Raw genomic sequence first — 207807 nt, forward strand, 5'->3', positions numbered from 1 at the left:
GTGGCAGGCACTTATAGTCCCAGCTACTCGGGAGGCTGAGGCAGGAGAATCGCCTAAACTTGGGCGGCAGAGGTTGCAGTGAGCCGAGACTGCGCTGCGCCATTGTACTCCAGCCTGGGCAACAAAAAAGAAACTCCATCTCAAAAAAAAAAAAAAAAAAAAAAATATATATATATATATATATATATATATATATATATGTATATATATGGAGGAGACTTTCAGGTTAAGACACATAGAGAGAGCACTGCCTCTGGAAGCCCATAAATCCACAACAAAGAGATATTTAAAGATATAAATATACAAGGACAGGAAGAACAGGAAAGGGGACCCCCAGCAGTGGAATCTCTGGAAGCTGGAAAGCAGATCGGCTGGTATTACCTGACTGGGCTGATCTCAGACAGCTAAATCCCTGCTAGGAGTGGGGAAGGCTGCGAGCCAGTCCTTACTCATACAACAGAATCCTCAAAAACGTAAGAATGGGCAGCAGCTGCTGCTGCTGCTAGAGCTAAGGGTGAAAGAAGGCCAAAACAAAGAGGATTATTTGGAGGTGCCTTTGATAAACAGATCTTTAGGTCCCCTCCAGCTCCCTAGCCACTGGGTGATGTCCCTCCCCTACTTTAGGACCCATCTGGGGTTTCACGGGAGAGAGACAAACAAAGGGTCTCTGGGCCAGGTGCAGTGGCTCATGTCTATAATCCCAGCTACTCAGGAGGCTGAGGCAGGAGAATCACTTGAACCTGGGAGGCGGAGGTTGCAGTGAGTCGAGATCGCACCATTGCACTCCAGCCTGGGCAACAAGTGCGAAACTCTGTCTCAAAAAAAAAAAAAAAAAGAAAGAAAGAAAGAAAGAAAAAAAAAATTATTGGCCATACACAGTGGCTCAGGCCTGTAATCCCAGTGATTTGGAAGGCTGAGGCAGGAGGATCACTTGAGGCCAGGAGTTCAAGAGCAGCCTGGGCAAAATAGTCAAGACTGTTTCCTTTTTTCTTCACCAAAAGCAGATACTTGAAAGACCCTGTTTCTACAAAAGGAAAAAAAAAAATAGCTGGGTACTGTGGCTCATGCTTGTAGTTCCAGCTACATAGGAGGCTGAGTCGGGAGAACTGCTTGAGCCCAGGCGTATGAGGCTGCAGTGAGCCATGACTGAACTACTGCACTCCAGCCTGGGTGACAGAGGGAGACCCTGTCTGAAAAAAAAAAAAAAAAAAAAAAAAAGAAGCCAGGTGCAGTGCCTCACACCTGTAATCCAAGCACTTTGGGAGGCCAAGGCGGACAAATCACCTGAGTTCAGGAGTTCAAGACCAGCGTGGCCAAACATGGCAAAACCCTATCTGTACTAAAAATACAAAAATTAGCAGAATGTGGTGGCACATACCTGTAATCCCAGCTACTTGGGAGGATGAAGCATGAGAACTGCTTGAACCTGTGAGGTGGGGGTTGCAGTGAGCTGAGATCACACCACTGCACTTCAGCCTGGGTGACTGAGTCAGATTCTGTTTGAAAAAAAAAAAGAAAAAAAGAAGAAGAAGAAAAGGCCGGGCGTGATGGATCACACCTGTAATCTCAGCAGTTTGGGAGGCCGAGGTGGGCAGATTGCCTGAGCTCAGGAGTTCAAGACCAGCCTGGGCAACACGGTGAAACCCCGTCTCTACTAAAATACAAAGAATTAGCCAGGCGTGGTGGCGTGCGCCTGTAATTCTAGCTACTCAGGAGGCTGAGGCAGGAGAATTGCTTGAACCCAGGAAGTGGAGGTTGCAGTGAGCCAAGATCGTACCACTGCACTCCAGCCTAGGCGACAGAGCGAGATTCCATCTCAAAAAAAAAAAAAAAAATGTCAGCAAGAAAAGGAAGTTACACGGATGCAGCTAGAGGTCATTATCCTAAGCAAATTAATGCAGAAACAGAAAATCAAATACCTCATGTCCTCACGTATAAATGGGAGTGAAACATTGATACATCTGGACATAAAGATGAGAACAATGGATACTGGGAACTCCTAGAGGTGGGCGGGAGTGAGGCAAGGATTGAAAAACTGCCCACTACTGCCATGGTCACTGTCTGGATGACAGAATCAATTGTACCCCAAACCTCAGCATCACACAATATACCCATATAACAAACCTGCACATGTACCCCCGAATCTAAAATAAAAGGTGATATTAAAAAAAAAAAAAAAAGACGGCCGGGCACAGTGGCTCATGTCCGTAATCTCAGCACTTTGGGAGGCCGAGGCGGGTGGATCACCTGAGATCAGGAGTTCGAGACCAGCCTGGCCAATGCGGCGAAACCCTGTCTCTACTAAAAATACAAAAATTAGCAAGGTGTCACGGCACATGCCTGTAATCCCAGCTGCTTGGGAGGCTGAGGCAGGAGAATCCCTTGAACTGGGGAGGCAGAGGTTGCAGTGAGCTGAGATTACGCCACTGCACTCCAGCCTGGGCAACAGAGTGAGACTCTCTCTCAAAAAAAAAAAAAAAAAAAAAAAAAAAGAGAAAAGGAAGTTAGAAAAACAACCCCTAGAAAAACAGCCGTAGAGGCTCTACATTCTGAGTCATAGGAGTTCCAGAAAGAGAAGTGATTGCTACATAACACAAATTTGAAAAGAAAGAGAAGTGAGAAAATAGAGGGAAGGAAATCAAAGAAATAATCCAACTTCTGAAAAGTAAAGAATGAGCTTCCAGCAGGAAAGTGCCTGTTGAGTGCGGGCACAGTGGAGGAAATGAGGCCACATAATCATCTGGGTGTGTTGGAGCTCGCCTGTAATCCCAGCTACTCGGGAGGCTGAGGCAGAAGAATTGCTTCAGCCCAGGAGGCAGAGGTTGCAGTGAGCTGAAATCGTACCACTGCACTCCAGCTTGGATTACAGAGTGAGACTCTGTCTCAAAAAAAAAAAAAAAAAAAAAAAAGTAAAGTAGGCCTACATAGAGGAATATCAGTGTGAAATTGCAGAACTCTGGGGCCCAAAATCTTAAAAACTTTCCAGGAAGAACAAAATCGGTTACATATAAAGGATCCACAACATGGCCAGAGCAGGAGGATTGCTTGAGCCCAGGAGTTGGAAACCTGTCAGAGCAACGTAGCGTGACCCTGTGTCTACAAAAAAATAAAAAACAAAACACAAAAAAGAACCAAAGGCTCCCGAAACAGAATGGCTTTAGCCTGCTCAACTGCAGCTGGCCGACAGCGTCTCTTCATTATTCTGAAGGACAACGAGCTCCAGTTCAGCCAAGCGTCAGCCATCTATGGGGATCTATGGGGTAGGATGCAAGAATTCAGCAATGTTACCTTCCGGGCAGTCTTTCTCAAGAACTCCTGGAGGACAGGCTCAACACAAGCAAGGGGGGACCAAGAAGGAGGAAGATGTGAAATCCAGGAAATAAAGACCCATGCAGGAGGGGGTGGGGGCATCCCCAGGGGGTGAAGAAAGACTCGGGAATGGTGTGTGTACCCAGCCTGTGCAGCCTGTCCAGCGGGGAGCAGCGTGACTCGAGACATGTTGAGAGCTGGCATTACCAACATCCTTGCTGCCATGCTGCTCATTTAGGTACAGAATGCCCCAAGAGCCTGGCCTAGATTATTTTTTTGTTTGTTTGAGACAGAGTCTCACTTTGTCACCCAGGCTGGAGTGCAGCGGTAAGATCTCGGCTCACTGCAACCTCCGCCTCCCGGGTTCAAGCGATTCTCCTGCCTCAGCCTCCCGAGTAGCTGGGACTACAGGTGCCCACCACCATGCCCTGCTATTTTTTTGTATTTTTAGTAGAGATGGGGTTTCACCGTGTTAGCCAGGATTGTGTCGATCTCCTGACCTCATGATCTGCCCACCTTAACCTCCCAAAGTGCTGGGATTACAGGCGTGAGCCACTGTACCTGGCCCTGGCCCAGACTCTTGCCTGCACGTGGCTGGTCCCGATCACAGGCTGAGGAAGCCCCGTTCTTGCCCTGCTGCCTGGGTCTGCTGAGGACACATGGCCCACCTGACAGGCCTCACCCTGCTTCTGAGGTCTGAGCACCCTACTCCTCAGGGCACTGTGAGCTCAGAAGCAAGAGACAGAACGGCTCATGCCCCTGACCATTTCCTGCTGAATGTCCATACCACAGCTCTGCTCAGCGTCCAAACAGGGGAGCCCCACCCACAGCCATGCCCTCTGCCTGCCCCAGAGGGGGCTCTTGTCAGTGCCCACAGAGGCTGGGCCCAGCCTGTACCCCAGGCACTCACCTGAGTTTATCTTTCCGGGAGTCTTCTGGCCTGGCCATGGCGCCTGTTCTGCCCCAGCCGGGGGTGTGCTGCCTCTGCACACATAGTACTCAGGGAAACACACCTGGGTGGGATTCATAAAACCCTAAAGGAAAGCACGGGCGTGTTCAACCCAAGTCAAAGTAAAGGTGACCTCTCAGGTGGGGAGGAATCACTTGGGAGGACCCAGGGCGCTCCTAGGACACTGGTAATGTTCTGGTCATAACCTGGGGAATGGGCACAACTGGTATTATTATTGTAATGTATACGTGTGTGTGTGTGTGTGTGTTTTTTTTAATTGAGTTTTGCTTTATCACCCAGGCTGGAGTGCAGAGGTGTGATCTCGACTCACTGCAACCTCCGCCTCCCGGGTTAAAGCAATCCTCCTGCCTCAGCCTCCTGAATAGCTGGGATTACAGGTGCACACCACCACACCCAGCTAATTTTTGTATTTTTAGTAGAGATGGGGTTTCACCATGTTGGCCAGGTTGGTCTCCAACTCCTGACCTGACGTGATCTGCCTGCCTTGGCCTCCCAAAGTGCTGGGATTATAGGTGTGAGCCACTGCACCCAGCCACATGTGTGTCTTATTTTTATTTTATTTTGTTTTGTTTTTTGATAGTCTCACTGTGTTGCCCAAGCTGCAGAGCAAAGGTGTGATCTCAGCTCACTGCAACCTCCGCCTCCCAGTTCAAGCGATTCTCCTGCCTCAGCCTCCTGAGTAGCTGGGATTACAGGCGCCTGCCACCACACCCAGCTAATTTTTGTATTTTTAGTAGAGACAGGGTTTCACCATGTTGGTCAGGCTGGTCGAGAACTCCTGACCCCAGGTGATCCACCCACCTTGGCCTCCCAAAGTGCTGGGATTACAGGTGTAAGCCACCATGCCCGGCTAAGAAGGATTTTTTTTTTTTTTAATTAATTAATTAATTAATTTTTTTTTTTTGAGACAGAGTCTTGCTCTGTCGCCCAGGCTGGGGTGCAGTGGCCGGATCTCAGCTCACTGCAAGCTCCGCCTCCCGGGTTTAGACCATTCTCCTGCCTCAGCCTCCCGAGTAGCTGGGACTACAGGCGCCCGCCACCTCGCCCGGCTAGTTTTTTGTATTTTTTTAGTAGAGACGGGGTTTCACCGTGTTAGCCAGGATGGTCTCAATCTCCTGACCTCGTGATCCGCCCGTCTCGGCCTCCCAAAGTGCTGGGATTACAGGCTTGAGCCACCGCGCCCGGCCTTTTTTTTTTTTTTTTTTTGAGATGGAGTCTCGCTGTGTCACCAGGCTGGAGTGCAGTGGTGCCGTCTCGGCTCACTGCAGCCTCCACCTTCTGAGTTCAAGAGATTCTCCTGCCTTAGCCTCCCAAGTGGCTGGGATTACAGGCACACACCACCATGCCCGGCTAATTTTTGTATTTTTAGTAGAGATAGTGTTTCACCATGTTGGCCAGGCTGGTCTTGAACTCCTGACCTAGTGATCCACCCACCTCGGCCTCCCAAAGTGCTGGGATTACAGGCGTGAGCCACCGCGCCTGGCCAGAAGGAATTTTTTAAAAGTTAAAGCGGCAGGGAGCGGTGGCTCACACCTGTAATCCCAGCACTTTAGGAGGCTGAGGCGGGTAGATCACCTCAGGTCAGGAGTTCAAGACCAGCCTGGCCAACATGGTGAAACCCCATTTCTACTAAAAATACAAAAATTAGCCGGGCGTGGTGGCAGGTGCCTGTAATCCCAGCTGCTGGGAGGCTGAGGGAGGAGAGAATCACTTGAACCCAGGAGGCAGAAGTCGCAGTGAGCCGGGATTGTGCCATTGAACTCTAGCCTGGGAGACAAGAGCGAAACTCCGTCTCAAAAAAAAAAAGAAAGAAAGGAAGGAGGGAGGGAGGGAGAGAGGAAGGAAGGAAGGAAGGAAGGAAGGAAGGAAGGAAGGAAGGAAGGAAGGAAGGAAGGAAGGAAGGAAAAGAAACCCAGAAGAAAAAGATGAATGATGAATGGAACCAAGCCTGGGTTATCCTTGTCTTTAGGCCAACACAGTCAAAAATAGATTATATATGTTTGTCTTTTAATAGAGGAAGAGGCTTACAAAGGCAACAGTGCCAGGTCCTAGGAAAGCCATAGTACAGCCTGGCTGGAAGGAGGCTCCCAGCCTCTGTGTCTGGGTAGAAGTAGCCACTGTTCTCCTTGGCCCCTGCAGGATCAGTTTGGCCCAATGTGGCTGGTGCAGGCTGAGGGGTGTTGCTAGTCTGAGTTGGCCGGAGGGAGCTGGGACAGCCTTGGGCTGCAGCAAGACAGCCACAGTGCCAAGGGCCTGGGGCTTGACACGCCCTGCATGGGAGTGGACCTGGGCAGCTGGAGGCCACCTCTGGACTGTGATGATGGCAGCCTCTCCCCTCACTGAGCGCCGAGCATCTGAGGGGTGTCCTGCCTGCATCACCGCCTTGTGGCTTCATCAGTCCCACGAGTTTGTGCCCATTTTACAGATGAGGAGATGGAGACCCAGAGAACCAGTCAGAAAGTGGTCGGGCCAGGACTAAGAGTGCAGCGCGCAGTCTCCGTGCCCTGGATCAACAGCTCAAGGAACTGGGGTGCTCCGGAAATGGGGCCAAGGCTGCTGAGCAGGAGGACGCTCAGGGCCTTGCCCTCAGGAGAGGCAATCCCCCACTGGGAGATCGGTCTTGTTGCCGCATTTTATAGATGGGAAAATGAGACTAGAAGAAACCACAAGCGACCCGCCGGCGGACACACGGCAACGTTTTAGGTGCTGGGTCTGGCCGGGCGGCCATCACCGGTCACCGTGGGGAGGAGAAGGAGCCGAGAGACTCGCTCGCGGCCGGGGGGAGGCAGAAGCCCGTCCCGCGGGAGAGGTGGCTTTGAGGAGTGAGCTCCCGGTCCCGCGGGGATGCCAGTGGGTCCAGGGCCCGGGCTGCCAGGCGGGGCGGGGCGGAGCGGGGCGGGGCTCGGCCGGGTAGTGGGGCGGGGCCGGGCGGTGGATTGACGGGCGGGGCCTGGTGGCGGGGCGGGGCCGGGCGGCTGAGAGGGGCGGGGCGGATGCGGGCACAGCGGTCTGGCTAACTCCTGCCAGGCAGTGCCCTTCCCGGAGCGTGCCCTCGCCGCTGGTGAGTGAGAACGGACGCGGAGGGGGCAGCGGGAAATGGGGGCCCGCACGGCTGCGACTCTGACAGCGCCGCGGGACAGAGGGAAACTGAGGCCGGAGCCGAGGACTGGACACCCGAGGGGGCGGCCCGGGGCAGCACTTGGGGCTCAGCTATCGGGTCAGGGGCGGAGGCGGCGGGCAGCCAGGTCTGGGCCTCCGCGGCCGGGGTTCCTGCGCGGGCCGCCTCCGACTGGGGGTTCGGGAGGGGAAACTTGGGCAACTCCGCCACGCCCTGCCCCTGCTTCTCCTGCAGGAAGCGCGGTCGCAGGAGAGGCCGATGCTCCCTCTCCCGCCCACTCCGCGGATGGGCAATCCCAGGCGGAGCTCCCTTCAGGGTCTCAGAATGTCTGGGAGACCTCAGGCAGGATCCTGATCCCCCAAGACACCCCGTTTCATAGTGGAGGAGAACAGCCCAGATCGGGGAAGTTTTGCCCAAAGCCGGTTAGAGGCCCCCGGCCCTCAATTCCCAGTGCGGGGCTCAGGTGCGCTGCAGCCTAGACGGGACTTACTCTGAGCCGAGCAGTCTCTGGGACCTGTCTGCTTCCCCTGCCCCTTGCAAAGAAGACGGAGCCCAGGTGGGAGAAGCGGGGGCTTCCTGCTGTGAACACACTGCTGGCCAGGGCAGCTTCCAGAGGCCATGGCCTGGCGTGGGCCTGGAGCCCCTCTGGCCAGCCTGCCAGGGGCCGGCGCTACGGAATACCAGCAGTGTGCCCTGGGCTGGATGGCAGGAGAGACAGGACTTGAGGCTGTCCCAGAATGGACTCAGGCAGGGCGAGGATATTAGGGGAGGTGGTGTACAGGAAGCAGTCGCCCAGCTCGCCTGGCACACAGCAAGCCCTGCCCATGAAGGCCTGCTGCCAGAACGTGGGCGAGGCCCGGCGTCTCTGTGGAGTCGGTGGGGCCCGAGACAGGGCAGCGTGAGGCAGGTTTCCACTGGCGGTGAAAGGGGCTGTGTAGCAAGGGCAGGAGAGCCAGCCTCAGCCCAGCAGGGGAAGGCGGCCCCTGAGTCTCCACCTGGCTGCTGGCAGCCCCATAGGGAGGCTCCGCGGGAATCCTGGGCTCCCAGGGGAGTGCTGGAAACTGGGGGAAACTGAGGCTTACCAAAGAAGCCTTTGTCCAGAGTCATGCAGCTGGCGTGGTGGAGCCAGGGCCTGATCCCAGCCTGCCTCCTCCACTGTGCCCCGAGGGCCACTTTGTTTCCTGGGAGTGTGTCTGTGCATGTGTGCACACACATGTGCTGTGTCCTGTCGTCTGTACAGACTTATGCCTGGCGTGAGGCACCATGTCTGGCTGGATCTACCAGAAAATATTCACAGCAGGTTCTCCAGGTGGGGTGAAGGGCTTGGGCTCACAGGGAGGGAGCCTACATTTACCTTTAGCTTTTTCAGTATTTCAGTTTTGAATCTCTGTTTTGTTTTGTTTCGTTTTTCTTTCTTTCTCTTTTTTTCCTTCTTTTTTTCTTTTTTTTTTTTTTTTGTTTGAGACAGGGTCTTACTCTGGTAGGCAGGCTGGAGTGCAGTGATGCAATCATAGCTCACTGCAGTCTCCTGCAGAACTCCTGGGCTCAAGCGATCCTCCCACCTCAGCCTCCCAAAGTGCTGGGATTACAGGCGTGAGCCACCGTTTCTGGCTTATTTGTGTTTTCTTTACTTTTGATTGCGCAAACAATGCGTGGATATGCTCTCTTTGTGTAAAACAGTAGTCTTTTTTATTTTATTTTATTTTTAACCACTGGACCACTAGGGAAGTCATTCTTAATTTCTTCTTTACTTTTATTTATATGTATTTTTGGAGTCGGTGTCTCTCGCTCCATTGCCCAGGCTGGAGTGCAGTGGCTCGAGCTGGGCTCACTGCAACCTCTGCCTCCTGAGTTGAGGTGATTCTCCTGCCTCAGCCTGGCTAATATTTGTACTTTTAGTAGAGACGGGGTTTCACCATGTCGGCCAGGCTGTTTATTTATTTTTCACTAAAAAAAAAGTTTAACCCCCGAACCTTGAAGGAAAGGAAATGAGTCTTTCTTAACAGAACCAATTCCCCCTGGACACCCACCCTTACCCTACCCTTTGCCAGGCCACTCGATGGCCAGGTTGGCTGTGGATTTTTCCAGACGTGTGGGCTGTTCCACTGGTTACTTTCGTAATGAAAAACGCACACAAAGTCAGGACGATTAGCCATGAGTCATTTTTTAAAAGCCTGAAAACAAGTCTCTGGGACAATGGTGGCTTCATTGGAGAGACAAGGCTCAGGGGAGCTGGGTGCAGCTGGGGGTGGTGGTGGGGATCAGAGAAGGGACACATTCCTTATTCTGTTCCTGGATCGCCTTCTTTTTTTAGTTAGTTAAGTTGTGCTTTTTGTTTGTTCGGTTTTTTTCTTTTTTTTTTTTTGAGAGGGAGTCTCGCTCTGTTGCCCAGGTTGGAGTGCAGGGGCATAATCTTGGTTCACTGCAACCTCCACCTCTTGGGTTCAGTTGATTCTCCTGCCTTAGCCTTCTGAATAGCTGGGACTACAGGCGCCCGCCACCACACCTGGCTAATTTTTGTATTTTTAGCAGAGACAGGATTTCACCATGTTAGCCAGGCTGGTCTCGAACTCCTGACCTGAGGTGATCTGCCTGCCTCAGCCTCCCAAAGTGCTGAGATTACAGGTGTGAGCCACTGTGCCTGGCCTTCTGGGTCACCTATAGGGAGGTCTCCAAGAACAGAAAGACACCCTGAAACCCACTGGCTCGACCACCACCTCACAGATAGGGACACAGAGGCCCAGAAGATGAGATACCTTGGGGCAGCTATGGGTCTGGGGTCTCCGGGCCAGGAGTGAAGTCTCACAAGACCCGGAGACCCTGGGTCCCACCCTTGGTTGGGGAGGGCTCAGATCCTGCAGGGCCTGATGCTCTGTGGGGGCTGGGATGTTGCTGTGGCAGGTGGAGAGAGCGATGCTGCTGGCCTTGGGAGAACATTCTGGCACAGTTCACAGGTGGGGTGGAGTGGCCTGGGGCCTGCGGGTCCAATCCTGGTGCTGCAGGCTTTATGAGCCCTGTTACAGATGAGGAAGGAGGCTGAGACAGGTGGTGACACAGATGCTGGCAAGTGGCCATGCAGCCCAGAGCAGGCCGGCAGACACCCGGCTCAGAGGGAGGGGTGGGATGAGTTTTGGAGTCACTCAGACCTAGAAAGTTCTGTGACTTCTCATGTCTCAGCTTCCTCATCTGGAAAATGGGACAAGTTATGAGTCCTCTATGGAGGCCAAGTGGGCCATGTGGCTCAGGGAAAAGCAGCTAGTCCCCTGTGGCCGCTGTGGGGACTAAACGAGGCGGTGACCATCGGGATGAGCACGGACTCCACCATGCAGGCCCCTGCCTACCAGAGGCCCGTGCACAGCCAGAGCTGAGCGAGGCCTGGAGCCTTCTCCTGCCTCCACATCCTGCGTCCTCTACCCTGCCCTGATCTTGCCTCTGTTTTGGGGGCGCTGCTCCGTGCAGGGCATTTTCACCTGTGGAGTGTCCAGGGGCTCTCATGGCTGATAGGGTCTCGTCTCAGATCCAAGCCTTGAGGCCCTGTCTTCCCCTGGAGGAAATGGGGCTAGTGGCCCCACACCGATACCCACAAGCCCTCTCTTCTCTAGAGTTTTCAGGGAAACGTTGTTGTCCCACCCTTTCCTCCCTTGAGCTACCCCAGGCCCCTGAGAAGCAGACATGGCGGGTTTACCCACCTGATGTGGAGGGAAGCCGGGCCCAGAGACGAGCCTTGGATGGAGGCAGAGCCGAGGTCTGGATCCCTGTTCACCTGAAGGAGACAAAGGGGCATAGGTGGCTTCACCCCCTGCCTGAACCCCGAGTCCCGTCCCTGCCATGTATGCCCCCTGGCCCACCCCAGCCTTCCCTGGGCCCATCCCAGAGCAGATTTCTGGACCCTGCCTAGCCCGGCCCAGCATGACTCATCATGTTCATGCTGCCCACCTGTTCCCTGATTGGGCGATTCAGGAGCCAGGCAGTTCCCCAGAGGCCCTAGGAAACTCCCTGCCCGCCACCAGGCTTTCTCCATGTGGGGCATCTGACCACCCTGTTTTCTGGTGGGGCAGACCCTCTGAGCCCCTTGGCCCTGTGGGTCATAACCACAGCCAGGCCTGAGAAGGGGGCATCCTGGGGTGGGAGTGTGAGCACGGGACTCAGAACCGGCTCCAGACCCTGCTCTCTCTTGCTGTGGCCTTGGGAAAGCCGCCATGCCTCTGTGACTTCAATTCGTTCTGTACAACAGGGGACCTGGGGGGTGGTCTCTAAGGTCGTGTCAGCTGGAACACTGGGTGAGTTCCATTTGTGATTTACTGGGCTCCGAGTGTGCGCCTGGCCCTGGCTGGGTGCTGGGGCCAGGTGACAGAATCGTGGGGAGGGAGAAGTTCTGCCACATGCTACAAGGTGAGGACCTCTAGAACATGACGCTCAGTGAAGGAAGCCAGACACCAGGGCCACACACTGCATTGAGACCAAATGTCCAGGATGGGCAAGTCCCCAGAGAGAAGTCAGATTGCTGGCTGCCAGGAGTGGGGGGAGGGAGGGGAGCCACTGCTGATGGATACAGGGTTTCTTTTCGGGGTTGAAAATGCTTTGGAACTTGATACAGAGGGTGGTTGCACAACAATGGCAATATACAAATGCTGCTGAATGGTGCACTGGGGGTTTCCATTTGTTGCATGAACATCACTGAAAGTGCATCAGCTTCCATGTGGTATCAAGGGGTTCTGGATGTGCGTGTGTCTTATGCTGGTGGTATTAACCTTGCTCGCCTGGACAGGGACACTTGTGAGACTGAGAGTGGGCCATCAGTGTGGGGCAGGTGGGCCTCAACTGCGGGTGTCCTGGGAAAACGCACGTACAGGAACCCTGGTCCGGCTTGTTTCCAGCGGAGGCTGAATGAGACTCCTTACGGTTCCCCCACAACATCACTCAGCTGTGGACTCACGCAGGCTCCAGCAGAGCGGCGGTTATGTCTCAGTTGCCCAGATGGGCAGCAGGCTGAGCTGGCCTGGGCTTACCTGAGAGGATGTAGTGGGAGGCTGAGCTGGGAGGTGGTCCCAGGGCTGTGGTCCAGAGCTCCGTATCCACTTGGCAGTGGTGCAGGGCCAGTGCTCAGCAGTACCTCCCGTACCGGGGAAGGTGGCCTTTCATATGTGTAGTGACATCAGACCCCCACTACCACCCCATTAGCAGTGTACCCTGGAAGCTGGAGGGTGGGGCAGGAGGGAGGGGGTGGGGCAGGAGGGAAGGGGTGGGGCAGGAGGGAGGGGGCGGGGCAGGATGAAGGGGATGGGGCAGGAGGGGGAGGGGCAGGATGGAGGGGCAGGAGGGGGAGGGGCAGAAGGGAGGGAGAGGGAGAACACAGGAATATTTCTTTTTTTTTTTTTTTTTTTTTTTTGAGACGGAGTCTTGCTCTGTCACCCAGGCTGGAGTGCAGTGGCCGGATCTCAGCTCACTGCAAGCTCCGCCTCCCGGGTTCCCGCCATTCTCCTGCCTCAGCCTCCCGAGTAGCTGGGACTACAGGCGCCCGCCACCTCGCCCGGCTAGTTTTTTGTATTTTTTAGTAGAGACGGGGTTTCACCGTGTTAGCCAGGATGGTCTCGATCTCCTGACCTTGTGATCCGCCCGTCTCGGCCTCCCAAAGTGCTGGGATTACAGGCTTGAGCCACCGCGCCCGGCCCACAGGAATATTTCTTGCCAGGACCTAGGTCACATGCCCAGCCCCCAAGAATGTCCATCCTTACTGCTCATCTGTGCAGCAACCTTGGGGGATGGGGTAACTGTCCCCATTCAACAGGTGAGAAAACTGAGGTCCAGGGAGGGGAGGGAATCATAGTAAGTGGCAGCATGGGAATCTGCTGGATGCCTGACACTCTGATTGTTCCTTTAAAACAGGCCCAGTGCGGTGGCTCATGCCTGTAATCCTAGCACTTTGGGAGGCTGAGGCAGGCAGATCAACTCAGGTCAGGAGTTTGAGACCAGCCAGGCCAACATGATGAAACCCTGTCTCTACTAAAAAATATAAAAATTAGCTGGGCGAGGTGGCGGGTGCCTGTAATCCCAGCTACTTGGAAGGCTGAAGCAGGAGAATCGCTTGAACCCGGGAGGCGGAGGTTGCAGTGAGCAGAGATCTTGCCACTGCACTCCAGCCTGGGTGACAGAGCAAGACTCCATCTCAAAAAAAAAAAAAAGTGCCCTGGCCAGGCATGGTGGCTCCTGCCTGTAATCCCAGCACTTTCGGAGAACAAAGTGAAAGGATCACCTGAGCCCAGGAGTTTGAGACTAGCCTGGGCAACATGGAGAGAACTTGTCTCTACAAAAAAATACAAAAAGTAGCTGGGCATGGTGGTGCATGCCTGTAGTTCCAGCTACCTCCAGGCTGAGGTGGGAGGATCCCCTGAGCCTGGGAGGTCAAGGCTGCAGTGAGCTACGATGGTGCTGCTGCTCTCCAGCCTGGACAGCAGCGACACTCTGTCTCTGAAATATAAAATACAGTAATGTTCATGATACATATTTTGGCAAACAAGTAACGTAGTGAACTTAGCATCATAAATCCTGCTGCCGAGGGTGGACTCTGGAATCCTGAGTGGCTGGCCTGTGGAGGGGCCTTGGGCAGACGTCTCCACTGCCCTGTGCCTCAGGTCTCTGTTGGCAGACGGCCATAAGGTGGCATCGCTCCCTCGCAGGGTGAGGGTTCATGGCCAGTGTTGGGGTAAAGCTTGCCTGGCCTGGCATACAGCCATTTCTCTGGAAATGCTGGCTTTATGATTATGACTGTGGCTAACATCTTCATGCAATGGTTACAACTGAGAAAAAAAAATGCATATCTAGGCTGGGCGCAGTGGCTCACGCCTGTAATCCCAGCACTTTGGGAGGCCGAAGAAGGCAGATCACCTGAGGTCAGGAGTTCGAGACCAGCCTGGCCAACATGGTGAAACCCTGTCTCTACTAAAACTATAAAAATTAGCCCGGCATGGTGGCATGTGCCTGTAATCCCAGCTACTTGGGAGGTGGGAGGCTGAGGCGGGGGAATCCCCTGAACCTGGGAGGCGGGGGTTACAGTGAGCTGAGATTGTATTCCAGGCTGGGCAACAGAGCGAGACTATATATATATAAAAAAAGCAAATCTATATTATCCATTCTTTGCCAAAATTGGGGTCATTCTGTAGTCTATGTATATTCTGCTTTCTTCGTGTTAGTGAGAACAACTTTTTCATCACTAAAAAGCCTTCAAAAGCTTGGTTTGTGAAGGGCCAGTCTTTAATAGTCCCTGGCTGCTGGGCACTGAGGTGGCTGCTGGGCACTGATGTGCTCACCCAGCTCCATGGATTCCAGGCCAGCAGCTGCTCCTTCTCCCTGGGGCCGGCTTTGCCCTTTGCCTTTTGCCCCTGCCGAAGCCCACATTCAGCACAGTCTCCTCTGACCCCCTTCTGCCCCCACTTGGCTGCCTCCATGACCCCTGGAATGCTTGTCTCTCGCGTTCCCCTGGGGCGAAAGTGCTCACTGTTCTTCCTGTGGCATCTCCTCCCTGGTCCCCGGTCAGAGGGTCCCTTTCTGAGATCCAGGCTCCCTCAGCCCCAGTCTGTGCCCACTCAGGGCCTCCCCAACCCCGTGCCCCGCTGGGTCCCAACCCTCGCCCCAGCAGGCCTTGCTGCAAGTTGGCGGAACTAAATCCGGTTGTGTGGCTTGTCTCAGACAAGAGCAGATGACCCCTGATTCTCCACCTAGAATCAGAGTGAGTGGGACCTTAGCCCTTCATTTTTTGATGAGGCCAGGGTGGGAGCCATATTGTCACCGGGGCAGAGCCTGGCCCAGAGTGCACTGTGGCCCCAGGCAGGCCGCTGTCCATCTCCGGTGCATGGGGAAGGGGCGGTGGTTTTAGTGGGGCCCGTGTGGGGTGCTGAAACAGCTGTGTAGAGTCCTTGCTGCTGTGCACTGAGCTGTGTTCAAGGTGGGTAAGCATTGATATCCCACTCTACCGAGGGGGAAACTGAGGCCCTGAGTTGATGTGATTTGCCTGAGGTCACAGTGAGGCAGTGAGGAAAGGGATTTGACCCAAACTCTGATAGCAGTCACCGAATGAGTGAGTGAGTGAGTGAAAGGTGAATGTGAAGTGCTGGAATGTAAAGCACTGGCCTGGCAGAGCCCCCAGAGCTGGGACTTGGCTCAGGGAGGCAGGCTGGGAAGGCTTCTTGGTGGAGGGGACCCAAACTGGCCTCGGAAGAGGCAGCAGGGAGGAGGGGTCAGTGCCAGGAGACCCAAGGTCGAGGTGAGGGTGGACAAAGGTGAGGCCAGGCAGCTGGGGCAGGAGCAGGGCTGGAAATGTGTTCACTCAGCCACTCCTGCCCTGCACATCTCTGTGCCTCCTGATAAGCCAACTGGTTGATCTGTGGGTGACAGGCCTTTCAGGGATGCTGGAGGAGACACAGGCCTAACCCCATGGCCTCAGGAATGCCTTCACCCAGCCTTGTCTTTTCTTTCAGAGCTCCCCTGAACAGCAGCTGCAGCAGCCATGGCCCCGCCCTGGGTGCCCGCCATGGGCTTCACACTGGCGCCCAGCCTGGGGTGCTTCGTGGGCTCCCGCTTTGTCCACGGCGAGGGTCTCCGCTGGTACGCCGGCCTGCAGAAGCCCTCGTGGCACCCGCCCCACTGGGTGCTGGGCCCTGTCTGGGGCACGCTCTACTCAGCCATGGGGTAGGTGGGCACGCGTGCTGGCCTGGGGATGAGGCTGGCCCTTTGCAAGGAGAGGCCTGGCCCAGGACAGAGGGTCTCCTCCAGGCGGGCCATGGGCCACGGCATGGTTTCCCAGCCCCATTTGGCAAGCCAGGGTGGGGAAGCCGTGGGCCTGTTGATTGCACAACTGAACTTTCTCCTCCTGGGCCCCTGGGGGGATGGGTCAGACGCTCACCCCACCCTGGCATCCCTGCCATGTTCACAGCTCCAGGCGGAGGCCGGCTTAGTGTGTGAAGGTTGGCCTTGGGCAGCGGCATGGATGCTTTCCAAGATTAACAACGGCAGCGACAGCCCCGAGAGCAGCTCCTCTGTTGAACTCCTGCCCAGTGCCAGGCTCATCTCATTCATACTCAACGCCCCCCATGATAAGGGGCCTCCCAAGGACACAGGGCTTGCAAGTGTGGACCCCGCACCGCCCCCTTCAGGCTGAGTCTGGCCTGAATCCCTTGGAACTAGACCAGGGGAATTCGGGCGCCTCTTGGTGGCTGTAGAGGGGACTGCACCCAGGAGGCAGGGAATTGACTGCCTTCTGGAATGTTCCCTGCATACTGGTTCCGTGTCAGCCCAATGCAGGGTGGGGACGCAGGTGCCAGGCACTCCAGGGGGCAGATAGCAGAGGCCAGGCCAGGTGCCCAGCTCTGATGGGAATAAGGCCCTGGAACCTGGGTGTCACCTGGGCCTCACCCCTTCCGGCCCAGGCCCTGCCCAGCCAGGCTCCCACACTTTCCTGGCTCCAGTGTCCCCACCCTGCTTGGCCTTCCTATACCACCTGGTCCCAGCCTGTCTTTGGGGGAACTTTTTGGGGCTCCCTGTGGCTCTGGATAAGGCAAACCCCTCGTTGGTAGGTGAGAGTCAGGGCTCTGGCCCCGGCCGACTGGACTTTATCCACTGATGGCCTGCCAAGAGATCTCAGTCACTTCACCGCCTGTGCCTCAGTCTCCTCACTGTAAAGGGGGTGCTGACACTGCCTGCCTTACAGCATTATCAGGAGGCTGAAATGAGTGAATGCTTGGGAAGTGGTAGGGCCTTCTCATAGGTAGGGCTCCTGTGAGTGCCGGAGGGCATCGGCTACTGTTACTGGTGGTGTTACTGTTGCCCTGTGTTAACAGCTCCCATCACCAGGCCTCCCCCTGGACCTCACCCTGCAGTCACAGACTGACTCAGGGTCTCACATCTGCCTCACAGCCGCCTCACAGCCTTTGCATGTCCTGTTTCCTCCCCTGAAAAACTCCTATTCATCCTTTAAGGCCCAGCCCAAATGTCCTATCCTCTGTGCAGTGCCCTGGCTAGGTTAAGAGCCTCCTCTCTACCTAGTCACACCATGTGGTTCCCCTTCATAGCAGTGACAGTGATAATAATGGCAGGTGTTTATTGAGTGTCCTATATGCTGGGTATCGCATGCAGCACTGCCAGTGTGCTAACTAGAATCCCTATAGCAACCCTATGAAAAATGAAGGCCCAGAGAGGTCAGGCATCTTCCCTGAGATCACACAGCCATCAGTGTCAGGTCACGCATGAGCCATCACTGTGTCACTCGGAGGTGGGCAAGGCTCCTGGCCTTGCTCCTAACGGTGCTCTGAACTGCGGCCTCTGTTTCAGGTATGGCTCCTACCTGGTCTGGAAAGAGCTGGGAGGCTTCACGGAGGAGGCTGTGGTTCCCCTGGGCCTCTACACCGGGCAGCTGGCCCTGAACTGGGCGTGGCCCCCCATCTTCTTTGGTGCCCGACAAATGGGCTGGGTAAGTGTGGCTACGGCATGTGTCCCTGATCCCTGGGTCTGACCCTTGGAGGCCCTGGGGCATCACATAGGACACTGGGTCAATGTAGGCGGAGCCAGGGGAGGCAAAAGGCCATGTCTCTGTAGCTCTAAGCAGCCCACGCCCTGGAGCCTCCCCTCTACTGACTCTCCTTCAGTGAGGGAAGCTATTAAGGCAGAAGGGGTTGCAGGGTGGGTTTGGGGGCTACTGTATAGGAAAACCCACATGAAGCCTGGTACTGTGTGGGCAGGGTCACTGGCCCCTCTACACGACAGCTTCTTTTTTTTTTTTTGAGACAGAGTCTTACTCTCTCACCCAGGTTGGAGTGCAGTGGCGAGATCTCAGCTCACTGCAACCTCCGCCTCCCAGGTTCAAGCAATTCTCCGGCCTCAGCCTCCTGAGTAGTTGGGACTACAGGCACATGCCACCATGCCTGGCTAATTTTTTTATTTTTAATAGAGACACGGATTTTTTTTTTTTTTTTTTTTTTTTTTTGAGACAGCGTCTTGCTCTGTCGGCCAGGTTGGAGTGCAGTGGCGCGATCTCGGCTCACTGCAAGCTCCAACTCCCGGGTTCAGGCCATTCTCTTGCCTCAGCCTCCTGAGTAGCTGGGACTACAGGCGCCCCCGACTATGCCCGGCTAATTTTTTGTATTTTTAGTAGAGACGGCATTTCTCTGTTAGCCAGGGTCGTCTCGATCTCCTGACCTCATGATCCGCCCGCCTCGGCCTCCCAAAGTGCTGGGATTACAGGCGTGAGCCACTGTGCCTGGCCTTAAGACAGGGTTTTACCATATTGGTTAGGTTGGTCTTGAACTACTGACCTCTGGCGAACCACTCGTCTTGGCCTCCCGAAGTGTTGGGATTACAGGCGTGAGCCACTGTACCTGAAAAAGAGCAGGTTTTTGTTTGGGCCTTGTAGTAATGCTGGAAGGTCAGCGCTGCCCTCCGTGGAGGCTCTGAGCTCAGAGAGGGGAAGGGACCTGCAAGACCTCTCTGAGCCACCACCGCACCCTTGAACAAACCGAGTTCACTTCAGGCATGTCATGTGCACCCCACACATGGTATGGGTCAGGCGGGAGGACTGTTCCCATTTTACAGATGAGGAAACTGAGGCTGAGATGGGGGAAGGGGTTGGCCAGGTCACTCAGGGGTGGAGTGGGGGTGAGTGAGGTTCCTGACCTCCAAATCCAGCAGCAGTTGGGCAGTGGGACACGCACTTGGGTGGACGTGGTGCCTCAGGCCTCCCTGTCCTTCCTCCCCCAATCTCTGCAGGCCCTGGTGGATCTCCTGTTGGTCAGTGGGGCGGCGGCAGCCACTACCGTGGCCTGGTACCAGGTGAGCCCGCTGGCCGCCCGCCTGCTCTACCCCTACCTGGCCTGGCTGGCCTTCGCGACCACACTCAACTACTGTGTATGGCGGGACAACCGTGGCTGGCGTGGGGGCCGGCGGCTGCCAGAGTGAGTGCCCGGCCCACCAGGGACTGCAGCTGCACAAGCAGGTGCCATCAGTGATGGTGGCTGTCATGCTTTCACAACCACTGGGCCTGCTAGTCTGTCTGCTAGTCTGTCAGGGCCTTGGCCCAGGGGGTCAGCAGAGCTTCAGAGGTGGCCCCACCTGAGCCCCCACCCAGGAGCAGTGTCCTGCGCTTTCTGCATGCTCAGAGCATGTTCTCGGAACATGGAATTTTATAAGCTGAATAAAGTTTTTGACTTCCTTTACCATGGCCTTTTTGCTTGGGTGGGACCCCCGGCCACAGGGAAGAGGGGGAGCTGGGGCTGCGCTGGAGCTCGTCTCTGCGGGATCTGCCTGGGCTGCCTTCTCCACACAGGGCTGGATCCGGCTGGGGCTGCCCCACGCTTCCTGGGACGCTCCTGAAGCCCTGCAGGAGATGAACAGAGCAACCCTGGGTGCCACCCTGGAGCCCACACTGGCGCAGACCCAGCTGGGGCCGTGGGCTTCGGCAGAGGGAGGGGGTCCTGTCCACTTCCCATGGCTTCCGGGATGCTCAGCTCGGGCCCTTGAATGGCTGGGCCCACAACCAGTGTCTAATGCCTAGTCCTGCCCAATGCGTGGCCCTCAGCTGGTTTTACCCAGGACAGAGCTGGGGGTGCTGACTGCCCCGTCCCCCAGGGGCCCAGGCTTGTGGCAGCCTTACTGCACCAGGGATAGCCCCACAAACACCCAGTTGGCTCAAGAGGGTGTCCGAGGCAGGAAAAGTTAGGTCCCGACTCCAGCAGACAGGGCCTCCTTGCTGGCCCAGAGCGGCCAGGATTGGAGGCGTCACAGCCACTCACTCCCTCACCCCGGCTTCCAACTGGGCGACCCATGACCTCTCCAGGCAGCTGTTTGGAGTAATCGAGCCAAGAACCACACGCAGCGCTCCTCCATCCTGCTATTGGTCACCACACCCACGCAGCACTCAGCAACACAGCCTGCGGCTCCCTCCCCGCGGCCAGGCCTGACCTGCTGGGCGTTTTGTTTTTGGCGGCTAAGTTCATTCAAATTGGCAAAATGTTCATAGAGAGCTTGCCATCACTCAGCAGCCCGTGGCTGCTGCCTCCTCTCCTTTCTCCCCGGACTCCTGTGTCCTCTCCTGACCCGAACCTCAAACGTAACCTGACGTTCACAAAAGCTTGGACACAGTGGCTCACACCGGTAATCCCAGCACTTTGGGAGGCTGAGGAGGGAGGATTGCTTGAGGCCAGGTGTTTGAGACCAGCCTGGGCAACATAGGGAGACTGTCTATACCATTCACTCTGGCGCACGCACACCACACCCACACCCACACCCACATCCACACACACATGAAAGAATGAACAGCTCAGGGAAAAGAGGAGCAAAGACAGTCGACTGCATTCTTCTGACAGAAGGGATGGCTTCCGCCCAGAGGCTGAGCCGCTCCATCCTGACCCTCAGCCTCCTGCTCCCTCGACTCTGGCACAGTTTGATGCCCAACAGATCACACTCTGCAGGACCCAACAGCTTCGTGGCCACAGGCACTCAGCTGAGCTCTCAGCCCACATGGCTTTCCTGACGCTCACCGGTGCAGAGGAGCCCGCTGGGGAGCCTCTGTGTATCCTTTTTATTATTTCTGAAGTTCTCCAAGACGCTGAGTTGAATTCCTCCAGAACTCTGTGCAGACATTAGTCCAAGCAGCGGATGGCAGAGAGGTCCTTGCTAGCAAGAAACTTATAGGCCAGGCTGTCTCCCGCTCCAGCATGCCAGTGAGCAGGCACCATCCCCGCAGGGCACAGGGGTATCCTTTGAAGTGTCAAGGGACACCTGAGTGCATACCAGACACTTAGGGATTGGAGAAAGTGCAACCCAGACTTCTGCCATCTCCGCCCAACTCGTGGGGTTGTTCATCTGTAGCAAATATCCCACATGGCTCCTGCTGGCCACAAAACACGCACTGCCATAAAAACGCCCTGGAAAAACGGGCGAGAGAATACATTTAGCATTTCATCTGCCAGTTTCTTTTTAACAGCCTGGCGACGTTTCCCCTGCTCGTAACAGACAACATTACCCCCTTTTCTAAGCTGCTGTCATCCACTAGGGACTTAAGGCTTTGATGCTGAGTGGGTTTATTATTTTTTGAGACAGAGTCATGCTGTCGCCCAGGCTGGAGTGCAGTGGCGCGATCTTGGCTCATTGCAACCTCTGCCTCCCAGGTTCAAGCGATTCTCCTGCCTCAGCTTCCAGAGTAGCCGGGATTACAGGTGCGTACCACCATGCCTGGCTAATTTTTGTATTTTTAGTAGGATGGGATTTCAATATATTGGGCAGCCTGGTCTCAAACTCCTGACCTCAAGTGATCCGCTCACCTCAGCCTCCCACAGTGCTGGGATTACAGGGATGAACCACTGTGGCTGGTCAATTCTGGCTTTGGATGGCTTCTTAACACAGATTGACGAGGCTGCAAATGAGTACCAGGAAGAAGTATTTAGTGGGATAAACATCTCCTGGCAACTGCCTTAGCACCTGGAGCCAGCTGGTCTTCCAGCTCATGGAGTCCCTGGGTCTCTATGTCCACCCTTCCTTGGGGGTGTCCATTTGCAGTGAGTAGAGGTGCAAGGACATGTGGGGACAGAGAACAGCTATCTACAAGCACGGAAAGCCTGGACCATGTGGTCTTGATTCTGGGGGCTGTCCCAGCTGCTCCCTGGGCACCAGGTTTTAAGTGAGCTGGGAACCAGTGAGAGCACTGGCTGCTGAGCATCTGGACAGAGTCCATGTGGGCATCAGTCCTGAGGCCTCCCCTCAAAGAGAGGCTCAGGAGAGAAGCAGCACAGTCCAGGCAGCCTGCCTCGGGGCCGCTCTGTGTCTTTTTTTTTTTTTTTTGAGACTGAGTCTGGCTCTGTCGCCCAGGCTGGAGTGCAGTGGCCGGATCTCAGCTCACTGCAAGCTCCGCCTCCCGGGTTCACGCCATTCTCCTGCCTCAGCCTCCTGAGTAGCTGGGACCACAGGCGCCCGCCACCTCGCCCGGCTAGTTTTTTGTATTTTTTAGTAGAGACAGGGTTTCACCGTGTTAGCCAGGATGGTCTGGATCTCCTGACCTTGTGATCCGCCCGTCTCAGCCTCCCAAAGTGCTGGGATTACAGGTCTTTTTTTTTTTTTTTGAGACGGAGTCTCACTCTGTTGTCAGGCTGGAGTGCAGTGGCTCACTGTAACCTCCACCTCCCGGGTTCAAGCGTTTCTCTGCCTCAGCCTCCCGAGTAGCTGGGACTACAGGCATGCACTACCATGCCCAGCAATTTTTTTTTTTTTTGTATTTTTAGTAGAGAAGGGGTTTTACCATGTTGTCCAGGATGGTCTCCATCTCTTGACTTTGTGATCCGCTTGCCTCAGCCTCCCGAAGTGCTGGGATTACAGGCATGAGCCACCATGCCTGGCCTGCCTTCTGAATCTTAACCTCCTTGGTCACCATGTGGCGCTGCTGCCACCCACTGACGGTGTCCATGCACCTGCCCAGCAGTGGCCTGAGGGGCTCTGCAGATGCCCCAGTGGGCAGGGTTTCTCACTGTCCCCACCCCAGGACAAGGAGGCAAGCGTGGGGAGGCCGCTATCTCTAGGGCCACTAGGACTGAGGCTCCTGGCCAACTTGGAAACAGATCCAGCAGAGAAATCAGACTTTGGGGTGGAGGCCTGCGATCTAAAGGCCATCTTATTTCTTCTCCCACTTTTTCTGGGTGACTTCTTGGTATTTGGGGTTTTTCAGTGACAGCCGGGGTGATAGGCCAGGCTGAGCCTGTGGCTCCGGGGTCCAAAGAGAAAAGAGGGCAGAAGTAAGAGAAGATGGCCTTTATTGCAGCACAAACCAATAAAGGGGGACTGCATGTCAACAGCTCTCCAGGAGCTGCCAAAGGCGATGGGCCTGCCCTGCCCCTGCAACAGGTTCTCCAGGGGCTAGAGCATGGCTCCCCTCAGAAAGGGCAAGGTGTGCTTGTAAACAGGGGCCCAGACAACACGGAGAGAGGAGACAGCATCACCGGGTGCAACTTTGCTACAAGAAAGATAGTTCTTAATTTCAAAGAGGAGACACCGCCACACCTAGCCCTGCCCTCCCACGCACTGGAAGGCTCTGGAAGTAGCTCCCGCCTGTCTGGGAAGTTAGGCCACCCACTGCCCGTGAGCTGGGCCCAGGCATACTGCAGCCACACAATAACGCTGGCAACTGACTCCTAATTTCAGAAACACAATTAGAAAAGAACTGGAATTTTACATTTTTCTCCCATACATTAAAAAATAAGAAAAAGTCAACATTTTGACTGTAGACCCTGGTAGGTGGCATCTGACTTTAACCTGAAGTTCTCCTTGGAATCCTTTTCTGTCGGTGCTCCGCCGTCCACAATCAGTCCCAGCCCCAGGCGCCCCTTGCTGAAGGATCCTGGCCCATTTCAGAGGAGGGCGGGACTCCGTGGAGTGCCCAGCGAGCAGGGCAACCAGTGGGAAGACAGGTATCGACTTCCCTGTCGGGGTCTGTGACCCTCAGCAAACGGAAAAGTTAACAGTGGCCTCCTGCCAGGACCTCAGCAGGAGGTTTGCTGGTGAAGGTCCTGGGTGAGCTGGAATGGGTGATAAGGCAGGCTTGCCTGGTGGTAGCCTCAGGCTGCTCCTGGGCCCCCGTCGCAAAGAGCCCTGTGGGTGCAGTGTGGGGCCCCACACCCATTCCGAGGTCATTCTGATGCATAAGAGCAGAGACCCCGGAAGAGAAACCGGCCTGCACTGTGTGACACAGGGCTCCCAGATGCTTCCCAGTGGAACCCTGCTCCCGAGGACACCTTGTCTCACTCCACGGAACCCTTCCCCCAGCACCTCCTGGAAACACAGCAGCCAGGAACAAATTCTCCATGCCAGGAACGAAGCCCTTGGCTGAACTGGAGACTCATCAGTGCACGGATGGTGGTGAGGGGTGAGGGCAGGGCCTGGGGCGGTGCTCAGCCCAGGGGACACCATCACTGTCCTGCTCTGACCCACAGGTGGGAGGAGGACGCTGTGCTCCCAGAGTGTGAGGCCGGGAGGATGGCTCGGGAGGACAGAGGCCTGGGGCTGAGGCTATGCCCAGAGCTGGTGTGGGGAGGGGCATGGGGGCCTTTGCAGAAGCAGCTCAGAGAACTGAGGTTGGAATCCTGCCCCAAGCACAGGTTTTGGGGACAGCGAGTGCCTAGACAAGGCAGGTAACGTGGCAGCCGCCGGGCTGGTCCAGAAACAAGGTGCTGAAGACGTCGTTGAAGAAGGTGGGGTGGTACCTGCAGGCTCGCTCACAGTCGGGGTTGAAGTTCACCTCCAGGATCTGCGGCTGCATCACCCGCTTTCCTGACGGCAAAGAGCGCAGCAGAGTGTGAAGGCTCGGTGGCTTCACTCTGCAGGGCCAATGGCCTGGGGACCCAGCAAAGGCTGGGGAGGCCGTGAACCTGGGCCCTGATTCCCAGGGGATGAGCAGGGCAAGCCCGGACCTAGAACTTGGGTCTCTTGACTTTGTTGGGGAGGCCTGGCCTGACATCTGCTTCTCCAGGAGAGGCCAGGGCTGCCTCTAGCCCTAAGGATGACAGCCTGGCCCTTTAGGCTTGAATGTTCAGTTTAGTCAAAAAAAAGCAGACATGCAGCAGCAGTGGAGAGTGTGTGGGGAGTGTGTGGGTCTGGCACAGGGGAGGCCGGCCAGGGTGGTGTGGGTTGGGGTCAGGGTGCCTTTCACACGGGTCTCCTGTCCTGTGAGCTCTTCCCCGACACAGAGGCCCAACCCGCAGCTCGTCCCCTACAGTCTCTGCACCGCAGGCACTTCCCCCAACCCAGATTCCTGGCTGATTCAAGCCAGAGGACAGCCTGGCGCAGCCCCCTGCCTTCTCCAGGCATGTGGCTGGCTGGCAGAGGGGGCGCCTGCTGGTTTGGATCAGGAGATGGGGCGCCCCTCTTACCATCTGGGCCGTTGTCCCACTTCAGCATGAGGTCGACAGCATACATGGCCCGGGATGAGGGGTAGTCGCAGAGGCCCAGGGGCGGCGGCTTGGCACAGGCCACCTGGAACAGCTCCGTGAAGGCCCGGAAGATCTCAGCCTGGGGACCGAGGAGGCTGAGTCATGAGGCCTGCTCAGACAGCCTCTCAATGGGGGTCTGCTGCCCCTGTTGAAGCCCTGGGCCCCACATGGTCCAAGTCACCCCTTCCCACATCTTCATGTCTCTAGACCTCACCATGGCCGCCTCCACCCAGCATCTGCCCTCTTACTCCTGGCGCCCACCTTCTGTAAATCTGCCCATCTCCTGCCTCAGACCCCCTGTGGCTCCCCACTGCCCCAAGGAGCTCAACACAGCACCCAGAATGCTGCTGCCGGACATGGGGGCCCAGCATACGTCTCCAGATGACTGGGATTCCGGGCTCAGGCAGTGCTGCCGTCCTCTGGCTGTCCCAGGGGTGCCCCACCAGCCCCACCAGCCCCTCCAGCCCCCTCCCTCTCAGGAGCACCCACAAACACCCAGGGTGGAAAGGGAGGGGAGCCCACGCTGTCTCGCCAGCCTCTGGGGAGAAGGACCAACTGCAGAGGACAAAGGTCCCTCCCAGCCCACACCAGCCGAGAGGGAGGGGAGCAGCTCCTGCAGGCCCCCAGCCCGGGACCCGCCCCACTGGCCTGCGATGGTGTACAGGACAGGACTTACCTGGACGTCCGTCCAGGGAAATTCTGGGTATTGCTTCTCAAACTCGGGGATGAACTCTTCACAGTGCACCTGCAACAGACACAGGGCCCATCACGCTCCGCACAGAGGCCACATCACGCTCCGCAGAGGCCACATCACGCTCCGCAGAGTCCACATCACGCTCCGCAGAGTCCAAATCACGCAGGGCCCATCACGCCCCGCACAGGGCCCATCATCGCGCCCCGCACAGGGCCCATCATCGCGCTCCGCACAGGGCCCATCACGCTCCGCACAGGCCCTGCTGGGCCAGGGAGCAGGCAGCCTGCCACTGCCTGGACCAGAAGCTTCTGACATTGGGTGGGGGTTCCAGGAGCAGGCAGCCAGCCCCAGCCCCTCAGGGTCCAAACAGAAGGTAGGAGATGGAGTCTGGGCCCCAGGTCTCACTGCGTGACTCTGGACGAACGGATTAACTTCTCTGAGCCTGTTTCCCCCTCTGTGAAGTGGAAAAATGTGCCCTGCCCAGTAAACTGACTTTGCCAGGCGGCTGTGAGGCTCACGCGACACACTGAACATCGAGAGCTCCAGAAACTGCAGGGCCTGAGCCAGCACCCAGCCTCACACTCAGCTCAGTACAGTGCGAAGGAGGCGGAGCTCAGAACCCCCCGCGGGGCCCGCCTGTGCCCCGGCTCAGCACCAGCTCGGAGTGCTTGAGGGACGCAAGATCTTTTTGGCCTCAAGACTTTACCCAAAACACACCCGATGAAGGTGGCAGTCGGCTCAGGTTTCTCCCAGTAAAGGACAAGCCAGGAAAGGTCCCTACGCAAGCCCGCCATCCACGCCATGCTGGACGCACGTCCCCAGGCACAGGGCTCCAGGAGAGGGCTTTTGGGATGATCCCCGCAGTACAGAAGGGAGGGGCTCGGAACCTGAGGGCGACTTCCAGCAACGTCCTGGGGCCCTGCTGGGGGCTCTGGGTCCTAGGGAGTAGGCTTCAACACAGGCAAGGATAAGAGGGACAGAAGCAACAGGACCGCTGGGCCCTGTGAGGAGTGTGTGCTGGTACAGTCACCAGGGCATGGCAGGGCCCTTTCTCCAAGTCCTCCTAGAGGACTCCTCAGACTTGGGCATGGACAGGTGCCTCCACGCGTGTGCATGTGCCACGGTTTATTGTTAGCGAAGACCTCGGATAACCACCTGCAGCCACACTTAGCAACAACCCTGAGCCTCAAAACACGCCACTCAGCCAACAAAGCAAGCTGCAGAAGGATCTGTTCCATAAGATTATATTTACATAAAAACCTAAGGAGGAGGCCGGGCGTGGTGGCTCATGCCTGTAATCCCAGCACTTTGTGGGGCCGAGGCAGGTAGATCGCTTGAGTCCAGGAGTTTGAGACAAGCCTGGGCAACATGGTGAAACCCTGTCTCTACTAAAAATACAAAAAAATTAGCCGGGCGTGGAGGCACGTGCCCGTAGTCCCAGCTACTTTAGGGGGCTGAGGCAGAAGGATGGCTTGAGCCCAGGAGACTTGGATTGCAGTGAGCCGAGATCACGCCTCTGCACTCCAGCCTGGGTGACAGAGTGAGACATTGTCTCTCAACAAAACAAAACAAAACAAAACAAAAAACTTAAGTAAGCAAAACAGCAGCTTGAATGGTCAGGGACATACTCATGCTGAAAAGAACAAGACACGCCTGGGAATGACAGCCACACAATTCAGGAGCCGGGGAGCGTTGGGGCTGGCTGCATGGGGAGTCCAGGGCGCCTGCAAGGCTGGTGATAGGCAGGGTGGGGTAGGCATTTTGTGCATCTGAAACACTCATTAACCAGCCAGGTCACAGAGGCCTTCCAGGACTTCCTTTCTTCCTTCCTGTACCCAGAGCTGGCCTCTCGCCTCTGTGGAGGCTGTGCCTACCTGTCCCCGTGCACTGGCTGGCCACCTGTTTCTCGTGCCCATCTTGGAAGGGCCTTTGTCCAGATGTCCCTGAGCTCCAGGTGCTCAGATGGTGGAGCTGCCATTCACCGAGTGCCCACTGCCCAGGGCACTGCTCAGCACTGTGCACCAGGGAGGACAGGAGGTCCTAGACCCGGGCAGGGTCACGGGCCAGCAGGCAGCTGGACCAGGTGGGGCCTCTAAGCATATGCATCTCTGTGCCTCCCGGCCCTGCCTGCCCTGGCGCTCACAGGGTGGTGTGCTTTTCCGGTTGAAATGGCGGTGAGGATTAAGCCCTGGCTGGGAACACACTGTCTCAACCTGCTGCTGGCCACATCCCCCTGTGTCCGCATCGTCTCAAACACAGCGAGTACCCGGAGGCCTACCTGAGACAACACAGAGCCCAGCCCGGCTCATCGTGGCAGGGCTAACAATCACCTTCCATAGCAGGAACTCAGGAGGCGGCTCCTGGGATCAGCCCGTGTGCCAGTCCTCCCAGGAGGCAGTGTGGGCGGGGTGGGGTCTGGGTGTGCCCTGGCCTCCGTGTGAACCTGCTCTGCACCTCCCTCAGGCCCTACCTGCTTCAGCACCACGTCCGGGTCGTAGTTCATGACTGTGAAGTGCTTCTCGTAGTCATCTAGGTCGTTGAGTGCGAAGGCCCTGGAAGACAAGCGCGTGTGGGTTCTTGAGCCAGCGTTGTCCCTGCGAGGGAGGTGCCACCCACTCAACCTTCCCAGCTAGGGGCTCAGGGCTTGGGGCAGGACCACCTGCTGCCCCGGCAGGAGCCTGTTCCCTTGTTTGTGTGGGTGGGGGAGCCCCACGGCCTCACTGAGCTGGGGTGGAGGTGAGTGAGATACTAGCTGTGAAGTCTCTGCAGGTCCATAAAAACGGCACCTGGTTCTTTTACAAAGAATGTTCACATCCATTACTGTGGGCAACGCCAGAACTCTGATGTGGACAGGTCAAGTCACCGCCAACTACCACGAAGGGAGACAAGTTCCAAGGGCCGCTCGCGGGGTGAGTGATGGAGGGCACCTTCCAACTACACTTTCTGGTTCTGAAAAGGGCCCATCGCCCACCCGCTACCTCCACCCGGTCCCCCAGCTCCCTGACCCTGGACCCAGCCGGCCCTCCACTTACCGGTTGGAGAACCGCAGCCAGAACACGTCATACACAAACAACCGCAGGGGCTTCACTGACCGCAGCAGCACGACGTAGCGGATGTCAAACTTCACCTTTCCCACGTCTTCTCGAAGGAACAATACAGGACTTTCAATGTACTTGGACACAACCTGGAGGACACAGGCGCAAGCTCACTGGTGGCCCTCGTCTCCCCTCTGCTGGGCCAGGACAGAGCACTCTGGGGCTCCTGAGCACACAAAACCACACGGGGGCAAAGACAGGGCTGCACTTGACTCCTCCTTCTGCCTTTTCAAACCTGCCGAGGTTGCTGCAAAGTCTTTTTTTATTTTGAGACAGTCTCGCTCTGTCGCCCAGGCTGGAGTGCAGTGGCATGATCTGGGCTCACTGCAAGCCCCGCCTCCCGGGTTCAGGCCATTCTCCCGCCTCAGCCTCCTGAGTAGCTGGGACTACAGGTGCCTGCCACCATGCCCAGTTAAGTTTTTGTATTTTTAGTAGAGACGGGGTTTCACCGTGTGGGCCAGGATGGTCTCGATCTCCTGACCTTGTGATCTGCCCGCCTCGGCCCCCCCAAGTGCTGGGATTACAGGTGTGAGCCACTGTGCCTGTGCCCGGTCCTTTTTTTTTTTTTTTGAGATGTAGTTTCATTCTGTCACCGAGGCTGGAGTGCAATGGCATAATCTCAGCTCACTGCAACCTCCGCCTCCCAGGTTCAAGTGATTCTCCTGCCTCAGCCTCCCAAGTAGCTGGGATTACAGGTGCCCACCACCACCCCCAGCTAATTTCTGTATTTTTAGCAGAAAGGGGTTTCTCCATTTTGGCCTGGCTGGTTTCGAACTCCTGACCTCAGGTGATCTGCCCACCTTGGCCTCCCAAAGTGCTGGGATTCTAGGCGTGAGCCACCGCGCTCTGCAGCAAAGCCTTTATAACCATTTTTAATTGAAATGGAATACAAATTCTCACCCATAATTCCACCCACCCCCACCCCACGGCCTGAAGTCTCCATTCCAATCCTCCTTGTGGTGCATTTCCTGCCAGCCTCTGACAAGGTATACAGCCCAGGCGGATTCTGTGCCCTGCAATCCTGATACTGCCTCTGGATGTCCCCTCACTACGAATCTTTACCACGGCTCTGAGAGGCTCCTTGTCCAGGCTCAGCCACCTCATCCTGCTGGGCAGCCATACCTGGCATGCCATGTGGTAGGGACTTGGAGGGTAGATGCACCCAGGACAGTTCTTTTTTTAAAGACAGGGTCTTGCTCTGTCACCCAGGGTGGAGTGCAGTGGCACGATCACAACTCACTGCAGCCTCAATCCCCTGGGCTCAAGTGTTCCTCCTCCACTTCCCAGAGTGCTGAGATTATAGGTGTAAGCCACCTTGCCCAGCCTGGACCTGTCCATGAGGACCATGACACTTGGTCCCCTCTGCCCCACCTCTCACTGTCCAGCCAGGGCCCTGAGCCCCGGGGCTCCTGGGCTGCAGGGCCCACCTTTGGGGTGCTCTCTCGGTGCCGGATGATGCTGTGCAGGCTCTTGGTGACGTGGGTGTCCAGGCTGCGAGCCAGGTTCCAGGGCTTGCAGATCCAGTGGTTGTCCTCGCCCCTGGGGAGCAGAAGGGCTGTCTGGGTGGCACCTGGGGCCTGTGTTCCCAGATGGTGCCACCCCAGGACACAGCGGCAGAAGTGGGTGGCCCACTTCTCCTTGGGAGCTGAGTGGGCACCAGAGAGGAGCTGTCAGAGGCAGGGGCTTGGGGAACGAGGAGGGGTTGGCCAGAGCCCAGGGAGCTGCGCTGCGGTGGAGAGGACAGCCCCAGCAAAAGCCTGGAGAGGTCCTGCAGTCCATGAGGCCAGCCGTGACATTCGGGACCCAGAGCTCGGCTCCCGCACCACGGTTTCCACAGTGGGTGCTCACGGAGGAGCAGGTGGACACAGAGGCTGGGCTGGGGGAAAGGGCCATGGAGCGCGCCGATGCCGTGTCTGAGACTTACCACCTTTCCCGCTGCTGGAAGTAGCTGACAAACTGGGGCAGCTCGGTGCGCAGGTTGAAGGTTCGGGGCAGCCAGGGTGGGCCCTCGGGGCCGCCGGCCCGGCGCGCTATGGAGGCCAGGCAGTCCTTGACAGTCAGCAGGTTTTCGCAGGGGAACTGGTTCAGCAGCACGCCCGGCCTCTCCTGGCTGAGTTTCCTGCAGGGCGGAGGCAGGTGCGCCAGCTCAAGGGGAGGCCGGCGGTGCCTAGAGGCCCTGACTGGGAGGACTCCTGTGGCCAGAGGTGCCCTCACCTGTAGTCCTTGAAGTGTGAGAAGTTGAACAGGATGTCAGCGTCTGCCTCGCTCTGGGTGAGGGTGAAGCGCGGGTGGGTGAGGCTGCTGGCCACCTGCTGCACGTCCGTGTAGACCCTGTGGGGACAGCCCGAGCTGGGTGACCCCGGCTCCCGAGTGTCCAAGTGGGACTCCAGCACCAGCCCTAGCTCAGGGACTCCCCTCCCTGTTTTGAAGCTAATGAGGCAGAGGCGAGTTCTGGGTTTGAGTCACGATGTTGGACAGCCCAGGTTCAGAACCTGCTCCCTCCGATCTGCCGAGGGAGGGGGGCAAACCGTACCCTTGTGACTCCTGGTTCCCCATCTTCAGGACTGGACCACACCGTCCACCTCACATTTGTCGTTAACATTAAATGGCATAATTTGGGTGTTTATTATGTGCTAGTTCTTTCCTCTCACATGGAAAAAGGATGAACTCAGGGCCTCCAATTTCACACGGGCACACCAAGGGCCTCCATGAGGCCTCTGCCCCAGAGGAGGTGGAGGGACCTTAGGCCCCGGCCAGGTCACCACCAGACTCATGTCTCAGCAAGAGCCCCTGGGCTACCCAGCTGGGGCAGAGGCCAGCAGGAGGAAAGCCCTCAGGCCCGGTGGAGGGGACAGAGGGGAGCAGGCTGCCTGTTCCTGGCTGGAGCAAATTTAGGCAGCCAAGGGGAGTATCTGGGAGCCTCAGGGAGGGGCTCCTGTGAAGGCTAAGGCGGAACCTGCTCTGCATCTCTGGGTCCTCACCTGTGCCTGTTTCCACAAGGTGTCCAGCCTGGACCTGCCGGCCTGGCCTTCCTTAACTCACCAGCCACACCTGCAGCCTCTCGGGAGGGGCCCCTCCTGGCAGCCCGGGTGCCTGTTGTAGGTGCCCAGCATGTTCCCAGCCAGCAAAGGCTCCCTGCTTTGGGGAGGGCCGGCACGCATAGGCCTGGCTGGTGTCGGGTTCCAGGACTGGATGACCATGGCATCCGGGTAAGTGGAGCAGCCCCATGGCATGCAGGGTTGGTAACGGGACCCCTTGGTGCCCAGAGGACGGGGTGGGATGGGGACTGGTGGTGGCCAATGCTTCTGCCCAGGGGACCCTTTACCCACTGCCAGCATTTCCATGGCCTATTCCTATTTTTAACTTTTTTTTTTTTTTTTTTTGAGACGGAGTCTCGCTGTGTCGCCCAGGCTGGAGTGCAGTGGCCAGATCTCCGCTCACTGCAAGCTTCGCCTCCCGGGTTCACACCATTCTCCTGCCTCAGCCTCCCGAGTAGCTGGGACTACAGGTGCCTGCCACCTCGCCCGGCTAGTTTTTTTTTTTTTTTTTTGAGACGGAGTCTCGCTCTGTCGCCCAGGCTGGAGTGCAGTGGCGCGATCTCGGCTCACTGCAAGCTCTGCCTCCCGGGTTCACGCCATTCTCCTGCCTCAGCCTCCCGAGTAGCTGGGACTACAGGCGCCCACAACCGCGCCCGGCTAATTTTTTGTATTTTTAGTAGAGACGGGGTTTCACCGTGGTCTCGATCTCCTGACCTTGTGATCCGCCCGCCTCGGCCTTCCAAAGTGCTGGGATTACAGGCGTGAGCCACCGCGCCCGGCCAGTTTTTTGTATTTTTTTAGTAGAGAGGGGGTTTCACCGTGTTAGCCAGGATGGTCTTGATCTCCCGACCTCGTGATCCGCCCGTCTCGGCCTCCCAAAGTGCTGGGATTACAGGCTTGAGCCACCGCGCCCGGCCTCCTATTTTTAACTTTCAAGGATGTTTTTATTTTATATTTTTTTAAGAAGGAGTCTTGCTCTGTAGCCCAGGCTGGAGTGCCGTGGCCTGATCTCAGCTCACTGCAGGAAGAGTCTTCAAACGATTCTTCCTCCTTAGCCTCCCGAGTAGCTGTGATTACAGGCGCCCGCCACCGTGCCATACTTTTTTTTTTTTTTTGTATTTTTAGTAGAGACGGGGTTTCATCATGCTGGCCAGGCTGGTGTTGAACTCCCGACCTCAGGTGACCCGCCTGGCTTGGCCTCCCAAACTGCTGGGATCACAGGCGTGAGCCACCACGCCTGGCCTCACGGGTGAGGTGTGAAACCTGGGAGGCGGAGGTTGCAGTGAGCTGAGATCGTGCCACTGCACTCCAGCCTTGGTGACAGAGGGAGACTCCGTCTCAAAAAAAAAAAAAAAATCTCCAGAAAGCCCTGCCTCACTCTTGCACTTTCCGTGGCATTTTCTCTGGGATCCCAAGAACTACTCGCTGCACTTGTCACTGCAGCGCCCAGACAGGACACAGCTGACTTGCTGTGCGCCATGTGCCAAGCACTGTTCTGGGGCTGTGGGAACCACGAAGAGTGGGAGGCGGCGACTGGGGACAAGTCTCAGGCTAAGGAGTGGGGGCTACGCACTTGAAGATGTGGTCGTGGGGGTGCACTACGGGGTTGATGTCAAGTGGCAGCTTCTCCTTGTTTTCCTCCAGAATGGCCTAGAAAGAAACACATCGGAGGTAGAGATGAGGTCAAGGAAGGGAGGGAAAGGCTGGGCGTGGTGGCTTATTCCCATAATCCCAGCACTTTGAGAGGCCAAGGCAGGTGGATCACATGATGTCAAGAGTTCAAGACCAGCCTGGCCAACATGGCAAAACCCCGACTCTACTAAGAATATAAAAATTAGCTGGGTGTGGTGGCGTGTGCCTGTAATCCCAACTACTCAGGAGGCTGAGGCAGGAGAATCGCTTGAACCCAGGAGGCGGAGGTTGCAGTGAGCCGAGATCGCACCACTACACTCCAGCCTGGGAAAGAGTGTGAGACTCCATCTCAAAAAAAAAAAAAAAAAAAGTAAAGGAAGAGAGGGAGGGGACACAAGGCTCCCTGCCTGGCGTCAGGTACTATGGCCTCACGGGGCATATGGCTGCTCCTCCCTCCCAATACCACAAAGCCTCTAACCACCCCCTCACCCCAGGATTCTGGGGGTCCAGGCCCCTCAGGTCTTAGTTTGGTGTCAAAAGAACAAGGTAAACATTGTTGCACATCTTCTCAATGCTACCTCGAAATCACACGGGAAAGAAGGTGCTAAACTGCTCCTGGGAGGAGCCCCGAGGGCTGTCCGGAGCTTCAGCAGTGTGATGATTTAAAACATGGCCATGTGGCTGCACATGGTGGCTCAAGCCAGTAATGCCTGCACTTTGGGAAGCTGAGAGGGAGGACTGCCTGAGCCCAGGCGTGTAGGACCAGCCTGGACAACATACTGAGACCCGTCTCTACAGAAAAATTAAATAATTAGTGGGGCTTGGTGGCCGTTGCCTGGAATTCCAGCTACTTGGGAGGCTGAGGCAGGAGGATTGCCTGAACCCAGGAATTAGAGGTGGCAGTTAGCTAGGATGATGCCACTGTACTCTAGCCTGGACAAAAGCAAGACCTCATCTTTAAAAAAAAAAAAAAAAGATTAAAACATGCCTACAAACTCTTTGACACTCTCTTCCAAAGGCAGAGTCGCATCCATCTCAGAGTTGCTTCTAATAAGCAGGAAAAGGGTGGGAGGGACAGGGTTGCTTCTGTGACAAGGCCATGAAGCCCAAGGCTTCCTCTTCGCTCTCTCCCTCGGATCGCCTGCGCTGGGAGAAACCAGGTGCCACATCCTGGGGACACCTGAGCACTCCTACAGAGAGGCCCACAAGGCAGGGAGCGCAGGCCTCCTACCAACAGCCAGCACCAACACAGCAGGCATGCACATATGCTGTACAGAAGCGGGTCCGCAGCCCGATGGGCAGCCTGTGTACCTCGAGGGAGACCTGAGGTCAGAGGCACCCCGCTGAGCCACTCCTGAACTCCTGGCCCACAGAAATCGTGTGAGAGAATAAATGTTTGCTGTTTTTTTTGAGACGGAGTCTCGCTCTGTCGCCCAGGCTGGAGTGCAGTGGCGCAATCTCAGCTCACTGCAAGCTCCGCCTCCCGGGTTCACGCCATTCTCCTGCCTCAGCCTCCCGAGTAGCTGGGACTACAGGCGCCCGCCCCTGCGCCCGGCTAATTTTTTTCTATTTTTAGTAGAGACGGGGTTTCACCATGGTCTCGATCTCCTGACTTGTGATCCGCCCACCTCGGCCTCCCAAAGTGCTGGGATTACAGGCGTGAGCCACCACGCCCGGCCAAATGTTTGCTGTTTTAAGGTGCTACGTTTTGGAGTTACTTGTTACCCAGCCATAGCTAATCGATACAGGCAATCCTGGGCCCAGAGCACAGACCTGATTGTGAAGGGTCAAATGGGAAAAAAACAAGGATACCTGGCCTTGTATCTTCTCCTTTTCCTGGTCAGCGCAGAGCTTCCCAAGGAAAAACACGAACTTTTAGTTCATGTTCCATTAACAAACAACCCCAAGACCAGGAAGCGTTTGTCCCTCCAGTTGCATCCACAAACGCATTCACTTTTTCAGGCAAACGTGTACTAAGCACCTTCCTGGTGCAGGGGCTCCAGGAGGCTTGTAAGCACCCTTTGAACCAATAAGACTGACCCCCTTGTTTTTGGCATGGTTGGTTCAATCATCAATGACTTAGACCGAAAGTGAAAGGAGGCCCCCCTACAGCCCACCCCTGCAGTGAGGAGTGCCCTCACAAGCACACCACCACTCCACGCGCCCATTCATCTAACCCTTCCTGCAACCCTCCGAGGCACTTAGTGAGCGCCTGGTGTGCAAAAAGGACGACTTTGGTCACCGTGGGGCAAGCCTGCAGCCTCAGCCCACAAGCCGCCAGGTTCCCTTGGTTCTGGACTCCGGCTCTTCCACCTGCTGTGTGACCCTTGGCAAGTGACTTAACCTCTCTGTGTCTCAATGTCCTCATCCTCAGTAAAATGAAGATAAAAACAGAACTGTAAAATTGTAAGGAACTGAGTGGCACATGGCCACAAAGTACTAAGCGCAGGCTCCCCTGTAGGCTGGTTCCAGCCTGCGGAAGCAGCAACAGATGAGAGGGGAAGGGAAGGAGGAGAGACAGGTCAGGGTAGGAACCCAGCCCTGACTGGTCCTGGAGGTGGCTACGTTCCCATAGGCTCCTCTTCCTCCCCTGGCACTGGAGCCTCGTCAACTCTGGCTCCCTAACCCGCCAGCCTCCTTGTATGGGGCCTGGATGAGCTCTTACCTCCAGCCAGGCACTTCAGAGTGGCCCAGCTGGGTCCCTCGGGGCCCTGACCGAGACTGAAAGCACTTTTGTTATCAATAACAGTGACCATGATGGTAACTTGCAGGCCTGCTGAGTGAGGGAGGCACGCGATATGTGAACACAGGGTGTTTCTGTGCCTCGGTGAGATGAGGACGGGGCTGAGTGGGGTTCACGGCCAAGACCAACTGCACAGCCCCCTCCTTCCTGAGGGAGCAGCATGGACCCCCTGAGGACGGACACCAGCACCAGGCACCCTGGGATCTGGAGCCCCAGTCGCACATCCGCAGGCAGCTTGTGTTCACTCTCTGAGCCCCTCGTCTCTCAGAGGCTCCCAGAACTCTCTCTGCCTCCCATGGTAACTGGCTCAGGGCCTGGCACCCGGCTGGGGTTAAATAATATTTGGTGTCTGCACAGAGAACATTCTGGAAGCTACCAGACAGGCCCGGGGGTCGGGGAGGGCCGCACCTGGTAGTGCTCGGCGGGTGGCTCAGGCGTGCAGGAGCTGAGGTCCAGCATGTCGGTGGGGGCCCAGGGCAGCAGCATGCACTTCCGGATCAGGGGGTCTGTCTCTCCGTGGGCAAAGTCTCGGGTCACCTCCTCTGTGCCAAGACACGCATGCCCATCAGAGAGGGTGACAGGACACTGGGCTGAGGCCCCTCTTCCAGGGTGGGCAGGTGCTGGACTTACCGCCAGTGTCCAGGTCCCTCAGGGGCCACAGCAGCGTGTAGGCCAGCTGCTGGGGCATGTAGAAGAAGGGTGCCGTGGCGAAACTGGGCACGTCCGCGTGCTGGATCCGCGAACCGAACTCGTCCATGATATACCACACCGGCATCTTCTCCTCGGCTGTCTGCAGACAGCACACATGGCACTGCTTGCTCACCCGTCCACCTACTGGAACTCCCTTCCGGAACCCAGACATCGAGCACCCATCAGCCCACAGCCACCTCTCTGATCTTGGAGGCCCTCTCACATATACCCCAGGCCCTTTAGCTAAGCTAGGGGCTCCGGGACAGCAGCCCTGCCTTTGCAGACCAGGACACAGGCCTGGGTAACGCAGTGTGACAACTCGTGGTAAAAGGGCGTTTGGTAACAAGGCACACAGCCCAGCACCTGTAGGGTTGTATCTGGGTTTGTGGGTAACTGGGGGGTGGGGGGAGTAGTCTTTGAGCTCAAGGAAGGCTCCCTGGAGGAGGTGACATCTAAGCTAAAATCATGAGAAACAAGCAGGAGTCTTTTCCTGAACTAAGAGTGGTGAGGGGCTGGAGCACGGGGTGAGTCCGCGGAGAGGCCAACGGGGGTGGGTGAGGGACGGTTGAGGGCTTTTAAGAGAGGCGCCAGGAAAGAATCAGAGGCGCCAGGAAAGCGGCAGCTGAGTCATCTGGGCACTCTGAGTTTAGGAGTCTGAGAGGGCTGCGTCCTGTGAGCTCAGAGGTGCCCAGGATAGCATGCTCCTTAGGAAGTCACAGCAGAAAGTGAGCTATTTGCTCTGGACAGCCCCTCACCCGGCCTGATGGCACAGGGCAGCAGAGGTCTGTGCCCATGCCTGTCCTCCCCGTCCCCGGGGCCCAGCTACCCACTCACCCCATGGGCCAGCTGGTAGGTCTGGTTGAACTTCCACATCTCCTCCAGTACCAGGGCCACAGCCTCCGCACTGGGCAGCTCACCGTGGAACTCAATGCCCATCAGGTTGGCCATGCGGTGCAGCAGCCCAGGCACCTGCTGCAGCTGCTGGCGTGCATGCTCCACACGGCACGTCCAGGCATGGTCAATGAGGAAGATGCTGCAGGCAGAGGCCACAATGTGAGGCTGCCGGGCAGGCAGAGGGCAAAGGGAAGTCGGGGGAGGAAGAGGCCCAGGGCTGTGTTGGGACCAGGACTCAAGCTTCCTGAGATCTGGTCTACCGGGTGCCATAGTTATGCCCAGTTTGGACTCCAGTGAGCCTGGGTCAGGTGCTGGCGCTGCTGTTCACTGCCTGTGTGATCCTGAGCAAGTGCCTCCTCCTCTTCAAGCTTCTCAAACAGCGTAGCAGGGGTCTCTACCGCCTGTCACTAGGCTGTCACAAGCAGCAGATGAGACCAGATATGTGGTATACCTACTGTCCACCAAGCACTTGCAATAAACACACCAGCAGTCACTAGCATGAACCTGGACCTCGGACCACTGCAGGGCTGGCCCATGCTTCCTATCTTGCTGCCTGCAGGCCGGGCACACCACAGCTGCTCAACAAAAGCAAAGGCTCTACACGCCGGAGGCCAGAGCAGGCAGACAGCACGGGGGCTACCACACGCCTCACCCACGCAGCCAGGTCTTCTGGAAGCACCAAGGCTTTTCTGTGGGAGAGGCGTCCAGTCCCCGCACACAGGATCCCTGCAGCTGAGCTCCTACAGAAGCATGTTGGGGCTGTGGCACAGGACGAGCCGTCCCTACCCCGTAGGACACAGGGCTGACCATAATCCTCCCAGAGTCCTGCCGGATTAGGAGGCACCAAACAGGTGTCTAATGGGCAAAGCAGCCCCCAGCTTGCCTCCGTCTCTGTCCCCTTTTTAAAATGAAAGGGACAGCCAATGTTCCAGTTCTTAGGCTGGGGGGCAAGTTCAGGAGTATTTATCTTCTTGTGCTTACATGAGTTTTGTTGGCCCGTCCTAAAATAAGTGGGTTTACTCTTGCGCTTGTGCTACCGTGGGTGACCACAGGATGCAGGGCAGAGCCAGGCCTTAGGGGTGACCCTTGGCACGTGCAACAAGGGGTGCTGTACAAAGAGAGACATGGGGATGAGGATGGAGAGCTTGTTGGGGCCTGGCAATCAGGGGAGACTTTGGGGGATGAAGGCCTGGAAGCAGAAAGGCCCAGAAGCAGGTAGGGCTGAAATGAACGCTCAGCCTCCAAATCCAAGACTCTGGATTCCCAGCCTCCCACCACCCACAACACGGCTAGCAGCGGGTTCTGTGGTTGTAGGCCCGAGAGAGAACGTGAGCTGGGAGCTCCAAGGGCAGCCACTGCATTGAATTCACCTGTTCCTGGGCCTGAGTGGCACAGAACTTACTTCACTGAACCTGAAGGGGAGGGTGAGCCCGAGCACACATGGGTGGGGGTGCTGGGCTCTCCGTATTTCTGGGGTGACTTGCTACTGCCCACTCACAGCTGGAGGAGGAGGTGGGAGAAGCTCTGCAGAAGAGACCAGACCCCTGCCCAAAGAGCTGTGCATGGACACAGGCGCCCACCAAGTTTCTCCGAGGGCCCACAAAACCTTTGGCAGAGGGGCCTGCAGGCCTGTCCTAGGGATAGCCACTCTTGGTCCCTAGGGGCAGGAAGCCTGCGGTACAGTCTCAGCTCTGCCCTAACTACTCCATGGCCCTTGGCAAGGCCAGGCCTGCTCTGGGTCTCAGGTCCTCAGGTGTTCCAGGGCCCAGCCCAGATTCCAATTCAGCAGGACCAGAAAGGGGCTGTGACTGGGGAGGAGTAAGGCTGACCTGCACCCTTAACCTGGAGGGTGACCTCGGGCAAAACGAACTCCTAATGCCCTGTAGCAGGACCACTGTGACAATGAGACTGCTGGGAGAGGCTGTCAGGCCACAGTCCATCCGGTCACCATAGGAATGCTCTGTGTTGCCATGGACACTACTCTGAAGCCCAGATGGACACACCGCTGGCCACATGTGCTTGCCACAAAGCCGTCCTGAGGAAGGTGTCCAGCGGAGGTGCAGGGCCCAGGAGAATCTGCATTACCGCATCTCCCACCTTTCACCAGGTGAAGGTCGTGGTGGTGTCTCTGGCCAGGCTCCTACCTGTTGGGGTTGGCTGCCTGGAGCCCGCTCTCCCTGGTCACGATGACCTTGTAGCACAGCTCGCTCCCCGGGTTGGGCTGTTTCTTCCGCACCTCCCGGGCGGCCTCGTCCTCTTCCTCTTCCACTTCCTCCACTTGCATGATCCCAAACACTTCCCCAGCGTCGAAAACCTGGGGGCCAGAGCTCAGGTCAGCAGGGGCATGGGCAGGAGACCCTACCCCTAATGCCTTCACCACCAGCTCCAGAAAGCCACCCAAGGTGCCATACCCAGGCCTCAAGGACAAACTTGTCTCCTTCAGAGGAGTGGGACCCGTTTAATGCAACTACACACAGTCTTATGGGCGGGCAGATTGAAGCTTCTGGAGATTTCAGGGTCAGAATGGGGACCTAACATACCCCACCATCGCCTGAGCTGTCATCCAGAGCCCCTTGTCCCACGGGATGCTGTGCATGGAGATGGGACCTCGAGGACAGGCTGGAGGTATCTGTAGTCCACCCTCTTCACATTACCGGGAAAGAGAGGCCCCAAAGGCAGAGAAGTCAATGCAAGAGTCAGGATCTTGGTGGCTGGGGGCACACCCCAATGTGCCCCTCACAGAAGAACTCTTCAACACTAGGACAGCTGAGTCAACTCACAGAGAAGCCTCCTCCAGCCCAGCCCCACCCACTCCAGGCCAACAGGAAGTGAGGCCCCAGGTCAAGGTGGGACGGGAAGATAAGGGCCTTGGTCCTGCCTCACATGGCTAGTCAAGCAGGCAAGTGACCTCTTTCGGTGTGCGTGGAGCAGAGGGGTCCCTGGCCCAGCCACACTCACGCACTGTCTGCCACAAGCCGGCAAGGAGGGCTTCCGGGCAGATTCTGGAGTCAGGCTGTGTGGGTTCAAATCTTGGTTTCACCACTTCCTAGACAAGTGACCTTGAACAAGTTACTTAACTATCCCGTGGGTGTTTCCTCATCCACACAATGGGAATAACAGAACCTCCCTCTGAGGACTACTGGGAGGATCGGATGATTTATACCCAGAGCTCAGAGTGGGGCCCGGCCACAGCAAATGCTCTATAAGCACGGAGTGCCATTGTTACGCTTCTGAGACTGTTTCTTCACCTGTGACAGTGGGTGTCATCCACCTTTCAGGACACTGACGGAATGAAATCAAACAGCGTGCATAAAAGTCCTGGCACACAGTGGAGGCTCAACAAAGGCCAGTTCCTCCTGATCACCTATTTCCCACGACTCGATTAAAAACGGCAGTTGGAAACTAGTTAACTACTCAGGTGCAGGCAGCTTTTGTGCACCGGGCAGGACTTGCCCTTTGGTGGCATGAGGATGAATCACTCATGGTCTCACTCAGGGAGCTCATGGCTGAGTAAGTTCTAGGTCACCTGAGAGTATCAGGTAAATTTGTTCTGGGGCCTGGAGGGCCTGGGAAGACTTTATGGATAAGGAACCATAACCAGAGGGAAGATTTAAACACGAGGCTACAGGGTAAGGACGGAAAGGAACTCCAGGCAGAGGGAAGAGTAAGAGCGAAGGCCTGGAGGCAGATAGTCCAGGGTGGAGCAAACCAGGGGTCACGTGAGAGACAAGGCACCTGAGACAAGGGGCGTCCAGTTCTCCTTGAGTCCTCAAGGTGGGTCCGGGGAGGCTACTGCCTTCTCCAGTTTAGGACTGGGGGGAGGCTCAGAGGGCTGGAATCCAGACCTCAGGCTTCCGCCTCAGTAGCCCAAATCCCCAGGGGACAGTCTGAGGCTGAGGGAGAGAGCCTGCCTCAAGCCTGCCTTGGCTTCAACCCAGCTGTGAAATGGGGGTAACCACAACCCCTTCGTGGCAGGACTGGAAGAGCTCCCCAGGAGATAAGGGGGGTGGTTTCTTGTGCAGACAGAAGAGTAGACATTTTAAAAACATCTCTTCGGCCGGGCGCGGTGCCTCACACCTGTAATCCCAACACTTTGGGAGGCCGAGGAGGGCAGATCATGAGGTCAGGAGTTCGAGACCAGCCTGACCAACATGGTGAAACCCCATCTCTATTAAAAATACAAAAACTGGCCGGGCGCGGTGGCTCAAGCCTGTAATCCCAGCACTTTGGGAGGCCGAGGTGGGTGGATCACGAGGTCAGGAGATCGAGACCATCCTGGCTAACACGTGAAACCCCGTCTCTACTAAAAAAATACAAAAATTAGCCGGGAGCGGTGGCGGGCGCCTGTAGTCCCAGCTACTCGGGAGGCTGAGGCAGGAGAATGGCGTGAACCCGGGAGGTGGAGCTTGCAGTGAGCTGAGATCCGGCCACTGCACTCCAGCCTGGGGGACAGAGCGAGACTCCGTCTCAAAAAAAAAAAAAAAAAAAACAAAAACTAGCTAGGTGTGGTGGTGCACGCCTGTAATCCCAGCTACTTAGGTAAGGTTGAGGCAGGACAATCGTTTGAACCTGGGAGGCGGAGCTTGCAGTGAGCCGAGATCACTCCACTGCACTCCAGCCTGGGTGGCAGAGCAGACTCCGTCTCAAAAAAAAAAAAAAAAAATCTTCCCCATCCTTTCCAGGGCAGCCAGCCTAAGGTGAGGCAGGAGGGCTGATGGCCAGGGCTGGAAGGGCCCACGGCACTGGCAGGTGGTGCTGCTGCTTCTGGCGGCCTCCCCCACACCTGGGCCAGCAGCAGCGGGAGGCTTCCCTCCGAAGAGCTGCAAGTTTGTGTCTGGTAAAGCAGTGACTCAGCTCTGCCCTTAATGGCTGGGGAGGGTCACGTAAAAACACTTGCTGCCCCTTAGTAGGGCAACAGCAGGCAGGGCAGCCTGGGCAGGGGACGCGATGCGGTGGCGACCACCCTGTGTGCCGGGCGTATTTCTCATGCCACCTCCCATCCCTCCAATACTGTGGGAGCCAGCTGGAGTCTCACCATCCCCTTCCCGGATGGAGAACAGGACTCAGATGGGCGAGTGACTGCCCGAGGGAGGGCGTGCTGCCATGGAAGCTGGCTGGGCAGGAGCTGGTCATTCCCACTGCGCTCCTTTCACACAGCACAAGGGAAATCTTTTGTCCTCACGAACAAACCAGGGTCCCTTCCACCCAGCACAGGCCTGGGACCAGAGTGGGCCTCGGAAAGCATATGGCAGAAGTGAGGGGCAGAGGAAACTCTCTGTGACACTGTAGCATAAGGAGGTGCCACTCACTGTACGTTTCCCGCAGGAAGGTTCCTAGTCCAACCAGGATTACACAGAGAAAAACTGGCTCAGAGACCGTAGGGTCTGGCCAGCAGCCAGGCTCAGGGACTCCTAGCTCCCGGCCCGGGTCCCTGTTCTTGGCTCTGGGGTTCCACTTCATCACTTGCGCCACTTGGCTCATCTCAGTCGGGGAGGCGGCACCTGGAGGAGATGCCGGGTCCCAGCTAAAGAAAAGACCCCCCAGCCAGCCCGGGAAGGCGCTGTGGCTTCAGCCCCTGGGTACGCAATCAAAATCCAGGGCTCATCCCCAGCCAGGACAGTGGGAAACGCTTTGGAGTGGAGGAGGCAGGTGAGCAGGATGGGCCGTCCTCACAAAAAGGGAGAGAACCTAGAGGCTTCTCGACCTTTTCCATTTTTCTTTAGATTTCTCCTCCACCTCTCACAGCCTGTTTTCTTTAACCTGCAAGATGAGGGGAACCCGAGGCTCACATAAAATGAAAAAACACTGAATTCGGTGAACCCAACACTTACAGTCACACAAATTCACGGGGTTCCCGTTGTCCCTGTGAGGCAGCGGCTGAAAGAATCCCTCTGAAGGGACCCTCGGAGCCGCAGTGTTCTCATCTGTGAAGTGGGAGAGATGAGTTTCACTCCTCAAAGGGGTTTGTGAGGCTCGCGTGTGTGGAGGACCTAAAGTTTCCACCGCAGCCCTCGGCCGGCCTCGGGCCCAGGCAGATCAGGGCCGCAGGTACCCTGGTCTCCTGCTGTCACTCCTCGGCCCCCAACTCCATGCCGCTCCAGAACTGCCCAGAACGCGGTCGGGGTGGCTCAGCGCGGCTCCCGCCGCCCAAGAGCTCCCTTTCCTGCCCCGCGCCGCGGGCTCCCGCCGCGCTCCCACCCCGGCAGCCGCACGTGCCCGCCGCCCTTCCCCGCACCTCGTGCTCCAGCTTGTGCAGGAGGCGGCCCCAGTAACGTTCGGGGACCCCCGAAGCGCGCAGCGCCGGGCCGTGCAGCGCCGCGAACTCCGCCAAGGCCTCCGCGCCCTCCTCCGGCGTCTGGCCCGGGCTGCTACGCTCCGCAGGCGGGCGCTCCGGACGCCGCTCGGCCTCCATGGCGCCTACACCCGCGCCGACTCCAGCGCCGCCCGCCGGCCCTGCCCTCCCGCTTCGGCGCCCCCGGCCGCCAGCACCGCCCCCCCAGGCCCCGCCCTCCTCCCCACCGCCCCCAACCCCGCCCTGCCCTGCCCTGCCCTGCCCTCCTCCCGGCCCCCCTCGGCCCCGCCCTCCTGCCGGCCCTCCCCGCCCCGCCCTCGTCCCGCCCCCAGCCCGCCTCCAGCCCGGTTCGCCGCGGCCCCCGGGCAGGCCCTGCGCGTCAGCGGGGCGCGTGCGTGAGCGCGCGAGCTTGCAGGGAGGGGGCGCGCGCCTGCGGCGGCGCCTGCGGTTTGGCTGCCGCCGTGTGCGCACGCGCACCCGATGGGGGCGGAGCTTTTCTCGCTCAGCCTGCGGCGACGCAGGGGAATGCGGGGAGGGCGGGGTGCCTATGTCCGGCGCTGTCGGGACAGGAAGAGGCTCCACCTACTGCCCGGAAGGGGGAACTGGGTGACGCGGCGCTGCTGTTCCTGCAGCAGGCACACAGGGCTCGCAGGCCCCCGCCCCCGGGGAGTAAGGAACTCTCGATTCTTGTGAGTGCTTCACCAGATTTGGATGCTGCAAAATCGTGGCCCTTCTCAATTATATTTGGATTCAGAATGTCAGTTGATCCAATTAAGACCAAGTGTACCTGTCAGAAGAGTTTACTCCTACATGTCGGGATGTTGAACTGGGGGTGGTGGCCGCGTCTGTAGTCCCAGTTACTCGGGAGGCTGAGGCGGGAGGATCGCTTGAGCCCAAGAATTCAAGTCCAGCCTCCGCAACATAGCGAGACTCCCTCTTTAAAAGACAAAAACAGTTCAGTTACAGACTTTCAAAAGACGTTCTCTTTTGAACTTTCATTGAGTTTTATTGCTCCATAGGGATATATTTTAATGTCTTCCTGTTTGCAATGTTGTAAGAATTGTAATTTGCTAAAAAAACAAAGGCTGAGAATTTTTTTGAGTTTCAGATGCTATTTTGATAACATGTTTGAACTGAGTTTGAACGAAATGCGCCAGTTCAGACTTGTTCAATTCCATTGTAGGAAGCAGGTGGGTCTGCAAAGGCTCAAATTTCCGAACTCAAGTTGGCGAGGGCTGCAGAGAAAAGCATTTTATTTTTTTTAATTAATTAATTTATTTATTTATTTTGAGACGGAGTCTCGCTCTGTCGCCCAGGCTGGAGTGCAGTGGCGCGATCTCGGCTCACTGCAAGCTCCGCCTCCCGGGTTCACGCCATTCTCCTGCCTCAGCCTCCCGAGTAGCTGGGACTACAGGCGCCCACAACCGCGCCCGGCTAATTTTTTGTATTTTTAGTAGAGACGGGGTTTCACCGTGGTCTCGATCTCCTGACCTTGTGATCCGCCCGCCTCGGCCTCCCAAAGTGCTGGGATTACAGGCGTGAGCCACCGCGCCCGGCCCGAGAAAAGCATTTAATTAATTAATTAATTTATTTATTTATTTTTGAGAGGAAGTCTTGCTCTGTCGCCCGGGCTGGAGTGCAGTGGCCGGATCTCAGCTCACTGCAAGCTCTGCCTCCCAGGTTTACGCCATTCTCCTGCCTCAGCCTCCCGAGTAGCTGGGACTACAGGCGCCCGCCACCTCGCCCAGCTAGTTTTTTGTATTTTTTAGTAGAGACGGGGTTTCACCGTGTTAGCCAGGATGGTCTCGATCTCCTGACCTCGTGATCCGCCCGTCTCGGCCTCCCAAAGTGCTGGGATTACAGGCTTGAGCCACCGCACCCGGCTTATTTATTTATTTATTTAGAGACAGAGTTTTGCCCCTGTTGCCCAGGCTGGATGGAGTGCAATGGTGCAGTCTCGGCTCACTGCATCCTCTGCCTCCCGGGTTCAAGTGATTCTCCTGCCTCAGCCTCCCAAGTAGCTGGGCCTACAGGTGTGTGCCACCATGCCTGGCTAATTTTTTGTATTTAGTAGAGATGGGGTTTCACCATGTCAGGCTGGTCTCGAACTCCTGACCTTAGGACCTTAGGTGATCCACACACCTCGGCCTCCCAAAGTGCTGGGATGACAGGCGTGTGCCATCGCGCCTGGCCTATTTTTTTTTGAAATGGAGTCTGGCTCTATCGCCCATGCTGGAACTCCACCTTGCAGGTTCAAGCAATTCTCCTGCCACAGCCTCCCAAGTAGCTGGGACTACAGGTGTGCACCACCATGCCCAGCTAAATTTTGTATTTTTAGTAGAGACGGGGTTTCACCATGTTGTCCAGGCTGACCTTGAACTCCTGACCTCAGGTGATCTACCCTCCTTGGCCTCCCAAAGTGCTGGGATTACAGGTGTGAGGCACTGCAATGGCCTTTTTGTTTGTTTTTTGAGACACAGTCTCATCTTGCTCTGTGGCCCAGGCTGGAGTACCGTGGCGTGATCTCGGCTCACTGCAACCTCCCTCTCCTGGGTTCAAGCAATCCTCGTGCCTCAGACTCCCAAGTAGCTGGGATTACAGGCATGCACCACCACACCCAGCTAATTTTTGGATTTTTAGTAGGGACAGAGTTGCACCATGTTGTCAAGCTGGTCTCAAACTCCTGGCCTCAAGTGATCCGTCCACCTCAGCCTCCCAAAGTGCTGTGATTACAGATGTGAGCCACCTCGCCCAGTCAGAAAAACATGTTATTAATACTATCACACCGAAGTACTTTTCTGAGGAAAAATTTGATCTAAGAGAAGAGTCATGATTTACAGGATGATATGTAAATCCACTTCTGCAGATCCACTTCTTGTTTTCAGGCACAGTCTTAAAATAATTACTAACTTTTGATAGATGTGATGCTTCTGAATCAGAATTGTATCATCTTGTTTGAGGCTGGTGGTCTATCTTTGACCTCCATGATGGAAGGTAAAGATTGACATTTTGTGGAAGTTTCACCTTCATAATCAACTTTGAGAAATCGAAATTCAGAACTTAATTTATAATGAAATATGAGTTTCTGGAATGTTTTTGTTTTAGTTTATTGCTCCTGAAAAAGTTATGTTGCACAGTAGGAATAAAATATTAAATATTAATGTATGAACTAGACTTATACCACATTAAAGGGGACAAAACCACCATGGCCGCAAAAGTGTTCAGCCTTCTCTATACAATGTAGAGTGGAACCATTGCCTCCATTTCCCACACATTTCATTTACACCTGACCTATAATTTCCCTAAGGCTCCATGTATCTTGCAGGATACAGAACAGGCACAACTCAGGTTGTAAGTAGGCAGGGGCAGCAGGATCTCACTGTGACTATTCAGTAAATAACAATATTATATTGCAATTAGGTAAGAAATATCTTCTTCATAGACCTGATCATTGCAAAATTCCATCTATATATATTTTTTTCTTTTTTTTTTTTTCTGAATCAGGGTTTTCCTCTGTCACCCAGGCTAGAGTGCAGTGGTCCTATCATAGCTCACTGCAGTCCTGAACTCCTGGGTTCAAGAGATCTTCCTGCCTCAGCCTCCCAAGTAGCTGGGAGGTACACTAGGTGTGTACCACTACACCTGGCTAATTAAAAATTCCTTTTATAGAGTTGAGGTCTTGCTTTGTTGCCCAGGCTGGTCTCAAACTCCTTATTTCAAGCGATCCTCCTGTCTTGGCCTCCCAAAGTGCGGGAATTACAGGTGTGAGCCAGCATGCCCCATGCCCAGCATTGTGATGCTATTTTACTATATTATCTATTTATTTTGAGATGGAGTTTTGCATGTTGACCAGGTTGGAGTGCAACGGTGCAATCTCAGCTCACTGCAGCCTCTGCCTGCTGGGCTAAAGCGATTCTTATGCCTCCGCCTCCCAAGTAACTGGGACTACAGGCGCGCACCATCACACCCGGCTAATTTTTGTATTTTTAGTAGAGACGGGGTTTTACCATGTTGGCCAGGCTGGTCTCAAACTCCTGACCTCAAGCAATCCACCTACCATGGCCTCCCAAAGTGCTAGGATTACAGGCGTGAGCCACTGTACACAGCCTGACTATATTATATCTCATGCCTTATAGTCATGACTATGTAGATAGTATATGTCATACTTACAATTATTTTATTATCAGCAACCATGCAGACTAAAACCTGTTGTCTTTGACACTTGATGAAAAAACTAATTCTGTAAAATATTTAAAGATGTTTATTCTGGGCCAATACGAGTGACCATGGCCCAGAGTACAGTCTCAAGAGGTCCTGAGAAAGTGTGCCTGAGGCGGTCGGGTTATAGTTTGGTTTTATACATTTTAGGGAGACAGGTGTTAACAAGCAAAGACGTAGGTCAATACCTGGAAGGTGTACATTGCTTCCATCTAAGAAGGTGGAATATCTTGGGGAGGGGGCTTCAGGTCACAGGTGGATTCAGAGATTTCCTGATTGGCAGTTGGCTGACTGACAGAGTTAAGCTTTGTCTAAAGATTTAAGAAGTCAGTAGAAAAGAATGCTTAAGATAAAGGGGTTGTGGAAGCCAAGGCCGTTGTTACGTAGATGAAGTTTCTTAGGTGGCAGCCCTCAGAGAGCATGTGATGCAATGCCAGAGTCAGGTTGAAATTTGGTATCTTATTGCAACAAGGAGTCTGTTTTGTCAGTCTTATAATTTTTATTTTTAGGCCGGGCGCAGTGGTTCATACCTGTAATCCCAGCACTTTGGGAGGCCAAGGTGGGGATCACCTGAGGTCAGGAGTTTGAGACCAGCCTGGCCAACATGGTGAAACCCTGTCTGTACTGAAAAACATAAAAATTAGCCAGGTGTGGTGGTGGGCACCAGTAATCCCAGCTACTCGGGAGGCTGAGGCAGAAGAATTGCTTGAACCTGGGAGGTGGAGGCTGCAGTGAGCTGAGATCATGCCACTGCACTCCAGCCTGGGCAACAGAGTGAGACTCCATCTAAAAACAATAAATAAAAAAAAAAATAAAAATGGGAGTTTCCCTGCACAAGCTCTTTCTCTTTGCCCGCTGCCATCCATATAAGACGTGACTTGCTCCTCCTTGTCTTCTGCCATGATTGTGAGGGCTCCCCAGCCGTGTGGGACTCTAAGTCCATTCAACCCCTTTCTTTTGTAAATTGCCCAGTCTTCATCAGCAGTGTGAAAATGGACTAATACAGGCAGCTTGGATGTTAAAGGCAAGATGGATTTGGTCAGGCCAGATCTCCTTCACTGTCATAATTTTCTTTCAGCTTCACTCTCCAATAGACCATCCTCTTGTGGTAATAAGATAGCTTCAGCGGCTCCTGCCCAGCCCACATTCTCCTAGGTATCCCGTCCTGCTGGGGAAGACAGCCTGAGTCTCAGTTGTCTCAGGTACTGGTCAGATCCTGTGAACATTCCTGACCCAGCCCCTTTGACCAGGAGAATGTGAGGCTCTGACAGGGCAGGCCTCTTTTACATGCTCCTCCCCAAATGTAAACCCAGTTGTGTCAGATCCCTACTTGGAACCCTTTGTGGTTCAGCTCTTCATGTGAGTTCCAAGGCTCTGTGTGAGCGGACACTGCCAACCTTTCCAGGCTCTTTTCATCACACTCTTCCCCTCACGCTGTGAGTCCCTGTCTCTCTAGTTGTCTTCGGCTCCTGGAAAGCATTGTGCTCTGTCTTCTGCCAGAAAGCCCTTCCCCCCGTGCTCACTTTGTTAATCCTGACTCATTCTTCTCAGGGGAAATGTTCTAAAGAGGCACTGAATGTGTATTTCATCAACATAAAATTACCTGTCTCCTCCCATTACCGCCACCAATCCCCCCGACCCCCACCACTGGAAAAAAGAAGAGAGAAAGACAGAATACTGACTATTTAAGTAAAAACACTTGACAACCAGGAGATACAAAAAGAAAACCATTATGAACTTCATGCTGTTTCTTAAAAGCAAAAGATGAAGTTCTCATGGAAAGACTTCTTCCCTATACTAAAAGAAAGGGCAACACTCTTTTCTTCAAGGACAAAAAATTGAGTCCAGGAGAATACTGTGCAGACTGGTGGGAGTCACTTCTATCTTTTAGGCCTCCTCACATAATGCAGTCATGTTTTCACAGTTCACTATTCTCGGTCCAACCCAGTGTATTGGTAACTGACTTAGGCTGTGTTACCCAAAATTTGGCTCACAATCTTTATAAGTTGGTGTATTTTAAAAATTCTTAAAGTTTAATCTTTTCCCATTTTGTCAGAAAAATAATTTGGATCCAACTGTTTTTTATAAACTGGTAAGTATATATATACATAATATTTATTTATTTATTTATATTGAGATGGTGTCTTGCTCTGTTGCCCAGGATGGAGTGCAGTGGTGCGATCTTGGCTCACTGCAACCTCTGTCACCTGGGTTCAAGCAATTCTCCTGCCTCAGCCTTCCAAGTATCTGGGATTATAGGCATGTGCCACCATGTCTGGCTAATTTTTGTATTTTTTGTAGAGACGGGGTTTCGTCATGTTGTGAAGGCTGGTCTTGAACTCCTAGCCTCAAGTGATCCACTGGTGTCGACCTCCCAAAGTGCTGGATTACAGATGTGAGCCACTGTGCCTGGCCTCTTTGTCTACTGTTTTTGTTGTTGATACAGAGACAGGGTCTTGCTTTATTGCCCAGGCTGGTCTTGAACTCCTGGCCTCAAGTGATCCTCTTATCTTGGCCTCCCAAAGTGCTGGGATTACAGGCATGAGCCTCTGTGCCTGGCCTTCTTTGCTCTTTTTTTTTTTTTTTTTTGAGAGGGAGTTTCCCTCACGTCGCCCAGGTTGGAGTGTAATGGTGCGATCTTGGCTCACTGCAACCTCCTCCTCCTGGGTTCAAGCAATTCTCCTGCCTCAGCCTCCCAAGTAGCTGGGGTTACAGGTGCACGCTACCACGCCTGGTTAATTTTTTTTGTATTTTTAGTGGAGACGCAATTTCATCATGTTGGTCAGGCTGGTCTCAAACTCCTGACCTCAGGTGATTCGCCTTCCTTGGCTTCCCAAAATGCTGGGATTACAGCCACTGCTCCCGGCCTGTTCATTTTTAAGTTAGGTTATTTGTCTTATTGTTGAGTTGTAAGAGTTCTTTACATATCCTGGATACTGGATGGAGTCTTATCAGATATATGATTTGTAAAGGTTTTTTTCCTATTATGCTATCTTTCCACTTTCTTCACAGAGCCCTTTGAAGTACAAATTTTCAATTTTTGTTACGTCCAATTTATATATTTTTTCTTTGGTGGCTTATTATTTGTGTGTTACATTTAAGAAGCCATTGCCGCTGGGCGCGGTGACTCATGCCTGCAATCCCAGCACTTTGGGAGGCCATGGCGGCCGGATCACCTGAGGTCAGGAGCTCGAGACTCGCCTGACCAACATGGTGAAACCCCATCTCTACTAAAAATACAAAAAAAATAGCCGGGCGTTGTGGCACGTGCCTGTAATCCCAGCTACTCGGGAGGCTGAGGCAGGAGAATCGCTTGAACCTGGGAGGCAGAGGTTGCGACGAGCTGAGATTGCACCATTGCACTCCAACCTGGGTGACACGAGCGAAACTCCGTCTCAAAAAAAAAAAAAAAAAGAAGCCGTTGCCTGGGTACAGTGTATACTGCTTGGGTGATGGGTGCACCAAGGTTTCAGAAATCACCACTAAAGAACTTACTCATGTATTCAAACACCACCTGTTCCCCTGAAACTTAATGGAAATAAAAAATTGAAGTTAAAAAAAAAAAAAAAAGGAAGCCACTGCCTAATTCAAGATTCCAAAGACTTATTTATCTGTCTTAGTTTCTAAGAGTTTTATAGTTTTAGCTGTTACATTTCAGTCTTTGATCACTTTGAGTTGATTTTTTGTGTACGAGGTAGGGATCCAACTTCCTTCTTTTGCATGTAGATATCTAGTTGTCCTAGTACCATTTGTTGAAAAGACTATTTTTTTTCCCCATTAAATGATCTTGGCACTCTCGGTGAAAACCAACAGATGGATGATAAATTTAAGGGTTCATTTCTGGACTCTGAATTCTATTCTATTGATCTATAGGTCTATGCTTCTGCTAGTACCACACAATCTTGATTAATGTAGCTTGTAGTAAGTTTTAAAAATGAAAAGTGTGAATCTTCCAACTTTGTTCTTTTTCAAGACTGTTTGGCTACTATGGGTCCCTTGCATTTCTGTATGAATTTTAGGATTCACATGTCAGTTTGTGCATGAAGCCAGCCAGGATGTTGATCATTACTGCATTGAATCTGTAGACCAATTTGGGGAGTACTGTCATCTTAACAATACTGTCTTCCAACCCATGAATACAGATCTTCTTTAATTTCTTTTTTCTTTTTGTGAGACGGGGTCTTACTCTGTCTCCCAGGCTGGAGTGCAGTGGCTGAATGTCAGCTCACTGCAACCTCTGCCTCCTAGGCTCAAGCGATCCTCTCACCTCAGCCTCCCCAGTAGCTAGGACCACAGGTGTGTGCTACCATGCCTGGCTAATTTTTTGTATTTTTGGTAGAGACAAGGCTTTGCCATGTTGCCCTGGTTGGTCTCGAACTCCTGAGCTCAGGCTCTCCACCCTCCTTGTCCTCCCAAAGTGCTGGGATTACAGGGGTGAGCCACTGTGCCCAGCCTACAACTGATTTTTATATATTGATCTTATGTCCTGTAACCTTGTGAATTTCATTAGCTCTAGTAATTATTTGTGGATTCCTTAAGTATTTTCCATATACAAGATCAGGACATGTGAAACGGGTAATTTTGTTTCCGTTCCAGTCTGGATGCCGTTTATTTTTTTTCCTGCCTACTTGTCCTGGCTAGACCTCCAGCAGAGTGGTGCGGGCACACATCCTGGTCTTGTTCCTGCACGTGATGTTTTTAAGACATATCCCTTTTGTTGCGGGATGTTAACTGTCATAGCTACATAATATTTAATTATGTGACTATGATGCAGTCTTTCATTAAGAGCCTTAGGTTATCTTAAGCTTTTTGCTCTAATAAATATGAAGCTATGAATATTTTTGTATATTTCCTGGAACATATATATAAAAAAAGAGATTCCCCATTTGTATGTAGTCAGTTGATCTATGTCCTCTCTGATTCTGATTTTATCGCACTTATTTTTCTTTGCCAACCCAGTGCTACCATGGTATATTTTTGTTGTCTTAATTTATCCTTCCATTTGTGTGTGTGTGAAAGCAAGTTTATCAGAGAAGAAACAAAAGCATGACTACTCCTAGGCAGAGCAGCCTGTATTTCCATTATTATTAACGAGATTGAGCACTTTTTCAAATGGTAATTGGCCATCCTGTTTCTTCTTCTGTGAAATGCATGTATATGTCTTTTGCTCAGTTTTTTTTTATTTTTCATTTTTTGTAGAGATGGGGTCTCGCCATGTTGCCCAAGCTGGTCTCGAACTCCTGGACACATGCAGTCCTCTTGCCTTGGCCTCCCGAAGTGCTGGGATTATAGGTGTGAGCCACTGCACCCAGCCCTAGATTTCTTTTAGAACCTGAGGAACGCTGTGGGCCATATTCCCAGAGAAATAGAAATGTGTACCCGTGCATGCGCATACACACACACACACACACACACACACACACACACACACACACACACACACACAGAGCATTGTGTGCCTAATTTCGACGAGTCGTACATTCCTTGAGGCTCACTGTGACCATGACTTCCAGATTAAAGGCCCAGTGTCAAAGAACAACTCTTGGATGGGCATGGTGGCTCACGCCTGTAATCCCAGCACTTTGGGAGGCCGAGGTGGGTGGATCATGAGGTCAGGAGGTCAAGACCATCCTGGCTAACACAGAGAAACCCCATCTCTACAAAAAATACAAAAAATTAGCCAGGCATGGTGGCGGGTGTCTGTAGTCCCAGCTACTTGGGAGGCTGAGGCAGGAGACTGGCATGAGCCCGGGAGGCGGAGCTTGCAGTGAGCGGAGATCGCGCCACTGCACTCTAGCCTAGGTGACAGAGCGAGACTCTGTCTGGGAAAAAAAAAAAAAAAGAACTCTCATTTCATCATGAGTTATGTGGGGAAATGGGATTTGCAATATGGACATTTTGCCTTCTGCCAATTGGGAGCATGTCTGTTCCCTCAATGTGGGCGCCCCCTGCCTCTGCACTTAGATCTCCAGCTCGCTGCTTTGTTTTCCAGAGGTTACTGTAGCTTTCAGTCCTCAATAGCGTCATGAAATTTCTTCCATTATTTTTTCTTTTCTGGATTCCAGTTAGCATTTCCCCCCAACTCATGACTTCTGCCCAATAAGAGAAAAGAGCAATATTTAGGTTCATTTCCTGTTTATTATTAAAGTGATTTTCACAAATGTTTCATTACATGCATATGGAGGACATGATGGATAAAACAAAACTGAATATTGGTGGCAACTAAAAGGAAGATGTGGTTTTGTCGGTATTTGTAGGCAGAGTCGTTGCCAAGTGCCTGGACGATACCGTGCCCTCACAGGAGCCAGAAGTGAAGCCTGCGGGCCTTGAGCACAGCGCCCTGGTGTCCTGTTCCCCGAGGGACGTGGCCTGGGTCTGCTCGGCATGTTGGAGGTTCTGATCTCAGTGAACAAGACACCTGGCATTGGTCAGCTCCCTCTTCCTCCTCCTGCTTTCTGCCACCCATCTGCTGAGGGCACTGGGCACTCTTACTCGCATCTCTGCAGGGCTGTGCCGGGGCCTCCCCAAGGGCAGTGGGGACACTCGGCAAGGGCACTTGAGCCTCCGGCCGTGTCTGCTCACACTGGCACAGTGAATGCCCTGTCTGCCTGGTAGGGAAGGCAGAAGCTGTCCTTTCTCCAAACGAGTTTTTCGTGCTTGTGAAGGAGGGAGGGAATGTCACTGAAGTCACCCTGGCCCCGGATCCTCCTGTTCTCTCCCCTCCCTGCAACCTTCTCTCTGTCTCTGAACTCCACCGCGAGGGCTGACCTGGCCCAGTTTCCAGTCCGTAAGCTTCCGATTGATCAACGTTTTAGAGACATTTCCTACCCTGGGATTAGATGGGCTTGAGTTTGATTCCCAAATCCAGGGACTACCAGCTCTTTGCCTTGGGCATGTCCTGTGGTCTCCTGGAGCCTTCATTTCCACATCTAAAGAATGGTCTTAACCCCACCATCCACACGGGGCTGGGAGGATGGGATGTGTGGATATTAGAGGGTTGAGCCCAGAGCCTGGCACCCAGTGGGCAGTGAGTGAGCGTCAGCTTCCCTGCCCTTCCCTTCTTCCTGTTGGGGCTTGGGGGATGCAGACAGTTCCAGGGGGCTCACCCAGGGGCTCTGAGTGGCATGGTGCAGCAGGGGACTGGAGAGGCCTTGAGGCCATCGCAGCAGGTGCTGGGAGGGCACGCAGGCCATGCCTGTGTTGTCCGGGCTCCAAGGATGTTTTGCGCACACCTGATGTCCTTTCCAAGAGCAAAGCAGGTGGGATCAGGCCAACCCCAGCTCTGCCTGCCCAGGACTTACTCCTGGAAGGGCCAGGGATCTGTGGGTGCTGTGGGGGCAGTGGCAGCCGCAGGAGAATAGGAGGAGCTCTCTGCTCTCTCTCCACATCCTCCCTCACCCCTCATTACCTCCTCTGCCCTTAGCCTGAATGATGTCGGCTCGGCATGGACACCTTGTGCATCTTTGGTGAAAAGGGACCTCAATGTCAGCTGCAGTTTGCCAGGGCAACCAGACTTCCTGAGCATGGACCAGGGGAGGTGAAAATGGCTGGACCCCTTGTGTGAGAAGGAAGGCTTCTCCCTGCGGGGCCTGCACTGTGGCAGGCAAGGTGAGCAGGCTGTCCGGGGCAGCTTGTCTGCTGTCTGCGGCAGTGTGTCTGTCTGTCTGCTGTCTGCGGCAGTGTGTCTGTTTGTCTGCTGTCCGGAGAAGTGTGTCTGTTTGTCTGCTGTCTGGGGCAGTTTGTCATCTATGCAGGGCACCAACCCCCTGTCTTTCTAGGAGCCTGGCACACAGGAGGTGCTCAGTAAATGTTTGCTAAATGACTCAACTTATTTCAGTATCTTATTTTTTTCTGCTGGGGGTGGTGGAGGTGACGGAATAATATTCAACTCCAAAAATGTACATTAAGCATCGGTATGGCTTAGACAGGCCAGGAGCCGCCTCCCGTGGACAAGCCCAGGGAGCGGCTTCACGGAGAGGCTGCCTGCGGACGGTGCGTCTCTGGAGAATGAGCATGAGAGGGAGGCCGTTCAGACAGAAACCATGCTTGCTAGAAGTGGGAGAAATGGCTTCTCTCCCAGGGCTTTCAAATTTGGCCTCTTGTGCCATCCTTGTCTGGGATGTTTTGGCCCATGTTTCAGCTCTATTTTATCTGTGTGTCCCAAGCCAATGGGTAGCCGGAGAGAAAGCTGCCCGAGGCCTCCACCGTGGGCCCTGGAGCCTGGGCCACCATGGAGGCAGGGCAGGAGTGGCCACACTGTCCCCTTGGGGAGCCAGCGTTTGGGAAACTGGTCACCGCCTGGCCAGCGCGACTTGTGTGGGGCAGAGGCACTGAGGCTGGGGAGCGCAGGCTGATTCTGCTGCTTGAGAGGCCGGTGCAGAGTCCAGAGCAGGAGGAGGGAGGTTGGCGTGGCTGTGGCTGCGAGGCTCTGGCGCGGGGAAGGAATTGGAAAAGGCACAGCCTAATCTGGGCAGCGGATGAGGCCGCCTGGCTGCAGGCTGCCCTCAGCAGCTACACGAGCCCTCACTCACAGAGGGCCTGGCTGGCTTCGAAACCCTGCCGCAGATTCCTTCCCTTCCCGTGGTTTGTTTCTGGAAAGTGGAAACAAACTTGGGGGGAATGCCAGGAATGTGAGGCAGAAAGTCCCCCCACACCTGGGTTCCCCCTAACTCCTGGGAAGCTGTACGGGAGACACTCTGGTTTTCCATGCCTGTCTTCACACAGGTCCTTCGGTTCCCTGGGGTGCAGTGCTCCACTAGGAGCTGACCCAAGCTCGGAGGAGCCTGGAGACCGGGCATCTGCCTCCATCCCAGCCAGAGAGCAGGGCGGGGACTCCCAGCAGCCTGCTCGCTTCTTGGCGCCTCTCCCTGGAGCACAGTGTGCGGTGCTGGGGACCTCATCAGCTGCTCAGGCGACAGTCAGTCGAGGAGGGGCTATGCTGGCCTCCCCCTCAGACAGCATGGGGGCCTCCTGCACTCTCCGCCCTCAGCTTCCATCTTTTCTTGGGCTTTGTTACGTGGATCCATCCTACCTGGCCCAGTCCTTGTTCCCCACTTCTCTTTTCTCTACACCTCCATCTTGAACCAGGTGGAACAGCCACCTCACATCAGTCAAGCTGCCGTTGGCTTCAACAACACACCAACTGGAAGAAATGCGCTTTGCTGTCCACAGAGTTCTCCTTGGGACCATCCTGCCCTGAGACCCAGGGTCAGCTCTAGTTTTAACAGGGGGACCCCAAGTTCTCCAGTGTGAGACTGATGTGGAGACTCAAGACAGAGCCCAACCCTGGACTTCAAGTCACCCGGATGGTGTGGGAGGCCCAGGGGGGCTGCTGGCGACCCTGCGCTCCTCACGGCCCCTCCCGTGGGCTGCGAGCTATAGAAGGGCTTGCGAGGGAAAGCAAGATGAAGGCTGGGTTGCGTCTGCACCTGCCCATCCAACTTTGCCCTGGGCACGCTGGGCACGGTCTGACCACGGTGGTGAGTCCTGGAACATGAGGGGAGGGGAGGCGGGCAGTGGATCTGTGGGTATGTGGGTGGCAACTTTCAAAACCACCCAAAGGAACTGCAGAAAGAGCTCAGAGAGGTTAAGAGTTCTTTCTGTTTTTGGAAAGGATTAAAAAACAAACAAACAAACAAACAAACCCTGACCAGGCGCAGTGCTTACGCCTGTGATCCCAATACTTTGGGAGGCCAAGGAGGGCGGATCATGAGGTCAAGAGATTGAGACCATCCTGCCTAACATAGTGAAACCCCATCTCTACTAAAAATACAAACAAATTAGCCGGGCGAGGTGGCGGGCGCCTGTAGTCCCAGCTACTGGGGAGGCTGAGGCAGGAGAATAGCGTGAGCCCGGGAGGCGGAGCTTGCAGTGAGCTGAGATCGTGCCTCTGTACTCTAGTGGGCGACAGAGCAAGACTCCATCTCAAAAACCAAAAACCAAAAACCAAAAACCCTTAAGTATGATGGTTGATTGCATGGTCGTCTTGGTTGGGTGGAGGATACCCAGCTAGCTGGGAAAACATGTGAGGGTGTTTCCAGAAGAGGTTAGGATGGGAACCGGCAGACTGAGTGAAGACATCCACTCCGTCCAATCTGTTGAGGGCCCCAGTGGAACAGAAGGGGGAAGAAGGGAGAACCCTCCCTTTTGGAACTGGGACATCCGTCTTCCTCGTTCTCGGGGCTTTGGATGCTGGGACTCACAGGGTGGCCCCCGGCCTCTTGGGCTTTGGACTCAGACTGAGTGACGGTGTCGCTTCTTCTGGTCTCCCACTCGCAGACAGCAGATCGTGGGACTTCTTGGCCTCCAGAATCCGTGAGCTAATTCCTATAATGCAGCCCCTCACAGCTCTACGTCTGTATCCTCTGGGTTCTGTTTCTCTGGAGAACACTCATGAAGAGGTGACACCCATCCCGGCACCCCCTCAGGAGCTGCTGCTGCAGGCTCACCGAGGAGGACGCTCGCCTCTCATCTTGGGGATGACTGATGGCTCCACAAAGGGAGGGAGGGAGGCCTCTTTCCGGAAACCAGGGCTGGGCTGCGTGGACTGTAGCCAGAGGAGGGGCAGTGGCCCCTGGCAGGGCTTGTTAGTTGACACTGACCTACCCACCAAGTGCAGAGGCTCCACTCTCTCTCCACCTTGAGTCGGACTTCAGCAGAGAAGGCAGCTGATGGCAGCAGGAGCCAGGCCGGGGACCCCGCTGCTGTGGGCACACGTGACAGCGTAATCCTGAGCTCCAAGCCCTCTTTTGGGCTGTAGAATATGTGATGACCGGCCTACCTCGTCACCAAGCCCTGAACCCCCGGGGACCTCGCTTGCCTGCCTCCGTCTGTGCAGTCCTCAGTGTGCCACAGCCTCTTAAACCGTGTTCATGTCTTGCCAGCCAGGCTGGGCCCGGGGGTGACCAGGAGGAACCCTAGAGGCAACTTCAAGCCGAAGAATGGAGTTCATTTTAAGAGTCTCCCAGGTCCCTTGGGATTTTCAGTATTTGTTAACCTGAAACCTACAGACCATTTCCCACGCAGGTCCCGCAGCGCACAGGCAGATGAAGAGCAGGCACGGCCTCCTGGACCTCGGTGCGGAGTTCTGCTGGCGGCATCCCCAGCGCTGGCCTCCCGGCTGGGTGGGACACATGCACTCTGTCATAGTCCAGACTCTCCTTCCCTCGGCATTTCCCTGCTTGCTTCTCTCTCCTGCCACCTTGTGAAGAAGGTGCTTGCTTCCCCTTCACCCTCCGCCATGATTGTAAGTTTCCGGAGGCCTCCCCAGCCATGTGGAACTCTGAGTCAATTCAACCTCTTTCCTTTACAGGAAAGGAAAGAGGTTTCCCTCTAAGTGGGGGCGGCATGGTGTAGCAAGAGGAGGCTGCGCTGGGAGCCAGGCCTCTGACAGCCAGCTCCTCTCTCTCCCCTTTCCTCACTGGCCGCTCTGAGTCTCCTTGTGGTGGCACAGCCTGTGCTTCTGTGAGCAAGGCCTTGTTTCCTGCTGACACCTGGGCATAGTACGGACCCCAAGGTCACTGCCACAGGGTCAGAGCCAAGGCCCCTTCTGCAGTTTATTGTGGGGCCCCTCCACCTCCTAGGAACAGGTCCAAGGGGAAGTATCTTCCACTGAGTCTTGTCCAAGGGCAGTGATGATGCTGGCAAGGGGACGGGTGAGGTCAGCACTCCAGCAGAGCATCTGAGCTAGTTCTTGAAGAATTTGTGTTCGGAAGCAAGTCCAAGGCAAGCTGTGCTCTCCCTAGCCCCAAGGGCTGCCGGCCTCACAGAAACAGAAGGGCAGATGTTGGGAGGAGCTGTTGAATCGTTCAGGGAGGCTGAGAGCTGCTAGGACTCACTGGGCTCATGCGGGAAGGGATGGGGTCACAATTCGTATTTACAGTGACCAAAGAGCGTTTTCCTAAAGTACCCACAAATAGAAGTGTATATATATATATATATATTTATATTTATATTTTTATATATAGAGAGAGTACTTCATTAAATGTTCTGTTGAAGGAACGCAGAAACCTCCAGTCTCCTCCCCAGCAGCTCTGTTCCATCCCATCACAGAACCCCTAGAGCGTAACAGCCCGGAGCCATGGCCTTGCCTGTGGCTGGAGGAGTTGGCAGAGCGTGGGGCCTGCGGATGCTAGCACAGGCTCATCGACCTCCCCGAGACAGCACCTTTGTCCCCTCCTCTCTGCCCTGGCCTCCTGTCTCGGATGACCACGCCTCCCAGAGCATAGGCCCTACTTCCCCTCTCTCCTGAAATGCCAGGCCAGGCGGAGGTCCTGCAATCCTGCTACCTGCAGTCCGTCCGCCAGGGCTCAGGAGAGGGCGCTGTTGGTGTCCTGGGGAAGGGAGGCGGAGGGAGGGAGGGAGGCTTCCTGAAGCAGGGTGCTCCCACAGGGGCAGCGGGTCCGAAGGGTGCCTGGGCTCGGTCTCCATGGGCTGGTTGGCTTCCCTGAAGAGCAGTGCCATGGGGTTCCCAAGGCGACGAGGTGGCCCATGCAGCTCCCACTGTGGAGGGCAGGTGCGCCCTCCGTGGACCAGGCCACCCCCAGGCAGGGCCGCTCCCCCCGGTTATTTGTAGGGCCGCAGGAACCGAGATACTTTGGAGCGCAGCAGTTTGATGAAGGACCGTGGGAACATCTCCTTGGACTCCTGGGCTGTGTACTTGAAGTAGTTCTGGGGATGGGCCAGCACGTCAAAGAGGGCCTTGATCAGCTTCTTGTCCTGTAAGATAGGGTGGGTGGGAGGTGGGGGAGGCTTGGGGCCTGTAGGGTCTGTGGGGTGTTGCCAGGCTGGGGGAGGGGAGAGAGTTGGGCTGGCTCGTGGGTTTCAGGACCCCACAGACCTTTTTTTTTTTTTTTTTTTTTTGAGACGGAGTCTCGCTCTGTCACCCAGGCTGGAGTGCAGTGGCCGGATCTCAGCTCACTGCAAGCTCCGCCTCCCGGGTTCACGCCATTCTCCTGCCTCAGCCTCCCGAGTAGCTGGGACTACAGGCGCCCGCCACCTCGCCCGGCTAAGTTTTTTTTTTTTTTTGTATTTTTAGTAGAGACGGGGTTTCACTGTGTTAGCCAGGATGGTCTCGATCTCCTGACCTCGTGATCCGCCCGTCTCGGCCTCCCAAAGTGCTGGGATTACAGGCTTGAGCCACCGCGCCCGGGCTCCACAGACCTTTTGGTTTTAATAGTATAATTGGTTTTTTTTTAAATTTTTTTTTTGAGACAGAGTCTTGCTCTGTCACCCAGGCTGGGGTGCAGTGGCGCGATCTTGGGTTACTGTACCTCCGCCTCCTGAGCTCAAGTGATTCTTCTGCCTCAGTTGCCCGGGTAGCTGGGATTACAGGCATGTGCCACCACGCCTGGCTAATTTTTGTCTTTTCAGTAGAGACAGGGTTTCACCATGTTGGCCAGGTTGGTCTCAGACTCCTGACCTCAGGTGATGCACCCACCTCGGCCTCCCAAAGTGCTGGGATCACAGGCATGAGCCACCGCGCCTGGCCCGTAACTGGTTTTTAAATAGATCCTTGGCATTAACTCTTGGGATTCCAATAAGATTTTACTAAAGGCCAGGTGTAGTGGCTCACACCTGTAATCCTAGCACTTTGGGAGGCTGAGGCGGGCAGATCACGAGGTCAGGAGTTCGAGACCGGCCTGATCAACATGGCGAAACCCCATCTCTACTAAAAATACAAAATTAGCTGGGCGTGGTGGTGCATGCCTGTAATCCCAGCTACTTGGGAGGCTGAGGCATGAGAACTGCTTAAAACCGGGAGGCAGAGGTTGCAGTGAGCCGAGAGTACGCCACTGCACTCCATGCTGGATGACAGAGCTAGACTGTCTCAAAACAAATAACAAAAAAGATTTTACTAACAAAGGGTTCCACTGCAAAACAACGCAACACAACCAACATTTGCAAACAGAGAACACTCAGCCAAGAGCACAGGCTTTGCAGCCGGCAGATCCCAAATCATCACTTCGGGCCTGCTAGCTGGCCCGCTGGGCCTCAGGGACGTGGCTTTGCTGCTCTGAATTTCATTCTTCCCTGCACAGAAGATGCTGCTTCTTGGGGCTGTGAGGAAAACGGTCTGCACTGGCGTGAGCAGAGAGCCTGTCCTCAGCGGTGCTCAGTACAGGTTTGCTGTGGGGATCTAGGCAGCAAACGGGGGCTGTCCTCCGGAGCAGTCTCTGGAGGGCACATGCAGTCCCTGCCCTCTCTTGAGCCCCAGGCTCTCGTCTCTCTAGTGGGGCACTGGCTGCCACCCTGGGCAGAAACTATGGAGCAGAGGTGAGGCCTGGCGTAGGTCTGGTTCCTGACAGAGTCCCCAGAGCCTGGCCCAGGGAAGGTGCTCAGCAAATGGTGACCACCACCTGTTGGGGCGTGAGGGCTCCTCGTCCTATTGACTCTGGCTGCATCTGCTGTATCTAGGGTGGACCTGTCCTGGCACACACTCATCTCTACGTACACATCCACCACACCCCATACCATACACCCACTCACTACACACTCACCCCTACACACATCACACACCCCCACTCCCCATGCACTCACCCCTACACAGACCACACACCCACCACACCCCCTCACCACACACACCCCTATGTACAAACCGTACACCCACTCACCACACACCCCTACACACACCACACCCACCACACCTCTATTCACCACACACACACACCTCTATTCACCACACACACACCCCCACACACCACACACCCACCACCGCCCTCACCACATACACCTCTATATACACACCATACACCCACTCACCACACATCCCTACACACACCACACCCCCCACACCTCTATTCACCACACACACCCCCCACACACTCCCACTCACCAAACACACCCCCATCTCCATTCACCACACACACCCCCATACACACCACACGCCCACCACCCCCCTCACCACATACACCCCTATATACACACCATACACCCACTCACCACACACCCCTACACACACCACACCCCCCACACCCCCCTCATCACACTCCCCCACACACCTCTATTCACCACACACACACACCCCCCCCACTCACCACACACTCCCACTCACCAAACACACCCCCACCTCCATTCACCACACACACCCCCATACACACCACACGCCCACCACACCTCCACTCACTACACCCTCCCCACCACACACCCACTCAACACACACCCCTACATACACACACACCCACTCACACCCCACACTCAAACCCACCACACACCCCTACACACACACCAGTCACCACACACACTGAACACCTCCAAACTCAGCACACATGCCTCCATGAACACACCACACAGCACACTCCCCACACACCCCACACACGCGTGCCCTGAAGCCACACCCTGGAGACAGACACTCCTGCCCTCCTCTGTGCTGGGGCGGGGCCAGCGCTGGAGGCAGCGTTGACCATGAACCCTGGCAGCTCCTCCCCCGCAAGGGGGGCGGGGACTAAATATTCACAGAACAAAGCTAAAGTGAGTGCCGGTGGCTGCCAGGAAGGAGGGGCGCGTGGGGCCCAAGGGCTGCAGAGGGTGTACCCAGGTCAGGGGGTCCGGGCAGGCTGCCCAGAGGACAACAGGATGTCCCAGCTGAGGGCGGAAGGCTGGGGGGACGTTTGCTGGGGAAAGAGGTTGGGGAAGGAAGGATGGGCCGAGGGGCCCTGGTGAGTGTGAGGAGCTGGGAGCTGCTGTGGAGGAGGGCGGCTCCCTGGCTGGGGTTTATGTCCCCAAAGCAGCATCAGGACGCTTTCAGTTTGGGAGCGATGCTCCCAGGGCAGAGCTGGGGGAACAGGGATGCGGGGAGAGAACCCAGGACGTGTCCCTGGTTTCTGCCCAAACGGCTTGAGGAGGAAATCAGGAGCTGAGGGCGGCAGCACGCGACTGGCAGACTATGGGGAGACTCAAGTGAATCTTCCCGAACTCTGCAAAGCATCCTTTCCTCAGAGGAGGCAACAGCGGGAGCGCTCCAGCTCTGCCCTCGTCCTCCACACCCCTGGGCTCCTGGGCTGATGGTGCTGCTGCTCAGGGCTGAGCGGGGTGAGTCCTGGGTCCCTGGGCCTCCGGCCAGTACCCACCATGTGACACACCAGGTGGCCCTGCCTCTCCAGGCTGGAAGCAGGAAGAGGAGGGAACCCAGTCCCAGTGGCAGGGGGTCTCCAAGTGACAGGGGCACTGGGTAGATCCCACTGATTCTGAGACACCCCCCAGAATGCCCTCATTCTACAGATGAGGAGAGTGAGGCTGAGAGCTGGTGAGGAACGTGCCCGAGGCCACATCACCAGGTCCTGGTCCCCACATCCCCACCAAACAGCTTTCCTCAGGCCTCCTGGTCTGGAGGGATAGACATGCAGGACCCAGTCCCCACCATTAGGGCTCTGGGACCCCCACGCCTCCTGCTCCTCTCCCATCACCACCCACCCTCCCTTGCTCCTCCAGGGGCCAGGGCTGACGCAGGGGCGGTCCTGGCTCATCACAGGCCCCATCCCAGGGTTACGTGGATTCCCTTCCAATAAACTCACTCACTTTCAAAATTTCCTGGTGGTTCTCGGAGGCGTACAGGCGCCCATCGCGCACGATGTCCTCTATGAGTTGCTGGTAGTCCTCTGGGCCGTGGGTCAGCAAGGGGAGAGGAAGGCGAGGGGCTTGAGACCCACATGCTCCCCCTTCACCTCCAGCCTCTGCCCTCCCTCCCCTGCTCCAGCCACGGGCTCCGGGCTATGGCTGGCCGCAGCTCTGCCTTTGGCTTTGAACCTGGGGCTCCCTCCACCTGTATTGTCCTCCTCAGGGTTTCGCTAAGAACCCCCTATTTAGCCCTCAAAACCCTGCTTGGGCAGCATCTTGGCTGAAGCCTGCAGATGCCACTCACTGCTGCCTTGCCTGTACCACCCGGTACCACCCTCGGCCTGTCTGACTCTGGCCCCTGACAGGGTTCGTTCTGCTTCCGGGTCTGTACCTGCCAGGTTGCAGCTCCCTGAGGGTGGGGACGTGCGACTCATCTCTGTCTCCAGGGCCCTGCCTGAGCCGTGCACAGTGGGCCATGAAGACAGTTGGGTCTTACCATCATAGGTGACATAGGGCACTTGGAAGCCTTTGCCGCTGTTGCCTTCATTGGATTTGAACTGGATCCAGAGCTTCCGGGAGCGGGAGGTGAAGGCAATGGGCCTCTCGTAGGTCTGGCAGGTCTCGTAGGTGGTGATGGACGTGGGCGAGGCTGCAGGTGAAGCACCATTGCTGAGCTGCCCCAGGTAGGCAGCTCCTCCTGCCCTAGGCCACTTGCCTCCCATCCAGTCCTCCACCCAGCACCTGCACCGAACGCCTGGTACCCCAAACACAACAGCTTCATCTTGGTGCTTGTTCCCTCTGCCTCCGAGGCCCTTCCCTACCCCTCAACCCTGGTTCCTACGTGTCTTTCTGAGACCCATCTCTGTGTCCCCTCTTCCAGGAAGCCTCCCTGACTGCGCCCTCCCTCCCCTCCCAAGATCCTGCTCTGCTCTGGTGAACCCCTTATCACAGCCCCTCCATTGGTGGGTCTCTGTCTCCCTCCAGCTAACTGCTCCCCCATGACAGGGCTCAGGCCTGCACTTGGCGCAAGGCCAGGGCGGGAGTGGAAGCTGGGGGAGGGCATGGGAGATGAACCGGCACTGACTGCTGGAACCAGAGGCACAGACTTGGGAAGTCCCTTCTCCCCAAGAACAAATGCACCAGCAAGGCCCACTGAGCGCTGATCTCCCAAGGAGGAAATCAGGAGCCGAGTGCGGCAGCGTGGGCACAGCATGTGACTGGCAGGTGAATCTTCCCAAACTCTGCAAACCATCCTTTTCTCAGACGCGGTGACAAGGGGAGCACCCCAGCCCTGCCCAGCCTCTCCTCACTTAACGGCTGCTCGGCAAGGCCTCCCGGCTCCCTGGGAGCCTTCCCAAAGAGCCCCTCATCGGGGAGAGGCTGGGCTTCACTTGAGCTCAGCCTTGTGGTGGGAGGCAGAAGGATTGGTGCTGGGGGCAGGGGAGCGGGTGAGGGGAATGGGCGGGGAAGGTGGTCCCGGGCCGGTCCCTTGCCCATCTGCACACTGCGGCTTTTGGCTGGTCAGCTGTGTCAGCCTTGCTGACATTTGTCTACTCATTAGCTGTGCTGAGTAACTCCTGCCCAGGATAATGCAGCTCAGCCCTCAGGCCCCTCCCCACCCCCTCCTCTGGCCGGTCTCTGTGGTCGCTGTGTACCCAGAGATCTTCTCTGGCCAGTGTTGGTGGGTGTCTGGGTTCCTGTCTTCCTTCCCTAACACTCAGACTTGGAGCTCGCTCCCGTGGGCACCCAAAGCCCGACAGCAGCGAGGTCCCCTGGCCAGGGACGCTGCAGGGATTTGGCTGGCGCTGGGGGGCGCTCAGGGGCCTCCCAGGCATTCCTGCTGCTGTGGCCAGCTGGGCACACACACGGTCACACCCACTGCTGAGGACTAACCAGTCCTCATGCCATTCCATCCTTCACTCCCTGAAGTCTCAGGAGGAGCCCTGACAGGGGAGGATGAGCCAGGAGTCCAGGGCTCCCAGAGGGTCGGGGAGGGCTGTCTGAGCTGGTATCTTGTGTGGTGCATGGGACCGCCGTGTGGTCCCCCAAACCTCAGCAGGCAGGAGGAGACCTGTGGAGCTGGAGTCTGAGGTCTCGCCCTGAGCTGTGTGGCAGACAGCGGTAGGAAGGGGCCCTGCGGCTGGTCCTGCCACTGGGATGAGGGCCGGGCTTGTGGCCGGAGTTGAGACCAGGCCTGACCATGTCCCAGCATCCACTCTCAGGATACCCTAAGCTCTCCGGATCTTTCCATAGAACTCTGTAAAGCCAGCTCTTAGACCCAAGTGGGTTTCAACCCTGCCTCCCAGGTGGACTCTGAGGGGCTGGCTGGTCCCCTGAGCCCTGAGCCCCAGGGCCCTGCTCTCTGCCCTGTGAAGGCAGCGATCCCGCCTGGTGGAACCGCAGCGAGACGGGAGTGCTAATGGGGCTGCGGCTGCCTCTGGTCCCCTCCACCCGCCACGTACCGCTCTTCCTCATGACCAGAACGTCGCCGCACTCATCCTCGATGGGCAGGAAGATCTCCGGGACCACGATGAGGATCCTGCGCTTTGGCGGAGGCGCGATGTGCCAAACGCATTCGGCGTTGGCTGGGTAGTCACCAGGGTAGTTGGGGGACTCGATGTACCCGGTGTAGTCACCAAGCTCGCCGCCGCAGTGCTGGTCTGTGGGCACAGTGGCCCAAGGGCCTCATCAGGCTCTGCTCGGCGGGGCCCTGGCCGGCCAGGCCTCTAACCACCCGGGAGGCCTAGCGCAGGGCTGGAAGGTGCTCTTGTCCCCTCCCACACCAGCCCTCGGACCCTGAGCCCATCTTCCTTGGGGACCCTGCCTGGGCTACCCCCAGAGCAGGAGGGCAGGTCCCCTGTTCACACCTGTGGTTACCCGGGGCCCAACCTGGGGGCTTCTTCTTACTGGGCTGCCATGCCTGCAGGCCCACCCTATTTCTCTGTGGCTGGGCCTTGTCAGGGGCACTGAGAGGGCCTGGAGCCCTGTGCTCTCTAGCAGCCCCGTCAGTGCCCCTGTAGTCTGTCAGCTCCCCCAGCAGACCCAGAAACTAGAGCAGGACCTGGCCCGGGGCAGAGGCTGAGGCTGTGTCGGGTGAGCAGTGGGAACTGATGAACGATGGGCACCATTGTGGGCTCTGTAGAGTGGGCCAAGCCAGGGCTGCCCCTTTGGTGCCATAGGCCTCCAGACGGCTGCAGGGCACCCAAGAGCAGATGTGACGGAACGGGAGAAGTCCAGTGTCCTCGTGTGAGATCAGGTCTCCTCCCACCCCCACAACCTGCCCAGCCCCTCCTGCGTTCCCAGCTTCCTGCCACGGAGCAGCAGCACCCACTTTTGCAGTGTGTGACGTTGGTAGAGCCATCGAAGTCTGTGCTGGTGTTGCCCGGACAGGTGATGCAGTGGTTCTGGCCAAACTCAGGCTGGTAGGTGCCGACGGGGCAGCGGATGCAGCGGTGGGTGGTGGTGTTGTAGTGGTGGCCGGGGGAGCAGTGCACTGCCGGGGGACACAAGGCAGTGTGGTGGGTGTGGAGGGGTGCAGGACCTCCCATGCCCTCGAGGTCTGTCTTGGCACAGAGTTCAAGGCTCTTCCCCACCGCGCCATGACCTCCCACCACCCTCACTCCGCCACGTCCGGGAAGAGCCCTTGGCGTGGGGGTCACATGGCAGGTTGATGTGATGTTCGCTCCAGCAAAACAGGGACCACACAGGCCACCTTGATGGGAGCAATTTTCAGGGAGAGTGGGGGTGAGGATGTGACCAGAGGCATTCAGGGGAGACAAAGGAGGGGAAGTGGAGCCAGCGAGGCCAAACCCTCTTTCTGCAAGGTTGCTGGGGCAGGAGAGACAGGCGGCCAGAGTCTGAGGGTGGCGGGGTGGGGGGCTAGAGGTGGGCAATTCTTTTTTTTTTTTTTTTTTGAGATGGAGCCTTGCTCTGTCACCCAAGCTGGAGTGCAGTAGCGCCATCTTGGCTCACTGCAAGCTCCGCCTCCCGGGTTCCATCGATCCTCCCCTCCCTGTCTCCCGAGTAGCTGGGATTATAGGTGCACATCACCACGCTCGGCTCATTTTTTTGTATTTTTTTTTTTTTTTTTTTAGTAGAGATGGGGTTTCGCCATGTTGGCCAGGCTGGCCTCAAACTTCTGACCTCAGGTGATCCACCTGCTTTGGCCTCCCAAAGTGTTGGGATTATAGGCGTGAGCCACCGCACCTGGCTTCAATTCTTTTTTTAAATGGGCAAATTCAGAGCAGTTTGTATGTGCAGGGGAGTATCTGGTGATGTGGCTGGCTCCAGGGAGCTGAGGGCCAGGCTGCCTAGACAGACAGACAGACACTGAGAGGGAACACGGTGGGGAAGCAGGGTCAGCAGCTGAGAATGGGGAGGACTTGGGGGAGTTGGTGAGTGAGGGAAGACGGGATGCAGACCTGGGTGGGACCAGGTGCCCTGAACAGACAGCAGTTGAGGTGATACCCTGATCCCGCTCCTGCCCCCACACTCCTGCCCCCACACTCCTGCCCCCTCCTGACCCTCCCAACCTCCCTTCTAGATGCTGCTCAAGCCCTCCTGTCCCCAGAGCGCTCCCCAGTGCTCTGAGGAGCTGCTGCTCCCCCTGGAGCTCAGAAAGCTCTCAGCTGTAAGACGTCCCTGTCCTAATGCAGGGCACCGTGGATCACCCACGCCCACGCCTGACAGCTCCAGGCTGCTCTTCTGAGCTGGGAGGTTTGCCACGTGGAGATGAGAGGGGTTCGGGGAAGCCTCCCTGAGCAGCGCAGCCCTGCCTCCTGGGGTGGGCGGGCGTGGTGGGGGCAGGAGAGACAGGCGGCCAGAGTCTGAGGGTGGCGGGGTGGGGGGCTAGAGGTGGGCAATTCTTTTTTTTTTTTTTTTTGAGATGGAGCCTTGCTCTGTCACCCAAGCTGGAGTGCAGTAGCGCCATCTTGGCTCACTGCAAGCTCCGCCTCCCGGGTTCCATCGATCCTCCCCTCCCAGTCTCCTGAGTAGCTGGGATTATAGGTGCACATGCTCACCTTTAGCCTCGCAGTCCTGGAAGGAGGTGGTGCCTTCGTGTTTGGTGAGCAAACCCCCTCCGCAGGGGAAGCAGCTGGTGCGCCCGGGCTCAGGCTGGTACGTGCCCACGAGGCAGGCCTGGCAGGGCTTGAAGCCATCAGCCGAGAAGAAGCCTGGAGAACACTGGCCTGGAAGTCAGAGGTCATGGCTCAGGTGGGCAGGAGGGCGCCGCAGGGCCGAGGCTGTGGGTGGTCTCAGGCCCTGCTCTTGGCCCTTGCCTGGCCCTGGAAAAGGTACCAGGCACCCGAGGCCTGGGGTGGGGACAGGGTGGGGAGGACGCAGCAGCCTGGATGCAGGAGGCTGGGCCCTGGTCCGGATGTTGCCAGCGGTTCATGTGCAGCCTTGGTCAAGCTGGCTTTCCTTCTCCCACCAGCAAGAAGGCCTGGGGGCTGAAGAGCAAGATCTTGCTGCTGAGCTGGGAAGGGGACCCACGGGTGGAGCGGGAGGTCATGTGTTTCAGAGGGGCTTTCCCTGGGGGGCAGGCTGCACCGGGGTCTTCACAGAAGGGGCACCTGCTCAGCTTCGGGGTGACGCTGCCTGGTCTACCAACAGGGCCAGACCAGAGCAGAGGGAGGCGGGTCTGGGGAGGGTTTCTGAGGTACTCAAGAGCACCCCGGGACAAAGGGAGGGAACCACAGGAAAGCCAATTTCAGCTCCACATAAAGAATGTTCTAGCATTCCAGCAGACTCAGGATGCAGAGCGCATTCTGGCACTGAGTGAGGGGCAGGTTTAGCGTCCTCTCAGCCCAGACCCTGGGATTCTCAGCTTCTACCCAAACACGGAATCGCCTACCAGTGGCCACTCCCCCAGGGGTGAAGACCATATTCCTGGAGCGGGCAGTGGGCCAGAGAGCAGCCGGCAGCCTGCACGGACTCAGGGCTGGGCTACTGAGCCCTTCTGTGACCTGGAGAAAGCTGGAGGTCTCCGGTATCCTGGGACCCCACTCCCCCACCCTCACAAGCACCGTGCTTCTCAGGGTGCTGAGAACCTTCCCTGTGGATTCTCTTGGGTGAAACTCACAGTGGTCTGGGAAGAAAGGCTCATGGGGAGCCTGAGCTGGCTTCACAGATGGAATTAAGTCGGGAGAGGGAGGTAAAAGCAAAAGCTCTTTGCAAACCGAATTGTATTTGGGAAATTGAACAAGGGCTTTCTAAACCATCTGTGGGCACATCACAAAGTTCTTTGTGTAGAGCAAAGTTCTTGCTCGAGTCTAAGACACACTCTGCAAAGTGTTCCAGTCACAATGGAACGTTCCGTAACATGTAAGCTGTCTGGTCCCTCCTAAGGCACTTATGTACCTCCCTTAGAACCGTAAGTTGATCTGTGGATGCTAAAGTGTTTGCACACCGTGAAGTCCTTTCCAAAGTGCATGATACAATTCTGAAACACACTGAGTGCAGAGCGGTGCTCAGTACTGTATGTAGTGCACTCCAAGACTGCTGACGCTTTGGGATCTGCCATGCACTTTGTAAGTGATGACTGCACAGACATCGTGAAGGGCTTTGGAAAGGACAAAGAACTTTAGAAAATACCACGCTCTCTGGCCACACCAGGCACCTGGGCCTTCGACAGGAGGAGCCTCATCAGAGACAGGAGGAGCCTCTGCCCACCCCCCACCCCCACCTCTCCTTCTAGGGTAGGCCCACACTTGCCTCCACATTCCGACACGTTGCGGGCACCGGCCAGACCAACCCCGTCACTGCTGGGGCACGGTGTGCAACTGAGCTGGCCTTCTGTGTCCTGGTATGTCCCTGGCATACATGGCACACACTGGCCGAGCTCACCGCCGAAGTGGGTACCAGGCCCACAGGCAACTGCAGAGGCAAAGTGGAGAGGCTGCTGGAGGCAGAGGTGGGGAGGCCGGGGGTGTCTCCCGTGTGCCCAAGCCCAGGCTCTCCTGATAGGCACAGTCCTTGTTCCCTGGGGCCCCAAGGACACAGAGGGGCCCCAGACCTATCCCAGAAGAGCCTGGGGCAGGACCCAAGGGGCAGCCATCTGTGAGGGCCATGAAGCCTGGACCCTCTGGCTGCTGCACCTCAGAGTCCTCAGTGGACCCCTCCATCTCCACCTGCTTATAAAAGCCTGTGGTCCCCACTTCCCCCATACCTCTGTCCTCTCTCTGCTCCACACCCTGCCCTCCAGCTTTAGCAAACTGCCTCCTGGATGTCGCCACTTGGACATGCTACAGTCCTTTCACCCCAAAGCTCCCCTGTCCTTCCTGAGTGGAGGAGTTAGGGGCAGTGCGGAGGGACTGGGGCTGAAATAGGCAAGGGCAGAAGGGCCTGGCGGGGGAGGTGGGAGGGGCGCAGTGAGGAGATGATGGGCTGAAGACGGTGCAGTATGGTTGGCTACACTGAACAAATATGTTAACTGATGAGTAAGAAAGGAAACTGAGTAAATCAGTAAATTAAGGAGAAAGGGAGCCGAGTTTCTCAGCGCTGGAGAAGATGCTTACAAATGCGGAAACGGGAGTGAGGTTAGAAAGGACCCTGAGGTGTGGAACGGGAGGCACGGGCATGAACTCACGGTTTTAGAACCCCCCAGCCAAAGATTCCCATGTCTAATGTGCGCACCTGTATACACACCTATGCTTTCCAGTTCTGTCCAATGAGAGGGCCTAGAGGCAGTGGTACTCCAGGAGCAATGAATATCCCAGATTTTGGTTTCTACGCCTCATCCTCCTCTCAAAGGAACCAGGGGTCCTTGGGGATTTGGCTGATGCCAGGGGATGGAGAGTGTCGACTGGATCTGAACTAAGGGGAGGCTCACAGCATGTGTGTGGCAGGTCAGAAAGACCCAACAGCCAGCCTGGTGAGGCACCCCTGGCTACCCTGGCGACAGAGCGAGCGCCGAACTGAGTAACATCAGGAATGGATCACAACGCAATGAGTAAGGGGGATCTGAGTCTACAGGGATACAGACCCAGAGGTAAATGGCCACGGCCACCCGCTTTCCTGCAGGAGAACATGACTAGTGCATGTGGAACGAATGGTAGAGGTGGCTGACATGGTGGGAGCTGTGCAGAAGTTTGATGAGGAGGAGAATATTGGTCCAAACTCAGAATGTCCCCAGAAAACACTCATCAATCACAGAGGGAAAATGGCGAGTGAAAGTGAAGCCAGTGGTGGGCTGGGGGTATCCCGTGTGGTGGGCTGGGGGTATCCTGTGGTGGGCTGCGGGTATCCTGTGCCTGCTGATGGGGCACCCAGGATTAGGCCTCGAAGCTGAGGTTCCTGCCGAACCCTGGGCCCTGAGTCAGGTCCCCCGGAAAAACCAGAGGGAGCTCTGAGTGCCAGCCCAGAGGAGATGAGGTTGGAACAAGGACAGGAGAGGCAGGGAAAGGAGAGAAGCGGCTCCAGACGGAAGGAGCCTGAAGACACAGTGCAGGGTGACATGTCTTTCTGGATGGGAACTGGGACCAGAAAGACAAAAGGGACATTGTTGGAAGGATTGCTGAAGCTGAATGGAGTGGGCATGTGGGTTGGATGGTAAAGACTACACACTCACACACGCATGCACACTTACACACATGCATACATGTGTGGGAGACAGAGGGGGCGGATGCAGTCAAATGTGCACAGTTGGGGAATTTGGATGAATGGAAGTTTTTTTATCTGTTTGACAATGTTTCTGAAAGTTTGAAATAAATAAATAAATAACATTTTGAAATTATTTATTTTTATTTTGAGATGGAGTCTCGCTCTGTCACCCAGACTGGAGTGCAGTGGCATGATCTCAGCTCACTGCAACCTCCGCCTCCTGGGTTCAAGTGATTCTGCTGTGTCTGCCTCCCTGGTAGCTGGGACTGCAGGTGCCCGCCACCATGCCCAGCTAATTTTTATATCTTTAGTAGAGATGGGGTTTCACCATGTTGGGCATGCTGGCCTCAAACTCCTGACCTCAGGTGATCCACCTGTCTTGGTCTCCCAAAGTGCTGGAATTACAGGCATGAGCCACCACGCCCGGCCCAAAATAAGTTATTGAAAGTAGAAGAGGCTGGGCACGGTGGCTCACGCCCATAATCCCAGCACTTTGGGAGACCGAGGTGGGCAGATCATGAGGTCAGGAGTTTGAGATCAGCCTGGCTAACATAGTGAAACCCCATATCTACTAAAAATACAAAAATTAGCCAGACATGGTGGCATGTGCCTGTAGTCCCAGCTACTTGGGAGGCTGAGGCAGCAGAATAGCTTGAACCTGGGAGGCAGAGGTTGCAATGAGCTGAGATTACACTATTGCACTCCAGCCTGGCTACAGAGTGAGACTCCGTCTCAAAAACAAAAACAAACAAAAAAAGAAAGAGAAGAATGACATCACCAAGTCCTCTTTGTCCCCCCTTGTCAGTACGGCTGTTTCCCTCCACTGTCTGAGCCAGAGTCCCAGCTTCCCCAATCTGGCCCTTCTCCCGTCAGGTGTCACCTCTTCTCCAAAAGCTTCCCCACTTCTCCAGCAGCTTCCCCGCCACCGCCAGGTGTCACCTCCTTTCCAACAGCTTCCCCCGCCCCCGCCAGGTGTCACCTCTTTACCAACAACTTCCCCCACCACCAGGTGTCACCTCTTTACCAACAGCTTCCCCCCGGCTCCCCTCCCCCTGCCAGGAGTCACCTCTTCTCCAACAGCTTCCCCCCAACCAGGTGTCACCTCTTCTCTAACAGCGTCCCCCTTGCTAGGTGTCACCTCTTTACCAACAGCTTCTCCCTGGTCCCCCCCCCCATCAGGAGTCACCTCTTCTCCAACAGCTTCACCCCCTCCCCCACCAGGTGTCACCTCTTCTCCACCAGCTTCCCAGTTTACACCCCTGGCCAACCCTATTGTTTGAGGCTTCGGACTTGTGGCTTCAACTGCCCATCCAGCATCTCCATGTGGATGACATGTGAGCATTTCAAACTGAACACGTCCAGCCTGTGCGCCCCTTCCCCCCAGCCCACTCTTCCTCAATTTCCCTCCCCCCAGCCCACTCTTTCTCAATTTCCCTCCCCTCAGCCCATTCTTCCTCAATTTCCCTCCCCCCAGGCCACTCTTCCTCAATTTCCCTGCCCGCAGCCCACTCTTCCTCAAGTCCTTGGGGATTTGGCCTGGATCAGGGAGCGATACCACCTCTGCCCAATTGGCCAAACCCTTGGAGTCGTCCTTGAAGTCTGTCTCTCCCTAGGAGCCCCCTCCATCTCATGCACCTCCCCGTCCTTGCTCCGCCCCCTCTACTCAGCCTTCCCATGACAGTGCGCACGAGCCTGCGTCCTTGCTCTAAGCATTCCTATGGCTCCCCGTCGAACTCAGAGTGGTGTCTGTGGCCTGCCAGGCTCCATCACCTCTGGCCTCACTGCACCTGTGGGCATGTTCACTGGCTCACCGTCTATCTTCCCCATGGGCATGCGAGCTCCACTAAAACTAGGACCGTCTGGTGTGCTGGTTTTGCCTGTTCTGCCTCCAGGCTCTCCCCTCCAGCCCACACCAGCCCGCTGGGGACCGGCCTCACCTGCTTCCCTGCAGCACGACGCTGCCCTCCTGGGTGGCCCTAGGCCTCATGACATCGCTGTTCTGTCCCCCAACCCTGACTCAGCCTCCCCGACTCCCGGAGCCCTGAGGTCTCAGCTCACGTGACTTCTCCTCCTCCAGGAAGCTTCCTCAAACCACATCCCAGACTGGAGAGGGCCTGTTCTGGTTCCTGTGCCCCCTCGCGCCCCTCGACCGTGGCCTTGCTGTCCTGTTCACTCCTTGTCCCTCCCCAGGACTGTGATCATATGCCCGAGGCCCAGCACAGAGGAGTGCTCTTCAAACGACAGCGATGACCATGAGGGCTGCAGTGCTTCTCCTCAGCAGGCCTCTGCATCTCTCTGTCCCCTCCCCAGGTGTCTGTCTCCCCTGCATGCCCATCACTGTTTACCCCGGCTCATGTGCAAGGAAGGACAGAGTGAGCATTTGAGTGGCCATGGGCAAGGACTCACCGCATTTGCCGTCCTGTAGCACCTGGCCGGCGCCACATGCCCCCTGCCCCTCCAGGGCCTTGGCTGGCCTCTGGGCTACCTCGTACTCAGTGCCTGAGACCTGGACATAGAACTGCTGCCGGCCAATGGACTTCCGCAGGGTCTTGATGGCAGCCTGCAGGCTCTGCTCCGCTCGCTTCCGCAAGCAGTCCGCTTCGCAAGTGTCTGCGGGGGCAGGGAGACAGAACGTGAATCGCTGGCAACCCTGCTAGCCGCTGCCTTTTTAGCTGAGGGTTTCCCCGCGCCAGGCCCTGCACTAGGCTCGGACCACCTCAGTGCATTCTCACAACAGTCCGGGGGCAAGGGGCCACTGTCGTGCCCATCTGACAGATGAGGAGGCTGCGGAGCTGGGAGGCAGGGCCTGCCCAAGGCCACGCGGCAGATCTGAGTGCAATCCAGGCAGCTGCCACCGCAACACATCACCCCTCAGGGTGTGACTCATGGGGCAAGAACTCCTTTCTGTCACTCAAAGACCTCGAGGACTGCCACTGTCCCCAGGAGAGTGTCCAGCTCTCTGGCCTTGAATCCAAGGCCATTTAAGGTCCAGCCCCGTCTGGCCTTGCCAGCCTCATCCCCTCCACTCTGACACTCCCTGTGGATTCCAAAGTATAACCACCTGGCCCTACTCACTGCTTCCTGGACACCTCCTTCTCTCTCTGACCTCTGTGTCTTTGCCTGTTCTTTTTTAATACTTTAAGTTCTAGGGCACATGTGCACAACGTGCAGGTTTGCTACATATGTATACACGTGCCATGTTGGTGTGCTGCACCCATCAACTTGTCAGCACCCATCAACTCATCATTTACATCAGGTATAACTCCCAATGCCATCCCTCCCCACGTCCCCCTCCCCACAATAGGCCCCGGTGTGTGATGTTCCCCTTCCCGTGTGCAGGTGGTCTCATTCTGTTCCCTCTGCCTGAATGCCATTCCTCGCCACCTCTTCCACCCAGTGAGCTTGATTCCAAGCTCTCATTCAAATGGTGCCTCTTCTGGGAAGGCTTCCTGATATGTTTGGATATCTGTCTCTTCCAAATCTCATGTTGAAATCTGATCCCTAATGCTGGGGGTGGGGCCTGGTGGGCGGTGTCAGGGTCATGGATAGGTCCCTCATGAATGGCCTGGTGCTGTCCTCGTGGTAGTGAGTTCTTGCTGGCTCTACTAGTCCCCATGAGATGTGATTGTTGAAAAGACGTAGGCACCCCCTCCCCTCTCTCTTGCTCCTTTCCTCTTGCCATGGGATGCCGGCTGCTCTTCACCTTCCTCCTTGATCAGACGCAGCCTAAGGCCTCACCAGGCAGACACTGCTGCTGTGTTCTCAGACAGCCTGCAGAGCCCAGAGCCAATAAACTCTTTTCCTGATAAATTATCCAGCCTCAGGTGTTCCTTTTAGCAACGCGAATACACTAAGACATTTCCTTTATTTTGAGATGGAGTCTCACTCTGTTACCCAGGCTGGAGTGAAGTGGTTCGGTCTCAGCTCACTGCAACCTCTGCCTCCCGGGTTCAAGCGATTCTCCTGCCTCAGCCTCCTGAGTAACTGAGATTACAGGTGCCCACCACCACACCTGGCTGATTTTTGTATTTTTAGTAGAGACGAGGTTTCACCATGTTGGCCAGGCTGGTCTTGAACTCCTGACCTCAAGTGATCCACCCACTTTGGCCTCCCAGAGTGCTGGGATTACAGGTGTGAACCACCGCGCCCAGCCAGACTAAGACATTTCCTAAGCCCTCCCGTGGGGGGAGACCTCAGCTGTATGCAGTGTTTGTTCTTGTGCCCGCCCCGTCCCCCCCCAGTCTCACCTGGCAATGGGTGGTTGACACGTGCGTCTGCCTCTCTGGCTGAGAGTGTTACCTGGGTGGAGACTTTTCACAGTGCCCAAGCCCACAGCCAGGCCCACACCGCACTTATCTGCTGACAGATCCCATCTCTTCAACATCAGTGACTCACAAGTTGACACTCACGTATAGCCAAGAGCAAAGTGCTGCTGTGACACCCGAGCCAGCATTAGAACCCCCTTCCGGAACCAGGAAAGACAGTCCTTGGCTCAACCATTCTAGGGGGGGCTATACCTATTTGTCCTCCCAGGCCCCAGCAGGAGTGTGGACGGGCAGATAAGGGTCATGTGACTTTTGCGGTCACCTTGTCTCATTGTGGGCTGCCTCTTCTATCCTGGCTGCAGGCGTTGGCCCCTGCCACCTCCCTTTGCTTGTGGGCCTGCCTCTGTCTCCAGCCACAGCTGTGCTCTGGTGGGAGCCCAGCTTCATGCCTGGCAGGCCCCTGGCAGCGCCCCCAGCCTGTTGTCCTCCTTCAGGCCTGCAGAAGCCCCCAAGAGAACCCCTCACCTACCTGAGGCCTCTTCCATCTTTGTCTCGATCTCAAACTCCGCTGTGATGTGCGACACCTCCTTGGATGGGGACTTGCGGCCACGGCGCCTCTTCTTGGAGGAGTCACACTTGAGGGTCACGAAAGTCACATGGCAGTGGTCTGGACAAGGAAAGGACCACTGTGGCAAAGGCGGCATGGGGCAGGGAGCAAGGTCCTACCAAGCCCTGCACACAGAGTACCATCAGCGAGGACCCCTGTGCCTAGCAGTCCGTGGTGCAGATGGAAAAACTCAGGCTAGAGAAGGCCAGGGCTGGCTCGGGGTCTCAGGAGGCGCTGGCGGCTGAGCCAGGTCTCACGCCCGGTCCATCACGCTGCTGCAGGCGGAGGCACCTCCTACATATTCATGAATGAGGCTGTGACCCCAGCTCTGGGCCTGCTGAGGGTTTGGCCAGTGCAGACCGGGTTCCGGGCAGAGCCTGCTGCGTGCTGAAAGCTCTGTTAGGTTTGAGGAGGAATCTTCATGGGGACAGAGCTGGTGCCTTCCTCTGGGGCCCCTCGTACCAAGTTTGCCTCTGCTGTTCCCCCAGCCTGGAAGGTCCTTGGAAACTCTCATTCAATAAACAGCTGCCAGGTGGGAGAGGCCTCCACCCTCGGAAACCAGACTCGCTGGACCCCGGGGCCCTAGCTCCCAGGCATGAGGACTCTCCCACAGCCCCCTTGGTGTGGGTTGGCAGCAGGGCGGCCCACTCACCCAGCAGCGGCTGCCTGGCGGTCTCCTTTGCTCGCGCCTGGCTGTGGGGCCGGAGATGGCACTTGGCATCTCGGATCTTGAAGCGGGCCTTCTGTTTGATGGGGGTGGCAGGGGCATCTGGGGAAAGCCAAAATTCCCCCAGATGGTGGCCTCTCCTGCAGGCAAGGAGGTGGTGGGGGACAGGGGCTGCCACGGAAAAATCCATCTGGGGCTGGGGGTGGGGCTTGGTCGGAGTCCCTGTGCCCTGACAGCTCTCCTGGCGTGGGGGACCCTCTCCTGCCCCATTTCTCTCCCTGCAAGGCCTAAAACAGGCGAACACATGGATGGTGGCGTCAAGCACAAGCCCAGGGGCCACCCACCAGAGATCTTCTTTGGAGGAGGAAACGGATCTTCCTACCTCCTCCCCATCACCAAGCCATGACTGTGTTTTAGGAAAGAGCGTAGAGCAGAAGAGAGAGGAGAGCAAGGAAGGGAAAGTGCTTTGAAATACTGTAGATTCCCAGGACTGCTGGTTCCTTGCAAGAGCATATCATAGCCCTCGGACTAAAGAAGCCTACCACCACAGGTGCTACAATAAAATCACATATGCATTCAATATACAGAAATGGGCCAGGTGTGGTGGCTCACGCCTGTAATCCTAGCACTCTGGGAGGCCGAGGCAGGCAGATCATTTGAGGTCAGGGGTTTGAGACTAGCCTGACCAACATGGTGAAACCCTGTCTCTACTAAAAATACAAAAATTAGCCAGGTGTGGTGATGGGCACCTGTAATCCCAGTTATTCGGGAGGCTGAGGCAGGAGAATTGCTTGAACTTGGGATGCGGAGGTTGCAGTGAGCCAAGATCACATCACTGCACTCCAGCCTGGGTGACAGAGTGAGACTCCGTTAAAAGAAAATAATAAAAATAAAGAAACATACAGAAATGCACCTATCTATCAAATTCAGCATCCTGAGTAAGAAAAGCTGCTGAAGACACAATCCCCAGCTCCTTAGCTGGCAGGAGCTACGGCTGGCTGTGCCATGCTGACCAAGCCCGGAGGGTTGCTCCCGAATGGCTGGGACTGTGCTGCACCTTGGCGCTTCTCGGCACGTTCTGCACGGCCAGGCCAGCTCTGACTCGGCAGAATCTACTAGCCACGGCAGATGTGGCTTACTCCACCCAGACAGTCTGAGATCTGTGCACTCACAGCACGTTAGGGTCCCTGAACCACTCTGGCTGTGACCTCAGAGCCGGAAGGGCCCTCCCATGGTCCCCTGACTCTGGGCTGGAACTCAGCCTGCAGCATGCTGGCTTCTAGGTCCTGGGCCTGGCTCATCGCCAGTGCCCCAGGCCACCGAGAGCAGGAAGGTCTTCCCTGGGCGGTGCCCCTTCCTCCCCTGCCAGCATGACGCTGGATGCAAAGTCAAGGTCACCCAGTGGCATGCAGCATGGACAGGCCGAGGGGTTACCTGAGCAGCTGGGCCCGAGGCCAGAGCTGGTGCCATTGCGTTTCTGCAGTGCCTTGCCCTGCGGCCCTGGAACTCCGCAGCTCAGGACGTAGCTATTTTCCGAGTCTGCAGAGAAGCCAGTGGGTGAGGTGGGCCAGGGTGCGCCTCCCTCCCACGGCCCTCAGGTTCTTGGGGCCTCCGAGGGATTGTGGAGTGAGACGAAGATCAGGACAGATTCTTCCGCCAGTTTCCGCTACACAACCACAGGCAAGTGGCCTGGAGGAAGGAGCCCACTGGGTTTACTGAGGACAGTGAGGCCCACAGAAAACCAGACAGCTGCCTTAGCGTCACTCAGTTATCAGAGACCCTCACTCCTAGGTCGGGCTCTTTCCTGGAGGACAGCTGGGAGCAATGGTGGGACCCCAGGGAAGAAGAACCCCCTGCCACAGCACCCCATCTCAGGGACAGCCGGGTTACCTGGCACAAAGAGCGTGTGGGCCGGGCAGGAAAGGAAGCAGCTTTCCACGCCGCCCACCTTGCCGCAGGACAGCTGGGCCCGGGGGGAGGTCTTGGTGCGAGAAAGACACTGGCCTGTGTCTGTGAAGGGAGATGGTAGAGAGGCTGAGAGAGGCTGGGGCGGAGGCTTCCCGGAGCCGGGAGGGTCCTGGCCATGGCCTAATGGGGACTCTCCCCACTGCCCTCTTCCATGGCTGGGCTGGCTTGGTGGGAAGATGCCTGGAGATCACAGGTCCCTTGGTCGTGTGGGGATGCTGGGCCCAGACAGCTGGCTTAGTCCCTCCTCCCGCTCAGGCTCCAGTCCTGGCTGTGAGAAGGTTCCTGTCCCCATCCCCAGACCAGGAACTCCCTGAGGGCAGGGCTGAGTTCTCCAGGGCAGGCGTCTGTTCCCCCTGGCGGTAAATGAACACGGGCTTCCTGGGAGGGCCATGGGAGGGACTGCTCAGAAGCACCTCTTTGGGGCAGCCCCTGATACAGGTGTCTGGAGACGTCGGAAACAGCCTCCAAAATTTTTCACATGCTGACTTATCTTTAGAGGATGAGAAAGTCCCCCGGACTCCGAGGAAAAGACTGATGGTTCTACAGCCATGGTAAATACCAGAACTGATTTTACAGACAGCTAATGAGTCGGTAACAGCCGGCTTACGTGGCGCGCCTCTGAAAGCCAGCTCCTGAGTGACAGCCTCACACTCTGCTCAGTCATCAGTGTGGGGTCACTCCAGGGTAACCAGGCTTCCAGGCTCAGGCAAGTCACCTCCCTTCTGTAACCCACACAGGCCATGCTTTTACACTCCCATCACCCTGATCCCAACCTGCCTGGAATAAGCTTGCTCCAAATCCCCAGGGAAGACCGACAGTTTGCCTTGCTCCCTGAGCCTGCCTGACCAACACAGTTCCCCCTTTCTTAAGTGACAGCTTGGCTTTCTGGTTTCAGATACTGAGCGGTGGCTGATCTCATCCTTTGGTAATTCCAGAGGTTCCTCCAAGATTGTTTTAGAAACCCTTGCTTCCCAGTGTCCTTTGGGAGCCGTGGGCCACAGGTGTCCTTGGTCAAGCCCCCGGGGCCCACATTTGGTCTGTCCTGCTGACTGCTTTCTGGGAGGGCAGAGTGCGGCAGCACCCTGAGTTCTCACTTGCTTTGCTGCTCTCTTGCGCTGACTGCTTTGTTAGTAAGTGGTTCTCTGGCTGTGGAGCAAGACCTTGTGTTCGGAGACGCACATTTACCTGCGTGTTCTGCTGCTGGGCACTTTGCTTTTGCTTGACTATTAGATAAAGGTTTATCTCATGAGTTTTGTTGTGCTCTGACTTGTCTCGTGTCTGCTGGATAGACAACGGGGTGCTCCTTGGGGAGCAGACGGCAACATAGACTCTGCATGCTTCCAACTCAATCCAAGCTGGCCCCCAGGATCAATGGTCAGAGGTCTATGATACTAGGGGCCAATTCCCATAGGCGACTAGGCAGAGTTTTCCTTGGGTCTCTTCTCAAGTCTTCCTCAGGGCACTCCTGTTCTGCCAACACGTGAAAGGAGGCCCCTTTGTCTTCTCCATATTCTGGGGTCACAGCTGTCAGATCACTGACTGCACGGCCCTTTCCAGCCTGTGCATGTTTGGGGGAACCGGGAACGTCATTCTAAACACACACTTTTGACTGATGAAAGTGATGATCACGGGCTGGTTATGCCAAGGCTGCAACTTCCCTGGCTGAGCTCCTGCAGCCTTATGAATTTAGACTATTATCCTAGCTTGTGCTTCTCTTGGTAAATGGCAAACTGCCCCCTACTCACCACAAAACCCAAACAGCGACAACCACCACCAACTTAGAATAACATCGGTCATTGTGGGAACTTCTGACACATCAAAACTAACACATTAATATATTTAAGAGGAGCTCTAAAATGTTAGGAGACAAAATGCCATCATTTAATAGCTTCTGCCACTGGTATACCTTGGCCTCAGTTTCCTCCCACCCAAACCTTCTGAAATCCACTTGCCGCTCTCTCCGCCCAGCTCCATCTTCACCAGCCACTCATCGCATCCTACCCTCTCTGCTCCTGCCCCTCACCTCCTACACAAGCAACTCCTCCCTTAGGGTTTATCCCAGGAAAGGAAAAATCCTATTGCACAATATTCCATTAAAGTTGCTGAGCCAGAAATCAGATCTCTAATGCTGGATGTAAAGCCAGGTCTAGAGCTATGCTGAGTGCTGAAGGAAATTTTCCTAAACTCCAGGAGACAGACCAACATTTGTTTAAGAATTCAGGATATTGGCCGGGCGCGGTGGCTCAAGCCTGTAATCCCAGCACTTTGGGAGGCTGAGACGGGTGGATCATGAGGTCAGGAGATCGAGACCATCCTGGTAACACGGTGAAACCCCGTCTCTACTAAAAAATACAAAAAAACTAGCCGGGTGAGTTGGCGGGCGCCTGTAGTCCCAGCTACTCGGGAGGCTGAGGCAGGAGAATGGCGTAAACCCGGGAGGCGGAGCTTGCAGTGAGCTGAGATCTGGCCACTGCACTCCAGCCCGGGTGACAGAGCGAGACTCCGTCTCAAAAAAAAAAAAAAAAAAAAAAAAAAAAAAAAAGAATTCAGGATATCATTGGATAGCTATTGTCCTGGGTGATCAGATCTGTATCACAATGAGTTCACCGAACTGTTAGGATCTTGGATGGAAGAAAATGTTCAAAAGCAGCAGACGGTAAAGAGCAGTAGAAGCGGCCGGCGCGGTGGCTCCCGCCTGCAATCCCAGCACTTTGGGAGGCCAAGGCGGGTGGATCACAAGGTCAGGACTTCGAGACCAGCCTGGCCAATATGGTGAAACCTCCTCTCTACTAAAAATACAAAAATTAGGTGATCTGGTGATGTACCCACCTCAGCCTCTCCAAGTGCTGGGATTACAGGCGTGAGTGACCGCGCCCGGCCAAACGTTTCCTTCTGAGAAACTAAATGTGTCAGCCTCTTTCTCCCGCCACTCAGTTTCCTTGGCCCTCGGAGGCAGGTTTGCGTAAACCCGCTCACCACAGAGCAATGACCCCGTAATATCCTCAATGAACAACACTTTCCTGCAAAGAATCTGAAGGTACCATATCCTTCCTATGCTCCTAAGACGGATATCCCCTAATGCTGCCTCTGCCACCAACCAGCACAACCCCAAACAAGCTCTTTCCCGAAACTCAACAGAAGAGCAGCACTTGACTTTGTTCAGTGAGACTTTGTCTGAACAGCACAGCAGTTCCTTCCGTAAGTACGTGAGAAACTCAACCTTCTGATTTCAGATATTAAATGATGGTCTGTATTCGCCAACGCGTTCATTCCTCCGACAAACACTGACTCGTGCCTATGATTGTCAGGGTCTGTTCCAGGAGCTGGGGCTCCAGCAGTGAATGGGACAGGCCAAGAAGACCTGTTGAACTGTGTCAAGCTTCCATTCTAGTGAGGACAGAGAGACGGACAGACAGACGGACATAAACCAACACGAACCTGTAAAGTGCACATTACTTCTGGTGGCTGGGAGTGTGATGGGAACGAAAGATAGCTGGAAGCAAAGGGGGCCCAGATGGGTGCGGAAGTGGCCGAGGCTGCGGCTCTGGGTGGGTGACGGGGCAGGCCTCACCCACAGACCGTCACAGCAAGGGAGGAGTGAGGAGTGCTGGGAGACAGCCCTCCAGGCCAAGAGAAGTGCACAGCCTCGGGCCAAGGGCTGGTGGAGGCCCTGTGAAGTCAGTGAGGCTGGCCTGAAGCAAGCGAGGGAGACAGCAGAGGGCAATCCCATCAGCTGGCCTTCAGGCCATTCCAAGCACTGTAGCTTTGATTCAGAGTCAAAGGAGGGGTGGGTAGTGGTAGTGGAAGGGGTGGAGGGTGCGGTGCGGTGCGGTGGCGGGGAGGTGGGGGGAGGAGGGGCAGTTCAGAGCTCAGAGGGATGTTGTAACTCAAATTTACAAGGCTCACTTAGGCTGCCCTGGGGATGTTAGAGCGTGGCCAGGCAAGGACCCGGTGCGAGGTTCCAGGAGGGCAGGCCCACAGCCCCAGCACCCAGACAGGGCCCTGTGTACAGGGAACCGGGGAACGCAGGGGCCCCTCCAGAACTCAGCCTAGGGGCACCCAGTGCTGCGAGCACGTCCGCAGAGGGTGCAGGGACCATGGGCTTTCCGGGAGGCACTGCCACATCCCCTGCAACTGTGCCCCACTGAGGCTGCTGCACCCCGAGTGACCCTCTTCCTCCCCCTCAGCTTCCCCAGCAGGACAAGGGGAAGCTGCCAGAGGAGAGGCCTCCACACCCACTCCCTCTAAGCTTCTAGCTCTACGGAGACGTCAGCAGGGCCCTGTGCCCCGCGGCTGGGGCTGCACACAGACCCCCAGATCTCCTCTGTGCCCTCCTCCCCACCGCAGGTCCCTGTTGCTGTGCCTCTGGCTGACACTGGCATGCTCTGCCTGGGACCCCCTCCTTCTCTGCAAGTCCTCATTCCCATCGGCCATACCCCAGCAGCAGAGTAACCTCTGCCCGGGAAGGCAAGGCCTGGAGGAAAGGGAGGGGCTGCCCTGCTCAGCCCCACCTCAGAAAAGCCACTGCCCCTCCCATCCAAGCCCGGGTACAGGGGAGGAGCCAGCACAGGGTGGCCACCTACCCACGCAGTCCTTCCGGTTCCAGTGGAGCCGCCTCCCCGGGGGACAGACACACTCGTAGCTGCCCTTGGTGTTGACACAGCCCTGGTCACAGCTCCCATTGTTCATGCTGCACTCGTCCACATCTGGAAGCACAGCAGGCGTAAGGGCAGAGGGGAGGCTGGCGGCTGGCGGCTGGCAGGGGAGGGGACTACCCGGGGCAAGAGGGCCGAGAATCTCCTGACCCCCGGAGTCAGACAGCATCACGGAATGCAGAGGAGCAGTGCACACGCCACACGCACACACACGCGGGGGTTTAGAAGGCTCCTCACAGACCCCAAAGTCCCTTCCCCTAGGAACCTCAGTCGTTTTCTGAACTCAGGCAGCTGCACCCCAGGCTGGGGGGCAGAGGAGGTGGCACGCGATTAAAGTTCCAACCCAACCAGGTTTTGTGGCGCAGGGAATACGCACTGCTCCAGGGACTGTGAAACTGATTTTATCATGGGACTCTGGACAAGCCCTTTTCTAGCCCCAGGTCCCCTGCGGTACAACAGACACCAGGGTGAACGAGGTCACCTCCTCTGACCAAAAGCACCTGCTGGAGCTGGGGGAAGGGGCTGGGCTCCATGTTCTGCTAGTTCTTGAGCTGCCTGCACTGGGCAGGCCCAGGGAAGGGGTGCCCAGGTTTTCGAGAGTCTTTCCAGAAGAATCTGTAGCCCACCTCCAGAAGCCCAAGCACCAGCTGTGTCCTGATCACATTCTTGCCTGACCCTCTCTGATCTTCGAGTGGCCTGGCATCGTGAGTGTGGCTGCCCCCAGGCCACAGAAAAGGAAGAGACAGGGGACCGTCCTTGGCTTCCCAATCTTCACCCACCACGCCCATATAACACCAAGTCCCAGCAGCCTGGCTCTGGCTCCTAAATACATCTAGAACCTTCCTCTTTGTTCCGTCCCTGCCCACCCTGCCCTGGCTCCAGCAGTGTGCGCTCCCATGCCTGGAGCTGCCTTCCCAGTGGTACCCTGGATTCCACTCTCCTTTCCATGCGGCCACTGGGGCATCCAGTTCCATGAACCTGACCATATTGCACCCCTGCTTAAACCCTCCACAGGCTTCTCCTCTGACTGGGAATATACCCCCAACTCCCCTGTGGGCTCCCGAAGCCTGCACGGCGGGGTAGCGCCCCCTATCTGCATCTTCCTCTGAGCTCCCTCCTCCTGTGGGCCCAGCCCTGTGGCTGCCTCTTGGTCCTTCTGTCCACTGCTTTCTCACGCGGAAGCCTCTGGAGTGCCTCCCCACCCCCTAGCCAAACACTCCCCCTTGGGGATCCCGAACTGCGCCTCTACCCTGCCCCTCTCTGCTGTGAGCCTCCCTGGAACGAGCTGTCTGGAATTTCCATGTCTTGGCTGCCTCCGCTCCTGGCCCGGGTTCTCTAGTAAATGTGGTTTCCAGTCCCATGCCCGTCTGGTCAAGCCCTGGCACTGGCAGAGACCTGCTACCCACCTCTAACCATTTCCTGCTACCCCTTGTCTCCCCAGCCCTGCCCCACTTGCCCTTGGCTGAGCCCCTCTGCCCAGCAGTCCCTGTCCTTACTGAGGCCTCGGGCCCCCCAGGGTTGAGGGCAGGGTTGGGATGCGGGGTGCAGTGTAGGTGGCCGTGCGGCCAGGCGCGTGCCTCGGGGGGGAGGTGGCCCTGGCGGGCAGGCTGCAGACCTCCGCAGTGAGTTGTCCCATAGAGGATGTAGCCGCGGTGACACAGGCACTGGAAGCTGCCCGGGGAGTTGATGCAGATGTGGTCACAGGTCCGCTCGAAGGAGCACTCGTCAATGTCTGCATGGCCACAGGGAGACAAAGTTGGGGGAGGAGTTTGAGGGAGTGGTAGGTAGGCACGGCCTGTCACTCTCAGTCACTCAAGGCACATCTGTGGACACACAATCCCTGGGCCGAGACGCAAATGGGAGACTCCTTCTTGCTGCTCGACTTTCCATTGTGTTTCCATTAGCCTTCTGTTTCTGGGTTGGGAACCACCTCACTTCTTTTCTGGAGATGAGCAGGGCAGAAACATTGTGAATGGAGGGGATTATTATGAATCTCTGCCATTTTACGATCTCATAGTCAACTCTGATTAGGAGTGGTGGAGAGGCATTGAACCCACGCCTGCAGGAAACAGACTGTGGCTGGCCCCAGGGCCTTGCAGAGGCAGCTGACTTGGGACATAAACCTAGGCCTCTTGGATGCTGACCAAAGCATCTTTCCCCATCACCCCACGATGTTTCTTGAGAAAATAAGGAAAACCATACAAGTAAAAAGAGAAGAGGAAATACACCACCCATAAAGGTTAAGAAGGCAGCTCTGATAGAATATGAAAGGTGATGATAAGCTTCCTGGCAGCCAAGGTAAAAAGGGAAAGAGGGAATCATGGGGTGTTTGTTCCTGGAAAGGAAAAAACGAACCACCATGTTCACTGGAGACAAGTCTGTCCTGGCCATAAATTCTGAAGAAAATGGCTGTTATGGGACAGTTGATGTGGACCCCTGAAGGCAAAACAGACACCAACCTGCCCCTCCTAGGGCATAACAGTTAAGAGTTCATTCTTTGAAAACATTAGCTCATGTAATTTCACAAATATTTGTCATATATGCATATTTATAAAAACACTAACACAAGGAAGAAATTGTGCATGGGTGCTCAAAGGTGAGTGTGCTCCCTCCCAGGGAGGATCTGGGACCTCCTGGTGCTTGTGGCACCTGGGATAAAATCTGAAGGATAGGACCAGCCTGGAATGAGGGAATGAGTGTGGAGGAAGGGTGCTTCAGGCAGCTGCTAGGAGGTAGGGGCATGTGGTGCCCAGGAGACGCACCTGTTCCCTTGGGCCTAGCGCCATCTGAACTCCCCTCCCCTCCTAGGAGCCTCCTAGGAGCCATCCTGGCAGGTCCACTTGTGTGGAGCCCGAGGGGGACTGCGGGAGTGTCTGGGGTCCCCTGAGTGCCAAGCAAAGGAGCATGGACCCTTCCCTGCTAGACCTGTGGAGCCCAGAGCCCCAAGGCCTCAGAGAGATGAGCCTGGAAGGGCGTGGAAAAAGATACAGGTGGGGGTGGGGCGGGTGAGGACAGGGCCTCACAAGCGATCTCACCTCCTCCTCGACAGCCGCCTGCCTCTTTCAGGGCGCAGCTGGGAGGCAAGGTCAAGGGCTCTCTTCAGCCCTCTGCAGAACTTGGCAAGGCCAATAGAGAAACAAAGTCAAAGTCAGAGGAACCCTGATAGAGCTTGGACAGACGCTGTGCTCCTGATCAGACCTCAGGCCCTGAGGAGGACAGGGCCAGGATGCCCGTCCAGGGATGAAGAGGCTGAGCCTGGGGAAGGGAGTGGCTGGCACGGGGCACACTTGATTCTGAGGACGGCCGGCCCTGGCGCCACTCCCGCCAGCCTCCTGCTTTTACATTCTTCAGGGACCTTGCGGGAGCACAGCCCTCACTCCTCAGGGCCTCACCCTGCCCTGTGCCAGCCCCCGAGCTGCACTGACAGGCAGAAGCACAGCTCAGTACCCAGACAAGGCCACATGCTGCCTGCAACTGCTGGTACCCCACAGGCACAAAACAACCAGACCACAGCTGGATCATCGTCAGGGAAAGAGGGCCCCTGCCCTGCCACATGGGGTGCCCCACCCCCTGCACTTTCTCCCAGTGTGAGGCCCACAGGGCACCTGTCTCCTTCCTCATGGCCTCATCCAGCCCCACCAAGTTCCTTGTGGTCCCCTAAACCTCCTCAGGCCGGCAGTGCCATCTCCTGTGTGGGTTTACCTCCCTGGCTCCTCCTGGAAAATCCCTACTCACCCCTCAAGCATTTCACCAACGGACCCTCCCCTGTAGCCTTCCCCGACCCCGCTCTGCACTGCCAGCCTCTGGGCTCCCGCTGCATCCTGGATCCCACTAGACTCGTCCTGGGCTGGGATTCTTGGCTTCTGTCCAGACCCCTCCTTCTCTTTATCCTTGTTTCCAGCAGGTGAGGATTGTTCGAGAGTGCCTGCCTGCAATGTGCAATGCTTTCCAACAGATGGCAGCATCCCACCTCCGAAGCCAGAGGAGTTCGACGCTGGGAGGCCCGTGGGCCACATGGGGAGGGAGGGGCTGGGTGAGCCGATGAGTTTGGCCACCGGCTCCCTCTGCCACCTGGGACATGTGCTGAAGCCCTCCCGGGCCTCAGTTTCCCTTCAATAAAAGGAACAGATTGGACTGGATGTCCCCTAGAGTCATAAAGGACCCTGTTTCCTCGGGCCCAACCCCATCTGCGTTCCCCTCCCCTCCTAGGAGCCCGTGTCAGCCCAGGAGGTTGGAAGAGGTACGACCCCGCTGGGCCCGAGGGCCACCTGGGGCATGGCAGGGGCTCACCCTGGCAGGTGCGCTCATCGGTGAGCAGCTTGTAGCCCTTCCGGCAGCCGCACTCGAAGCTGCCCACGGTGTTGCGGCAGAAGTGGTCGCAGCCTCCGTTGTTGACCAGGCACTCGTTGATGTCTGTGGGAGCCAAGGCGGATGGAGGAGTGAGAGCCAGGAGAATCAGCTTGTGTGAGCAGCGGGGGGACGACAGACTAGTGGCGGGGATGACACTGCTCTGACTTGCCTGGTGCCCACTCCCCAGGCTGGCTGCTGGCTCCCCAGCTGGGCAGAGGGTGGAGGCCCTGTCTCCCAGGGGTCAGGGCAGGGGCTGGGTTGTACTGCAAAGGGTCAGCTCCCCAAGCTTCACCACTTCCCCTGAGACTTGGCAAGCCTGGGATGTGCGATATTGAGTAGAGAGGAAGTGACGGCTGCTGTGCCCAGCAAGAAAGCAGGGACGGCGACTCTCCCATGTCCTCTCATCTGCAGGTCCAGGGAGGCCACCTGGCCAGCAGGGAGGCTGGAGCAGGCAGGCACCACTTCTGGTGACCTCAGCAAGCTCCTAGACCCCTGAGCCTTGGCCTCCTGTCTGCAGAGCGAAGACAGGAAGTGCACCCACTTTGAAGGACATCACGAGGACTAGAAAACATTTCCACAGTGCCGGTGCTTGATCAGCGCTCAAGAAACGTTTTTCAAAAAGTAGGCATTTTTGCCTCTGTTGGAGGAGTACACTGAGGCTTAGAGAGGGAAAGCACCTGGTTCAAGAGTTCTTCAGGAGGTAAGTGGGCAGCTGCGCTATGCAGTGGGCCTGACGCTCCCCATTTTCCCAGCCTGACTCCTCGCCTGTTTGTTTGAGCTGCTTCTTCACTTAGCAGTGAATGAGGTGTAGTATGCTCCGAAGGTTGCCTGGCCCAATCCCGAGTAATAAATGACACCATCCTGAGCAACTCTGCCAGTCAGTCTCTGCTTGCATACCTCCAGGGACGGGGAGCTTTCTCCCTCCCAGCATGGCCTGCCGCCGATGCCTCACAGATGTCTTCCTCACCCTGAGCGCAGCCCTGACTCCTGTCAGCCCCCATGCTCCTGCTTCCTTGCTGGGCCCATCTGGGCTTTGCCCTTAGGCCCTGGGCGAGCCTGGCATTCTGTTTCATCAGAGGTCCCTGTCCCCAAGGGGCTTCTTCTCCAAGGGACACAGTCTTAGCTACTCCCCTTCCTCTTGGGTCCCGACCTCCAGTTCCCCATGCTGGCCACCCCCTCCAGACTCTCTCCAGCAATGAGTAAGAAAAATAAGAGGTTTTATTTCTACACTACAGGGTGGCTTAAAAAAATAATCAGTGCTGGCCAGGCATGGTGGCTCATGCCTGTAATCCCAGCACTTTAGGAGGCCGAGGCAGGCGGATCACCTGAGGTTGGGAGTTCGAGAGCAGCCTGGCCAACATGGAGAAACCCTGTCTCTACTAAAAATACAAAACTAGCCGTGTGTGGTGGCGCATGCCTGTAATCCCAGCTACCTGGAAGCTGAGGCAGGAGAATCGCTTGAACCCAGGAGGCGGAGGTTGCGGTGGGCCAAGATCGTGCCATCGCACTCCAGCCTGGGCAACAAGAGTGAAACTCCATCTCAAAAAAAAAAAAAAATAATAATAATCAGTGCTGGCTTTCAGGACGGCGGTCTCACCCTGACTTGGAGAAGCAAAAAGGAGGCAGTGGAAGAGGCCCTTCCAGAGAGGACAATGGGAAGAGCAGCGCCTGTTGGTCACCGGTCACGTCTCAGCAGACCTGCCAGATGCAGATTCCAGCACCTGCAGAGCCTATCCTGGGCGTAGTTGCTGGGTCAGGTGCCTGAGGGCCCGTCCAGTGTCACTGGCACCGCCTTGTGCGGAAGGTAAGCCTGCCCCCACTTTACAGATGGCACTGAGCCCCGTAGCGGCAACTTGTTCCTGGCACTGCTATTCCGACCTCAGGCCGGCCCATGTCGTTCTCACTTTTCTTTCCTCAAACCAAACAGGCTGGACTTGAGACCTGCCCAGAGTCCTAAAGCAGTGTTCCCAGGGAATGTCCCCCAATGATGACAAAACCAGGATATTAGAGGTCAAATCTCTGGTGAAGAATATTAGAGGCGTGCAGGGTTGAGATGCCCACGTGGCTCTCTGGGAGCCTCGGGGAGGGACATAGCATGTACTTTCTGGTATCATCTCACGTGACCTTCAAAACAACGCAGACAGCAGGGCTCCCATTTCACAGAGGAGGCCAGAGCACTGCACCAGGAGCCGTGTCTCAACCAGCGCCGTGCGAACCCAAAGACGGGCCTGCTACAGCACATCATGCTGGCGCTGCAGCCACCACAGAAAGAGATATGAAGCCCGGCGGTGCTGCTCCAGGGCAGAGGTTTAGGAATCTGGATCATTCCTTCCCCTCCAACCCTGGGATTAGAGGCGGATGGGGAATTTCTAGATACAAGCCCCAGGTAGAAGAACAGAGGCCCATCTTGGCTCTGCCTCAGCTGGCTGTGCGATGTTGGGCAGAAAAGGCACCTCTCTGAGCCTTAGGGTCCCATCTGCAGACCAGGCTGCTAAATGGTGCCTCTCCTCGCATCCCCTCTCCCAGCATCCTTAGCAAACTGAAATGAGCTAAGGCTGCTAAGCAGACAGGGGCAGCACATGATCATTCTCACCACTCCTACCTCCTCAGTGGAGCCTCAGGCCCTCCAGAACCCCCAGTCCCATCCCCTGCCCCATCTGGGCCTGTCTGCTAAGGGGCTGTCATAGCAACCAGACAGGCAGAGGGAGGCATGTTTGCCTGAGGCCCAGGCTGGTGTAGCTGGCTGCCTGGGGGTCAGGATGGAGGGAAGCCCCCTCCTCACACTACCTCAGGATATAGTGAAGGGGCTGCTGGGCTCATGGCCCCTGGGGTGCAGCTTCTGCGCCTCTCTTCCCTTCCACTCCTCCCTGGGTTCCCACCCCACCGCCCTCCACCAGGCAGCCAGCACCACCTTCCACACACAAATCTGGCTGAGTCCCTGCCTGCTGGCCAGCATTCTGAGGCTCCCGAGTCTGCTAGGATGTGGGCCCTTCCTCTGCAGAGGCTCCCAGTGCTTCCCTTCCAGCCCGGCCAGGCTGCCTTGCCTCCTCTCTCCAGCCTGCTTGGTTCCTGCCGTGGCAGCCTGGACTCCAGTGACTGCACCCAGTACAGCCGCAGCCCCCACTCTCACCTGCTGACCCCAGCCCTGGGAAAAATGGCCCTTCTAGAAAGCCTTTCCCGCATTCTTTCCAGAGCCAGTAGCTTCCTCTTCATGGGACCTGCCTTTGGGGGCATGAGAGGGCCTTGGGACACAGACTTGGGGGTGTCTGTTCCTATCTCGCATCCCAGGGCCCAGCGTGAGTGTCCAGGAACGCTCACTGAATGAACGAATGGGTCACGGTGATTCCAGACAATGGAGCGGGCCTGCGGGCTGAGGGAAGGGTGGGGTCTCGGGTCACTGAGTGGATTATTTCGGTGCATCACCTAGGGTTGGAGCTCGAGTGGGTGTGCATGGGGGCAGGGCGATGGGGTGAGCTATAGGGATGCACAGGACACTGGTTCTGGCTTCCTTCTGCCCATCTCATATGGGGGACCACGTAGGGGAGGGCTTTTGGGTGGGAGCAGAGGGAGGGCACGGGGTCATGGGCTGGCATCATCCTGGAGTGCCCAGCAGGGAGGGCCAGCTGCTGGGTGGGGCTGGCCAGGTGGCGGGCACTCGAGGGTACCATTGTTCCTACTCGGGTAAAAGCCCTGGCTGTGGCCTGCCTGGCCCAGAGCACTGCGCAGGGAGGAGAGGAAACAGGCAGTAGGTGGGGGGTTCTCTCGGATTGTTCTGGAGATGCTGGGAAGAGGGGCTGGTGACCTGGGGGAAATGCAGGCTTCCGCTGAGGAAGGGAAGATACACGTCTGCCTTCTCTCACTGCCAACCACTGGCAGCTCAGCCCTTCCCTGCTTCCTTCAGCTACAGTCACTTTCCCATCCTCCTAACTTTTCACTTGCCAATGGCAAGCTGCAGTCCTGCATCCTTATTTTTGAGGCCCAGGACCCCCTTCCTCTTGGAGGGACCGATTAGCAAGATAACCGCCTCCCAACACCAAATGGGCAAGGCACCCAGCAGGGAGCCCTTGAGACGAGGGCTTAGGCACATCTTCCAGGCCCCCCTCGTCCCCGACATTTAGACAAAACCTCCCAACTTCCCCACCCCTGCCTCCACCTGCCCACGTGACCCCTGCCTGCCCAGGGTTTGCAGCCCTGGGCTGTCCAAGCCCGCTGTGACCTCTGTTCTCCAGCCACTCCTCTGGCTTGACATTGACATCTTGGCTTTCAGAAAACACGGAGCCTTTGAACTCCCTCCTCTGAGATCCTCCCCAGACCCTGCCAAGATCATGGTGTGCACTTGACCGAGGAGCCAAACCCTGGGGCCAGGGTCGTCAGTTTGCTGGGAATCCTCCTGCCTGTGCCTCTCCAGCCAGGGCTGGGAACACACCAACGACACCAACCCTGGGGCTGGAGGCCACCGTCTGGTTTCCCAGGCTCCCTGAGGTGGTCCTGTGGGCAGTTCTAGCCAGTCCCTTGGTGCTGAAATGTGGGCATCTATGGACATGTATGGTCTCTGCCTTCTCTATGTCTGCTGCCAGTCCTGCCTTGGCACTGCCATCTTGAGCCTGAGTGACAGCAGCTGTGCCTGGCTGCTCTTCCAGACCCTACTGGGACCCCACTGTGGCCAGGGTCAGTTCAAAATGAAAACCTGGGCGTAAGCCTCTCCTGCCCAGTGCTGACTGGGACCTGGCCAAGCTTGTAGGGTAGCCCTGGGCCTTGTGCCATCTGGCCCGCCTCCTTTGCATCCTTCCCAGTCCCAGGTCCTTAAACCCACAGGCCTCTGGCAACAGTCACAGTGCTGAAAATGCTTCCCCTGCCCCCACCATTGCCTGATAAACGCCTCTTTGCCTCAGCCCTCCCTGGCCTCCCCCACCTCCTGCCATACTGAACTTCTCTATCCCACACCAAGTAGTCTGTAATACTCAAATATCTCAGTGATTTAAAAAATGAAAACCTGTCTTCTGCACTCAGTAGAGGATCCCTACAGGCAGGAAGCATCTCTTATTCATCCTTTCTCACCGGAACCTGCGTACACAGTAGGAGTCCAGAAAACGCACCTGTTCCGTGAGCAAGTGAGGTGATCTCTGACCTTGGCCAGTGGGAGCCAGGGCCCTAAGGGCTCTGAGTACAGCCACAGGCCCAGGGCTGGGCATCCGTGGAGGAGGTCTGGCCAAAGGGCCAAGTGGGGCAGGCTGGTGAGAGAGCCCCAACTGTTTGAAGAGAAAAGGAAACGTGGTGGTGCGGGGGTTGGGGGGTCGCCTTGGGGCTGTGGACAGCCCTCCTGAGCGCCACGCTACCCTCAGAGCCAGAACCAGAGCAGAAGGAATTAAGTGTCCCTTGGGCTACGAGGGATGGTTAGGGGGCAGCAGTGGGAGCCCCAATCCCAGTAGCCCCATCTTGGGCCACATGCCTGCCCTGTACCAGGCCTCGATCTGGCCCAGACAGGGTGGCTCCTGGCCTCCAGACCCCATTCCAGCAGCCCCAGCCTTGCCCGAGGAATTAAGCTCTGCTTGCCCCTCTGGCCCTCCAAAGGCAAATGCTGGCAGGCTGTGCCATCGCTGGGCTGTGGAGATGCCCAGATCTGCGCGGACCTTGGGCTTCCTCGGCCAGTCACTCCTGGCACTGAGTCATGTGGCGAGGACTCAGACGCCACCCACCTGCCCACTTGCCTGCCAGGAACGCACTGAGGCTATTAACAGGCTGAGTGGTGGCCACAGAAGGGCTTTATTTTCAAATAAACAGGCGGAAGCACTGTTATTTCTGTCAATAATCACTCGGTTCTTCCCAGCGAGTTGGCAAGGAAGAAGTCATACACTGTACAAAAATACATTTATTTTTACAGGCTTAAAAAAAGTCCACCTCAAGCTATTTTAAGTCACCCTAACCTCCACTTTCAATATGTTCCCCGACTGGACTTTGGAAGTTCCAGTTCCTCTCCCCCTCCGCGCCCTGCTCTCTAGGCGCTCCCTTCCTGGCCAAGTGTGGGGGAACTGCCCAGAGCTGGGGTGGGGGCAATTGGAGGGTGGTCTGGAGCGATGCTGGGGGCACTGAGCGCTGCCCTCACCCTTCAGCACAGGAGGCTCCAGCACTCAGGCCTAACACCCTGCCCCAGGGCCCACAGCTTCTTGGGGGCTCTGTCCATCCTTTGGGGGTAGCTGGATCTCCTCATCTCCAGGGCTGGTCTATTCCTTCCCCAACGCCTGTCTTGAGCCAGCTCTCCTCTCCCAGCTCCCCAGCCTTCCTGTTTCCCGAGGGTCCCCTCAACCCAGGAGGTACTCGGTAAGTCTCTGTGGGGTGACTCAGGGGACGAGTGGGAGGATACACTTCTGCCTTCCCTCACTGCCAGCCACCGGCAGCCCAGCCCTGTCCCTCCTTCCTTCAACCGCAGTCACTCTCAGATCTTCCTGACTCTTCATTTTCCGATGGCAAGCGGAAGTCCTGAGTCCTTATCTTTTCAGATGGGATCCCCCAGCCTTGCCCCTTCTGGTAGTGACACACTGTCCTTATTTTTCCTGGCATGAGTAGACATGCATGTCCTAGATGGCCCTGCACCAGACTGTCCCCACCAGCTCTGCAAGACCCACTGCAACCAAAGGTCAAGGGGTCTGGAAACGCGCCACATTCCACCCGCCTTGGGAAGCCACGATATCACTGAGGGCCCAGGGAGCCCCACGGTAGAGACGCTGGCTTAACCGTTTAACCCAGTGTGCAGCCAAATTCTCGGACATCAGTGCCATTTTGGCCCAGGAACCTGCTGATGTGCCGTAAGACCTGCGTTCTCTCGAACCCTGCTAGGGACTCTGCTGCTGGCCAGCCCTCCCTCTTCCTGGCCTCTCCAACAGCAACGCAAATGATTGCCATGTGTCGTTTCCCGCAGCCACACGTGGCCCCCATCCAGCCCAGCCCTGGGCCCGGCTGTGCAAGCACACGGAGGCTCCTGGCCAGGCCAGTACGGGCAGGGGCGCCCACACCGCTCCACATGCTGACCTTTGCACGTCTTCCCGTCTGGCTGCAGCGTGAATCCAACGGGGCAGCTGCATCGCACGCCGGTGGCTGTGTCCTTGCACGTCCGGTCGCAGCCTCCGTTATTGACTGCACACGTCTCTGGGGAGGGAAAGAGACAGACACCTCAGTCTCCTTGGGCAGAAGCCACTGACTTTCCCCTTCTGTGGAGAGATCTTCTGAGACAGGAGACCTGGGTTCAAGCTCTGGCTCTGATATACTCTCTGGCTGTGGGGCTCCAGGGAAGCTGTGCTGCCTTTCTGAGCCTCAAGCTCCCCATCTGTGAAATGGGGGAATGACACCGTTCCTGAGGGGTTGCATGTGATGAGGGATGAGTCTGTAAACTACAGAGGGCTGTGCTTACGTAGAGGCTGCTGCCAACAGGGTTAAAACTATTATCTGGGGCCAGACTGGCCTGGCTATATTTAACTGCCCAGGGCTGGATTCCTAAAACTTTGACCTGCCTGGACTCAGACTCCAAGTCCAGGCTGGAGGTTACTTAGAGGTGACTGGGGCCCCCAAATGCATCTCAGAACAGAGTGGCTTGTGGCCCCGGCCAGGGACCCGAAGGGGAGGTTCTGAGGACCTACACATCATCCATCACCTTGAGGCTTTCAGCCCAACATCTGTTCTCACTGAGTGATATTCCAAAGGCATCTGGTTTGTGTCCACTTGAAGCTTGTCTAGTGCCTTTTTTTTTTTTTTTTTTTTTTGCAAAATTCAAAGGGGCTAGAGTGGCTCAGGCATAACTGAGGTCACTGAAGCTGTCATGCCGTGAGTGATCCCCCCCAGGCCTGGAGGAGGGGCTCACAGAGCTGGCACACCAGGGTGCCGGGGGCTCGCCCGGCCCTCGGGTCTCTGCCACCTGGGTTTCTTCCCGAGCATCTGGCAGGCTTTATCTTGTGGAAACTGTGGCTGCATGGGCTTCCCTCTTCTCCTTGCTGCTGGGAGGCGGACAGTCAATGGACGCCCATCGGTCATAACCTGGATTCCCCTGCCTGCCTTCACCTCGGCATCACCTGGACTCCTGGACCTGGTGTGCCTTCTCCCTGAAGGGTGTCCCTAATGGGTATACTCTGTTCCTGTGCTGTAGGGTCTGCATTTCTGCAGGTTGGGGGGAATAAATGAATATATACTGTCAGCTGTCAGGACTCCTTGGTGCTAATTAAATGAAATGCATGGGGCCTTTCTTTTGAACTTCACCTCGTAGGGGTGTGCAGCGGGAGAGGGAAACCGCACATTCTGCTGTGTGTGTGTGTGTGAGTGTGCATCTGAGATTCTGCAGGGCTGCAGTGGTGGGCGTCCTCCTCATGCTCATGGCTGAGCCGTCACCACCGTAGGATGAGCTGCGGCTGCCAGTGGAAGGCAGGTGGCCTTGACTCTGACACTATTCCTGGCTCATCCTTTGTGTGTCTCCTCAAATCCTGGACCTCAGCTGGGCATGGGTGGTTTCTATGAACCAGTCTTTTGCTCTCCCACCTCCTGCCATGGCAGTGTGGTGGTCCCAGGGCTTGGACGCCTCCCTCCTGTTCATCCTTCAAGGCCTGACTCAGAGCCCACCTCCGCAAGGAGCCTCCCTGATGCCCCGGACACGTGAGGGAAGGCGTCACCCTCCCTTAGGCTCATGCAGGTGGTATGACTGGCACTTGGCCGGCTTATGCCCTCTAGGCCATCTACTGGGACAGTGGAGGTGGGCAGGCCAGCAAATGAGTCCTGGTTGTCACTCACAGAGCCACTCAGGCGGCCACCCCTTGGGGCTGCACCTCCGCACTCACACCTGGAAATAAGGACGAGCCTTCTCTTCCAGGGTGGAGGTGAGGGTCAAATCAACCCGCTTACATGCGCCTGACTTGTTAGTTTCCTCCCTGGGCTGACAACCAGAGAGGGAACTCCTGCCTCCCACCCCCGAGTCCAGGAACCAATGGGCTCCCCTCCTGCCTCCCACCCCCCGAATCCAGGAACCAATGGGCTCCCCTCCTGCCTCCCACCCCCCGAATACAGGAACCAATGGGCTCCCCTCCTGCCTCCCACCCCTGAATCCAGGAGCCAATGGGCTCCCCCTCCTGCCTCCCACCCCCGAATCCAGGAGCCAATGCTTCTCCTCCTGCCTTCTCAGCCTTTCCTGTGGGAGAGTCCCTCTCTGGAGAGGCAGGCAGAAAACCTGCCTGTTTTCCAGGTGGAGGTAATTAAGGCTCAGGCCTTGGAGAGATGGGGGAACATGGCAGGGTGCAGAGGGTAGGGGGAGACAGGCGCTGAAAACGCGGGGCTGAGGGCACTGAGTCTCTGCGGAGGGGGAGGTGAGGTGTGGTGCAGGCGCTGAGGGCAGTGACCCTGAGAAATGGACCTGGCCAAACAGACTCCAAGAATCCTGAGGCTCTTCTCTTGCCTAAAGTCCCTAATGGGACTTGGAAGCTCAACCTAAAAGGTCACCCGCTCTCTGGACCAGGCAGCTTGAGTTCCCGAGTTGCCTCAGTCTATGGCTGGTATGTAAACAAGGGACTCTTAGTCCCTTAGGGCCTGTTCTTGGGTGCTGACCACCCCGATCCATGGCAGGGACCACGTGGTCACCACAGGCCGGGCCCTGCTCTGTCTCCCACCTGGTCACCATGAGCCGGGCCCTGCTCCGCCTCCCACTCTCAGGCTCCCAGCCGGATGGCTCCTGTGCCCTCCACTTCCCTGAAGAGGACCTGGTACAGAGCATCAGGAACTCAGCCCAAGGCTCTGCAGCCTCAGTGGCAGAGCTGGAGAGGACCTGCTCCATCTGAGTCTAGCACCCTTGGCTCCTTGTGGGCAGTGACCCACCTGGCAGCGCCAGGGCCCTACCACCAAGCACGTGCCACTGGACTCTTCATCATCCTCCTCTAGCCGCTCCTCCCCCAGTGCTCCCTGGCTGCAGGAATGCTACCCCTACCTGCCCCAAGCTGAAGACCCTCCCATCCCCCGGGACCCAGGGCCTGGGCCTGCTGCTTCCCCAGCACTTCCCAGCTCTAGCCCCTGCTCTTACTGTGGCCAGGCCACCGCTGTCCTCCTGTGACTGTCACTGCCTCCCATCGTCCCTCCTCTAGACCACTGCCTCATCCTGGGCAGGCAGAGAAACGTGCCCACGTCAGGCTCACGTAAGAGCACTGGGAGCCAGCAGTCCCCAGGACTTTGTCTGTCAGGCTCTGTGCAGGCAGGGAGGGTCACGTGGAGGGAGCAGTCTGGCCTTGCGCCCGACCTCACCTCTTCCGACTTTGGGGCCTGGGGCAGGCTGCAGCTCCTTGCCTGGGCCTCCATCCCTCCTCTATAGCACAGGGATGGCCATGTCTGCGGTGTTCACCTCAGCCATATCGTTGTGAGGTTTTTAGATGTTCACTATAAATGCAGGACGGGTAGAGGGAGCAACAATGAAACTGACCTAGGTCCTTTGGGCTGAAGTGGGGGCTGGGGACTGAAGTCTACAATGACAGGACAGGCGGGCCTGGTGGGGCCAAGCACTGTGTCCCTGGGAGTTTCCAAGCAGAGGCTCTGGTGCTGCTGCTGAGGAGGCTTCTGCCTTCCATGGCAACCAGCCTGGGCATCGCCCCAGCCCCCATCTCTGAGAGCCTCAGAAAACAGCCTCACCTCTCCTGCTGCCCAGGACCAGAGGCCACCCAGACCTGGTATTAGGTCACGGCTGTCTCAGAGACAGTACAAAAGCAGGCCAGGCCGCCTTTACCACAGGGTCCCTCCAAATACAAGCGGCAGACAGGCCCGATGGCTGCAGCAGTGGCATCTCTGCCTGGTGGGGAGGCTGGGGGTGGGCTCTGGGCCTTCCTCCTCCTCACCCATGGGCCTTCTCTGGGTCCCATCCTGGCCTCTGCCCCTTCTCAGGGCTGACATGGCCCCATGAGGAATCTCCCCCACCCCGAAACACACTTGTGGAGGGCGGCTCAGGCGCCTGGGACTGGGAAGAGGAGGACGACGCAGTGCGGCCTCCAAGAGCTTTGTCCCAGGGAGCTGAAGACAGAACTTCCTTGTGGACCCTGGGAGCCCTCCTGTCTCTCTGTCCCCAGCCTCTAGATGAGAGCTGCAGAGCTCTTTCTAAAAGCTTTCTCTCCCCACCTGGAGAGATCATGGAACAATACAGCCCTTCGTAGTGGACAAGGCACCTGTCATCCACGAACCTCAGCAGGCCTCACAGCAGTCCCACGGGGGACACAGAAGTGCCAAAGCAGACAGGCGCCAAAGGCATGGAGAAGTTACCTTGCCTGTCCAGGCAGGAATAGCTACATCATTTGTGGAACCCAGTGCAAAATAAAAATGGAATGGTCTTGTTAAAAAATTCCTAAGAATTTCAAGACAGAGACAGAACACAAAACCAATGTGGGCCCTTCTAAGGGCGGGGTCCTGGGCCACCGCACATGCCGCATACCCTAGAAGCTGGCCGTGTTCAGGTCACACAGTTATTGGGAGGAGCTGGTATTTGAAACCTGGGCTGCAACACTCCAGGCTGGTGATTAAGCCAGACAAGGCCAGAGAACCAGGACTTTGATGGGATCCTCACTGTGAGGTCTGCACCCCCTGGTGCCCTGGCTTCCTCCTCTAGCTGGTTGGGGGAGCGCTCGCCCTGTAGGGCGAGGGTGGCCAAGGAGGAGGAAGGTCAGGTGCAGGGCTGGCTGGGGCTCGAAAGTGTGGGAGGAAAATCTCAGACAAGTTAAAAGGTCTGACCTTTGGTCTCTCTCTGGGGAGCTCCTGCTTTGGGCCAGGCCCTGCAGGGCAGGCCAGGTGCTCCACTGGACCCTGCATGCAGCCTGCCAGCGCTCTGACAGAGCGAAGCAGGGGCGAGGACAGAAGGATGCCTGGGGACAGCTGCAGCCACTGCTGGCCTTTGGGTTGGCACTGCCCGCTTACACTGCCCCAGGTCTGGGACAAAGTCCTTAAAGGACAGTCTCGGTCACCGTGTGGTGGACAGAAGGAACAGGCACTACAGGGGCAGAATGACAGGGTTCCATATGCTGGCTGTGACCCTGGGCAAGTCCCTTGGCTTCTCAGAGTCAGCTTCTGGATGTGTAACATGGAGATGACCATATTTACCACACAGTTCTTGCAAGGCCCGGGCAGAACCGTGGATGCGACAGTGCTCTGGAAGCTGCTCTGCGATTGGGTCCACACACTCACTTTTGGTGCCATTCTTGGAAGCTCCACCTATGGAGACTCAGCACCCACAGGCAGTTGCTAATTCATTCAGTGATTATTATCTGAACTTCTCTGCCCTGCTAGGATGCGCCTTGGACACAGCCCCTGGTCTTCACAGGCGGGTCAATTTCACGGTGCTAGGTGGCCGGGAGAGGGGAGCTACAGAGATGAAGGTGACATGCCCCCGGTGTCAACAGCTTATGGAGTGGCAGGGGGCACAAAATAAGGCCCAGACCTTGCCTTTCTCTCCCGGGTCTGTGCCTTCCTCTCACACTGCCCACCTCCCAGCCCATGCCCTGCCACACCCCAGCACAGTTCCTCAGGGTTCTACAGGGCGCCCCCCTTGGCCTTGAATAACCAGTTCCTCAGGACACAGCAAGCCCCACCTGCCTCCTCAAAAGCTGTCCCGGGCCTGGCCCTGGGCTTCTGCCCCATAGGGCAGCGCTGCTTGTGTGTGTGGAGGCCTCTCCCACTGACCACACGCTCTCCAGGCAGGGCAGTGCCAAGGCGACCAGCACGGCGGAGGTGCCTAATGAGTTGTGCTCAACGACTAGAGTAATGAGCAGGGACTCTGGAGGCCCCATGAGGAACAGAACCAAGCCAGGGGACTGGGACCCTGCCCTCTGTTGGGCCTGGAAGGGAGAATGAGCTGGGAGGTGAGGTGGGCAGGACTGAAGCGCAAATGTGCCCCTGGCGGAGGAGGCAGCGCGTTGCTGCGCTGCACAAGGCATGAGGGCACTCTGTGGTGCACGATGGGAGGTGGGCGTGGGTGCCAGGCTCAGTGCCAGCACACGGGGGACTGTGGGCAAAGGATCCTCCTCTCCCTAGGCCCCGGGTTTCCCTGTGTCCCGCCTGAACATCGCTGAGGTGCTTTTCACCAGGGCAGAGGCTCTGATCCGGTGGGTCTGGCATGGGCCCAGCGTCCCACAATGGCCCTGCCATCCCTTCTTCCTCCCTTCTCCTCAGTGGCCTACCCTGATGGTGGGGGCAGCCCAGGGTCCTCGCCAGAACCTGCCGATTCCTCAGTCAGAGCTGGCCCACCTGCCCTTACGTCCCTAGAATCAACCAAAGCTGCGGTGAAGAGGCGTTGGCCGGCCCTTCTGGCAGATCTGGGGACCTCTGACCTCTGACCCTCTCCCCACAGCTGGCTGCTGAAACCCTCCATGGCTCCCATTGCTTTGGGATAAAAGCCATGCCATGCTCCCTGGCAAGCCCGTGACGCAGTGGCCCTGATCTCCCTGGCTGGCCTATCTCCCGAGGGGCCCTCTGAACTCCAGGGAGGCCCTGTGGCCCGTCACTAGCATTGTGCAGCAGGCTTATGGCCAGCGCTGTGCTGGGCACCACAAATGTGGCCTCCCTTGCGCCTCTGACAGTCAGCAGGGAGTGGTGGAGGGGACTTGACCCCGTCGGCAGAGGGCCACGCCTGGTCCTGACCACGCCTCCCCGCCTGCCTCTACCTCCACTGGGCACATGGTCAATCCTGAGCTGTCTGCTGAGGGGGTGCCGGCTGGGTCTGCCCCAGGGCTGCCTGGGGACACGCTGGTGACAGCGCATGCAGGTGGTGGCGTGGGTGGGGTGGGGCTCAGTGTGGCTGGACGCAGGGTGACTGCGGAGGCCAGGGCTGCAGCCCTGACAAGGAAGCGGCTCTCAAGGAGAACGTGCGACAGGTGGCCCCTGGCAGACTCCTCCAGAGCCAGCACTGCTCTCGTCCAAGGCTGCGGGGCCCCAACGCCCGTGATCCCTAAGGGCCACCCAGGCCTCTGGAACAGTCTGGGGTCTCCTGGACTCTGCCTTTTTAGCATATAGCCCCGTGACTCTGAGGCCCATTTTGGCCCTCTGCTAACCTTAGCCTGGCCCTTCTGAAATAAAAGGTCCACAGGCCTGCGCCATCCTCAGGGCCACCGTCTACCTGAGAGCTGCGCTGCTTGGGGAATAATTTGCGAGGCAAATTATTGTCAGTGGCACTGTCTTCCAAGGCAGCAGGCGGGGCCCCAATTCCGGGATGCGCTAGGAGTGTGGCAAGCCACCTTCTCTCATGACTAGTGGGTGGGTGGGGGTTCCTGCATCTGCTCAGAAAGCAGAAGCCACCGGGATGGAGGGACAGTGCCCTGCAGGGAGGGCTGCAGGGAGGCCTGAGGGCTGGTGGCACCAGGTGCATAGAAGATGCCCACCCAGGAGCGAGACAAGCCGACCTCAGGAGAGGTCTCGTTTCTTGAGGAGTCCCAAGTGCCCCTTGGAGGACAGGGACGTTTCGTATTAAAGCAGGTGGCAGGAGCAGGGCCTCCAGTGGCCAGTCTCCTCCTGCCCTGCCTCCTTCACTTCCTGCCTCTACCCTGGCTCCTCAGTGAAGGGTGCTTAGGGCAGACAAGGGGGCTCCCCTGTGGGTGGGCTCCCTGGGGCCCATCCACAGGAGGCATCACAGCCGTGCCCCAGGAGGTTTGGGGGATTGAGATGCGGCAGGGGGAAGGAGCTGGTGAGGGCATGCAGCTGGAAAGCAGCTGGGCCAGTGCTCTTCCTGTGCACCAGGCGGCCCCTCCAGCTGTGTGTGCCCAGGGAGGCTTGGGGACCTGAAAACCAACAGCTGACACTCACTGAGCATGCTCATGCCGGGCCCTGTGCAAAGCCTGGGGAGGCAGAGCTATCACCTGCCTGCCCCTGGAGGGGGAGGGGTGTGGGGTAGAGGGAACCGGATGAGCTGCTTTCACCTGAGCTTTGGTTTCCTTATCTGTAACACTAAACCTTGCAGGTTGCTGGGAACATTGAACATGTCTGGTATACAAAGAGCCCAGCCTGGAGGCTGCTCAACAGAGGGAAGCCTTGCTCCGGGTTTCTGCGAGCTGCCCTGGAGACGTGGCTGAGGACAGATTAAACAACAACCTGGGGCAGAAGGAGGCAGTGCCCAGTGTCTGAGTACAAACCTCTGCTTCCAGGTGGGCCTCCAGCAGTGGTGCACTCCCTACCCCCACCCTCCCCCGCCGTGACTTCACGGGGATTGGGGCGGGACAGGGGGTAGCTGGCACCTGGAGCCTGTGTCCATGCTCTCTCCCTCTCCCTCTCCAGAGCTTCAGCCTGGGAGCTGTGCGGGCCGCCTGGAGGGGTCCGGGTTACAGGCACCAGGCGCTGTCAATCCTGCCGGGTCTCCAGGGCTCCTGTCGGTCCACCACTATGAACTGACCAACGCCAGGCTGGCTCTGGGCTTCTTGTCTCACTGTCTGGGACTTGCCGTCAAGGTTTTGTTTCTCTCTGGCATTCCAGAGTGCCCTAGTGACATGCTCATGGCCAGTGATGGCGAAGAAGGAAAGGATGGAAAGCGGCTGAGCGCCTGCTACGGGCCACACACGGGGCCAGGAGCAGCCTGTCTAGTGCCTCAGCTAAGCTTCTCCAGAGACTAGAAGCCATCTTTGTAAATGAGAAACTGAAGCTCAGATGTGAGCTGGCCCTGGGGTGCTGGCGGAGTTGGTCACTGGGGAAGCCAGGACTGAATCTGGGTCTGACTCTAGAATCTGGTTCAGGATAACCAGAAAGGAGTCACCGTGTGCTTGACTGGAGTGAAGCTCCAACCACGGATTTCTCTGCTCTTAGAACAAAATGCATGGTCCTTAAAGCAATGACACAGCCTGGTGAGCAACCTGAAACCACCCACCTTCCTTGGGTCAGACCAGGAAATCTGGCCTCAGGAAGCTGCGGGCTGCTGGGAGCTGCCTGCTACTCCTCAGTCAAGTCAGGGCTAACCTTGGCCTGCAGCCAACACCTGGCCCACCCTTAGCTGGATCCAGCTAGAGAGAGGCAAGGGCAGCTTGGATGGGGAGGGCCAGCAGGAGGAGCAGGCCGTTGCCCCCCAGGCAGGTGGGGTGAGAGGAAGCCAGCGGGCAGGGTGGCAGAGGGACCTGGTCGGGTGGGCCTGTTTTTACACATGGGCTCCTCCTGAGAATGCAGGTGAAGAGGGTGCCCTGTTCTCGGGAGCCTTCCATTTACAGCTCCAGTGGACATCGGTATTACCATGTCGGCCTGCAGGGCCAGGGGGCCACGGGGGTCAGGACTGGATTAGCAAAAATGGCAGGAGATCACAGAGGGCACTGAGGTTGCATCTCAAAGGGCTTTGGGGCTTTGGGGCCCACTTAGACCAGCGGCCAAGAAACCTAGGGAGGGTTAAGGCAGGGCTGGAGCCTGTTCAGATTTGTGCCAAAGCAAAGAGGGCTCTGGCTGTGGCCTCACAGGGAGACAGGAAGGCTGGGCCAGAATCCAGGAGAGAGGAACCAGGGCAGGCAGTGAGATGTGCTCTTGGGTATTTAAACATTAGATGAGAGTTGAGGGCCAAAAGGAGCAGATGGGGGTCAAGTGTGCCCCACCTCCATTGGGATGGAGTACAGTGGGAAGGAAGCTGGGGGGCGAAGGGTAGGGCCACCCAAGAATGCCAGGGCCCAACGCACAAGGTGGCCTTGGGTGGGCCACATCCTCTCTAAGCCTCAACCTCCCATCCAGGCCAGGCAATGCCCTGAGCCCTCATCTTTTCTCTACTAAGCCCTGCCTGGTCCTGCGACTCCACCTACCCTCCAGCCCTCAGCACAGCTGAGTCGCCATCACCTATCTCCCGCTACCAGCCCCGGCTGTGCATGCGAGACAGTGAGGGACTCAACTGAGGGCAGGGCTCAGGACTCAACCTGGCTGGGGGCCCCAGCTGACCAGACACCAGCCACACTTGGAGCCAGTCCAGTGACTGAGGCATAGCTTGACCACCTGATCCTTCTGTAACAGGAGCCCAGTCCCTGCAGCTCAGTGGGCAGGGAGGCCACGACTTGAGAGGGGCTTGCCCCCACTTTCCTTCAGCCAGGTCACCTGCTGAGCACTGGTCCTGGGCAGCTGCCCCGTGTCATCACCTCCCTCACCAGCACTCAGACCTGCCTGAGCCCCTTCCCACTTCCAAGCACGTCCACGCTCCCGGGCCCGCCTTCTCTCTGAGCTGGATACCAGCCGCCTGGGCACTGAGGCCCCATCCATCCCCCGGCACCTCCTCCAGGAAGCCATCATTCATGTGCTGAGCCAACTAGCCTCACCCATCCTCTTGCTCTGGGCAAGGCCCTGTGCTGTGCCCTGAGGGGGGCGCCAAGCTGGCAAAGACCTAGCTTCTGCCTCCAGTCAGGGGGTGCTGGTGGAGGAAGGGTGAGTGGTGGGACAGGGGAGAGGAGGAAGGTCCAGTGAGGTTTGGACGAGCAAAAGGCAGCCTTTGCCAGGTAGAACCACCCAAGATGGCACCTGGGTAGAGAGATGAGGGTGTGACCCATGGAGGCAGGGAGTCCAGGAAAGGCTGAGCGTGCAGGGCCAGAGGAACAGACAGAGGTGGCTTCCAGGAGTGGGTGAATGTGCGGGGTGGGGGCAGGGACATAGATTGGTGAAATCAGGGACACCCAGGAGCCTGGAGATGGGAGCTGCAGAAGAGGAGGTGCACACGGGGTGCAGGGGAGCTAGTGGGGAGAAGCAGGAATGCATATGTCCGTATGAGAAGTGACATTGGCCAGGCCGCTCAGGGTGGCTGTACAGTTAAATGAGGCTGGGGACAGTGTGGGACACAGTGTGTGCCCCTTGTGTCAGCCACCATTTCCACAGTGGCCTCCACTATCCTCGGTCTTCCCTGGCCTCCCGGTTCTCCGGCCTCTCTGCCTGCTTTTCTCAGGATAAACAGCCCTTTACCAGGCTCTGGCCTGTGTGCTGGGCCCTTCCAACCTTTCTCTCACTTCCAGCTCCTTTGAGCCTGGCAGAGTGAAGCAGGTCATGGCCATCTGTAGCCCCGTGAGCTCCAGAGGGAAAGCTCCTCCCTTCTCCCCCTGCTAGCAGGACAGTGGGCGCTGAGTGCGGCCACGCGGCCCAGAGGGCTTGGCTGGGGGTGGGCAGGACAGGGATGTCGGGATGGCTGGGGAGACAGGTCTAGGGGCAGAAGGGTGGAGAAAAGCCAGGGGAAGCCTGGGACTCCACCCAGCCCCGCCTGCTCACCTGCAGATCCGTCCCTGGCGGCTTCCCTTTCTGGTGCTTTGCCCTCCGTGCCCCAACTGCGTCACACAGGTGACGCACAGTGAGTGCTTCCTACGTGCCTGGTGCCGCTCTAAGCACCTGCTATGTAGTGGCTCCTTTCATCCTCAAATCTACAGGAAGTACACACCATCACGATCGCCATTTTACAGCTGAGGAAACAGGCTGAGGGAAGTTAAAAAACTCGCCTGAGCAAGCACAGCTTTCAGGGAGTGGACAGAACTGGTACCCAGGCCTCACTCCAAGACCAAACCTCTTCCCTCTCCTCGGGATGCCTGGGGGCTCCTGCAGGTCTGGGCCTGTTTCCTGGGAGATGCCCAGGCAGTGTCTGCTGTTTAAGGGAGTCACGGATGCTGCGACTGCTCCCAGGCTCTGTCTGGCACTGGCCTGGGGAACACTGATGAAGATGGCTCTAACGGTACAGAGGGACAGGGAAGGCTCAGGGGGGCCCTGTCCCCGCTGGAGCCCAAGGTCCCCTCAGGCCAGGCACTGCTTCTTGGGCAGTGTTCCTCTTTGCTCTGACCTCCATAAGCATCGCCAAGCACCCACTCCTGGCCAGATCCAGACAGGAGGCAGAAAAGGTTGGGCCTATATCGGACGAGGTGGAGCAGTTCAGGGAGCCAGGGAGGAGCAGCCGCAGGGGTGCGGGGGCAGGAGTTCCCAGCTGCCTTTCTGTGCTCCCATGTCCTCATCTCTAAAACACTCGCACTGCTCTCAGGGTGGCTGTGGGGTTCAGGTAAACACGCGGCAGAGTGCAAGGCCCAGAGAGAGATCGGGCTGAGTGTCAACTCAGATTGGGCCCCCTGGCCTGCAGCTCAGGCCCTGCGGCTCTCCTGGTTGTGGTGGGACCCCTGGAATGGGCTGGCTGTGAGTTCTGCTGATGTCGTGCCCACAGGAGGAATATCACAGCCAGAACTGCTGCTGGGCCTGCAGAGCCGTGTCCCTCAGGCCTGTTCCGCTCCTAACTTGGGGCCCTGGACTTGGGAGTCCATGGGGCTGGGACCTAGGCCCAGGCTTTGCTCCCTGGCTATCTGGCCTCTCTTCTCAGGGCCTCAGGGTCTTCATCTGTGAAGTGGGGACAGCTGCCTCCCAGGGCTGTGGGGTCACTCACTGGACAGCTGCCCGGAAAGTCCCTTGCAAACTACAGAGGTGAGGCCGGAGAGCTGGGGCAGAGGGAATGGGCTGAAGATACACCCCCAAGGCTGCCTGAGGGACAGTGGGTGCCCACAGCCGGGGCAGCCAGTGGAGCTTCCATGAGGGGGGTGGGGTGCATCCCACACCCTCAGGACTGGTTTCAGAGGAGGCTCGTGGTCCTGGGCCTCAGCCAGTGAAGAGGGCAGGAGTGGGCTCTGCCCTAACAGAGGGTTCCTTCAGCCCAAGCAGAACCATCTGTTTTAGGCAGAATAATGCCCCCTTAAAATGCCCACATCCTAATCCCCAGAAACTGTGACCCCACCTGGCAGCAGGGACTCTGCAGATGTGCAAGGACCACGAGACGGGAAATTATCCTGGATTATCTGGAGGGGCCCAGCGTGATCACGGGGGTCCTTGAGAGTAACCGAGGGAGGTGGCAGAGGTGGGTCAGAAACAGCGGTGAGGACTGGGGTGGGTCAGGTTGCTGGCTCTGAAGGTGGAGGAGGGGCCGCGGGACAAGGAACGTGGGCAACTCTAGAAGCTGGAAAGGCAAGGAAGGGGATTCGCCCCTGGGGCCTCCAGAAGGAAGCAGCCCTGCTGACATCTTGAATTTAGCCCAGTGAGACCCAGGTCAAATGTCTGACCTACAGAAGATAATAAACCTGCATTGTCTTAAGCAACTGAGATTGCGGGAATCTGTTGGCAGCGGCAAGTGGAGCGGAATACTGCACCTATCCTGAGCATGCTCCAGGGAGACGGGCTTGACTGAGGACCTGGAGCTGACCAGTGTGGCGCACCGCACCCCAACAACCTTGCCACAAGCAGCGTCCCGGGGGCCTGAGGTAAGCTCCCATGATGCACCCTTTGCTGGGTACCCAGATGTTTCATGAAAGTCTCCTAGATAATTGAAATTTATCACTTTAACCTGCAAATCCAACAATTTTAACTGATTGAAATGAGAGTCTACAATTGGTCCCACATTTTGGGGCCTCTTTAAAGTAAACATAGTTACTCTGTTCTTCACCTGTGCTCAGGGACTGGGGTGATTATGACAAAGAACAACTGCCGGGCGCAGCTGAGAATCCAGTGGCCCAGGCCGCCGTGCTGGAGGTATTCTCTCTCTCCGGCCACACTCTAGACTTACAACAACTGCGCCTCCCACTGAGGGCACCCCCCTCCCTCACTGGAGCCAGAATCCCGGCTCGGTCCTGCCCAGCTGCATGGCTGGAGCCCTTAGCCCCTCTGAGCCGCAGTGTCCTCCCCTCCGTGGTTTCTAAGAGATGGTCACTTTGGCTTGAAGCTTCCGCCAGGGGCCGGGGGTCTGAGCATCTAGCCGCTCTCATGGGAAGCTGGCCAGTGCTGCAGTCAAGGGCACAGACTCTGGAGCCACGTGGTCCAGGATCTGACCTCACCGTGAAACTCCTCGGTGTCTCACTTTTCTCATCTATCACTGGCTCCTTCTGCCTGTGCCTGTCCTACCCTTCTCCCCTCCCGGAACCCCAAAAGGGGCTCAGGCTGCCCACAGGCCCAGGATCTACTGGGACGAACTGCCTGTAATCTCTCCCACAGGTCAGCAATCCTGGCAGCGTGAACAGATGAGGATGACCCAGTTCTGAGCCCCTCACCATCTCGGCTGCTCTCCCCACGTAGCGACTGGCTCTGAACGTGATGCCCCGGTGCGCCTGACCAGCATGGGGCAGGACGGGAACGGTCACCTCCCTTACTCTCCATACCTTACCTCCATTAATACAGCATGGGGCAGGATGGGAACGGTCACCTCCCTTACCTTCCATACCGTGCCTCTATTAATACAACGTGGGGGCAGCCACACCTCATCAGGAGCTACTGGTTAGGGCCTGAAGTCCAGCAGGATCCTGTGTCTTTACCCCACAGTCTGTTCTTAGAGGAGATGGTGCTAAGAGTGATGAGCTTGTGAGAGAGGGGCTCACTGGTGCTCTAGACTTGAGGCCCCCACACTGACCCTCCTCAGAAGCCCGAGTCTGGTTCCTAGTTCAGAGGTGAGGCCTTGGCTGTTGGCTCTCCCTTTGCTTTGTGCTGGAGGAAACCGGAGGAGAAATCTCTTCCGTCTGGGGCAGGACACGCTCTAAGGGGCGGCACGGGAGGATTCTGATCATCACAGAGGTGGGGGTGCGGGGGAGGGTCCCCACCCAGATGCCTGGCACAGAGATCTGCTTGATCTGTTCCTTCAGTCAGTCTTCCAAACCCAGGCTGAGGCTACCTGCATTCTCAGGGCCTCCGTCCTCACCTCCTGACCCCGCACCAGGGTCTGGTTCTGGGCCTTTATCCACTGACTCCCATTTTTGAATGCAAGCACAGAGGCCCTCCTCCCCACCCTGCATTACCCATTTACAGGATGCCAACCCAGCGCGGCCCTCTTCCACCACCCATCCTCTTGCTGGGAAGGTTGCGGGGCACCTGAGGGGCCCCAGCTCCTGGTCCTGCCTGGCTGTGGAGCTCTGGCCTCAGAAGGTACTGCCTGCTTCTCCTAGTAAGTAAGACCGAGGGCCCTGGGCCCCCTGAGACCTGAGAGTGGCCTCAGAACAGTGACATCTCTGGGGCTCCCTCCACCTGCCCCCAGCCACCCTTCCAGAAAGTTCATAGCACTGACTCATGCCTGCCTGGACGGCAGTGGTCATACCTGTTGGCTGTGGCTGAGGCTGGAGGCTCAAAGCCAACCCAATCTGCCATCTCCGGCTCTTCCCAGGCCAACCTGGACTGTCCAAGTCAACAAGACAGACCCGTCCAGAGAATTTGCAGAGAACTAGCTTCCAGCCTGAGCTTGCCCTGTCTGCCTGTGTGACCAGAGGTCAATGCTCTGACCTCTCTGGTCCTTACTCTTTTCATCTGAGAAAGAGGGCTGCACCTGTCCTGTCCAGCATGGACTTAGGGTTCATAGAGCACCATCAGCCAGACCCATGAGCGCCTTGAAGCCCCTAAGGAGTGAGCAGGCCTGAAGCCTTCTCAGCAGCACACAAGGCCATATCCCCTGTGGCCCCCAGACCTCCCTCCTGCTTCCTCTCTAGATGCCTAGGTCCCCCTGAGGTCCACAAGGGGGCCATGAAACAAAGCCACCTCTCTGGGACCTTCAGGCTCTGACCTTCACATGGCCCTGCAACCCTGATGCTTGAGACAGCCCACACGGTCAGGACTTCTGCGTAGAGCTCAGCCCTGCAGGGTAGTGTGTGACCTTGGGCAAGCCAGGGCACCCCAGCGAACCTTAGTCTCTTCTTCAGAGAAATGGAGACTGCAATCCCTGACTCCATCACTGCAAACACTGGTGTGAGCTATCTGAGAGCCATTAAGAAGGTCGTGACAACCCTAGGCGACCACAGCTATGCTCAGGAGGTCCTGGGCAGCTGGCGAAGCCCGGAGGCCAGCAGAACAGCAGAACTGACTGATAGAGAAGAACGAGTAGATGAGGAAGTCTGCTTTCCACTGTGCACACACTGAGCTCTGTCCAAGAGCAGTGATATTTCCTCTTCCTTCTCTTTCTCCTCACATCGGTCCCTGATCAGCCCTGCCAGCAGGCTTCCCAAGACACCCTAAGCAGCAGGTGGCTTTTTCCCTGAGAGGTCCTGGAGGTCCTGGCTGGTAGGTTCCCTCCCAGGAGAGGAGATGGGTAAGGACTCTTCTGCCCAGACCCGTCTACTCAAATGCCCTCTTTTGCGGCTGAGTCTCAGTGCTGCTTTGCTGACCCTGGGAATCCTAACTGTGTACGTGGGTGTTTACGCAAGTGGGGGAGCTTTATGGCACAGGTCTCCTTACACGCACAGGCCAGTGGATGCTAGCCCTGGGCTCTTTGCTACAAACATACAAACAAAGAACAAACGTGTTTGATGGTGGGTAAAAACTTTAAAAAGGAAAAAGTGAGTTCACACCTGGAGTGGAGCCCCCCGCACTCACACGACACGCGGGACTGCACACACGTGGGCACACCCCACAACACAGACATATGCCCCCACACACACACGTCACACGCACACACAGCACACACACACCCATGTCCACATGCCAGTGCACACCCGAGACACACACTTGCACACACATGCACACATGCACACAGGCGCACATACACACGCGCACACACATGCACACATACGCGAACACACGCACGCACACACGTACACACACGCGCGCACACACACGTGTACACACACACGTGCACACACACGTGCACACACACGTGTACACACACACGTGCACACACACGTGTACACACACACACGTGCAAGTACGACAAAGGAAGTGGAAGAAAAGTGTTACCCATGAGTAGCCGCCGTTTCACCCGCTTGTCCACATCAGCTACTGACGTGGCATTGAACTGAGAGCGCTCAATTGCAGCCTCATCCTTCTCTAAAACACAAGTAAGGGACAAACACGGAGCCAGTGGTTAATGACAGCCCACTTCCCGCGGCCCAAGACAGTCAGCCTCTCGGCGTGGTGCACGCAAAGCCAACACCGCATGCCGGCCAGCTCGGCAGCCTCGCCGAGGGGCTAATCCCAGGAACCTCCAAGGTCGGGGTGTTCAGGGCAAAGCAGAGAGGCAGCGAGGGCGGGGGCGGGGGGACGTGCAGGAAAGGAGGAATGACCACAAAGTGACCTGGGACACAGAGGGGACTCAGGGCCCATGGGCAAGCAGACAGAGGAGGAGGCTGAGGTCAGGGCAGACAGGACCTGTCTGCAGAGAGCCACAGAAGCAGAGAAGCACCACCATGGTGCTTTATGGTGCTTTACGGAGACACAAGTGATTACAGACCCCCGTGGCTCAGGCTGGAGAGGCAGGCACAGGACAAGGCACAGGACAAGGGGACAGGGCCACAAGGTCCGGTGATGGATGCACTGAGACAGCAGAGGCTCTGTCACAGGGATGTGAAGGGGTGTCAACACTCATGCAAAATTAAGAACAAAACATAGGAGATACACACACACACACACACACACACACACACACACACACACAATGGATCCAATAGAATAGACAGAAAAACCACGGGATCGATTTGGGCAGCGCTGGTTGCCTGCTTGTCTATAGAGGACTAGGGCTAAACATTCAAGTGCTCAACAAGGGGATGCAAAGAGGGATCGCTTATTTTAGGAGCATGCAGGGGACAAGCGGCCCCGAGTGGGCCAGGGAGCATCCTGGCTATGCCAAGAGGCTTCCTGTGGAGGGGCAGGTGAGGTTAGCTGGGTTGATTTTCTTTGCTCAGAGGGAAATGTGTGGAGACATTCGTTCCCAAGGGGGACACGGATGAACAGTGGGCGAAGGCAGGTGAAGGCATCTCTTCCTGGCCAGGAGTGGAAGTAGCAGCAGCAGGGGCCGGGTAAGGAAGGTGGTTTCTAACGAGAGGGGAGGGAAGGTGGGGCGGGGGAAGTTACTTTAGAAAGGAGATCCAAGCAGGGGCCTTCACATGCAGTAGACATCGAAAAATAAAAAAGGAAGAAAGGATGATTCGGTGGACGAGACAAGATGTGTTAGACAAAGGCTGGGTGTGTCTGGCCCGGCAGCTCTTTGCACTGCCCCTGTGGCCGCAGAGTCGGCTCCAGCAGAGGTAGCAAACCCTGCGGGAGACCTCGAGCAGACGAGACAGGAGGGAGGCTGGGTGGCCTGGGAGAGTCCCAGGCCGGACAGTGGAGGGAGAGAGGCAGGAGGAGAGGAGGTTCTAGATGGGATCAGGCTGCAATAGAGACACTGGTTTGAGACCGGGTTTGGCTTTTAATTCTTTTTCAATTGGTTGGTTGGTTTGGTTTGGCTTTTGGCTCTGAAAATAATTAATGAACGTCAGTTATCAGACAAGACAGGCAATCAGGGACCATCACCAGAAAAGCAAGATAAATGAGATAAAAATGAAATATAAAATGGTTGTCTGAAAGAAGAGACCACACAGAGGAAGGGAGAGCCACCGCAGGCAGCAGAACCCGTGATGACAGCCCCGGACTACAGAGGTGACAGCCTGGCACCCGCCCAGGCCCTGCTCCCTGAGACCCAAGGGAGTAGCGTCCTGGGGGACAGGGCGGGGGGGCACACCCTGGCCTCATGGGCTTCTGTCTGCCGACCAATCCTTTCCTGTCCCCTGAGTCTCCCTCAAGAAGTATCTTCCAGATTGACAATAAGAAATGGGGCCTAAAAAAATAACTGACTTGTGTTGGGTTTCTAAAGTTTGCCAGCACAGGGAGGGTTGAACTCTGGCACCAACTCTGAAACTCCACCCTTTCTCAGTTAAAAAATTTGCTGTTATTTTTAAATGGGAGAAAAAAACCTACTAGTGATTATGGCATGAAATAATCACAAATATTCAAGCTTCCTCTTGGAACTAGGGACCAGGAGGAAGGAGGTGACGGAGACTCAGATCAAGACTCCATGTGACAGGTGAGAGACGGGCTGGGGCAGCGGCGGGAAGAGCGGACTTCAGGTTGGGGAGAAAGGCCAGCAGGGGCCCGGCAGCTCGGAGAGACCAGCAGTGAAAACGCCACACCCACGCAGGGCCCACACTGTCCACCTCCCCTGGAGTTTAGTCAGTGACCACTGAAAGCAGAGTTCTGAGGAAACCTCTCGGTTTTCCAGACGGCCGTGGGCAGCTCCCACGACTAACGTGGCTGTGTGCAGTTACCTGAATCTGGCTGTTTTCCGTACCAGGGGAGGAAACACCTGGGTTTCTGAACAGAAGGTCTTAGGTGTGTACACCTCCCTTCTCCCCACACACCCACACCCCCTGCCTGGGGCCACCCCTCACTTCCAGGACGAGGACGTGCGGAACCCCCGCTGCTAGGGAACCCACGTCAGGCGTCGCCAGGGAACACGAAGCAGAAGAGCCTAGTCCTGGGGGCTGCGGGCCCAGAGAAGCCTCCCCAGAAAGCTTCCCCAGGGGGGCCGGCCATCCCCACCATTGCCATGGGCTTGCCTTTCCTTATTTCCCTGGAGCTTCCTTCCAGGGAACCCGGATGTGGCAGGGTGCTGGCCCTGCTGGTGCACGCATGGGGGGTGGGGGCGGGGGGTGCAAGGGTGGCGTGCGGCAGAGGTGCCTACTTACCGATGCACGTGCGACCGTCTGAGTGGAGGGCGTACTTCTGGTGGCAGCCACACATGGGGCCTGTGTCTGTGTCCTCACAGCTGTGCTGGCAGCCTCCGTTTCCATAGTTACAGGTTACTAGTTAGGCCCAAAGTGTACACACGTGTGTATAAACAGAACAACAAAAACGATTAGTTTGTCGGTGTTGGCTGCTTCCTTCGGGGTTTGGGGAAACTGAGGCCTAAGAGCATCAGTGGGTAGGGTCATGAGGCTCGCCGGGCAACGGGTGCGCGTTTCCCTGCACTTCAGCCCCTCCAGGGACCAGGCCTGGAGTCACTCACTGCCTAGAGCTGAACTGGGGTGGGACAGAATGGACTTGGGGTTGTCTAGGCTTTGATCAGAGCAGGCACAGAGCTGATGCGCTCAGATGGCGGTAGATGAAGACAGCTTCATCCTTCCCAGGCTGCAGGACCCTTTACAGCCTGTCTCGATGGGGCAAATGTTTGTCAATGCCAGGACGTACTTGTCAAGCTGTCGGGGGAGCGACATGGCGGCCCGTGGTTCCAGGTGACGCTCATTTCCTTAGTTCTGGCAGAGCTTTCCTTCCTCTGTCTGTCTTGGGGCGTGTGGATGTCTCCACGGACGTCCCCTCTCAGAGTCCCAGGGGCCATCTCAAACTCTATCCCCTCAAAGCCCTAATCCTCCGGGAGCTCGGCAATGTCTGAACAGACAGACTCATGCAAATTAATGTCATCTAAGGTACCGTTTTGAAAATCACCTAAATAATAACCACGTTCCACTGTTTTCAATGGCTGTGGCCTGGAGGATCTGGTGCCTTTCAGCCCAGAATCTCAACATGTTTCACATCAGCAATCTGGGTTGGCTGAAAAGGGGGCAGAACAAAAAGGAGTCTGAAGTAGATAAAACTACAAATTCAAGTTTATTTGCACACATGGTCTGTCTCCAGGGTGAGAGGGATCTCTAGAGGGGAGCAAGGTGACCCAGGTGCTCCCCAGGGGTTGTAGGGCCCCTGCCTGGTGATGCTGGCGAGACAGCTGCACGCCCATCCCCTGAACGCAAATGTGCACGAGGACCTCAGTATGGGGCGTGTTCTTGGATACTTTAACCATCTGTCCAGAATTCAAGCTACACTCTAATTTATTATGCAAAACCCTAGTGATCAAATATGCAAAAATAAATCCCAGACCAAGTATGATTAGAGGGGCAAAAACCCCAAATCCTGAGAGTTTGAATAAATTCTGTTCTATTAGGTTGACCCCTGAGCACAGCTGGTACCAGAGGGAGGTCAGTTGGTGGCAACTCCCAGAGAAGGATCTCAAACATTTCAGAACTGACTTCTCAGCTCATCTCCTTCACAGAGACCGACGCAGGGCCTTCCTGCCCACCTGTCCTGAGTGACGGGGTGCCTCAACCTTGGACACGTGCCGTCTCCACAGCGGGTGAGGAGGATGTCAAGAAAATGGCTTGGTATGGGGACAGGTGTCTGCTCAGTGCCTCAGATGCTGTCCTCTGTAACCAGAGGCTCTAAGTGGCTGCTCCTCCTTCCATAGGGAGCTGAGGACCATCCAGAGGAGGGAGCTGACTTCTGGGGGGAAATTTCAGGGACCTGAAAAATGCTTCCAGAAACACAACTGGGCTTCCAGCACGAAGCCCTCCAGCCCCTTCTCCTCAGGAGTGACTCTTCTCCGGGGTGGAGCTGACACCCTGGATGAGGGCTCAACTTTCATCTCTCAACGGCTTGTCTCAACGGCCAGGAAGGAACGCAGGGAAGCCAGCGATTCCGGGAGGCTGCAGCTCCGCGCAGATCTCAGGCGATGGGGAGAGATCCAGGTGGAGCCCATTTCGGGCTGGACGTCATGTGCCTTTCTAGGACCCAGGAGATTCCTGTTTCAGAGTGGGCAGGGGTGCAGCTGGGGAGAAGGCTGTTCTTTTTGAGCTCCAGGCTCCTGGAGACAGGCTGTTCCCCAAAAGTGACTCTAATGAGGAAGGAGGCCTGTCTGAGGCAACTCGAGGGGGATGCAGGCTCCGGGGCCCTTGTTCCCTCCACATAGTCATCTGTGCATCTCACAGACCCCCAAGGGTCAAGCCTTCAAGTACTGGAGAGTCTATGGCTTATACACAGAGATGTCTGAGCTCAAGCTCTGGTGAGACGGACAGAAGGATGGAGAAAAGCTCCTCTGGCCCTGGCTCTGGAGTGGGTCCTGGGCTCTGGATGGATGACAGCTTGGTTCAGAGCCCTGCAGTCCTCTGGAGCCACGGAGGCTGGTTGGTTAAGCCAAGCCTCAGCCCCCAACCCAGCTTGAGATCTGGAATTTCCTGGAATGCAAGTGACTTCAAGGACTAGAGCGAATGCCTCAGAGCTAACTTTACACCAGCCTTGCCTCACGAACCTCAGAGAAGCAGCCAAAGCTGGGCTGGCTGGGCAGCCGCCTGTGCAGGCCCTTCACGGGAGGCCTCAGGTCCCGGAAGTCACATCAGGCTCTCCATACCTTGGTGATATTCAGCCGCCCATGGAGAGGGTGGGACTGCTGTTTCTCAAGCCAGCACATATTCCCCTTCCCTGGCGGGGGCAGCTGGGGTGAGGGTTGTGGGGGGCGTCCTAGCTGCTCACAGGGCCCTGCCTAGTCCCTGACCTCTCACACCAGGCTGGCGCTCAGAAGATGCTCTCTGAGCAAACTCCTCCTCCTTGTAGTGCTTGTACTATGGGGTCAGGGAGCAAGCTGGCCCCGGCCAGGATGCCTGCAGCCTCTCCCTGGCACTGGGCTCTCGGCCTGTCTTCTGCCTAAGGGAATGCACTGTCCTTCTGGCCAGGGCTATCCACAAGCCTGCTGACTCCATGCAATTTTGACCTTGGCCTTCCTCGTGAGGAAACTCAGATCACACAACAGGGGGACTGGGAAAGCTGGAGCCAGCATCTTCTGTTCTGAGGTGGCCGGGGGCAGAAGACTTCTCTGCAGCTACAGGAATCCATCTGGTGTGGAGAGGGGGCCTGGCTGGAGCCCTGGGGCTGGAGGCTGGCACTTCCAATTGAGACTGCCCCTTTTGGTTCTGCCCTGGGTGACAGTATACAGGCTTATCTTGGCCATCCCACAGGAAAGAGCCAGGAACACAGAGAAAGGTGGTCTGCCTCTGGGAGCATACCTGGGACAGAAGGAAGCACCTCCACTTTGGAGAATGGATGAATCACATCTGGTGTACGTGGGTCCCCAGGGTCTTGGTGACTGTTCTAGGAGACCATGAGTTGGGAAGGGTGTGGCAAGGCACCCATAGGAGAGCTGATGACAACTAAGAGGATCAGTGACTGTGGACGATGGACCAACAAGGGCCAGCTGTCCTCTCCACAGAACGGTGGGTGGAAGAACGGTCATTTTCTTTATGACAGCAGGGCCACCTAGGGTGAGGACCACCTTCTCTGTTGGGAGTTGGAACTGGACACTTCTCCCTAACATTTTTCTGCATTAGAAAATGGGCTTGAAATGAGGCACTTGTCTCTGGCCAGAGATGGAAAGTGCTCCCAGCAGTCTCCTTTGGCTCTTTGTAAAAAAGGGCAAATGTGACATCACTTTGGCTATCCCTGGTGCCCTCATCTTCCACGAGGAGAGGCCCATCCCACCATCTCCCCACGAAGCTGTGGGCAGGATGCTCTGGCTCCCAAGCTTCTGAGTTCAGCCACTGTTCTGCTTGGTTTCCTGGCTCCTACTCCTACTGGGTGACGGGGTGACCGCATTACGAGGCTGGACTACACGTGGGCCCTGTAGGCAGACCACCAAGCAGATCCTGAAATGGTATCTTTGGCCAGAGGCCTCATTCAGCCCAGATCTCCCAGAGTATCACCATCGGCAGGCAGCCTTGCAGGGGTCAGATTGTGAGTTCTGATCTTTAAATTTTATTTTACAGATGCAGTCTTGCTATGTTGTCCAAGCTGGACTCAAAGTCGGGCTAGAGTGATCCTCCGGCTTCTGCCTCCCAAGAAGCTGGGACTATAGGTGTGCAGAGTTCTGATCTTCGGTCCCGGAAAAATGGTCAGCACAGCCCAGAATGGTGCCACTTCTGAACCACACTCTTTTCCTTCCTTGTACTACTCATACCAGGGGCTTCCCAGGCCCATCGAGAAACCTGGTCCTGTAGACCTCTGTGCCACGGCCCCACTATTCCTGCAGCAGACCTTAGGCTCAGGGGCTGCCATAAGATCCAGCCCAGCTCCTGGGGCTACACTGGTGGTGTCATGCTTGGTGTGGAAAACCCCAAGGCTAGGGTTCACAACCCTTTTCCCTCATGCCCTGTCAGGCCCCTTCCGCAGGCCCTGCCCTTCTCTCCACCCCATGGGGCTGGGGACCCTCCCTGGCCAAAGTCCAGCAGACTGGACAGACCCTCCAGAAAGCAATGGCAGGAGACGCATGGGACGTTTGACCCATTTGTCTCCATCTACCTACGTGTGCAGTCCTTCTGGTTTTGGGCAAGGTCAAAGCCGGGCCTGCAGTCGCAGGCCACCCCACCTTTGGGCGTCTCCCGGCAGATGTGCGCACAGCCATGGTCTTTGTTCATGCAGTTCATACCCTCTGGGAAGAGAGACAGACAGAGACGGGTTGGGGACCAGGCAGAGAGCGACAGAGAACATTTCAGGCTGAAAGGGGATAGCCAATGATATGTAACAATCAAACAGGCTGTCATTGCATGTATCATGCACACACACGCACGTGTGCACACACACATATGCGTGTGTGCAGCAGCCATCTACATGGATATCCCTTAGGGAGAAAGCAAGAGCACGGTGCCTGGGTCTAGATTCAGGCTTTGCTCTGTGGGTTGCACTGTAAATGGTACCTCGTGACCCACAGAGACCAAGCTCTCGCTCTAGGTCAGATTGCGGGGCGTGGTCTGAGGAACTACTTTTGTGTCAGGGTGATCTGCTCCCCTCTCCTGAGCCACCCATGGTTCTAGGGTACCCCCACCCGCCCAGCAGACTGGATCTCCCCTCTCTGTCTGCCTGCAGTGGCTCATACCCCCTTCCGTTGACCTCAGTTGATGTTTATCTTCCTGGTGATTTGTGAGGCGTTTCCAGAATTTATGAGGTCAGGGGTCAAGTGAGAGGTTGTAGGTCACAAGTCCATCAAGAGGCCAAGGCAGATGAAAGGGAAGAGCCTCTGTTTACCACCCCACTGGCTCTGTGACCTGCCTTCCACCTCCACCCACAGGAAGCTCAGGCAGGAGCTAAGCCGGCTCGGGGAGCGGCAGTGAAGGCTGCGGACGGCGAACACGCACAGGGCGACCTCCTTCCCCCGGGACACACTGGCCTCTTGTTCCAGAGGAGGACTGGCTCAATCCTGACCCTGTCCACTTTAAATACGGGTATGCAGCAACACAGAATAGATTTAAAAACACAAACACCCTGCTAGTTGTAATAAAGATAAAAACGTCTGAAGTTAAAAGTCAAACAAACAAACGGAAACGAGGAAGCCTGCATTTTGCCCAGCACGGTGACTCCTGGTTTCACCTAATTTTGTGACTCATATTTCCTCACCTCGAGTTTCTCACTAATCAATCCAATCGTTGGAATGACGTAGAGTCTAACTAAGCAACGAGTGAACAACGGAAAGCACTGTCATGCTGCTGCCCCCCAGAGAAGCTGCGAGTTCACACGGAAACACCCTTTCCGCCGGCTCGATTCCAAAAGAGCATCAGCGCCTGAGTCGCACAGATAGTGGCGTGCGGTCAACGCTTAACAGCCAGCGGGGGTGGAGGCTGATCTGCAGTATTTACCAATGTATGTGGGATAAAGACGCCAGCCATGGCTCATTTCAAAGTACCAGGGAGATGTCGCCGAGGGTAGAGCTGGGAACAAATGTGCACAGTTAGCTCTCGCAAGCTGAGACCAGCCAGCCATAGCACGTCTCTTTCTTAGAAAGGTCGTTGTAAAGTCAGGCAGATGTAGGTGTGAATCTGGCTTCCTTCCTGGCTGTGGCCTCGGAGACAACTGCTTCGCTTTTCTGAGCCTAATCTTAGAATGGGCACGATCACCTCTGTCTCATGGAGGAGCTGTGCAAATTAAATCCAGTTACAGACAGGAAATGCCAGGCAATAAGAGATGAGGTCTGTCTGTGGGGGCACTGGCTCCTGAGGCCGGTGTCTCTCCTGCAGGTCTGGAGACAGTGTGGCTCCTCCCTGGGACCTGGCTGGACCAGGCGGCCCCTCCTGAGAGGCGGCTCTTGGTAGAGAAACCTTCTCAGACTACTGAGACATGTTTAATCCCTCATCAGGTCTTCTGGGAGCCTCCTGCCCTGGCCAGGGTTTGGCCAGTGGGTGGTGGCCAGCAAGCCATCTCCCTGACCATCACCGACGGCTGTTGTCAGCGGTGGGCTGAGTCCAGCCCCCCTCACTCCCTGTTCATTTGGCTTCCATGGCTCCCTGCTGCTCCAGCTTCTTCCCAGCTGCACACACTCCACGGTTCGCCATCCCACAATGCCTGCTCAGCAGCCCTCGAGGGTGCCCCATCTCCCCTTGCTGCTCCTTCCTCCTGGGCCGGACACCCTCTCCTATCTTCCATAAACTAAATCCTAGGCCTCCCTCAAACTCCACCAGTTCCGCAAAGCCTCCTGGCTCCTGCCTTCTACTCCCCGTGTCTCCCCATGCCACCACCCATGTGACATCCTAGGGCTGTCCTATGGCCGGCACAGGCGATCAATGCTGCGAGCAGATCTGTGCTCTCTTCCTGAGCTGGGAAGAGCCTACGGGCCCTTGTTTGGCTCAGGATTGCAGACGATGAAGAAAGGGAGATTGAATTTCCCTTCCCAGCCAAAGAATCACAATTTACAAGAAGCCTTGCTAATCATCACCAACCATACATTTGTCACTGGGGAGCTGATGCGTGCCGTAGCCCCGGGTAATGGAATATTAAACTCTAGAGGTCATTCAGTTTTCTCCCTCATCGTGGACTTGCCATTAAGTGATCTTTCTTCTTAAGACTCCAGAGACTTTAACACTGAGCCAAGATGTTGTTGTTTTCTTGGTGAAGGACACTTTGGGGATGTAATCTCGCATGACTATGGACTGTGGTAACCCACAGTCAATAAGACGCTAAGTAACAGAATCGAAGAGCTGGGAAGGGTGAGCCCCAGGTCCTATCTGTAGTCAGCTGGCCTCAAGGGTCTCTACTTTACCTCTCAACAACTTGGGGAAGCGGGTGGAGCACTTCATCTCCCACCTAAAGACCCTGAGGTGGAGTTGAGGTCCTGTGATTAGCCATCCTCACTCAACACCCCAAGAAAGGCCCCCTGCACGCTGCCTCTCACCCAGCACCCCCAGCATGGGAGCCCCCACCGGCTCCGCAACGGAGGGCAAGGGACAAGCCGGTGATTGTTAGTGGGACTGGCTTCAGGACCTCTTTACATTCCTGACAATTATAAAGGAGGCCAAATCGCTTTGATGGACAGGTTTATGTGTTACAGCTATCAAGACTGGCTAGATATCACAGAGAGAAATTTACATTTACTCATTAGCTTATTTAAAAACAAGACAAAAAACATATTACATGTGGGCTGGGCGTGGTGGCTCACGCCTGTAATCCCAGCACTTTGGGAGGGTGAGGCAGGGGGATCACCTGAGGTCAGGAATTCGAGACTAGCCAGGCCAACATGGTAAAACCCCATCTCTACTAAAAATACAAAAATTAGCCAGGTATAGTGGTGCACGCCTGTAATCCCAGCTACTCAGGAGGCTGAGGCAGAATTGCTTGAACTTAGGAGGCAGAGGCTGCAGTGAGCTGAGATCGCGCCATTGCACTGCAGCCTGGGCGGCAGAGTGAGACCGTCTCAAAAAAAAAAAAGAAAAAAAGTATTACATGTTAGCACAACCCATATATTTGTATTGAAAACTATATTTTCCAGAACGGGGTTCCCTGAGATGCAGCAGTCAGGCCCGCGCGAGCCGGGCTCATCTGCTGCGTGGTGAGGCTGCGGTCAGGCTGGAGTCTGCTCAGTTTGAGTGGTTCTGGGGCGCCTCCTCCCCCAGAAGGGTGGTCGGGGGAGCATCACTATCACATTTCAAAATGACCCTACAACCACTGCAAGGATGGCTGCTGCTGCCTGGCCTGGGGGCTGGCTGTGGCTTCCCAGGTGCTCATCAGTGACTGTCAGCTGCATCGCTTTCACCTCCACGCGGGGGCAACACTGGCTTCTGGAGGCCACAAGCAGATAGGCTCTGTGGCTGGAGAACCACAGAGGGTCAGGGTTGGACCCCTGCCTGCAGCCCATCTTGTCTATCCATCCTACAGAGACAGAAAATGAGCCCGTGAGGCGGGAAATGAGTGTTCCAGCACATAGAGCAGGGCTGGAACCTGGGCCACCGGGCTCCCAGCCTAAGCTCTCCTGCCTTGGGGTCACTCGGCTACACCTGTGGCACCCAGACGGCTGACAGGGAGCAGACGTTTCCTAGGTGGAACAGGATTGGGAACGTGGTGCAGAGTGGGCGACTACATGGTGCCTGTTACTGGCCACTGTTTCCAGACTTAGGAGCCCAGCGAAATCCAAGGCCAGTTCAGATGCTGCGTCCCCTGAAGCTCTCAGAGCAGCCTCTCCACGAAGCGCACACCCTGGCTCCACTTTTGACCTTCCACAGCCATCACTGGCAGGCCCTGAGGTGAGGACGGAGCCTCAGCTCCCCTGCGGCACAGGATGTCCATTTTCTCAGCTGTGAAATGGGGATGTAATAATCTTTGCCCCTGAGGGTTGCTGGGAAGCTCAAACAAGGTAACGATATCAAGGGAGGCACAGGGAGGGTCTGGGTAGAGCAAGGCTGCTGTGACAGCACTCCTATCTGCCCTTGCTTCATTCTGCCTTGTCGGAAATCGGAATAGTTGCTTCCGTCACACTCTTTCCTGCCAACCGTGGGTAACCGGATGGGGAGACCTGAGCTTTATTATTTTCAGTATCACAAGTACCCAGCACAGGGCCTGGCGGAGGGTTAGGGATCTGCAAACAGTGGGTGAAAGGAAAGGGAAGAATGAGTGGGGAAAGAGAGGGGAGAATGGAGAGAGGAGGGAGCAAGGTAGGAAGAAGAAATAAAGCCCCCTATTTCGGAACAGATGAAGCCTGTTGTCTGTTATTTTAGGAGGCAAGGCTAGGATTTTGAAAACGTTCTTGCGGCATCCCTAGTTGCGCGTGCTAGAAACACAGTACTTTGGATGCCTGATGTGGGAAATTCGCAGCACATGTTAAAGGCTCTGAGAAGTCCCACGGTCACTGTGGAACAGTCCCTTCCTCCTCACTCAACACAGCGTCCCAGACAGGAAGAGGCCCCAGCACTAGCAGGATCTAAGGATGGCCCACTCTAGTTCCTCACCTGACAGACAAAGCACAGCGACACAGGGACCAGGGTGGCAGGCTGGGGCAGGGATAGGGCACTGGCCCCACCCACTGGAGCACCTGTGGTATCCTCTGTGCCTCCGAACCTCAGAGACAGAACAGGTGGCATGCCCTCCTTGCCCTCTCCCAGAGGGGCCGTCTGAGGGCAGTGAGCTATCGGGAAGGAATGCCAACTCATCCCCTCCTGCAGGTGGTATTTCTGGATGGCGGCCGGGGCCATGAGGGCCAAGTCGAGATTTGAAGGGGAAAAGGTGAACCCTGAGGCATGCGAGGTGCTTGGTTCCAAGCCCTTCTGCTCTAGGGATGGGCCCGGACTCCAGATGGGAAAGGAATCTGTGGGTCTGTGACTCTACCCGCTCTGCCGTGACCTGGGAAGGCTCCCCTGGGCCTCCTCCAGCTCCCCTGAGCCAGTCAGGCCCACGCAGCCAGCGGCAGCTGCAGGCTATGTCCACTGATGCCAGCCTGTGAGCTCTTCCAGAGCAGGGGCCGAGCCCACTCAGGCTCAACCCCAAGCCCCAGGCCCAGAGCAGGCTTCTGTGAGCCTGAGGGCCGGAAGGGCTCCAGCTCAAAAACTCCATCCTCCTGTGGCTCCCTGATTTGTGTCACGTCTGCTCTTGGGAGCCATAGGACAGCTCCCTTGACCTAGATAAGGGGAGAACCAGGGAGAGGCAAGTTCAGCAGAGAGCCCTGCTGGTCTCCCCTTCTTGATGGGAAGTGAGATAGAATTTCAGAGTCATTCCCAGAAATCCTGGTCTTCAGAGGCCTGATGCCCGTCAGGCCAGGCGGCCCGCCAGGTCGAATCTAATCTGATCCAACCATCCAAATCCAATTATATGCTGCAAACTCAGACCAAGTGTCTCCTTGGTGCCCAAGATGGGCCAGGGAGCAAGGAGAGGACAGATGCTCTGCTGCCACAATGCCGGGTCCACATTCAGGCTGCCACTTGCTGCGTAACCCCGGGCCAGCCCTTTACCCCTTCACCCCGAACCTCGGTTTCCACCTATGTGGAGCTGGACAATAGCAGCACCTGCCTCCCGGAGTGTGCTAAATGTGCAGTCCCAGTGTCTGGGTGAGTGAGGTGCTGGCTAAGCGCATAGATAGGCTGTTGTGGGACTTTGTCCTGGCCAGAAGGAAGCCACAGGGGAGTTGTCAGTAGGGGAGCGACACGCTTGTGTTTCAGATCTCTGGAGGCTGTGTGGAAGATGCCCTGGAGGGCCAGGACTGCAGGCCAGGACAGGGGAGAGGCTGTTGCTATCACTCTGAAAGGGACAAAGTCTGGTGGAAGGGCAGTGGTGATGGGGACTGGGAGGAGGGCTGGATTGGACACATTTAAGAGCTGCTTCTGAGTTTTCTGGAAGACGTGATGTATGAACTTGAGCCCTGACTATACTTTCATTCGCTTGGACCCTCACAAGCCTGAGGAGCGGGCATCACCGTGCCCACCTTCCAGACAAGCAGACGGAGGTTGGGACAGCGTGGGGGAAGATGTGCCCCGGGCTGTGTCTTCTTCTCCAAGTGCCCGGTGCTTCCTCCCGATGGGCCCTCCCCCAGGTCGCCATCTCCTCTGGACTCTGACAGGCCCCAGCAGCCCTTCCCCACTGGGGCCTATCTTCCCCCAAGGCCTTTGGTCATTCTTGGGTACTCCACTAGGGTTTTCGCGGAGAGAAATGACGGCGCGGTCTGCCTGGCCCTGAGCCAGCACGTACATCACATCCTCTGCAATGCAAAGTTCACGGATGCATCTCAAGCAGGGCCGCGCGGCCCAGTGTGTTTGTACTTAGGAGCGGGGCCTTTCTTGCCGCCACAGCCGGGTAACAAAGCTGGAATGTGTGCCTCCTGAGGGTCGTTGCTATGGCGACTTCATCAATAACATCATTTTCTGCATCCATGTCCCTTAAATACATGGGAAGGGACGGCAAGCTGGGAACGGCAGAGCAGGGAGAAAAGAACAATCACCTTGCTCCGCCCTTCCCCCTCAACTTGGGAGGAAGGGATTTTCCTCCCTTTGCCTCATCAATAGAAAATTATGGAGTCAAGAAAGAGGTTGGAGCCTTGGGGGTGGCAGTGGGAGGCGGCGGCTGCCTTCCCCAACCCTGACTCCGCAAGCTGTCCAAGCCATGCAGGGAAAAACAAACACGAGCTCCCACCAACGTTGAAGGGGGGCTGAAGGAAACCGGGGGGAGGTGGTGCCCAGGGGGAAGGGTGCAGAACAGCTGTAGGGTCCGGGCTGGTGGGAGAGATGACGATGGCAACAGTGCAGCCTCCCGCGTTCATCGGAGATGCCTGTGCGCCAGGCCTGCCACAAACCAGACTCCTTACCTCACAGATTCCCCGAAAAGCCCATGAGGGGCTGTGCACAGGCTGAGCATCCCTCATCCAAAAATCCAGAATCTGAAAGGCTCCAAAACCCAAAGCTTTTTGGGCATTGCCATGATGCCACAGGTGGAGAATTCTACACGTAAGTACTTCACACAAACTTTGTTTTATGAACAAAATTATTGAAATGCCATGTAGAATTGCCTTCAGGCTATGTGTACAAGAAGTACATAAAACAAACGCGTTCCATCTTTAGACTTGGGTCCATCCACAAGATACTTCATTATGTATCTGCAAATGTCCCCACATGTGAAAAAATCCAACACTGGAAACACTTCCGGTCCCAAGCATTTTGGATAAAGGATGCTCAACCTCTATTACGTCCACTTAACAGATGAGAACACTGAGCGCACAGAGGTTAGTGACTGAAGTAAGGTGTGGGGGCTGAACCCAGTGGACAGAGCTGGAGCCGCAACACACTGTCCCGCCAAGGCCATCTCCAACGACAGCTTCTCCAGGGTGCCGATTCTGATCCTGCCCTGCCAGTCTCCTCAGATCCACAGAGAGCCCCCCCGTGGGCTGGGAACATACCCTGCGGAGCCAGGGCCTGGCAGAGACAGAGAAGCCTTTACAGCATCACCCGGCAAGGTAAGTAGCTTTATCCCCATGTAACAGAAGCTCTTCAGAGAAGTGAAGCGATTTGCCCGTGGTCACTGATGAGGACATGGGAGGCAAGTAGAGGCGAAACTGAAACCCGGGTCTGTCTGACTTGAAGACTTGCCCTTCTCCAGTGGCGGAGGGAACTTTCTAGTGCATAAATCTGACTATGTCTTCCTACTGTAAACAAAACAAGCAAAACAAACAAACGAAAAAACTCTTCGGTGCCCTGGCACCCAGTGCCCAAAGGGTTAGGCTGAAAATTCTCAGTATGGCACTGAAGGTCCTCCCTGACCCCCACCACCTGCCTTTCCAGCTTGCTCATCCTTCCTCGAGCCCTTGGCGAGGGGCAGCCTGGTGGCCGCCCTGCACAACCCGCCCTCCCTTCCCACCCTGAGGCCTTTGAGAAGGTGCTTTCCTCTGCTTGGGACATGCTCTCACCCTCCTCTGAATGGCCACTTCTGGCTAGTTACTTGAGATGCTATTTCTGTGTCACCTCTTCCAGGAAGCCCTCCTTGTTTTCACCCTCTCCACAGTGCCTAGGTTGGATTGGGGCCGTGCCTGGGACTCCCCTGCCCCCTCCTTGCTCATAGCACCCACCACACTAATTGTAGCTGTTACACATTGTCTCCCTCTCTTTAGATGGGGGATTCTCAAAAGGACAGGGCCCACGCCTGAGCTACCTCTCTGCCCTCGTCCCCTGCACAATGCCTAACACCCAGTGAACGCACAGGAACCGTCTGATGAACCCAGGCTCACTGGTAAGCGGCCTGGGCTCAGCTACTCTGGATTTGGACTGTGTCAGAACAGGGGCCAACTCTCAGACAACAGCGGTATGCTTGTCTGCAGGCCCAGACCTGGCTGCTGGTCTGGCTCCCCCTTGATCCCCTAATTACATGCTAACAGCATCTGCCCCTGGAGCGGCACACAGAGCCTCTCACTGTGCGGCCTCGGCTTCAGTAGAAACACAAGGCTTTGCCTCCCACCCTGTATCCCCCAGATTACATCCTCTGGGGCAAATCTAGGCCTGCCGGGCACCAACAGCTGGCTGCCCCAGACTAGAACCCGCAGCTAACCCTGAGCCTAGCCAACCCCAGGCAGCATCCCTAGGGGGAGTCCCCTCTGGGAGATGCGAGTGACCAAAGACTGTGGGCTTCAACTTCCCCAGAGCTCCCCTGTGTCAGGCCCCACAATAGGCTTGTTGCAAACCTCACTAACTGAACATCTCAATGACCAAGTGCCAGGTACAACCAGCGCTTACCTGATAGGTGAGGATGCTGAGGCTTCGAGAGATTAAGAGACTTGCTGCCCCAGGTCTTCTACCTTGTGTGAGGGAGTAGGGAGCCGATGCCCTGGTGGCCACTCCACTGGCAAAGCCCAAAGTGGTTCTAGCCCCTCCAATAAGTGCTCACCTCACACCTCATCAGCTCTGGTACCCACTTGGCAGCCTTGATGGCCCTCAAGGGAATTCTGCTCCTCTCGTCCTCCTCCTCACTGCCCCCTCTGCTTTGGCCAATATGCCATATTGGATGTAGGGGAAACAGTTTATCCCCCAGAGCCTCTTGGGGTCCTGGGTCCCAGCTGGGTGTGTGACCCAGCAAAGAGGCTGGCCCACTCTGTCTGGTCCCCTTCCCACCCACTCCACACACTCGCAGCACCGTCCCTTCTACTCTGACACCAACCCTGGGCCCTCCTTCAGGGTTCAAAGGCCCCTGCCAGGGCCCCAGAGGACTAGTCGTCCTGGGTGTGCACAGCCTTGGCTCAGCACTCACCACCCAGCTGGTCCAGCCACAAGAGCCCACACCTTGTAGTATCTGGCTCCCAACGCCTTCCACGTTCATCTGCTCGCGTGCTTATGTGCCCCTTCATTCCACAAGTATTTAGGGAGTGCCTCCTTGGTTTCCAGCCCCAGGACTCCAGGCAGGCGCAGGCCTTTCTACCAACCAGCCAGCTCCTTGTCTGTGCCTCCTCCTGATCTGCTCTCCTAGAGGCCGGACCACAGTGAAGTCCGAATTGGGTGCCCAATAAACACCTGCAGGGTGGTTGGTTGATGAGCTCGCCGGGCACAGACATGGGGCACAGCTCCAAGAGAAATTGTCCTGCTTTGTGTTTACACACAAGCAAAAACCCAGAATGGATTGGTTTTCTGGAAAGCCAGAACTGGAAGGGGCCTTGGAGCGCATCTAGGTGAAGCCTCTCCATTTCCATGAGGAGGCTGAAGCCCACGAGACAGTGACTGTCCTGGGTCACCCGGCAGTGACTTGCCCTGGTCACGCAGCTGTCAGTGCAGAGTCCATATGCAGCCTCCCACTTTCAGTCAAGCTCAGCGCTCTTTCTGGCACATCAGGAGATGGGTGACAAGACAAGGACTGTTGCCCTTGATCTTTCCACTCACGCATTCCTTCACTCCTGCAATTGACAAACCTTTGCTAAACATCACCTGTGTGCAGGCCCTGGGCTGAGACCCAGGAGGGAAGGGTGTCCAACCCCACATGCTCATTCTCAGTTTGAGGCCAAGTCACTGCCATGCGGTTCACCAACAGGCATGCCCTGTGTACACAGATGGACGGACAGACAGAGCTGGGACTGTGATTAGCTCCCGGCATGCTTCTCAGAAAGCAGGATGGACATCAGCCTCCCTTCAGCACCCTCTCCCCACCCCAGGGCCTTGACTAGTCCTAGCACCGGGAACCCCCAGAAAGCTACCTCTGTGATATGGGAGGTGGTTCTGTCTCTGACAGTTGGGAGGACCACGAAACATTTGCAGAGCCACAGAAAGCTCTATGGGCCGGGCAACACTGAGGTGGGGCAGGTTGATTCAACAGCCCTGATTTGCATCCCAATCCCAGTCCTTTCTAAGGCATGTGGTTTTAGAACCTGTTGTGGCCTAATTTATAAAATGGGGAGACTAAAACCCTCTTTTTTTTTTTTTTTTTTTTTTGAGACAGGGTCTCACTCTGCCGCCCAGGCTGGAGTGCAGTGGTGTAATCAAATCACAGCTCACTGTAGCCTTGAACTCCAGGGCTCAAGCAATCCTCCTGCCTCAGGCTCTGGAGTAGCTGTGACTACAGGTGTGTGCTACCACACCTGACTAATTTCTGTATTTTGTGTAGAGATGGGGTTTCACCATGTTGCCCAGGCTGGTTTCGAACTCCTGGGCTCAAGTGATCCTCCCACCTCGGCCTCCCGAAGTGCTGGGATTACAGGTGTGAGCCACCGCGGCCCGCTTAAAACTTTCTTTTGTAAGAGTGTTCAAGGGCAGTAAAGAGGTGATGGGCTCCAGCTCAGATCTCTCAAGCTGCGGCGGGTGCTCTGTAAGGCTGGCCCCCTCCCGCTCCCCTACACGCTGGCTTGTTACCTGGAGACCCCGCCCTGCCTAGTTTCTTCCCCCTTCCTCTCCCTTGATTCCTGAAATTTCCCAGGCTGGCCACTAGGTGCCACCACAATCAAGTTTTTCTGCCCCCACAGACCCGGGGTCTTGCACCAGAGAAGGCCTGGTCGAGAGACCCACTCACCCCCGGAGCTTCTACTCCTCCAAGGCCCGGGAGGCTGGAGGTGTCCTTCTTTCCTCCCTCGGGTTGCCAGGTTTAGCAAATAAAAATACAGGACGCCCCATTCAATCTGAATTTCAGATGGACAACCAATACCTCCTGAGTATAAGCATGTTCAAAAGTTGCATGGGTCATACTTGTAATAAAGAAATTACTTGTTTATATGAAATCCCAGTTTAAATTGGCACTCTGTATTTTATCTGGCAACCCTGCCCTGCCCTCCACAGGGATCCTAAAGGAAGCTATGGCGGACGGACAGGCTGTCTGGTGCCACCCTTAGCCGTATAGCTCCTACCACCAGAGAACTCAGGCAGGTGCCCTGGCCATGGCCTGCCATGAAGGGGAAAAAGGTCTGTTTTTCCTTTCCAGCAGGTGACGAGATGGAGGGTGCCCAGGCATGGGGGCCAAGGTGGCAGCATCCCAAAAGTGTTCCCACAGCAGCCCTGGGAACCCTGAAGGAGACAGTGGTAAGGGCACTGTGGACACACGAACAGGAGAATCTGTAAGGATGTGAGCAGCGCCCCTGAGCCCCAGCCAGTGACTCTCCACCACTGTTCACCCACATGTTGTGGAAAGGAGCGGGGGCTGCAGAGCCAGAGCCCGGGGCTGTCACAAGCAGTGGTGCTCGCTTCTCCTCCCTCAGCTGTGCATGAGGGGCGGCGGTGGGTACTTCTCATGGCCCTTCAAGGACGAAAGGGGCTCATGGGCTCGGCGCACAGTAGGTACGTTCGGATCATCGGCAGGTACAGCCACTTTGGGGACGTAAGCCAATTCCCGCCATTGACTCAAACTTTAAAAGTCTGCTGACTTGTTGCTGCACTCAACAGTCAAATGTGTGGGTGCTCTGTGATGTGCCCCAGGGCACAGGAGTCAGGCGCTCTGTGATGTGCCCCGGGGCACAGGAGTCGAGGCGCTCTGTGATGTGCCCCGGGGCACAGGAGTCGAGGCGCTCTGTGATGTGCCCCGGGGCACAGGAGTCGAGGCTGGGCAGCAGGAGGGAAAGGTGTTCTGAAGCAGGAACCAGCTCATGCAGAGGCCTGGGGAGTGAGGCTGGGGGTCTCTGCGCTTCTGAGAGACAAACTGGGGCTGTCCTGCTGGAGAGGCCTCATGGAGAGAAGCTGGCAGAACTGCAAGCTGACCAGCTGCAGAAGGGAGCAAGGCAGGACGGCAGCGCAGCACCCAGCAAACCACGACGCGCCGGGCAGCCTTCTCCCGGGCAGCGGGCTGAGCACACCGCTCTGCACCAGGGGTGAGAAGGCACTTTGTGAACTGATGATGCACACACTTCGGGCATGACTCCCTCACGAGACGGTCTCGTCCCCTCTGCACTCCCATGCGGCATGTTTCCTCTGCGCCCTGCCCCGTGTGAGGCGTGAGAAACACAAGGATGACTTAAACACATCCCTGCCCTTCTCGGGAGCTCACGGACTGGTCCAGCAGTAGAGGACTGACCCATTTCAAACGCATGAGCGCGAGTCAAGAGGAAGACACACACACCTGCCTAAGAGTCAGGGACAGCTTCAGAGAGGAGGTGAAAGTGCGCTGGGTTTTGATGGATGACTAAGAGTTCTCCAGGAAGGGAGGGGAATGGGAAATGGCAGTAAAGGCAGAGGATGACACACACCAAGGCTGTAATCAGTAAAGGGCACGTGTGCCATAACAGGGGGAAGAGCAGGCAGATGGGGAGGAACCACGAGAGAGGAACTGGACTGTGGGAGGCCTTGGGAGGCAGGAAGGCAACAGTGCCTGATAACGGAGGAACTTGGGGGAGAAAGTGCCCGGGCTGCAGGATGCAGGAGGGAAGGGGGATGATGTAGAGGTAGGGATCCCAATTAGCAACCACAGCCTTTGAAGAAGGCAGGGCAGCAGGGGTGAGCAAACTGGCTGGGTTTGGGAGGTGAGTAGAGCTCAGACGCAGGATCTGGTCACCCTGGGATGTGGGAGCCACACAGGGGAAGGGTCAAGGCAGCACCCCAGTGCTGGTGCCCCACTGATGGGGGACGCTCTGGGAAACACAGGTCTGGGAGGATGGGAAGATGCTGCGTTTGGTTTTGAGCAGGTGGGAATTGCTGTAGCTGGGGTCCCCGTCAAGGGGACAGTTGGCACTGGGGTCAGAGCTGGAGAAGTGGCCACTGCTGGTCAGCAAGGAGACTCAAGAAGCTTGGGGGAGAGCTAGGAGAGGGCTGAGGCCAAGGAGGAGCCAGGGTCGGGGGCTGAGGAGGAAGGGAAGAAGCCCCATGGGATGTACATGCTGAAAGAGTCTGGTGACACAATCAAGCAGCCACCACCGGGGGACAAAAACCCACCTGGCTGGCCTCAGACGGGTGACGAGGCCCTGGAGAATGCTGCGGCCAGGGGTGGCCAGGCAGACATCCCACCAGGAGATCGGCCTTGTGGCCACAGTCACAACCCAATTTCCCTAATGAGGCTAGGGAGGGCTCAGACCCTTCCCTAATGACCCGGGATGACCTCGACTGCTTCCCCACTCTGCCAACCAGGCATCTGCCTGGAGGTTTCTGAACCCACATTTCAGATCTGCATGGCTTTCCATGCACGGGGCCTGTGCCCACAAACCCCAGGCTGTGGGCTACAGTGTGGGGGGCGGGTGCTGGTCTGGAGCCTAGGAGCCTGGGACAAGTCCCAGCTCTGCCACCAACATGCTAAGTGACCTCCAACAGGGACATATGGCATTTCCAGAGCTTCTGCTACTTCACTCTAGAACAGGCATGCAGGCCAGCTTCCCTCCAGGGCAGCATGCGTTCGGTTCTCAGGCACATCAGCTCCATGATGTCGCCTCAGCTCTTCCTGACTGCCTGCTCCCTACGGACCCCAGGCTGGACACTGGGGGGCCAGGGGGTCCTTGCATCCAAGGGGGTCCTTGTGTCTCACTTGGGGGAGAAAGACCTGGGAGCAGAGACACGAGAGACAGGGCAGGGAGGCTGAGGGTGGGGCGTGAATGAGACAGAGGCAGGGGAAAGTAGGTCCCGCCTGGGGGATCAGGAGGTGTGCAGGGAAAAGGTGTAGAACGTTCTCAGTGAGCGATGGGCAGTCAGGATGAGTGGGAGTTCCAGACAGAGGGAGCTGCGTGAGCGGAGGCCGGGATGAGAAGTTCACTGTGTCTGGTTCAGGACATGGCAAGCAAGGAGAGGCTGCAGAGAACCACATTCCTCTCAGGAGCCATGGGAAAGTCTTGAGTGGGGAATGACAGAGCCAGAGGGTCGGGCCAAGCAGTGGCTCTGGCTGCTGCCAGAAGGTTGTGGGGCGGGGAGACCTGTGAGGCAGCTGCCGCATTAACTCAGGCAAAAGACGGCAGCGCAGCCCTAGGCAGAGGGCAGCACGGCGAGGCAGGGGCTCCCTGTGTCACGGGGCATCTGGGCTGCACAGCACCCCTGCCCTTGGCCCCCCATCCATTTGTTCATTGAGTGTCTTTGATCTTAGGAGGCGGTTGGACCTGGGTGCAAATCTTGCCTTTGCTACTTCTTCACTATGGACAAGTCTCTTTGCTTTTCAGCCTCCATTTGCTCACCTGCAAAATGGGGTAGCTCCATGACACAGACTGCTCTCAGGATCTGATGACTCGTGTCGGGTCTGGGTGCTATGCTTGGCTATGACGCGTATGACAGCTGTGCACAGTTCCAGTGATCCGGACCGGGCTCCGCACAGGGCGATGTCTTGTACATACGATCTCATTGTAATTCTCATAAACAATTCTATCATAAAATATGTGAATGTCTGCCCCAGGACTCGTGGCACAGAAGGATGCCAGGGCTGCGCAAGCTACCTGTTGGCCTAGTGCCCTCTGGGTGGCAGCTCTCCGTGCCCTGCACCCGCAACTCTGGGAGACTTGAACGTTCTGCAGCTTAGGGGAAATTTACACCACGGATGTGAAGTCAGGCTGGGGATGCCCCTGGCGCCGGCTCAAGGCCAGGCCAGGAGAGGGGCGTGAAGCTGGCTTACCAGCCAAAAGAGTTGTTTATGGAGTGGGAGGCTCATAAAAAATAATGGGCTGGATTTATTGTCCCCGCCTCGAGGGCCATTCCGGACCGCACAGGGCCAGGACAGGCCTCCTCCAGTAGCACCATAAATCTCTCCAGTAAGCAAGGGAGCTGTTTATTCTCCCGTCCACCTGGTCTGCAGCAGGCAGGGGAGCGAGGAGAACCTGCAACCCCACATGTCTTGCCTGGCGCCCTTGCCTGGCTGATCTTCTCCAAGGAGTGGCTGAAGGAGGCAGGTGCTGAGGCTGGGATGGGATTCGGTGGCATGGCCACGCCATCTCCCCTCTCCTTAAACAGGAAGTCCCTAGCCATGCTGCCCCAGCACTCAGTCGATAATGGAAAACCCTGGAACAGGACAGGGGATGTCTCTGGCCCTGCAGGAGCCGTGCTAGGGCCCCTCAGGTCAAGGCCTGGCTCAGATCCTGTAGGAGTCCCGTCCCAGGAGCCAACAGGAACCTGACAGCTAGGCACACTGATAGGATCCTATCAGTATGTGGCTGAGGCGGCTCAGGAGGGCCTGTGGGTCTCTGTCCATTGGCTTTTGTTTCTTTTGAGTTTGCAAGCGGATGGTGCAGGATAAAAAGAACTGGCTGTGGCATCAGAATCCAGCCCCTGATCCTGAAGTCCTGCTCCACGATGCAGCTCAGGGAAGCTCAGTTTTCCCTCCCACGATGGGGACATTAGTACTCATCCAAAGCATGTCACAGCGTGGCTGTGAGCATCAGGCGACCCTGTACGGAAACCACAGCAAAGCTGCAGGAGGGTGGAGCTGGGCCTGCTGAGAATACCTGAGCTGTGGAGGGTGGAGCTGGGCCTGCTGAGGATACCTGAGCTGCGGGAGGGTGGAGCTGGGCCTGCTGAGGACACCTGTGGGCTGAGACAGGTATAGGGGAAGGACAGTATCTAGTCAGCCTGCAGGCCACAGAGAAGCCAGAGTGGGAGAGGCAGAGTGGAAGACGGAGTCAAGAGGAGGCTCAAGGACCAGCCAGGAGGAGGCTGGTGGGAGGGCCCAGGACTAGAGTCTGGGGTGGGAAAGAGGGCTCAGGGCAAGGGTTTCAGATACAGGCTGCCCCAGACACTGCTGGGGAGACTCACTAGGTCTCTGCTCTGGCTCAACCCCAGGAAACCTGTACCCTAAAACTCTCAAGTAACTCTCAAGGAGCCCCCAGCCAGTCCTGAGACGGCTGTGGACTTGGAGCAGGGGGCTCAGGCCCCAGAGGCAGCGTGGGCTTGGTCTCTGGCAGTGCTTCTGACAGTGGCCGACTCGGTGGGTATATGCTGTGCAGGGCCTCACCTCCAGCCACTTAGGGGTCTGAGTGCCAGCAGGAAAGAAACCTTTATTTTTAAGCCCACCACACAGGAAGCATGTGCTATGGTCTGAATGATTATGTCTCCTCCAAAATGATGCTGAAACTGAATCCCCATCACGGCAGTCCTCGCTACACGGTGAATCTGCCAGAGTCTTGATCTTGGACTTCCCAGCCTCCAGAACTGTGAAAAGTAAACTTCTATCTTTATAAATTACCCAGTCTCAGCTCTTTTGTTATAGAAGCAGGAATGAAGTAGGATGCAATCTTTTTTGCTGACTGACGGCGTGGGCAGGGGCATGCTCTCCTGGGCTCCCACAGCCCCTGTCTGGCTTCTGTCACAGCCCTCCACGCACTGTCTGGTCGGGACCTGCCTCAGGTTGGACCCTTGTACAGCCTGTGAGTTCCGAAAGGACCTGCCCTGGCACAAAAATGGGGCTTCCAAGTACTACCCGTGGGGGTGGAATGCAGGGGCCCGGGCACGTGGTCACTAAAGTGCAGTACAGATGGCAGAAGAGTCCTGATGTCCCCAATCCCCTAGGGAGATCTGAAACTCCACGAGTGTCCCAAGCTCCTAACCCCAATGAAGCCTTGAATCCTGAGCTTTTCCTCACTCAAGCCAGTCAAGTCCCTGCAATTGATCACAGCCCCAGGCTGGGCCAGGCCTGAGCCAGCCAGTCAGGAGGAGGAAGGTGGGCAGTGGCCCTCTGCACAAGGCTTTCCCGGACCCCTTCAATCTGATGCTGAGCAAGGCGCTGGGCAGGGTTCGGCGCTGTCTGCCTCTTTCAAAGTAGAGACCGGTGGACCCTGCCTTGAGCCCCAGGTCTCCCAGACCTCCAGGGTTCCGCACTACAAAGAGAACAAGGCCCCACCTTGTCCAGAGCCACCGAAGCTAAAATATTCCGCACCTATGTGACAGGGGTAACAGGCCTCGCTGAAGTGTAAACCCGGGACAGACAGAGGGCTCTGCCAAGAGTCAGCTCACCAAGGCTCTCACCGTCCCCTCACCCATCCTCCTGCCCCTTCTCCATACCCATCCTTCTGTCTCTTCCCCTCACCCATCCTCCTGCCCCTTCCCCTCACCCATCCTTCTGTCCGTTCCCCTCACCCATCCTGCTGTCACCTTCCCCTCACCCATCCACCTGTCCCTTCTCCTCACCCATCTGCCTGTCCCTTCCCCTCACCCATCCTGCTGTCACCTTCCCCCTGCAGACATCCTCCTGCTACCTTCCCCCTGCTATGCTGTCACCTCCTCTCTCAGCCATGCTCCTGCCAACTTCCCCTATCAGCCCTCCTTCTGTCACCGTCCTTTCATACATCCCCACCACCTTCCTCCTCGGCCATCCTCCTGTCTCCTCCCTCCTTGGCTACCCTCCTGTCACCTCCTCAGCCACCTTCCTGCCGCCTCCCTCAGTCACCCTCCTGTCACCTCCCTCCTCGGCCACCCTCCTGTCACCTCTCCCTCGGCCACCCTTCTGTCACCTCCCCCTCAGCTACCTTCCTGTCACCTCCCTTGGCCACCCTCCTGTCACCTCCTCCTCAGCCATCCTGCCCTCTCCCCTTGCTGTCCCCATGTGGGTTCCAGACCCTGATGGCTTCCAGTGCTCTCTCTGGGCCTGCTCCCTGCTTCACCTGTACAACTGAGGCAAGTGCGATCTTCCTAAAATGGGCTCATTCTCCTTCTCCTCAGGGCCAACAGGGCACCCTTCACTCTCACGGCACAGTCCAAATTCCTGCTAGACGGGGTCCCGTCCCTCTGAGCTCCGCCAGCTTTGGGCCTGACTTCAGGCTCCTGGGCCCATTGTCTCCCACGGCTGGTGGGACGACGACTCCTCTGGTCAACCGGAATAAGCTGCAATCTTCGGTGTCAGAGGACCCCGGGCCATGGGGCGAGGACAGGCTGGCCTGACGGAGGGACCCAGGCAGCGGGAGCAGCTGGACGATTGACAGGGCGAAGGGAGTTGAGAAGGGCGCTGGGGACGGGAGAGGCACTGGCCCCAGGTCTCAGCTAGGCTGGAACTGAATCAAAAGCAACCACACAGGAATAGTGTCAGGCACAGGCCAGAGGCTCAAGCACCCTCCAGTGAGGCCCATGGAGTAAAACAAACAGACACTAGGACGGACATGAGCACCCATCCCACCAGGCGCTGTGGACCTGGGACAGCCACGGAATTGCCTGCAGTCAGATAGCACAGGATGGTGGATGGCATCTGAGGACTCTCTCTGCTCCAGACATCATTCCGGGAAAGTGAGGGAACAAGCCTGCACCTTTCCCCAGGGTTGCTGGCTCCCTGTCTCCAGAGCCCTACTTGAAGTGGTGTTTTAAGGCCAGCTGCCTCCAAATCCGTTGCTGTCCACCAAGGTCTGGGCCCAGATGACCCTGCCAGCCCCTTGCCCTCTCTTTCTACCAGAAACTCCTGCTGCTACCCAATCCCCCGCCTTAATCCTCCCAGCAGCATCCTGCCTATGTCACTCTGGCCCGTCTGTCTGCTGACCACCCACCTTCTCTCCATCAGCTGGCCACCACCTCAGAAGCCACCTGCTCTTGCAGGCTTCTTTTTTTTTTTTTTTGAGATGGAGTTTTACTCTGTTATCCAGGCTCGGGTGCAACGGCGCGATCTCAGCTCACTGCAACCTCTGCCTCCCGGGTTCAAGTAATTCTCCTGCCTCAGCCTCCCAAGTAGCTGGGATTAGAGGAGTGCGCCACATGCCTGGCTCATTTTCGTATTTTTTGTAGAGATGGGGTTTCTCCATGTTGGCCAGGCTGGTCTCAAACTCCTGACCTCAGGTGATCTGCCTACCTCGACTTCCCAAAGTTCTGGGATTGTAGGCATGAGCCACCACACTCAGCCTCTTGTGGGCTTCTCCAACCCCTTTCCATACCCAACTGGCTCCAGCCCTGAGCTCAGCTTCCTCTGCCTTGAACAGCCCGCTGGCCAAGCCCCTGGCCCTGCTCCTTATCCAGCACGCCCCGCCCAGGCACATGTAGATTTGGGGACCACAGGCTGACCAGCATATTGGGCAGGCAGGTCCCTCTTCTCCTTAAAACCCAATTTCCACACTTGAAAAAAGAAGGGGGAAGCCATGGGATGGTTGTGATTCCTTTAAACACTGAGAGACAGCTGTGGGAGAGGGTCATGATTTGAACCCAGACCACCCGGGTTCCAGTCCTGCCACCGTTGGACACACCGTTTGCCTCTGTGAGCTTCTGGCCCACATCTGCAACACGAGAGCGGCTAGTACTCAGCTCACAGCGTTCGAGGAATTACAACGGATATTATACCCACCTGAGGGTTCAAGGGATTAAATGAAGCAGTATTAGGGTGACCCAATGTCTTGCTTTGCCTGGGACAGTCCCAGTTGATACCCACAGCCCTGGCATAATTAATAGTAGTATCTCTTTTCATTCTCACAAGTGTACTGCTTTGGATATTATTCAATGATAACTAAATGCGAATTATTGACTGTGGTGGTCGTGATGTGGATCCACATGTCATAAACGGCGTGGAGCCACACTCACACACTGTACCCACATCCCACTACTGGTTTGGATATTAAACTCTAGTGATGTAAGATGTCACCATTGGGGGAAATTGGGTGAAGGGTATCTGAGACCGCTCTTCACTATTTTTGCAGTTTCTTATGAATCTATAATTATTTCAAAATACAAAGTTCTAAAAATCCTATTGTTTTGACTCTAGTTATTGTTAGGTATCTGCCCTTGCAAGCTTACAGATAAAATGAACAGATCCCCCAAATGCTTCATGGATGGGTTTTATAAGCAAAATAACTAAGTTCAACTGAACCAGAGGTCATCCAGCAAATACTCGGAAATGAGTGACAATGGTTCCCACGAGGCTGGCAGCTGCTCTAAAGCTCACGTATTTTATCAGCAAGCCCGAGCCCACGGGCTCTTACCTGGTCTGTGTATGGAAACATACGGCCGTGATCTTCAGAGCAACACCCACGGCAACACACTGGTACTTGACAGTCAGTAACAGCAGTGTCAAAAGAAAAGCGTTTACTTTTAGGCCAGAGGTCTGGGGACATTCAGTGTGGGGATAAACATTAGCAACCGTTTTCTGTCTGCGTAACTGAGTTCATAACAAGAATCCTGAACTGTAGGAAAAAAGAGGCCAAGCCGACTCAGGCTGTTCCTGTGAAGGGAGAAGGGAAGTGCGTGCCACACTGCAGGAAATTTCTACCACAAGATGGCTTTTGAACTCTCGGTGCTTAAAGAGGCATACTCGGTGCCTGGAGCTGCAGGTGGTGCCAGCTGTGAAGGCATCTCTGCTGAACCTCAGGCCCTGCCTGAGTCTCACCATACGTGGGCCGACAACTGAGAGGGGTCCCAGAACCTTCCCCATTGCTGCTGCCTTCGCTATCAGGCAGGCAGGAGCCCAGGCTCTGGGGCCAGACTGGCAGACCTCCAATCCCCGAAGCCACTGGCAATCTTGCAGTTCCCTAACCTCTCAGTGCCTCAGTTTCTTGATCTGGAAAATGGGGTACTGTAAAGATGCAATGAATGAAAATGCATGGAAAGTGCCTGGTAGCGGGACCTAGCATGCGCAAGCATGCACTGGATGCGGCTCTTGCTATCATCATCATCATCATCATCATCATCATCATCATCATCATCATCACATTATACACAAAGGGACTGATTCCGGACGCCAAGCTTTCCTACTGCTGGCCCCCATCTCTGACTCTGGCTGGGACCACCATCACTCTTGATGCCAAGTCTTGAGCTTTGTGAACAGTGAGCTCGAGTCCCACAAGGAATGCCTGTGGAGGGAGGGCAATGCGGTTTCCTACATGTATTTATACATGTGTTTAAACAAACTCCAAACTTTAACCGGAAGGTGAACTCATGCAGTCCTCGCGGGGAGAACCTCAGGCTGCCCCACGGCCTGTTCCACTGCATAAAACCCCAGCAGAGCAGCTGCACGGCAGGCTCTCTGTGCATGTGGCCTCATTTCTCCCAAACGGGGGCCGTCATCGATAGAGGACCCCTACTGACCGGCCCCCTGCCCAGCCCAACCACAAGGTCCACCAGTCCACACTGACCAATATCTAACAGCACGACCCGAGGGCGCTGTGAGCTCACTGCTGTTCCGATGCTCCTCAATGTCCACACTGAACTGTTCGCCACCCTGCCTTGTTCCCCGTCCCATCCTGGCTCTGCCCATTCCCACCTCCCTGTCTTCCTTCCTCCCTCTGTCCTTTCCAAAGGCCCAAGTTGGCAGTGGGACTCAGAGATGTGGGGACCATAGTCCCTGCCCACAGGGAGCTCCCAAGCTGCAGGGACACAGGCACCATGAGGCAGAAAACCACTTTCTGGAGCTTGTTGCCAGCAACAGCAGGGGGCGGGGGACAGAGGCGGTCACTGGGGCACAGAAGAGGCAGAGTCCAACAGTGTTCCCTGAGGGCTTAGCTCAGAATGGGCTGTCCCGTGGGCAGCGTGCTCTCACTGGGGACTAAGTGTGGAAGCCGTCAGTAGACAGGGCGGGGTGAGGAGCAGGGCCCTGGTGCTCCCTCTGTGTTGTGACTCCTGATTACCTGTGCCCAGCGGGGACACCACTCAGACCTCTGCAGGAAGGATGGGTGGCTGGGCACTCTGGAGGGCAGCCCTGAGGCTGAATAGGTGCAGGACCACCAGCTCGCTAGTTCCTCAAGGACAAAGCTGGCCTCTTGATCCTCTCCCTCCCCCTCCGCTGAATGCGCAGGCTCCCGTGCAGCACCTGGCACATGTCAGCAGAGCCTTGTTCCAAGAGCTCCCGGGTCCTGACTCTGCGGCTGGCTTGCTGTGGGGCCCTGGGCCAGGCCCTGCCCTCTCAGGGCCTCAGTTCCCTCATCTGTCACAAATCACATGAGTAAGAGTCCGTGTTTATTGAAAATGTCTTTTCAATACCTTTTTAACCCTACGAAGCAGGTATTATGACTACCTCCATTTTACAGGTGAGGCACAAAGAAGTTAGGTGACTTGCTCAAGGTCACGAGATGGTCCGTGGAGGAGCTGGGGTTATACAGCCTAGGCCTCTGGGCCTGAAGCCCTGCTGTGAGCCTGGGCTATTTCCTACAACGATGGAGACAATGTGACATTTCCTCTCACTCTGGTGCCTTCCACCAAGGCTGAGGCCAGCCCACAGGAGGCGTCTGATGAGGCTTCAGAGCAGAGCCGAGCAGGACAGTCTCCTGCATGGAGGGCCAGGGGCATCTCAGACCCAAAGCTCCTGGCAGCCAGTGCGGCCCAGTGTCAGAGCTACACCCTCGGAATGGCGATATTTCACCAGGTGGAGGAGGAGACCACGTCATGAAAGTCTCTGCTGCTCAGATGAGGAAACCAAAGCCACAGAATCCCTGGAGCATTTCCCCTCAGCACATGACTGTACAGGAACTCTTAGGACCTCTACTTAGCATGTGATCCCCTTTCCACACCGAACGCTTCCCAGGGGACCATGCCTCGGATCCTAGGGGCTAGTAGAGCACCCGGCACATGAATGAATGAATGAATGAATGAATGAATGAATGAATGAATGAACGAATGAGCAGGTAAATACAAGTGACCTGCGCTCATGTAGCTAGCAGGACTGAGACCTTTCAGAGCCCTTTCTGCTCCCAGCTCGATTCTGGTCAGATTGAAAGAAAGAATTCTACACTGAGAGAAAAGGAGAAAGTTCCTCCAGGAGGCCACATCTTCCTGTGGCATCAATTTGTCACAAGTTAGAGACAAGAAGAGCAGTGTGGGAGAGGGAGAGAGCCTGAAGACGCTGCCTTCTAGATACACCAGGCACAAGGGTGTGATGGGGCAGTGGGCGGGCCCCTGGGGCTGTGGCCAGAGGAGGGATTGTCAGTGCTTATTGGGCTAGGGCTGAGTGGGAGGTAGGGGGTCCTATCATGGGACCAGAACCTGAGCTGGGAAGTGCTGAGTAGAGGGAAACTGGCCAGATCCCAACATCTCTGACTCCCTCCCACCCAGTGTAGGCACAGAGGAGCAGCCTGTGTGTGCCCCCCCAAATCACGCCTGTGTTCTAAAGACCCGAAGAAGCTGCCTGCATCAGTCACTAATCCTAGGACAGGTGCTGCTCTTGATTGACCAGAGCATTTTCCTGCGAATGGGGAAAATTTGAAAGCTAGGCCCATTTTATGGCTGAAAAGGCCCAAAGAGGCAAGAGTAATTGTGCAGAGGCCACATGGAGAGCTGGAGCTGAGAACCCAATCCTCCCAAGCCTAGCCTGGGTTGCAGCCACTCCATGGGCCGGGGTGTGCTCTGGCACCTAGGAAGCGGGGCCACTCAGAAGGGCTGAGCCCTGTGTTTCTCAGCCAGGAGTCTGGACTGACCTGGGCCAACTCCTCTCACGCATCTGGTTCCATCTAATCAAAACCAGCTTGTGTGCTTTTCTCCCTGCTCGGGGGTAGGCCCCAAAGAGCTGGACAGGCATGAGGAAGAGTCAGGTGATAGGAGGAATCTAATTTGCCAAATGGCTCTGGCTCCATCAGCCCTCCCAGGGGCTATGGGAATCAGAGGTCACTTGTGTGCAAAACAAGCTCAGGCTTAGCTCCTCTGACATGCTCTAATTTTGAGCTATAACAATCATTACTGCAGTTGACACTAATGGTGGGAAATTGTCACAACAGACTGAGGCTCAGAGAGGTAGACAACCTGCCCCGTCCCCAGGTCCCTGTCTCCCCCACGGGCATTCACGGGCAGCTGGCCACCGTGCTGTGTGCTGGCTCTGCCCTCTTCAGGATTTCCACACAGCCATGGAAACCCATTGGAATGCTGCAGCTTGTCATTGGAGAGCAATCTGATAAGTTATCTGTTGTTTTTTAGATTGATTTCATTGCCCAGACTAAAAAATCAGGAGAGGCCACACAAAAATCCTAAGGAGAGAAGGCACTTCCTTGACCAACAAGCTGGTTAATGCAGATTGGGACTGAGGCCCCCAAATCCATATTCTGGTTAAACCTGGATTCCTGGCTTCCTTAAAAATCAGGATCTGGCCGCCTGGAGCATCTGGGTGGCGTGACCCACGTGTGCCCAGGGTCCCATCCAACACTAGCCCCTGCACAATTTATGTCATGCCAGCCCCTGGAAGTGTCGGCGTTCCCCCAGATGGCCTCCCCTCTCCCCTGAGCATCACTTCCTACCTCTGCTCAACCAGCTTTCCCACAGCTACCTCTGCCCAAAATCCAAACTCTTGCCACGGCCCACCAGGCCCCATGTTGTCCAGCCCCCACCTTCCCGCCTTGGGCTCCTCCAACTTTGCGCACTCTGCTCCTTCATCCTACCCTTTGTTCTGCTTTTCATGTGCCCATTCCCACCCCAGGGCCTTTGCACATGCCCAGCCTGGAACATTCCCCACAGTCTTCCCATCTCGCTTTCTCATCAGCTCCAGCACCGTCTGCTGTACCACCCGTGTCTTTCCTCTCGTGCCACATCACCTCCCGAGGAGCGAGCCCCATCGCTGGTGTGCCTGGCTCGGATCCTGGCTCTGCCTCTTCCCTAACTTCACTGGGCTTTGGCTTCCTCAGCGTCACAACCCAGCCTCACTGGGCAGTGGCAAAGGTGGAGTGAGCTGGTCTCTGGGCAGCGCTCAGGCCCATGCCTGGCTCAGCACAGGCAGCTCCTGCCGTCACTGCTCCCACATCATCCCCTCCCCAACCCCAGTCCTGTGGGGGACGCTAAGGTTTGTAACCTCCTCAGCGCAGCAGATGCTTACAGGCCAAACCTGTAACTAACAGGCTGTGGCTGCAGGTGTGACATGCCCACTGCACACCCTCCTTTCAACCAGGGGCCTCAGCTCCACTTGGAGCCCTGCTGGGGAGAAAGCCGGAACAGAGCACACATAGCCTGGCTGAAAAGGAGGCTCACACCACCCTGGCCTGGGACTCTACAGCCTGCTCAGAGCAGTCACTCTGTGAACTCCCCTCCCCGGATGAAAGCAGAGGCCCCTCCCTGCACTTGCTCACTCTGTCCCTATAAATCTGCTTCTTATACAACCTGTTGGGCTCAGAGTCCTGGATTATAGGGTTTTCCTCCATCGTGGGCAGCTTGGCCCCACAGCCCACAACTGGGAGGTCTTACAAGGCGCAAAACAAACTCCTGATGCCCGGGAGCCACCTGGGTGGAGTGTGGACAATGTGACAGCAGCAAGTGCCAGGAGCCACGGAGCTCGGGCTTTCTGTTCTTCCGGGGACACCACAGAGCCATGATTAGCAGGCCCGTCCTGTCTTTGAGGCAATGAACACTAAGAATCCTAAGGAGCCTGTTTGAGTATTTCCACTTTATTATCCTGAGTACTTTTTAGATGTTTTTGCTTTCACTTTCTCAGGAACTGTTTTCTAATGGAACTCCAGCCTGGGCTGGCAGAGTTGCACCTCACAGCCTCCTGCCTGCCCACGGGAGGCTGGAACCTCGTCCCAGGGTCCTGCTCTATCTCCAAACTGCCGGGTAACACCACGTCCCCAGTTTGCGGGCGAGGAAGCTGGGGAGCAGTCAGTAGAGCTGCCCATGGGAGGGCTTCTGCGTGGGAGGGGAGGAGCTGGATTTACACAGGGTCTGGCTGGCCTGGAGCCCAGTGCGTGCCCTTTGGTTCCCCATCTCTCAGCGTGAGCCCCTCTCCGAGCCTTCTGCAGGTGCTGTGTCCTAGAGAGGCGCGCCCTTCCCAGGAACGCCCCCGAGGCCCACCAGCCTCCAGCACCTCCTCCTTGTTAAGGGTCAGCAACGGGGGCGTGCTCGAGCTGGGGCAGTCCTGGCCTTCTTCCTTGCATCTATTTCCTTGACAGCTCACGACAGCCAGGCCCTGGGAGCCTTGGCTCCTGCCTCTGCCCTCACAGCACACTCTGCTTTGGCACACAGCCTTGCCTCAAGATGCCTGACCTTGCATTATCTGAAGCAAGAGACGTGCCTCAGGAAATGCTGTTCTCTGCCTGGAAGTCCCTCTCCTCCAAGCACATGTGTCCTGGCTTTCTGGCCAGCTCTGCCGCCACCTCATAGCCCCACTGCCCTGAGCCCAAACTCCAGGATCTGACCACTGATGCCCTAACACCAAGTCCCTTCGCCTGCTGGGCTTGGCTGGCAGCCAGGCTCCACTTCAGCCTGGGTCTGCCACCTAGTGCTCCAGCTGGTGGGGTGTCTTCCTGGGGCCCTCTGCACCTCCCCAGGCTGGCCTGCTACCCTGCCTGGCCTCCAAACAGCAGGCTCCCGACCACAAGGACCCTCTCCTGGCAGAAAACCCAATGAACAGGCAGCAGGGAGTCGCTGGTGCTGCCAGGCTCATGGAGACAGAGAAGTTGGCACACAGCCTGGGTAGCCTCAAGCCCCTTTTGGAGAAGGAGCCCATGGAGAATGGTGCCCCACTCTTCCCGGCCACAGACAGCCCCCAACCCAGAAAGGAAAACAGCTCCTCTGGTCACATGTGCCACTTGCGGCCCCACATATAAACACGAGAAACACCCGCAGCCCTAGTGTAGCAGGCAGAGGGAAGGAGCTGGAAGGAGGCCCGTGCAGAACCAATACCAGACGTGCAAAACAGTCATTCAGACTACCAGCAAAATTCCCTGCCTTGACCTTGAGGGCCCCAGAATTGAGATGTGGAGAACGAGACTCTGGGGGCTGCCCATCCTGGGGGGGGACACGCCTGGTCAGCACAGGCCGTACTCACCATTGGAGCGGTGGATGCAGGTGTGCTGGTTGTCACTAAGGAAGAAGCCACTGTGGCACTGACACTCGTAGCTGCCCATGGCGTTGACGCAGATCTGCTGGCAGCCACCATTATTGTCCTGACACTCGTCCACATCTGTGAGAAGAGGAAGAGAATGGGAACAGAAATCACACCTAAGTTGGAAGCAGGGCACGATGGGCTGGCGGGACAGGGATGCAGTGAATTTCCTCACATGGCCCTGAAGGGAGAGACTCCAGAGAGGGCCTCCCTGGTGCTGTATGATGGTGATACTGTACAGTGGCCTCCACGGCCCTGCACCATGGTGGCACTCTCCAGTGGGCCTCCACCAGCCCTGTATCACAGTGGTACTCTACAGTGGGCCTCCACTGTGCTGTGCTATAGTGGTACAGTGGGACTCCATGGGGATGCACCATGATGGTACTCTACAGTGGGCCTCCGTCACACTGTGCTACAGTGGTATGGTGGCCTCCGTCGGGCTGTGCTACAGTGGTATGGGGGTCTCTGTCACGCTGTGCTGCAGTGGTACGGTGGCCTCCATTGGGCTGTGCTGCAGTGGTACGAGGGCCTCCGTTGGGCTGTGCTGCAGTGGTACGGTGGGTCTCCGTCGGGCTGTGCTGCAGTGGTACGAGGGCCTCCGTTGGGCTGTGCTGCAGTGGTACGGTGGCCTCCATCACGCTGTGCTGCAGTGGTACAAGGGCCTCCGTCGGGCTGTGCTGCAGTGGTACGAGGGCCTCCATTGGGTTGTGCTGCAGTGGTACGGTGGCCTCCGTCGGGCTGTGCTACAGTGGTATGGGGGTCTCTGTCACACTGTGCTGCAGTGGTATGGTGGCCTCCATTGGGCTGTGCTGCAGTGGTACGAGGGCCTCCGTTGGGCTGTGCTGCAGTGGTACGGTGGCCTCCATCACGCTGTGCTGCAGTGGTACGAGGGCCTCCGTCGGGCTGTGCTGCAGTGGTACGGTGGCCTCCGTCGGGCTGTGCTGCAGTGGTACAAGGGCCTCCATCGGGCTGTGCTGCAGTGGTACAGTGGGTCTCCGTCGGGCTGTGCTGCAGTGGTACGAGGGCCTCCATCACGCTGTGCTGCAGTGGTACAGTGGGTCTCTGTCGGGCTGTGCTGCAGTGGTACGGTGGGTCTCCGTCGGGCTGTGCTGCAGTGGTACTAGGGCCTCCGTCGGGCTGTGCTGCAGTGGTACAGTGGGTCTCCATCATGCTGTCCTGCAGTGGTACGGTGGGTCTCCGTCGGGCTGTGCTACAGTGATATGGGGGTCTCCGTCGGGCTGTGCTGCAGTGGTACGAGGGCCTCCATCAAGCTGTGCTGCAGTGGTACGAGGGCCTCCATCAAGCTGTGCTGCAGTGGTATGGTGGGTCTCCGTCGGGCTGTGCTGCAGTGGTACGGTGGCCTCCGTCGGGCTGTGCTACAGTGGTATGGGGGTCTCTGTCATGCTGTGCTGCAGTGGTACGGTGGTCTCCGTCGGGCTGTGCTGCAGTGGTACGGTGGCCTCCATCGGGCTGTGCTACAGTGGTACGGGGGGTCTCTGTCATGCTGTGCTGCAGTGGTACGGTGGTCTCCGTCGGGCTGTGCTGCAGTGGTACGGTGGTCTCCGTCGGGCTGTGCTACAGTGGTACGGTGGTCTCCGTCGGGCTGTGCTGCAGTGGTACGGTGGTCTCCGTCGGGCTGTGCTGCAGTGGTACGGTGGTCTCCGTCGGGCTGTGCTGCAGTGGTACGGTGGTCTCCGTCGGGCTGTGCTGCAGTGGTACGGTGGTCTCCGTCGGGCTGTGCTGCAGTGGTACGGTGGTCTCCGTCGGGCTGTGCTGCAGTGGTACGGTGGGTCTCTGTCATGCTGTGCTGCAGTGGTACGGTGGTCTCCGTTGGGCTGTGCTGCAGTGGTACGGTGGTCTCCGTCGGGCTGTGCTGCAGTGGTACGGTGGTCTCCGTCGGGCTGTGCTGCAGTGGTACGGTGGTCTCCGTCGGGCTGTGCTGCAGTGGTACGGTGGTCTCCATCGGGCTGTGCTACAGTGGTATGGGGGTCTCTGTCATGCTGTGCTGCAGTGGTACGGTGGTCTCCGTCGGGCTGTGCTGCAGTGGTACGGTGGTCTCCGTCGGGCTGTGCTGCAGTGGTACGGTGGGTCTCTGTCGGGCTGTGCTGCAGTGGTACTACAGCCTCTGTCAGGCTGTGCTGCAGTGGTACAGTGGCCTCCGTCAGGCTGTGCTACAGTGGTATGGGGGTCTCTGTCACGCTGTGCTGCAGTGGTACGAGGGCCTCTGTCATGCTGTGCTGCAGTGTTATGGTGGCCTCTGTCGGGCTGTGCTGCAGTGTTATGGTGGCCTCCGTCAGGCTGTGCTGCAGTGGTACGAGGGCCTCTGTCACGCTGTGCTGCAGTGGTACGGGGGCCTCTGTCACACTGTGCTGCAGTGGTACACAGCGGGACTCCATGGTGATGCCACACAGTGGTACTCCCAAGAGTGACTCATGGAAAGAGTTCAATGTCTATGATGCTAGCTCACTCCAACTCAACAGTGCTCTCTGAGTGCCCAGCACCGTTCTAAGCATCTTACCTGTATTAATTCCTTTAATTCTCACAGCAACCCTGTAAGTCAGATCCAGGTACCAGTCCATTTTATAGATGAAGAAACTTAGGTGCGGAGAGGCAAAGTCACTTGTCTAAAGTCCTACATATGGTAAGTGGCAGAGGCAGGATTCAAACCTGGTGGTCCGACCCTGAAATCTCGGCTTGCAGTGACGTCGCCAGACCCCTCCCCTCGCAGGAAGACAGAGCAGCCTGCAGCAGCTGTCCCCAGTACATGGAGCTTTGCCAACTGCACCCCACGAGCCCCTGTCTCCTGACCCTGCTCAGGTTTACCACCAGCAGCACAATACGGTAACAGGCTGGAGCACAGGGCAACACCCCAAGGCTCTGTGCCCTGCAACCGATTTCAAAAGCCCTGAGAATGAGGTTTTTATGAAGAAAAGGCCCTGACCTCCAGCTGCCAAGGCGGCTGCAGAAGGCTGCCAGGTGGTCTCCCCACTCGGGGAGAGACAGACCTCAGGGCCGACACTCGTTTCTGACCAGAGGCCGCTGGCACAAAGGGCGCTATTGGCTGAAAAGAGTCTTTATGGAGTTCTGGTCTTGAAGAGAACAGCATGTTTCAATTACCAGAGTCATAACCCCCCCTCTGTCAGTTTGTTTAATGAAAGAAGGGCTTCTTAAACCTTAATGTTCCATGTCTATATTGTCATTTTAATAGGCAAATATATAAAACCACAAAGGCAGCGTGAGCTACTGGCTGCTTCTAGCCAATCCCCGGCCCCCGACACACACACACACACACACACACACACACACACACACTTGGCGTTGAGCCTTTGATACTCTTGTTTCTAACACAGACATCTTTTACTATTGGAACCAAGAGGATGTGAAAACGTAGAGTCGGTGACCTGCACTGAACTGGGACAGGACTCAGCTGCTGAGTGATGTGAGCTGGGTCCTATTTAGACTCACGGACAACAGACCACTTTACCACCTAAGACACCACGCAGCTGCCTTTGAGGCTGACAGCGAGGCCATTATTCTTTGGCAAGCTCAAATGTCAGCCGTGTGGGCAGCCAGAGGATACAGGCAGAGCTCTGAACTTTAAAAGCCACCAGCGGTTACAGCTAAAATGGGAGAGGTGGCCCTCGCTGAGAGGAGCCAGGTGATCGCAACATGACCCGACAGTCTGCCTGGGGAAGCCTAGCGGGGAGGGAGAGAGACTATTCTCAGCACCTTTCTCCATTCAACAAAGCCTTGCTTAGGACCCCCCGGGGCCCAAGGCCAATGCCACCTTTGCTAGGGGCAGCCCCTAGGTGTGGTGAGTGGTCGCCTCCCTCCCCTCTACACCTCAGCCATGTCTGCCCCTGGGGTCTGTCTCCAGCCTGCACTGGACCATGAAAAGCACCAAGCCAGGCCCCATGTCCCATTCATCCTGTTAACAACACAGCAAACATCCGTGAGCATTGATTATGTGTCAGGAGCAGGCCCACGCGATCCTCACAGCTACCTGTGTGATAGGTCGTGTTACTGACCCCATTTTACAGATGAGGACACGGAGGCTCTGGGAGCTGAAGTAGCTTGAGTACAGTGACCCAGCCCTAGGGTCTAGCTGCAGAACACGTGCCTCTGGCCCCGGGCTAAGCTGGCCGCGTCAGCAAGTGTGCTCAGACTAATGCTGCAAAGAGCTGGCCGCTCCTCACACGAGCTGGAGTCCCTGTCAACTTGGGCACATGCACGTCAGCCCCAGAGGCAGCTTGCTGCGAGGAGCACTGGGAAGGGCCCAGCATTCCTGGGGTTAGTCCCATCTCTGGACCAATAAGACCCTGCAGAGAACTGTGCAGGCATACACTTAACCATGAGACCTGGATGTGGGCAGCTATCCCTGGGACTCAGTCCAGACCCCTCTCGTGTCACAGTTGTTACGTTTCTTCTCATGGTTCTCAGATTCCTTGCTCTGTACCTTGGCTTCCCTAGCTCCACTAAAAGTCCAACTGTAAAGCAAACCAAACAGATACAGACCCTCAAATGCTGAGTTCCCGGTGCAGAAATGCTACCTCATCCCTGTCACAAGTAAGCTCCCTGGTGCCACCCATCTGCAGCCATCTGGCCTGGTCGCTCCTCACCTCACTGAAAGCTTGAAGCAAAGGGCGGTTGACGTAAGGCATCTACAAACCCTCAGTGACCTGGCAGGGCGGCTGGGCCTTGGGACAGGGCTGTTTACTCTGCTAGGGAACAATGACTCGCCAGTGCTGATGAATAATGGGAAACAAATGCAGGGCCATGTAAACATGTCTTGTCCCCACTCCCAAGTGATAAAGCCCTGAGATGAAGCAGACGGGAAGAGGGGGCTGCCCCCTGCACCCTTTTCCCACTGTGGTCCAAACAGGCCTCACCCCTGGCCCCCGAGGAGGGGAGGAAATCACAGCTGCCAAATCTCTTGGATGGCCTGAGGCCATGAGCAGCATCTCTAGGGAAGGGCCTGAGGCCCCACGCACGGCTCTTGTACCCCGTGTCTCCAGCACTCCCAGTGGGCCCCACACTGAGGTCTGAAGAGCGTCCAACCGCAGCAGCTGGGTCTGTGAGATGCCGCCCACGAGCCCAGGACAGACTGGGCTCACCTGGAGGCCCTGGCCAGGTCTGGCAGGGCACTCTGAGAAACAGTCCTTTGGCCCTTTCCAAGGGGTGCTGTGAGCCCAGCACACCCCGCCCCATGGTCCCTCAGCATTCGGCACACTCTGTTATGAGAGGTGCCCTCATGGCGAGAGGGGAACCCATGCCTGGGAGTCAGGCTCCCTGAGTTCTGCCCCTGTCTTGCCCTGTGGCCTGTGGGTGATGTCCAGGCCTCATGCCTGGGAAGGGCTCCCAGAGCTTGAGGGATTGCAGACCATGTTCTCTGGGAAGTGCTCCTGGAATGCCTGTGGTGTGTGCAGCCCTCCTCCTTCTGTGCCCCGTGGAACTGACTGTCAGTGCACGGATGGGTCCTGTGTGGCTGGCCCCGAGTGCGAATCCCACCCCACCCCCAAGCCCGCACACAGATGTGACCATTGAGGCTGGGCGGGGTTGCCAACCTCACTACCGCAGCGACGCCCCTGCTCAGGCGCTATCTTAATAAATCCACACAATAGCTCTACGCCGGGGGCATTATTCTTATTATTCCAGATTCTCAGGCGAGAAAACTGAGGCCTGGAGAGGGGGAGAGATTTTCTCAAAGCTCTAAAAGAGGCAGAAGGAGAACTGGAAGCCCCATGAGTCCAAAGCCCTCCCTCTCCTCCTCTTGAGGAGCCTTCAAGCCCGATGACAGTAGTGAGATGAAGGTACCCAGGTTTTGATGCTTACAAACCTCCCTGGACCCTCCACACCCACCTCTCCAAAACCTGGTGCTCAGCCTCCTCCTCTGTGTAGTCTTTCTGGTGTCCAGCATAATTCACTCCACCCCAGCTTCCAGGCCAGGCCTTCCTTCCTTCACTACTTCCTTCCTCTGCCCTGGACCAGAGAGGGCTTGGCTGTCCTGTCCCTGCCCTGGGGTGAGGACAGATCTGAGTCTCCTTTATATCCTTGCTCCTAGCAGCGGGTCAGGCCAAGAGTGAGTGCCCAAGTGACAGGAGGGTAAATGGGATGGCACAGTTTGTGCTTGCACACACCAGTGCCAGGGAGCGCATTACTGCCAAGGGACCAGTCCCGGGGGGCAGAGTGCTGTCCTCATTCCCACTGGGCATGACGGGGGCTTCAGCTGTGAGTGGGCTCTCGCAGCCTGCTCACTTCTTCAGCCACGCTCTAGGAATCTCCTGCAGCTGCTCTCTGAACACACCCCACCCAGGCGCCTCTGCCCGAGTGTGCATGCCACCTTCCTTCTGGAACCGCCTCCCCTCCTTGTCCAGACTGAAGTTTTTCTTGCCTTCTGAATCTACCTGAAATGTCTCTGTTCATTCACTCACTCCATGGACACCAAGCACCTACTCTGTGCCACACTACCCGTGAGCTGCCAGGGACACCCAGCTCTGGGCCAGAGCACAGAGACGGGAGGCTTCCTGGCAGAGGTGAAGTACGAGCTGCTTTGAGAAGAGCAGAGAGATGTGACCTGAGCCCGGGGATCCTGGAGGAGGCGGAGGTATTCTGAAAGCAAAGGCTTGTGGAAGGGGCAGGGCAGGGCCCAGATGGGGAAGGGCTTGCAGCCTCTAACAGAAGAAGAGTTCTGGAAGCAACCAGGGAAAGGTGGCTGACTGGGTCCTGGATGCTGGGCTAAGAGGAACAGCAGAGCCAGGCTGTGGGCATGGAGAGTGAGCAAGGCTGCTCTGCGGCCTGCACCCTGCCCTGGAGAGACCCCACACAGCGCTCAAAAACTCCAGCCCTGTCCGAGTCCCCACATCAGTCCAACTAGCAGGGGGACAGTCCCTGCAGAAAACATTTGTGCAGCCTGACACGCAGAGTGTCCCAAACCTCTGAGGCCTTGGGCCAGGGCTGAGCCTGGGTGTCGTGAAGCCCCTGAGTGGGCCTGTTTCCAACCCGGGGTCCAGAATCCCAGGGCGGCTCCAGGAGGGGTAGGGGCAGCTCATGGTCCTTCATCTATATTTATGACCACAGCTGAATGTTCCCAGAAGGCACAGAGCTCCTCGGCGCAGCACAGGGACTTAGCTACAAAGCGGAGAGGAGGTCCCCTGGGCTCTGGGGCAGACTCTAGGAGGCTCTTTTCAGGAAATCCTTTCAACTGGTGAGAGACCGAGGAGGTAGAGTGGAGAGCAGGCCCTTGATGCCCAGCTCTGGGAGGAGCCTTTCACGGCTGTCTGGACCGGCCTGGTTGAGGCTGGAAGGCACTGGTCCACAGCCTCCTATGATGTACAACTGTATCTGTGATTGTGCCATCGGAACCGCTGGAGCCCTTCCCTCTTCCGGGACAAGGGTGAAATGGCAGGCAAGGGAGCTGGGAGGAAGAGAAGGTGGAACCTTGGCAGGCCCTGACACAGGGGCCTTCAGCAGGTGGGGCGGGCAGACACCCTCGGAAAAAGATGACTCCAGTGAAGTCTGGGACAAAAGACAGGGATCCTGAAGGTCCTTGAAGGCTGCTCCCTGTGAGCAGTGAGCTCTCATTCCCTCAGCCCGCAGAGCTGGGGGAAGGCAGAGGTGGGAGAGGGGAAGGACCGGGTCAAGAAAGGCTGAGCATTTGGAGCACAAAAGAGGGGCCTCAATGGTCAGGGTCTGGCCCTCACTCCACCCAGCCACCAGGCCTGAGGACCCTGATGTCCTTGAAGCCTGTTTCTTCTGCCGCTCTCCCAAGGGTCTGACCAAGGCTGCTGACTTTTTCCATGCCACTTTGCCCGTCCGTCTCCCTGGCTCCCATGAGACAGCCCCGGCTTGGACCTCAGCTTCCGCTTTGGGGTAGGCTGCACACTTCTCCTGGGTCTCTCAGCCTCCAGCCTCTCCTTCCCAATCCCTTCTCCATGGGCAGTGGCTGCTGTGATGAGTCTGGCTGGAACAGGACATGGCACCTTGGTCCCACGGGGTCTCTGGGATCAGGTCCCATCACCTCACTGTGCACTGCCTGGCATGAGCACAGCTCTGGCGGCAGATGGCCCTCACCTGTGACTCTTGCCCATCTCCACTCGGTCCTCACAGGTGCAGGCCACCTCCAGTCACTGAAGGGTCACGTGTGAGAGGGGACCCACGTGTTGTGATTGACATGGTTGTTTTCCAGCAAGAAGAATTTCCAGAGCTGACATCAGCAGGCCATAGGTTGACCTGCTTCCGAAAGGCCTCTGCAGGCGGACCAGTTTCCCTGGGAGGTGTGCTTTTTGGCTCGGGATGCTGATGTTTGTTTTTATTAATAGCTGGCTGTTTGTTCTACTTTGGACCAAGAGTCCAGGTTCACAGTTATTTATAACAACTAAAAATTACTTCTGGATCCAGCTCTGGCTGCTTTGTGTTTCCCGCAAATGTTTCCCGATTTGAAACAGAGACTCTGTGTGCTGCTTGGACCCCACCCATGTTTTCATGGCTGTCAAGAGCCTACTGTGTGTCAGGCCCTCCACTGGCTCCAGCGTCCCATCTCCCACAGAAGGTCTGGAAACAGAGGCAGAGGTGCCCAGCCCATCTTAGGAAGCGAACTCGACCTCCAGCACTGAGAGCTCCCACCTGGTCCCAGGGGGCTGAGGGCCCCCGGCCGCCGGCTCCTTTCAGAAGGGTGGCTTAGGCAGAAAAGCCTCTTGGCTATCTAGCGGCTCTTGCAAAATTGCATTTGATGAGTTAAGTGTAAATAAATGAGAACCAGATGGATTAGGTTTCGGGTAAAATACACACGGGTCTTAGAGCTTTGGGGCCTGAGTTCTGCCAGATCCAGAGCACTCTCCGAGCTGTCCAGAGCTGCTGGCACAGGCAGGCAGGAGGTGTGCCTGGGGTCTCCTAGGACCTGTCTGCTTCCTGGTGTGGGCATCAGCTGAGGCCTTCCCTGGGGGTCCTGATTCCCCAGCAGGTTGGCCGTGTGCAGAAGACACAGAGCCGACCTCTTGGCCTGGGCCTGAGTCCAAGCTCAGGGTGGGAGATGAGGCGTATGAATGGTAAGGTCAGCTTTCCAGACCAGCAAGCTCACTGCTCATGTCCAAACCCAGCAAGCCAGTCCAGGGGAAGCGGAGGTGGTGAAGCCTGCTGGCCGTTGGGGTCTGCTGACTCTGCCCTCCCCAATCTGAGTCCCGCCTTCCAGCCCAGCTGCTGCCCTGCCGCCCCCTGCTGTGCATCTCTAGGGAAGGACGGGAGTCTGCCGCCCAGTGCAAACCGCTGGCCAGTCCTCACAGGGGTCTGCGTGACGCTGCCCTGGGACCACTGCCCACGGGACCTGGCTCTTGCTCCACAAGTCACACCAGATGGAGTACAAGATTCAGTGAGCCAGCCGGGCGCAGTGGCTCACGCCTGTAATCCCAGCACTTCGGGAGGCTGAGGCGGGCGGATCATGAGGTCAGGAGATCGAGACCATCCTGGCTAACACGGTGAAACCCTGTCTCTACTAAAAATACAAAAAATTAGCCGGGAATGGTGGCGGGCGCCTGTATTCCCAGCTACTCGGGAGGCTGAGGCAAGAGAATGGCGTGAACCCGGGAGGCAGAGCTTGCAGTGAGCTGAGATTGCGCCACTGCACTCCAGCCTGGGTGACAGAGCGAGACTCCGTCTCCCAAAAAAAAAAAAAAAGATTCAGTGAGTCACTCGCTCTGTGACCTTGAGCAGGCCATTTCACCATTTTGGGTCTGGTTTCCTTCTCTATAAAACAGGGATAAAAGTCCCTGAGGTGTCTGGGAGCCAAAGGAGGTGATGGAGGTAAGGTACTCTGCGCAGCGCCTGGCACACACAGACCACCACCAAGTGTGAGCAGGTGCAGCACAAAGCTGCCGCTCATGCCTCAGGGAATCACGGGTACGAACATACTCTGGTGACAGCAAAGTCTCTTCCAAAATGCAAAAGCAACAACAAACCACGTCAGAGGGGAGCACTCAGCCCTGCCTCGGCCTTCTGGTCTCCAAGTGAAGCCGTTCGGCTCCTGACACTGCTCCCTCCTGAATAAGCCTCTGGCACACTTGCCCTTCTCTGGGGACCCCAGCTTACTGGGGCACTCACGGTTGGCCCAGAAGTGGACAGAGCTGTGCATGTGGTCTGCTCGGACGGTGTGGATGGGCCTTTCGATGCTATGTTCGTGAGACCTCTGCTATTTCTCCAATCCCGGTTTCTGGTTGAGATAGAATTCATGGAGCATACGATCTTTAAGCCGACATCTTAGTGACTTTTAGTATATTCACTGTGTTATGTATGTAGCATAACCATCCCTACTAATTCCAGAATGTTTCCATCACACCAGAAAGAGGCCCCATGCCCGTTTTTGGTTAGTCCCAATTCCCACCCCTTCGCCCCTGGAAACCACGTGTCTACTTTCCGTCTATGGGTTTGTCCATTCTGGATATTTCATGTAAAGAAGTCACACAATAGTTGCCTTTGTGTGTCTGGCTTCTTTCACTTAGCATGTTTTCAAGCTTCATCCGTGTCATAGCATGTCTCAGCACCGCGTTCCCTTTTACGGCTGAATAATATTCTATTGCACGGACAGACCACATTTTATTTATCTCTTCGTGAGCTGACGGACATCTGGGTGTGTCGGCTTGGTGGCTGTTATGCACAGTGCTGCTGGAACACTGTGTGTAAGTCGTCGTGGGGGTGTATGCTTTCAGTTCTCTTGGGTGCCTATCTGGGGGTAGTACCGTCACATCATCTGGTAACTCCATGTATGCCTTTTTGAGAAAATGACTGTTTCCCACGGGCGACACCATTTTACATTTCCAAAGTATGAGGTTTCTAATTTCTCCATATCCCATATCCTCACCAACACTTGCTCCTTTCTGTTTTTTTTTTTTTTTTTTAACAGCCATCCTAGTGGGTGTGGCATGGTTTCTCATTATGGTTTTGATTTTCATTTTTCTAACGAATAATGATGTTGAACAGCTTTTCACATGCTCAGTGGCCATTTGTATGGCCCTGGGATACAGTGACACTCAAGACAGACACGGTCCCTATTCTCACGGGCTCTATGCTGTCTGTGGAAAGACAGAAACAATCAGAGAGATTCCAGGTAGGCGGGGCGTCTCCATTTCTTTGGAGACATGTCTATTCAGATCCTTTGCCTATCTTTAAACTGCATTGTCTTGAGTTGTAAGAATTCTTTATATATCCTGGATGCTAAGCCCTTACCTATATGACTGGCAAATACTTTTTTCTATTCTGTGGACACCACCTCCTTTCAAGTAGCCTCAGGCAGTGCTAGGTACTCAGGAGCTCAGTGCTGGTCAGCGGGGCCTGGGCTCCTCTAGGGCTCTGCCCTCGCTCCCACCCCATCTACATTCTGTTTCTGGGAGATTTTGCACTGTCCCTTGGCTGCTTATCTGCCAAGGTTGCCCCCAAACTCCCAGGCCTGCCTGCTCCACCACCCTCCAACTTAGACATCAAGAGCTGACCTGGTGCCTGCACACAGACGCCCCGCAGGCATGACGGACCTCATGCGGCCCATACTGAACTCCCAAGTCCCCCTCCTACAAAAGCAGAATAGAACGAGACAAAGCTCAGTCTGCCCTCAGCCTTCCCCAGCTCAGCAAATGGTCACACAACCCGCAGTCGCTTCAGGCAAAACACCTGGTTGTTATTTTTGATGCCGCTTTCTCCCCACATTGAAGCCCTTAGCAGGCCCAGTCCTTTCAACTCTGCCCGTGAAATTCACCACGAGTACAACACATTCGCTCCCCTCCAGGGCTGCCACGGCTGGTCCAGCCGCCCTCATCTCTGGCCTGGATTATCGAACTCCCTGACTCCACCCTGCCCCTGTCCATCCTTCATCCCTCATGGACCTCATGCCATCCCCCTGCCTGAAAGCCCCCAAAGGTGTCATAAACATGAACTCCCTTTCCCGGCCACCAAGCCCACAGGAACTGCTCTGCCCACGTCCCCCGCCCTGGCCTCCTCCTCGCTCACCCACCTCCAGCCAGGCTGCTGTGTCCTGCTCTCCCTTGACCCTGGCTATCCTGTTCCCATCTCCAGGCCTTGGCATTTGCTCCTCTGCCCGGAATGTTCTTCCCTTGTCTTGGCACGGCTGGCTCCTCCTCCTCCTTCAGACCTCAGGTCACGTGCCACTTTCCCCGAGATGCTCTCTCTGACCACCAAGCTAAAGTGGCAGACGGGCCACTCTGCAACATATCCCTCCCCTGCTTCCTTCAGAGCATGCCCCCACCCACCTGGAATCTTCTTTTTGACTGTTTCTGTCTTCCCACTAGACAACACAGAGCCCCTGAGAACAGGGACCATGTCTGTCTTGAGCATCCCAGTATCCCAGGGTTTTGAACAGTGCGTGGGACACATGAAATATGTCTGCGGACTGGATAACTGAGTGAGCACTTCCAAAAGTGTGTGGGGGGGGAACAGCGCTTCTGGCCTGGACATCCATAGGCCCTGGCTAAAGGCCGTCCCACCAGGGATCAGACGCATAGCCTTTGCTGCCGTATGCTGCAAAGTGTGGCTGCAGAGGGGCTGCCATGAGGCCCTGCAGCCCCAGGACCCACTCAAGGAAGCAGCTCTGGATGGGTGACAGGAACATGCGCTGGCTGGCAGTGGGTCCTGGGTGGGTGGGTGGGTCAGCGACTGACATCAGGAGGTGCCAGAGAAGGCTCTCAGAGAAGGGCTGTGCTCATCTGCCCCCTTGGCCTTGCCCGAGAGTCGGAAGCTTGTGCAGAGATCGCGATGGGAAACCAAGTGGCCTCACAGTCATTGCCAGCCTGTGGCTTTGGTGCTCAGTGCTTGAAGGGACCCGCGTTGGGAGGCCTCAGAAGAGGGGTGCAGCTCAGCCTCTCCTCCTGCTTTGTTGGCACCTTTACTGACACGAGGACCAAAGTCTCCCACTAAAGAAAAGCTGCTTGAGCTGGGTAGAGTTTCAGGAAGTGAATGGAGAGGGAAGGGGTCTGGAGACACAGTGGGATCCCCTACAGGACTACATTTCACTCATTTTGCTAGACCACCTATGGCAAGGCCAGCTCCTCCTTGAACCTCTAGATCACAGGCAGGGCAGGGGCTGGCTGGGGCCCCTGCTCAGGGTCAGGCACTCTCATTACAGTTATCTCAGTTAACCTCAGCCCAGGGCAGTAGCTGTTTTGTAACTGGGAGCTCTAAGCAGTGTGCAGCCTGCCCACAGTCCCCAGCACGTGAGTGACGGAGCCAGGCTGGGAACGGGGTGCTTTCATCCCCTCAGGCCTCTGACAGTGCAGCTGTGAATGTGATCCTGGCTGGACATCTGTAGGAGGCACTGGAGTTTTTAAAAATTTCTTTTGATGGGGATAAGAATGGAGGACTGGAGAGAGGGAAGGAGGAAAACCAAACAAACAAATCATGGAACCAAAGCGAGAAGCTGTAAGGAAAGAAAGAGGAAACGCTCCCACGGGACACTTAATGAAGAGCCTCCGTGCCTACCCGGGCCCAGCTGCATGTGATTACCTCCAGGCCGGTGGATGGGGCAGCAGGGCAAGTCCCTCTCCTGTTGAAAAACAAAACAAAACTCCCCTGAACCAAGGAGGGGCCCCGGAGCTCCCACGACACCCCAGGTACACAGGTCCTCTGGCTGGTTCATCCCGCCAGACTCCAGCCAAGTCAACTGATTGATTCCCAGCATCCATTTCCCAGCCTCAGTTCTGTCGGAATTCTAACCTTCAGGGGCTAATTCTTCCCCATGGAAGTCCGCATTTTCTTCCACCCTCCAAAGCTGTGTGAAATTGCCAGACGGCTGTGCGGCTGCTCCTTCTCTTCCTCTTCCTTGCTAGCACCCTCCATGTGTACACCTGTCCTCACCTATGAGGTCTCCTCGAGCGTGAGGGTCCTCGGCACCTGCCAGGCCTATGGCCACACCCTGAGCCCGGCCACTTGGCCTCCTGCCCCATCCATGCCCTGCATCAGCTCCCCAGCTGGGCCTGCCGCATGTGGGCTTGTTCCTTCCTGCACTCAGCGTTCCTCCCTGTCAGGCCCCGGCTGGGCCTGGCGGCAGCAACCAGGACTACCAAATAGTTTTGTCTCATCAGAGCTGACGCACCGGAGAAAGGCAGACAGCAGGCCACAGAGGGCGGTGGCGGAGGGCTGGGTGTGGGCGCCAGGAAGCTTCACAGAAAAGGGGGCACTCGCTTGGCTTAGGCACTGGCACACTCGCAGGCCTCCCCACGGCCAACCTGTCTCTGAGTTTGTGGCCACATTGTCTGTGGTTCTCCTTCTCTCAAAGACCTAGCATGGCTCTCTATAACTTGACCAATAAAACTGTTTTATTATTTAAGATTCTGAGCCGACAAGGAATTCTGAGAAACAGTGGAAAAGCTGATCAACAACCTTACACTTTAGACACAACCACCGTTAGGAGCATCTGTTTTGTTTCCGTCTTTTTGCACAAGCTGATTTTCTCCTAAATGTAATGAGTCGATCTGTGAGCTGAGCTAAAGCGCCTTCTGTGCTGTGGCTTGGCCCTGCCCCTGCTTCTGACTTGCTGCTTTGTGCAGTCCGCAGTGGGCTCCTCTTCCACGCCCCTGTGCAGTTGTTAATAAACTCCCCTGTGAAGGACGCAGCTGGGCAGCTACGGCCCTTTTCATTTGAGGGATTATTGCCTTCTGAGAGCCCCCCAGAAGTGGGATTCCTGGGTCAACGACTGTGAGCTTTTGCTTCTCATGACTCCCTGCGGATCCCCTGTTAACCTGCATACAACTGACTGACTCTCCTGCCGTACAGCGTCTGCACTTGCGGTGGCCTCATCTGCCACCATCTTTTCTATTGGCCACATCCATCTCCAGCAAACTTCTGTGATTAGTCACATGTATTTGTTCAGTCAGTCACTTGGCAGGGGTGCAAGGCACCACACTTGTGCAAGGGTAAACAGGGAAGAACAGGCCAAGGCCTGCCCTCAGGGAGCTGCCATTCCAGGAAAGAGAGGTGGTAAGGACACTGGCAGACCAGTGTCTACTAACCAGAGTGGGGTCAGAGCCCTGCAGGATAAGAAGAGTGTGCCGTGAGAAGCGGGAACAGGCAGGCTGAACCCAGGTAGCGAGCGTCTCTCTAAGCCACGTGAGGACCAGTGCAGAGAAAGGTGCGTTTTGTGGTGAGATGTGCGGTTGGTCACGTGCGTGTGTGTGTAATCTCCGGGTCTCAGACCCAGAGAGCACATGGTATACGTGGCTCATTTGACAGAGATTGCCTTTTTACCACCACCACCTGCTCTGAACCCACTCTGCTCCTTGGCCGAGCCCTTCCCACCTCCAGGCTCTGCACATGCTGCTCCCCCCTCCTAAAGGTCCTCCCTTCGCCCCATCTCCACCCCCACCAGGGGACCCTCTACTCACTCAGGGTAGGGCGAGTCACCCACCCCTCACCATCCCTTTTCACACCCCTAGTATTCATTACACAAAGGACACCATAGTGGGAGTATTTCTGCACAGGGCCTGGGAGCTCCCTGAGGGCAAGAGTCAGTCTAACTAATCTCAGAGGCCCCTCACCTGCAGATATAGGCACCCGGGGCATGTCCTGACAGAACAGCATTGGGGCATGCTTGCTGTCCCTACCAGATAATCACCCCCGCTGCCCCCACTGTCCCAGGCTTTCATTCCATTCCCACATCTTGGCGACGTGATTCCCCATCAACAGTGAAGAGAGTCCTGCTGGAATATGGAGGAGAAGCGGCACATAAACCTTGATGGGTGACTGCCACCACAGACAGTTCTGTCCACGCCCAGGCGACACTGGACACGGACATCAGGACATGAAAACGCTTCCTCTATTGGAGGGGTGAGAAATGGGGGATGATTTTGTTTTTCTCTGGATTTCTCTGAGTGTTTCTGTATAATTATTGCACGGGTGGCTGATGGATAAGTAAACAGACATTTGCAGCTTGGTGTGATTCTGGCAGGCCTGAGAGTTGTCAGGGAGGGCAAGGGAGCAGAACGCAGAGAGCAGGTCCCTTCGCCTGGGAGGCCAGGGAAGAGGCGCAGGAGGAAGAGCTGAGGTGCCCGGGACAAGTTGGGAGGAGGTTCTCCAGGTAGGGGAATGGTGTGTGCAGAGGCCCAGAGAGCATGAGGTGCATGGGGACAGGCTTAATATTTAGTTTGCTGGGAGCATAAGGAGAGAAGGAAAGGCTGGAGTGTCAGCCATGCCAGCTGCCAGGCCAAAGAAGCCAGACCCCCACAATGGCAACACAGGCCCTGGGGAGGGTCCCACTCGGAAGGGCCTCCACCATGGGTGAGTCCCAAATGACTCCACCGGCGTCTGACCTCCTGGCGGCCAGCAGATGAGCCATGGGAGGTCAAGCCTGTGGGATCCTCTCCCCGTCATTAAAGTAGCACCTGGGAGGTTACTAAAGACCCCAGACCAAGCAGCTGGGCTGCTGCCATGGCTGCCCACTTCCCACAAATAAAGAGTGCCAGCCAGGCACAGGGCATCTCTGCCAGCAGTCTATTTCTAGCTGTATGTGGTTGGGATGAGGTGGGTGACAGGGAGGGGGGCCGGGGCAGCCTGATGCACAGGCCTGGCTAATGGCCACTATAAACAGCTCGAGCCTGTGGGAGGAGGGTCACTGCGGCATCTGCCCTGATGCAGCCAGGCCTAGCAAGTGTCCAGGGTGACCCCAAACGCCACCCAGGGCCCAGGGTGCTCCAAGGTAAGCGAGACTACTGACAGACGAACTAGTGGACTGGGTTGAGATGCCCTCAATTGTTGCTAATGCCCCCAGTTAGGGCCATGGCTCTGTGTCTGGTTTGGGGGCATATGTTTTGCTGGCAGGGTATTTTTAAGGAGCCTTCACAAGACACTTATTTTGTTTTAAATTTTTCAGAGTTCTGACCAAGCCCTTGGCACAGGGACTGCAAACAGGAACAGAGGAAGGCAAGTGTCTGCAGCGAGTGTTTTCTTTGCTGTTTATGGACTCGCTATTCTCTGCTCTGAGACACAGCGGGGTTTCTTCCTCAAGCCACCAAATTGAGACCTACAAAAGTGGGGCTGGCACCAGGCACAATGACAACAGATTTCAGTCCAGCGGAAGGAGGACAGGATCATGAACACACATTCCTACCAAGGGGAAGGTGGCCTCATACGGGGATGCAATCCCTGACCTGAACGTACAAGCACAGGGAGAGTGGGAAGGGGAGAGGAGGTGAAGGGTCCTGAGGCCCACCATGTGCCACCTTCCTTCACATACGCCCCTCACTGTGTTCCCAGAGACCCATCCTGGGAACACCAGCATGCCCCTATCCAGGAAAGAAAACCAAGAACAGAGAGCTAGGAAGGGAGTGGGAGCCGAGGCCAATGTGAGTGATCCCCAAGTCCATGCTCTCCCTGTGTCTACAGCAGAGACCAGAAGGAGCCAGGCATGGAGAAGTGGACTGGGGAGTCACAGGCCATTGCTGGCTGAGGGAGACAGTGAGGCTTTCCCAGCGCATCTACCCAGCTCCAAGTGTGTCGATGACCTGCCTGCCCCCACGGCAGGTCTGTGCACCCGCCACTGTCAAGTTGTGTGCCTCCTGAGGGCCGGAATCCAACATTCTGCCCCGCTACCCTGCCACCTGACCATCCTCCACCACACCAATGAGCCTGCTGTGGGCCTGGCCTGTGTGGGCCTCAGATGAAGAGCTTGGCCAATCCAGAGCTCAGCACTCGAGGAATTCCCAGGGAAGGAGGGGAGATCTGCCCTGAGATGCCGGAGTGCCAGGCCCAGGAGCTCAGGGCCGCGTCAGAGAGAAGCCTAGGGGAGGCTGTGCAGCTCAGACAGGTTTTCTCTAGGGGTTGATGCCTCACCTGAGCCCTGAGGAACAAGTGGGGGCCAGTCAAACTAAGCGTTCATCAAGAGGCTGGGGAAGGGCGCTCAGGGCAGAACAGCAGGTGCACAGACACCCCGGAGGAGGAAAGGGCGGGACGGGTAGGGAGAGGAAAGGTGTTCACCATGCTGGAGATGACAGTTTTGAGAAACAAGGAGACCTACACAGACAAGGACTGCATCCTGCCGGGACAAGGCAGACACGGGAAAGAGCTGAGCTGCCACTGTCCCTGGGGCCAAAGCATATGACCGTACTGCCAGGTCACGGGATGCTGGAGGGAGAAGGGCTCTGACTCAGCAGCCCAGCCAGGGGGTTCCAAACGGAGTTGCAGGGGCTCCGGGAACTTCGCAGAGGTAGAGATAGGCTCCGTGGGGGAGCAGAGCGCTAACTGTGGCCAGTCTTGTCTCCCACTCAGCCAGAGTGTGAAACCCCTGCATGATTCTGCTTGGGAAAAAAGATTTCGGCCGGGCGCGGTGGCTCAAGCCTGTAATCCCAGCACTTTGGGAGGCCGAGGCGGGCGGATCACAAGGTCAGGAGATCGAGACCACAGTGAAACCCCGTCTCTACTAAAAATACAAAAAATTAGCCGGGCACGATGGCGGGCGCCTGTAGTCCTAGCTACTCAGGAGGCTGAGGCAGGAGAATGGCGTGAACCCAGGAGGCGGAGCTTGCAGTGAGCCGAGATCGCGCCACTGCACTCCAGCCTGGGTAACAGCGTGAGACTCCGTCTCAAAAAAAAAAAAAAAAAAAAAAAAAGAAAAAAGATTTCTGCTGCTATAAACCCCACAGCATCTGAAAACCACTGATCAAATCCCATCTTTTTATTTCACATATGACAGGGAAACTGAGGCACAAAGACGCAGGGCATTTCCCAAGGTCCCCCAGCAAGTCAGTGGCCTAAGGAGCCTGACTTCTGTTCTGTGGGCCACTGATTCTGCCCCGATCGCCGGGCCAGATGGGGGCTGGAAGAACCACCTGGCCGCCTGTAATAAGCACCCCACAGTCCCCCACCCAATCCCAGGCAGGCCATGGGCATGAGGCTGTCAAAGTCCACTCCACCCCGAAACACGCACGGGTCTGAACCAGTCTGCTTCCCTACACCCCACTCTAGGGTCTCCCCTTTTTTGTAGCGATTTGGGAAAAGAAGGAAGCGAGTCCATAAAGATGTACAACACTGTCCAGGGAGTCTGTCTCAGGCCAAAGAATTTCTATCAGATTAACAGCTGTAGAAGGCGGAGAGGAGAGGCGGGCCTGGATCCATCTTGTACTCTGACAGCAAATCCCTCCAACCGAGTGTGTTTAGAGCACCTGAAAGTGGGCCAAGAATGGGAAAAGGTGGTGGGGTGGTGGTAGGTGGGCATAATGAAAGAGAACAGGAAGAAACCTCTTGAGTTTACTTTAGAAAATATTGGTGTTTATGGAGTAAGTACATGACTGTCCAAAGCTGTTTAGTTTTACATTAAGATGATCAGCATTTTTTTTTCCCAGCAAGAAATGTATTTGAGCTGTTGAAGTATAAAGACAAATAAACAGCAGCAACTCGAGCCTTCGTTAGGGGTTCCAGGGAGCCACACGCTGACTCCAGCTGTCTTCCAGGATGAGAGGGGCTGCTTTAAAAGGCTGGGATTGCGCAGGCCCTTTCATCAGGCCAGGGACCAGCCCAGCCCAGCGGAGGGAGAGCTGTGAGCACGGTGCCTACACCGAGCATCCGAGCATCCAGGGCACTCCGGGTGACTTTCTCCCCCAGGTGCAGCTGGGCTCCGGGCCCCATCGGGAGTCTCCTGAGGGCCCCTCCTACTCCTCCTTTTCTACCCCTCCACTTGGCAGCCTCAGGTGCCACTTGTACATCCGTCTCTTCATCTGATCCTAACAGAGAGGGACCAGTCCCATTTCACAGAGACCGAAACTGCGACTCTGAGAAATGAGATGATGTGCCCCAAGTTACAAAATAAGAACACAGCAGAGCTCGGATTGAAGTCGCGATGTCACACGACCCCACAGTCAACAGGCAGTAAGTGCAAGAACCAGTGCGAGAGGCTGGGAGAGCATTTGCGGGGTGGGGAGCAGACCGTGGGCAGCAGCTCATCTGGCAGGAATGAGGGGCAGGGCCCAGGAAAGGGCTTCCTACGTGGCCCAGGCCCAGGCTCGCCCCCTGCATCTTCACCAGCTCCACGATACATCCATTTTCCCTAAACGGTCTTCCCGCTTTGCGCACTGGGAATAAATGTTAATTAGCTCATTCACATCTGTTGAGACCTTGCTCTGTGCTAGGTACTGTGGGATGTGTTTTACAAAGCTCATCTCGTTGGCCTCTGCATCATCTCTGTCAAATAAGCACTGTTACCAGCCCCACCTCATGCAGGAGTATACAGAGGCCCAGAGAAGCAGAGACACTTGCTCAAGGTCAAATAGTAAGTGATGGATCCAGGCAGATTGATTTCCGATGCTCCTTGAGGGCCTGAAATAAGGCCATCATCCATCTCCTAATTGTGAGCTCCCAGCAAGGCACAGCATAGGGTGGGTGCTCGTGAAATCTTTACGAAATGAGTGAATATTAAGATTTCTGGTTTCCAAAGCCATCTAGACGCCATGTAGAAACCCTCACGTTTCCCCCGGGGTTTGACTACAGACTTCTAAGCTTGTGCGCCATCTCCATTTTGATGGTTGCTTATCATTTCAAACAGAACTCAGCCAAACAGACGCCTGAGTCCTGTACCTCCGTGTCCACCCTCACACCCAATCTGTCCTTCCCCCTAGCCTTCCCCATCTCAGCCACAGCAGCGGAGCCCCTAGAAACTCTGGGAAAACCTAATGGTCGGTTTTGATTGTCTTTTCCCCGTGCCTCTCACATCTCATCCACCGGCAGCTCCCGTTGACCGTTTTCAAAATACACTGTGAGTTCAACGACCACTTCTCCCACTGCCACCCTGAACGAAGCCACCAAGCTCTCTGACCCAGGCCACTGCAGTGGCTTCCCTGCTTAGGCCACTCTGCCTCTCTACTCAGCAGCCAGAAGGGCTTTTTAAATGAAAATGTCCATCGGAACATGTCAGTCCCTGGTGAAAATATTCCACAGCTTCCCAGGTAACAGAATAACATCCAAACCCCTTTCTCGAGCCGATATGACCCTGTGTGACCCAGCCCCTGTCCACCTCGTTGTCTCATCTCCAGTCCGTGTCCCTCACTCCTGATCCTCCAGGCACCCTGGCCCATCCCCAAATTCCTAACAGTTCCTACCACACTTGTCCTCCTTCTGCTTGGACATAGGACCTTCCCTAGACCTTCACGTGGTACTTCCTCCCTCTCACTGAGGCTTCCTCCCCTTGCCCTGGGCAGACTTGTTACTCCCCTCATTGGTGGAGGTGACTTCTCAGGCCAGACTGTAAAACTGCCAAGCATGGGATTCTGTCATCTTAGGACCCGGCGGCCATGATGTGCAGAAGCTCCTACCAGCCCATGGGGAAAGCCCACATAAAGAGGCTGCCCATAGTGTTCTGGCTGATGGCCAACAACCACCACCGGCAGTGAGCAAAGACACTTCCAGATGATTCCAGTTCTTGGCTATCAAGTCATTCCCAGCCTTCAAGTCTCCTAGTTGAGACCCCAGACACCATGGAGCAGAGACGAGCCAATCCTGTCTGACTTCTTGAGCCACAGAATTCATGAGCAAAATAGTATTTTATGCCGCTAAATGTGAGGTAGTTTTAAAAAAATTTAATTTTACTTTTTAAAATGGACATGTAATAATTGTACATATTTGTGGGGTACATAGTGATGCTTCAATACACATTTTTAAAAACTTTTTTTAGTTTTACTGAGTCAGGATCTTGCTCCGTTGCCCAGGCTGGAGTGCAGCAGTGCAAACATAACTCACTGCAGCCTCAACCTCCTGGGTTCATGCAATCCTCCCACCTCAGCCTCCTTAGTAGCTGGGGCCACTGGCGCACACCTCCATGCCTGGCTAATTTTTTAAATTTCTGTAGAGATGGGGTCTTGCTATGTTGCCCAGACTGGTGTCAAACTCCTGGGCTCAAGTGATCCTCCTACCTTGGCCTCCCAAAGTGTCGGGATCACAGCTGTGAGCCACCACGCCTGGCCTCAATACATACTGAGGTGGTTTCTTATGCAGCAATAGTAACTGGAATCCTATCCTACCCAATGCTGTCACCCTCCCCCCATCACTTTGTATCACATTATTTTATTATTTTTTTCAGTGGCTCTGACCTGGCTGAAGTTACTGAGTTACATGTTCACGTGTTCACTGTCTTTCTCCTCTATGTAAGTTCATAAGCAGGGAGATGTTGTAGCTTTTGTTCGCCACCATAGTAAGCAGTTAAAACCATGTCTGGCATGTAGCAGGTGCCCAGAACAATTTTTTGGAATAAACAAATGGATGAATACTAGGTGGAAGGCTTTAGAATTATTCCTAATGTAGCACTTTTTTTTTTCTTTTTTTTTGGGACAGAGTCTTACTCTGTCGCCCAGGCTGGAATGCAGTGGCGTGATCTTGGCTCATTGCAACCTTTGCCCCACGGGTTCAAGCAATTCTCAGCCTCCCAAGTGGTTGGGACTACAGGCGCCCGCCATCACATCTGGCTATTTTTTTTGTATTTTTAGTAGAAACTGGGTTTCACCATGTTGGTCAGGCTGGTCTCGAACTCCTGACCTAAAGTGATCCACCCGCCTCGGCCTCTCAAAGTGCTGGGATTACAGACGCGAGTCACCGTGCCTGGCCCTAATATAGTACTTTCTACCCTTTATTAGAGTTGTGAATATTTCTGGCTTCCTCATGGACCTAAGAGCCCTGCGAGAGATACCTCATTTAATTCATCTTTACCTCTGCCCTATGCCTACCACTCTACATTATATCCTGGGTATTTAGGACCCTAAAACTCCCCTCAAATGGTCCTAAGCCTATCAGATGACACTCAGGTCTGAGAAAGACTTAGGCAAAAGGTGGCTGCTTTCAGGGTAAATGGCCGAAGCCTGCACATTTGCGTTAGGGTGTGCTGAGGCTCACCATGGTGTGGGGTGGAGCCAAGGGTGGGAAAGGCAGGGAGGGAGCAGGCATTGTCCATGCTACCACTTTCTGCTGCAAAATCAGAGGTTTGCTGGGTGAGAGGGTTTTTAGACTACAAGGCATTTTGACAAATCCATTCATTCATTTATTCTACAAATATTTACTAAATGCCTACGATATACCTGACACTGCCCTAGGTTCTAAGAAGAAAGACAGAAAGGTAAACAAGAGAAATTCTTCTTTCAGGGAAAGAAGAGAGTACTGTGACACAGAACTGCAATGGAGATGTAACTGTGTGGTGTGGGTCACAGCAGACCTCTGAGCAAAGGGAGGTTTGGTTGAGGCTTGAAGGATGAGCAGGACCTCACCAGATCCCTGCTGGGGAGGAGCAGCCTGTCAACAGATCTGTGCAGGACTCTGTGGGTGCAGGGAAGGCTGGGCCAGCGGGCACAGCTGAGCAAGCCTGAGAAATGGGGTCGGGGGGAGGCTGGTGGGGCCTTGGCCGGGGGGGCCTCATGCTACTGTGGAAGCAATGGGGGCCATGAGAGGAGGGTGCTGGAGCGGACGGCTCTGTACAGTTGGATGAGGTAAGACAAGTTTCCAAGGGCGACTCGAGGGTGATGTGAGGTGCCTAAACAAGGCCACAAGCTCTGCCCTTGGCCCGAGGAGGCTGAACGAGCTATGGGGTGGAGATGCCCTTGGCGTGAGCTCTCTAGAGCAAGGGGTTCCCGTTTGCCCTTCAGCACACTCCCTCCCTGTGCCTGGCCTGGCACGTACTGGAATTTCTGGATGCTCTCAGTGACTCCCAAACTCGTGGATAGATACAGGCGGACATATCCAACACCCTATGACAAGGAGACCCTGGCCAGCCTCCCGGAGCTGGTGCAGTTCTGGGCACTACGGGGCAGGGGTTGGGCAGCAGGGTAGGCTTACAGGCTTGAACTGGCAAAATCCCAGACCTGGGCTCTAGTCCCAGCTCTTCCACTTACTGTCTGTGTTAGCTTGGGTAGGTCCCTTTCCCTCACCGGGCCTCAGTTTCCTTGTTTGTAAAAAGAAGGCACTAATGGCTTTGGATGCTGTGAGAACTAACAAGAGAACTGAGCACAGCATTCCAGGCAAATCCAGGCACACAGGAGACTCAACCAAAGCTCTCGAATCTCACTCAAGTAGGACGGTCTACCCAGCACAAGGCTGGTCATAGGGTTGGTGCTCAATAAATGTTAACGAAATGGAGAGAGCTGGCTAATAAATCAGTGCTTCTGAAGCTGGATACAGATGACTTCTCTTCATCAGGGAAGAAACGTGCCGAGAGGCAGGGCCAAAATTCAAACCATGAGCAACTTGAGAAATGTATTTTTCAGTAAGTCAAGGTAAAGATCGGGGTTGAAGAAAACATCTGGCTAAGTGAACTAATGGCTTTAGAGAAAGAGGAGCCCTGCTTTGTGGAGACGGGAAGAAATTATCCACTGCTGGTTTTAATTTAAGATGAAAAAAATCTTATTCTATTAGCCTAAATATTGCTCTGCTGTGCAATTGCATGGAGTTTGGAATAATATTTTTCAAACAGAACTACTGCTATTTCAAGTAATTACACAGCTAAAAGCAGCCATTTGGGGTTGAGCAAGATCTCATCATGGTTTCAATTCCCTCTGGTGTCATTTTCTGTTATATTTGAGAAATTCCTCAATAAAGATGTCAAATAGAGTGAGGGCTTTGCTCCCCAGAGGACAGACTTGGCCAACCTCCAGGACACAGTCACAGGCAGGCCATCTCCACAGGAAAATAACCTCGCTTACTCGAAAGAAAAGAAAAGGTTCAACTGTGAAAACTCAGGCAAGAAAATAACATGTAAGCCATCAGCCCCATTTCTCCTAATTAGCTCAGAACGCTTTTCAAACTGGCCTGTTTATTTCTAAGGTGATCAGGTTTTTATTCCAGCCCCCATCCCTAAGGAATTCAGTGGTGGTTCAGAGAGGAATGTTACAACTGGACAAGACTCTTGACCCAGACTTCTTGAGACAAAACAGCAGGAGGTGCGAATGGGCTTAACTATTCCTGATGGGCGAGGTTCAGTGACTGCCCAGAGGCAGTCAAAAATGCACAAGACAGTGAAGACAGAGAACCTTCTAACAACTCAGTGGGCCACTCACAGCCACCAAATGCCCACTGGGGACAAAACCTCGTACAGGAAGCTTTGTCAGGCAGCACAAACAATTCCAAACATTTCCAGGTAGCACAATTTCAAGCAGATAGTTAAATGAGCAAAGCTGGTTGCAAACAATAGGGAGTGGTGGAGACTGTGGCAAACAAGAGAGTATACGCTCCCTCTGAAGCAGACAGCTGCAGTGTATTTCACTCTAGCTACTGCCAGCACCACAGTGAAATGTGAGCAAGAGTGCTGCTGCCCTGGGCCCCCACACTTTGGGGGTCCTTGTTCTGCCTCTCCTCTGGCTGCAGCAGCATCCCCCACCCCCCGCCGACACCATGGAGTAAGGAGTCCATAGGGGAGTCACGGACTCCTGGAACACATGCCTACCACTCTACATTACATCCTGGGTATTTAGGACCCTAAAACTCCCCTCAAATGGTCCTAAGCCTATCAGATGACACTTAGGTCTGAGTAAGACTTAAGCAAAAGGTGGCTGCTTTCAGGGTAAATGGCCAAAGCTTGCACATTTGCCTTAGGGTGTGTTGAGGCTCACCATGGTGTGGGGTGGAGCCAAGGGTGGGAAAGGCAGGGAGGGCAGCAGGCATTGCCCATGCTACCACTTTCTGGTGCAAAATCCAAGCAGTCTTCTAAATTCCAGACTAGCCTCTAGGTCATTAATTAGGAATATTTGTCAAGGTAGAAGAGACAGAGTCATTCTTGTTTGTGAGCTTCATAATGACTTTAACGTTTTAGCCATGTGGGATAGGAGCCTCCATTTGGACTCCTGTCTCAAGTCCCACAAACATCACGGGCTGGGTAACTGGAATGATGCTAGAAATATTGATTTTTATGTGATAACCCTTAATGTTTAAGTGTTGACAAATAATTTAATAAGAACAAATGATACCACCATGGGGACAAACCAAACATGTCTGCGGGCCAGACGGGGACTGTGGGTTGCCAGCTTGAAGCCTCTGCTGGAAAATGACAATATCCAGTACCTGTACAGAATTTACATCTGCACATAAGCTCTGCGCAATCTCCTTTCAGATTTAATCATGACGCTGACCCTCTGAGACAGGTATTACTGGCCCACTTCTTAGTTAGGGGAACTGAAGCTTGGTGGGCTAGAGGAACAGGTCCCGAACTATAAAACTCATGAGCGGTAACATCAGAATTTGAACCTAAATCTTCAAACTCCAGGCCCAGCTGACTCTTAGAGCATGACTTATTTCTGCCAACACTGATGAAGCCCCACGATCCTAGAGTATGAGGTGCTCTAGTTCTTACAGTGTTTCAAGGATGAGGGAGCTGAGACTCCAAGAAGTCAATTAACTAGCTTGAGGTCACATGGTCAGGATGGGTTGGAGCCTGTTAGAACCAAGGTCTGGTTTCTCTAGAGCTGGAGCTTTGTCTTGAGAAAGAGAAAGGCTGAACAGAAAGAACTCTGTTGGGAAGGGTCTGTCCTCAGCTGAAGGCAGAGGAGCAACAGAGAGAGCCTTTTCTTGGCTGTTGTGTGTGCAAGTTAGAGCCGCGTGAGGTTTCAGTCTGTGCTCAGAGGTGGTGGGATGTGGGGAGACTTAGCCCGTTCCTTTAAATTAATCTAGGTAACCATAATCCATTGTGAAAACAATGTTGTTGAGACAAAGGCCCGCACAGACTCACTGTTAGTCTGCAGGCTGTTAGTGTCAGGCTCAGGGGGTACTGTGAGTGCTTGCTGTAGCCAAGAACAGGGTATTTGCAAACAGGTGGTTCTGCACAGGTAAGAGTATGGTGGCTGGAAGGAGAGTCCCATGTGTCAGGCACAGCCCTGGGAGTGCAAATGGTGGGTACTGGTCCTCACAAGATCTTGGAGGCATCAAACCAGTCCACATCAACACATCTTATCTGGAAGCCAACGACCAGATGAATGCTGGTTACATGTTGAGTATTTGGTGCCAGACACCCCGCTACATGCTCCACATCCACGATCTCGTTTAATCCTCACAAGAGCCCTACCAGATAGGAACTATGCCTTCCTATGAGGAAACTGAGGGATAGAGAGGTAAAGTGACTGTCCAAAGGTCATACAGTTGATAGACGAGGGCTAGAATTTAAGCCCCAAACTGGCAGTTCCCAAGGTCTCTCCTCCTGGCTGCTGGGTGACACTGCCTGCTTTTAGCTGGCTGTCCCACAGGGACTGTCGGCTCTGTCTTCACTGACTAATCAGAGCCCGAAATGTACTCTCTCTATCATTTGAAAACGGAGCAAACAACTAAGAAAGCCAAGCACTTACGTTTTGGGAGGACTGAATGAGATACTTCACCTGGCATCTGGCACGATCAACGTCGCATGGTACCAGTTCTTCACAATCTGGTCAAAGCCCTGCCCACCTCCACAGCTCCACGCCCGCTGCTCCTTGCACACACCAGGAGCTGAGCCTCAGGGGCTGCTTGCAGCTCTATGTAGGCTCTGCCCTTGGCCTAGCAAACTTCTCCCCAACCTTGGAGGTTCCGCTCAATGCTACCTCCTCTTTGAAGACGCCCAGGGAGTTAGCCGCACTTCCACCCCCACACTCATTGCATCCAGAGGTAGCTCTTCACAGCCCCTCTGGGCTTCAATAACCTGCTGCTCAGACCTCCACTTGGGCATTTATTTGGGGTAAAATTACATGCTTACAGATGTTTCCCGCAACAAACTTATCTGACATCCAACATGGGCTGGACAAAAACAGGCAGGCAGGTCTAAGGCCAACACCCCATTAAGAGGGAAAGTTCCAGAGCACTCAGGACACCCAGTGTCCTCTACCACACACCCACAAACCAGTTGGCACAACAGAAGGTTTGCTGAGCCCTTTTAGAAAGCCATAAAAAACCAAATGATCCTTTGACGCAGTGGTTCCACTTTTGTGAAGCATTTCTAAGGAAACAACTGGCAAAACAGGGGGAAAAAAGTTGTATGCCCAGAACCACCTCTGGATTCTGACGGTAAAAAACAAAAAAAGCAAACAATCTAAATGTCTAACCACAGAAAGGCAGCCGAGTCAGCTGGAGTAGTAATGCCTGTGTTGACTATTTAGCACCTACTAGGGGCTAGTCACTTCACTTCACACTGTCACCTCATCCTCACACGCGATCTTGGGAAGCGTGTTGTGCAGTTATCCCTGTTGGATACTGGAGAAGACTGAGGCTCAGACACCATGGGGATAGTAATAGCTCTCAGCTGCTGAGAGTCCCCTGTGCTGAGCCTGCTTCCCGGCCATCTGGACATTATCTCAGTCACTGCTCATGACAACCCTGTGAGGAAGCTGCTTCTCACAGCCTCTCCTCTACCAACAAGGGCCTGAGACCCAGACAATCAATAATGTATCTATGGCCATGCTCCTGCCAATTCTGTGCCCGTACCCCCTGGGCTCCAGCTGCTGTGCCCTGGTCACCCAGCAGCCAGTGGCAGAAGAGGGCCTCGGGGACAGACACATCCGCTTTAAGAGCCACATGCTTCCCATGACAAGATACTGTTCTTCTGTGACAGACTCTGAACTCCCTCTGTTATAGGTTGAATTATGTCCCTTCAAAAGATGTTGAATTCCTAACTCCTAGTACTTGTGAATGTGACTTTTGTTGGAAATAAGGTCTTGGTAGATGTCCAGGTTAAGATGAGATTGTTAGGGTGGGCCCTGATGCAACACGACTGGTGTCCTTATAAAAAAGAAAAATTTGGACACAGAGCCAGACACACATAGAGCTGAGACAACATGAAGACAGAGGGAGAATGCCATCTACAAGCCAAGGAATCCCTGATGTTACCAGAAGCTATGAGAAAGGCCTGAACAGATGATCCCTTGAAGCTCTCAGAAGGAACTACCCTGCCTACACCTTGAGTTTGGACTCCTAATCAAGATAATCCATTTCTGTTAAGTCCTAGTTTGTTACTTTGTCATGGCAGCCCCAGGAAACTGATACAGGTTATTAGTAATTTATCAGACTACGGGGCAACTAGAAAAACTGTGGTAATAGGGGCCACACAAAAATACCTGAAGTAATGCCTGAGGTAAGGCGATGGGTCACGCCTGTAATCCCAGCACTTTGGGAGGTCGAGGTGGGCAGATCACCTGAACCTAGGAGTTCCAGAGGCCTGGGCAATATAGCGAGACCCTGTCTCTACCAAAAAAACCCAAAAGTGAGCCAGTAGCAGTGGAATGTGCCTGTGGTCCCAGCTATTCTGGAGGCTGAGGTGGGAGGATTACCTGAGTTCCAGACGTTAAGGCTGCGCTGAGCCATACTGCAATCCAGCCTGGGTGACAGAGTGAGACTCTCTCAGAAGAAAACCAAAATGCCTGAGGTACGCATGATATTAAAGGGAAAAGCAAGGGGCAAACGTGTGCTGACTATCTGATCACCACTATGGTAAAAACACACTTGGATGCAGATGGAAGACTGACAGGAAACACACCAGCACAACTAAGATGCCTGCCATTTTTTTCTCCCTACTCTTCTACATTTTTCCAACTTGATTCAGCAAATGTGGACTACTCTTGTAATTTTTGTTTGTTTGTTTTTGAGATGGAGTTTCACTCTTGTCGCCGGGCTGGAGTGCAATGGTGTGATCTTGGCTCACTGCAACCTCTGCCTCCCAGGTTCAAGCAATCCTCCTACGTTAGCCTCCCAAGTAGCTGGGATTACAGGCATGTGCCCAGCTAATTTTTGTAGTTTTAGTAGAGAGAGGGTTTTGCCATGTTGATCAGGCTGGTCTTGAACTCCTGACCTCAGGTGATCCACCCGCCTTGGCTTCCCAGAGCGCTGGGATTACAAGTGTGAGCCACCATGCCTGGCCTCTTATAAATTTTACACAATTGGCTTAAAAATGTATTTGGACCATGGGAAGATGGAGGTATATAAGATCATGGGCCAAATTGTGTCCCTTCAAAATTCCTTTTTTGAAGGAATTCAACTCCCTAGTACCTCAAAATGTGACTATATTTGCAGACAGGGCCTTTAGAGAGAAAATTAAGTTAAAAATGGAGTTTGTAGGGTGGGCCCTACTCCCATATGACTGTGTTCTTATAAGAAGAGAAGATGAGGCCCAGGTGCAGTGACTGGCTGGGCAAGGTGGCTCACACACATAATCCCAGCACTTCGGGAGGCCGAGGCAGGCGGATCACAAGGTCAGTAGTTCGAGACCAGCCTGGCCAACATGGTGAAACCCTGCCTCTACTAAAAATACAAAAATTAGCCGGGTGTGGTGGCACATCTGTAATCTCAGCTACTTGGGAGGCTGAGGCAGGAGAACTGCTTGAACCCGGGAGATGGAGGCTGCAGTGAGCTGAGATCGCACCACTGCATGCTTGGGTGACAAAGCAAGACTCCATCTCAAAAAAAGAAGAAGAGGAGATTAGGACAGGGAGAGACACCAGACATGTGCATGCACAGTGGGAAGACCGTGTGAAGACACAAGGAGAAAGAAGGTAGCCACCTGTAAGCCTGACAGAGGAGCGGGGCCGCCGAAAAACCAACCCTGCTCACACCTTGATCTTGGACTGCCAGCCTCCAGAAATGTGACAAAATAAACTTCTGTTGTCTAAGCCATCCAGTCTGTGGTATTTTGTTACAACAACCTGGCAAACTAATACAGGAAGCCAAAGGAAGGCAAACCTTCCCATTGCCCCCGACTCTGTAAGCTGGAGCAAAGCAACAGGCAGGGTGTGCCCAGAGGGCAGGCTGTGGCTGTATCACTCACCCAGGCAGTTGTGTCCATCGTGTGCCAGCATGAAGCCATCAAAGCAGGTGCACCTGTAGTTCCCTGGGATGTTGATGCACTCGTGGACACAGCCCCCGTTGTAGTAGTCATTCTCACACTCGTCAATGTCTGCAAAACGAAGGGCACGAGAGGTGTCAGAAGAGCCTGGTGGTCCCCTCTCCCAACACCAGGGAAGCCACTGGGATATGAGTGATTAGGGGATGATTCAACAAGTATTCACTTCAGTGCTCCCTGGGAGCTGGGGACTTGAGGATTATAAAAATGCTAATCATGTGTGGGGTGTCTTCCAGTTCCTACCACAGTGAACAGGCAAGATTCACACCTAGTTCTGCCTCCCCCGAGCCAGTGTACAATTTCCGAAAACTAGCTCTCTTGAAGCAGGCGGTACTGAGTAAAATTAACTGCACATCAGCAAAAAGTGTAATATCTGGAATGAAAGAAAAGTCCACTAATTCCTCCAAACAGTTTCTTTCCACATCAGAGTCTGATGCCTGCATTTCAACTGCTCCAGCTTCCTTGCTATAACAAAGGCTCCTCACTCATAAACAATGGCCAATAGCCTCGGTAAAGGTCACCCTTTTTGCTCTTTTAAGGCTTTTTCAACATTTCCCGTCAGGGGTCAAAGGGCTATCAATTCTGGCGTTCCAGAGAGATTTTAGAGACCCTGGAGAATGACAGGAACATGCCTAGTTAACCTTGTCTGAGCTGCTTCCACGCCCAAGTCCTGCTTGTAAGGCCATGTCATTACCTCTTCAATCCCACACTAACTCAGTGATACAGGCACCATTCTCACTATTCCAATTTTGCAAGAGCACTGAAGAAACCGAAGCACAGTGAGGCTAAAACCTCACAGATGGTCACACGTCACACACCTAGAAAGTGGCACGAATGGTATTCAAACCCGTGGGATTCAAACCCTTCGGCTTCAGAGCCCAAGGGGCCTAACCTTGGTCACACCCGGGCTCCTTGTGAGGGCACCAGGCACAGCAAGAATCTGCCAGCCGGGGGTGCCGGCTCTTCTGCAGGGTCTTCAGCATCTCCCCGAGATCCCTCTGGCTTCACTCATCTCAACCGACAGTCACCCTGACCTCCAGAGGCTCCAAGACATGCTGGGGAGAGAAGAGGGCCGGAAATGTCCCCCACAGGGGAACGGGAAGCGGAACCGGAAGTGCAGCACTAAGTGGAACCGGAAGTGCATCTAAGGAGGCTACTGAGGAGGAAGCTGCGGTCCCTCCCCTATGGCGTAGAAGAGGGATTTTTGAGGCTGGGTTCCAGCTTTGAAAGTGGGGTGGGGCCATCCTGTAGAAGAAGAGAGCCTGTAGAAGGCAGGCCTGGCTTCCCTCAATCGCTGGAGGAGCTGCTGCAGGGAGACACGGAACTCCTTGCTTTCTCCCTACTGGTCCAGACAGCAGAGCTACTCACAGTGAGGGGAAGCCATGGGGCCAATGAACGTTCATGGGTAGGAGTGCTGGTCTGCAAAGTAGAGGCTGTTGCAGGAGGTAGAGAGCTCCCTGACTCTGGAGGTGACTGAGCACTGCCATGATGCCTGCCAGAGATGCTGCAGAGCAAAGGGGATAACTTTGGTGAAAGCAGCAGAAGTGAATGCGCCAGAGTACAGGGTCTGGGCTGTGCAGCCACTCTTGGTGTCCACCCAGCCACAATAAGGGAAGAACAAAGTAGCCTGGGCTGGGTCACCAAAGGATGAAGAGATAGGAGTCCTCTCCTAATCTGCCTACAGGGGCACCTGCATCAGTTCCCAATTCTGCAGCTCATTTGAATTGTTTTGTTTGTTTGTAGAGACAGGGCCTCACTATGTTGCCGAAGCTAGACTCAAACTCCTGGGCTTAAGGGATCCTCCTGCCTCAGCCTCCCTAGTAGCTGGAATTATAGGCATATTCCACTGTGCCTGGCTCTGAGCTGTTTTTAATTCTGATATTTAATCCACTTATAAATTGCAAATAAAATTAAGGGAGAATGTGATATTTTATGTTTATTGAAAAGGCACATAGATGTTATTTATTTATTTATTTTTTGTTTTTATTTTTTATTTTTTATTTTTTTTTGAATCAGTGTCTCCCTCTGTCGCCCAGGCTGGAGTGCAGTGGCACGATCTCAGCTCACTGCAACCTCCACCTCCTGGGTTCAAGCAATTCGCCTGCCTCAGCCTCCCGAGTAGCTGAACTACAGGCATGTGCCACCACAGCCGGCTAATTTTTTGTATTTTTAATAGAGACGGGGTTTCACCGTGTTAGCCAGGATGGTCTCCATCTCCTGATCTCATGATCCACCCACCTCGGCCTCCCAAAGTGCTGGGATTATGGGCGTGAGCCACCTCGCCCGGCATAGATTTTAAAAAACTGAGAGATACTGATTACTTCCCAGTCTCTGTTTGCAGACCTGACTTTTCTCCAGAGCCCCAGAGAGACTAATGCAACCACCTCTTCCCCTGGGTATTCCAAAGGTACTCCAAAGGTGACAAAGCCCAGCTTTAACTCATCGACCTGCAGTTACCTGGGGTTCCTCATCCCGGTAAATATTGTTTTCCTTCCACTGCTCCCTTAACATCAAATCAGCTACCAAAGCGTGGTTTCTTTACACCCTTAATATAGGTACAGTCTATCCACTAGCCACTTATTTTCACTACCTGTCAGCATGAGTATCACCTCACATCTGATTCGACTCAGCAGCCCCCAAACTGTTCCCTCCCTCCTTTCCTCCCTCAAGCAGGTGATTCAGGGGGAAGCTGGCCTGGTCCTAACTCTGGGGGTGGAGACTTATCAGTCTCATCCAAACAGCACATGCCACTAGCAATTGCTGTTGGTCCCAGGGTTGGTAGGTGACTTAGGTTGGATCAATCAGACTGAGGAAAAGGACTTTTACTCCATGCTTGGGTAAAAGAACTTTCATCTTATACCTCAGAAGGAGGTATCTACTCCTGAAATATACACAAGCCCTTTTGATTCTCCCAGCAACACTCTGGAGTAGGTGTTTTAACTCCATTTTATGGTTGAACAAACTAAAGTGCAGAGAAGTTAGATAATTGCTCAAGGTCACATAGTAAGTGGTAGGGCAAGGATCAGAACAAAGGTCTTTCGGTCTGTGAAGCCCACATCCTTTCTAATAAGTTAGAATGCCTGTGACATGCCAGTCATTGACAAAATGCTTTATACATGATACAATATTTCACCCTTGGCACATTTATACTGTGTACTGAGAAAGTACTATCCAATCATCCAAATACCCATTTACCCATCTATCCTTCTACTTGTTCTGCATCTGTCTATACACACACACATACACACATGTGTGCATGCCTATCTATCTACCCAAATAACCAACCAGCCAGCCATGCATCCTTTCATCCAAACACCCATCTACCCTTCCACTATCCATCCATCTACTCACCCTCAACCTATCCATTCAAATATCTACCCAACCATTCTTCCATTTATCGATTTGTGCTAAATTTTATCCATCTAAATATCCAGTGTGCTGACCACCCTTCCATTTCTCCAATCACCTATTCACCCATCCATTTATCCAGCCAAACGTTCACCCATACATCCAAACATGCATGCATGCATCCATCTGTCTAAATATTCAACCAGATACCTATCCTTCCATTCATCTAAGCACTGACCCATCCACCCATCCATCCATCCAAGTGCTTAGCTACTCATCTGTATATTCATTGATTCAAATACTCACCCTTCTATCCAGACACACATACACTCATGCTCATGCACACACACACACACACACACACGCATTCAAACATCTACCTACCCATCCATCCATCCAAACTTCTATTAACTCACTGATTCCTTCAAATATCCATCCAAACAGCTTACAAAATATGTACAACAATTTTTTCAAACAATAAGATGCTAGGATGAAGAAAAATAAATGAGGTTGAAGAATAAGATAAAGCTGGTGAAAACATACAAAAACACATTTGATAATTGCAGCACAATGACAGAAGGTGGGCTGTGAGCTTCCTAAATGCCAAGACAAAGACAAGGAAAGAAACACAATCGGTTATAGAGTTGCTGCATCTATAAAATGTAATCCAAGTGGCTATTTTAATGGTGGTAAGCTCTGACAAACCTCAGACCTCCTAGTGAGGGAATGTCTTCCCCTGCTTAGAGAATATCATACACTTTAATTTTCTTGGCACAGTTCCAGTTTATGCCTATTGTTGGGGTATAATTATTAACAGTAGTTATTAACCTTTTCATTATTAAAATGATAAACTATCTGATCACCACACCCATAAGGCAGTATAAAGATATCATTGAATAGTCAATAAAACAGCTCTACCCATTTCCTGCCTTTGACTCCCCGTAAGGTAGGCCACAATAATTGCCAGTGCGCTGGAGAGTGCCGAGATATTTGCTGCTTGCATTTCTTTCCTCAATCCATCCCCAATTAGTTCTCCTAGATTGAGCATCTCTCAGAATGACCAGTTCTTCTCCAATCCCCAGGCCTGCTGTGGCAGCCAGCTTTACTTCCCAGTGCCCTGGATGGAGGATGTCGGCTCCTAAACCAAACTTTCCCTGATTTTCCATGTTTGTACCTGGAATTTTTGTTCTAAAATCATGTGAGCCTCCTCCTTTAATACCTAAGAGATAAACACACAAACAAACCAGCTAAAAAAATCTGCCAAAGCAGGTGAATTTATTATTATAAAAACATATCCAGGAGTCGCCGCCCCGGAAGAGGCACCACAGACCTCCAAGACGCTCATCTGACTCAGACCATTTTTTCAGGACTGAAAGCCAGAGAACAAGGAACAGGCAGGTGGAGCGGGGAGATGGTAAAGGAACGGAGGGGACAGAGCTCAGTTCTGTGGATGTTTATTCTTTAAGGGCTGTTGTGGATTGAACTGTGTCCCCACAAAAAGATATGTTGAGGTCCCAACCCCCAGGACCAGAGAATGTGATCTGACTTGGAAGTAGGGTCTTTGCAGATGTAATCAAGTTCCGATGAGGTCATACTAGATTAAGGTGGGCCTTAATACAATGCTGCTGTCCTAAGAAGAGGGAAATTGGACACAGACATACAGGGAGAAGAATACCATGTGAAGACACACAGACACACAGAGAGAAGGCGGCCGTGGGATGATGAAGGCAGAGACTGGAGTGAGGCAGCTGTATGTGAGGCCAGGGTAAGAGCTGCCATCACACAGAAGAGGCTGAGGCTCAGCATCACTGAGGACCTTGTCTTCAGGCCCCCAGCCAGTGGTTGCATTCAAGTGCAGACTTGATTCCCACATTCGGAGCCACATCCTTGGGGTGTGTGAGATGAATATTTTTAAAAAGTGCTTCATGCTCCTAGCCAGGTGTGGTGGCACATGCCTGTAATCCCAGCTACTCAGGAGGCTGAGGCAGGAGAATCCCTTGAACCCGGGAGGCGGAGGTTGCAGTGAGCCGAGATTGCACCACTACACTCCAGCCTGGGCAACAAGAGCGAAATTCCGTCTCAAAAAAATAAAATAAAATAAAAAAATAAAAAAAGTGCTTCATGCTCCAAAGAGTCATTAAGGAGAAAAGTGGGGAAGAGGTGTCATAGGTATTATTATTTTTATTTCCAAGGTCTGTACCTACCCTTGAGGTTGACAAGGGGTGGTGACAGTGGAGGGGTGGTGACAGGGATGGTTCGCATGAATGGAGAAAGTGGGCAGGACAAAAGATCTGACCAGCTTTCAGAGCCCTGGGCACAGGAGATGAGAAGTCCAGCAATTCACTCCAAGCATTGCTGTTCCTTCCCCTGCTTGGATTTTTTTTTTTTTTTTTAATGAAAACTCAATTCCCAACAGAAGACAGCTCCCAGCATCTAACAGAACAGAGAAAAGCAGCACAGAGAACTGCTCATTATGGAATTTTTGAAAGGTCACTCAGCTCTGCTTTTTGTGTATTGAAAGCACGCACACACACAACCCCATAGCTGTGCTTCCACGCCAACAGTGCGGGTTTGGAACCCATATAGGGTAAGATATTTTTTTTAAATCATTTAATTCAAAATTGATTCTTGCTGCTCCATAAAATATACATTTATTCTGTGGTGTCTAAGTGCTAAAAGATCCTATTGCAATGAGTCAGAGAGGCTTTTCATTTTATTTTAATACTATTTTAGGGCATTTTCCTCAAAATCAGGACTGACTGGAAACCTTCTCAAAATTAAGGATTTTTAAAGCATCCCACTCTCTACTCTCAGGGATCATTACTGAAAACGTCTTCTCATTTCCCCCTGAAACTGGCATTTTTCTAGACATTCCTCAAGAACAGTAGAGACCAAACGCTCTAACAAAGAGCCCTTTCCTGGCTGGGCGCTAGCATGTCCTCTCCTTTGTCTGGGGGCTTTAAGAAAAACCGTGCCCTCCTTAGATCAGGCAACCATTCGGGGAGAGATGTATGGCTTAGGAAGTTGAGTCCTTATTGATGAATAAATCTTAATCCGGTTTGTTGGCTAATTATGCTCCAGGGAAGGTAGTTTCTTGGGCTGCCTAGCAGGAAGGATTAAGCCCCTGTCTCCGGTGGCTCGGGGTTAAGCTCTGGGTTTGTAATGACTGAGTAATGAGACCCGCTCTCTGAGGGCCCCTGGCATCCATCGATCAGGTTTCCCTTCTGCAGAGACAATGCCAGAAGTGGGCCCAGCAGTTAATTACGGGAAAGGTCAAAGGGCACGTAAAACTAACACAAATCTATATACTTTTTCATTCCTAACTGCACACAATGACCGTGGCTCAGCCAGAGGGTGGGAAGGTTCCCTCCCGCTTCCCACTCTGTGATTCAAGATAACCGTGGGGTTGGAGCTGCTCAGTGACCTCTCCCAGTCCCTTATGTGGCTTCAGGCCTCCACACTTTGACTCATGCTGTTCCCTCTGCCTGGAGGTCCTTCCCTCCACAACATCCACTCACTTCTGCATCCTGAGCCCCAGTACCACCTCCTCCCGGAAGCTTTTGCTCATCTTCGAGCAGATCTAGCCCCTCCCCCAGCCCAAGCAGGCACTAGCATTATTCTTGCTTGCTTGTGTCTGTGTCCTTTGATGCTGCAAATCCATGAGAATGAGAACCATGTCCTGTGCAGCTTGAGCCTCAGAACCAAGCAGAGCCCGAGCATGTTCAAAGGAATCCTCTGGGCATTGCATGAATGAACAATCACGACAGTGGCCTTGCTGAGCGACTCTCCTGACACGTCAGGCCGTCTGCAGGCCCCACACACAGGACTGCCCTGAGAGCTGGGCACCACCATCTCGATCTCACAGCAGCAAACCACGGCTCAGAGACATCGCCTGCCCTGCCTCAGATCACACAGCAAATGCAAGGGGAGCCGGGAAGGGAGCCAGGCGGCTTGACTTCAGAGTTAGTGATGTCTCCGTCACAAGATCATATAGTCGATGATTTTATTTACGTCAAATCTCCAGAAAAACCAAATCTGCTAAGACAAAAAGCAGATGAGAGCTTTCCTAATACCGGAGGGGCTGCAGACTTCGGGAGTGGTAGAGGATGGTCAAGGAGCATGGGGTTTCTTTTTGGAGTAATGAAAAGATTCTAACACTGGACTGGGCAGGGTAGCTCACGCCTGTAATTCCAGCACTTTGGGAGGCTGAGGCGGGTGCATCACCTGAGGTCAGGAGTTTGAGACCAGCATTGTGGCCAACATTGTGAAACCCTGTCTCTACTAAAAATACAAAAAATTAGCCAGGCATGGTGGTGCACGCCTGTAATCCCAGCTACTCAGGAGGCTGAGGCAGAAGAATCACTTGAACCCAGGAGGCGGAGGTTGCAGTGAGCCAAGATCATGCCACTGCACTCTAGCCTGGGCGACAGAGCAAGACTCTGTCCCCCCCCCAAAAAAAAAAAAAAAAAAAAAGGCCGGGCACGGTGGCTCACGCCTGTAATCCCAGCACTTTGGGAGGCCGAGGCAGGCGGATCACGAGGTCAGAAGATCGAGACCATCCTGGCTAACACGGTGAAACCTCGTCTCTACTAAAAATACAAAAATATTAGCTGGGCGTGGTGGTGGGCACCTGTAGTCCCAGTTACTCAGGAGGCTGAGGCAGGAGAATGGCGTGAACCCGGGAGGCGGAGCTTGCAGTGAGCCGAGATTGCGCCACTGCACTCCAGCCTGGGCAACAAAGCGAGACTCCGTCTCAAAAAAAAAAAAATATATATATATATATACACACACACACACACACACACACACATATATATACACACATATAATAAATAAAAAAAGATACTAACATTGATTGTGGTAATGGACTGGCAATGTGAATATACTAAAGGCATTGAATTGTATACTTTTAATGAGTGAATTGTACAGTATGTGAATTATATTGCGATAAAGCTGTTTAAAAATAGAAGTCAAACAAGTAATGCTGTGGGTGTTCTTCTCCACTGGGCTGGTCGCATCTCCAGGGATCTCTGCTTGCATGAAGGGCAACCACAAGGAGGCTGGCTCTGAACTGACCTCAAATGCCACCTGCCCAGCTTGGGGTCACGGTGGGCCGTGTTGCTACCAAGAAGCAGGGGAGATTTCCCACCAAACCGATATGATGAAGACCAGTTCATTATTTCCTTTCTCCCTCACAAATGCCCTGAAGCCCTTGCTGAGGGCTGCTCCTGGGCTCCCGCATCAGGACTAACGGACGCTGAGGCAGCCTGGTCAAGAGAAAATGGAGTCGTTGGCGCGTGTGAGATGGAAGCCAGGAGAGACCGCGGGGAACCTGCCAGGCTTGAGTCTAGTTCTGCCAGCCCTCAGTCAAGGCCCCTGTTCCACCCTCCTACCCATTACAGGCAGTCATTCCCCCATCCCCTTAGGGAAAGGCCAAGGAGAGGCCCGAGACCCAAACACTGCAGGTTCTGTGGGGCCGCTCCACAGGCCCAGCCACCTCCGAGCTCAGGAGGACAATCACAAACAGGAAGTTGCCTGAAAACCCGGGCCGGCCCTTAGAATTAGTAAGCTGGATCCTAGAGCACCCTGGATTTTATCAAGGTGTCACTGAGGCCCAAAGAGGGGAGCTGAAAGACAAATCTTAGCAGATCAGGGGCTGACGGCACCTTGAACTCAGGGCTCTCGGCCTGGCCTTCTCTCTCTCATCTCAGGATCCAGCAGTGGGCAGGGCCTGAGCTTGCCTGGTGCAATTCGGGTTCATTCCCCTTCTCTCCGAACCCCCGGATGGCCTTCCTCTCCAATGTAATAAAATAACAGCAGTGGCAACTCCACACCAGGCACCATCTTGATGGTAACTGGCTTAATCCTCCCTACAGTCGTGCAGAAAGGTCTTCACTTCCCATGGCTCATAGAAAAATAAACTGAGGCTCAGAAAACTTCAGTGTCTTTCCCAAGATCACCCAGCTAGAAGGTGGTGAAGGCAACATTTGAACCTGGGCAGGCTGGTCCCAGACTCTACCTTCCTCACCTCGACACAGTTGTCCAGAGAAGATGGCATCTCTGTGAACCAGGAATCTGGGGCCCGCGGGCCTTGTGAAGGATCAGGCCACCTCTCTGCCTTCTTCCCTCCCATGCCAATGCTGTCCTGGGCCAGGCCTTTTGCCCTTAGCCTGGACCTTGGCCACAAGGTGCTGCCAGCCTGGAGAGGGGAATGACCCAGACACAGATGCACACAAACTCATGTGCTCCTGCCCACAGACCGACCAGGCCCACGTCTGCCCGCAGGGCTGGCAGTGGGAAGGGACAGTTGGCTAAGCCCCACTGAAGCCCACCCCTCATGCTGGACAGACTGAGGCCAGCATTGGGCACCATGGAAACGAGGAGCACCCTGAGGAAGGAGCTGCCCACAGCGAGGGTCCAAGGGGCCTGAGATCTCCTGCCCCCGCTGAACTCTGATATCAGGATGCAAAGGCCGGAGAGGCCCACAGACTTGGCCCAGGCCACACAGCGCTGGAACCCGGTCTCCATGGACACACTCCCAGCTCCACTCCCTTCTATAAGAGAGGCAGGAGGTCTAGACAGAAGACATAGGGGTTCCTGGAGAGAGGGGAGCACATTGAAGACCCTGGAGGGAGTGGGGAGTGATCTACGCCAGTGGCTGCTGTTAACCCAGGCCAGGCATCCAACCAGCTGGCTGAGGTTTCACACTCTTTCTAGCCAGAGGCTGCAGTCCTGGCCCATCTGGAAGCCCGTCTGGGAGCACCCTCTGAGACCCCCTGACCTTGCCCGTTCACACAAGGCCCCGAGCCCTCTTTGTCTCAAGGCCTTTAGGGAAGGCCGTCATCCATTTCAGTAGCATTCAAAGGCACACAAGTCCATGGTTTATTTTCTTAGAAATAATGGTTTTTGCTGGTTAGCATTCCTCGGATGGAAAAACAAATACAGCCACTGTAATAAGAAGCAGCTAAGAGGAGGTGAGAGGGCCCAGAGGAAGGGGGCAGAGAGGGGCTGCTGCCTGGGGAGCTGGAGGACATGGAGGGTGGGAGGTGGGGGCAGAGACTCCTAACCCTGGGAGAAATGGGGAATTAGAGAAAAAAAAAAAAAAACCCAACATGCAGGCACTGGTGCAGCCTTCAACACATTCTCACAGACAGTGAGGCCCCTTCCCTCCTCAAATCTCTACTCCAGTGCACATTCTGTAGGGCAGGTGTTGTGGCTCCCATGTGGTGAATGAGGAAACCAGGGCTCAGAATGGTCAAGTCACCGCTGGCTCACGGAGTTAGAAGGGACCAAAATGCAGGCCTCTAAATCCTTGCTACAAATGCTTCCACTGACCATCACAGCTGGAAGGAGCATCAGAGATCTGCTTGTGCTATGCTTTCCTAACCTAGCCCAGAGGACACCTCCTCTAAGAAGCCCTCCTGAATTTCTTCCCCTCCTTGGCAGAGATATGCACTTTCTCTACTTCAAGAAAACAACACCCTGTTTTGTTTGTATTTTCATTGCTGCACTTTCCACATCCTATTATGATCACATCTTTTCCAATCTGTGTCTCCCACAAGGCAGGTCAAACGCAGGAAACATGTTTCAGCCCCAGCACCTAGCTTGGCACAGAGTAGGTGCTCAGTAAACATTCTTGATACTCAACTGAAAACAGTCCAGTGCACACACACTTTACAGATGGGCAAACTGAGGCTCAGAGGTGAACTTGCCTCCAATGTTTAAATGCGGTGGCATGAGTTTTTTACTTTTTCCTCCTAAAAATGGACATTGGCTCCAAGAACTCTGCAAGAGCCCTAATCAGCAGCAGAGCTGGCAAGCAACATTGCCTAATTGCTAGCTGACAGCACCTTGGAATTTTAAGTCACATCCAATTTCTTCCTGCCTGCTGGTCTGCTAGACTTGAGCACTTTCATCTTCGGCAGAGCACACGTTAGCATGCATAATTGCATGTTTTAAGACTTGAAGGAGAAGAATTTCCCCTTCTCTCCCCCCACCCTCCCACCTCCTACTGCCTTTCCTGGCCTCCCAAAAAGCAGAATTTTATCTGGAGTCTCAATAATGTGTGTAGTAATGATGATGAAAATGATTTAATAAGGTCATGGACATTATTTCCTAAGAAGGCCAAATTGGTTTTAAGATTTTTTTTTTCTGATGTTAAACTAAATGGATCACTGAGTATGTTATTAGGAATTTTGTTAAAACACTTTAATAACATGCTCTGTAATCCACCTAACTTCAGTGATTGACAAGTAGACCCTGGGGATATAAAATTCAGGAAGTGACTATTTACATTCATTACATACACACTAATTTTGTGATCTCTGACGGCCACAAGGTTGTCATGTTTTTCCTTTTCACACAAAAAGAGGAAAATAGTAATATATTTGATATACTGTGGCCCAAACAAAAAGTTATTTCCCCCAAGAGTTTTAATTATAGCATTTTGGAAAAGGCCCGAGTTAGAACTTGCAAGTGGAATAAACCACTTGAATAAATGGTCTAAAAAATTAAGTACACATAGAAGGGGTGATGTGTGCTGTTGGTTCAGACTAAACAGTGATTATCAAGAGGGTCTTAGTTATTTAAACAAGCCATTTGAGGGCGGTTTGCTCCTCGTTTGGGGCCTGGTCCTGATTATAAACGAGAGCTTTTAATTAAGATTAGTAGGACCCAATTCAAGCTATAATTTGGTCCTTTTCCCTAGCAAATGTCTATGAAAACAAGGCAATTAAGGTTAAATGAGTTGAAGTATTTAAAGGGGATGAAATGCCCCTTCCTCACCCCCAGCCTGCCCCCTCAGCAGAATAAGCACAAACAGGCCTGGTTAATTCAGACCAGGAAGCCAGTGCGGGAATGGCCTGGCAGATTCCGAAAGGCCCATGCCCCCGGGGCCGGGTGAGCCGCGGATGCACACGCTTAGCTAAATGGACAGGGAAGAGGAACTGGAGTATGCAAAGGTCCAGAGGTAGGAACAAGCTGGCAAGTTTGATGAACTAAAAGAAGACAGTGAGGCTGGGTAGGGAGGGATGGATAAAAAATGGCCCGGTGCAGTGACTCATGCCTATAATCCCAGTACTTTGGGAGGCTGAGGCAGGTGGATCACTTGAGGTCAGGAGTTCGAGACCAGCCTGGCCAACATGGTGAAACCCCATCTCTACTAAAAATACAAAAAATTAGCTGGGCATGGTGGTGCGCACCTGTAGTCCCAGGTACTTGGGAGGCTGAGGCATGAGAATCCCTTGAAACTGGGAGGCGGAGGTTGCAGTGAGCCGAGATTGAGCCACTGAACTCCAGCCCGGGTGACGAAGCAAAACTTCATCTCAAAAACAAACAAAAATAACAATAATAGCTCACAACACAGCAAGGCCCCACCTCTAAAATAAATTAAAATAATAACAGTATCACAAATGGTAGCTTCCAGCCCCTCCCATTCCCAGGTCCTGTCTCAGACCAGCCAGCAGCAGCAAGGCAACGAGTACGTGTAGAAGCAGAGGGGCTGTGCAGCCCCCTCGATCCCTCCATAGTGAAGGAGCCTTCCCTATTGCTTTCCAATGGGCTGATGGGGGCCTGGCCTGATGCTGGGACCCCTTGGCTGATGGGGGATGGATGGAACCCAGGCCTTGCTGCCTCTCACCTGGGAGGCCTGGCTAGAGACAGACCTCTCTGGAACCAGTTTCCCCAGGTGAATTCTGCCATCGGTCCACACCAGTTATCCTCAGACTAGCTCTCTCCCTGTCCAATCCTCTGCTTCCTCATCTGTAGAACCCTCAGAGTCTGTGAGGTTCTGGGAGGCCTTCCTGGGTCCTCCCAGCATGGATAAGGGTCATTCACTGCCCACTGACACCAGCTCTAGGCTTAGCCCTAAGGGAAGTTGCATGGGTCCTCACAATCTAGTGTGACAGGAGCACTGAGTGAGGATGCTCACAGGTGATAACTCCCCTGTCTGGGAGACCAGAGATGGCTTCCTGGAGGAGGAGACCCTTTCATCCAGCAAATGCCATCCACACCCTGTGCCAGGCCCAGTCTCTAGGTTCCAGGGATGGGAGCTGACGGATCCCAGACCCAGTCTTTGAGGAGCTCACATTCCAGGAGGAGACGTGGGACAAGCTAAGTGCAGTGTGGCATGGGCTACAATGGTGGTGTGTATGGACCTGGGCTGGGCTGCAAAGAGGGGTGGCAGCTGTCACTCACAGGGGCTGCCTCAATGCCCTTCGAAGTTTCTTCCAACTCCACACAGCCATGAGTCTACCTCAAGGTACTTCAGATTCAATCAATAAAACAGTGCTTTATCTCCAGCCCTGCTCAGAGCCTTTCCCGGCTGTCTGAGGCACTCACCCGTCTGGCTACAGCAAGCCCTCTGCCAGCATTAGGCTGATTGCAGGGGGCCCCAGGCCACTCCTGGGCACAGATGCAACATGTCTGCACACATGGAGGCCATGGCATCATCGCATATGCCCACTGGCCATGAGGCAAGTTGCCCTTGAAGGTGGGAGAAGAAACTGTTCCCAGAATGGGGGGCAGGTGGCCTTCAGGGCTGGATTTGCTAACAGGGATTCTGCAAGCAGCAGGTTTCAAGGTGACCTGGTGAAGTGGGTAAGAGGCTCGGTCAGCCTCACATCGGGCTTCCCACAACCCAGGCTTGGGTTGTGAAAATGATAGAGAAAGTATGTTTCGGGCACTGATTAGTTGGTGAAGACAGAGCTGACAGTCCCTGTGGGAGAGCCAGTTAAAAGTAGGCAGTATCACCCAGCGGTCAAGAGGACAGACCTTGGGAACTGCCAGTTTGGGGCTTAAATTCTAGCTGTCCTCTATCAACTGTGTGACCTTTGGCCAGTCACTTTACCTCTCCATGCCTGTTTCCTTGCTTGAAAAATGGAAGGCATACTCCCTATCTGGTAGGGTTCTTGAGAGGATTAAATGAGATCATGGACATGGAGCATGTAGTGGGGTGTCTGGAAGCAAACACTCAACATATTGGTGAAAAACTGGGGAGACTGTGGCAGCCACATCCTCGGGGAAGGCTCTGCTGAGAGTCCGTCCTCTATGCTTATTACAGCAAAGAGCACAGTCAGTGAGATCTGCAGGACAGGGGGCTCACTGCCTCCAAGACTCCAACCCCAGCCTCAGCAAAACTCAACTCCAGCTCAGGACCTGCAGATGCAGGAGCCCAGGGAAGGAAAGCAAGTTTCATCTACTGCAGAAACGACTGGAGGGCGTGGTGATTGATTATTAATGTCTGCTATGGCAGAAGGTGACGGCATATTTGCCATCCCCGAAGTAGGCTTAGTTGAACAAAGGAAAGTCTTCTTTCCTATGTATTTTTTTATTGTACATTCTCGATAAGCAGCCATCTGTGAATGGCACACCTGACTGTCCACCTCTGTGGGGATATAGGTATATGCATATGGTTTATATGAACAGTCGATGAACCAGAATACCTCATTTCCCAACCATTTTAGGTCCCAGAAATTGTTGGAAAAGACGAAGCTTTAGTTCTTTCATATCTTGAACAACATTGTGATCATTGACATTGACATGGTGAAGATGATGATGATCAGATACATCATCATCATCATCTTCATCAGCACCATCATCATCAATATCACCATCACCATCACCCTCATCAATAGCACCATAACAGCACCATCAACATTATCATCACCCCCATCACCCTGATCATCAATAGCACCATCATCACTATCATCATCATCATCATCATCGTCGTCGTCGTCATCACAGTAAGGGCAGCTAGTGCTTATATACAGCATCCTATGTGCCAGGCTATGTTCAAAGGCTTTAAATACATTAACTCATTTAATTTTCACACTATCTGTATGAAATAAGTAGTAACATTATGCCTAATTTATAGATAAACAAATGGAGGTTAAATAACATGCCCAGGCTACATGGGCAGGATTTGAACCCAAGCCATCTGGCACCAAAGTCAATGCTTTAACCCCTATGCTGACCTTAATAGAGACTGTTCACGTCCTCTTCTCAGAACAGAGAGCCACAGATAGGAATAACCACTGGCAGAAACATAGTGTGGAGTAACAGGTCTACCAAACCTGGGCTCTAGTCCCCACCCAAGAAAGACCCTGCCCCCGCAGGCCTCCATTTTTCCATCTGTAAACCAAGGACGTGAACATCTGGATGGTTTCCCAGCTCCCTCAGGCCAGCGCTGCACATGGTGCCCCTTCAGATTTCAAAACCCCCGGATGTCTCTCCGTAGTCCTCCCAGGGAAGCCAGCAGGGATCTGATGGTCCTCCGTGTTTATGTGTTGGCGGTGTGAGGTATGTATGTGAGCACTCTGGCAGGCTGCCTTGATTCAAATTCATGACTGTAGATGGGTCCCCAGGGATGAGAAAACCAGAGTGCTAGCAGGACAGGGTCCACACAGGCCTCCAGAATCCATGCCAACACTCACTGACTGAGGGTTTAGGGAGCCCATAACCAAATGGTGCCCTCCTCTTGGTTCCTAACAATTGTTCTCATACTGTTAACACAGCAACTCAACAGACACTGATTCATGACCCGAACTACCCTAAATCTGTTATCAGGAATTTCCAGCTCATGCAGTCCCACCAGACCACAAGCTCCTGGAGAGCAAGGACTATGCTGCACCATAACTATCACCACAGATATGCAGAATGGAGTGATTTTCAAAGGTCTTCATCATTCATAGTCTCATTTGAGCCTGAAACCACTTTGACAGCTAGTGAGAACAGGTGATGTGATGGTGATGATGGTGATGATGATAATGATGACAGTGATGATGGTGATGATGATAATGATGACGGTGATGATGGTGATGATGATGGCGGTGATGGTGATGATGATAATGATAATAATGATGATGGTGATGATGGTGATGACGGTGATGATAATGGTAATGATGATAATGACGACGGTGATGGTGATGGTGATGATGATGATGGTGATGGTGATGATGGTGATGGTGGTGGTGATGATGATGGTGATGATGATGATGGTGATGGTGATGATGGTGATGATGATGATGGTGATGATGGTGATGGTGATGGTGGTGGTGATGATGGTGATGATGGTGACAATGGTGATGGTGATGATAGTGATGGTGATGGTGATGATGGTGATGGTGATGATGGTGATGATAATGATGATGGTGATGATAGTGATGATGGTGATGGTGATGGTGATGGTGGTGATGATGATAGTGATGATGGTGACAATGGTGATGGTGATGATAGTGATGGTGATGATGGTGATGGTGATGATAATGATGATGGTGAGTGTGATGATAGTGATGATGATGATGGTGATGATAATGATGATGGTGATAATGCTGATGATGATAATGACAGGACCATGGTGATGACCCTGCCATCTGTATATGGAGCACACACTGTGGAATGAGTGCCTACTGTGTATTGGATGCCAGCCCCCAGTGCGCTATACTGTGGCTCACTCAATCTTCAGGATGACCTGTGATGGGGAGTATTTTTGGCCCTCACAACCGAAGGAGAAACTAAGGCTCAGTGAGGGCAAATCACCACCCAAATGTTCACATGAAAGGTGGGCTGCAACCCAGGCTCCCCTTGAAGAGACCAGCCTTGAATCTGCTCTCCTGTCTCTCATTGTGCAGAGTCAAGATGATACCAGGGCCAGAACGAGCCCTTCTACAGACCCCACACTCCACACTCCCCTCTGTGTTTATCTTAGAGGTTGCTCATCTAATGTGAAGTCCAGTCTGGGCAAAGGAGAGCCAACTAAGACTAAACGTTTTCTGCAGACCTACGCTAGTGCCAGGCCCTGCCCCATGAGCTGGGAACATGGCTACAAATGTAAAAGGCCCTTTCTAATTGAGGAGCTCGCTGAGAGCTCCTGGGTGCATGGCCTGAGTTTGACAGCTTCGGTATGGTGACCCCTACAGCAAGCTTATGGTGGGCCCGCAATAAATGAGCTCACAGTTCTGTGGGGGACCAAGACAAGTAATTATGACCAAGTCAGAAGTGTGATGATGGAGGGAAGCCCAGAAGCCTCTGGGAGCAGCGTAGGTAACTAATGCAGTCTAGTATGCATGTGTGTGCATGGGTAAGTGCATGTATAAGTGGAGGTATCAGAGGCTCCCTGGAGGAGGCAAATCTAAAGAATGATTAGCCTTCAGATTTAGACAGGATGCAGAAAGAAGGTAAGGAGCTCCAGGCAGGCAGGAAATCTGAGCTGGGGCTCACAAACGTAGAGAAACCCAGTGTGTGTGCATGTGTGTGTGTCTGTGTGTGTGTGTGCATGCCAGGATAGAGGTGTTTCAGGATGTGAAGGGTGGAGGCCCAAATTTGGCTAGAGAGATAGGGAGACCCCTGGCAGTTCCTGCAGCACATTCGCAAGCCTCCTCTTGTCTCATTTTCATACCCAGCAGGACAAAAAATTTCCTTTTCTAGCAGGTGAGAACATGAAGCCTACAGAGCCAGTGAGCAACAGAGCTGGGCTTGGGGCAAGAGTCTGACTCCTAACTCAGGGGTCAAGCAGAGTGGGGAGTTAAAGCTGAACTCCGAAAAATTTTAGGGAAACAGGTAAGGCCTCCAGGGCAGGGGACAGCAGGAGAGGGCCTAAGGAGGAGCTGGGCTGGGGGACGAAGAGGCCAGGTCAATGGCTTATACCAGCAGAGATGGAGGGTCAACCATGGCCCTGCCTTGCCAGGACACTGGGTCTGGGGGGCAGAATAGAGGATCAGAAAGCGGTCACACACAGCCTCACATGTACCACTCAAACCAGGGAGCTAACCTCTGGCCCTGACAGCAGCCAGGCCAGCCGCCCCACCAGGCTTCTCACTCATGGCCTCCTCTGTGTGCCTCCAGCCTGGCCTCCTTCCAGAGATCTGTAGGTAGGCGCCAGCTCCCCCCTTTGGGTTCTGGGGCCCTGAGCGTGCCAGGAATATGACCCAACCAGGCATGATCCAGGGCGATGTCATCTGCCCAGCACTCAGCCTTAAATAAATGCTCAACAAATGCGAAGGATAAACACCACCAGCATCCCAGAGAGGCGTGGCTGCATCGCCCACAAAACTCTAGCCCTGTAAACGCCTTATACAGAAAGAACAGGGACCCATCCTGTGCTCACATGTCACTTTCCTAATACAAATATCAAACTTGGAAAAATTCAGCTGGCAGGGTCCAGGGAGAAGAAAACTAGCTGCCACAGTCATTGAGTGGGAGCTGCAAGACGTGGATTTCAGTCCTTGTCATGTCACTGTGAACATGGGAATCTTGCAAATGATGCTTCCTCTGTCTGAGCCTCAGTTTTCCTCATTTATACGACGGGTGCAGACAGGGAAGTTGGGGATCAGTGACCCCATCCGGGGGTGTGTCTGTTTCGGAGAGAGCTATTTCCAGCTCCCAGATGCCCAGTCCTGCTCCAGACCCATGGGGTGAGGACGGCCATGCAGACCCTCATGGACAAAAGCTCCAAAGATTCCAATGGGCTTGGAGAGTCCTGGCACCAAACGCAGCCAGAGCTGCTCTTTTCTCTCTTTCAGCCTGCTGGGGAGGCAGTTTCTAATGCCAGGAGGTCTAACCAGCACCCCAGGTGCAGGGCAGAAAGGCTGGATAGACAGACAGATGGTACAAATCCACCAGTGTCTGTCCAAGCACTGGAACTCGAGACAGAGACCTACAGGGTGGTTTTGAACTTGACGTTAGGGACCTTGGAGGTCAGGGGGTAAGCCCAGGTCTTTGCACTCCAGCCCCATATAGCCAGTCAAGGACAGATGCACAAATACATCATTCAATACTTCATCTTAATTTCTTTTTCTTTTTCTTTTTTTTTTTTTTTTGAGACAGAGTCTTTCTCTGTTGCCCAAGCTGGAGTGCAGTGGCGCCATCTCAGTTTACTACAACCTCCGCCTCTCGGGTTCAAGTGATTCTCCTGCCTCAGCTTCATGAGGAGCTGAGATTACAGGTACACGCCACCACGCCCGGCTAACTTTTTTTGTATTTGTTGTATTTTTAGTAGAGACGGGGTTTTGCCATGTTGGCCAGGCTGGTCTCAAACTCTTGACCTCAGATAATCTGCCTGCCTCGGCCTCCCAAAGTGCTGGGATTACAGATCTGAGCCACCGCACCCAGCCAATTTCTTAAAAAAAACGAAAAGTTTCAAGCCCAGTTGAGAATCAGGCACCCCATGACTCTAACTCCACCCTTCCAGGGAAACAGCCGGCATTCCCGAAAAGTTCACTGCCTCCCTCCTGAGGCCGAGAGAAGCCTCTGCTGTCAGCAACCATGACTGTCAGCAACCATGACTGTCAGCAACCATGACGGTGGTGCTGGAGGCTCAGCCCCAGCTGGTGATGAATGGGGCAGGCATCGGCCACCTACAGCAGCCCTGGCAGCCTCAGGGTCTGGCCAGGAGGGCCGGGCTGAACTCACCTTCACACTGCCTGCCTTCCCCCTTGTAGCCTGGCTTGCAGAGGCATTTGTAGGACTTGGGCGTGTTCTGACAGATGGCATCGATGTGGCAGTCATCCGTGCCCTCTGAGCACTCATCCACGTCGACTGATCCTGTGGGTAGGGGTGTAGGGGGAACAACAGGTAAGCTGTGGCCCCGGGGCAGGTGGCTGATGGTGTGGGGCAGGGGAGCTCTTGCCTCTGCCTGTCCATTGGTCAGTGGGCTCATTGGCAATAACAGCTGTCACAGGACAATCTGGTGTGACAAGTGGCAACTGGTAGCATCTTTTGCACAGCCACTCTGTGGCAGGGACAATGCTATCGATACACTTGGCCTTATTTATTGTCGCAATGATCCCATTGAGCTATCGTTCCGCTAAAAAGATGAGAAAACTGAGGCTTAAGGAGACAGTGAGGAAGAACCTCCTCCTCCATCTGTCCTACTCCCCCAACAAGCATCGCTCCAACCTTCCCCCACTCTCCTCACTCTATCCCCCCACAGGCATCGCTCCAACCCTCCCCCACTCTCCTCACTCTATCCCCCCACAGGCATCGCTCCAATCCTCCCCCACTCTCCTCATTCTAGAATTTAGAGCCAGAAAGGTCCTTGAAGGAGTTTAAATCCAGCCCCTTTGGGTTCCAGATGGGGACACCAAGGCCATGCTAGGAGGCTCCTGCAGGTCACCTGAACGTGGGATCCCACCCTGCCGCTAGCCTGTGGAAAAATGGGATTCGTCATCTGGCTTCCACACCCCCACACCAAAGTGTCTGGTGGCAGAACCACACCCTCAACTGGGCTAACCTGAGCCCATCCATGGTTCTGACTCCCCCCATGGTCCTCCCTCCTCGGAAATCCACACGTGAACCTGGTTTTCATATCCCAACTTCTAAATGCAAGTTCAGTCTAGGCTTTGAGGGCTCCCGACACTCTCCACCTACCACCCCCAACACATATACACCTTCAGTCTGGAACAGCTGTTGGGGCAAATCAAGCAAAATAGATTCTGCATATCCGTTCCATCTACACACCCCAAGCCTCTCTCCCTGTCTCTTTTACACACACACACACACACACACACACACACACACACACAAACACACAGTTCAGGCAGGGAGGGGACCTGCCTCTTGTCGGGCACAGTTCAGCACAGTCAGAGCTGAAGCTATAATCCAGGTTAATTCCTCAGGTTATAGATGAGGAAACCGAGGCCCGGTGAGGTCACATCTGCTATGGGTCAGTAGCTCACTGGGACAGAGAGTGGACTCTGACACAGAATGAGCTTTCCTACGTGCCATGTGACTTCTAGCTAGCAATGCATGAAATTCAGACAGATGACAGACAGACGAAGGACCCAGGAGTGCAGCAGCACAAAGAACTCTCAGCAGCTGCCATGAGGGCAGTGCCCCAGGGCTAAGCTCAGAATGTCCCCATCTCGTCATGCCTCTGGCCTCACCTTAGATTGCTGGGTCCCCAAGAGTGTCCACTCTAAATTTCTCCCCTGCATGATATCTGGGTTTGAAATCTGCCAGTGGGGCCTATGAGATCCATGCCCTCCAGGGCTCCTCCTTCTTTGCCCTAGCCCCCAAGTCTCCTGCCCACCCCTGAAGGAAGAGAGGCATCAAAAAGAAACACAACAGCATAACCCCCCTGCACACACACACAAGTGCACGCGTGTGCACACACATGGCAGGTGGCATTGCTTTTCAGGGGGGCTACATCTGCTCAGGTGGGCGGCCTGTCCTAGACAGCTTGCCCAGGGGAAGAGTGGAAAGGGGACCAGGAGGCAGGGACTGGAGGGGGCCGGCAACTGGATGGCTGGGCCAGCAGGAACATCCATGAGGACCTTCTGGGGAAGTGGCAACGGAGGGATGCTGTGCAGGACTGGCACTGCCTCTAAGGCAGGGACCCAGGGGCCAGAGAGGGCCCATCTCCAGGCTTCTATTCGGGAGGACTGGGGACACTTCTGAAACAGGACCAGCAGAGGCAGTGGGCCACAGGTATGGCTCTTCCCACTTCCCAGGGGCCAGTGTGTAGGAATGAGGGGCGGGAGCCCCTTGTGCCCTCACCGCCAATCTCCCACCTAGACAGGTGTCTTCATTGGGATGGAAATGTATGGATGTTGATGAGGGGTGGGTGGAGCTATCTCTCAACACATCTTTCAACACTTGGGTGTCCTTGGTGTGGAGTATGGGGAGAGGACACAGGAGTTTGAGAAGAGAGGGTGAGAAGCCACTTGTCCCCACCGGTCCTCTGCCATGCTCCCGCTCCTGTCTGGGCTGGAGACTCCCCTGCAGGGCGACCCAGCCCTCCCAGCATAGGCTGCTCCCTTTGATTCTGGTTTGCTTATGCTGGGGACAAGCTGTTGGCGTTTCACAGTCACAGGGCTTCCACCGAGAGGGTCAGGGAGGAGACAGAGTCAGATACAGAAAGACACGAGGAGGGACACAGGCAGAGATAGGCACCCCCAGGAACAGTCACTCAGAGGTGAGGGACCCCAAAGCTTGGGAGAGATACCCACAGACACAAGGGGAATGGGGCAGCAGGGTTGGGCTTCCAGGAGGGGTGTTGCTGTGGAAGAGTCTCACGGGCCCAGCATCCTCACTCGGGGCACGCGGGACCACCAGGAATAGACCCTACGCCACCCAAACCAGACCTCAGGGAGCCGCGAAGGACGTACAGGACCCTTCCCCTGCCTCCCCCTCCAAGCAGAGCACCGGAGGAGCGTCTCTGATGACGCGGGGGAGAGAATGTGACTCCAGCTTTTCGGGAAGCCCCTGAAGACAGCCAGAGAGCAGGAGGGGAAGGGGTGGGAGGGTGGGGGGTCCCCGTGAAACCCACGGGCCTGGGCCTGTGGCCTCCGGGTCTCCCCCTCCCCTTCCTGGGTCTGCTCCACCGATGTCCGGACTCTCCTCTCGTGTCTGTCCCTGCGTCTCCTCTGCCTTCCTTCCTTCTGTCTCTCCTCCCCGTCCTGTCAGACGGTCCCTCGTCCGCGGCTTTCCAGGCATCTCCGTCCCTCTCTCTTTCCGGGTCTCCCTCTCACCGCCCCACCAACCCCGTTTTTCTCCAGTGTCCATCTGTCCCCCATCTCCTCTTCTCTCTCCCTTATCAACAGTGGGACCGTCCCTCTTGATTCCTCCTGGTCCACGGGCCTCCTCCTCCTTCCCCGGGCCGTGCGGGCCTCCTCTCTACCCTTCCGCATCTGTCTTTTCTCCGGGCTTCCTTTTGTCTGCTCCCTCAGCGCAGCCTCTTCTGTCCGTCTGTCCCGCACCTCCCGCCCCGTCCCGGTCTCTCGGTCCGACCCTTTCCCCTTCCACCTCCTGGCGTGTCCCCCTTCGCCCGCCCCGCCCCGCGTTCCCTCTCCCGGGAAAAGCGCCCCTCTGCGCTCGGGGTCCCGCCCCTCCCTGGTCCGCACGCGGGGCCCCCGGGAACCGCGCCTTTCTTCCTCGCTCCCGCGCTCGCGCTTCCCCTCCCGGGGCCCCGGCCCACCCGCCCCTGCTGCGGCCCCTCCGGGCTCAGGAGCCCCGGCCGCCCGGGCTGCGAGAAGGGGCGCCCCGCGCCGGCCCCAGAAGTTACTTTGCAAAGAGGCGGGGGGCGCGGGGCCGCACGGGGCGAGCTCGGGATGCGCAGGGAAGAAGCCCTCCGGGACCGCGCCTCAGCCGCCCGCGCCCCCCGCGCCCGCCGCCCCCCACCTCGGTCGGGGGCTTACCTGGGAGCCCGCTGCCCCCCGCCAGCCGCCCGCGCGTGCCCAGGGCCAGCAGCACGCACAAGTGCCAGCGCAAGGCCGCCGCGCCCATGCTCAATGCGGGCCCCGCTGGGCGTGCGGGCGTGCGGGCGTGCGGGGCGCGGGGACCCGACTGACCGGCCGCTCCCGCAGGCGCTGCTCGCTGCTCACAGCTCCGCCACGGCTCGGGCTCCTGAGCAGCCCAGCCGGCCCGGCTGATGAGCTGACAGCGCGCGCTCATTGGCCCGTGGCGTCGGGGGGCGGGGCGTCGCCCACGGCCGGCCAATGGGCGCCGGCCGCCGGCCCTTCGGGGGAGGGCGGGCGCGGGCGTCGTGGGGGGGCCCTTCCTTGGGGCGGGCGGCAGGTGGGGGGTGGGGGCCTGGCCGGCCTGCTCGCTAGGCTGCGGGCGCGGGGTCTCGGCCAGGCTGGGGCTGCTCCGAGGCTGCGCCCTCCCCTGCCCTCGGCGTCCCGGCCCCTGTCGTCGAGCCCGCCGTCCCTCCAGGCCCGGCGGCAGCCTCGGGGGCGGGGATCCTGCGAGCCGGGGGTCCCGCGAGGTCGCCCGCCACCCGTGTGCAGTGAAACGAGCTAGCGCGCTGAGCAGACTCGCCTGCGCCGCCGTTCGCTGGACGTTTCCTGAGCACCTACTGGGGGCTGAGCGCCGCGAGGCAGCAGCGAGCGAACCAGGCGGGGAAACCTCGTAAAGATCGCTTGAAAATTGACGTTCAAAACAAACGAACTTTTTAGCACTCGTCAAAGGACAGTGGCTCGTCAGTGTGCTTGTCACGGGGCGGCCGCAGGACCCGCGTCTGGAACGGGGCGCCCGGGGCGGACAATGCCCCTTGGCGGTCGGTGCCGCGCGAGGCCCCGCACGGGGCTGACCTCGGCCCGGGAAGTTCGCTGACCGGAATGCGAGGCCGGGGCCTCTCCCAGTGACAGACCCGGCGGGGCCAGGAGGAGGGGCGGGGCGGGCATCCCGGTCCGAAGACCCGGGAACTGCTCTGGCCTGGCCTGGGGTCTACACCTGACGCCTGGCGAGGGTCGGCCTCGGGTCTGGTCCCACCAGGCCTAGGAGGGAGGGAGGGGCGGCTGGAAATAAATGGCCCCTCTCAGCTCCAGGCAGGACGCTTTAAGGGAAGAAAGTTCAGCAAACCCCAAGGCCCATCTCCTTGACAACCACCAATAAGAGCTCCTTTTTTCTTCTGCTCTCCAGGCCCGACTCAAAGACAACTCTTTTCTCTTTTTTTGTCCACTCTGCCTGCACCAGTTTGAGCCCCTCCACACCAGCTCCCCTTCCTGCCCTCAACACACACACACGCGCGCACACACACACACCGTCACACATGCAGACACATGCTCTCACATGCAATCACTCAGATACAGCCTCACACCCTCACATCCTCCAGCACACACACAGGCACACATGCTTCTTCACGCCCTCATCCGACCTGCTGTAGATGAGCTCCTCAGCCCTGGAAGGTTAAATCTGCATCCAGCCAGCTCTCACTCACTATCTGACTTCACATCAGCTTGTGGCACGGGCCTGGTGGCCGAGGCAAGGGGTCCCCTACATGGGGATTGGGGGTGTAGGGGGTCCAGAGAGGCCCAAAGAAGAAGGAAGCACTGCTCGTTGTCTCCTGAGCCCCCACCCCATTGCTCCAGACATTTCAGTCTGTATGGCAGCTCCTGGCTGCTGATTTAATTTGGGAGATGCTGTTGACAGGCTTTATTTTGTCCCCATCAATCGTGTAGCTTTGAGTTTCTGCAGGGGGTGGGGAGTTCCCTCAGAACCACAGATTATCTTGTGCATTGGGCAACAGGGCAAGCAGTGTGAGGTGGTGGAGGAGGTCCTTCCAGGGGGCTCTAACCTACTTGAAACAATGCCCTTTAACGCACCTGGTCATTACGCCCCCCCCCCCCCCCGCCCTGGCCAGGTGCCCCTCAAGCTTGATGGCAGCAGGAGAACCTTCTTCCAGGCTCTGTCCCCACAAATCAAGGCAGGAATGGAGGCAGGTTACGCTGGGACCCCTCAGCCCAGAGGTAGCTCTCCCTTGTACCAAGTTGTAGTCCCCAGCCTGCCCCCAAGTGATTGCTCAGGTGAAGTTTGCGGGTGAATCAACACCCTCTAAGGTGTGCAGACAGAGGGAAAGTGGTTCCTTCCAGGTGGCTGTCGTCTATGTGGAGGAGTCAGTGAGCAGAGGAAGGAAATGGAGAGAAGATACACCTGTAAGCCCCTCACAGGTGAAGGAAAGGAGGTGGCCTGTGGGGCAGAGAAAGAGGAGGTCACTTCTGCCGCAGGGCACCATCAGGGAGGCCTCTTAGGGCAGGTGACCTGGGCTGGACACAGAACATAAAGAGGAGATTTGCCTAATGGATGAGAAGAACATATAGAGAATCTGCCAAGGTCCATGAGAGAAGGTGAGGACTGAATAAGTGAGCCAGAGAATGTTCTGGAAGCATCTTGAAAACTGCAGAGCACTGTATGCACGTGATAGTGATGTGCTGGAGGGCTGCGTGCAGAAACGGATGAGTCTATTTTGGACTGGGGTGGGCTGGCAGGTGGGAACCCACAGCCATGCCTCCAGCACAGGATGACTTGGAACCTCCGGACACCAAGCTGGAATAGTGGAGGCCGAAGGCTGAATTGCGCAGTGACTTTGGCGGGGAGCATGCTATGGCTCCTGTCACCTCCAAATGACCTATGAGCTCTCTGTGTGGCAAACAAAGCACCGCTTACCCCTCTGGGATATAAGGGATGACTCAGCTTTATGTTCTCTCATCTTTCTAACAGTCCCCAGCCTCACCAAACTGCTGCAAAGGGAGCCCCACAGCTGTCCTATTTTTTCACACCCCAGAGCCTGCACCCTTTCCCCTGCCAGGAGCACCCTTGGTTTCCCTTCTTCACAGGGCCCACCCCTCCTCTTCTGCCCACACCCTGACCACTGCCTCCAACTGGATGTGGGGCCTCCTCTGGGCTCCCACAGTCCCCTGGAGTTCCTTCATCAGAGCCCAGCTCGCTCTGGGTTTCACCTCTGTCTCCTCCTAGAATGGGGGTTCTTGAGGGCAGGGCTTGCAGCTGATCTTTATCTGAGACCACAGCTCCTAGTTGGGGCATAAGAAATTATTGCGAAGTGAATGAATGAACGAAGAAAGAAACAGAGCAGACATCATTTACCTGATCATTCTTATTGCTCTGGGAAAAGGAGCAATAAGCTAATGGAGAATTTAAGCCAAATCTGTGGCTATTTGACAGGGCCTTGAGAGTGAATCCGAATGCCTACTCCGTCCTGCCCACCTCCACCTCTGTGCCCCAGGGTGAGTGGGAAGCTGGTCCAGCCAGCAGGATGGCAGTCCTCAGGGGCCGAGTGGCTGACCTGGGGCCCTTTGGCTCCCCCTGGTGACGCCTCACACAGATCTCAGTGGAAGAGGAGGGAGAGGAGGTGAGCTCCCCTCTCAGACCTGACCCCAGTGGCTGACCCCAGTCCTCAGCACTGGGAAAGCCAGAGGCCCTGGACCAGGCAGGTCTGCTCCCAGACCACATACTGTAACCTTGGCTAAATCTATTGACATCTCTGTGGGTTCTGGTTCCTCCTCTGTGTAGGTGACCTACCTCTTAGAGTAGTCGGGAAGATACAACACAGCAGAAATGATGTGGAAGCTCTCCAAACCTCAGTTTTCTCGTCAGTAAAATGAAAGTGATGGTAGCTAGTGTTTTTCACTCACCCGTGGGGAGGATTCAGTGAGATTTTGTACATAAAGCCCTTAGGACATGCGATGATTATTCTTACTACTACTATCACTACTGCTAGTACTGACACTGTTACTAATAGTAGCAGATGGTAGTAATATACAACCAGTTAGGAACACTTTACATTTTAAAAACTTCCTCAGGAAGAATTCTCTTGCTTAATAACAGTTGTGGAAGTTCTTTCAGAAAATAAAGTTATCTGCAAGCATAAAATGTCATTACATAGATGTCAAGCCTCCATCTTGATTCCTTTAGATGTTTTTGCCATCCTCTCTCTCTTTTTTTTTTTTTTTTGAGACCGAATCTCGCTCTGTTGCCCAGGCTGGAGTGCAGTGGCACAATCTCAGCTCATTGCAACCTCTGCCTCCCAGGTTCAAGTAATTTTTCTGCCTCAGCCTCCTAAGTAGCTGAGATTACACCAGGCACCACGCCTGGCCTTTTTTTTTTTTTTTTTTCTTTAAAAGTAGAGACGGGGTTTCACCAAGTTGCCCAGGCTGGTCTCGAACTCCTGACCTCAGGCAATCCGCCCACTTCAGCCTCCCAAAGTGCTGGGATTACAGGCGTGAGCCACTGCACCCAGCCATCCTTTGTTTTATTATTATTAAAAGTGAAATGGCATAATAGCCTCCTGTGGTTGCACACGTTTTTAGACCTTCAAGGGTAGACTTTTGCAATCCCTAAATGACCTTTGGCCACACAGGCCCATTTCTTGGCTTGACCTGTCAAGTGAGGGGCTTAGTTCCCAAGAACCCAAGTTCCAGATTCTGAGACGTCCCACCTGAGTTGCGTCACCCAGCATATTCTGACCTGTCACTGCTGCCTCTTTCTGGAGGGGTACAATAGTTGACATATGTTGAGCATTTTATGTACGAGGCACTCTGCTGAGATGTCCCAGGCATTACATCTTTTAAGCCTGTGAGCCATCTCCACTTCACACCTGCAGAGACAAGGACTCAGGGTGCCTGGCCAGGATCCCAGGGCTAGCAAGTGGCAGAGGTGGGATTTGAACCCAGGCCTGTGTGACCCCTCACGGCACAGTCCTAACCATTCTTCCTTAATGAAACACACTCAGAGACTCAAAGGGTTGAGGGGCGTGGGGGTGGTAGGGGACTCCTGGCTGTAATGCTTCAAGTTTGACTT

General features: G+C 55.4%; 3 protein-coding genes across 11 annotated transcripts; 1 reads left to right on the forward strand and 2 right to left on the reverse strand.

Moving 5' to 3' along the window:
- The first annotated feature begins 7239 nt into the window (after positions 1 to 7239).
- LOC105464324 (translocator protein) lies at positions 7240 to 19597 on the forward strand. 2 transcript variants are annotated; one of them, XM_011712120.2, is made up of 4 exons: positions 7240 to 7340; positions 15872 to 16082; positions 17721 to 17859; positions 19152 to 19597. In XM_011712120.2, the coding sequence occupies exons 2-4, from the start codon at positions 15901 to 15903 to the stop codon at positions 19338 to 19340; spliced, it is 510 nt and encodes a 169-aa protein (XP_011710422.1). In that variant the 5' UTR covers positions 7240 to 7340; positions 15872 to 15900; the 3' UTR covers positions 19341 to 19597. The 2 variants fall into 2 exon arrangements, with proteins under 2 accessions (XP_011710422.1, XP_011710423.1); XM_011712121.2 differs by lacking the exon at positions 7240 to 7340 and adding an exon at positions 11250 to 11677.
- Positions 19598 to 23165: 3568 nt separating this feature from the next.
- Positions 23166 to 44593, reverse strand: LOC105464323 (tubulin tyrosine ligase like 12). 4 transcript variants are annotated; one of them, XM_071080696.1, is made up of 16 exons: positions 44376 to 44486; positions 43972 to 44064; positions 40681 to 40783; positions 40285 to 40454; positions 38081 to 38279; positions 37187 to 37400; positions 36965 to 37098; positions 33755 to 33831; positions 31358 to 31474; positions 31068 to 31262; positions 30571 to 30682; positions 29081 to 29232; positions 28519 to 28600; positions 26031 to 26099; positions 25295 to 25433; positions 24238 to 24695 (listed from the first exon to the last, which is right to left on the reverse strand). In XM_071080696.1, the coding sequence occupies exons 4-16, from the start codon at positions 40422 to 40424 to the stop codon at positions 24544 to 24546; spliced, it is 1782 nt and encodes a 593-aa protein (XP_070936797.1). In that variant the 5' UTR covers positions 40425 to 40454; positions 40681 to 40783; positions 43972 to 44064; positions 44376 to 44486; the 3' UTR covers positions 24238 to 24543. The 4 variants fall into 4 exon arrangements, with proteins under 4 accessions (XP_011710416.1, XP_070936797.1, XP_024643281.1 ...); XM_024787513.2 differs by lacking the exon at positions 40681 to 40783; XM_011712114.3 differs by lacking the exons at positions 40681 to 40783; positions 43972 to 44064 and having other exon boundaries at positions 23166 to 24695; positions 37187 to 37346; positions 44376 to 44593.
- Positions 44594 to 54768: 10175 nt separating this feature from the next.
- LOC105464322 (signal peptide, CUB domain and EGF like domain containing 1) lies at positions 54769 to 203059 on the reverse strand. 5 transcript variants are annotated; one of them, XM_011712109.2, is made up of 23 exons: positions 202908 to 203058; positions 199183 to 199314; positions 179353 to 179481; positions 148575 to 148709; positions 121156 to 121281; positions 116723 to 116839; positions 113958 to 114047; positions 97344 to 97460; positions 90258 to 90380; positions 87583 to 87699; positions 85896 to 86018; positions 81235 to 81354; positions 80779 to 80883; positions 79330 to 79446; positions 78600 to 78737; positions 76212 to 76415; positions 71919 to 72080; positions 70226 to 70393; positions 68536 to 68697; positions 67667 to 67864; positions 65701 to 65853; positions 65166 to 65245; positions 54769 to 61367 (listed from the first exon to the last, which is right to left on the reverse strand). In XM_011712109.2, the coding sequence occupies exons 1-23, from the start codon at positions 202993 to 202995 to the stop codon at positions 61215 to 61217; spliced, it is 3057 nt and encodes a 1018-aa protein (XP_011710411.2). In that variant the 5' UTR covers positions 202996 to 203058; the 3' UTR covers positions 54769 to 61214. The 5 variants fall into 5 exon arrangements, with proteins under 5 accessions (XP_011710411.2, XP_011710412.2, XP_011710413.2 ...); XM_071080697.1 differs by lacking the exon at positions 54769 to 61367 and adding an exon at positions 63692 to 64751 and having other exon boundaries at positions 202908 to 203059; XM_011712110.2 differs by lacking the exon at positions 113958 to 114047.
- Between the last annotated feature and the right edge of the window lie 4748 nt (positions 203060 to 207807).

Source organism: Macaca nemestrina, chromosome 15 (genome assembly GCF_043159975.1).
Source record: "Macaca nemestrina isolate mMacNem1 chromosome 15, mMacNem.hap1, whole genome shotgun sequence".
NCBI lineage: Eukaryota > Metazoa > Chordata > Mammalia > Primates > Cercopithecidae > Macaca > Macaca nemestrina.

Bases quoted from the DNA above. Each gene is read 5' to 3' on its own strand.
- LOC105464324 (XM_011712120.2), top strand. From the start codon at position 15,901: ATGGCCCCGCCCTGGGTGCCCGCCATGGGCTTCACACTGGCGCCCAGC. The intron at 16,083-17,720 runs GTAGGTGGGCAC...CCTCTGTTTCAG, and splicing joins ACGCTCTACTCAGCCATGGG to GTATGGCTCCTACCTGGTCT. The intron at 17,860-19,151 runs GTAAGTGTGGCT...CAATCTCTGCAG, and splicing joins GTGCCCGACAAATGGGCTGG to GCCCTGGTGGATCTCCTGTT.
- LOC105464323 (XM_011712112.3), bottom strand. From the start codon at position 44,552: ATGGAGGCCGAGCGGCGTCCGGAGCGCCCGCCTGCGGAGCGTAGCAGC. The intron at 38,280-40,284 runs GTAGGAGCCTGG...CTCTGCCTGCAG, and splicing joins CAGGCAGCCAACCCCAACAG to CATCTTCCTCATTGACCATG. The intron at 31,475-33,754 runs GTGCGTAGCCCC...CTGTCCCCACAG, and splicing joins CCCCACGACCACATCTTCAA to GGTCTACACGGACGTGCAGC.
- LOC105464322 (XM_011712109.2), bottom strand. From the start codon at position 202,995: ATGGGCGCGGCGGCCTTGCGCTGGCACTTGTGCGTGCTGCTGGCCCTG. The intron at 67,865-68,535 runs GTGGGTGCTGCT...CTGTGCCCACAG, and splicing joins CAACGTCACACACTGCAAAA to ACCAGCACTGCGGCGGCGAG. The intron at 65,854-67,666 runs GTACGTGGCGGG...CTTCACCTGCAG, and splicing joins TCTGGTCATGAGGAAGAGCG to CCTCGCCCACGTCCATCACC.